This window comes from Lynx rufus, unplaced genomic scaffold (genome assembly GCF_022079265.1).
Source record: "Lynx rufus isolate CCGP_SWC_20201006 ecotype Redwood Valley unplaced genomic scaffold, mLynRuf1.p SCAF_18, whole genome shotgun sequence".
Classification (NCBI taxonomy): domain Eukaryota; kingdom Metazoa; phylum Chordata; class Mammalia; order Carnivora; family Felidae; genus Lynx; species Lynx rufus.
This window is the reverse complement of record NW_025814832.1, coordinates 27,901,729-28,167,043: the sequence shown is the minus strand read 5'-3', so window position 1 is coordinate 28,167,043 and position 265,315 is coordinate 27,901,729. Positions and strand designations below refer to the sequence as shown.

General features: G+C 59.5%; 1 protein-coding gene and 2 long non-coding RNA genes across 10 annotated transcripts; 2 read left to right on the top strand and 1 right to left on the bottom strand.

Annotated features, from left to right (window-relative positions):
* Nucleotides 1-26,450: 26,450 nt before the first annotated feature.
* Nucleotides 26,451-176,685, top strand: SEPTIN9 (septin 9). 8 transcript variants are annotated; one of them, XM_047081299.1, is made up of 12 exons: nt 26,451-26,484; nt 43,497-43,553; nt 109,387-110,028; nt 165,428-165,619; nt 167,594-167,722; nt 168,107-168,188; nt 168,514-168,651; nt 169,289-169,406; nt 170,277-170,372; nt 170,655-170,751; nt 173,697-173,748; nt 174,754-176,685. In XM_047081299.1, exons 1-12 carry the CDS (start codon nt 26,466-26,468, stop codon nt 174,881-174,883), a joined length of 1,752 nt encoding a protein of 583 aa, XP_046937255.1. In that variant the 5' UTR covers nt 26,451-26,465; the 3' UTR covers nt 174,884-176,685. The 8 variants fall into 8 exon arrangements, with proteins under 8 accessions (XP_046937255.1, XP_046937258.1, XP_046937257.1 ...); XM_047081302.1 differs by lacking the exon at nt 43,497-43,553; XM_047081301.1 differs by lacking the exons at nt 26,451-26,484; nt 43,497-43,553 and adding an exon at nt 53,432-53,528.
* On the top strand, nt 96,096-96,771 carry LOC124513383 (uncharacterized). The gene is made up of 2 exons (XR_006962376.1): nt 96,096-96,297; nt 96,486-96,771. It is a non-coding gene; the product is annotated as an uncharacterized LOC124513383 (long non-coding RNA).
* Nucleotides 136,026-143,470, bottom strand: LOC124513384 (uncharacterized). Its single transcript, XR_006962377.1, has 2 exons — nt 143,384-143,470; nt 136,026-136,340 (listed from the first exon to the last, which is right to left on the bottom strand). It is a non-coding gene; the product is annotated as an uncharacterized LOC124513384 (long non-coding RNA).
* Nucleotides 176,686-265,315: the final 88,630 nt, after the last annotated feature.

Sequence of the window (265,315 nt, the reverse complement as noted above, 5' to 3'; positions counted from 1 at the left end):
TTCCCCAGTTGACATCCTGCCCAGTAAGTCATGTCCTGTCTCGTCCCGATGGCCCGATACTGACTCAGAATGGGCAGGGGTTTGTCTACTCCAGGGTCTCTCAGCCTCAGCATGGTTGACCTTCCGGGCGGGGTAACTCCTTGCTGTGAGCTGTATGTGATGAGCACGATTTTAACGAAAGGTGCAGCTGGAATTCACCTAGGGTCCTCTTCTCCCCTGGAGATCACGGGGGTCCTGGGTGCTCGGGCAGTGCAGAAAACTCACGTCCTTGGCCGTGCAGAGAGCCAGGCCCCAACACGGACCCTGTCCCACCCGGTCCTGCACGGAAAACACAGCCTTCCAGTTCGGGAGCCTGGACACTTGGCCGAAATAGCGAAGGGCTCCCCTCCACACGATGCCGGCGTTCGTCCTGGCTGTTGTGTTTCACGTCACAGCGGTGTCGTCATCATCATTGTCACCATCAACAATAAATCCTGCAAACCCCAAGTGCCTGACGTGTTTGTTCTTGTGAAACAGGGGGCCTGCGGCCTGTCCAGTAAATGCCTTCCCGGTAGATCAGAGCGTAGGTTAAAACGTGGGTAAAGCTGTTGAAAGGAACCCCTGTAGGAATCCCCACGTGATGCCGGATTTCCCTGATGATTACGTCCTGATTTTTGATGAACTAAATGAAACGGAGCACAGCGTGCAATTTTCTGAAAGCACTAACACATTTATTTGGAGGTGGGGATAACTGACCTGTGTGTGTGTGTGTGTGTGGTTTGGAAGCGGTCAGACATACAGACTGGGCTTGTCTAGATTAGAACATCCTGTGCATAGATTCATTCATGCATTTGATTTTACTGTCCTAGAGTTAGCGGCTCTGGTACACAATATGCAAATCAGAGGGAAATGGCATGCAAATGAGCAAACCTCGGTTCTATTTTCAGGTTCTATTTTCAGCCCCGGTTTCCTGCCTCCCTTGGGACGCCAGCTGACAGAGCCACGTGCGGGTCTCTTATCTTTGTCCCAGCCCCTCCCAGGGCCCCGGGGTCTGGGCTGCGTCCTGCCTGGCCGTCTGTGGACCAAGACGCGGGCAGCCCCCCTGGATTTTCTTGCCAGGAGCCTGTGCGTGCACGGGGGCTCCAGGCCCCAGCGCCGCCACTGACTGAATGTCAGACCTCTGAATCCCAGGGGGGTTATTCTCCGGGTGAAACGAGCGTCCAGGCATCGAGCCGGGCACACGCATGGGAAGTGTGCTGGAACCGTCGCTGCTGGGAGGAGGCAGATGATGGCAACGAGAGGCTGGCTCGAGGCCCTTGCGATCACACACTCAGAGGTGACCACAACTGACCTGACACTTCCAGGGCTCGGCTGCAGCTGGGACCCCGGAGCCGCTCCCCTCGCCGGCTGGGTGCGGTCACAGGCTCTCTGCCGCACCGTGCTGTCCTCAGGGTTCCTTCACAGCTGGTGGAGGCCAGTTTGGTCTCAGAGGGGAGATAAGAGAGACACAGGAGCAAAACTCAGCCTGGCTGTGCACCCGGCGAGAGCCGTTCTCTGGCAGCTCTGGTCCGGGACGGGATACAGGATGGGAAAGCGGCCCAAAGCCCCCTGCGGGCCGCCGCACAGCCGCTCGTGGCCCAGCGGGGGGGGGGGGGGGGGGCTCCTCCCGAGGGGCTCAGGCTCCCTTGAGGGCCACCTGGTATTTGAGAAACAAACTGAAACAGTAACAACGTGAAGGTCCGCACTCTCCCGTGTCTGTGGCTGAATTACATGAGATCATCACAGATCAATGAACTTGGCCCCGTAGACGGGCCTTCCCTCCTGGAGACGCTCCCCCTTGACTTGGGACTTCACGTTACGCCCTGGGCATGTCCAGAGGGCCAGCTCCAGGCTTACTCGTTACCCGGCACGTCTGGGCCTTCAGGAGAACCCTGCGGAGGTGCACGGGGCCTGCGTTGAGCCCGTGCTAACAGAAGCACCCATGAAACCTTGGTCCCTAAGTCTGGTTTCGGGGGGCGGGGTCTGTCGTGGGGACAGCTCGCCGTGCCTCCCTCTGACAGGGACTGCCGTGCACGCTGTGGTGCGGCGGCCCGGGAGGGCTCACGGAGCGGCCAGGCCACTCCATTCGCCGCCGTCACCAGGGAGCTTCTAATCCAGTGACTTTTCTCAGATGCAGCAACTAACGTATCATCACTTCCTGGAGAGGGTCCCACACCTGTGGGAACTAGCTGGGAGGCTCTTCAACCGAAATGGTTTGGTGGCCAGGGCGGCGGGGGGGGGGGGGAGGGTGTGGCGCTGTGCCCCAGAAGATTCCGCCAGCCTCAAATGACGGCTTCCTTCCAGAAACAGAGGAAATCGTCCCCATGAGACTGGAGGTGAGTCAGGGCACAGGCCTGTGATTCAACGCCTTGAACTTGGCCAGAAGCCTCAGCAGGTGAACAGCAGCCTGGCCTTGCAGCCAATGGATGAAGACAGTGGAGGTCTTGGGGTGGGGGGGCTGTTACCCAAGGACAGCAGCCTCCCCGCAGTTCCAGAATCCTCTGGGCCAGTCCAAGGCCTGGGCCCTGTCTGTGCCATCCTGGGTCACCCGCTGTCCCAAGCAGCTTCTGTGTGGGAATCCGGGAGTCTGAGAAAGTGCCCCACCCCCGGGGGGCCTCAAGGGCTCCGCCCTCGGACAAGCACGCACGTGGAATCTCCCGACACAGCCACGTCGCTGCCCTTAGCCTGGTGAGAGCCATAAATTACTCCTTATTGTTTCCTCTGTACATCTATTTCGGATCCCACGTTCTCCAGGCGATCCGAACTTTTATTAAGTCTAAAGAGCTATCACGTAAAATTTCCAACACGGAAAAGTACAGAGCATAACATTACGAACGCCCGTATGTCCGTCGCCTGTATTTAACAGTTGCTAACATCTTGCCGTACCTGCTTCATTCTCGAGAGCTCTAAATCGCTTCAAAGTAAATTACCGTCTTGGCGACATTTCTGCCTCAAGTATTTGGGCACAGCCTGATTTCAAAACCGAAGGACGTTTTTCTACTTCGTACGAGACCGTTCTCACAACTAACAAAACCGACCGCAATTCCCTGATGTCAGGGAATGCCCGCTCCATACTCAGGCCTGCCCAGTGACCCCCAAGTGTCTTTTTCAGCTGGCCGTTCTAACCCGGACCTGATGAAGGACGGCGCCTTCATCAGGTGTCTTATGTGACTTGTCACATAGACGAAGACCACGCCCCTTTGGTTTGTATGGCGTCGACCGCGGAAGAGCCTGGGCAAGTGACTCGTGGAGCGTCCCCCTTCGGGATTTGTCTGATGGCTTCCACTTCCCCGCCGTGTCTTGCTTTGTCGCTGCGCGTTGCCACGCATCGGACATTAAATCTGAACGAGGTGTGGCTAGACGGCTTTTGGCGGGAACGTCTTACGGCTCACGGTGACGGGCGTCTCCCCTCTTGGGGATTCCAAGGTTGGGCCCTGGACTCTCCGTGGAAGGAGGTCTCCCCGTGTCTCTGCAGCCTTGGTTCCAGACCTCAGGCCAAGCTGTTCATGAGGGTCTATCAACCCGGTTCCTTAAGAACCAGGCCTTCGGGCCCCCAGTGGATGTGAAGCCTGGGGGGGTTGACTCGATCAGAGCAGTGAGAGTGGACGGCGGTGGGGCGGGGCGGGGCCGGGAGCCCAGCTGGAGTTGGGGACAGCGTGTCAAGACCCAGGGCGGAGTGCTGGGGGCACAGGAGCCTGGGGGGCAAGGGGAGAGGCAGCGCTCAGAAGGGAACGTGGAGGGCCCGAGGCTGGAGGGGTCCATGCGGGGGAGGGACGGGCAGCTAAGTTCTGCAAAGTTCAGGGCCGATGAGGAGGTGGGGGCCGAGACAGTGCATCCCGGGCAAGAGAGCAAGGTTTTCCAGTCAGCCCATCCCAGGTCGTCACCTTCTAGCTGCGAGGCCTCGAGGGCGTGAATTTCTCGGAAGCTCATGCCTCTTATCTGCAAAATAGAACAATGCTCCCTGCCTAGCACTGAGGTAGAAGATTGCCTTTGCCAAAGCCGGTCTCCTGTGCAAACCTGGTTTGTGAGCAGCTAACACGCACCCGCTCTGCCCATCAGCTCAGCCTCCTTGAAGACCCTCTCCCCTGCCTCCCTTCCCTCCCAGAGCAAGTCAGGCTGGCCCCTGCCCCAGGACCTTTGCCCCTGCCGTCTCTCCGTCTGTGGCGTTCTCTCCCAGGTCTTGACACGGCAGTGCCTTCTCTGACTACCTCATTTAATGGCACCGCCCATCCAGGCGCTCTGACGGTCTGCGGCGACTAAGATGGGCGGGCTGCCCGGGGCCAGGGCTGGGCGTCGGTCCTTCATGTGAACCTGGCCCCCGGGGAGCCCCAGCCCAGCCCCTCTGCCACCAGCTCCCAGTGAGGTGAACCGAAGTGCGAAGTCTCTACCAGCTGGGGGACAGTCGGGGGGGACAGATCGGCAGGGCTGGAAGGATGTGGGGGGGGGGCCAGTCAGGAGGGGCGGGGAGGGGGCTCAGGATGTGGCCTTAGAGCCCATAGGTCTGGTCGCTGCAGGCCACAGGAGTGAAAAGCCCAGAAGCAGTGCATTTGGGGCGTGCGTCCGGAACGGACACGTTTCCTCGAGGCCTGTGAACGCGGGAGCTCCCGGCTGAGGCCTGCTCGCCCCGTCCGCTTGAGGGCTGTTTTCAGGACGGCACGAGACGCTGTACGTGGGAGGAACAGACGTGGAGCCACCGGGAGCCCCGGCCTCTCTGCGCCCGTTCGGGCTGCTGGCGCCGGTGGAGGCCTGGTCTGAGGAGTCGCCCGGCGGGCCCCCAGGTCTTGGCCCTCGTTCTGCCCGGCACACGCTTGGCACCTGCTGTCTCTGAGGGTGGCCGGGAGGGGCGAACGAGGGGCTTCCCCCCGCCGTCACCAGCCTTCGGTCCGGGGCGTGTGTGTGCTCCCGTGTACGGATGTGTGTATGTGTGTGCGTATGTACACGAGCGTGCATACGCATGCGCATCCACGTGTATACAGTGGTGTCTCTCTGTGCGCGTGTGTGTACTGTGTGTGTGTGTGTGTACATGGCCCCAGCCCCTGCCCTGGGCCTCCAGTAATTTCCGCGGCACCTTCCAGGAGCTGCCAGGCCACGTTCCCACGGGCCACAGCGCCACCTGCTGGAACGCACGTGGCGGGCCATCCCAGACCCGGCCTGAGGGCGGGGATCCCCTGGCCTTTCCGGCTGGGGATGTCCTGGGAATCCCCCCCAGGAAGGGCTGGAGGCCAGGAGACCGGGCGACGTGGGTAGCAGTCCCAACACCCAGCGCTGGGCCTTGCGATGTTCAGGGGACACTCCCTCTGGGACTGGTCTTTACCGAGCCTCCTCCCACCAGGTGGAGGGACCCTGCCCTGCAGAAGGGGCTGTTCCTTCTCCAGGTTGAAGGCGGGAAACTGAGGCCCGGAGACGTTGCGGCCAGTGGGCAGAGGGCTGGGATTCTGGCCCAGGCCAGTGGGCTCTACTCACCTAAGGCTCTCTCTCTGCTTTGCCTAAGCTGAGGAACTTCCTCCAGGAAGCCTTCCCTGAGCTCTCCGCATTAGTGTGGGTGCTCTTGCCCTGTGCTCAGCTAGCAGCCTGTATTCCCTGTTTCAGTTCTCTCCAGGTCCTTACGTGGCTCACGGCTTACCTTCCCCCCGAGTCCGGGAGCTCCCGAAGGGGCACTCTTGTGTCTGTCTTGTTCGCCTGCCCCCTGTAAGGACCCGAACCTTTAACTGCACGATTTCTAGTTAACTATGGGGGTCGGACGGCTGTGAAGAAGGAACCAGGTCGGAGGGAATACTGAAAGCCCATCTCTTAACCGCGTTGGCCTGGACTCCTCAAGAAGTGCTCCTCCCAGGAAGACGTCCTCTGCAGCCCTTCGAGGTGCTGACCACTGATGCCCCCAGGCGCCGGGTACCCCAGGGACGGGCCGCACGCCCTGGCTCCCCACGCTGCTCCCGGGCCTGATCCTGCCCTCCCGCCCCCGGAGGCCAGCGCTGCCCATGGACTCCGCCTCCAGCGCCCTCGCAAGGGCTTTGGGACTGGCCCACTGTGTTCCCTTGGCCCCGATCCTCCCATCCTCGTAAACAGCTTCGAGATCACAGATGCTTTAGCCGACGCCCTCGGCCGAATCAGCCTCCTCAACCCCGTGTGGCGGCAGAATCCTGAGGTGTCCCGGCTCCCAGTCCCTGGTGCGCCGTCTGTCTCCTGCTTCCACTTGTTCAGCCAAATGCCAGTGTAGACACTGCGCTGATGAGTTTGCAAGCGTCCTTCGTGTCTCCGGGCAGCTCACCTTAAAACCGGGAGGTTACCAGGGTGGGCCCCACCTAAGCACAGAACCCTTTCCATCTGGGAGCCCGCAGCAAAGGAAGCAATCAACCGAGCGACAGGGCAGCCTGCGGCAGGGGAGGAAGTATTGGCAAACACAGTCGCCTTAGGATCAAGCCCCAATTCCTTCCCCTCATGCCCTTGACCCCGCTGACGGTGCCCTCCTGGGCCGTGTTCTCCTTCCCCTCAGCACACTGGGGCGTCCCTCCCGGAGCACCTCCCGGTGTCACCCCCCAGGTGAGGGTCTTACCTCCGCTGCTAGGACTCAGCTCAGCATCGCCTCCTCTGAGAAGCCTCCCTTGGTTTCCCCCAGCCTGGATTTGAGGCTGCCTGTGCTCTCCTGGCACCCTGCACCGCGCCCGACGGAAGCCCCTGACCACACTGCACTTTGGTCTTTAGGTCCCTGTTTCCGTGTCCGTCCGGGCTCGAGCCCCTTGGGCCGGGACACCGTCACCGCTTGTCACCCCTGTCACTTCTGCACCTCTGCCCACACCCACCTGCGACTCGACTCGAGGCTTCCTTCTCCACGCACGCACACCGTGCCCCTCATCTCCCTCCCGGCGCTGCTCTAACGGCATCCCGCGTACTCTGGCACGTCGGATACTTATTTCCACCCGGCTCTGGGTTTAAATTTCCTTCCAGGCTTCCTCTTTGACCCGTGGATTATTTAGAAGTGTGTTGTTTAAAGTTCCAAGGGTCTCGGGGTTTCCCCGTGGTCTCTCTGTGGCTGAGTTTTCGTTGGATGCTATTACAGTCGGAGAACACGTCCTGCGTGATTTCAATGGTAGAAAACGTGTTGAGGTTTATCCGGTGGCCCAGGACGGGTCGATCCGGGGGCACGTTCCCTGGGCACTCGATAAAAATGTGTATTCTACTGGTGGGCGGAGTCTTCCTGGTGGGCGGAGTCTTCCGTATCTGTCTGCGGGGTCCGGTGGTGGATCGGGCCGTCGGATCTTCTGTTTCCCCCCTGATTTTCGGTCTGGTAATTTCCTCCGTTGCTGGGGGTGGGGTGTGTCCCCAGATACGCGCGTGGGTCCATTTCTCTATTTAGCTCCGTTCGTTTCTTGTTGTTTTTTTTTTTTTTTTTTTTTCTCCATGTATTTTGAGGCTCTGTTGCTTGGTGAGGACACACAGATTTATTTGGGATTCTCATGTCTCTGGTGAATTAATCTCTTTATCATTATGTAATGTCTTCCTTTGTCTCTCGTAATTTGCTCTGAAGCCGACTTGTTTCGTATTATAGGCACGCACGCTTTAAAAGATCGCTTCGTGGCGTGTCTTTTTTTCCCATCCTTCTTACTTCCATTCCGCCGATGTCATTGGGTTTGAAGTGAGTTGGGGTCCCCTTTTTTTCCACTCTGACGATTTCCGCCTCGCGTGACTGTATTGACACCATTTATGTACATTTAAGGCTTCAGGCTGCCATTTTGTCGTTTTTGTTTGTTTTCCTTTCATCTATTTCTCATTTCTCTGCTTCTCTTTTCTTGCCTACAAGAGTATTTTGGGACCCCGTCTTGATTTTTTACGGTGTTCTTGGGAGTTTTGTGTAGTTTTCTATACATACTTGGCTGTTGCTACACACGTGCGCACAACTTACCGCAATACGCCGGTGCCATTTCGAGCGGAGTGTGCAAAATGTTCAAAACTTACTCCGTGTAGGTCCTTTTACCTTCCCTCTTTTCTTATGTTTATTTATTTTTGAGAGAGAGAGGGTGGGGGGCAGAGAGAGAATCCCAGGCAGGCTCTGCACCGAGTCAGTGCAGAGCCTGGCGCGGGGCTCGATCCCACGAAGCGTTGAGATCGTGACCTGAGCCGAGATCAAGAGTCAGACATAGGGGCTCCTGGGTGGCTCAGTCAGTTGAGCGTCTGACTTCGGCTCAGGTCATGATCTCACAGTTTGTGAGTTCGAGCCCCGCGTCGGACTCTGTGCTGACGGCTCCGAGCCTGGAGCCTGCTTCCGATTCTGTGTGTGTGTGTGTGTGTCTCTCTCTCTCTCTTTCTCTCTCTGTGCTCTCCCGTTCGTGCTCTGTCCTTTCTCTGCCTCTCAAAAATAAAGAAATGTAATAAAAAAATTATTTTTTAAATACACCTTTTGGTGGTGCCTGGGTGGCTCAGTTGGTTGAGCGTCCGACTTTGGCTCAGGTCATGACCTTGTGGTTCACGGGTTCGAGCCCCGCATCGGGCTCTGTGCTGATGGCTCAGAGCCTGGAGCCTGCTTCGGATTCTGTGTCTCCCTCTCTCTCTGCACCTCTCGCGTTCGTGCTCTGTCTCTGTCTCTCAAAAATGAATAAATGGTAAAAAAAAATTAAAGAAAAGTCTGACGCTTTACCGACTGAGCCCCCGGGCGCCCCCGCCCTCCCCTCTTCTGAAAATCTGGAGCGTCCGTCCGACAGCCAGGGCTATAGCTGTTGTTCCGCTCACCACGTGGGATTCAGAAAACGCGCGAGGCGGAAAGTCTGCTGCGCTCTCCATTATTCCTTATTCCTTCCCGATGCTCGAAGATTCCATCCTTTTCCTCTGTCCCTTCCGTTTGCAGAACTTCCTCCAGCTGCCCTTTAAGGAGGTCCCTGCCTGCCAGCGTTCTTCTCATCTTGTTCCATCAGAGGATGTCTTTATTCTTTTCCCTCCGTTCCTAACAGGGTATTTCTGCCAGACTCCAGGCTCGGTTTCCTTCGGCACCTTTGTGAAACATGCTTCCGGTGCCAATCTGGTTCAGAGTCTCCGCAGGGCTGCCAAGGGGCACGAGGCCCAGCCGCCTGGTGCCTCTGGGTGGGAGGGGGCCTCCGGCTTGCTCGCACAGAGAGCGCTCTCGGGGCCCATGCGTCTTGTGTGGGTGTTCCCTTGGCCATCGTTGTCTCCGGGTGAGTAAGGGGACCACTTACCTGGCCACTTACTGCCGGAGGCCTGGGGAGCCTCGCGGCAAATTGTTCCTGACTCAGTCTTGGGGTCCCAGCCAGTTCACCTGCTCCCTCCCTTCTGCTGGCCTCTCTCCACCGTTCCCAGGGCGTGTGGCTGTCCTCAGTGGAGAGGGGCAGGAAGACACGAGTCCCACGCCATCCTTTCCAGACGGGAAGTCCCTAATTAGGTGACTGAGTGACTGAGCATCTGTTTGAAGGAGAGAGGCGAACACAGGACCCTGGGCCAGAAAAGACCTTTCTCTGTGAGACGCAGAGTAAGTGCCTGAAGCCAGATCCCTGAGATCCGGGCTGGACTCCAAGGCCAGCCAGCTTCTGTCACAGCCCCACTGCCAGCGCGGTCAGGAGCGGCGGCCCCAGGCCCTGTGTGGCGTCAGGAGGGACCGCAGAGAAACAGCCACCCGCTGCCCAGCTACGGGGTGCAGAGAGACAGGGAGAGGGGAGAAGCCCCAGCAGGGAGACGCCTGGAAAACAGACCCCCTGCCCCCTCCGGGGCGGCGCATTGCCACCCGTAGCAGCCGTCACCCACTCGATTGTAGGGATGGATGTGACAGCCTCTCCGGGACAGAACCTCCTTTCTCTCCGCCCCAGCCAGCCCTTCCCTGCTGCTGGTGACTTTGCTTTGCAGCAGACAGGGTGGGGGCCGCATGGTTGGTCCCGACGGCTTTGTGGGCATCCTGGGCCTTAAGCCGGGGGCCTGGGACACTGGGAGCTCTGTCTGGGTCTCTGTCCCAGAGGAGATGGCTGCTGTCTTTCCAAACCCATCAGGCTGCCGGCTCCTTCCCGTCTCGTCTAGCTGCTGATCGGTGCGTGAGCACTTCTGTGCCCCACCCCCTGCCCCCGTCCCAGGGAGGCTCGCGGGGCAACTTTGGGGGGATGGGGGCCAGAAGAAAGGGAGACCCCAGGAGGCCAGTTCTTATCCGTTCTATTCCATCTCTTTCCATACATCTTTTCCATACATCGTCTGCACCCAGCTCTGTGCTGCAGGGAAGGGGGGACGGGGTGCGCACAGGTGAGTCCCACCCGCTCAGCCCTGGGAGGAGCTCAGCGGGCCCAGGACAGCGACTTGAGAGGAGCTTTCAGTCCTGCCCCGGGCAGCAGCCATTCGGGACACTGGGAGGTTTAGACGCCAGGGTCTTTGGACGGGCCGTTCCGTCTCTCCGTTGGCATCTGGCGGGGCCAGGAGGGCTGGTCCCCTGTCACCACGACGGCAGGGGAGGCCGCCGAGGCTCCGAGGGGCGTGGCACCCCCAGCCCCCACGCCCAGGCCTGTGCCCTGCCCCTCCCACGTCTTTCCTGCCGGGGCCTGTCTGTGGCTCCCCAGGCAGAGGCCCCGGTACCACCCCCGGCGTCCCATGATGCCGCCGGCTCTGTCCTGCTCGCGGCCTTCCCCACCCGGCGCCCACCACTCCGCGGAAGCCTGTAATTTCGCAGGACTGAGTCACCGCTGGCTGGCTAGAGCCGGGTCAGCGTGCCGCCCGGCACGGGCACTGAACTCAGCTCCCGGGGCCTGTGCCCAGCGGTTAGGTGCCCAGGGACGGATTGCCAGGAAGCCTTGCCTGTGAATAAGCCTTTAAATGCCAAGAGCGAGGCGGAGAATGACCACGCCTTCCTTCCCTCGCCCCGCCCACGTCAGGGGCCACCAGGCTCCCTCCGCCTAGGCTCCAGCATGTCCGACGGGCTCCCCCTGACGCCCCGGGGCTTTGGGCGAAGCCTACACATTTCGGAGAGGGCGCCGGGCTTGGCCAGCAGTGGCAGCAGACCCAGCAGAGGCTACGGGACAGCACGATGTTTCCAGTGCGGGGCTCGGGGTGGGGGGGGTGCTGCCTGGCACCAAGCCACCGAGTGGCTGTGTGACCTTGAAAGGGCGACATCGCCTCTCTGTGCTTATGTGCCTCATCTGTGAAACGGGCCTGTGACGGGGCTTCAGTGAGTCGCGGCGTGTAGGGCACACAGGGCCGGCTGGAGAGGCTGCCGGAATCTGGAGGCGAGGTTTTGGGAGCAGAGGTGGGGGGGGCGGGAGGAGTGTGGACAGGAGGGCCCCGCAGCTGTGACCGTGGGGGGGGCGGGGCGGGGGGGACACTGAAGCGTTGGTTTAGACCAGTCTGGTGGCTTGAATATGTGACAGCGAGTCTAGGCTGGCGAAGATGAGGTGCTGCTTAGCGCTGAGCATGGACGGAAGGTCTGTGAACTGCCCGAGCTGTGAAGGAGGGGGAGGGGGGCCAGAGTGGAGAGAAAAGTAAGGCGCTGAGCTTGGCCCCTGCAGGAGGCTGGTCACCCTCACCGCCACTCGAGCTCCAGCCACAGGACGGGTCTCCATCGGCTGCCTTCCCCCCATTACTCTACCCCCCTTCTCCCCCTCTATCCATTCCATCCCCTCCCCCTCCATCCCCCCGCCTCCCTCCCCCTTCCCCACCCCCCTCCCCCACCTCCCTCCCCCCTGCCCCCATTCCTCCATCCCCTTCCTCCCATCCACCCCCCCACCACCCGTCGTCACCCTCCCCCGTCCCCCTCCCCTCCATCCCCATCCTCCCTGTCCCCATCCCCCCACCTCCCTCCCCCTGTCCCCATTCCTCCATCCCCCTCCCCCGTCCACCCCCTCCCCTCTGTCCCCTCCCCCTCCATCCCCCATCCCCCCTTCCCCCATCCCCATTCCCCCCATCCCCATCCCCCTGCCCTCCTCCCCCTCCCTCCCTCCCCCCGCCCCCATTCCCCCGTCCCCCCATCCCCATCCCCCATCCCCCTCCCCTCCATCCCCCTCCCCCGTCCCCATCTCCAACGTCCCCATCCCCCCGTCCCCATCCCCATGTCCCCCTCCCCTCTGTCCCCCTCCCCCGTCCCCCTCCCCTCCATCCCCATCCTCCCTGTCCCCATCCCCCCACCTCCCTCTCCCCTGCCCCCATTCCCCCTTCCCCCTCCCCACCCATCCCCCTCCCCTCTGTCCCCTCCCCCTCCATCCCCCATCCCCCTTCCCCCATCCCCATTCTCCCGGTCCTCCTCCCCCCCCCGCCCCCATCCCCCTGCCCTCTTCCCCCTCCCTCCCCCTGCCCCCATTCCCCATCCCTCTCCCCCATCCCCCATCCCCCTCCCTTCCATCCCCCTTCCCCCATCCCCATCCCCCTGGTCCCCATCTCCTCTCTCCACCTCCACATCCTGTACCACGTCTGCCCAGTTTCATCATTTCCTGAAACAACCCCCTTTTGCCCTCCCCAGCTGTTTCCTGACCTTGCTGTGCTCCTCCCTGAAAGGCACCGGTCCAAACCATCTCCTAACTGGAAAAGTCAGAGCAGCCCCCGTACCTGCCCCTGCCACGCCCGACATCCCGGGAAAGGATGCCCCGCTGGGGTGGGGGTGTCTCCACCCAAGGTGTGGGGTGCGCAGTCGAGGAGCAACCTGTCGTGCGGCCAGGCGGGAAGGTGTCCCCCAGCAGGCGCACCTGTTGCTGGGAGCCCGGTGCCGGGTCCTTTCTCAGTCCCCCAAGCCCCCTTGCCGGGCAGCAATTGTCAGCCCATTGCACAGATGAAGAACGAGGCTCCCGGAGGTCCAGCAGCCCCTCCGAGTTCACGGGTCAGCAAAGAGCCGCTTTCCCAGAAGCCCCCGGGGCAGCCTGCTCACCGGCCCCCGATGGGGCGTCCTTTTCACTTGCTGCACTCGGCCTCGGCTCGGGAGCGACCGCAGCCCCCCACACCGGGGGCCAAGCCATGGTGAGAGGTGGCCATCCCAGGTTTGGGGGGGGTGTGGCTCACGGGGACGCTGCATCTGAGCGTTGTGGGAGCGGGCTGAACCTCAGCCCACAAGCGTGGGAGGCCCAGAGCAAGCCCGATGCCTCCGGGTCTTCGGAGCTGACCCCAAGCCCCCAGCTTTAACAGCAAAGTGTCTGTCATTCGGGATTCCTGCCCTTCCCCCCAGCACCCCACCCCCACCCCCGCTGTCGCTATCACCATGGGCTGGGCCAAGGTCCCAGGCCTTCCGGGTAGGCCCCTGGTCACCGCTCTGCCCACCATGGTGACCTCAGGGGCCTTTCTGACTCTTAGCTCTGCCTCTGGGCCTCCCGGGGACCCCCTACGGCTGTTCCCTCCTGGCGCTGACGGCCAGGCCCTGCCTGGCCTGCGCCCACGTCCCCACGAGGAGTCGTCCTCGTCTCCTGTTTCTCTGTCTCTCTCAAGGCACCCCTCCCTCCGGCACCCCCTCCCCACCCCCACCCCACGCAGTGATCAAAGCTCTTCTCGAAATGCAGGGGGGACCACGGTTCTCCCTCGGCCCCACCCCAAATCCCTGACACCTTAGAACATGTGTAAAGTAAGGTCTCGGGAAACCACCCCCCCCGGCAGGGGTCCCCCCGCGGCCCTGCTGGTCCCCCGGGTCTGTTGATGTTCCCACAAACAGGGAGCGTTCCGCCTTGGGGATGGTAGGGCCTGCGCGTGTCCGGGGGCAGGGGGGTGGGGAGGGTGCGGCCGGGGCCCACACTGGGGCGGGGAGGGGAGGCTCGGGGGAAACCGGGCGGCGGGGGGGGGGGGGGACAGCAAGAGGCCTCGAGAGAGACGCTCAGCTAATTTAACGTTAAATGGGTGTCTGTGAAGACCGAGAGCTGCCACCACCACCCCTTTCTCTCCAGAAGGAGCGTCCGTCCCTGGGAGCTGCTCGTCAACGAGACCACGGCCGGCCAGGGTGCCTGTGACTCTGACCGCGCTAGGGGCCTCCGAGAAGGGGAGTCCTGCGCTGTCTCTGCGGTCCTTTTAAAGGCGGGTTTCCCATGCATCTTCCCAATTCCGTCTCCGCCCCCAGTGACTCTCACTCACCTCCCAGAAGCCCTTGGGAGGAGTCACGACAGGAAGGACATCGGGCCTCGGACCCCAGGCCGTGGAGCCCGACCGGGTCACCGAATTGCCCAGGCGGGACCCAGGGAAGAGGGTGTATTTCGGGGCCCCGGAGCGTACACTGAGAAGATGAAATATTTCAAGCGTCAGAAAAGTGGAGAGCCACACGACAGACACCTGTGCCCGCTGCCGAGCACTGGCATCCCGCCGTGTGGGGTTCAGACCCTCCCTCCTTCCAGGGAATGCTAAGCCCACAATAACGTGAAGGCCCCTCAGTACCCCCAGGGACCCCATTCTTCCTCCTTCCATTCCCTAATGTCTCTGCATTTATAATTTTATACTTTTTTTTTTAAACTTGTATAAATCTCTGTAAGCAATACCTGAAATTGTATGTGTTAACCTTCCTGCTCCTGTCATTGTCCATAACCGGCTTATTTGGACTTTCCTCTGCCATTTACTTTTATGTTTTCTATTTACCATGCCTCTCTGTTGGACTGATAAGGGTTTTGGCTTTCTCTCTCTCTTTTTTTTTTTTTTATAAGGTTTTATTTTTTTTATTAAAAAAAATTTTTTTAACGTTTATTTATTTTTGAGACAGAGAGAGACAGAGCATGAACGGGGGAGGGGCAGAGAGAGAGGGAGACACAGAATCCGAAACAGGCTCCAGGCTCCGAGCTGTCAGCACAGAGCCCGACGCAGGGCTTGAACTCATGGACCGTGAGATCATGACCTGAGCCGAAGTCGGACGCTCAACCGACCGAGCCACCCAGGCGCCCCTATAAGGTTTTATTTTTAAGTCATCTCTACACCCAGCACGGGCTCAAACTCCTAACCCTGAGATCAAGAGTCACAGTCTCTCCGCAACTGAGCCATCCAGGGGCCCCATCAATGTTCTCTCTCTCTTTTTTTTTCTCTGTTGGCTAAGTAGTCGCAGGAGGCACCCTTTGGGAAGGTATTTAAATATAAGTTTTGGGGGGCGCCTGGGTGGCTCAGTCGGTTAAGCGTCCAACTTCAGCTCGGGTCATGATCTCTCAGTCCGTCGGTTCAAGCCCGTGTCGGGCTCTGTGCTGACAGCTCGGAGCCTGGAGCCTGCTTCGGATTCTGTGTCTCCCTCTCTCTCTCCCCTTCTGCCACTCACGCTCCCCCCTCCTCTCTTAAAAAGTAAACATTAAAAAAATTTAAATATACATTTTTTGTAATACAGTTGAAAGTTACGCAGTATTTCTCTCGTCCTTTGCCAGCTTGAAACTCCCCTGAACATAATCCCCTTCCCCTCCCCCGCACTGTTAGCACTTTTAGAATTTCAGTTCCGTTCTTCGAAACACGTGAAATCGGGTATCTTCACTATTCAGTAGTAACTAAATTCACCAACACATTTCTGGGTTGACCCTTGTTTCTTGCAGCCTTCTCTTCCCTCCTGGCCCAGCTTTCCCTCTCGCTGAAGTTCTCCCTTTGGTAAATCTTTTCAGGGACGGTTTGTGGGAAGGGAGCGCTTTCTTAGACTTCGAATGTTGGAAACGCGCTTTGTTCTGTTGAGGGATAGCTTAGCTGCTCTAGAATTCTAGGACGGCAGCTGGGTCCCTCCAGCCCTCGGGCGACTCCTCCAGACTGCAAGCAAGCCGCTGAGTCCCCATTTCTCCGTGGACAATCTTTTTGTGCCCGATAGCTCTTCAGCCTTTTCCCCGTACCCACGGACGTGCTGCGGGCCCACTGTGAATTCTCTAACTCCAAATCGGTGTTTGTTTTTCCAGCACAGCGAATTTCTTTTTAGTTTTTGAAAGCTTTGAGCAGTTATGTTTTAGGACGTTATTTTCTGTGTCCTTCCTTCTGTGGTCTTCTTCTGAAGCACCTGTGAGTTTTATTCTGGAACTTCTATCCACTGTCTGCATTTCTTACTTGTAGCTTCTTGTTCTTATCTGCTTCATCTGTTTATTTCTGGGCCAGTTTCTCAGTGCTGTCTGCTGGCCACCTCATTCCCGTGTGTCCAACCACGTACGCTCTGTCTGTCGAGCTTGAACTCTCCATAATCATACTTATCACTTCCAGGATTGCCAGTTCATCCTTCATCACGACCGCTCAGTTTTGTTTCATCGCAGCCGGTTTTCTTTCATCGTTTTTAATTTTCTCCGATGATCCTCAGCACTCTTGTGTGAAAATCATTTTCAGATTCCTCCATTATTTCCATTTCACTGGGGGTGGTTTCGTATCTCCACGGTCGATCTTCTTGATGGCCATTATCGGCATTAGCTTTGCCCATGTTTTGGGGATCGGGTGTGTGGGTGCATCTTGAGTAGATGTCCCTGTCCCTCCGATCTCTTCCCCTGTCTGTCCACCCCCGACCCAGCCTCCGCCTGGCCGCCTGGGGGCTCCACTCCAGAACAATGAAGCCATCTGGTGTTGTCTCGGCGTGCCTATCTCCTGCGAAGGCTGTTGGGGACCCAGCTGCTGAGTCCCTGGCTGTCGTGGCTCGGAAACTGTGGTTATTCCCTTCCATTTCTCCAGGCACACGGCCGGGAGCCCTGCCCCGGCCCCTGTGCACAGCGTGGCTCCAGCCTCTGCTTCCTTTCCGTATCTATTACGTGGAGACGAGCGTCTTAGTTTTTTCTTACGGCTGATGTCTTTTCAGTTTCTCTTTTCATAGTTTATCTGTCTTTGCTGTATGGGATGACTTGGAAAATGAACTTAAAGTGCCATCTATCTTTTTTTTTAAGCTTTAAATATTTCCTTTTATTGCAAACCCATTAAAAATAGAAAACCAGTGTAAATTTTCGGCTTCCTGGAATGTAATGGGTTTGAAGGTTAACTTTAAAAAATGAAACCTCATCAAGCTGACCCAAATGCGAGCTCAGCTACGCATTTTTTCGCCCACAGTGGCCGGCTCTGCCAGCTGCACGCAGGCAACGGATGATAAATTACTGTTCCCGGTTAAAAGTTGGGAGGTAATAACATCTCCTCGCAAGATGAATGGTGTCGGTTTCTCTCTATGGGAAACTTCTTTGTTAATTGTTTTATAAACTATTTTGCTGCATTACAGCGTTGACACGGAGAAGGGCACACGTCCTAAGTGTGCCATGTGACCAGCATCTGCACGCGGACGTACCCCGGTAGCCTCCGTCCGATCCCAAGCAAGCCCGTGGCCTTGGGGAGGTCACGATCTCCGTTCCATGGGTAAGAAAATGGATCTCCGTTCCGTGGGTAAGGGTAAGAAAATGAAAGAGCAGAGAGGTTAAGTGCTTTTTCCAAGGTCCCCAGCTCGGAAGGGACATCACCCGGAGGGGACAGCCAGGCCTCCCCGTCCGCCATTCAGGGAACAGCTCAGAGAGGCCGGCGCCCCCGCTGCTCCTGGCCGGAACGTTTACACAAGAAAGGAAAATTTCAGAATCAAGACGGGTCCTTGGAACATCTCAGGCTTTTACCAAAGAAAAACAAAAAACAAAAAGCGAGGAACCCACCGCTTTGCTCTGTCCTCACGTGTGTCATTTTGCTTCTGACCGGTGACCGCGGATGACTGGTCCCAGGGCGGCCCCAGCCCCCAGCCTGGGAACTCCGCGGCGGGGGAGGGGATGGTCAAGGCTCCTTTCCAGGACCGCCAGTCCGTCCCCGGGGGCTGAGGCCATGCAGCTTTCGGATTCAGCAAGTAAAAATACAGGATGCCCCGTTAGCTACCTTCTAATTCCAGATCAACAGTAATTTTTGTAAAGTATACCTTTATGTCTTAAATACCACATGGGCGTGCTCCTACTGCAAGAATTGCTTGCTGCTTCTCTGCAGTTCAGACCTAACTGGGCATTCCGTGTTTGGTCCCACAGCTTCGCCGAGGGACACTTGCCGAACATGAGGGCTGAGCAGGGTGTGTCCAGAGGGCCAGGGGGCCCCGAGGGGCCACGCCGACCCCCGCCCTGTGTCCCGAGGCCCCGGCAGCCCTGGCCCCTGGCAGGCCCTGTATTTATTTATGCTTTCAGTGAAAGCACGTTAAGATTGACCCACTCTTGACCACTGTGACGTGACGGCCCTTGCGGGAGGTGGAGACACCCGGCTTTTCCCGGCCCGGCGCGTCCCGCGTGGGGCTCAGGTTCCAGAGGCCCCCGGGCCCCGCAGGCCGCTTTTCAAATGTTTCTGGAGTGCTGGGGGAGGGAGGCTTCGGGGCTCCACGCGGGAAGGCCGCTCCTGCCCTCACTCAGTCACATGTGAGAGCGCCCCGTATTATCCCCCAGCCCCACGGCAGCCCAGGGCTGGGGTTGCCCCCGTGGGGCGGTTGAGGAAACTGAGGCACGGAGATTTGTAATCATGCGGAAGCTCGCCGGGCTGATACCTGGCAGCCCTGGGATGTCCACCTAGACCTTGGGGTCCCCAGAGATCCTGACTGCAGGGGCCTGGCCCGGGGTCTGGAAGGAGGAAGCTTTGACAGCTCCCTGGGAGATGCCCGTGGACAGAGACGAATCCGGCTTCTCCCTGTGACAAAGGCCAGCGTGTGCTCTGAGGAAGGCCCACCAGGGAGGAGGGGGAGGGGGAGGAGGAGGAAATCCGGGGCTTCCGAGGCTGGAGGGCCTGCTGGGGGGACGGGAGGCACCCCTGGGTGACGAGATAGAGGGCTGAGCTCCGAACCGGGCTTGCCTTGGGCCTTCCTACCCATGTTGCTGGGACTCCCAGCTTCCCCTGAGCCAAAGCTCGGGTGCAGCGTCACAGGGATGCCAGTCCTTCCCTGCCTCACGCCCTCGACTGGCAGTTTCCCGCCAAAAAGCTCATCCCGGCCCCTCCTCCTGGAGGGCAGTGGAGGGGAGAGGGGCAGGGGGCAAGGCCAGCAGGAAAGGACAAGGGAAAGGAGAGCAGGCCCAGGGTCAGAGGGGCCTTCACTGGCAGCTGACTTTTGGAGCCTGGCAGACTTCCCTGGCCCGTGGGTGCCCCTCCCCGCCCCCACTGACCCACGGCCCTCGTACAAGCATCCTTTCCCAAAGGACGTCCCCATGGAACCGCGAGGTGCTGTGACAAACGGGTTCTGGCGGCAGACGAGTACTCTAAACCTCGTTGGAGACTCGCAGCCTCTACGGGCACGTTAAAGGCTCTGAGAAGTCCTGCAGCTAAGTTAGTTTTGTTTAACGTAGACGTTGCGGATACATCCTGGAGACAGGCAGTAGCTGCAGAAGGCTCGTGAATGGTTCCCGAGGGCAGCGGGGGACGTAGGGTGTCATTAGGATCTGTGCTGTCCAGGTTAATCTTCCAGAAGAAGGGCCCTCCCCCCTTCCTCAGGCTGCTGGTGAGGGAGGGAAGCATCTTCTCTGGGGAAGCACTTTGCATGAGTCCCAGACCCATCTCTCTCCGGCAGAGACTCAGCCATCGTCTGCTGTCTAACCTGGGAGAACGGGAGATTCTGACTCTCAGGATTCGGGGGGTCAGCCCTGGCTTTCGTGGCCTTGGGAGAAGCCATGCTTCGTGGGGAGGAGAGCCCTAGAGTGCGAGCACTGGGTGACCTCGGACTCCGTGTCACCTATTCTGTAAAACGTGGTCCCACGTGACAACCGCCCATCTGACATCAGTGGTTACGGACACTTTGAAGACCAGCAGGGCCAAGCTGCCCAAAGGTGGAAAAAGCTCGTTTTCGGTCCTCCTGGCAACGAGTTTGCGAAAAGTTAAAACATCAGACAGAGAGGCTTTAAACATGTACCAACACTGACCTCAAAAAAAGTGTGCCCACCAGTAACAACATCCATTGATGCATTTCTGTCCACATGGGTAGGTATAGCGCGAGTATCTATTTTTTTCAGGTTACGAAAGCAATACATGCTTCTTACGGAAAACACAGAAAAATACAAAGGAGAAACCCACAAGTCGCCCGTCATCCCACAACGGGCGGGCAGCTGCTCTCAGCACTTGGTGTAGCATTTCCCATATTTTGATGTTTTTCTTTTTTCTTTTTAATTTTTTTAATGTTTATCTTTGAGAGAGAGAGAGTACAAGCAGGGGAGGGGCAGAGAAAGAGAGGGAGACACAGAATCGGAAGCAAGGCTCCAGGCTCCGAGCCGTCAGCCCAGAGCCCGGCGCGGGGCTCGAACCCGCGAGCCGTGAGATCGTGGCCTGAGCCGAGGTCGGACCGACTGAGCCAGCCAGGAGCCCCTTGCAACCTTCATTTTTAAAAAATAATTTATTGAGGTGAAAATCACATAAAGCAAAATAACCATTTAAGGCGAGCAGTTCAGTGGCATTCAGTGCATTCGCGGCGTGCAGCCAGCAGCTCTGTTGAGTTCCGAGACGTTCCCAGAGTCTGCCTTTGACCTCACCATGGCTGGGAGCGCTCTTCCGCCAAAGAAGGGGGCTGTGACGAATTTAACTCCAAACCCGTCATCGAATGCTTGTTTAAACCCCCTGCACGGCCGGTAGGCTGCTGACCGCGTCCCGTGCCCACCTTTTGTCCTTGTGTCTGTCCATCTGCCTCCTGTAGCTCAGTTCCCGGCTCTGCCCAGCGGGCTCAGGGAGCTCCCTCTACGCCACGATCCGCCTCTGACTCCCGGGGAATAAACACCACCGCCCAGCCGATGGCTCCCCTCGGATGCTTGGGAGCCTCCCCAGTATCGTGTTCCTGGGACCCAGCCCGTCTGTCCTCTGTCCTTGTCTCTTGTCTGAGCCATCCCCGGGTCCAGGTGACTTTATCTTCAGAGATCCTGTCAGATACTCTGGGATTTCTCTCTTCTCATCTCTCTGTCACCCCAGCATGGTCCCAGTCTGGAACACTGCCTTAGGCTCCCGCTGGACTCTGGTCCCCTCCAGTCACATGGAGGGGACCTCTGGAGCTGCAGTTTCAGAATGCCGGTCTGCTCACGCCAGCCCGGCTCCTCCCTCTCGGAACCTTCCCGTGACCTCCCATTCTTTTTAGGATAAAGATCTGAGTCCCTGACGTGCCTGCACGGCCCGCTTCCTCCACCATCTCTCCAGCTTCTCCGGGCGCAAGCCTCCTGGGTCCTCCTCCAGTTCCTTGCAGGGACCACATTGCCTCCCAGCACAGGGCCTTTGCACAGGCTACTCTCTGCCTGTAGTCTCCTTCCTCTCTTTTTCTCCTGTTTAATCCATGCTCATCCTCCTGACTTCAACCCAGTATGCCCTCCTACAAGAAGTCCTCCTGGACCCCAGACCAGATGTGAAGCTTTTAGTGTATACTCTGATTGCACCTTCTTCGTCTTCTTCTTCTTTTTTTTTTTAATTTATTTTGAGAGCTAGAGAGCAAGTGAGGGAGGGGGAGACAGAGAGGGAGACAGAATCCCAAGCAGGCTCCGGACTGTCAGCACAGAGCCCGACGCGGGCCTCGAACTCACGAACCATGAGATCATGACCCGAGCCGAAGTCAAGAGTCAGACGCGTAACCGACCGCAGGCGCCCCCACATGGCACTTTCCTCCACGATGGTTTGAGTGAGTATAAGCCTTGGAGGGCAGGGGCCATCATGAGTAATCAAGAAATATATGTTGAATCAGCCGAGGAAAAAACAATGTAATTAAAAGGACAAAGCGCATGGGCATTTTATGCTTTTGATGCGTGTTACCAAAGTGCTTTCTTTCTGGACACTCCCACACTGCCTACGCGGGCGTCAGAGTGGCCACACCCGTACCGTAAAGTCTGCACCTGCAACAAGGCCTCAGTCCTCTGACGGGTTCAAGCTCGGGAGCAGCACAAGTTGGGGGAGAGTCGGCAGGAGAGATGGCTGAGCCCCGCTGAAGAGCAGAGGTAGGCACCCGGCGTGACCGGGCCCCTCCCAGGTCAGAGGATGGGAGCGGTCCCCCTGCTCGGCCTGGAAACCCGGGCGGGACGGCTGGGGAAGGGACCAGCAGGACGCTGCCGGAAGACGGAGGAGAAAAGGCGAGCAGAGGCAGCCGGCACGGCCAGTGGCCAGAGCAGGGCGTCTCAGCCCTGCAGGTGCAGCGTAGGGACCCCTGGAAGGGCCACCTTGCTAGCACCTGGGCTGGGGAGACCCAGAGATCGGGACCGCCAGCCAGATCTCCGCTTGCGGCCGCCTCACCGCAGGCTGCTTCTGAGATGGCCCCAAAGACGTCTGCCCCCTGGCATGCGGGGCGGCCACCTCCGTGATCAGATTACGAGATCACGATTTCCATCTTTGCAGCAGACCGTCTTCCTCTGATGGACCACTTGCTACGTCGGGGGTCTCAACGTATCAAGGGATTCCGTTCTAGCTGGCTCAAAACTGAGGCCTTCGGTCCAAGAGCCTCCAAGGAGCCGAATTCTGCCAGCAACCACGTGAGCTTGGACGCGGACCCTTCCCTAGTTGAGCCTTCAGATGAGACCCAGCCCCAGCCAGCTCCCTGACTGCCATCTGTGAGATCCTGTGCGGCCCACGGCCCAGCCAGCCGTGCGCATGTTCCTGACCCACAGGACCCGTGGGGACTCCTGGGGAGGGCTCCTCCGGTCCTGTGCCCACCTGCGGCTTTTCCTGGGTCACACTTCCTTTTTCATAACTTTCTCAGTCCGCTTCCTCCCCTAAAAGGCTGAGAGCCCAAAAGCCTCTTTTTTCATTTTGCCCTGCCTTCATCCCATTGAGCCCGAGAACCTAATTCCTCTAAAAGCCTGGGGGCTGCCTATGTGTTCATGTAAAATCCGTTCCTGGCGATAAAAGCCTGACCCACGAAACTTTTTTTTTTTTTTTTTTTTTTTTTTTAACGAATAGACTTTGTGTTTAAAGAGTAGTTTGGGGGTTACAGAAAAGTTGAGCAGGGGGTGCAGGGTGTTCCTATGTGCTCTGCACCCACCAGCTTCCCCTCTCCTTTTTTTTTTTTTTAAGTGTATTTGAGAGAGAGTGGGGGAGGGGTAGGGAGCGAGGGAGGGAGAGAGAGAGAATCCCGAGGAGGGTTGGCCCTGTCAGCGTGAAGCTGGATGTGGGCCTTGAACCCAGACCCGTGAGATCCTGACCCGAGTGGAAGTCAGATTCTTTTTTTTTTTTTTTAATTTTTTTTTTTAACGTTTATTTATTTTTGAGACAGAGAGAGACAGAGCATGAGCAGGGGAGGGTCCGAGAGAGGGAGACACAGAATCTGAGACAGGCTCCAGGCTCTGAGCTGTCAGCACAGAGCCTGACGCGGGGCTCGAACCCACGGACCGTGAGATCATGACCTGAGCTGAAGTCGGCCGCTTAAGCAACTGAGCCACCCAGGTGCCCCGTGGAAGTCAGATTCTTAACCAACTGAGCCACCCAGGCGCCCCCCACCCCCAGCCTCACCCCCACCCCTCTTCTTAACATCTTGCATTTGGTGCATTCGTTACAACCGATGGCCAGTATTGGTACGTGGTTATTGACTGGCGGCCGTGGTTCGCACGAGGGCTCACTCCGCGGGTTTGGCCAAAGGGGTGGTGACGTGCGTCCCCCGCGATGCTATGACACACAGTAGTCTCACTGGCCTAAAAATGCCCTGTGCCCCACCTGCTCGCCCCTCCCTCCGTCCCATCTCCCCCCCCCCCCCGTCCAGACAGCCACCGGTTCCTGTCCCCACGGTGCTGTCTCTTCCAGGATGTCGTGCGGCTGGAGTCACGCAGCACGTAGCCTTTTCAGACCGACTTCTTTCCCTCGGCTCCGCAGAACTTATCTGCCCTCGGTGAGCATGTGGTGGAAGAAGCCCCCTGAGAGTCTGGAGGACGCTTTAACAGCGAGGGCCTGCAAGACAGGACCCTGCGGGTGCCTTTGTCCGTCGGAAGGGGTTTATGAAGCACCCTGGCCGTCCCCCCCCGCCCCCGGTCTTCACCACGGATGTCACAGTCGCATTTGCGGGGATGGCTCTGGCTTTTCCCCTTCCCCCTAATTTCACTTGAACTTGAACAGTTTGCTCTTAGTTTATCTGGCTCCTTTTCTCGTTTTATTATAGGCAGAGCCCTCCACCCTCCGCCTGGAGACCCCCTTCAGCAAGATCCTCAAGTTCGTGAGGCCCCCTTGAGGTCAGTCTCCTACGTCAGCCCTGCTAAGCTGCCTGTCACCACTTGGCGAAGGCTTCCCGTCCGCTAGGGCACAATGGCGCTTTCTTGCCTCCCTCGGGGTCTCCCTGGCCTCCTGTAAGGCTCTCGGGCTTCTCTGCCCGCCACCTGCTCCCAGCCAATGCCACGTTTTAGGTTCCGGGGACAGCAGCAGAGTTAGGTGGCTGATGTGCGTTGTTTTTCTTTTTTAGGTTCGTCGGTTTATTTAGAGAGAGTGTGTGTGTGAGCGGGAGAGGGGCAGAGAGAGAGAGAGAGAAAGAGAGAGAGAGAGAGAGAATCTGAAGTAGGCTCCCTGCTGTCAGCACAGAACCCGACACGGGCTCAATCTCACAGAACCGTGAGATTGTGAGCTGAGCCGAAATCCAAGAGTTGGACGCTTCACCGACTGAGCCACCCAGGCGCCCCTATACATTGCTTTTCTAATCGGTACATCTGCCTCGCAAGCTATGTAAGGTATTGTGATCTACACTTGTAGGAGCAGGAACCGAGACTCAGAGGAGTCATGTGGCTGGTCACAAGCCACATAGTAAGTGAGGGAGCTGAGGGTTGAAATAGAATTTTTTAAAAGCTGGCTAGCCCGGTGGCTTGGGGACATTTCGTGAAGGAGTAACACAGCAGTGTGTGAGTCAATAACCATTAAAGGTATCACTTAAAATTTTTTTTAATGCTTTTTTTTTTTAATGTTTATTTATTTTTGAGACAGAGACACAGCATGAGCAGGGAAGGGGCAGAGAGAGAGAGACACAGAATGTGAAGCAGGCTCCAGGCTCTGAGCTGTCAGCACAGAGCACGACGCGGGGCTTGAACTCACGACCTGTGAGATCATGACAGGCTCGAACCCACAGATGGGGAGACCATGACCTGAGCTGCAGTCGGCTGCTTAACCCACTGAGCCACCCAGGTGCCCGCCCCTAAGGGTGTCATTTAAAATGATCTTGATTTGGTCGGTTAGGCGTCCGACTTCAGCTCAGGTCATGATCTCACAGGTCGTGAGTTCAAGCCCGGCGTCGGGCTCTGTGCTGACGGCTCAGAGCCTGGAGCCCGCTTCGGATTCCGTGTCATCCTCTCTCTGCCCCTACCCCGCTCACGCTTCTGCCCCTCTCTCTCTCAAAAATAAATAAAACATGAAGAAAATTTAAAAAGTAAATAAGAGAAGAAGGGAAGCCGGTGGGAAGGACTCACGCACCCAGCCACACGTGCCTCAGTTCCCATTTATAGGAGTTTCCCACTCTCCGGCAGGAAATAAAAATGCTTCTTGCCCCTCCCTCCCCCGAAAGTAAAGGACAAATGGGGAAGAGCGGCTCTTGGTGAGGCCAAGCATACTTCGTCCTGGGTTGGTTCGGGGTGGGGGCAGGGGCCCGCAGCTACGCCCTTATGGGAATCTGCTCCTCCCCACCCCGGTCTTCCTCCTCCTCCTCCTCCTCCCCCCTCCCCCCCCCCCCGGACCTGCGCTGGCAAACCTGGAAGGCCTGGCCCTGTGTGTCTAAACACGATTGTGATACATCGCGCCTGCGGCCTCGCCTCGCCCTTCCCTCTGCCAGGAACAGCCCGCCTCCCTCAACCTTGGCTACCTGGCAAATTCCTGCTCATTCTCTAAAACCGTGTGCTGGCACCGCCTTAATAAAGCTCTGACCTCACCCTCTAGACAAAATGTATCGCTTTCACCTCTGTACGTTAAGACATTTTTTTTTTTTTCATTACGGAAAATTTCCTTAAGGATACAGAATTCTTCTGTACACCTTTTGCCAGGACGCGCGCGCCCTCATCACTGCGTGTATTAAGCGGGTTGGAAAGGCGCGCACCCCGTGTCCGCCCTCCTCACAGGACCTGGCGCAAAGCCGACCAATGTTTTCTCAGACGGAAGGGAAATGATCGGATCCAACGCACCCATTTTACAGATGGGCTCATCGGAGGAGTCACTGCAGTCTGCGCTTTTGACTACCAGAGGGTGGAGGGACAGGTTCCCCGCTCGCCCTGCCCGGGTCCACGAAGCCTGTGTAACCGCCTCCCCCCAGTTCCCCCACCCCGCGCTGGCCCGCCCGTGCCGAGGCCGCTGCCCGCGCTCCCTCCTCTCCCGGGGCCACCTGGCCCTCTCCGCCCCCTACGCAGGGAGGTGGCCGGACGCCCCCGCAGCCAGCCCTGCGTCCACGCTGGGGGACGGCGAGGGGCCCTGCGCGGACCACGTGGGCGCCCCCCCCCCCCCCCCGCTCACCGTCGGACACGCTGCGCCAGGGCCGCGGGGCGGGGCCGGGGGCGGGGCCGCGCCAGGTGCAGCGCGGGGCGGGGCCGGGCGCGCACCTCCACGGGCGGGGGCGGGCCCGGGGGCGGGGCCGGGCCGCCCCTCCTCCCGCCCCACCCCGCGCACTCCCGGCCCGGGATTAGCGACCCGGGAGCCCGCGCCCCGCGGCCCCGCAGCCACACTTTCCTGGGAGCGGCGGCCGCGGCGGCACCATGAAGAAGTCGTACTCAGGTGGGCGCCGCGGCCGGAGCGCGGGGAGGTGGGGGTGGGGGGGAGGTCGGGGTCGCGGGACGCGCCCTCCTTACCTGGGCCGGGGCGGGCCGCCGGACTCAGGCGCGGGTTGTGGCGGGTGGGGAGTTCGCGCCCGGCCGGTGGACGCGGCCCCCACCCCGGGTGGGGGTCGAGGGGCCGCCAGGCGTTGAGCCCCTCGAGGGACTCGGCGCCCCCCCTTTGCTCCCAGGCCGCGGGGCCCGCGCGCACGTGCGGGACACCGGGGCGGGGGTCGGGGCGAGGGTCCCGGCGCCCGGGCCCTCTGACCCCTGCACGGCCGGCCCCGCCCCCCACCTGGCCCACGGTTCCCTGGCGCCGTCAGCCGCGGGTCGCCCGGAGGTCTGGAGGGGGCTGCCGTGGGGGCCGCTGCCCCGGGCTGGCCCTACTTCCTGCTCGCTCTCCTAGCCCCTTGCATCCTCGCCGGCACTGCGGGCGCCGCCGGCCGGTCGGGGAGTTTGGGGTCCCGGTGTGCGCGGGGTGGGGGGGGAGGGGCTGGTGGAAGATTTCCTCCGGTTCAGCCTCCAGGGCTGGTGGTCCAGGCCGCGCAGCATCCTTCAGATGGACTGCCTGTACCCAGCGGATGCCGTGAAAGTTCGCCAAATGGGACCGCCCAGCAGCGCTGGGGGCGGGGGCGGGGTGGGTAACGAGGGTTCATCCGGTGGGTCTCACAGCGCCCTCCGCGTCCTGGCACCCAGCCTAACTCCACCAGTGGGCCTGCCCTCACTCGGGTGGAGGAGGCCTCGCTGGCTCTCATCACCCTGAAGTTCCGTTTCACGGATGGGCAAACTGAGGCCACAAGCACTGAAGGGCAGGTCAGGGTAATCCAGATCTCCCTCCTCTCTCTTTTCTTGTTTTTTCTTTGTGGCTCCCCCCTCACCCCTAAAGGGTCCAGGCGGGATCCTCAGCCCTGAATTCAGTGGCATCTGCCCTTTGCTCACCTTGCTAGCTGCGTTCTTAATCTATTTGGACGTGAAGTTTTCTGCCAGGGACCCGTGACTTGATTTTTACTGATAAGAAGCCAGAATCATGGGACTCACTGGGAACCGAAGAGGCCATTTGGGCCACCCCCCTGCCTGTGGGTCATTTCTCAGTCTCCTGCTTTCCACATTCAGGAACCCAAATGAGTAATAAAGAATAACGTGTCTCAAAGAGGGTTACTCAGAACTTCCTTTAAAATACCCTTCTGGGTCAGTGGCTTAGAATGTCAAGTTTCACCCCCTTGTGGCCAACAGCGCGGCCCTGACCCGGCTCTGTCTCGGAAGCGTGGGCGCGTTGATGTGATGGTGGGGGAGGAGGGGGCTTCCAGGTGGCATAGCCTGGGCTTTGGCTCGCGGCCTCCCTCTCCAGCATGCTCCAAATACTTGAGATGGTTGTGGGCATTGCTGCTGCGTGAGGCCCTCTCCCTGGGATCACTAGCCCCGTGCGGCCCAGGGACCCCTGTTTGCTCTTGCCCTTGTCTCCTTACACCTCACGTCCTGCCGGTGGGTCTGGACAGTGGGTGTGATCGGGGTCCTCCCAGGTCACAGGTCCTTGGCTCTTGCCCTGGGGAGACTGTCCTACACGGATGCCAGAGGGCCCCCCAAGCTGGCTCGACCTCTCCTCTCCTCCACGCCTTCTCCGCCTCCCCCCAGGTAGATAAAAACAACAAAGCTGAAGCTTTGTGCAGTCAGTGGAAGGAGAGTTTACGGGGGTGAGTAGGAACCAGCTCTTGTAAAGTTAGCTTCCGTGGCTCCTGTGTGTACCTAACGGGGCGGGGTGCTGCAGGATGGGTGCGTGGAGGGCTTGGACCCCTTCCAGTTTGTTCCCCTGCTGGCAGCGGTCCAAGGTGGGCTGGGTCACTCCGTTGTAGTTGTGTGGGATCGGACAGGAGGGGACTGGCCCAGGGGCGGGGTGGCCTCTCGGCCCCATTCTGAACACGCTCCCGTTCCCCTGGTGCCCCGGTTCCACAGGGCTGCTTGGCAGAAGTCAGACCGACCCCTACGTAGCATGAATGCCACGAAATTAAGGAGCCTCAAACGGTGTTAAAAATCCCCCAGTATTGAAAATCCAAGGACAACGAAGAAGGCTTTTATTCTTTCCTGGATTGAGTGGGATCGTTGCTTCTGGACCTATTTACGGGCTCGGAAATAAATGGAATGATTATGATGGTGTTCTCTGTAGAGCTGCCTTTGAGTACTCGTGAGTGTCTGAAGAGGGGAAATTTTTTTTTAATGTTTATTTTTGAGAGAGAGAGAGAGAGAGAGCAGGTGTGTGCACAAGCGAGGGAAAGACAGAGAGGAAGACGGATTCCAAGCAGGCTCTGGGCTCACAGCGCAGAGCCCGACGCGGGGCTCGAACCCACGGACCGTGAGACTGTGATCTGAGTCGCTGTTGGACGCTTAGCCAACTTAGCCAGCCGGGCGCCCCTGGAAAGAGGAAAAACTTGAAGATATGTTTTGTGGGGGGATCCCAAGTGTCTTGGGTCCGTACGCATTCGTTGAACACACACCGTGTGTTGGGCGTGCACAGGCAGGGCCGCGAGGGTACAGAGGTGATGGAAGGTCGTGGTCCCCGCTTGCAGGGAGCTCGCATGCTCCCTGGAGGGGCAAGAAGCAGGTGGATGATGGCCTTCCCGCCTGTGTTCCTGCGCCACACGGGCTCCAGATGTTACCCAATACCCTGGAAGCGGGGACCACGGCGGGCGTGACGGGAGGCTTGAGTGGGCGGCCTTGAGAAGTGAGAAGCTGTGAGTAGGTAGGAGAATAAAAAGGAGCTTTCCAGGTGGAGAACATGGCAGACGCCCAGATGGGGCTTTAGGACAGCAGCTCCCGTGCCGCTCCAGGCTTGTCCCGGGCCCACCTCCCCTGTGGGCTCCAGTGGGCCAGGACCGATGTCAGTCTACAGGCCGCGTGGCCCCGTGGTTCATTGCGGGGCTCCTGGAATTAAATCCGAGCCTGGCACCTCCCTCACTGCCGGGCAAGGTACTTGGTCTCGCTTGGTTCATTTGTTACATGGGGTCGACGCTGACTTGTGAAGACCGCACGAGCTCGTGCGTAGAAAGGCCTAGAAAGGCCTGCTCTGTACCTTGGCGGCTACGGTCAGCATCATTCTTTTATTTTCTTAAGTGACTTTTGCTAAGTTTATTTGTTTTGAGAGAAAAAAGAGAGAGAGAGAGAGCAGGGGAGGAGAAGAGAGAGGGGGAGAGAGAGAAGCGCCAGCAGGCCCCACACGGAATCCGACGCGGGGCTTGAACTCAGGAACCGTGAGAACACGACCTGAGCCGAAACCGAGGGTCGGACGCTTAACCGGCCGAGCCACCCGGGCGCCCCTGTCTTCATGGTCCTCATCAGCAGGAGGAAGGAGGAGAAGGCCGCGTGTCCCTGCCTTTGCCAGGAAGTCCAGGAGCTGTCCGGTCCTCCCCGCACCTCTGCGGCTTTAGAGGCCGGGAGTGAGGCCCAGGCTTCTCCCGCAGCCCCTCGGTGTTGCAGCCGCCTCGTGCCTGAGTCCCCGGGTTTTCTGGTGTTCTGGGTCTGGGGCTCCTCACTGCACACCAGGTCACACAGACCTTGCCCTCCAGTGTCCCCGGCTCCCCTGGGAACCCTCAGTGGCACAGGTGCTTCCCTGAGGCCCACGAGCCACAGAAACGGGGGACGGGGGGGTGGGCATTGGTCCGTGTGTGCACCGGCCACAGTGGGGAATTACTCAGAGATTCGTTGTGGCTTTGAGGAGATTCCCAGAGGGGTACCTGGCCTACCAGGGGTTAAAAAGCTCTGGAGGCTGGACCCCAGGGCAATGGCCTTAGAGAGATTACGTCCGCAGCCGGGCCCCGGAGTGGGCGGCCTTCTCCACACCCAGTGCCCTAGGAGCTGACTTACGGGAAGGGCGAAGAACCTCCGAGAACACTTCCCCAGTGAGCTAACCCCGGGTTGCCGGGTTGCCGGGTGAGCGTGGGCAAGGTTCTTCCTCTTCTCTGTTCTGGCCCCTTCCCCTGCCCTGTCCTTGCTGTCCCTTGTCTCCTGGGGGCCAGGCCTGTTTGCTCTGGCTCATCTGGGGACGTGGGCAGAGAGAAAGAGCTGCCTCGTGCAGTTAGCCCGTACTACCGCGGGCTGGTGCCCAGGACCACGGAACTTGGGGATCCCCGAACCCCACAAATGTGAGCGAGCTGACTGAGCCCGAGACCGGGGGCCGTCCCTCTTCCTGGCCTCCCGCAGAGACGGGGGTGACCTCCCTGCCTGGCCTTCTGGCTCGCCCCAGCTCACAGACACCTGCCCACCAGCACCTCCCAGCCAGGCCAGCGGGGTTCTGAGAGGCCAGAGTGAGAGACCTGAGTTGGAGGTCGCCCACCGTCTTTCTGGAAGCCCCGCTCTGCCCACCTACCTCCGTGTCCAAGCCAGGACAGGTGCAGAGGGGACGTGAGATTGCCTCTCAGGAGCAGAGGCCCAGAGCCCCGGCCCAGGTGGCAATGGGGGCCGGCCATGGGCGTGGAGCTCCCAGGTGGGCGTCTGCAGAGGACATCTCACCTGGAGACCCAGGGACCCCAGGAGGAAGAAGGCAGCCCCCTCCCCCGCAACTCCCTGGGCAGCCTGGCGAGACTCTCCTGCCCGCCCCAGGCCGCCCCACGTGGATGGGACCTGGGGGCGGGACCTTATTTCCGCAAGGCTGTTTGTCCACGGGCACTGTTGTGTGGGATATGCAGTTTGCCTAAGATGTACTCGATAAGGAAGGTTCAGCCCACGGCAGCGGCAGCGCAGGGCCCAGCCAGGGGCGAGGAGCGCCAGTTCCGGGGCGGATCCAGCTGGTGGCCTTGGGGGAGGGAGGGCTGGAGAGAGAGGCCCAAGGCCCCAGGGGTGCGAGCCTCGCTGTGGAGGGAGGTGACGGGCTGGGTTCCCGGCCCTCTGTGCTGGCACTGTTATCTAGGAATGCCCAGCTCTAGGTGTGGCCGGGGGGGGGGGTGTTTGGGGACATCAGTGGGGGTAAGTGGCGGTGCAGCCCCCTGGGAACCTGTAGACAAGACCACACAGAACCCACGAGACCACGGCGCCCACCGTGCTGAGGGACTCGGTCTCCCAGAGCGACCTTGGCTGAGCTGTGGGGTGCCTGTCCCCCCTGAGGTTCCTGGCCCGTTTCAGCTCTGCCTGTGGGTTCCGTCGCTCGTTCCAGAAGGGTCTACCGGGCGCTGCTGAGTTGCTGGGAAGGGCTCCCAGCGTCCTTCCTGTACTCTGGTGTCTCCCATTGCAGCCGGGGAAGGGTGGCCTGGCCTTGGGTCCCCAAGGTTGAGTGTGGTACTCTGCTCCCAGCCCAGTTTCTCTCTGCCTTATCTCCCTGTCCCCACCCCAGGTCCACTGCAGCCCGCATGAAGGGGGTGGCGGCTCCCAGGCGTCTTGCCCTCTCGGGCCTTTTGGAGCTCTGTAAGAGCCGGGCTTTGTTCCCGTCCTAATCTGACCTGGTTCTCTGAGGCGTGACTGCTGGCAGCCTGCGGGCCTCCAGGGCGGGGAAAGGGGCAGCGGCGGGGACAGTAAGATGATCCGGGTCACAGGGTGGCCCCGAGCCCGGCCGCCCGCCTCCTCTGGCGGGAGCACACGTCACCGGTCGCGCTCCCAGCGATGCTGGCTCCACACCTGCGGAGGCCTGTCGTCTTGGGGGACAGGGATCCCCAAGGGCCACCCCGGCCCGCAGGTGTGGGCCCCAGTGTTGGGTGGGGCGAGGAGGGCGGGAAAGACCTCTGTCTTGCTGGCTGACACCCCCCCGCCGGAGAGCCGCGTCTCGTGTCCTCCCTGGCCGGGGGTTTCAGAGTGGGGCCGAGCTAGGGCGTTGGGGGGGCTTGTCCACTGCCCCCTTTCTGGCTCCTGGAGAGGCCTTGCTCGTCCTGGGCGGTTCGAGGGGTGGTGCGGGGATGCCCAGGCGGTGACTGGGCCTTGTGGGGCCCTCAAGGCCGCACCTGGGAATCAGGGCTGGCCACGGCAGCCGTGGAAGTCCCCGAGGGCTGTGCCAGGGCCCCTTGTCCCGGCCGGGCCGGGCGTGTTGGGGCAGCGGCTGAAAGGCAGGCGGCAGTGACTGCCTGCCCCGGTTGGAGACCGCTCCCGGGGAGTGTGGTTACCAGGAAGGGCTGGGCAGAGGCGAGCTGGCAGGCGGCCCCGGGCTTGGCCCGCGGCTCAATCTGACCTGCATCCCGGGGCTTTCACAGCCTTCCCGGTGGACCGTGCCTCCTGTTTCCACCGGGGATCAGATCCCAGCGGGAGAATAAAGCTCCTGTAACCCAAGCCACTTGGAAGTGGGTTAAATCCAACGCCCGTTGCCTTCCTGATCAGCCTGTTAAGAACCCGGCTAATCAACTTCAGACGGATTTGGGGGTTAGTTTGTGAAAGTCGCTAACAAAAGCGTGACTTCTGTTGCACAGAGGTGCCCCAGTGTAGACAGTGTGGGGAACGCAGGTCGGGGAGAAATATCCCATCGCACACAGAGGCGGCGCTGTGAGGCCGGGGAGGGGGAGGGGGAGGTGGTGGCATGGGTGGGGGGGCTGAGTCGCGGCACACCCTCAGCCCAGGCGATCCAGTCCGTTCTGGATGGTCGCAGCTTCCTGGGAGCTGGGGCTTGACACTTGAGTGGCCAGACCTTTGCGTGTGTACCTTTTTTGTTGTTGTTTTCTTTTTTTTTTCAAATTTTTTTTTAATGTTTATTTATTTCTGAGAGAGAGACAGAGCACGAGCAGGGGAGGAGCAGAGAGAGAGGGAGACACAGAATCCCAAGCAGGCTCCAGGCCCCGAGCCGTCAGCACAGAGCCCGACGCGGGGCTCGAACTCACAGACCGCGAGATCATGACCTGAGCCGAAGTCGGGCGCTCAGCCGACTGAGCCACCCAGGCGCCCCTGTTGTTGTTTTCTTAAAGGAAAACTTTCTAAAAATAAACGCCGTGCCTCTTACTCTGTCTTTTGCCTTTTCGAACCCCCCCGGTTGTTTGTTTGGCTCCTAACCTATGGCCGTTGTGAACAGGAAGTTGGAAGGACAGATTCTTCAGTCCCATCGGTCGTAATTTTTGCTTTTCGTGCACCCTGGGCCACACGCACAGGCCTACGTATGTGTCATTTGATTTGATTATCAGAGGAGGCTCGTGTTCCCTGGAAAAACCATTTTAATTCTGCTCCTTCCGCTCGAAGTCAGAGGTCCTGCGTGGACCCCAGAACTGTAACTTCAGTGGCTCTCGGAGTGGATGTCCCGTGGTTGATGTAGCCATCCCTCCTAGCTGCTGACTTGCAGCCTCTTCTGTGATGGCTGGGAGTGGGCCCAGGACTCCGGTCGAGGGTTCTGTGCTGAGCCGAAGATCTTAACAGTAGGTGGGACACGGGCTGTTGCTTTCTGGAAATTTCTCCAGGTAATTAGCTTCATAAAACGTCACGCACGCCGCCGCCCTTTTTCCTTCATTCCTGGGCTTGCCTCCGTGGCCAGACCAGGGTTCCTACTGCTGCGTTTTATAAGGACGTTGGATGAACAGAAAGTGCCATCTGCTGTGTTTCTCAGCTTCGAGGATTCGCGTGTTTGGAACGTCGACCCCAAGTCCCTGTGTCCGATCCCCGATCCCCAGGGGGGTGGTATTTGGAAGTGGGGCCTTTGGGAGGTAATTCGGTTCAGGTGGTCTTGAGGGTGGGGCCCCCGTGGTGGGATTGGTGTCCCTGTAAGAAGAGGAAGAGACCAGAGTGTCCCCTTACCCGCCATGTGAGGATAGAGAATGTTTTTTATTAAAGCTCAGGAAAAGATTAGCCCGCTTGCCTACAGGGCTTGACTCCTGTCTCTGGCTGGCAAGTGATGCCAGGAATACCCCCTTCTCTTTGTCCCTCCTTTGGCCCCATGAACAGGTGCGTCTGGACCCTGGGAGGTGTCCCTTGGCTTCCTTGGGCCAGCCTGAGTGCCCTAGTCTTGGGGCCAGTCGCCCCAGGTGACCAGTCACCTCTCCTGATGACCATTCCTTCTGCTGCCTGGTTACTCCTGCAGAGACTTCTGGAACTCCAGGCCGGTCAACAGCGCCGCCTGCCCGCTGGGCCTCTGTGGGCGCTGACTCCCCTCGCCAGCCCTTCCCGGGCCTCTGCACCCCTGACCCCACCTCTCTCTGTGGTTTGTCCTCCGGTTATGCTCTGACCACCATCCAAAGCTTGGATGAAACGCCGCTGCCTTTTGGGTGACTCGGGGGCCATTAAACAGCGGGGCCCGGAGGCGGACGAAGCCTTTCGCCGTGTTCTGGGGCACCTTCCTGCTGCCCCTTTTTGCCGTGGTCGGCAGTTTCTGATCGTAACCATTCTCCACATTACCCTCGATCTTCCCGGGGGTCCGTCGGCCCTTTGTTAATCTCCTCTGTCTCCCGCGTGGGCCGTTTGCACTGGTGTCTCACCGGGAAACAAATCGCTTGAGGACTCGGAACCGAAGGGCTTCAGGGTGGGGAATTTGTCACACGGGCGGCAGACAGGGGCAGCCGGGGGCAGATCCAGGTGGTGTGGGGCGTATACAGCTCTTGAAAAGTATGAACGTGATTTCTTGTTTAGGATGGGTGAGGAAGTGACAACACATCGCGAGGTTTATTTTATTTTTAAAGAAGACTGTAGTTTGTTTATTTTTGTTTCTCTTCTTTGAAACGGGTATATATTTTTGAGGAAGAGAGTGTGAGCAGGGGAGGGGGGCAGAGAGGGAGACGCAGAATCCGAAACAGGCTCCAGGCTCTGAGCTGTCAGCACAGAGCCCGACGCGGGGCTCAAACTCCCGAAGCGCGAGATCACGACCTGAGCCAAAACCAAGAGTCAGACGCTTAACCGACCGAGCCCCCCGGGCGCCCCCAAAAGATCTGAGTCTTTAAGTAATCTCTGTGCCCAACGTGGGGCTCAAGCTCACAACCTCAATGGAGCCAGCCGGGTGCCCCCAAACTGTAAATTTTAAACAGCTGGCATATACCATAAGCACCAGAAAATCCAGAAACCACTTGTCCTGTCTCCAAAGCAATGTTTTGGGTTTTTTTTCCTACTGTTTTGGCTACACGCTCTGATCGCTTCTTTTACCTGAGGACTTGGTCATATCATTTATTCCGAACAGAAAGAGAGAGAGAGAGAGAGGTAGAAAGAGAGAGAAGAGAAATTTCATTCATCTTCCTGGTTACTCAAAGTTTACTTTTTTTATCTTCAGTAGTTGGGATGCATTAAAAAGTGTGACTTCAGGGGCGCCTGGGTGGCGCAGTCGGTTAAGCGTCCGACTTCAGCCAGGTCACGATCTCGCGGTCCGTGAGTTCGAGCCCCGCGTCGGGCCCTGGGCTGATGGCTCAGAGCCTGGAGCCTGTTTCCGGTTCTGTGTCTCCCTCTCTCTCTGCCCCTCCCCCGTTCATGCTCTGTCTCTCTCTGTCCCAAAAATAAATAAACGCTGAAAAAAAAAAATTAAAAAAAAAAAAAAGTGTGACTTCACAGTTTGTGATATTGCCACGATTTTTGCCCTCTAAACACAAGAATTCTGATAAATTCTATTTTGAAGATAATTTCTGTTTTTAAGAAAGACACAGAAAAGTACGGGACACTGCGGGGCACCTGGGTGGCTCAGTCGGTGGAGCGTCCCACTTTGGCTCAGGTCACGATCTCGCGGTTCGTGAGTTCGAGCCCCGCGGTGGGCTCCATGCTCTCAGCACAGAGCCTGCTTCGGATGCTCTGTCCCCCCCCCCCTTCTCTCTCTCTCTGCCCCTCCTCCACTTGCGTGCGCTCTCTCACTCTCTCAAAAATAAAAATAAACCTTAAAAATAAAAGTACAGGGCATTTATAACTGTACCCTTATTCCTGGCCGGGGGTACTTGTCGTTTTGATTCAACGTGGACGAGAACTGAATTCTCCGCTTACAACTCTGTCTGGTGATTGGAATGGTTTTCCATAGACGAGCTTCTGGTTCCATACAAGCCGCATCTCGCTTCTCCCCCTCTGCCCACATTTTTCTGGCATGCACTCGGGCCACACCCCTGCCCTGCCCCTCTGACCGTGCGCAGCACACGGGTGGGGACGGGAACCAGAAGGCGCATCGCCGGGCTCCCTCCGCGGAATGGCCAGCGGTCACCTAAGTAGACGCAGAAAGGTGCGAGCTGTGTAAATGCAACCCAGCTGAGTCCCAACTACATAGCTTTCCATCCACCCTCTCCTGGGCCGGCACCCCCAGTCGGCAGTACCCCTCCGGTGGCTCCTTGCACAGGAGGAGTGTGTTGGGCAGGAGCTCAGAGTGGACACAGACAGGGATTTTAACCGATTGGATTTAAGGTATTTCCTGGTTCGCAGATTTTGCAAGAACGTTTGACCGTGTCGACACGTTGTCAGGGCCCTTCTCGGTGGCTTTGCCGAGACGACCTACAGATCTTCAGCAGCAGGAAGCCACCGCCACCCCCTCCCCGCCAGATCGGAGGGTCAGAGGGAGGAGGTCCTGTCACCGGTCCAGAGTCCCCCGGCGCTGGGGACGAAGGCGGGCCTGCCTGACGGGGGCTGCAGCTTTCGGCAGAGGCCAGACGTGACCTCCCAAGGCAGAGAGAGCGGGAAGGAGGTACCCCGTTTCTCCCTTGCTCCCACCTTCCGCTCTCCTCCCAAGCCCCTCGCTGGGTGGCAGACCGGGGGACCTGGAGACCTCGTCCCGTGGACGGCATCTCTTCTGTCACTCAGAGGAGAGCCTGGGAGGGCAAGGGATGATGCTTGAAGATTATCTGTTGTTTATCTGAACTTCAGATGTAAAATTTTTTTAACGTTTGTTTATTTTTGAGGGAGAGAGAGAAAGTGGGGGAGGGGCAGAGAGTGAGAGGGAGACACAGAATCCGAAGCAGGCTCCAGGCTCCGAGCGGTCAGCACAGAGCCCGACGCGGGGCTCGAACTCACTAACGGTGAGATCGTGACCTGAGCTGAAGTTGGCTGCTTAACCGACTGAGCCCCCCCAGGCGCCCCTGAACTTCCGATTTCACAGGGCAATGTAGTTTCTACGGGTGGGGCCCAGAGTCCAGATGCCCCGCTGGTGAACCTTTGAGGGACGGGCTCTGTGGGTCCTTGGTCAGCACCGATGGCTGTGTGACAGACGTGGCCATCTGGTGACACCTCTTCCCCGAGGTGTGAGCCAGATGCCCGCGTGGAGGGGCCCCAGGAGCAGCCAGGGCACTTTGGGTCACCGTCGTGTCCCCCGCTCCCTGGACGGTGCCCGGTGCAGAGTAGGCACTCAGTGATCTTTCACGAGTCTGCATCTGCCAAAATGCTCAGACAGGCTGAACACCCACCCGAAGATGTGGTCCGAGCTGGAGGAGGACGTGCGCCCTGGTTCCTCGCCGCACACTCAGAGCCCTTGCCCGCGACGCGGCCACCGCCCGGGGCCTTCTCTTCCGGCCCTGCAGCCGGGCCCCAACCCTGAGCCTCAGCAACCGCGGCCGAGGGCACCGCACCAGAACCAGCGGCCCCTTCCGCCGGCGCTTGGTAGCCGGGCGGACCGTGGGCTGGGAGCACCGTCAACACCGGAGAGGGGATGGCAGGTGGGGGCGGGAGTCCGAGAAGGGACTGGGACCCCTGGCTTCAAGGCCCGAGGCTTTGCAGAAAACAGAACTTCCCGCAGTGTTGCGTCCCTTGCCCGAGCACGTTTCCAAAGGCAAAAGGATTGCTCGCCACGTGGGAGAATACGTTGAGGTTTGCTTCGATCCGCAGCCCCAGCTGCCGGCCTTGGTGGGGAGAAGGTTCTCTTGAGGGGCGTGGGGTGGGGTGGTGGTTGGGGCACCATCAGGAGGGCATCCGCACCTCCCTAGTGTACCTGTCCAGAGCACACACACTTCCTGGCAGCAAAGGCCAAGGGCAGAGGGTAGGAGAAGAGGGAGGAGGTGTTATCTCCTTATCTCAGGTTCCTCTGAAGATAAGCCTGGAATTTGACTCTTTACTCCCACCTGCAACCTTGACTTGGGGGAAGCCCTTCACAGCTTCCGTGAGCACTTGAGCTTGGAGAAAGGGGGGTAAAGACTGTGTGTCCTGTGCCCCCCCTAGCCCCCCCCCCACCCCGGGCTTGAAGGAGGAGGGGACCGCTGGGTAGGGGCAGGCAGCTCTGGGCCAAGGTCGCCGGGACCTCCCCGTCCTTTCCTGAGAGTCTCTCATGAGTTTGAAGACAAAAACTGAAAACCGATTCTTTATTGAAAACGGACCTCTGCCTGCAAGGCTCCCTTTTGAGAAAATGGTGACTTTTATTTTTTTTTTTAATTTTTTTTTTCAATGTTTATTTATTTTTGGGACAGAGAGAGACAGAGCATGAACGGGGGAGGGGCAGAGAGAGAGGGAGACACAGAATCGGAAACAGGCTCCAGGCTCCGAGCCATCAGCCCAGAGCCCGACGCGGGGCTCGAACTCACGGACCGCGAGATCGTGACCTGGCTGAAGTCGGACGCTTAACCGACTGCGCCACCCAGGCGCCCTGAGAAAATGGTGACTTTTAATTGGAGGAAGGTCCTGTCCAGACCTCCTTCGCCGTTGGCACAGAGCAGAATGGGGTGCGCGTGTGTGTGGGGGGGGGGCGGTGTCCCCTCCCCCGGGGTCAGGGTGTCTGGGCGGTGCACGACCCCAGCGGGGCTTGGGGCCAGCCGCCAGATCCTGGGCGAAGGCAGCGGCTCTGAGACTATGTGTGGTGTTCCAGTCATTAAAAATAATCACGAATAATAACCTATTAACTCGAGAGTCTAGTTAGGTTCCTCAGTGCCTGTTTAACCATTTCAACCTTGTAATTTCCTGGGTTCCATCACAAAAACGTGCTTGGAAGGGAAAGATAAAATGTCTTCGCACCCTGCCCTCCCTTCCCCGGGCAAGCTCCCCAGTTCCGTGACACAGGCACCCGGGCTGTGCCGCCCCTGGGGAGTGTGGCAAAGGGGCGAGAGGGGCACCAGCCGGTTTACCTGGACCCATTTTTGCTGCCTGGAGGCGGCCCCCACCCCAAACGCTGCTCCTACGAGGAAAATGCCTCGCGGACCATCCCCCTTCTCCCAGCCTCGCGTGGGATCCTCGTCTTTCTCTCGAGGCCCGGGGAGGCCCCGCGCATCTTCTGGCCTCTTCTTTCCTGCTCTGGAACGCTGCGTTTTCATTCTGTTGGAGCCGCCGGCCGGGGCTGAGTCCCGCTTTCCACTCTCTGCTGACTTTTGTCTCGTCTGAAGCGACTTTCAATCTCGCGGACTCTATCTGCCACGCTCTGCTGGCGTTGGTCACTGGTCTGGAGTTTGTGCCCACGTGGGAAACGGCCTTTGTTTGGCCCGGCCTCCGAGTCTCTGGGGCGGCCGGGTCTGGGAGGGCAAGCACCCGGAGTCTGAGCTCCCCAAAGCCTGGCTGTTTTCTCTGGATCTAGAAAACTGCCCACCTTCCCCTAACGTGCAGATCGCTGTGGAGACCAGGAGGGTGTGGGGGCTTCCCTGAATTGGGAGGGAGTAAGGTAGAGCTCCTGGAAGAACTTTTTTTTTTTTTGGCGGTGGTCGGGGCATAGCAGCGGCCTGGCCGGAACGTGCCGGGGGCCTCGGTTACAACTTCTCCTTCGTTCAGATGCATCGGCTCTGGGCAGCCAAGCTCTCTTAGCTCCTAATTATAGGTCCCCAGGTTCAGGTTGGCGTATGCAGCAGGTGAGCGATAATAATTTAAAAATTGGTATGACCGTGATGAACCTACTGCCAATGGTAATAATTGTCTAATCTATCGGGTGCTTCCTTTGAGCTCGGGACTGTGCCCAGTGCCACGGCGTGTGACCTCATTTCGTCTTGGTCCCCGTGCCACCGCTCCGGGGTGGGGGGCTTGGGGGGAGTGGCGAGGCTGGAACGGATGGGGGGGGTGTTAGTTTCCCGGGGCGTGCAGCTCGCACCCGGCGAACTCTGGATGTCACATGGCCTCCTCTCCTTCTGAATATGTTTTCTTTTAAAATCGCATGAAAATAACTCCCTTCTCAACCGGAACAGCGGAGCCCTTGGATGTCCTGGAGGCCTTTCCAGCTCCCTCTTCGCCGGACTCCGACTCGGGCCCGAGGAATGAGGTCCAGGGAGCTGGATTTCAGTAGCTCTTGGCCGCGGGTGTCTCCCGGGCGGGGAGTTCGTCGGAGGGCGGGAACCCCGGGCCCGCCACCTCCCCGGCTCAGCAAGCAGCGTGCCCGGCGTCCTGTCTGCGCCAGGGGCTGCCTGGCACCAGCCGCGTGTTTGGGGAAATCGGAAAAATAAACAGCACAAATAAAACACAAACTCCACCCAAGAAATCTGAGACAGATGCTGTTGCTCTGGCCCCACCCGGGGGCTCGGGGAGGAGCCAACCCAGAATGGGGCTTGAGGACCAGACGCCCTGGTGGTGGTGGGGGGGGGGGGCGCTGAAGAGCCTGAACGGGTCCTTTTCCCTTCTACCTTTGCCTGGAAGCCGCCACAGGGGCACGGGTGGGCGTCCAGCTGGCCCCGGGCGAGTCGCAGCCGGAAGTGAGTCAGTCCACAGGAATGTTGGGCCCATTCCTTCTCTGTTCCTCACCCCGTACTGTTTCCATAGGCACAGCTGTGGCTCATTGGTGCCACTCTTAGCCCGACGGCGGGACCTCTGAGTGGCTTACTGTGTGTGTGTGTGTGTGTGTCTGTGTGTGTGTGTGTCTGTGTGTGTGTGTGTTGGGGGGTGATGATCATTCTCGTGGGTTGTCACATGCAGTGTAGCTCCCACTCAGGCGTGTGGAGAGAGCTCACAACCGTCGTGGTGGCCGTCGGAGGCTGGGGATGCCCACACTCCCACCTCAGCAGCCTTGGGGGCAGGGCCCGTCTCCCTCCCGCCGCTCCCAGCCCTGGGGAGCCCACCAGAGCCACTGAGGGCCCCACCCTCTCCGGGTCTGAAGGGAGCAGTCAGTTCTGGAAGCCCAATGCGGACGTTCCCGCCCCCAAGGGCCTGAGGCCGCCGTCCAGCCTCGTCGGGCAGGGGTGGCCTGCAATCCTCGTGTTCTGGGCGGTAGTCGAGGAGGGACGGTTTCCATCACTCGGCGGTGAGCAGACGTTTCATCGGGGTGGCTGGGCACCCGGGTGCTCGCGTGTCTACCGGGTGACGTCACAGAGCAGCGGGGAACGGGCTCACGTGATGAGGGAGGCTGAGGAACTCCAGGGCTGCGGCTGCAAGCTGGGCGCCCTGGGAGGCCGGTGCCGCAGTTCAGCCCGAGGACCAGGGGGGCCGACGCCGTGCGTCCCAGCCCGTGGGCAGGAGAGGACCGGTGTTCCCGTCAGGCCCAGAGCAACCCCCTTCCTCGGTCGTGTCCACACCCTCCATGCCGAGGGGACGGCCTGCTGTGCCCAGTCTGCCGATCAGACACTAACCTCACCCAGAAACACCCAGAGATCACGTTTGGCTGCATATCTGGGCACCGGGGTATGCAGTCATGATGACACATAGAGTCGGCCACCAGGTCGCCGACGTGGCTGGGGCGGGCCGGGGGGGCCTTCCAGGTCTCGCTTCCCTTGTCTGAAATGGCCCTGGTGGCGCCTGCGTTGTGGGGTGCGCGGGGAGTGGTCATAGAGCCTCCGCGAGTGGAAGTGGTCGTGACCTCACAGCGTCCCCCCTCCTCCCTGCCTCCTTCGAGGGTCAACTTGGTCGTCCCTGCCTCCCAGAGGCCTCTCTGGTCACTCCAGGCCCTTGAGTCTCGTGTCCATGCATCTCTTGGTGTTGTTCGGTGTGGGTTCAACGTTTGGGGCACATCCTGGGGTCCTCCCCAGCCCCAGAAAGAGGCCTGGGCTTAGCGGCAGGTAAGAAAGACCCTGAAGGATGCGCTGTGCCCATTCTGCTGTCACTAAATCCACTGTCTTCAGACGTACAGAGCATGGGTGTCCCCGGGGAGCTGCACACGAAGCCAGGTCTGTGGGTCACCCTGCGTGGGGCTCTGGAACCTTCAGGAACAATGCTGGCTGCCTCCGCTTCCCGGTGGTCACAGTTTCGGGGGGGGGGTTGTGGGACGAATGAGTGAGTGAGCACTGTAAGAGCCTCTCCGGAAGACTGCGAGACGGGAGCGGGCATCTCTGGCCCCGGCATCCTGGGTGGCTGTCAGACGGCGGAGGCTGCGGGCAGGTTTCCGGGTTAACCCTGATGAGTGGGTCCTGTCCCCACTCATCTTGCCGTCTGTGGGGAGGGCCTCTGCCGGCCAACCTGGGGCGTCCCTGCGGCTCTCCGAAGGATGGCCTGGTTGCCCAGGCGGCACACTTCCAGAGCTCCGTGATCTGGCCGCGGTAGCACGCTCCCCTGCCCCTCCCGTGGATACCCTTCCTGGCAGCTTCGGCTGGGCTCGGCTTAGCACCTCCGCAAATCTCCTCGAGTCGGGACTTGTCTGCCATACGCCTCTCCAGGGAGCACGCGCTGGCCTCAGGGGTGGGTGCCGGGATGGGGCGTGTGCGGCACGAGGCGGTGTTAATCTGGGGCTCCGTTCTTGTTCCCCGCTGGGGGGTGTGGGGGAGGACCGCTCGTCCTCCACCCTCCCGGATCCAGCCCCGCCCTGCCCAGCCTCAGAGCAGTGGGGGGAGGGGGGTGGCGTCAGGGACCCTGGTGCGGGGAGATCCCAATTCACAATACAGATCGACGTGTGCCATCCCAGGGGGTGACTAGTGCCTGACCGGGAGCCAGCACCCCTCACCGTCCCGCGGGCAGTCAGGATGGTTTGATGCACTGGGCCAAGCCCACATTTTAGAGTTGGACGGACTTGGGTTCATTCTGGGCTCAACTCCTAGGAGCTGTGCGACCTCGGGCAAGTTCCTCGACCCGACTGAAACTCGGCTGCAAAAGGCAGCGGTAAGAGTTAGGTGAGAAATGGGTGTAAAGAGTCTGGCCCGGTGGCCGCCAGTGGCCGGCTGTCCTTGCAGGTGGCTGCTGGGCCTGGGTGTCGCCGGGGAGGACGAGGACCTCTGGTTTCTGGTTCTGGAGCCCGTTGTAGGAGCAGAGGTGAGGGCGTGCCCGGTGTTAACCACCCGCCGGCGGCCGTGTGTGACCTGTGCCTTCTGCCCCTGTCTTTAGGAGTCACGCGGACCTCCAGCAACCGTCTCCGGAAGCTTGGCGAGCCCACGGGCCCAGGTAAGCGGTGTGTTAAGTCATGGCCTTGCCCTCTCTCCGGCCTGGCCCTCTCGGGTGAGCAGGGCCCCTCCCCTGCTGTCCAGGGAGACACCGTCTTCGATGGCCCTGATGCAGGTCGCGTTCGGGCCCGGCAGAGGCGTGTCGCCAGGGGCTGGGGCAGCCGCCCGTCTGTAGGTAGCACGGAGGGAAGGCGCGGGGTGCCGAGGGCGGGCCGCCCGCGGGAGGGCGGCTTTGACTCTGAGCACCTCTGAGCCGATCGGCCCGTGACCCCTGCGCCTGCCCCCTGTGACCCTGCAGAAGGGAAGGTGCTCCCGCGACAGAGCGAATAGGTAACCAGTGTCAAATTAGCAAGCTCATGATGGTCACGGCCAAGCTATTCTTTGGCTCTTTCTGTGCGTGTTCATGCCGGTGGCCCCCTTTCAAGGAGGATGTCGGGGCCCGGAGACGAAGGGACTCGCCTCTCCCGGAGCCCGCGTCCCACCTCCGAGACCAGCCCTGCCCAGTCGCACTTCCTGTGATGGTGGAAAGGTCCCGCGTCTGCGCTGTCCCGTGTAGGGGCCGCTAGCTACACGTGACTGTTGACCGTCTGAAGAATCCGTTAAGTCTATTTTATTCGTCCGGTCGCTTGCATAGAATTCCTTAATTACTTTATTTTATTTATTTATTAAAAAAAAATTTTTTTAACGTTTATTTTTGAGACAGAGAGAGACAGAGCATGAACAGGGGAGGGGCAGAGAGAGAGGGAGACACAGAATTGGAAACAGGCTCCAGGCTCCGAGCCGTCAGCCCAGAGCCCGACGCGGGGCTCGAACTCACGGACCGCGAGATCGTGACCCGGCTGAAGTCGGACGCTTAGCCGACTGCGCCACCCGGGCGCCCCTATTTTTTATTTTTTTAATGTTTGTTTATTTTAGAGAGAGAGAGCGCGAGCGAGCATGAACGGGGGAGGGGCAGAGAGAGAGGGAGACACAGAATCGGAAACAGGCTCCAGGCTCTGAGCCGTCAGCCCAGAGCCCGACGCGGGGCTCGAACTCACGGACCGCGAGATCGCGACCCGGCTGAAGTCGGACGCTTAGCCGACTGCGCCACCCGGGCGCCCCTATTTTTTATTTTTTTAATGTTTGTTTATTTTTGAGACAGAGAGAGACCGAGCGTGAACGGGGGAGGGGCAGAGAGAGAGGGAGACACAGAATCGGAAACAGGCTCCAGGCTCTGAGCCGTCAGCCCAGAGCCCGACGCGGGGCTCGAACTCACGGACCGCGAGATCGTGACCTGGCTGAAGTCGGACGCTTAACCGACTGCGCCACCCAGGCGCCCCTTTCTTTTCTTTTTTTAAATAAAGTTAAAAGTAGCCTAAGATTCCTTATGGGTCTAAAATTCTCTTTCTTTTTTTTTTTTTTAATTTTTTTTTTTCCACGTTTATTTATTTTTGGGACAGAGAGAGACAGAGCATGAACGGGGGAGGAGCAGAGAGAGAGGGAGACACAGAATCGGAAACAGGCTCCAGGCTCTGAGCCATCAGCCCAGAGCCCGACGCGGGGCTCGAACTCACGGACCGCGAGATCGCGACCCGGCTGAAGTCGGACGCTCAACCGACTGCGCCACCCGGGCGCCCCCTTAATTACTTTATTTTATTTTTTTTAAAAAAATTTTTTTTTAACGTTTATTTATTTTTGGGACAGAGAGAGACAGAGCATGAACGGGGGAGGGGCAGAGAGAGGGAGACACAGAATCGGAAACAGGCTCCAGGCTCTGAGCCATCAGCCCAGAGCCCGACGCGGGGCTCGAACTCACGGACCGCGAGATCGCGACCTGGCTGAAGTCGGACGCTCAACCGACTGCGCCACCCGGGCGCCCCCTTAATTACTTTATTTTAGACGAACTTCCAGGTCTTCACGTAGCTAGCAGCCAGATCTTTCTGGCGACGCCAGAATTCCTTGCCCAGACGTTCCTGCGCCTGCTTCCGGGGCCAGCGCAAACATCCCCGAGGGGAGAGGTGTCACCTGCCCGTGGGTGGGACACCTCCAGGCTCGTGGGGAGGCCAGGGGCAGCTTTTTGCAGGGAATGGGGGTGGTAGCGTCGGCGGGGTGTGTCTGTACAGGCTGGGACGTCCACACGGCCGTGTCTGAGGCCCCGTGTGGTGCGGGATGGGGCCGGGTGTGGGAAGGGAAGGGCGACGCCCGGCTGGAGGTCTGCAGGGCGGCCGAATGATTCACATCCGTGGTTAAGCAGGAGCTCCGCCCACCCGGGGCCACGTCAGGCCACTGACCACCGGACCGCCCGGCCGCCTCTGCCTTCCTGGGGAACTTTTCTCCGGGACCCCTTGCGTCTGCAGCTGGGCCGCTTCTCGGTCTCCCTCCCTTCCGCCAGCGGGGCTGGGTCTGGGGGCCTGGTCTTGTGACGGGCTGGAGACCGGCTCCTGAGCTCCCGGGTCGAGGTCCTGGGAGACTGGCGCCCCGGGCCGCGTGGACACAGCCTCCCCTGGCCAGCGCCTCCCCGCGCTCAGACTGGCCAGTTCTGTGCCGTCAGCCCTTGGCAGCCGCTAGCACGGCTCCACTTGGAAGCCTAAGGCATAATTTGCCGAAGCCCAGAGCTGCAAGTCGGTGATCTGGGTTTCGCATGGGACCGCCTGCTGACACACGGAATCCTCTCTGTGGGGGCCTGTGCGGGCTCCGGCCCAGGACACCCTTTCCTCGTCTCCCTGGCTCCTTCTGTCAGCCCTGCCGTCCTGCAGCTGAGACCTCGGTCCAGGCGGGGTCCTGCCCTGGACCCCCAGCCTCTCAGCCCCCTCGCCCTGCCCCTCTGACCCTTGTAGAATCCCCATTGAGAGCCGCTGCCCTCCCTCCCCTCCCCGAAGCTTGACCTCCTGTCCCCCACCCTGCCTGGTCTCCCGTGTCTGGGACCTTGGACCCCGAGTCCTCCAGAGGCCTGCTTTCGTTCAGGTTCTTCACGGGGCTGTGTGTGGGACCAGGCCGGGGACGGCCGTTTCTGGCACAAGCCACACCCAGGTCAATGCTTTGACGAGCTCACTCACTCGCTGCTCTTTTTTATAAAATGGAGTTGGTACTGGGGCGCCTGGGGGGCTCAGTGGGTTAAGCGTCCCACTTCAGTTCAGCTCACGATCTCGCGGCTCATGAGTTCGAGCCCCGCCTCGGGCTCTGTGCTGACAGCTCGGAGCCTGGAGCCTCCTTCGGGTTCTGCCTCCCTCTCTCTCTGTTCCTCCCCCGCTCACGCTCTGTCTCTCTCTCAAAAATAAAGAAACGTTAAAAAAAGTAAAAAAAAAAAAAAAAAAAAGAACTTGGTTGACACGTAAATGTGAAAAGTAAAGTAACAGAACGGCTGTGCCCCCACCACCCGGTGTGAGCTATAGGGTATCACGGGTGCAGTCTGAACCCCTGGGGTGACCCTCCCCATGCCCACCCCCGCCAGGGTGACCACTTGTTTGAATTTAGAACCGGTCCCCGTCGGGCGTGTCTGTGGTCAACACACGTGGTCTCGTGTGGTCTCTCGTGGTCTCGTGCTGAAGACCAGCGGCATCACATCGGGTGTCCAAGGGGGCGGTGGCCGTTTGCTGCTTTTTGCTTTTCCACGCGACGGGATGGCTTTGAGACCTGACCTGTCCACGCAGGGTCCACGTAGCTTTAGTTCATTTATTCTGACCGCGGGCGAGGGCTCCTCCGTGCGGGCAGGCCGAGTTGCCTGTCTACCCGCGGGCCTGCTGCCGGGGTTCCACGGAAGGTTCCTCCGTTACAGGCGCTGTTGGGAACATCCTCACGTGTCCCCGTGCCCACGTGTGTGACCCCAGGCGGATCGTCTGGGCCGTGGGGATGCCCACACTCAGACCGCCCAAGTGGCCTTCCGGTTTCTTTTCCCACACTCTGGGCCTCTAGCAGCGTCTCTGGGCAGCCGCTTCCTGGGCCACTGTCTCGGGCCAACCTTTGCCCTGGTTCCCACAGTGCACCCGGTCAGCTCCCTCACCTTCTGCGGCCCGGCCCGCCAGCCTGCCCGACTGTCCCTGGCCGGGATCCCTCAGAGCCTTCTCTTTCTGCCCGTCGTGTGTGTTCTGGGTCCTTCTCTTCCTCCTTCAGACAACTCTGAGGTTGGTGGCCTCATCCCTTCTGTAGGAGGTTGAGTCGTGTCCCCTGAGGATTCACGTTCACCCAGAGCCTCAGAGAGTGACCTGACTTGGACATCGGTCTCTTCCGGGCGTCGTTGGTTGGGGATCTCGAGATGAGGTTCTGCTCCTGGTAGGGTGGCCCTAAACCCCACGGCTGGGGGTCCTTCCAAGAAGGGACATGGCACACAGGGGACGTTCACGGGGGGAGAAGGCCGTGTGAAGACGTAGGCAGAGATGAAGTAAGGTGACCACTCCGGGGGATGCCGGGACTGGGGCTGGAAGAGACCGGAAGGGTTTTCCCCACAGCCTCTGGAAGAAGTTCAGCCCGCCGATGCCTTAATTTTGGACTTCGGCCTCCAGAAGAAGAGAGAACGGGAGAGAACCCGCTTTGGTTATTTTAAGCCCCTTTGTTTGTGGCGATTCGTTACGGGAACCTCACGTACCTTCCCGCTGGGCCGCTGTGGGTGGATGGGGCTGTGTCTCTGCCCTCACGGGGGACGCCTCACAAGCGGGTGCCCCCTGGGATCTCGGGCGGGTTCCTCCGACGCTCCCTCCCCGCCCGTCTTTCTGCCCAGGCTCACGCACCCCTTCCTTGACCCGGGCCCAGCGAGCCCTCAGCCTCACGTGCAGGACGCCCAGCTGTATGCAGGGCCCCGTCGCCATCATTGTGGCCACGCCGGCAAGAGGGAGAGAGCGTGACTCTGTGGCAGGGAGCCGGTCGAGGAAGACACTGCCAGAGCCTGGCTGACCGTGGGCAGGACCCCGGGCTCTCAGAGGCTCCCCTCGATAGCACTCCCTTTCCCATGCAATGACACCTCTTTTCCTTTGTTTCTGTCACGTCTCAGCCTGACCATCCACCCAGGTACTCAAGCAAGAAATCTGTGTCTCCTTGACCTCTGCACCACCCCCAACACCCTCTTGTCAACCCCCCTCTCCCCAAATGGCCGCCTCTTGGCCTGGACCTGGTCAGGCCTCGGTGACCAGCCTCATGGCACCCCTTCTCCACACGGAGGCTGCCCTGGTCCCGTCAGCATTCGGTGGCATTCGCTGAGACCCGGCGTGTGCCCGGGCCTGGGCCAGAGGCTCCGTCCGTGTGATTATTCAGAACAGACCTGGTCATGATCCTCCTGCTGTTAAGGAAACCTTGGTTCACTTCTCCCCACAGGCTAAACGGAACCCAAGTACGGTGGTCATGACCCTTCCCAGCCTGGCCCGGCCCCCTTTCCAGGCCCTCTCTCCCGATTCCTCCCTCCACGCTCTGGGTGCCCTGGCCATCTGACGACCACGCTCTGGGACGGGCTGTGCACCTTCTCGTCTCTGAAGGTGTTCTCTCTCCATGGTAACTTTGACCCGGCCCGTCAGTCTCCGTTAGCCTGCTGGCCTGGGGAGTTTCGGGGTCCTCCCCACCCACGGGGCTCCATGTTCTTACGGCACATCGCTAGCAGGCTGTAAATACTGTGGACTTGAACTCGATAGGAGAAGCTTGGGACGATGGGCCAAAGAAAGAGTTTAAAATAGAAGTTTCCGCCTTCTTTTGCCTTGGCTGAAAAGTAGCTTTTCTCTTTGTTTGTCTTCTGGTGAAGACATTTATGGAGAATGCGATGTCTCCGGGGAGAAGGAGGAGGAGGAGGAGGAGGAGGAGGAGGAGGAAACCCATTCAACAGTAGGCACACGTGGCTGCCATATTGAATGCGGTAGATATAGAACATTTACATCATCGCAGAACGTTCTGTTGGGCAGCGCCGGTCGGGAGAGTCCACGTGTTGGGTCTTTAAGTTCGTTGTTCACCCGGTGAGCGTCTACTGGGTGCTTGCCGAGCAGGCAGAATGTAGGGCTCCCAGCGGTGAATGTAAGACACCAGCTCTTTGGGGGAGTTTTCAGTGTTCTGGGCAGAAGCTCCAACCCCGGGGCCCTGGGGGCAGACTCTACCGAGAACCTGGCCTCCAAACCCCTAGGCCCCCCTTGCACCACACGGCCAGCCGGGGCCTCCTGTAGGAGCGGAGCGCCGGCTCCGGCCGGGCTGCAGCCTGGGATGGCTGGCTGAGCGTGAGGCCCTTCTGGGCCGCTGCCCTCCCCCGTCTCCTCTCGCCTTGGTTCCCTTCCTCCCAAAGCAACAGGCCGGCCCAAGGGCAGAGAGTAGCCGGGTTGCATTTGCTCAGGAGCAGCCGAAAGTTGGCCGCACGATAAAAAGCGGGGAGAAGGTTCCGGAGAGGAATGCAGCCGGCCCCAGCCCGGAATCTGTGTTGCTCGGGGAGGCTGCCCGCTCTGCTGGCGGGTAAGGTAGCAGCGGGAGGGGGTCAGGATGGAACGCCTCTACTTGTAAGTCAGGGAGGCGGACTCCAGTGGTGAGTCTGGGGATGAGCGGGAAATGAACGGAAAAGTCATTTTTTAGAGGGAGAGTTCCCTGGGAGCTCGGAGCCGATTATGGAGGCTTCGCAGGCATCCGTGCTGGGGGAGGGGGGTGAGCGGGGGCGGAAAGTGTGAGCCCAGAGCCTCAGAACGTGACCTTCCTTTCTGAGTGTCTCCTCTCCCCCCACCTCCTCACAGCCCCTCCTCAGAAGGGGCGCGGGGAACAAGGCCCCGTCGGTCCTGTCAGCCCCTTCTCGATGCTGCCCGCACCATCAGAATCATCCTCCTGGCCCGGTGGCAGGCGTTCAGGGCACCCCGGGAGCGCCTCTTACTTGGGCGTCCCCTCCCCAGCGGGTGCAGGGCGGTAACTTTAAAGACAGGCCTCACCCTGTACCAGGCCCCTCGCTGGTGATGGTGACATTGAAAAGAAGGTGGCTGGGAGCAGGCAGATGGCAGGTACACATCTGTGGGTGGGGGTGGGGGTGGGGGGTGAAGGACGGAGGCACCATCTTGAGAACCGTCTGGAAAGAGCTGTGGTGCATTGGTGCCCACCCCAGGACGTGGGCTGGCTGGAGGGGGCTGGGACTTGCGGGCTTCTCCAGGCAGTTTCCCAAAGCTATGGCCGGGGGCGGGTGGGGGGGGGGTTGGGGGGTCGGCCTCCCCCAGGTGGCAGGTGTCCAATCCGGGCAGTGCTGGGTTAAAGGAAGCCTGCCCCCTCACTGGCATCGCTCACCGCCTTTCGTATGCTAACGCGGCGGCAGATTCTAAGCTGGGGGGGGGGGGGCGTCGGGTTTTATGTAACCACAGACGAGGATAATGGAGCCATGTGGGGAACCCACTTCGGGGATGCAGGTCCGGCCTGGCCTCACCCCACCTCTGCGCCTGGCCTCTGAGCTGGCTCGTGACTCACACGGGCCTCCTCGGAGCCGATCGGTGTTGCCAGGTTTTTGGTTTCAAATGATCCCCTGCTTGGGCCAGAAAGCTCGGATTTTTAGGCACGGTGGTGGGGGGGGGGACGGACGGACGGACGGACGGACGTGGAGTCAAACTATGCCGGGGACAAACCCCAGGTCAGCTGTGCTTGGCAGCTGCACCAACTACGGCTGTGAAATCACAGCCCGTGCGCCCGGCGCCTGCAGGAGTCGGCCTGGATGGACGAGGCCGCCCCGTGTCCTGGCCTAGCCCGAATTTCCGCCAGCTGGCCTGTCTCGGGGTGGGGGGGGGGCCTTCCTGGGCCTGCGCGGCCCCAGCGGGAATTGGTGCCCGAGAGTCTCGTGTGGTATTAAAGGGGTTCTTCTTCATATCTTTTCTGCAGTTTCTAAATCCAGTGCGATGACCAAAGATGACATTTATAAGCAGAGAAACCAGTAAGGAGTATTTCTTCAAAATCAGAAAAGAGACTGAAGGAATAAACCCCAAAGCCCCCACGATTGCCACCGTTCTAACCCAAGGATTGTTAATGGCTGGTTGAACGAAATGTAATGGCCGGAAAACGTTATACGGGGATGTCGGCTCTTGGGTTTATGGTGTCTGGGGTGTGTTTCCTGGGGCTGTCGTAATAAACGGCCACAGGCTCGGTGGCTCACGACCACAGAAGGGAGTTCTCTCCAGGTTGTGGACCTGGACGCCTGAGAGCGAGGTGAGGGCAGGGTTGCCGGATCCTTCTCTGGCCTCTTGCTGTTCTTGGGGGCTGCGGCCCCTCTGTTTGTGGCCGCACCCAGCCTTGAAAGCCACGGTCTGCAAATCTCTCCCGCCTCCCTCCCCCCACCCCATATGATTAGGACCCAGCCCGATAATCCAGGCTAATCTCAAAATCCTGCACTTAATCCCTTCTGCAAAGACGCTCCAAATAAGGTCCCCTTTACAAGGATTAGGTTGTGATGTGTTCAGCCTGTCGGACCCCCCCTTGGTTGAGACACTGCCCCCACCTTCCGTCTCACCATGCGGGCCGCTTTTGGGGCTTTCCTCCAGGCTCTGCTTGGGGGGTGGGGTGAGGAGGTGCTTGCCCTTGGGCGTCCCCCGCCCCCCAAGAAGACGCCCTTGCGACATAGGGGACTGCGTTTGGGGTCTTGTCCCAGGCGGGAGGGGACGGGGACCTTGACCGCGCCGTCTGGCAGGCGTGCACGGACCGCCCATGGTAACACGGCTCACGTGGCCATGTGGGACGGGATGGCAAGCTCAGAATAATGACGATGAGTGAAGGGGCTGGGGGACCAGGGCAAGCCGGAAAATGCGGTTTCGTCAATGGGGGGGCGACGCTCTTCACACCAGCCCACGCGGCCACAAGGCCGTCTTTTCCAAGACAAGCGCGGAAACTGCAGATTCTCCGCAAAACTGCCCGAGTGGTGCGGCAGGGGCCCCAACGCGCGTCTTCTTTCGAGAGGGTCCGGCAGACAAAACCCGTGTCTGTCTGGGGCCAAGGGCCTTGGAGGAAAAGAAGCCTAAAGGGCCTCCATCTCCCCGGCCCCCCAGGCCTGACTCTGACCGGGTGCCGGTGGGGCCCTGGGGTTGCCAGGTGAGCGGCCCCTCCCCGCCGCCCCGGGCCCCAGGAGAAGAGCAGGGGGCACTCGAGCCCCCGGCCAGGCCCCGAGAAGGGGCTGAGTGTGGGGAGTCGCGCCGAGGAGCTCACTCCCTGGGGACAGCTGGGGACGCACTGACTCATGAGTGTGTGGGACCTTCCAGGAAGTCTCTCTTGCGCCACCCCCCTCCTCGCCCGGGCGGGGCTCTGTCAGGACCCGGACATCCCGCTGGGCTCCTCGGGCAGGTGCTCCGGGGCCCTGCCTCCTCCTCCGGGGGTGGGGGTCGAGTCTGGGGTCGGGGGTGGGCCGCGGGGCCGCAGGCAGAGGCAGGCACGCGGGAGCGAGGCTTTTGGACCAAAGGAAACGGAGCATCTAGCATCGCGGGACGGGAAAATGAAAGACTTTGGAAGTCGCCAGGAATCTGACTGTGAGCTGGTTTCCAAGAGGCTAAGTTAAGCTTCTCCAAGTGGATATTAAAAAGGAGCAGCAGGCCTGGCGGAGGGGCTGGAGGGGGTGGAGAGAAGGCCGCCGGAAGCCGCTCGCACGCCGCACCTCTGGAGCCACCGGGCGCACAAAGCCCAGACGGCAGTCCAGTCCGGCCGGGACCCTGGGGCTGCGGGAGGCCCGCGGCCCACGTCCGGCCCCCGCCCCGCCTCTTCGCCTCTATTTCTCTGCCTCGGTCCCTTCTCCCTCCCGATTCAAAGAGACAATGCTAGTTCAGTTTGGAGCACAAACATATGATCAGCACATGGAAACGTGGTAATTTGGATGCATTCGTGATTGCAACAGATTGAAGAAATTAGACCAGACAAAGAGTGTTTTTGGAGGAGGAGGAGGAGGAGGAGGAGGAGGAGGAGGAGGAGAAGGAGGAGGCAGAAGGAGGGAGGGCGTCGGGGGTGAGAAGGGGAGGAAGCCTCTGGAAAGGGGGACGCCAGGACTCCCGCCTGCTGCTAAATATATCCGTAGTAATGGAGAGAGACCGGATCACAGGTAGGCCGCTCGCCGCCCCTCCCCTAACTCAGAGCTGGATCGCTGCTTCGGGAAGTCAGCACCCAGGGGTCACTGGGATTCATTTCTGTGGACGTATTTCTTTCCTTTTGGCTGTTCTGAGGTCGTGGGACGCGGTGTTCCCGGAGCCGAGCTCCACGAAGTCTGGCTTTTATTTCAAGCCCGCTCTGCTTCCCTGATCCTTCTCCCCCTCGGTTCCCAGCGTGCCACTTCTGCGTCCCGAGACGCCGGGCGCAGGGACGGGGACGTTGGCGCCGAGCTCCCCGGCAAAGGGTGGGGGGACCCGCGGCCGGCGCTCGGCTCTGGGTCGCTAGTTGGTTGGTTCGTCCCCCGTGTGGTTTGTGTTTTTGCTGCCAGCCAAAGTCCGTCTTCAAGGCCGCCGTGGTCTCCTCCTTGAAATAGCCTTTTGGTGCCTTCCCAGGAGCTGATTGCCGGGGTGGAGCTCCCGGGGCTCAGGGCAGACATGCAGACGTGTGTGTGTGTGTGTGTGTGTGTGTGTGTGTGCGTGTGTGCACGCCCGCACACAGCTGACAGACCCGGTCCTGTTCGCTGGAAGCTTGGGGCATTAACCCAGGTGACTGGTGTCATTGGAGCCCCTACTCACCTAGGAACCCTGCAGCGGGGTGGGGAGTGGCAGTCTTCCAGGGTCACTGAGGGACGCGTCAGGCCAGGAGGATGAGCAGACGTGGGCTCGGCTCAGATTCCTCAGCAGAGTCGCTGATGTCACGTCAGGGCACAGAGTGAGGGCGGACGGCTGGTCCTGGGGCAGCGGGGCCTCGCGGGTCTGGACCACTCCCCGCTCCCCTTGTGGGTCCAGCCTTTCAAAGACAGGCCGTTTTCACTGGCGGTCCCCACGGAGCGGGCACAGAGCCGTCGGGGTGGCACGAGAACCGATCCTGGAGAGAGGGGAGGCAGCCCCACCTTGAGTCGTCCGGTTAGGTGGCCCTCTGTCCGAGGTGAGGCTGCTCAGTCCCCCGGCCAGCCACGGCACGCCGTGACTGTGCCGGCGTCTGACCTCGTGACTAGCCCGTCGTGGTGCTTGCCGCTTTCAGTGTGCCCCTCGAGTGTCCTGGGTACACCGTGCAGGTCTGGGGCCTTCTAGGGCTCCAGGGGGTCCCGGTGAGGCTCAGAATGTCACCCCACAGGTGCATAGCCCGCGTGCCACTGGGTGGGCTGGGGGGCTCCCCAAGAGGCCAGAGGAAAGGGTGGCCCGTCCCGAGGCTGCTCCTCGTCTGCTGCTCTAGGGGCTGATCTGATCCTGACGGGAGGTCAGGGCTGACGGGGCAGCCGCTGGGGGGAGAGCTGCTGACCGGCGTGCCCACATGCGTGCATGCGTCTGTGCGTGTGCATGTGTGTGCATGCACGCGTGTGCGCATGCGTGTGTGCGTGTGCGTGCACGTGTACAAGGCCGGGACCACCACGGGAGGAGGGGCAGCCGTGGAGACCTGCGGAAGGCAAGGTGTGAGCTGAGTGACACGGGCCAGCTGGGGTAGACAGGTGTGGAGCCAGACGTCCCCGCGCTCCCCTGGCAGGGGCTGCAGGGCACAGGGCGCCCTGAGCGGGACCCCTGCGGGCTGGCGATGGTCCTCACTTCACCAGCCGGGCTTGCGGGGCCTCGGGGTGGGGGGGGGTGGGGGGTGGGGGGGGCACCGGGTCCGGCCTTCATTTTACAGCCGGCCAAGCCACCGCCCACATGGGTGACACCAGGGGAGCGGAGAGCAGGGGGGGAGACTCTTGGGAGGTGATAGCACTCTTGGAACCTCCCGGGCTAACTAGACCCCGGGAGCTTTTCATGCACTGAACGAAACTGCCTTTGCAAACGTCCAGCTCTGCACCTCGACGGCCGCGCGAGGCACCGCTGCCCTCATCGGGCGGGTCTGCACGGCGAGGGACGACGCGGGGACCTCCTCTCAGTCGAGGACATCCTCACAGGGCTGCGTTGTCCCTAAAATCGCATACTTCTTTCAAAGCTCAGTTAGAAACTGGTTACAGATGGGGACGAAAGTGGAGACCCTCCTGCCTTTTCCCCGATGTGCTCCCCAGACCTGCTCAGATCTTGACCTTGGCCTCTAACGGTACCTTTAACTGGGGCCCCTTGTGCCTGCTGGGGCCTCAGTTTCCTAACCTGTCAGCTGAAAGAGTTGGGCCGGTGTGGCCGGAGGCAGCGCCCCACTGCCGATGGGGCCTCCGAGTCTGTTCTGGGGGGGCCCTGAACCCTCCTTCCTTCTCGCCGGACACGTCCCCGCGTCTCGCCGTTAGGCGGTTGTGACAGCTGTCTCAGTCCACACCGGGCAGAGGCGCCTGCCCGGGCCCAGTGCCCCACCCGGGCCTTCCAGACAGGGCTCCTCCACTCATGCCCCGGGGCTGGTGGTTAAGGTGGGCCTTCGGCCACTGCCCGGTTCTGTCCAGGAGGGGTCGCTGGGGAAGGGGAGGGGCTTGGGGCAGGTGCGGACAGCCGCGGGACCCTCACGTCTGCTCGCTCCCTCTCCCGGCCGCGCTGAGCCCCTGCCCGGTGTGTGAGTCCGGGGCCCGGGGTCCTCCTCAGTGTGTGGGGGGGCACCCCCGGCCCCCTCAGGGGCTGCCCGCTCCCCCACCCCCACCCCGAGAAGATGCCGGAGGGCTTGTCAGCAGGGCAGGGATGAGTCACGGAGCAGTGACTGGCCGCTGAGACACAGAAGGCCGCGCCTTCCAGCCAAGGGTCGGGTTTTTTCCCTTGTTCTGGATCGGCTTTGTGGCTTTTACAAATTAAGCAGTTTTATCTCGTTCCAAGCGCTTGTATTTCAGCAGGGAGAGAATCTCCAAGAAGGGAACTTTCCACTGGGGAGCTGTTACTGAGCTCAGCTGGGCCCCGGGGAGGGTGGGAACGGGCCTCGCGGGTGACTTGCAGGCGGGGAACGTGGAAGTCCCTCTGCTCTGTCGTGGACGTCGGTGTGGGGGTCCCGGGAGGGCCAGCTGCCCCGTCACGTCTGCCCCTGCCTGGGCGTCTGCCCGACGCATGGAGGTACACGGCGCTTGCCTGGGGAGAGGGGACTGGTGGTCTGCTCTTCTCAGGGGTGTCCGCTGTCATGGGGGGTGGGGGCGGGGAGCTGGACACCCCCACCCATAGGGACAGTGCCTGCGTTCCCACCCGTCCCTGCTTGTGTCTGAGTCCCCGGGCACCTCTCACCCCTGTCCTGGACGGACACTGCGGTTCACAAGCTGCCTGGACCTGCCTGGCCCTCTCCGGCTTGGTTTTCCTCATCTCCCAGAGGACAGGCATGGCCGGGCGCCCTCCTGGCCCTCCTCCTCTTCTGGCTCTGAGTGGCGAGGGACTTGGTCCTCCGGGTAGTTTCTCAGGGCTGCTGAAACCAAGTGCCGCAGACTAGGTGGCTTAAAACAACAGCCGGCCACCGTCTCAAAGTTCTGGAGGCAGGAAGTACAAGCTCAAGGTGTGGGCAGGGCTGGCTCCTTCCGGATGCCCTGAGGGAGGAGCTGGTCTCCCCGCCACCGGGAGGCAGGCTGCCATCCTCGGTGATCTTCCGCTTCTAGAAGGATCACCGGGTCTCTCTGCCTGTTGTCACAGCCTTCCGTGTCCCCAGTCTCTCCTCTTCTCTTAGGAGGACACCCATCACTGGACTGGGGGCCCCCAGGGGCCCTGTGCTAGACTCTGAGCTGGTTTATTTATTTATGTTTTTAAGTTTATTTATTTTGAGAGAGCGAGGGCGAGCGAGTGTGCACAAGCGGGGAAGGGCAGAGAGAGAGAGAGAGAGAGAGAGGGAATCCCAAGCAGTTTCGGCGATGTCAATGCGGAGCCTGATGCAGGGCTCGATCCCACAAACCATGAGATCATGACCCGAGCCCAGACCCGCTTTCAGACGTTTGGGGTACATACCCAGAAACACGGTCGCTCGATCATATGGGAAGTCTGTGTTTAATTTTTGTGGGGACCTCCACACTGCTTTCCCAGCGGCTGCACTATTTCACTTACCCACCAGCAGGGCACAAGGGTGCTGCTTCCCTACAGCCTCACCGACACATGTTATTTAATTCATTTCTTTACGTGGACAGCAGCCGTCCTGAGGGGTGCGAAGTGGTGTCTCTCTGTGGCTCTGATGTACATTTCCCTAATGCTCGGTGACGCCAAGCACCGTCTCCTGGGCTTGTTGGTGTCTGTGTCTTTGGAGAAACGTTTCTTCAAGTCCTTTGCCAAGTCTTTTATTGTTTTATTGTTTTGTTGTTGTTGTTGTTGTTGTTGGTTGTAGGAGTTCTTTATATATACTGGATATTAGTCCCTTGTCTGATATGTGATTTGCAAATACTTGGTCTCATTCTGCGAGTTGCCTTCTCTTGCTGTTGTTGGTGTTCCTCGGTGCACAGAAGTTCTTCATTTTGACAAAATCCGATTTTACCGTTCTTTTCTTTTGTTGCCTGTGTTTTTGCTGTCATACTCGTTGTCACAAAACTTTTCCCCGGTGTACTTTCCTAAGAGTTGCACAGTTTTGGCTCTGGCGTTTAGGACTTTGATCCATTAAAAAAAAAATGTTTATTTACTTTGAGAGAGAAAGAGGAGAGAGAGAGAGAGCGAACGAGCATGGAAGGGGCAGAAGGAGAGGGAGAGAGAGAATCCCCAGCAGGCTCTGCACTGTCAGCACAGAGCCTGATGTGGGGCTCAATCTCATGAACCGTGAGATCATGACCTGAGCCCAAATCAAGCATCAGATGCCTAACCAACTGAGCCACCCAGGGCCCCGGACTTTGATCCATTTTGAGTTAATTTCTGCACATGGTGTGAGGTAAGCCTCCTGATTCACTTTTTCTTTCCTCACACCCAGGCTGGCTCCTCTGGGAGGCAGGAAATGGGGAAATCCTGGGCTGGGCCAGGCCTTAAATTGCACCCCCACCCCTGCCCCAGGCCAGCCAGGGAGCCCCAACTCTGGCCCAGAACACAGCTGGACACGTGCCACGCCCAGGGCAGCCCAGGCCAGGCCCTTCTGGGCTGACGACGGAGGCCAGCCTGGGACGTCCTGGGTTCCGCCGTGTCGACGTACCTGCTGTTCTGTCGGGTCCCCCTGCCCGGCCTGCATGTGACCCTGGCTGCCTGTGTGTCAGTGTGGGGCTCACTCTCCGTTAGCCTGTCCCCGTGCTCCTTCTCAGGAGAGAAGCCACCCTCTTCCAGCCACCCTCTTCTGCTTGCCTTCTGCCGTCCGAGCTTCTCTCGCCTGCTCTGAGTTGGTCGTCTGATCCGGACAGAAACTTCTGCGCTGAGGTTGCCACTCGAACCCCTTTGCCCAAAGGCCCTCCAGCCCCAGGCACGCCTTCCCCAGCCACACGAGGATTCCGCTGACAGGGGCAGTTGTGGATTCTTTCAGGCTGCAGGCAGGGTGGGACCTGACGGAGAAACTGGGGAGATTTCCTTCTGACAAGTGGCCTGAACTTGGAGAACGGTCTTGGCCACAGCCTGAACTCTGGACAGACAGCAATGTGGATTTCAGCTCCTGGTGGAGAAGGCTTCTGTCTTTAGACCTTTCGGATGCTCCTCCCCCTCCTTTTTTTCTTTTTTTTAAATAAATGAGGAAACTCTGACTTGAGCAAAGCTGAACAAACAAAGCAACACACCCCTAGGAAATTAGCGAAGAGGCACCAGCTCTGAAACTTCGCTGTAGAAAACTACATGCTTTGGGGCTGGGCGCATCTGCGGGAGAGGACGGGTGTGACGGGGCCGCAGGGCTCGGGTGGCAGGGACCCGCACGCCCAGCCCGGCGCGTCACTTCTCCCCGCCTTCCTCCCCCCTCCCCTAACCGGTGTCAGCTATCTGTGTTGCTTCTCCTGCTTTGAGTTCACCTCCTGTCATTCCATCGCCGGGATCCTGTGCACAGGACCGTTACGCTCAGCTCGTTCCAACGCACTTTTTGGTATTTATTCAGGTCCTGCAGTGGGCAGGCGCTTGCCTAGGTTCTTGGCCGCTGGCGAGGCACCAGGGGGATACGGCCCTTGCTTCCCTGGGGCTCCGTCCGAACTAGATGTCAAGCAGTTAGCCAATAAAGCACATCGATGCGTGAGTTGGGATGAGGGCTGAAAGAAGGCTAGGACAGGTGATGCGATCATCACCAGGTACGCATGGCCGTGTGTGTCGGGGAATCAGCGGATGTCCTCCCCGAGGAGGTGACATGGAGCTGAAATTTGTATGACGGGCGGGGGGGGGGGGGACCCGACCAGGCCAGCCTCCAAAGGAAGAGCTTCCAGGCAGAGAAGCACAGCAAATGCAAAGGCCCTGAGGTCGGGTCGTCATGAAGGTGCGCGTGGCCAAAGTGTCATCGGAAGAGGGAGCGGCCGGGGGTTGGGGGGGGGGGTGCCGGGGAGACATGCTGGGTGCCCCGTGGAGGGAGCCACAGGCCCTGAATGCCCGGCGGCTGCTAGGAGTCACCTGTGGTGGGCAGGGAAGGGAAGCGGGGAGGCCCGGAGGGGAGGAGGGCACCGAGGCTGCTTTGCAGCGGGAGAAGGCAGGCCTCTGATTGCTGGGCAGACCCGGGCGGTTGAAGAGGCAGAAGATGCACTTACCTGGGGCCCAGAGGGCACCCCCGAGGGGGTAGCCTCAAGAGGACATGCGGCGTCGGGGAAGCGTCTCGTTCTTCGTGTCCCACAAGGTCCCGGGTCTCCGGGCAGAGGGGGCGGGAGCTCTGGTGCGACCCCACGTGCCTGGCGGGGACTGATACCGCCTCCTGCTGGTGTGGACGGACTTGCTGCTTCTCCAGCTGCCGTGTTTCTGCTCCCGTGGCGGGGGCTGGGGAGGGAGACAAAGATTCAAGACGCCGTCTGCTAGGACAGCGGGCAGTGGGTGCCTGTGCACCCCGGCCCACACAGGGGACGTTCAGGTCAAGCCTTGCTCGCTGCTCAGTGTGTCCCTTGGCCATCCGCAGGATCGCCAGTGTGAGTGTGGAGCGCAGAAGGCTCACCCGGGGCCCAAGACCCCGCCTTCCCGTGGCTTCGCTTCGCTTCGGGCCCGGGCCCCGCTCTGGCCCTGTTTCCGGTGCCGTTCACGCGGGCGGCCGTCCGTGTGCATTTGCCCCCCGCTGTCCGCCCTTGCCAGGTGCCCTCTCCAGGTGGCATTTCGCTTCAAGGATGCAGGGCTCTCGGCCCTGGCGCTGCGTGACAGGTCACCGGGCATTGTTATCTGATAGTAACCACAGAACGACGGCTTTGGAAGGGCTGACTTCGTCACGCTCCCAAGCCCCGGGATCTTCAGTGTGTGCCCATCCCGATGACGCCATGTCCAGGGCGGAGGGATGGGGCCGGGGGGGACGGTGGGCCGGGGGCTTACGAGCCACCCAGAGAGGGTGGGCTTGGGCCGTGCCTCTGTGATGTGTGTTTAAGGGTAGGGGACCTACACCGGGGAGCGCCTGCCCCAGCTTGCACCTCTCTGGCGAGGAGTGGTCGGGGGCCTGGGTTCTGGAAACATGCATCGTCCGTGCATCAGTGTCACCCCCCTTCCCCCCGCACCGACCCCCGCCACCATTGCTGCAGTGATGCGACCCCGGGGGAGCCTGGGGAAGGAGGAGGCCGTGAACCCTAGAAGGGAGAGGGATTGGGCTGCAGAAGGCCTTTCCCCCAGGAGGTGGCGCTGCAGGCCCTGGAGAGCCAGCCCCTGCCCGGCTCCCATTCTGCCCCCCGTGTTACTTCCACTTCCCGTGGCTGCCGGCTGGGGTGCGTGCGGGAAGTGACGGGTGGAGAGAGCAGGAAACGCCCAAGAATGGGAAGATACCCCTCCGGCACCGCGGCAGGAGAGAGGGCTCCCTCCTCAACTGGCTTTGACCTCCTGCTTCCCTCTCCTTCTTTTCCCCTAGTTTCGGTTGATATGTCTCTGTCTCTTTTAAGCCTTTCCATCTTCTCCCTATGAAAAACTTCCAACGCACAGGAGGGATTGAAGAATTCGAGCGCCAACACCCGTATGCCCGCCACCGAGATGCTGTAGGTTTTGCCCTGTTGGCTTCGACACCTGTCTGTCCCTCCCTCTGCCGACAGTCCCTGTGACTTGGGGGATCCATTTCCGATTAAGTTGCGGATATCCATACACATCGCCCTGCAAACACTTCGGCTTGCATTTCACCAGCGAGACGCCAATATTCGTTTATGGCTCTTTTTCTTTCTTGGCGGTAACATTGATGTGCCGTGAAACGCCCAGATCTTGGGACGTACGCTTGCCCTGTGTATTGAGAACATCACCATCGGTGCTCCCGGCCAGTCAGTCTCTGCCTCCACCGGCCTAGGGGCAACCAAAATTCTGGGTCTTTCCTCACACTACAGATTAGTTTTGCCGGTTTGCGTGTCTTCTAGCTCTCTCCGTGTTTCTGCGAACACCGTTGGTTTGTCCCATGATTACTGAGTGGTGTTCATTTCATGTTTCCAGTGTAAGGCGCTTACGAATAAAGCTTTGAGCATTCTTTTTTTTTTTTTTTTTTGAAGGATTAAAAAAAAATTTTTTTTAAGTAATCTCTCCGTTCCACGTGGGGCTTGAACTCACGGCCCCGAGATCAAGAGTCATACGCTTCGCCAACTGAGCCAGCCGGCATCCCTGCTACGAGCATTCTTGTACGGGGTGTGTGTGTGTGTGTGTGTGTGTGTGTGTGTGCGTGCGCACATGCTTCCATTTCTCTTATGTGACTACCAAGAGGTAGAATTGTTGGGCCAGAGGACAGGTAGGTATGCGTGTGTTTAGTCTTGTAAGAAACTGCCAGATCTTTTCCCCAAGTGGCTGTACCGTTTTGTTTGCCCACCAGCCGTGCAGGAGAGTTCTGGTCGCTCCGCGTCCTCGCCAACCTTTGGTGCTGTCACCGGTGGTTCCGTTCTCCTGGTGGCTGTCTCATGGTATCTCATAATGGCTTCAACTCGCATTTGCCCGGTGACTAATGCCGTTAAGCGCATTTTCCTGTGCTCATCTACTTTTCCTTTGGGAAGGGTCTTTTCAGATCTGCTGCCCACTTTAAAAGTGGGTTGCTTGGCTTTTATTCTTTCCGGATGCCGGTCTTTGGTCAGCTGCGTGGATTGTAAATATTTCCACCCCCCCGTGCTCTGTGGCTTGCCTGTTCGTTTTCTTAATGATATCTTTTGAGGAGCAGAAGTTTAAATTTTAATTTTGATGAGATCTACCTTAATAAATTTCTTTCTGTGTGGTTACCTCTTCCTGTGTTCTTTATAAGAAAGCTTTGCCTGCTCCCACGTGGCAAAGATATTTTCAGTGTTTTCTTCGAGAAGCTTTATAGTTATAGCTTTTATGTTAGGTTTAGAAATCATCTTGAATTAGGTTTTGCTTATGGTATGTGATGGAGAGCACCGAGGTTCGTTACGTTGGATTTTGCTTGCTGGTTTTTTTTTCTGTAGCACTATTTGTTGAAAGGACATTCTTTTTTTTAATTTCTTTTTAATGTTTATTTATTTTTAAAAATCTTAAAAAAAATTTTTTTTCTAATGTTTATTTACTCTTGAGACAGAGACAGAGCATGAGCAGGGGGAAGGGCAGAGAGAGAGAGGGAGACACAGAATCCGAAGCAGGCTCCAGGCTCCGAGCTGTCAGGACAGAGCCCGATGCAGGGCTTGAACTCACCGACTGTGAGATCATGACCTGAGCTGAAGTCGGACGCCTTTCTGACCGAGCCACCCAGGCGCCCCGATGTTTATTTATTTTTGAGAGAGAGAGAGAGAGAGAGAGAGAGAGAGAGAGTGTGTGTGTGTGTGAGTGGGGGAGAGGCAGGGAGAGAGGGAGACACAGAATCTCAAGCAGGTTCCAGGCTCTGAGCCATCGGCACAGAGCCCGATGCAGGGCTCAAACTCAGAGACCATGAGATCATGACCCGAGCCGAAGTCGGACGCTTAACTGACTGAGCCACTCAGGTGCCCTGGTGTTATCTCTTTCTTTCTTTCTTTTTTCTTTTTTTTAATTTTTTTTTAACATTTATTTATTTTTGAGACAGAGAGAGACAGAGCATGAACGGGAGGGGCAGAGAGAGAGGGAGACACAGAATCTGAAACAGGCTCCAGGCTCCGAGCTGTCAGCACAGAGCCCGACGTGGGGCTCGACATCACACACCGTGAGATCGTGACCTGAGCCGAAGTCGGACGCTCAACCGACCGAGCCACCCAGGCGCCCCTGGTGTTAACTCTTTCTTAAGTGTTTGGTAGAAGTCAACAAGGAGGCCATCTGTCCCTAGAGTTTTCTTCTTGGAAAGTTTTTTTTTTTTTTTTTAAATTACAAATGAAGTGCTTGTGTCAAATATGTTGAACACATTTAATATTTAATCAACTATATTGCATATATTTGATATATAGAGAGTTATTCAAAGTTTTTACTTCCTCTTGTGTTAATTTTGGTAAGTTGTATTTTGAAGGAATGTGTCCATTTCACGGAAGTTGTTGAACTGATTCGTATAAAGTTGCTCATAACGTTCCTTTATTACCATTTTAATGTCTGTAGGATCTTAGGGATAACCCTTCTTTCCTAATATCTTTCCTAATTTATGCTCTCCGTCTCTCTCATCAGTGTGCCTGTGAGTTTATTGATCCGTAGATCTTTTTAAAGAACGAACTTTTGCCTTATTTTTTTTTTTTCTGTTTTCTATTTCCTTTATTTCTGTCCTTATCTTCATTGCTTCCTCCCTTCTACTTACTTTGGTGTATTCGTCAGGGCCCAGGCAGGAAACAGAAAACCACACCACACCAGTAATTTGAACAGCAAAATGTAATACAAAGAATCATCAACAGGCAAAAGCTGACTAACGACAAAGAGGGTAAAAAAAAGATTCAGAGGAACATAGAGCTGCCCGTAGAGAAGGAGCTGCTTTAGGGGGAAACACAGAGGGAAGCCTGTGACATTGGGTTGGCAACAGTTGCTCGGAAGGGACACCAAAAGCACAGGCCACCGAAGAAAAAAGATAAATTGTGTTGCACCAAAATCGAAAACTTGAGTGTGTTAAGGGAAGCCCTCTTCCGAGTGCAAAGGCAATCCCCAGATTTTGGAGAAATAGTCGCAAACCATGTATCCATAAGGGATTACTGTTTAGAATATATAAAGAACTCCTACGATGCAACAGCAAAGAACCCAAACAACCCAATGAAAAAACTGACAGAGGACTGGACGTTTTTCCAGATAGACATTTCCCCAGAGAAGACGGACCAGATGCCCGGGGGTGGGGGTGGGGGCTCAGTCGGTCAGCGTCTGACTCTGGGTTTCGGCTGGGTCGTGATCTCGCGGTTGGTGAGTCCGAGCCCTGCATCAGGCTCTGTGCTGACAGCGCGGAGCCTGCTTGGGATTCTCTCTCTCCTCTCTCTCTGCCCCTCCCGTGCTCTCTCTGTCTCTGAAGATGAATAAATAAACTTCAGAAGAAGAAGAAGACGACGCAGAGATGCCAACAAGCCCGGGAAAAGACGCTCAGCGTCACTAATCGTTGGAACGATGCAAATCCAAACCGCAGTGAGATACCAACTCATCCTCAGGAGGATGGCGACCCTCCGGACGGCGGAGACGAACGCACGTTGGGGACGATGTGGAGACACCGGAGCCCTCGGGCACCGTCGGCCGGAAGGCAAGGCGGTGCAGCCGCTGTGAAAAGCAGTATGGAGGTTCCTCAAGACGTTGAACACAGACCCACTTCTGGTCGTGTGCCCCGAAGGACCGCGAGCAGGGTCTGGGGCAGATGTGCGTACACGTTCACAGAAGGCGGTGGTTGCTGGGGGCTGGGGTTAGCGTTTGAGGGGTACAGGGTTTCAGTTTGAGAAGACGGAAAGTTCCAGAGGTGGCTGATGTTGATGGCTGCACGGCCGGGTGGATGTACTTACGGCCGCCGAAACGGGTGCCTAGATTTGTGAACACGGTGACTTCTGTGAGAGCCACGGCTGTTTCACTGCACGCACGAAAGGAAGGACTGAGCCTCTGGGGCTGCGGGCAGGTACCTGGGAAGGAATGAAGAGCTGGGGCACCGGCCCCGCCTGCCTCACTGGGTCTGGGGTCCAGGCCTTGCTGGAGAGCGTGCGGCGGCCTCCGAAACCCCGGGGCCTCCTGGCGGCAAAACGCTCTTCCCAGAGGGTGTCGACTGGCTGGCAGAGAAACTTCTGGAGGGTGTGGGCAGGCTGGAGCTGGCCCACGAGAAGTTTTCCGGGGGGGCTGGCGCACAGGAAGGGGCCTCTGGGTGCCAGAGGAAGTCTGCGAAGAGGGAGCGCCGTGCCGCTCAGGCGCACGGGGGCCAGGAAGGGAAGCCTCCCCCTCCTCTCCCCTCCAGCGTCGTGTGCGTGTCCGCGTGCGTGCAGAGGAAATGATTCACACCCAAGTGCAAAGGTGGGGGTCAGAGCAGGCAGCCCAAGGGTTCGAGGAGCCCGGAGGAGGAAACGGGGGCGGGGGTGGGGACAGGAGATGCGGCGGGTCCTGGAGAGCCGCCTTCCGCACCCCTAGGAGGCCTGGGGGGGAGGTTTCTGCGAGCCCGGGACGAGCCTCGGGCACGTTTCTGAAGTTCAGTCTTCTTCCATGAAGCCCGGATCCTTTGACATGAAAGGAAGGAAGAGGACTTCCCCTTGGGGGTGTGTGGGCAAGTGTGTGCGTGTGCGCGTGTGCGCGTGTGTGCGCGTGTGCGCGCGCACATGTGAACACAGCTCTCGTTTCCCGTTTTTCTATCTTCCTGACCCCCATGCTGCGCATGGAGGGGCGTGTGCACATGCATTTGCACACACACACACACACACACACACACACACAGGCAGGGGCCAGCAGTCCTACAGATTGTACCTAGGCCTGGCAGGAAACCGGACTCTGGGAAACTTCAGGCCCCACCTTTGGCACAAAACTATGCTTTTTGTTGTGTGCGTTCAAGGGAACAGAAGGGGGGGGGTGGGGGCGGGACAGTTGACGTGCAGGAGGGCAAAGTTTGCCCCAAGTGCCGGTGCAACTGAGGGCCCGTTTTGGCGGCTTGGGTCCCAAGCTTGGGGAGACGGGGGCACGGGAGACACATCTGTGCCCGGGGAGGCTCGCAGGTCGGGCCGGCCCTTCTGGTGCTCTGGGCCAGGATCGCGGGGTTAGCACAGGAAGGAGCCTTGGCCAGCATCCCGCCCAGTGGCTCCCCAAAGTGGTGAGTGCAGGCGGCTGATTCAGTTGTCTGGGCAATGTGTGAAAATACAGGGTCCGGGCCTCCCCTCTGAACCCCTAGGTCAGATGAGGTGCTGAGTGTGAGGAGGGAAAGGGGGCCCCGCGGCGGGTGCCCTGTGACCGTGGGGCGTGGGAAGGTCTGTAGATACTCCCAGACCGAAGCTCGGGGTGACCAGCCGTGCGGCCTTGCCGATGAGACAAAAGAGCGGATGCAGCCTCTGGCTGCCCTCGGGCGGGGACGTTGGCCAGCGGGCCATCCTCGCTCAGGTCCTGGACGGGTCTGGAGGCCGTCGTGACAAGTGGCCACGAAGCGGGGGTTCAAACAGCGGACACGTATTCACTCGCGGTTCCAGAGGCCAGAAGTCCAAAGTCAGAGTTGGTTTCTTCTGGAGGCCGGGAGAGAGAAGCGTCCCCGTCGTCTCCCTGTTTCTGGTGGCTGCTGGTGGCCTTCCTGGGCTTGTAGACACCTTGCCGCGGTCTTGCCTCCTGCTGCGCGTGGCTGTCTCCCCCGAGCGCCTCTGTCCACAGCGCCGCTCCTTTCTCTTACAAAGACACCTGTTCGTTACTGGATTTAGGGCCCACCCTGATCCAGGACGCCCCCATCTTACTTCGATCACATCTGCAAAGATGCAGTTTACAGATAAGGTCGCTTTCACGGACCTGGGCGTTACGGCTTCGACAAACCTTTTTGGGGTCTCAGTTCAAGCTACAACAGGCCCTTATCTGCAGACGGGCCTCTCCAGGGCTCAGCCGTGAAGGAGGTTGTGGGTGGATGAGTGAGAGCCCCGGGGTGGGGGTGGGGGGACCTGCGTGGCCAGGGAGGGCTTGGAGCAAAGTCAGGGCAGGGGAGGGGGCTGCGGGGTTCTCTGGACAGGAGGCACCGAAAGAGAAGAGCTCTAGGGACACCTGCCTGGCTCAGTCAGAAGCGTGCGCGACTTGATCTCAGGACGGTGGGTCCGGGCCCCACGTTGGGTATAGAGATTACTTGGAAAAAAGAAAAGAGAGCTGCAGTCACTGTGTCCGAATAGTTGGGGGGGGGGTGGTGTCACAGAGAAGGAGGAAAGGACTTAGTCTGAGTTCCTCCCCAATGCACTGCTGGTGTCAGAAGTACAGCTTCACTCATTACATCAAGAGGCGCTTTGCCCACAACCTGGATTATCTGACCGTGGAGCAGGCCAGTTCGCCAAGTAGTGAGTTCCCCATGCCTCGAAGTATTCAAGCAGGGACCGTGTAACGACTGTTCAGGAAAGCTGGAGAGAGGACCTCTGAGGTCGAGACCAGGGGTCCGTTATTTTTACGAGGACTTGAATTTCAAAATGTAATGATGTGGGGAACATGCCTAAGAGGGGGGCCCTCCGCTCAGGCCCTCCACCTTCTGCTCTGTCTTTGGGGCTGGGGACCGGGCCGGGCTTGATCCTACAGCGCGTCCCCCCACCCCGCCCCGGCATCTGTCTGTGGCTGTCTCTGGTTCCTACAGAAACAGAGCCTCCGCCCTGTGGCCCACCTGCCCGAGCCCAGACGTCATCATGAAGCAGACGGTCACACGTGTGCGTGGACACATGCCTTTGTGTTGCACGTGGGGGTCCCTGGTGCCGGCCCCCAGCATCTGCCGCTCTCCTGGGTCTCAGGCAGCATTCGAGAACACCGGCTCTGCTGCTTGCCATATGCCAAGCTCTGTTTTAAGCACGTAGTAACGCGCGTCGTGTTTGGAAAAAGTTTCTTTTTTTTGTTACTTATTTAGCAATCCTATAACGTTTGTTTTTGTGCCAGGCACCGTTCCAAGCACTTTACCAGTATTAACGCGTCTCCTTTTTTAAAAAGTTTTTTAACGTTTATTTATTTTTGAGACAGAGGAAGAGAGACAGACACGGAGTCCGAAGCGGGCTCCAGGCTCTGAGCTGTCAGCACAGAGCCCGGCATCGGGGCTCGAACTCACGCGCTGTGAGATCATGACCTGAGCCAAAGTCGGACACTTAACCTACTGAGCCCCCCCAGGCGCCCATAAATTCCAATATATTAACACATTTTCATTTCATGGTGATCCTTCAAAGAAGGTAATGTTATCCCCATTTTATGGATGAAGAAACTGAGGCACAGAGGGGTACAGGGACTCGCCCAAGACCTGCCTCTCTCCCTTATGCACACTCGCACCCATTCAGACACGCTCTCACACAGTTGCTCTGGGGTGGCTATTCATTCCCCTCTGACGTGACGCGGGTCTCTTGAACGGCCAGGGCCCTGGTCAGGGTCTGGGTCTCACCTTGGCCTTGTTCTGCTGTGGACATTGAGGGGCATTCCTGTGGCCTCACCCCTGTGGTCTGGCCCATCTCCCAGGAGCTGGATGTCCCCCATGGCCCTGGCCCAGCCGGGAGGGAGGGCTGAACGACTCATTCCTCCCTGGAGGTCGGGGTCAGGTTCAGACCCCCTCCGGCAAGCCCCTCCTACAACCGCTCTGCTAGCTGCTCGTGGGCCCAGGCTCCCGGCAGCTGTCAGGGAAGGAAATGACACTTGAGCCTCCGGGAAGCTTTGGGAGAAGCAGGTGTGGGACGTGCCCTCCTGCCGCCATTTCCCTGCCCCTGAGGACGGGCATGGGTGAATGACCACTCGAACATTGCCCCGGGGAGTACACAGGCATGATGCCAGCTTGTCACCCATCTGTCAGCGGGGAACTGGTCTAAGTCCTCCGGGCTGGCCACCCACCCGACCCGGGCCGGTGCTGGATGCCCACAGACATCGTCGGGTCATCTCGCCGGGACCTGGCGTTTCACAAGGAGGCTGAGGCTCAGAGGTGTTGAGAAACCGGTCCAGACCCCACCTGCTAATAGCTTAGCTGAGCCGGGATTTCTCATGCGAGCCGTGCGACTCGAAAAGCCCAACTTCTTCCTATAACGTCAGGTCCAGGAAGGGATCAGGATGTTTTCCCATGAGCTGATCTGTCAGGTGCTCTGTGCTGCCTGGCTCGTTGTAGCTGCTCAATAAAATGCTGAACCGACGGGCGGGTGCTCCCCCGTTGACCCGCAGGACTGAGAGCTGAGGGCTTTGACCCACATGCCTGCCTCTAATCCTTTGCCCAGCGTCTCCCTCTGGGGTATGTGACCTTGAAAACAGGGACCCTCCCGTCGTGCCTCGGGCGGCGTCTCGGAGTGGCGTTAGGAGAGCAGCTGGGGATTACCTGCGCCCTGTGGCTGGCGGGCTGGGCACCAGATTCCTGGCACGGATGTGTGGGTGACTGTCAGCCACCTGTGTGCGAAGAGCTGCGCGTGTAGGGCTTGTGCAAACGCCCCGCCCCCACCCCCCGGCACAAGCGCCCTGGGCGGCTGCCAAGATTCTGCTCTGGAACCTTGGCCAACGGCGGGGGGGGGGGGGGGGGGGGGTCTTGCCTCGTGTCCTGGCCGTCGTGGCTGTTGGTTTAGGTCCCAGGGCTGTGTGCAAAGAGCCTGAACGTGGACCGTGGGTCATGCATGCATTCGCTGCTTCTCCCTGGGGCATCCTGGGCGGAGACCCCCGCCCCATGCACGGTGGCTGCGGCATCTGAAGGCCCTTCCACGGTGAAGGACTTAACGTAGGACCCACGCGTGCACGGTGGGGTTTAGGGGCACTGAGGCCTCTCCCTCCCCGGCAGGGCCTGTCCTCAGAGGCAGCATCTGGATCTTCGAGTAAGGCCGGGTGGGTGGGGTCCCCCTGCCAGGGAGGGCGTTCCTACGCCGGGACGCGATGCCACGCACGTAGGGGCTCCAGCGTGGGTGGCCAGGACGGAGGTGCCCGGGAAGCCTCACCCGGCACAGCCGGGTAGCATCCTGGCCCCATTCAAGCCTGGTGAATGCCCGCCACGCGCCACACGGCGCCTCCCGAACATCACAGGGGCCGCGCACCAGGCCCGGCCTCCGGTCTGGGCTCCCTGGCCTCTGGAACCTTCTGCGAGGACTCGGAGCCAGAGCCCCTGCTGCCCTTGATCGCGTTTAGGTCCATGAGGATGGGCGTGGGGGCGGGCCGCGTTCACGTGCCAGCTTCTCCACTGACACCTGGGCCTGGGCAGGCTCCCGCCTTCCTCGCGCCTCTGCCGTCCGTGGAGAGATTGGGGGACGGAGAGGCCCCCTCGTGGCAGTTTCTCGAGGATTAAAGGGGGTGATGGCGTGGGTGGTAATTAACAGTAATCGTAAGTGTGACAAGTGTAATGGGGTGCAGGCACCGGCCCTCCCTCAGGAAGCAGCTCCTCCTCCTTCTGGTTTTCTCTGCCCTCCTTCCCCTCCCTCCCTCTCCCCCTCCCCCTCCCCCTCTCCTGCCCCTCCCCTCCCTCCTCCTCCTGCTCTTTCTTCTCTCCTTCTTCTCCACCTTCTTCCTCTTCCCTCTTCCCTCTCCTCCCCCTCCTCCCCTCCTCCCCCTCCCCCTCCTCCCCCCTCCTCCCCCTCCTCCACTCCCCTACCTCCCCTCCCCTCCCCCTCCTCCCCTCCCCCTCCCCCTCTCCCTCCTCTGCCTCCTCCCCCTCCCCCGCGTCTCCCTCCCCCCTTCTCCCCCTCGTCCACTCCCTCCTCCCCCCTCTTCCCTCTCCCTCCCCTCCTCCCCTCCTCCCATCCTCCACTCCCTCCTCCCCCTCCCCTTCCCTCCTCTGCCTCCTTCTCCTCCCCCTCCTCCACTCCCTCCTCCCCCTCTCCCTCCACTCCCTCCTCCCCCTCTCCCTCCTCCCCCTCCTCCCCCTCTCCCTCCTCCCCCTCCTCCCCCTCTCCCTCCTCCCCCTCTCCCTCCTCCCCCTCCTCCCCTCCTCCTCCTCTCCCTCTTCCCCCTGTTCCTCCTCTCCCTCCTCCCTCTCCCCCTCCCCCCCTCCTGCCCCTCCTCTCCCTCCTCCTGCTCTTTCTCATCTCCTTCTTCTCCACCTTCTTCCTCTTCCCTCTTCCCTCCTCCCCCTCCTCCCCCTCCCCCACTCCCCCTCCCCCACTCCTCCTCCCCCTCCCCCCTCTCCCTCCTCCGCCTCCTCCCCCTCCCTCTCCCCTCCTCTCCGTCCTCCCCCTCCTCTCCGTCCTCCCCCTCCTCCCCCTCCTCCCCCTCCTCTCCCTCCTCCCCCTCCTCTCCCTCCTCTCCCTCTTCCCCCTGTTCCTCCTCTCCCTCTTCCCCCTGTTCCTCCTCTCCCTCCTCCCCCTCCTCCCCCTCTCCCTCCTCCCCCTCCTCCCCCTCTCCCTCCTCCCCCTCTCCCTCTTCCCCCTGTTCCTCCTCTCCCTCTTCCCCCTGTTCCTCCTCTCCCTCCTCCCTCTCCCCCTCCCCCCCTCCTGCCCCTCCTCTCCCTCCTCCTGCTCTTTCTCGTCTCCTTCTTCTCCACCTTCTTCATCTTCCCTCTTCCCTCCTCCCCCTCCTCCCCCTCCCCCACTCCCCCTCCCCCACTCCTCCTCCCCCTCCCCCCTCTCCCTCCTCCGCCTCCTCCCCCTCCCTCTCCCCTCCTCTCCGTCCTCCCCCTCCTCTCCGTCCTCCCCCTCCTCCCCTCCTCCCCCTCCTCCCCCTCCTCTCCCTCCTCCCCCTCCTCTCCCTCCTCTCCCTCTTCCCCCTGTTCCTCCTCTCCCTCTTCCCCCTGTTCCTCCTCTCCCTCCTCCCCCTCCTCCCCCTCTCCCTCCTCCCCCTCCTCCCCCTCTCCCTCCTCCCCCTCTCCCTCTTCCCCCTGTTTCCTCCTCTCCCTCTTCCCCCTGTTCCTCCTCTCCCTCCTCCCTCTCCCCCTCCCCCCCCTCCTGCCCTCCTCTCCCTCCTCCTGCTCTTTCTCATCTCCTTCTTCTCCACCTTCTTCCTCTTCCCTCTCCCTCCTCCCCCTCCTCCCCCTCCCCACTCCCCCTTCCCCCACTCCTCCTCCCCCTCCCCCCTCTCCCTCCTCTGCCTCCTCCCCCTCTTCCTCCTCTCCCTCCTCCCCCTCCTCCACTCCCTCCTCCCCCCTCCTCCCCTCTTCCTCCTCTCCCTCTTCCCCCTGTTCCTCCTCTCCCTCCTCCCCCTCCTCCACTCCTCCACTCCCCTCTCCCCCTCTTCCTCTCTCCCTCCTCCCCTCCTCCACTCCCTCCTCCCCCTCCTCCCCTCTTCCTCCTCTCCGTCTTCCCCCTGTTCCTCCTCTCCCTCCTCCCCCTCCTCCTCCCTCCTCCCCCTCCTCCTCCTCCCTCCTCCCCTCCTCCCCCTCTCCCTCCTCCCCCTCTCCCTCCTCCCCCTCTCCCCTCCTCCCCCTCCTCCCCCTCCTCCTCCACTCCCTCCTCCCCCTCTTCCTCCTCTCCTTCCTCCCCCTCTCCCTCCTCCCCCCTCTTCCCATCTCCCTTCTCCTCCACTCCCTCCTCCCCTTCTTCTCTTTCCTCCCCTTCTCCTTTCCCTCCCCCCTCCTCCCCCTCCATGCACTACCACTGACACTACAGTTTGCTGTCCCCCACGGCCCCCTCCATTCCTGTCTTCTGTCTGATTCTCCAAGTGGGGACTCCAGCACAGAAAGGCGCTGTCCCCCCGGTGGGCTCCCGCAGGACTGGCTGCCCTCCTCAGCCTCTTCTCTGTCCACCTTTGGCCTGCCGTGGGCTGGGGCGCAGCCTCAGGGGACACAACCCCAGCAAGGGGCTCCGGGACCAAGGGGTCAGGGCCAGGACGGAACCCTGTGAGGAGAGGGGTAGGCGCCACGGGAGGGGAAGCTAGTGAGACAGTCCCTAGTGCTTTATTTATGACTTAGGATGTTTGCGGCGTGACCGGAGCGTAGCTGAAGAAGCTGTTGGCCGGCTGTCCAGAAGTGTCCGCTGGGTGGCTGGACCAGGCTGTTGGGGGAATGCCCCGGGCAGGCAGACAAGGAGGGCATGGGGGCAGAGGCTGACGTTTGCTTGGCATCGGTCGTGTGCCGAGCGCTGAGCCCAGAAGGGCGGAAGGAGAGCCGGCATCTGGGCTGGCCCCCACCCCCCCCCCCACCCCCAGGACCTTCCAGGTGCACGTGGGGAGAGGAGAGTCGGGACTGAGAAGCAAGAGCCTTTAAACCTCTGAGGGACACGCTCAATCAACATCCCTCTTTCGATCTTCAGAAGGAGACGGGAGAGGCATCCAGGCTCGCAGGCTGCGTCCTAGCACGTGCTCTGTTCGGCGGGTCTGCCCCCGCTCCGACAGCTGCCGTGGCTCCCTGTACCCCCCCCCCCCCCCTCCAGACGCGGATCGTGAGGGTTGTCAGACGCGCGGCGGAGCCGGGAGCAGTTTACGGTGCCCACCCACACTCCTGTCCCTCAGGTTCCGCCGCTGACGCCGAATCAGGCTTGCTCTATCACCTCTCTGTCCATCTGTCCATCCTTCCGTCCGCCTGTAGGCTCACCGTATTGTTCTCTCTGCCGCGTTTCAAAGTAAGGCGTGATCACCCCAGTTACCCTCAGGATCATCCCACGTATTCCGGTCTCACTCTCGGAATTTCTCACCGACTACCCACTGCTTGTGCTCGGCCGGGGCCACCCATTCCGCGGCAGGGGCGCGGCGGGGGGAGCTGGAGCCCAGGCCCCAGTCCTGGCTCTGTCGCTAACAGCTGCGCGACACTCCGCAAACCATTCTGCTCCTCTAGGTCCGGCTGCAGACGGGGCCCCACTAGACGTTATAGGTAATGAGAGCTACCGATCACCAAGTTCCCATTTTTTTAAAAAATGCTTTTTTAACGTGTCTTTATTTTTGAGAGAGGAAAGAGAGACAGAGCGCGAGCCGGGGAGGGGCAGAGAGAGAGGGAGACGCAGAATCCGAAGCAGCTCCAGGCTCCGAGCCGGCAGCACAGAGCCCGACGCGGGGCTTGAACCCACGAGCCGTGAGGTCGTGACCTGAGCGGAAGTCGGACGCTTAACTGACCGAGCCCCCCAGGCGCCCCTACCCAGTTCCTCTTTCGTGCCAGACCCTTACTGTCCCCAATCCCTTCAGTCTGGACATTGTCGTTCCTAACATACGGGGGAGTCAGTGAGGGCTCAGAGAGGTGAGAGGTAACTTGCCCTGCGGTCCTGCTACCCGGCGAATGGCCACGCGGCTCTGGACCCAGCCGTGTGACCCAGCGCCGAAGCCTCAGCCCCCGCCCGCGCTCTGAGGGCGTGCTCTGTCCCTGAAGTGGCCGATCCTGTTCCGTCCGGCACACATCTGACTGTTGGTGTTGGTGACCTCTCAAGATCTAGCTCAATACAGAACTTCGCAGAGCAGTCCCCAGGCTACTCTGGGCCTGACTTTACTCGGTGTCGCCTCTGCCCGATGTGGCTGTTTGTCCTCTGCCAAGCTCACACCTTTACGTTCCCATTCCGAATACCAAAACAAGCAAACAGAACAAACCGTGGGTGACCTAGGTGGTTCATTTTGCTCTGACTACATTTGTCGTATCAGACACTGCCAGGGGCTTGGGGCCTAAAGCCTAAGACCTCTGCCTTGCCTTCAAGGAGCTCCCAGACTGGAAGGAGGATGGGTACACGCTGCTATCAGTCAGGGAGCCGTCTGGCTGTGTAACAAAGACTGAAGCAACAAGGCTTATGCAAGAGAGAGATTCATTTCTCTCTCTCTTCCCAATCCAAGTGTGAGCAATCACGGTGGCCCAGGGCAGCGGGGACATGGCGTGTCCCTTCTTTGCTGCTCTGCTATCCTCAACGTGCGGCGTCCATCTCACGAAACAAGGCGGTTGCCCCGGCTCCTGCCATCACATCTGCACTCCAGTTAGGGAAGGGGAAGGGGCAGGAGTGTCCTGAAAGTTAGACACTTCAGCTCCCCTCCTGCGGGCCAGAACCTAGTCACAGGGCCACTACAAGCAGCAAGGCTAACTGGGAAACGTATTCTTTCGTTGGGCAACCGTGTTGCCCGGCTGAAACTTTTGTCACTATGGAAGAGAGGGAGATTAGATGTGATGAAGGGCACCTAGGGTCTGTGCCGCACACACCACTAGCCCCCTTTGCACGTACAGAGTCGGTGGCCGGTCGTGTGGCAGGGATCGCTCCGGGGAGAGGCGAGATTGGGGAAAAGTGACGTTTGCACGGAGCCTGCACGACGTCTTCAGGTCAGGAATGGCCGATGCTGGGCATAGGTGCCACCAGCCTCCTGTCCCGAGGCTGGGGCAGACGTCATCGCTCGATCATCCTAGCCGTCTCTCTCCCTGTGCCCCCGCGCAGCCTCGCAAACCTGCCTGCCTCACCCCGGTGGGCCGGTGACCGGGTTGGCTTGCCGGGTGAACCCCACCGGCCGCGGCTGTTTTGTGCCGCAAAAGGGCACCGTAGGCGCCTCACTGTCCCCAGAGAAGAAGAAGAACCTGGGGTTACGTGACAGTTAACGGCTAGCGGTGCGCACGACCCTCGCCAAGTCCGTGCTCAGTCACGTCGTGTCGGTAGCTCGGTAGCTCGGACCCGGCCTTGGTGGGGACCATTTACATCACGGCCATGGGCGAATGTTGTCAACCAGGCTCCCCACCCCCGGCCCCAGCCACCGGCCACCAGGGCAGGTCGTTAAACATTTAGCCGCAGGCCACTGCTTTAGCCCGGTCTGTTATCCTTTGGTGACACGCGTCTTCCTGCAAGGTTTGCATACGGACCTCTGTTGTCATAGGGGGTCCGATCGCACAGCGCTCGCTTCGTTTTGGAGATCCCGGGGTCAGCGTTCTGAACGTCCGTTCGTCCTGCGCAGAAGGAGGCTCGGGGGGCCTGCTGGGTCGGCACCGGCTGCTGTTGTGTTCCGGGTGACCGCAGCTGTGCGGGTGGGACGGGCGCCAGGGAAGCCGTGTGGTCCTGAGATCGTGGGTTCCCCGATGGGACTGCGGCGGCTGACGATTCCTCGACCGACGATCTAGATTATTCATGACCGAGGGGGAGCCTCTGCACCCCGGGCCTCGCACACGCCGCCGGCCCAGAAGACCACATGTGCCCCATGGGCTCCGGCGGCGGGGTGGGCCAGGGGCCTGGGGGGGGGTGCTGACATCCGGTGAGTCGCTGGCCTCGGAATGCCCGCGGTTACCTCCTCGGGAACGGTGCCCGCGGGACCAAAGGCTCCGCTTGGGTTCGCGCCCGTCTGTTCTCCACTTGTGCTGTGGCTTTGGCCAGCCGGGCGGATTCCCTGCCCCGCCCTGCCCCTGGGGCTGTGCAGCTCCAGATGTGTGCTCCCCTGGGCAGGGATGGCGGGCCCGGGGCCAGGTCTGCGGCCACGTGGCTGAACAAGCCCCAGAGATCCAGACTCCGCGGTCTCTGGGACCAGTGTAGACGTGGCCCCCTCTGGAACATCCCCACCCTGTCCCGAGGTGAGACGTCTGTCTCTGCTGGAGAACAGCTGTCAGGAGGAGGTGGCCCATCAGGCCGGCAGGGTGGCGGGGCCCCCGACACGGTGATGCTCATCACTTCCTCCTTCCTCTGGCTGTGTCCTTTTCTGTGGCAGGGGAGGACTGTCGCTTCCCCAGGCTGATTCCCTCCTCCGTGAGCCCCACCTCCTGATGTCCACCGCCTGGCTTCCTCCTCCAGCCGTCCGGGGTGCCCGTCACTGGGAAAACCCACAGGAGGGTCTGGGAAGGAGTCCCTCCACCCAGGGGTTCCAGGGGGCTCCTCAGAAGCGGCACCTGAGCTGAGTACCTGAAGGCTCGAGAATGAGCCGGGCCGAGGAGGGTGGGAGGGCCTCTTGGGCAGAGGGAACGGGACAGAACAGGCACAGATCTGTGACACTGGCTTGTCCGGGACCTGGCAAAGCGGGGCGGGAGCAGAGAACGTGGAGACGCACGGGGACAGGAGGCAGGAGCGGCTGGTGCAGACAGAGGGCCAGGGACAGCCTCGCGGACCCCCTCACCGTATTCAGCAGGTGATGGGTCACATGCGCATTCTAGAAGGGGTGTCCCACTGGCAGCTTCGAGTCAGGCTGGGAGTACCGGGCACCCCGAGCAGGGAGGCCGGCCTGCAGCCTGCACGCTTCCTCCCTGGAGCCCGCGGCCAAGTGCACGAGAGCGCCTGAGCGTCAGTGTTAATGCGGGACCGTGACGCCCCGAAGCTGCCTCTGATTGGTGCCGTCCCAGAGCACCAGGGCGACAGCGTCTTGTTCCTGTCCTCCCTGGCCAGGTCCACATTGGTTCGCCCCTTCAGCTCCCCATTTGCAGGGATCTCCAGGAAGACTGTCTGTCCCCAAACGGGCAGGGCCACACAGCTGCCCGGGTGCCCAAGGAACCTTCCGCTTGCTTCAGGGGCCCCAGATGTACAGTCGGGGGGGGGGGGGGCTCTGTGCTGGGCGGCAGCCTTTGTCCTTTGTCCTGGTCTGTCGGCTCACAGCCCGCCAGAGCTGGCGTCCCCCTGGTCGGGGCCCTCAGCCCAGCCTTGTCATCTTGGCAAATGACTCAGGCTGGGGGTTGGGGGCGGGGGGAGAGCACCAGGCGGGGTGTGTTAACAGCAAACCCATTACGTCCCCGTCCCTGAGGTCACTTCACACGAGGGACAAATGGTTCATTAGGTTGCTGTGGCTGCCGGCCGGCCCCAGCAGCAAGGGCGCTGGGGAGACTTCATTATCCAGGAAAGCAATACCAGATTGTCGGGAGGGGGCCCAGCCGGCCTCCCTCCGCCACGGAGCCTTCTGTCCCCAAGGCTCTGGGCCAAGACCGAGAGGGTGCGTCTCAGGTACGCTGTGGCACGGGGGCCACCCTCCCCCCCTCGGGGGTCACTCCGGCAAGGGGCGCCGCTGGTGGTACAGAACCCTCTCTCGGTTCGTGGTGGGCAGGAGAGGGTGGAAAACCCAGCCCGCAGGGAGCCCCGTGCACCTTTTGGCTACTGACGCCGGTCCCTTCGTCCGCCAGACGTGCTCGAGTGTCTCCTTCGGGAGCTGGCTGTCTCCTCCTTTTCTTCGCCGTCCTCCCGTGGAGGTGCAGGGAAGGCGACACGTGGTCCGAGATGCTCAGTGGAAGCAAGGAGGCGGCAGCGACATGGGAGAGGCCGGGGCTGGGGACCTGCCGGTTCAAGAGTCTGTCCCGAGATACGCGTGGCTTCCCTGCTGAGCCCACAGCCACCTGCTACGGACCGTGGAGGAGGCACCCAGCCTTCTCCCCTCTCGCCCTGACCCTGGGCTTACCCCCCGGGGGGAGTTCTGGAGCCGCCTCCGGCTTTGCAGCCCTGGGCTTACAGGCTGGCTTCTGGGGACGTTTCCCCACGGTGACCGTTTGATGGAAAGCCAGTTCTCTTCCAGGTCCCAGAGCAAGCCCTGATCTTTCCCTTGCAAGCTTCTGCAGTCAGGTTTCTACCTTTGCCAGGGACGCATGAGAGCTGATGTCCCCCTGGGAGTCCCCTCCTGGGGGGCCGGCGTCTCAGCCCCTTTCTCGAAATTTCTACGGCCATCTCTTTTTAAGCAGCCCCAACTGGACGAAGATAGAGGAGGCAGCCGAGAGGCACTGAGCTGCCCGTCACCGGAGGTGGGCGCATGGGCGTTTAGGGGGCGGGCACGGAAGGGGGATCCCAGCAAGAGCTGTGCACGCCGCATGTGCCCCGGAGACCCTCAGAAAGGAGGGCGCAGGGAGGAAGGCTCCCTTTCCTGCCCTTCCTGTGCTGACGGCCGCCTCTCCGAACCTCAGCGCGCTTTCCTCCCACTTGCTGGCCGTCTCCGGGGCAGCGGACGGGGACACTGTCAGGGCATGTGGCCGTAGTCCACGGCGGTAGGCTGACGGGCGGCTCCCTGGGGACGACGTCACCTCGGTCACGGCGGCGACTTTAAAAATAAGTTGGGCCGCAGAGGGCCTGTTGTTCTTTCTTCTCAGCTCAGATCCCGCTCAGATTCTGTTGTTCCTGCTGACGTGGAGCTCGGGCAGGCCGGTGACTCAGCCCTTGTCCCCACGCCGCCTCCGGCCGCTGAGCCCGCAGAGCAGGGTGCCTGCTTGAGAAAAGCGGCGAGGAGGTCGGGACGCCGAGGGGACGGCCTGTCCTCCCGGGTGTGTGGCCCAGCCAGGTGTCCTGGCAGCCCCGGGTGGACAGCCGCTTGCTGCTTCGAGGCTGGGTTGGTACCAGGCCGGCCACTCCTTCGAGGCCCCTTGTGTGACTCTGGAGCCACCGGGAGGGCAAGGGGGTGGGGTGCCTCCGCATCAGCCGGGGCGCGAGGGATGCCGTGTGCCCCAGCCCGTCTCCGAACCTCTGACCTCAGACGGCTGCTAGCAAGTTGGGGACCTCAGTCCGTCCCAAAGCCCTGTTTGGGGGGCCGGAGTAGCAACGGACCGTGTAAAGAGGGAGCACTCAGGACTAAAACATCCATCGCCGTCTTCCTCCTCCCGCTTCCTGTCTGGGCGCTAACTCACCAAGCCCACGGCGGGGGCCCGGACGCCTGGGTTTGCCAACCGCAAGCCCATCGGATGGGCCGAGGAATAAGTGACGTGCCTGAGCCACAAGCTAGGGTTCGGCCGGCGAGGAGTCGCCTTGGAGGGTCACGGTCTCCCACGAGTCTCCTGTCCCTCCGTGCGAGCGGCCGCTGCCCCTTCCTTGGCTCCCGTGGTCCCAGTGGTTTTTCGTGTCACTGCAGTAAAATTTACAAGTGAAACTGAAAACGGCGGGGCCGCGGGCCGAGCCAGAGGCTGGACGCGGGAGCACCTGTCAGCGGGGCTGGGGCGGGAGGCCTGAGAGCTTGCCCGGGGCCTGCAGACCAGCCGCTCCCTCCGGTGACTCGAAAGCCTGAATTTAGAAGAGTCCTACTTCGTTTAGAAAGCTCCCTGCCTCAGAGATAAGGCCCAGGCTGCTGTGGTCAGGGTTCGCTGTAAATTTTCTGAACAAAGCAGGCCGGGGCGATAACTGGGGAGTCTGGGGAACAGATTAATCATGTGCTAAGAAAACGGCATTCCCCTTTGAAGTGAAACCTTCTGGTTGCATTTAAGCAGCCGGGCAGATGGTGTAAGGGTGTTGTGTAACCTACGCACTGATTAAATGTCAGCCGTACCCACAGACAGGCTTCATGGGAAGATTCCAAAGCGGGCAGCCTCAGAGACTCCGCGGCCCGAAGCGTGGCCGCCGTCGGGGTCGCGGGGCGGTGGGAAGGGAGATGGGGTCCCAGAGCCTCGGGCCGGGTGCAGACGGCGCCCTGCCTGTCATCCTGACCGCCGAGCCGGGGAGGTCTGCACGGTGGCCGAGTGACTTCTGAATGTGCCCCGCTGTGGGCTGACTCCCTGTGAGGAGTCACCGCGACCCTGCCGTCCCGCGAAGGAGGCTGAACTTTGCCATTCCAAAGGGATTGGATGCATTCTCGGGGAGTCCCCGGTTGTATGCCCGGAGGCAGGGAAGCAGCTTTGTCAGGCGGTCTCCTGGGGGGACCCTGGGATAGTGGTTCTGATATTTAAGACAGAAATGACAGACAGGGAACCAGCAGTGGGGGAGACCTGGGCGGGGAGACCTAGGGGATGCTCTCCGGGCAGAACAGCTAAGGCAAATGTCCTGGGGCAGAAGGCAGTGTGGAGGCCAAGGAGTAGGCAGGGCGGATAGGGCGTGTGGGACCTTGGCAACCCAGGGAAGGAGTTTGCACTTGTTTCTAAGTGTGAACAAGGCCATGGGAGGTGACGTCATCTGATCTTAAAGCCTCCTTGGGATCTGGATGGAGGGAAGCAAGAACGGAAGCAAGGTGGGTCAGGAGGCTCCACAGGAATGCAGGGCGGAGAGCGACAGTGGGGGGACAGCCAACTCTTACGTTCTGAGCTATTTCGTGAGCTGGTCGTGCGACGCAGCCGTTATTGGAAACTTAATCACGTATCACGTAAAAAACAGAACTTAATATCTTATGGAAGATACAAAACAAAAAATAGATGTAACTGACTGCTTAAAATTAAATTACCCGGAATTACCGTATGATCTGGCAATTTCACTTCGGGGTAAATACGCAGAAGCATTAAAGAGGAACTCAAAGAGATACGTGCACAACCCACGTTCTGTGCGGCGTTATTCACAGCAGCCCAGAAAGGTGGGAGCCGCCCAGACGTCCACTGATGGATGACTGGATAAACACAGTGTGGTGTGAATGTACCTACAATGGAACATTGGCCTTAAAAAGGAAGGAAATCCTGACAGACGATAACGTGGATGGGCCTTGAGGACATTGCGCTCAGTGAAATAAGCCAGGCACAAAGGACAAATACACTAAGGTTTCACGTGTAGGACTTTCCCTAGAGTAGCCACATTCACGGGGACAGAAAGCAAGACGGTGACTGCCATAGGCTGGGGGCGCAGAGGGGAAAACGGGGGGTTATTGTTTAACGGAAATAAGAGTTTCGGCCTGGGACGACGACAGCAGTTGTGGGGGTGGTTGGTGTTGACGGGTCTACAACAGCGTGATGTGCTTTAGTGCTCCTAAAAGTGGTTTAAGGGACGCCCGGGTGGTTCGGTCGGTTGAGCGTCCGATTTTGGCTCAGGTCACGATCTCGCGGTTGGTGAGTTTGAGCCCCGCATCGGGCTCTGTGCTGACAGCTCGGAGCCGGCTCAGAGCCCTCTCTCTCTGTCCCTTCCCCCTCTCCCCCCATCTCTCTCTCTCTCTCTCTCTCTCTCAAAAGTAAACATTAAAAAAAAGTGGTTAAAATGATGAATTTTATGTTGTGTGTATTTTAGCACCGTAACAAAATGCCCCCGTTAGGAACAAGTTGCATGATGAAATCATCCGTTAGACTTATATAATAGGAATTACTGACAAGTAATCGCCTCAAAGACGAAGGTAACGCATATATAGCACCCACACTTCCTAAGTATTTTATTACATTTTACTCTATCCTCTGTGTTCTGGAAGTCCACAACTTGCCTTATCTGTACTAGGAAATGCTATGCGGTGTTAAATGCGGGCAGGTTGTTAAACGTTAGGGTTGCTCCGCCCGTGTTGGGGGCACTTGAGGTTAGAAGCAGCCTGACCTGCAGATATCTTGGAGGTGGAAACTCACTGATGGCCTGGATGCGGGGGTGAGGGCAACAGAGGACCCGAGGGCGATGCCCGGACACTTGGCCTGAGCCGCTAGGTGGATGGTGCAACCATTTACAAAGATGGCGGCCTGAGGGAACTTGGGAGCTGTGGAAGGTCCGGCAGCCGATGGGTCCAAGGCTCTGGAGCTCGGGGAGGCCCTACTGTGCTCCAGGCCCAGGCAGAGCTGAGACCATGGGCCTTCGCCCTGGTCTATGAGGAAACAGATGGTCCACTTAACAGGGTGTCCTGTCCAAAGGCCCGGGGCGGGCGGGCAGGCACAAAGCCACTGTCCTCCCTCTGCTCCCCGATCCCCACACGGAGCCCGGGGTCATGGATACTGACTTCGAGCCAAACGGCTGTTTCCTCCCATCGATTTCCTCTCTCTTTTTCCCAAGGCTCATCCCACCGGGGCCTGACCTGTGGGGTTTCTCTTCCCATTTCCAGAAAGGCCTGAACTGGACTTCGTTTCACACCTTTCTTGCCCATCCCTGGCCCCCAGGTGTTCTTACTAAAACTTGCTGCTTGCTGTCCCACATGTCCCCAGCCCCCCCCCCCCAGTCCCCTGAGGACTGCCACCTGCCCGGCAGCGTTCCTGACCTACAGCAGGTTTTGTGGTCTGTAGAACTCTTGGGGAGGCGTCGATGGGGTCAATGTCCGTAGAGTGTCTGGGGGCCACCATTATAAAGGACCACACGCGAGGAGCTTAACACAGCAGAAACGTTATCTCTAACGTTCTGGAGGCCAGAAGCTGGAAGCCAAGGTGTCAGCAGAGCCTTGCTCCCTCTGAGGGAAGACGCCTTCCTTGCCTCTTCTAGCCTCCCGGGTCCCAAGTGTTCCCTGGCTTGTGGCCACATCTCTCTGGGCTCTGCCTCTGACTTGCCATGGCCTTCTCTGCATCTCCTCCTTTTTGGTCTCTCACGAGGACACTTGTCATTGGATTTAGGGGCCAGCCTAACCCAGGGTGGTCCTATCTCGAGATCCTCCCCTTAATTATATCAGCAGAGATGCGCGTGCCAGATCAGGTCCCATTCCGAGGTTCAGGTGGGCGTGTGTTTTCAGAGCACCCACTATAGGGTCTCATGGGGGACCCGTGAGGTGGGTGGACCCTCCGCTGTCCCTCTGGTCACACCTTCCCCTCGGGCCAGGCCTACAGACAGTCTTGCCTTCTCCCGTGGTCTTAGAAGAGTGCGCCGTGACGGAACGCCGAGGCCTTACAGTTCTGTTTTTCTTGCCACCTTTCAGCTCACCGTCCTCTCTCTGCTGCTGCCACCTTTCTCTGCCCAGCGTCCCCGCCAGGATTGCCCGTCCTGCCCCTGGCCTGGACCGTTCTGCCCCGAGGAGGGGGCTGGGGGCCCCTCACCTCCCCATAAGCATCAGGCCTCCTCAAGTCCTGGAGCTACAGGCTGGACACAGAGATCAGAGGTGATCACAGGCAGGGCTGAGACAGGGCCAGATGGATGATCCAAGCTGAGAAAGAGAAGGCCCAGCAGCGGGCCGGATTATCTTCGAGTTTGGAGAAGGTGCTTATTATGGGAAGGGTGGCGCCCAGCTGTTTCCCATCTCCTCCGAGGACAGAAAAAAGGAGGCACTAAACGATGTACAATTAGAGCAGCTGGTTAGATACAAGGGTGAACTTCCTGGCTGGGAGTGTGGCCAAGCGCTGGGTTGGGTTGCTGGAGGGAGTGTGGGGAATCTCCTCACCTGGAGGTGTCAGGGTTTGGCAACGGTAGCCCCAGCGGTTAAGCGAAGGCGGGGGGGGGGGGGGGGGCCGGCCCGGATGGGCTCCCGAGCTCGGCCGTGCCGCCGTGGGGCGCTTTCTGGCCGCGGAGGTCGCTTCCCTCCTGCCATTGTCCTCTGCGTTCCCACAGGGGAGCGTTTGGGTGAGGCGGACACCCTGGCCGGGCTCCTCGAGGAGATAAGCCTAAGCCTGCTCGGCTCCGCTGCGAGTGGAAATGAATAATGCCCAAGAAGCCGCCCCTGTGCCAGTCTGGTGGTACTGGATGCCAGCTCTCCGGGAGAACAATCACGTGGGTGTGTCTGCGCTCGCCAGGTGCTTTTTATAAAAACGCTGGCCAGTAACGCTGTGGACCGGCATCTTTCCAGGGGCCCGTGTGCTTAGCCCGTGCCTCACGGGCGGGGGACCCCCAAACTCCCAGACGCGGGACGGACAGGTGGCCCAGAGGGTTGGAAGCGGCCAGGGCTGGCGTGGGAACCATCCGGGGGCCATTAATGCCGCTGGTGACTCCGGTTTTGAACCCCGGGCTCCCAGGCAGATGACGGGGCCTGCGCCTCCGAAATGTCTGTGGTTTTGCACTTCCACATCCACAAACTCACTTGGTTGAAAATAGTTCAAAATATCCAAAGCATGAGGGAGGGAGTGACCGCTTTTCTTTAAAAAGAAAGGACTTGATTTCATCTCTTCGATAAAGGCCCCCCTGAACCCGGTGTGTTCTCTCAAAGAGGTGGGGAAGCACTGGGGTGGCAGGCGGGCCTCAGCGGATCTTTCAGAACCAGGGGTGTAGGGGCTGGGAGAGGAGTGGCAGTCACCAACCTGAGACCCAGGATGAGCTCTCGGGCGCTCAGATGCCACACGGAGGGGACGGTGGCCAGCCCGGAGGGTGTAGTGCCACCCGGCCTGACTTGGGACAGAGGTTCTGGGTCTAAGATAACAAGGGGGAGGGTGGACAGGAGCGCCCAACCAACCAGCCGGGGCAGTGAAGGGAGGTCCCCTCCGCTGTAGGTGCCAGACCTGGAGGGCCCGTCCTGGTCTCGGGGGCTCTGTCGTGTTGCTTCTCAAGTTCCAACCCCTCGTGTTGTCCCCAGCCTCCTGGAGGACCTGCCTGCGCATTTAATCGGCGTTCGGGAATGGATGGGGAAGTGCAGAAGTTGTGTCCTGGAGGGCAAGGCCCCGCCCGAGGTCCAGGGGAGACGGGGAGACCCCTTGCCTCCCATTCCGGAACCGCTTCCTTCAGATCCTATGAAATATCTCCGCCTTACCAGGGGGAAGAGCGGGGTCTACGCTGGGCCACCAAGCAGGCCCTTAGTGTGGAGGCGGGGGGGTGGGGTGGTGGGCACACGTCCCTGGCCGTTGTGGCCCGGGCGCTCCTTCTTCCCTGCCCCACGCCCCCGGTAGACTGGCACCTTTTCTGTCACCCCGGGGGTGGTCGGGTGGGGGTGGGGAGTAGCCGGAGGGCCGGACCTCTCGCCTGGCCACGTGACTCCCGCGCTCGCCCCTCGCCCCGCGGCTCCGGGCCAACAGGCGGGGGTCCCGCGGCCCGCCAGCTCCGGCGCTTAACCCTTGCAGGCGCTGAGCGCGGGAAGGCGGCGGCGGCGGCGGGCGGCGGCGGCGGCGGCGGGCGGCGGTGAACTTTGTTTGGCTGCGTAAATAAAACCTCCCGCAGGAGGAACCCTGCGCCCCAGGGAAGGGGAGGAATCTCTTCCCCCCCTCGGCGCCGCCCCCGCGCCGCCGCCCGGCCCCCACATCCGCCCACATCTGGCCGCGGCGGGGCGTCCGGGGGGGAGGGGCCGGGCCGCGTCGGTCGCCGTCCCGGGGCGCGGGGCCAGGCGGGGAGGAGCGGGGCGCCGGGTCGCGCGCCCAGGACTCGGCCTGTCCCCGCGGCGGCCGCTCGGGCCCCAGCCCTCCACCACCCCCACCCCAGCCCCAGGCCTTGACGGGCGGGCGGAGCAGCCAGTGCGAGCCGCGGAGGCCGGGCCGGGTGCGGGAACCTGATCCGCCCGGGCGGCGGGGGCGGGGCGGGGCGGGGGCGCGGGGAGCCGAGGCCCGGCGCCCGCCCGCCTCCCCCATTCATTCAGCCGAGCCCGGGGGCCGAGGGGCGCGGGCGGCCAGCTCTGCTCGGCGGGAGCGCGGGCGCAGGGCCCGGGCCTCCGGGGCGCTTCCTCGCCGCCGCCCTCCGCGCGAGCCACCATGTCCGACCCCGCGGTCAACGCGCAGCTGGACGGGATCATTTCGGACTTCGAAGGTGGGTGCCGGGCGCGCGGAGGGGCCGGCGGGACCCCAGAGGGGGCGCCCTGCCGCCGCGCCCCCCCCCCCGCCCTCCCCGGTCCCGCGCCCTCGTCGCCTACGTGGAGGACCCGGTTCGGGGGACCGCGCGCCTCGGCGGGCCCCGCGCTGCCTCCCCGCTTCCTTCCTTTTATTGTATCTGCCCGAGCGGCGACAGCCCCCTCGAGGGCTCGAGGGGCGCCCGCGGCACCGGCCCGGGCGCGCGGCTCCCTCTCGGGGGTCACTCGGTCCCCTCCCTCCGGCGCTCCCCCGTCGGCCTTCGGGCCCCCGCGGCCCCGCGGCGGGTCGGGGAGCCCGTCCCCCGCCCCTGCGTCCTGCCCCGGGCGCCGCCGCCCTCCCCCACACCAGCTTCGGGGGGCCCGACCGAGTCGAATTCCGGCTGGGGGAGGCCGCCGAGCGGACACGGCCCGGGCCGGCGGGGTCTAGAGGGGGGCGCCCCTGGGGCCCCCATCCAGGCCTGGGGACACCCCCCCCTTCCGCCTCCTGGGGAGTTGGGGCCTGCGTGCCGGTAGGGAGCGCCTTTTGGTCCCCTCCCCCCTTCGGGGTTTACAGAGTATGCCGAGACTTAGGGGGCTTTGCCCTCCGAGGGCGCGGGGTTTCCCAGCTCCGACCGTGTGTGTGTGTGTGTGTGTGTGTGTGTGTGTGTGTGTGCGCGCGCGCGCGCGCTCGCGCGCGCCTTCGTGCGTCCTCGTGACTGCCTGTGGCTCTGCGTCCTGCGTCCTGGGGAGTAAATAAAGCGGTCGGGAGGGAAGCTCACACAATAGTCTTCGGCGCTCCTGGGGCCGGATTTCTGAGGGGCGGGCCTACCTCTGCTGGGACCTGGAGCCCACGCCCCTCGAAGGGGCTCCCGGCGGCCTCCGGCGGAGTCCTCCGGTGGGCCCGGCCTTGGGGAGGCTAGGCTGGAAGGAGTTTTGGACGTCCGGGTGCCAGGCCGAGCCTGGAGGTCGTCCAGCCACCGGGGGGCAGAGCCAGGGCTGGCATCTGAGTGTCCGGGGCTCTGCAGTACTCATGTTCCACCCGGGGTCAGCCGCGTCTGCGGGCGCGCTCCTGGGGACCAGAGTCTGGCTGGATCCCGAGCAGAGCCCTAGCGGCTGTGATTCGGGATTGGGTCTGGGCTGGCTTGAGCAGGGGTGTCAGGAGACAAGAGGGTTTGGGGTCTAGCGGCCGGCACACCCTTGCGGAGGACGCGCCCGCTGTTGGCTGACTCTGTAGTGGGAACACTCTCGTGATTCTGGCGCTGAGCACCGGGGGAACTAGGGGAGTTCCGGTTCAGCGGAGCCATGATGGCTTATACCCTGCTGTTTGGACATTTCGGGTAGCCGTGCTCATACTGGGGTCTCCCCACGTCTGCTTGCCCAGAGCGTAGCTCTCCTGCAGCCGCTGCCTTGGGACTCCCACTGTGGCACTTAGGGCGTTTCATCTCCTAAGTGTCCTGGTGGCAGAACCCGCCCCGTCTGGAGAAGGCTGCCCCCTTCAGGCCCCGCGCTGTGTGTACATTCGCCTGGTGGCCTGTGGGAGTTGGGTTGGCTTGCGAGATCCTGAGATGAAAACGGCCTGGCCAGGCGGGCTGGGATTTCTGGGGGCACAGCAGGGTTCCACGGTAGCCCCGAGGCCGGATGGGGAGGCGGAGACTTGGGGGTGGTGTGGTCCTACAGCTGTTACAGCACTTCTGCCTCGGGGTGCCCACGTGTAACTCCATCCTGACCCCGACCTGCCCCATCTGGAGATGCGGGCCGCCTCTGTGCTGCCTCCCAGGCGGCTTCTTGACCCTCTCATTTGGTCGGAGACAATGGCCTCATTGAGACCAGCCTGCTGCGACAGTTGGCGGTGTTGTGATTCCAGGGGGAGAGTTTTCGCTCTTAGGGACCCTCCGGTTCCGTGTGGTTCCGTGCGTGCCCCGGTCCCCCTGCTGTGTGCTCTGGGCAGTCGAAAGTGCCCCAAAGGCACAGGAGTCGGTGTTAGAGCCCTCCCGGCTTCCGAGTGAGTGGAAGCGTGTGCTAGGGCTGTTCTCGCCCAGCTCGGGGACCGGAATGGCCTCCCTAAGTGCCCCCGGAGCTTGGAGTGGAGTGGGCGTTGGCGACTGGGCCTGGGGTGGATGGACGTGGGCCAGGAGCTGGCGGAGGAAGACCGTGGAAGACCCAGAGCTGCAGTGAGTGATACAATCTGGCAGAGCCCCCCCCGGCTGAGAAAGGTCGCTGTGGAGGAGGCAGACCTCGGGCGAAAGTCGGCATTCATTTGCGCAAGGAAGGAGAAGAGCATTCGGGTCCCGGGCGGCAAAGCACAAGTGGGGGAGGCCGGAATGAGCCGACCCATTGGAGAACGGGGCACGAGAAGGGGCCCTTTGGAGCGGATCGGAGGGCCAGGCGTGCCCGCCGGGAGTTCGGACGGTCCTGGGGAGGGAGGCAGCCGCGTAGAGCCGGGGGAGCGCCGGTGTGTGTCCGTGGGGCTGCCCACGTGCCGTCTGGGTTTCCGCAAGGTAGGACGAGGGGGGTGGGGAGGGCACCGCCGGCCCCGCAGCAGTCACTGCGCCCTGACAGTTCTGGGGCCGTCGGAGAGGGCAGGTCGCCAGGCACGTGCTCACTGCCGAAGAACAGAAGCTCCAGGGGCCGCCGCCAGAGCCCGGCCGGTCGGGAGCCGTGGTGATGCTGGCCGTGGTTTTCGGTCCTAGCAGGCTGGAATCCTGCGGGGCGGCCAGAGGGCCCTCGTCGGTGTCTTTGGGAGTTTGGAGCTAGTGAGCCGTCCAGGCCAGGGCAGAGGGGAAGGCTCCCGTTGTGGGGTGCCGGGCGGGTGTCCGGGGCAGGCAGAGAGCTGCCCCGGGTGGGTGTGCCGGGTGTGCGGATCTGCGGATGCCCCGTGTCCAGGGCACGTCTGCCCCCTGCCCTGGGCAGCAGCACCCTTCTCTCTTTGGCTCTGTCACCTGGTGGAGGTGAGGTGGGGATTCGGCCCGTCTTCTGTCGTGGATGTGTGTGTCAGGTTCGCGTCTGCCCCGGGCACTGAGGGGGCGGCAGTGCCCTTCGTGGGCGTGCACCTCCCACCCTGGCCTTTCCTTTTTGAAGGGTGAACTCAGAGCTCTCTGGAGGACCCCATATAGGGGCAAGAAAAGGATTCTGTGTTTTGCTCTTGGGATTTTTTTTTTTTTTAGAGAGTTTTGTTCCCTATTCACCCTCCCCCCCGTGAAAGTAGGCCTGGAGGTGACCTCAGCGCCCCAAGCGATCGGGGGGGACAGGAGGGGCGGCTCCGTCCCCGATCTCGCTCCGGGTCGGTGGACGGAGCAGTTGGACAGGCCGTTCTCGAGTGAGAGCGGGGCCAAATCTGTTATCGTGAAGGCTGTTACGGCTCCGGCCTTTGTGTAACAAAGCCCTTCCGAGTGCCAGCTGCTGGCCTGTTTTCCTCAGCGCTGTTTGCTGCAACCGTATTTGCATGCGGTAGAGGAATCCTGAAAGTGCTTCATGTTTGCTGAAACTCGGTGCGGCCCAGAACCTAGGTGCTCTGGTCCCACAGCTGTGTTCTGTCGCCTACGGGTTGCGTCCACCCTTCCGGATGCCTCGCCGGATGCCTGTCGGGTGGAGGACCCTCCCAGGCGCGCCCTGGAGGCTCTGGGCCCAGGAGAGCGGGCTGGTGGGGGGGGGGGGGCTGGGGGCAGGGAGATGGGACTGTGTGGACCAGCCTGCTCATCTGGGAGCCCAGACACCCTCGACGGCTGGGTCCAGGTGCACCTTTCCTCCCAGAAGGACGAGGCCCGTTGCTTGGTGACGGGTGCAGACCTGTCCCTAATTAATGCCCGTGGACCTCTTGAGTGATGGCGCACCCTGCTTTCCAGCAAGACTCGAGGCCTCCGTGAACGCCACCTCCCTGCAGGTCGCACCTTTGCGGCGGGAGGCGGGAGCCGCGAGCCGCGTGGAGGTGGGGTCGCTCACGTGGGCTGGAGGAGCCGGGTCTGGGATTTGGCCGGTGTCTGTTCTGCAGCTGCGAGGGGCGGCCCTCTTGGGGGTCCCGCTGCCACCCGCAGCACTGGCCTGGTGCTGTCTGCATCCAGAGCACGGGACCGGGCACGCCCACTGTCCTCGTCGTGAGGAGGAGAGCAAACACGCACGCACGGGGTAGCAGAAGTGTCTCTGTCATTGGCTTCCCCGCGGGGCTGGGCTGAGCGTCAGACCTGGGCTGGGGGATAGAGGAGGGGGGGTGGCGGGGAGAGGCAGGCGGGGGAAGTGGGGGTCCACAGGGGGCGGGCCTTTGAGAGAGCCCACGTGGTGTAATGCTGCCGTTGGAAGCACCGGGGAAGCGGCCGAGCCTGAGCCTCAGTTTCCCCTCCCTGCGAGCGTTGCCCTGGGGTTTCGGCGGATTTGGCCGGCAGCACTGGGCACAGGTTCTGCTCTTGGGGGTGTGGTGGGTGCCACTCTTGGAGCTGGGGGGTGGGGCGGGTATTTGCAAGAGGCAGGTGGGTGTGGGCGCCTGGGTGATGGAAGGTGCTTCAAGGCCGCCGGCGAGGGCCAGTCTGGTCCCCCCGGGGGCGAGGCCGGACAGTGAGGTCAGCCTGCAGACTCGTCACGCCTGTGGAGCCCGCCCAGGCTCCCTCTGGTTCCGGCACACGGTCAGGCTGCTGGCCAAACCAAGGGAGCCCCTCCTCTGGCCTGGCAGACCTTCCCTCCGGGGTGCCACCGCTCTCTGCCTGTCGGGGTGGAGGCTGGGGTCACGTGGGCTGTAGGGCTCCTTCCCTGGAGAGGTCACCCAGCCCCCTCTGCCGCCTGCCACCCCCGAGCACCGCAGGTGGGTGGACCCACGGGCCTGCCTTACAGCAGCGACATGGCTCGTGCTGGACCGCCTCGCTGAAGACGGGCAGGGGGGTCGGGCCGCCAGCCTTCCTCAGAGGTGAGCCAGGCGGGGAGCCTGTCTCAGGGAGGGGACGTGCTGGCGGGGAGTCCTCTGGGTCCAGTGGCCCTGTGCAAGTCCCGACTGTGTGTGGGCGCTGAGCTAGGAGAACGGCCTCATCTGGGACCGAGGGGGGCGGCGAGGGCAAGCCGAGGGCACGAGGAGCCTGGGCACAGGACGGGGGCCTGGGGGGCTCCCCGGCCTGGAGAAGCAAGCCCACAGCTCAAGCTCCCAGGGCGGGTGGCGGGCACACGGCCGGCACGGTGCCCAGCACACGGTGCACGCTCGCTCAGGCCACGTTTGCGGAGGAGGCCGTCTTGCCGGCGGGGGGCGGTGACACGGTGGCCCCCGCGTGAGGCGGCGGTGGCTCCAAGGCAAACCCCGACGTGCAGACGGCGCACCCGCCCCGCGGGAGCCGGGACGTCTCGGCCCAGCAACCGTGGCCCCAGCCTGCCCCTCGGTGCTGTAGACTAATATCCTGGCACTTGCAGGGCAGAGGGGGGCCCCCCCCCTCCTCCTTGTGTGCCCCGAGGGCAGGGGAGGCGCATTCAGACGTCCAGCCCGGCTGCCGCCCCTCCTTAGTTTACCGGCCAAGCCACCCCGGACTTGGGTTGATGTGCTGCTGGGCAGGGGCTCCTTGGGGTACAGATAGGAGTACCCCTGCTTGGTTGGCAGCCAAGACCCGGGGGCCAGGCTCCAGGGATCCGTGTCGGTCCCCAAACCCAGGAAGGAGTCCCACCTGCCTGCCTGGCCAGACCAGGTGCTCCCGGCTGGGCTCGGAGCTCCTGTGCCTCTGCTCTCTGTTCCGTGGCCGCGACAGCGGGCTGCATTCTGCACACCCTCAAAGACGTGGTGTGTGCATGGCATGGTGGGCTGGGTTAGCAGTGAGGGGCCCTGGGCAACCGGGGGGCTCCGGTGGGAGATGCATCAGAGGTTTAGGTCCCAGGAGGTTTTTTTTTTTTTTTTTTTTGATTCATCCCAGAAACTCAGCCAGAAATGAGTTCCTGCGCTTTCTCTTGACAAAGCCACTAAGGAAAAATGGTCAAACGGTGGCTTTCTTTCCAGAGACCTCTCGGTTTTTCCCAAATTTGGAGGCTCTCTGAGTTGCTTACGAGACCGAACTGTCTGGAACTCTCTGGAACATGGTCCCAGAAGCTTCGGGGTTTGTAATCTGCAGCCAAACAGACCCAGCAGTCGGTCCCTAGACACCCCCGGCGCCTGGGGCATTTCTGGGCACAGGCTGTTTAATTTGGTCGCGACAAGAGTCTGGAGGCTCCGTTCAGCCCGGACCGGGAGACATTCTAGAAACTCCCAAGTTTGTCGTCATTTTTTGAAGTGCCGCCAGCACCCAGAGATTTAGGCGGAGGGACGAGGGGACAGCGCCGGTGTCTGTGGAGTCCCCACGCCCACCCTGGGGCTCTTGCAAGAGTGGGGCTGCAGAGGAGGAGGGGAGCCCAGGCCTGCCTCTTTCTTGCGTTTGGTTGCTTTCCCTCGTCCACTCTCACTCCCGGGTTCCTGAGTCTCTAACGGCCCCTCCTGGGAGGGTGACCTTCCACAGACTCTGGCCTTCTCCCTCCACTGGACCGAGTTGCAAAATCCAGAAAATCCAGGGCCCCTGGCCTTGCATGTGTGTGTCCTCCCACCCGTGGCTGAGAGCTTCCTGTGTCCCTGTCCCCAAGGCCGGGAGCCTTTGCCCTCACACACTTGGAGTAGCTTCCTGGGAAAGCCAGTGGAGATGGGGAAGGGGAAGCGGGGGGGGGGGACCCCCGCCCCCCACCTCCCATCGACTCCACTCCTCCTCTGGTCTCCGAGGGGCGGGCTGTCTGGCTGGGGGTTCCATGGTTGTTCTCTGGGTACAGGTGGGGGGCGGGGGTGCTCAGGTCCAGTCTTGCAGGTGGTGGGGAGGTGGGTTTATCCTGCAGCCTGGGGCTTATTTGGACGCAGTGGAGAATTCCAGGGCGGCTACCCCGCCGTGCCCAGCCTTCTCGGTTGTCCAAGGAGGGGCGGGAACCCGTGCCTTTTGCAGCCGGTGTCCGGTCTTTTTTGATGATCCTCCGTCTGGTTTCCTGACCCAAACCCACTTCCTTCCCTGGTCCTTCTAGGAGCTCTGGCTAATGGCTCGCTGTCATTGCTGCTGGACTTTAGGCCGTCCCCTGGGGCAGGGCCTGGGGGTCCTGGGCACCTCCCTGTGGGTGGCCGCAGCCGAGGGTCCCCCTGGAATTGAGGAAGGGAACCACCCAGGCCTCTCTCTGCCCGTGGGAAGTTGGGCGATGGACAGCATCATCTTTCTCTTCGGTGGGAAGAGAAGAGAAGTCTCCAACATGGGCCACCTTGCTGTCTCCCCTCCCCCGGGCCCTGACCTGGAAGATGGAGATGTTTCTGGTTCTGACCGTCACGGCCAGCAGTCTGGCGGATTCCCATTCCGTCCCAGGCAGGATCTCGTTCTGTACCCGGGCCGGCCCCCTCCCTGGGTGCAGGAAGCCGGCTCTGAGCAGGGCTGTTTGGCCCTCCTTTCCATGTGGGTGGGCGGTTTCCCTTCAAGTGGTAGGCCAGGCCCCTGCCCCGTGTCCCCTGGAGACCGATATTATCTACAGTAAAAGCATTCAAGTTCTCCTGGCTTCAAACCAGGCCTGGAGGGGCGGTCTTCTCTGCTGTCCCCTGCCTCCTGTCCCCCGTAAAAAGCCAGGGGAAGGCGTGCTCTGTAAAGTAGCTGGGTTTTGGCTTTTCCTCCGGCTCGAAATGAAGTGCTCAAATCCCTGTGTTCTCTGGAGGGCCGGGAGAGGATCAGTGGTGGGGGGGGGGAGGAGAGGCGGCCAGCTCATTGGTTTATCTGTGGGCACCAGCTGAGTGCCAGCTCTGTCCTAGGTCCTGGGGATCCAGGCACGGGCCTAAGAGGTATAGGTTCTGGAGGGCTTCCTGGAGGAAGGAGCACGTAACCAGAGTCCCAGGTGGGAGTTTACGAGGCAGGGTCTCCAGGCAGACGGTGCTAGCCGGCTTCTCCTCTGATTTTTGCCAACTGGTAGTTTTGCGTGGGAGAACCTGGTGTGGCCGCACCTGGCAGAGGGTGTCCTGGGCCCTGAGGGGGGAGGGGGCCGTGCTGGCAGGCCCACGTGGAGGTGTGACGAGCAGGCAGTCTCTGTCTCTCCTCCTGGTCAAGAGGCTGGGTGAGCTGGGAGGGACTCGGGTGGTGAATAACCCAGGTGGAGGGAGGCACCCGATTTGTTAACTTCGCGGGAGGAGAGGTGGGGAGCAGGTTGGCGAGGCTGAGCTTGAAGTCCTGGGCCTTCACCAGAACAAGTCAGGAAGGCCTGCTTTGCTGAGCTACAAGAGAAACCCTTGGCAGGCCTGGGGCCCCTTGGGGGTGAGATGGGAAAGACCCTCATGCACTCACACCTTGGTGGGCCCAGTGCACGGAGAGGAGGGAGGGGGAGCAGGGTCCTCTCCCTCCCTCCTGGGGCCGCTGTCCCCAGCCCAGCCCCTGGACCCTCGGGGACACCGAGTGGTGGGGCAGCTGGGGTGCTGGGGACACTGCTGAGGGAGGAAACCTTGCGCCTGCCCTGTGCGCTCAAATATTTAGATCTCTCCTGATATTTAAATGATGAAGCCAGGTTCCTGCAGACTTCAGCCCGGGAGCCAGCTGTCAGGCTCCGGCCCCCTCCCTCCCGCATTCTTTGTTTCTGACCCAAGTCCCGTCCCTTCCAGCTCCTTCCAGCTGTTCGCCCTCTGCTCACAGAGACACGTCCTCTGGCCGCACGGGTTCTTACTATTTTCCGAAACGGTCTCCTTTATCGGGCACTCACTGCGTGCCAGCCACTGGGTTGGGCACTTTACATGCGGAGTTTTCCGGGCCCCCCAGAGTCCGGCAAGGTGGACAGGCCTCCGAGGCTCACTCAGGTGCCCCCTGGCCCGAGGCCACCCTGGAAGGCAGACCGGGTCCTCCCGCCCCGCCCCTGCATCTGGCCCTCACTCCCTACTCCCTCTGGCCCTCCCCGGTGCCACCCTACACGGCCTGGCCTTGCCGGGCCGCTGTGATGGAAACCTCGGGCTGCTTGTCGGCGGTGGGTGGGGACAGCAAATCCGCCCCTCCTCTAGCCCCAGCCTCGCGGCCCCCCAGCCCCGAGACCTCTGTTTGCGAGACAGAAACGACTGCGCCCGCCTTGCCGGGTGGCAGGGAGCTTGGGAGAGGCGGCCCGGGGCCCGGGGCTTAGCACAGGGCCCGGTGTGGTGGGCCCTCTCCCCCGTAGGGCGTAGCTCGTGGGGGCCCGGTGGGGTCTAGAGAGCGGTGTGGCCCTTAGCAGGCCGGCTGGGATCGGGCTTCACGGACGCCCAGGCTGTGATGTTTGCCTCTCCGGGCCGAGGCTTCCCATCTGTGGAGTAGGGAGCAAGTAAAGTCACGTGTCTTGGGGCGGTCACGATAACCGAACGGGCCCCAGAACGGTGCCCGGTGTGTCGTAAGCAGGTGGCCACATCACCTCCTCACTCCGTCACACTGGGGCAGGACTCGATAGGAGAATATGACGGCGGGGACACAGATGTTCAACGTACGGCTGGGACAGACAGGAACAAGCTCTGCTCTTGCCTGCAGGAGGGTGACAGACTGTGGGGAGGAACGTGACCCACCGTCCTGGGGGGCGGGGGAAGCAGGCAGATTCGGTGGAGGCTGGCGGGGGGGGGGGGCGCCACACCTCTGCCCTGCGTGTGTCTCCCGCAGCAGGTGAGTTAGGACCTTCTCTGTCAAGGGTAAACACAGTGTGGCCGTCCGTCCGTCCGGTAGGGTTTGAGGCCTCGTGACCGACACGCCCCCTTGTCACATGTGCCTCTGCCCCCAGCAGTGCCCAGTGTGCCCTTCGGGTCATGACGCATCCGGGAGCCGAGTGGTGGCGGCTGAGGCTGGATGGACGCGACCTTGGGTGACTTTCGGGGAAGGCAGGGGTGGGTGGGGCTGCCGGGCTGTTCCCAGGATGGTTGGTACTTGGGGTTTTCCCTTTGCAGGATTCTCGGGGTGGGGTGGTGGTGGAGAGGTTAGTGAGGCTCCTCCCCCGCCCTCCCCCTCGGACGTACCTTGAGGCGCCAGACCCACCCCTCCTTCCCGAACCAGAACCTCCAAGAGGCGGAGACCCGCAGTCTGTTTTCTCACAAGCTCCAGAAATGCTTCTGACCGGCGGTCAGAGCCTCTGAGAAGGATCTGGAAGCAGGGCCTTCGAACTGCAGAGGAATTCACAGAACCAGTGTGCGAATGCGTAGAGATGTGGCCCTCGAAATGCTGCCCGGAGAGAAGCGCGGAGCGTGTCCCTGCACGAGCCCGCTCCAGAGACGCGCTCATGCGTACGCACGTCAAAAAGATTGGAAGGCCCTTTGCCAAAACATTGACCGTGGTTATCTGAGTCGTGGGTGTATCGATGTCTTTTCTTCTGTCTTGGCCGCCGCTGACAGGTTTTCTACGTCGTCCGTGATAAATAGCTTTTATAGTCAGGAAAAGAGCGGTAGATATCATCCTTGCAAGTTTATCGTCCAAAAGGAGAATCTCTCACTCGCCCCGGTCTCCCAGCCCGGCTAGAGAGACGGGCCCCCACTGGCTTTTCCGGCTCCAGGTTTGGGTTGCTGGGTTGAGTGAAGGCAGCTTTGCTCAAAGGTGAGCGGGCCAGGAGCCACCTTCCCAGGCCGCCGGCTGCGTGTTCGGCCGCAGAGGAATGTGGCCAGAGCCGTGGTCCTCGACCTCAGCCCCCCCCCCCGCCCCGGGGGGGAGGTGGGCTGGCCCTCCCTGTCCATCCCCGGCCGGGCCCCTCCAGCTCCGAGTGTTGGGAACTTGCTGGACCTGGCTGGTTCAGGAGCAGCTAGCAGACCGGGAGCTGTTGGCCGACTTCAGAAATGGCCCTCGGGTCGTGGGATGTCCCAGCCAGGAGGGGCTTTTCAGGGCTGCCCATCTGGTCCGACACCAGGACGCCGAGGCCAGAGGGGTCATCTCTGTGGCCCATGAGCCGCCCCGGCTCTGGGCTCGGCACTGCCCTGACCCTCCCACACTGAGCTGAAATTCTCTGTTTTTGGTTAAGGCAAGACTCATTCCTGCAGGGCAGTAGGCGGGGTGGGGGGGGCTCACGAGGTGCACCCGGGGTAGTTTCTGGGCGGGTGAGGGCCCCTGCAGCTGGTGCTTGGAGGCTTCCGGAGGTGGGAGTCGGGAGAGGCAGTTGGCAGCCTGGGCCCCGCCTGTGGGGCTGCGAGGGCGGTGGGGGGTGGGCGTCGGGGTGGGGGTGGGGGTGGTCTGCCGGCCGGAGCTGTGGCGCAGGGGGATTGAGAGATCGCCTCACGGGAGCTTCTGCTTCTCCTTCTCCCGCAGGCCCGATGCTCAACGGAGGGTTGTCTCTTTATGGGGTGTGGCCCTGGGGGTGATTTATCTGTCCACCCGCAGCCGGCCAGCCAGGTCACAGGGTCACACTGTGCCTGTCCCAGAGGCCCTCATCTCTTGGGAGGAACGTGCAGCAGAGGGAGGGTGCCCTTGCAGGGTCACGTTCCCGGCTGCTGGGACGCACTGCCCGCTCTGCCCAGAGGAGGGGTCTGTCCTGCGTTTCAGGAGGTGTTTCTCCCAAAGCCGCGCAGGGCAGGTGAACCCTTGGAGGCTCTGTGACCGAACAGAAAATGCGAAGGAGAGTAAGTTCACCACTGCCTGGGCGCCGTGGCCGGGTGGGCACGGGGGGGGGGGGGGGACACGAAGAGAACAAGTGTGTGCGATCAGCTAGGGGGGGACTTGGGGCACAGGGCAGGGGCAGGGGCTTTTGGTAGGAAGGAGACGGAAGGCTGAGTGGGCAGGGAGTCAGCGTGAGCGTGAATTTGCCGCAGCAGAGTTCCACGGGCTGGGGGGTGCGTAAAGCCCAGGTCAGGGGCCCGAAGTCCAAGGTCAAGGCATCGGAGCGGCTGGTTCCTTCCGGAGGCCCCAAGAGAGAATGTGTCCCCTTCTGTCTTGGCTCTTGGGGCTGCCCCTCGGTCCTTGGCGTTCTTGGCTTGTGGACACATCACTCAGGTGCCCGGTCTTCACGTGGCCCCCTCTCTGTGTGTCCCTGTTCTTTTCTTTCCTTATCTCATACGAGGACACTCGGCATTGAATTTAGGACCCACCCTAAATCCAGGATGATCAAATCTTGAGATTTTTTTTTTTAAATGTTTATTTTTGAGAGACAGAGCACGAGCAGGGGAGGGGCAGAGAGAGGGGGAGACGCAGAATCCGAAGCAGGCTCCGGGCTCCGAGCCGTCAGCACAGAGCCCGACGCGGGGCTTGAACCCACGAACCGCGAGATCGTGACCTGAGCCGAAGTCGGACGCTCAACCGACTGAGCCCCCCAGGCGCCCCAAATCTTGAGATTTTTAACCACATCTGCAAAGACCGTGTTTCCATTCACAGGTTCTGGGGGCCGGGACACGGACGTGTCCTTTTGGGGCCACTCTCCAACCCGCTACCGTGGCTCGTCTTAGGGCAGCAGAGTGTTCTAGGCTGGGGGGTGAGTGGGATGGCGGGCGGGCGGGCGGGCGTCGGGAGAGCAGGCTTGGACGGGCCTGAGGGCGTGACTTGGAGGGACGCTGGCCTGCCCGGACCTCGGCCTCCACGTCCGTCCGTGTGGCAGGAATGTGGTTGCGTCCCGCCTGCAGTCCTGAGCAGCTGCCCACGGCCCTCCTGCGCGCGTTCCCAGGGGCCTCGTCAAGTTCTGGATGGATGCTTAGAGTTGGTGGAGAGCTCGCTGTCCCCGGGGAGATCCCAGTCAGGCCCCAGGCAGGAGCCCTGCAGCCCGCCTCACTCAGCCTCCACCAGGGGCTCTTTGGAACGGCCTGATGGCCTCCCTGGTGGAGGTGCTACTGCTCCCTGGGAGCCCCTTCCAGAATCTTCTCGATGTCCGGCTGTGGTCTCTTCCACACAAGACTCGCCTCCTCCTCCTGGTTTTCCGTGCCCCTCCTCCTCTGGCAGACCCCTCACGTCCCTGAGGGTGAAGACCAAGGCCGCGTCACCCTCTGGGTTGGCAGGACCTGAACCCGAAAGTCCACGTTGGTGCCCGGAGGGCTTTTTGTCACGGCGACTCTACCCACCCCCCGCCCCCATTCCTCGGGGGCCTGGGGAGCAGCTGGACTCCCGGGTGCCGCTCTGACCGGCACCTGACCCTGCTCCCCGGGGTCACTGTCCCCTGTAATTAGGGGCCGGGGCAGCACCCCTAGGCCACAACACAGACGGCTCCGTCTGTCCCTCTGGGGTCCCTTGGCAGGCGGCGTGATTAATGGAGGGCTCCACCTGGGCCGACTGGCTCCCGGTATGAGGCTTTTTTTTTTCCCTTCATTTTTTTAAGTGGTTTTACCACCTCCCCCAGTAGCCAGTGAGGTGAGGAAGGGGAGGTGATTCCTCCCCCCGACCCCCACCCCCGGGCAGATAACAGCCAGCACCCGGGATCCCCGAGCTGTGAGCAGAGACCGGAGGAGCGGTCCCCTTAGGCGGGTGGCCACCCTGAGGTCACCCTGACCTGCCGGGCGGCTCAGCCTGTGCCCTGGAGCCCAGATGCCCTAGGTCCCGCGGTCCTGGTCCACACCACACGTGTCGTGTGGGAGAGAGCCACCCGGGGCGTGGACAGGTGGGTGCAGGGCAGCTGGTTTTCATGGGCGTCCTTGCTCCGCCGTCCGGGTCGGGGCTAGGGCAACATCCCCAGCAGTAGCACTTACGGGGCCTGTGGGTTTGGGGGAGCGGGGGGAGGGTGCAGGTAGAAAGGAGGAGAGGTGGTGGGGGGAGCGGCCGTGCTCCCACCCGGAACCAGCAGCTTAGCGCTCCTTCTGGGACAGGACCCCCTGGAGACCCCCTCGGGACGACTGGGGCTGCCCCAGAAGGGGGTTGCAGGTTAAAGGGCTCTGGGCCCTGTGACCTTTGAGGCCCTTGAAGCTGTGACCCAGGGGGTTTGGGGTTTTGAAGTCAGTCCCCTCCCAGGGGCTCCCTCCTGCCTCCTGGACTGCCATTTATCTGAGAACCTTTGACCCGCAGAGGCCCCAAGAGGTCCCCAGGAGGTCTCACATCCCCTCCTCTCCCGCCCTCCCCTCCCTCCGGGCCGGGGCCGGGCCACACCTAGGTCCTCCTCCCGCCTTCCAGAGAGCTGTGCAGGCAGGCGTCCCCACCCTGGTCAGGAAATTCTTGCTATCTCGTCCAGATCTCGCTCCCGGGTGTGGAGAACCCGCAGCTGGTTTGAGGGGGGTGGGGGGGGGGCAGAACCTTCCGCCTGCAGCAAATTGGTCTACGTGTGCACATGTTCCCGGAACTTTAGTCAAGAGAAAAAGGTGGCCCAGCATCTTAGGGGACTTTTAAACCTGCCTGGAGTGACCCTGGTGTCCCGAGACCCAAGGGCATCGGGAAGATGGCTGGATAGGCACAGAGGGGCCTCCCGTCACCCCCCCCCCCCGGGAGCAGCTCCGGGTGGAGATTTCTTGCATCAGGAGTCGCCACGTGGCTGTCCCATGCCGCCTGCCGGGGTCTCCCCGACTGGACAGCTGTCACCCCAAGGCCCTTCTCTGGTGGGGGAGAGGTGAACACCAGTAACTAGTCCTCTGAAGGTGGGCCGACCAGAGAGCTTTCTGCCCCAAGTGGGACAGTGTTGGGAGCACCCGGGGTGCCCTGTCTGGGGACACTGGGGCAACAGGTGTGAGATGGGGCATCCTCTGGGTGAGCTGGATGCATGGGTCCTGGCCGGCGGGGGGCGGGGTGGGGGACGTGGGGGAAGCTCTGAGGCCAGGGAGGGCGAGGACAGGCAGCAGGAAGGGGCTCCCAGCGAAGGGCTGGGGCCAGCCGGTGGCCTGATGCAGGCCTTTCCCACCAGGCCGGTCCGATTCCAGGGTGCCCCTGGCCCCTTCTCAGAGCTGGTGAGTCATAGCAGGAAGTGGCTTCAGCATCCGCGGAAGGAGGTCACGGCGGTTGCAAGGCCTCCCCTCTCTCATCCGTGTCCCGTCGGGGTGTTCGTTTCCCCGGGGCGGCTGTAACAAAGTGCCACACTCTGTGGATGGCTTGAAACGGTAGATGTTCAGCCTGTCCCAGTCCTGGAGGCCATGGTGCGGAGTCAAGGCGTGGGCAGGGCTTGGTCCTTTCTGGATGCTCTCGGCCAGAGAGTCTGTTCGGGTGTGTGTCCAGCTTCCGGTGACAGTCCTTGGCTTGTAGGCCCCTCCGGACCCCGCCCTGCCTCCACACGGTCTCCTCTGTGTGTCTTCTCCTTTCCCGTATCTCATGAGGGCCACTGCCGTCGGATTTAGGGCCCTCCTTTATCCAGGATAATCTCGTCTCGAGATCCTCACCTTTATCCCGCAAAAGACCTGTTTTCCCAAACAGGGTCCCCGTCAAAGGTTTTGGGAGTTAGGACTCAGACGTATCATTTTGGGGGGCCACCATTCGGCCAGTGTCTTCTGCAGACAGCACAGCGGAGTCTGAAAGCCCCTGTAAAGGAATCCGAGGGGCGCCTGGGTGGCTCAGTCGGTTAAGCGTCTGGCTTCGGCTCGGGTCACGATCTCACGGTTCGAGGGTTTAAGCCCCGCGTCGGGCTCTGGGCTGACAGCTCAGAGCCTGGAGCCTCTTCATTTCTGTGTCTCCCTTTCTCTCTGCCCTACCCTGCTTGTGCTCTCTGTCTCTCATAAATGAATAAATGTTAAAAAAAAAAATTAAAAAAAAAAAAAGGAATCCGATAGGGGCCCTGGTCCCATCCTGGCTGGGGAGGACAGGCTTCACCTGTGTCCATGCCTGCTTGCTAGAGCTTTCTCCAGTGCATTTGGGGACTAAGAGGATGTCTGGGATCCGGGGGCCGCTGTAGACCCTCGCTGCCACTGGGCCTCTGCTCCTGGCCGAGGGGTCTTGTGTGCGCGCGTGCGTGTCTGTCCCAGCTGCAGGGTTGGGGGGGGTCACTGGTGCTCCGCATCCGACTTTTGCATTCTGTTTGTGCCTGAGCATGTCCTGGGCGGGGAAGGGCCGGGTGCCACGTAGGCTGTGTGGAGCCCCCCCGCCTCCCCCCTGCAGTGAATGGCAGCAAGCTCCCCCTGCAGCCTGGGAAGGGAGGGAGGGGGCCTGTTGGTTGCTCTTGGCCCCATCTGAGAAGCCCAGCCCGCTCTTCCTTACATTGCTATTCCAGAGCGGGGGGCCAGGCCTCGTGGGTGGAGGCTGTGACAAGCAGGAAGGACCCCCCGGCATGCCTGTGTCCCCCCCCCCCCCCGGGCCCAGGGAACAGAGGTGGGGTGGGAGGAGATATAGCAGCACCCAACACCCAAAGCAGGAAGACAGTCATCAAAATAGATCGGGGTGGGGGGGGGCGGGGGAACCTCCCATCCTTTGCCAGGGGCTGCGCGGCCTCCCCAGAAACCCCCTGCTGAATCTGGAGTTCTCGGGGCTACGCCCCCCCCCAACCCCCGCGGCTGATGGAAATGGGGCAGCTGGTTCCTCCTGTCCAGGGCGCCCAGGCCGGACCCCTGCTGACACTGCCTGGTGTTGAGGCACAAGCCCGTGGTCCCAGGGCCAGGGAGAGGGCCCGCGCGCTCGCTGTCCACCCTCCCCAGGCCGCCTACAGCTGGCCACGCGTGCACACGAGCCCAGGGCGGCCAGGAGCCCTCAGCCACCTCGCTGGCCCCCAGACCCGAGCCGGAGCAGGGCCAGACACGGCTCTCAGGCCGCGTCAGGCCCTGCCGCCCGGCCAGGCCTCGCCTTGGGGACGCAGAGGGAGAGGGGCCGGGCCGAGGGCTTTGACCGCGGGTGCCACACTCTCTACCCGCTCTTCCTTTGTTTGGACTTTGCTCCTTGTATCCTCCTCGTTCGACAGACGTGTTTCTCTGCGGGGAACCCAAGGCCCAAGTGGTGCCCGAGCTGTTTGCCACCCTCGACTTCCCAGCGCAGGCCCCACTCGGCCGCAGTGTCCGTTTTCAAGCTTTTCCCTTTTGGACCCTTCTGCTTCCTGAGGACCCTCCTCCCCCCCACCCCTTCCCCACCTGCCCCCCCCCCCCCCCCGCCCCGGCCATCTCCCCGCCGCCGAGCCCCTGGAGGCAGCTCCTGAGAGGGTTCTGGTAGGAGGTGATCCAGGCATTCCCCCAGCGGAGGAGGCAGGGAAGGGGGCGGCCTGGAGGGTGCGTGCGGCTCAGCCCCCCTAGGGGTGCTGGGGGGGACCCCGCACCCCAGGGTTGTCCCAAGGAGAAACAGCTGGGTATCTGCTGTCCCTTTGCTGCCTAAAGGCTGCTGGCGTGGGGAGGAAGGCTTCCTGCCTTCCGGGCTTGGGCACCGGGTGCGCACGTGAACAACGGCGATCATCGGGGCACGGGTACCACTGTGCCATCCCGTCAGCGCCCAGAGTAGGACAGACGAGGAAGCGGAGGCCCAGGGGTGACGGAGGTCGTGTCCTCCCCGTCTCAGCCCCTGCCCGGAGTCGCCCCCGCCTTTCCTAGGTAATTCAGTCCTTAGTGGGGATGAGTCCGGCTCTTGCGGCCTCGGCTGCTTTTCCTTTGGAGGATTTGCTGCTTAACGGACGGCCTCCTCTCCCGTCGGCCCTGCCCTGCTCGGTGGCGCTCCTCCTGGCCCCAGCCCCCGTCCTGCCTGCTGCAGCCCTGCTCTGCTATCTCGAGCCTTGCCCGAGCCCGTGACTCAGCCTGGGGCGGTGCCAGGGCCCGGCCCTCACTCCCGGGGGCTCACGAGCTGGCAGAGTAGGTACCTTCGGGATGGGGGTCCTGCAGGCTCAGGGCGGGGAGCAGGGCAGTACCCTCCGCCTGGGACCATCCTTCTAGGCTCCCTGGGGCCACCCGTTCCGGGATGAAACCTTTGCTGCTCCCTGGAAGAGGCTGCGTTGGGCCAGGGCCGGCGCTCCTGGGGCCTGAGCCCAGATCGGCAGTGTCCCTCCCGAGGGAGTCGTGCGGGGAGGGGGGGGGTTTGTTTTGATCTTGGCCTGTAACATTCTTTGCATGACATTTGTCCCCCCGCTGGAGCAGGGCTTTGTGGCTGCCCCGGGACGCCCCCCCTCCCTGGACCGGCCCCTTCTGTGCACCCGGGAGTGGGGAAAGGTCTGCCGGCAGCCTGTGGTCGGAGCAGAGAGCTTTACAATGGCCCCTTGTGTGGTGCACATTTCCTCCTCCAACAGGCCCGGACCCAGGCGGCTCCCGCTTCGACCCCCACGGGCACAGACGGACGTGCATCTGGCGAGGCGGCTTTGGCCTCCGCGGCGGCTGGGCCTGTAGGTGTTTAAAGGACTGGAGAGGGCCGGGCTCTGGGGCCGGAGGAGTGGGGCTGGGCCGGCGAGGCCCACGGCCTCTCCTGCCCCGGTTCTCAAAACGCAGCGTCGATGGCCTTAGGCCCTGAAAATAGCGAGTGGCCCACGCGCAGCACAGGCACGTTGGGAAGAGGCAGGAGAGTCTAATGGGAAAAAAAGTCACCCACCTCGATTCCTTCCAGAGTCGTGCGAGCGCGCGGGCACGTCGCACACGTGCGTGTGAGACCCCGCGAGGGTCTCTTCGCACGCATCTTTTTTTTTTTTAATGTTTATTCATTTTAGACACAGAGAGAGACAGAGCATGAATGGGGGAAGGTCAGAGAGAGAGGGAGACACAGAATCCGAAACAGGCTCCAAGCTCTGAGCTGTCAGCACAGAGCCCGACGCGGGGCTCGAACTCACGGACCGCGAGATCATGACCTGGGCTGAAGCCGGCCGCCCAACCGACTGAGCCACCCAGGCGCCCCTCTTCGCACGCATCTGGTGTGCTGCCGGTGTGGCTTCACGTCGTCAACGTTTCTCATCTTCAAAGCCGGGATTTTGATGACGGCGCGGGACTTCGGCATCTGGGTTTAGGAAATCTCCGTAAACCGGAATTGTTTCTGGCGTTTGCTGTTTTAACGCTGATGCAAACGTCCCCCTACGTCAGTCCTCGCGCTTCTGATGATTTCCGTGGGATAAATTCCCAGCAGCGGGAGGGCCGAGGCGCGCAAACGGGCTCCAGGCTCCTGGCGCCCGTCGGGGAGGGCGGGTTGAGGAGGGCCTTTGGGAGCGGGTGAGGTTTGAGCCTGGCCGTGGGGGGACTTGAATGCAGAGGAGAGAGAAGCGGGGCGATCTTGAGATGATGGCGGTGTGTCCCTCCCAGGCGGTGGCCCCGGGCGCGTCTGGCGCTCTGAGGGTATGTCGTGTCCAGCTGACATGGTAAGCGGTGTCTCACGTGCCCTCTGCAGTGACGTCCTGCGAACAAAAGAGGCAGCAGCCCAGCACTGCCCACCCCCCCCCGGTCCAGTAAAGGCCACTCCTCTGCCCAGTTGTCGGATCTCACGTACGGTCCGTCACGGAGGGCCTCAAATCTGCAACTTGACCAGCTCATGAACACTCTTGCCGCCTCCCGTGGCTTCTCGTGGACAGCTGTGGCTGCCTCTACCCTTGCAGGGAAGGGGGAGGTGGGGAAGGTGAGAGGCACCTGCCGTGGGGCCGGGTGACGCCCGTTCCCCCCCTTGGAGCGGGTGGAGCGTGTTTCCAAGGACGGTGGCTGCACGTGTGTGACAGCCGGTCTTCCTGATTTTTCCCCGCCCGGTGCTGCTTGCACCGTGACATCCTCGTGGGGGAGGCAGCTTCGTACAGGGCGTCCCTTGCAAAGTCTACCTTAAAAAATGATCTTGAGCAGGGTCCCTCCAGACGACTTCTCCCACCATCTGGGGGTTTGTGTGGGATTCCGGGGGAGGAAAAAGGAGGCGGCTTTTTCTCCTGGGTCCCCGGAGAGGGGCTGGGGTGGCGGCACCGTCGGGAGGTCCCGGACAGAGTCCTGCAGCCCAGAGGTCTCTCCCCCTTCCGGGGGGCCCCGGGGTACTTCCGGGGGCTGCCGTCACAATTTACCGCGGACTGTGGGGCTCAAGCCACAGAATTTGATTCCCTCACATTTCTGGGGGCCAGAAGTCCAAAGTCAAGGTGTTGACAGAGTCTCACACGGATTACAAAAGCTTGAGAGAAGAATCCTTCCTGCTTTTCTCAGCTGCTGCTGGCGCTAAGCATCCCTGGGCCTGGGGCCGCATCGCCCCAGTTTCTGCTGGCCTCACGTGGCCTCTCCTGTGTCTCCCGTGCCCCAAGTCCCCCTCTTCTCTCCTGTATAGGAACACCTGTAGGATTTAGAGCCCGTCCTGAATTCAGGATGCTGGCATCTCGAATCCTCACCTTAATGACATCTGCAGAGACCCTCTTCCCAAGTTAGGTCACATGCGCAGGTTATGGGGGTGAGGACTGGGACGTATCGTGTGGGGGACACGGTCCACCAGAGAACCTTAGAGCGGGTGGAGCTTCTCAGGCGGAAATGGGGGCTCCTCCGGGGCCCCGTGCCCACAGGCTGCAACCCTGTGACCTGGCCTCACCTTCGGGTTGTGTAGAAGAAGCACCTGAGGCCCGTGAAGGTCGTGGAGGTGACTCGTGGAGTTGCAAAGCGGAGGATGTTTCCAGGGACCCAAGCACGCCCCCTCCCCCATCCCGGAAGCCAGTCACAGTAGTCGTGACACGGCCTGCAAGATGTGAGGGGGAGAAGTGTGAGTTGCACGGGGCCAGGGCAGGTGACAGCCAGCCGGGCTTTGGGGCTGGGGAGAGGCGGCGGCAGCTTGTTTGGGGGGGATGGCGTAAATCATCAAGGACACCCCTAACGATCTGCACGTTTTCCGACAGCTGCCACCCTGCGGGTGGGAACAGCTCCTTTTCTCCTGGGGCCTCGGACTAGCCGGGGGTGGGACCGGATGGGACAGTTCCGAGGGTGAGCACCTAGGTGGGTGACGTGGCCGGGCGATAAACACACAGCCGCTGTAGGGCCAGGGGGTGACATGTGCCACGCAGGAGCACAGAGCGGTCAGAGAGGAGAGGGTGGCAGGTGGGGACGGCGTGTGCGTCTGTGCAGGATGACCGTGGCCGTGAGGACCGAGTCACGTGGACCCTCAGAGGGAGGAGGGTTGCAGGGAGCGGGCCAGCTCGGCTCAGCGGTGATCTGTGTGCGGGTCGGGTTCGAATTCAGCGCTGTCCCCGGACGGTGCCTGAGTCAGAAAGGGCTTCTCTTGTGCGCGGTCGTAACTCGTGAGTCGGTGGTTGAGGGCACCTCCAAATGGGCTTCCCAGGTAGGGGATCGCCTCGTTCTGGGGCCAACGTGGGACGAGGCCCATCCCCCTGACCTCTCTTCTCCAGCTCGGCCCCAGGGAATTACCACCTGGGCACCTTAAAATACTTGTGCCCAGGTGGGCTGGGTGTGGACCCCTCCTCTAGGGAGTTCATGGACAGGAGCCACCGTTCAGGGACAGTGTGGACAGTACCCTGGAGACCGCAGGTAGACCGGGTGCTTTCAGGAGACCCCACATGAGGTCACAGTTCCAGGCATCCACCTCTGGGCTTTCTGGCCACTTTAACACCCCCTTGAACCTGGCCTTTGTCACCTCGACCTTTTTTGGAACGAGCAGTTATGCTCCGTGGTTATCTTGGGGGCAGGCCCCCAGGGGAGGGGTGCTGAGGTGCTGGCATCCCCGCTTTGGCTCGTCCCCTGCCCCTCCGGCACAGGATCCCCCGCCCCCTTGGCCACGTTATCAATCAGGGGTCACAGGCTGGACCTCAGGCCAGAGGCAGCCTGCAGACGTGATCCTGTTTGACCACACGGTGTTTTTTGAAAGGGGGTTGTTTCCCTTTGTGCGAGCGTGTACAGATCAGGAGATATCCCTTCGGAAAGTCCAGATTTCCAGATTCTCCCGAGAGAAGTCCGGAGCTCTGGCCGCGTCGGGAGCACAGGCCGGCCAGGCGGCCTGTGTGTCTCTGTCCTGTGAGGGAAGTCCTGTCCACTGGGAAGCGACAAGAGCTGTCCTGGACTTTGGAGGAGGGAACACGTGGCGGGGGGCCCCCGAGAATGGCCCCAGATCGCTGTTGTCGGGCCAGCGGGGGGCCGGGGAGGAAATGGCGGGGTCCCAGGAAGCCCCGGGCTTGGGGAGCTGGGGAGGCGAGGTGGGGAGAGGGGTGGCAGAGACATTGGGGGTCGCTGAGCGCCCGCTGTGGGCCCTTCCTGCTCTGGTCTTCGTGACGGGAGCAGCTGGTTCCTGTTGGGAGCACGGCCGCAGGCAGGGGCCGCGGGGACGGCTGGCAGCTCCCCAGGCACCGTCGTCCCCCGGCCTCGGAGGGAGCAGCGGGTCCTGGCAGAGACGGTGGGCGGCTGGGCTTGGCGGGTGGGAGCCGGGCGGCCGGCGTCCCACGGGGCCCTGGCTGGGACAAGCAGTGTGGGATAGAGGCCGACGACGCGTCCGAGGGTGAGGATCGAGAGAGTCGTGGACCACGCCGGGGCTCCGTTGTTTACCTGAAACAGGACAGTCGAGTGGTCAGAACCCTGTGCCCCGGGGTGGGACGGACGCGTCTTCCGTCTCCGCCGCTTTGGGCACCTTGCTCAGGCACCACGGCCTCAGTTTCCCCATCCGGACTGGGGAATAACGGCAGCATTTAGGGCACAGGGTCACGTGAGGACTAAATGCCCACGGTGGGCCTAGGGGCCGTATTAGGCCTCCCGGAGCCGGCGGTCCACGCCGAGCTGCTGTGATGATGTCACTGCGGTCGTGGTTCTGACAGGTGATGGTTGAGGCTGCCGTTGATGGGGATGTACGTGCCCCCCACCCCCACCCGGTTGCTGGTGGTCGTGGCGGGTTTGCGCCCCGTGGCGTCTGTGCTGGGGGGAGGATAAGGGAAGACCACGACGAGAAAGAACTCCGATGTCCCCTTGAGCCAGAACATCTTTCTAGAACACGAAGCTGGCACGTCCTCGCTGTGGCCATGGTGGACGGGGGTGGGGGGGGGGCTGGTGTCCTCCAAGCTCCGCCTTTTCTCTCCCCCAGGGTGTGTGATTGTTGGCACCTTGGAGTCCCCCGGGGGAGTGGGGCTTGTCCCCTTTCTGCCCGGGAGGGGGAGGGTGCAAGAGTCTCCGGGGGCCCACAGCTACCTTAGCAGCGCATTCCTGGCTGTTCCCGAGCCGTCCACGCCTCACGTCCCCCTCTCTCTGTCTTCCAGCCTTGAAAAGATCTTTTGAGGTCGAGGAGGCCGAGACACCCAACTCCACCCCGTCCCGGAGGCTCCCGACCCCCCTGCTCCGGGCCACGGTGGCCAGCTCCACCCAGAAGTTCCAGGACCTGGGTGCGAAGAATGCCGAGCCCGCAGCCCGCCATGTAGACTCCCTCAGCCAGCGATCCCCCAAAGCCGCCCTGCGGAGGGTCGAGCTCTCGGGGCCCAAGGCCGAGCCCGTGTCCCGGCGCACGGAGATCTCCATCGACATCTCGTCCAAGCAGGTGGAGAACGCCAGCGCCACCGGGCCGTCCCGCTTCGGGCTCAAGCGAGCCGAGGCGCTGGGCCACAAGACGCTGGAGCCCGCCCCTCGGAGGACGGAGATCACCATAGTCAAGCCCCAGGAGTCAGCGCACCGGAGGATGGAGACCCCCGCCTCCAAGGCCCCCGAGGTGCCCGCCGCCCCCACCTCGGACGCAGCCCCCAAGAGGGTCGAGATCCAGGTGCCCAAGCCAGCCGAGGTGCCCGCCTCCCCCGTCCCACCCCAGACCCTGGAGAATTCGGAACACGCCCCGGTGTCTCAGCTGCAGAGCAGGCTGGAGCCCAAGCCCCAGCCCCCGGCGGCCGAGGCCCCACCCAAGAGCCAGGAGGGTGAGTAGCGGACGCGAGTCTGCGGGGCTGTTGGGGTGCGTGGGGACGGGAGCTGGCTTTGCCCTGGCGTCTTGGGGGCAGAAGCTGTGAATGTGGGGGGGGGGGGTCGCAGGTGGGTGGAGACCCGGTTCCGTGGAGGCCAGGAAGACACCGGGCCGGGGTCCCAAGGCTGGCGGAGGGGTGCTGTCCGTCGGGGATGGCCCGGGTGCCACGAGCTGGGCTCGCGTTTGGCTTTGGAAAGACCCTCCGGGTTTCGAGGGGCCCCTTTATTGGTCAGGATGCGTCGTGGTGTGGAGTTTCTGCTGTCAGGGCCCCGGCCGGCGGGGGTCTGGAAGCCTGGAAAGTGAGGGGGCGACGGGCTCGTGTCGGGACGCGGGGGGCAGAGGGGCCTGGGACCCAAGCGCGGGCGTCCGCGTGCCGGTGGCTGCCGGGCCGTGGACAGGCAGGCTTCTGCTCAGATCTGCAGGGGAGGGAGAGGCCTCGGGTGGGGGAGGGGTTGGTGCCCTCCTGGGTTCCGCACTGCAGGGGCTCCCTCCAGCTCTTCCTCAAGGAGGGGGGTCGTGGCCAGAAGCAAGGGGAAACGAGACCGCTCAGGCTGTGTGTGCCCGGGATCTCAGGGCCGCTAGGGAGGGGACCGTAGGCCAGGGAGCCCCGTGATACCTGCCACAGCTCCTTTTGGGGTGCTCTTCTGGTGAGGGAGGGAGGCTGGGGGCTTGGGTACCGTCCTCGGGGGGCCCAAACCCGGAAGCTGTGCTCACGTGGGGAGCTCACCGGGGCCAGCTTGGGAACATCTGGTCCTGGGATCTTGGCCCCACGGGGTCAGGGGCCGGCTGGGCTGTAAGCCCCATGAGAGCTGGATCCCTTTCCAAGTGCAAGAACTGAACTCAGAAGCGTTCAGTGTTCTTCGGGTTAGGTAAACAGAACGTTCTGGAGTTTTGATTTACCTTTTAAATCATAATCGCTTCTAATTTGGGTGGAATGCACGTAACGTTAATCGACTGTTGCTCGAGGCGTCGTGAAGCGTGGTGGCATTGAGAACGTTCACGTCGTCGTGCGGCCCAGCTCCCTCATCCGTCTCCAGAACTTTCTCAGCTTCCCACACCGAAACCGTGTCCCCGCTAAATACTGACTCCCCGTGCCCCTCCCCCAGCCCCTGGCGCCCACCGTCTACTTTCTGTCTCTATGAACTTGACTCCCCCAGCTCCCTCACACAGGTGGAATCAGACAGTGTCGGTCCTCGGTCCTTTTGTGTCTGGCTGACCTCGTTGAGCCTCGTGTCCCCACGGCCCATCTACGGTGTGGCAGGTGTGGGGATTCCCTTGGCCTTTAAGTGAGGGCTGTGAATTTGCTGCAGCACTTGACCTCAGCCCGCTCGCCTAAACCTGACCCTGCAGAGCCACGCCCACTCTCTCGGACCCTGCGGTGTCCCTGTGGTCCGAGACTTCTCTCTCGGTCTCTGGGTCCCCGTGGCGTCGGTGCGTCGGAACGAAGGCGCGCCCGGTGGCCTGGGGACTGGTTCCCCCGTGGGTGAGGTGTTCGCGCCCAGCTGAGCCAAGCAGGATGTGGTTGGGGGCATGGTCGGCACCAGGCCCGTGTGGATCTTGGTGGCAGCTCGTGCTGGACGTGGGAGGAGGTGGTCCCGCCCTGGGTCATCGGGCCCCACGGCCCAGAAGCCGTGCTGGCAGCCGGCTGGCCACCGGGGCCGGTCCGGCTGGCTCTGCTTGTGGAGCACTCGAGGGTCCTGTGGGGCCCTTTCCAGATCCCCAGCCTCTCGAGCCGAGCTTTGGAGAAAGTGGGATTTAACCAGGCAAAGGAGGGGAGCCAAGGCAGCGGCCCGGAGGTGCTCCGGAGCCTGGAACTTGGGGAACTGCACGCTTTCTCCGCGGAAAAGAGTTTAAATGTCCAAGTCCGGGGCGCCTGGGGGGGCTCGGTCGGTTGAGCGTCCGACTCTGGATTGCGGCTCGGGTCACGAAGTCATGGTTCGTGAGTTTAAACCCTGCGTGGGGCTCTGTGCCGACCGTGCGGAGCCTGCTTGGGATTCTCTCTCTCTGCCCCTCTCCTGTTCTCGCCCACTCGCTCTCTCTCTCTCTCTCAAAAGAAGTCCAAGCCCGGCGTGAAAGCCATGTCGTCAGCAGCCCAGACCCTGGTCCCCTCAGAGAGCAGCGGGTGGGCCCAGCTCTGCGTGGGGAGGGTCAGAGGCCAGTGGCTGTCCCCCCGCCCCGTGCCCCACCTACCTGTGTCTCAGTGGCCCGGTGGGGAAGGGCTCTGAGACCAGTGCTCACAGGGTGAGAACCTTTAGGGCCAGACCGATGCAGTGAGACCGGGCAGCTGCACTGAGGCAGGATGCTGGGGGCTCGGATGGCTTGGTTTGGGAGGATCCTGTCCACCTAGGACAGCACGACAGAGGTCACTGCAGAGTGACCTGGTCCTCGAGCCCGGGAGTGACGCCGGGCGAGAGGTTGGGCGAGGAGGAGGAAGGCTCACCCAGTGCGGGCTGGGGAATTTGGCTCTGACCAGCGCTGCCTCGGATGTCGAGTTCTTCAGTGCCCCGGGCAAGACCGGGTGGCAGGCAGGGCCTTCCCGGTGGAGGTGTGTTCCTGGAACCCATGGCACGGCTTCTGGGGGTCCCCTGCTCCGACAGAAACCCTCTGGGCCGTGGCTTTCGGCGCACGTCGGGGTCTCCTGGGACCAGAGCTGAGTCGCTCCCAGATTGGCCTCCCTAAAGCACAGCACTGGCGAAATCCGTGCCAGGCCCGAGCCTTCCCTGGCCCGCTCTCCACCCCACCCAGTCTCTTGTCCAGCTCAGACCTCCCGCTCCCCAACTCTTCCTGCTCTGGCCCTTCCGTGGCCTCCACAGGCCACCTCTCCCGACCTCCTGACTCCTGACCTCCTTCCTCTCCACATCACTGCTTTTTGAATTCCTATGCATCCTTCGAAGTGCAGCTCAAACGCCACCTCTGCCATGAAGCCCTCCCTCTAGCTGGAAGTGGCCTCCCTTCCTTGGACTCCCATGCCTTTCGGCATCTGTGCGTGTGTGTGTGATGTCTTATGTTTGGCTTGGAATGTTAATTATTTGTGTTGTACCCCCTTTTTTTCCTCTGCTGGACTTTTTAACGGAAAAGTTTCCCAGCGTACCTTTCCTTTAAAATTCAGAAAATGTCGAAGTTAGAATGTAAAGTTCACCTGTAATCCCAAAGGTACCCCTCTTCGTGTTTACTCTGTGTTTTCCAGAATTCCCTCCGTGCCCCCCGCTAGATCCTACGTAGGTTATTTGAGAGTAAGGCTGTTGTCGGATTTCTTTAACTTTCCCCCCCCCCCCCGAGTGACATAGACTTAGTAGGTGCTCAAGAAAACAATGTAGGAGGAGTGAGATGGGTTTTCGTGTCCCCCTTGCAGGCGGACACAGGGACCCTGGGGACCCCGTGGGACCTTGCAGGGACCAAGCAGATCCTTTCCTGGTCAGCCAAGAACCCCCGGGTCTCACAAGCTCCACTCTGGCACACGGGGTTCCTTGTTTCGGAGGCTGGTGGCCCCCGGCCCTCCTTGTCATGCGTCGGTCGTCTCTGCTTCTCTCTCGGTCTCTGGGGCAGTCCGGCCTCGCCTCCCCTCCCAGGTCCCTGGCTTGCCCTGCGTCTGCCTGGGTGGCGCTGGGTGGGGCTGGGCTGCAGGACCCAGAACCGTGTCTGTGCAGTGAGCTGCCCCCCCCCCCCCGCCGCCCTCCCCTCCCCCCCGGGAACCACCCACCTCTGGCTCCCACGGCTGACACCAGCCAAGTTTCCCCGAGGTGGCCTTATAAGGCGGGCACCGGCTCCTCACTCGTGGGTCTGGTTCTTCGCCGTCTCCAGATGCTGATTGGAGGCCATGGGGCTGGCCGGGCAGGGTGGGGGGTGAGGCACCCTGACCGGCGCCCCCCCCCCCGGCTCCACCCCCCCATGCCAAGCGGTTCTGAGTCTTCACTTTGCCCGCCCCCAGCCTCGGTTTCTTGATTTGTCAAAAGAGCGAGGACCCTCTGTCCCGAGGCAGCAGGGTTCGGACTCTGCCGTGTGTCCTCCGTGGTGGTGCCAGGCAGGCATGGCTTGTGATGGTGGATGTGAAACTGGGGAGGAGGGCAGGCTCATCTGGGGTCTCGGTATGCTTTCCCTCTGACTGAAAACATCTAGAAACGTCCTCGGCTCGGGATGGGGGGGGAGCACCGAGGAAGGTGGACACCAAGGTCCCCGAGCCTCTCGCGGTGGGCGTGGCTTTCTGGCACCCCGGCTGCACCTGCCTATCTTTCAGGTGCACCTGGCTGCCTGCTGCGTCGGGGGCTGGGACCGAACGGAGGGGACCCCAGCTCTGCAGGGGACAGTGGGGGCTAGAGGCGCGGGGTTGCTGGGATCCCCAGCAGGGACACAGGGACGGAGGAGGCAGGGCAGAGGAGGCTTCAGGAGAAGAGAGGTGTGGACTGGGTGTGAAGGGCGAGGAGGGGTCCGCTGGCGAAGGGGCAGGAATGTGCCAGGCCCGGAGCGGGGAGGTGGGGGAGAGGGTGACCGCCGTGTGATCAGGGAGGAGGGGCCCAGGTTCTGCAAAGTCTGCCTAGACTCCCTCACCATATTTACAGGACACCCCACCAACTAGGGTGTCCGCTCTGGGCCTGACGCTGGGCCGGGAACTCCCCGGTGAAGTTTCACCCCGGCACTCGGTATACAGTAGGAGCTTGATAAACGTCGAGGGACTCACTTGGGCGCAGGGGGCTCGTCTCTCGCCGTGCCTTGGGCCCTTCTGCGTGGGGCTCAGTGTCTCTGTTGTGGCAAGACAAAGGCCGTGCCACCGGTAGGGGTGTGTGCACCGAGCTGTCTTGCCTGGCAGACTCCTCCGCCCCGAGCTCCTCCCCTGCCCCTGCCCTGGCCCCAGAGAGCATCCGGGCACCCGCTTACTTTTCGGGATGGAGTCTCTTTCTCCTTCCCCCTTTTGAGGACGAGCACTCTCAAAGCCCGTTCCCGTTAGGTCTGAGGCAGGACGTCCCCAGGCACGCGGGTGCAGGGTGACAGCGGCTGGGGCCAGGTGTGTGCCCTCCGAGGGGAGGCGGAGTAGAGGGCTGCGGGGACCGAACCCGGCCCCCCTCGCCGGCCCACCCAGCTGTCTGCCAAGCCCAGCCCAGGGCCGAGAAGGATCGAGGGCCCACGCAGGGTATGCAGCCCCAGCAGCTGCGGAATGCCTTAAATAGAGCCGAGCGCAGCTGCGGGGCGGGCTGGGCAGGGAGGCAGGCGCTGGGGGCGGGGCCCAGCTCTTCCCCATTTGGGGGCCGTGGCCCTGACCACCCGGCGGGGCCCCCGGGACGGAAGCCGGGCTCCAGACACATGGTGCCGCGTGAGGCCTCCCGGGTGCTCGTTCCGGGAAGCTGCCAGGAGAGGAACTGTTTGCGTCCTCAGCCTCCCGGGCCCAGGACAGCTGCCGCGAGCCGGGGTCCGCACAATGGGGCCGCTGTCTGGGGGACGTGCCCGTGCCAGACAGCCACGCTCTGTGCGGCAGGGACAGAGGACACATTGAGCGCCGGAGGGGCACCCTCAGACCCCCACCTGGTGCCCTGGAGCGTGGGCAGCCCCGGCCAGAAGCCGGGTTCTGTCGGTTGGCCTCGAGGAGGCCGCTCGGTTCCCGCTGGCCTCGTGCGGTCCCCCACGGGGCGGCCGGGTGCGCGGGAGGAGCGTCACGCGGCCTCTTCTCTGGGCGGGATGTGACTTCCTCTCCCTGGGTCTCCTCTGATTTTCCCTGACCCCGGGACTTTCCGTGGGCATCACTGGTGCCCCCCCACCTCCTCACCCCGGAACCCCAGGGGCAGCTGGAGCTCTGGCTTGTAGCTGGTGAGCAAGCAGCTGGTGCCCAGGAAGGAGCTTCCAGCTCGCTGAGCGGTGGACGGGGAGACAAGCGGACGCGATTTCGTTAAGGGGCGGGCACGGCGCTCCCACGCTGGGCCTCCCCTGCCCATTCCCTCCGCTGCCGTCCCCCCTCCTTCCAAAGTGACCCCCAGGGGTTCCGACTTGGAAGCGTAGAAGGCTGAGCGCTGAGACTCCCCTGCGGGGGGCCTTGGCCACTGGTGTGGGGGGAAGATGGCCAAGCACGGGCCCAGCCCCCGGAAGGCTTTTGTGAAACAAGCACACGAACGCGGACCAAAGGCGGGCCCCGCTTCCCTTTCCTCTCCGTGTCCCCGAGAGCGGCGCACGGCCGGGGCTCGAAGACGGGAAATAGCGATCACAGGAGATCTGAGAAGGAAGTTGGTCTTTCTGGACACCCCCTCCCCACCCTCGTCCCCAGGACCACCCGTGTTCTCGGCGGGGCTCATCGAGCGTCTTTCCGGGATTCGCCCCTTTAGATGGTCACTCGGCTTGGCGCACGTGTGGAGAGAAGTCTGTGTGTGAATATCTTAGACGCTTTCTGAAAACAAGTGAAATTAGACTCCTGCAACTAGCTCTTTATCGCTCCGCTTTCCCGATGCTGTGTCTCTGTGTCCAACAAGTCCCTCCGACCCGCCGCCGGTCCCCGGCCGGTCCGCTCCTCCCGTCCCCGCCCTGCTTTTCACTGTGAGACGCGAGGCTCCCATGAACACACTCACGTTTCTGTTTGTGCCCAGCGGACTGTCCGACTTCAGGAGTGGGATTTCGGCACCACGGGATGTGCGCACGTTAAGTGTTGATCTGTGGGGCACCTGGGTGGGTGGCCCAGTCCGTTAAGATGTCGGCTCAGGTCACGATCTCGCGGTCCGTGAGTTCGAGCCCCGCGTCGGGCTCTGGGCTGATGGCTCAGAGCCTGGAGCCTGTTTCCGATTCTGTGTCTCCCTCTCTCTCTGCCCCTCCCCCGTTCATGCTCTGTCTCTCTCTGTCCCAAAAATAAAAAAAAAAAAAAAAAAAAAAAACTTTAAAAAAGAAATAAAGAGAACGCTATAAAAAATTTGAAAAAAATTAAAAGGTTGATCCGTGGGGCGCCTGGGTGGCTCAGCCGGTGGATCGTCCGACTTCGGCTCAGGTCAGGATCTCGGGGTTCGTGTGTTCGAGCCCCGCGTCGGGGTTTCTGCTAAGCCTGCTTCAGATCATCTGTCCCCTTCTCTCTCTGCCCCTCCCCTGCTCCCTCTCTCTCTCTCTCTCCCAAAAATAAATATTTACTAAAAAAACAAAATTAAATAAAACGTTGATCTGTGTGGCCAAACTGGCCTCTGAGCAGTCACACTGGTTTTTAGTGCCAGTAGCAGAGAGGTTCTGTGCCCGCGCCCCGAGCCGACCGCAGTTTTATTTTGTACGTCTTTCTTCGTGGGAAGGGCAGCGTCTTCTCCCACGTTTACAGACCAAGGGCCCTGGGTGCTCCGTGAGCGGCTCATTCCTGCCCTTGGTTCCTTCTTGGCCCCACTCGGGTTGTTCATCCTTCTCTCGTTGACATTTTCTTTTAAAAAAAAAAAAATTTTTTTTCCTTAACGTTTATTTATTATTGAGAGACAGAGAGAGACAGAGCATGAGCCTGGGAGGGGCAGAGAGAGGAGGAGACCTGGAATCCGAAGCAGGCTCCAGGCTCCGAGCCGTCAGCACAGAGCCCGACGCGGGGCTCGAACTCACGGACCGCGAGATCGTGACCTGAGCCGAAGTCGGAGGCTTAACTGAGCCCTCCTGGCGCCCCTAGGTTGACATTTTCTTGAGAGACCCTCGTGCACCTTTACTATAGCTGCTCTGAGGGCTTTTTCCCGGTTGTTGACTTTCGATTCTATTTATAGCATGTTCTTCCATCCTCCAAACAGAGGTTTTTAACCCGTAGGTTTGTCAAGTGCATTCTTCTTCTTATTATTATTTTTTTCTCCGTTGGGATCTCTGCCCTGCTTAGAGGCGTTGTGCATTCCAGAATTCTAGAAAACAGTCCGTCCAGGTTTTCTGTTCGCACTTTTATGGTTTTGTCTTTACGGACGTCATTCATCTGTTGGAATTTATTGGGGTGTAAACAGCGAGCCAGGGACATGCGGTTTTGCACGGATGTATCCACGTGAGCTTGGTCCCCGGGCCGCATGGGGTGGGGGGGTGTGCGCGCTATTTTTATCAGCTTTAGTGTCCGTGTCTCTCTGGCTCAGCGACAATAATTTGGATGTGTTTCTCTCTTCCTCTGTGTCCTGGAACATTTAAGAACGTTTTGAGCAGCAGCACAGTCATCTCCGTGTTATAACTTAGAGAGGACTGACCGGTGAAACCATCCGAGCCCGATATTTTCGTGGGAGCCCTTGTACTTTAAAAACCTTAAGGAGCCTTTTTCCGTGGGCTCGTTTGAATTCTTGGCTTTTCTCTTATTTTATACCTTTTTTTCCCCCCCACTAAACTATCATCCTTTGAGGTATTTAAAACCTCTTGGACGGTTCAAAGGTAGTACTGGGATCATCACCCTGTGCACCTCGGCCCCTCCCCGGGCCGGACGCTGTTCACAGAAGGCAAGGGGCAGAGACCGCTGGATGTGGCCGCTGTCCCGGGGATCCTCCCTCTGAAATGGGAGCCGTGCGGCGTGGCAAGGTTTCCAGGAGGGACCAGTCCAGAGGACCACAGCAATCCCCCCCCCCCCCCCCGCCGGGGGAAGAGAGCCCCCTACCCTGCTGGCAGAGCTCTCAGGGGTGGTGATGGGGGCCCCGGATCTCAGAGGGGGACAGAGTGGTCCAGGCAGGTGAAGGGCCTGGGTTTCAGGAATCGTGAGTTTGGTGTTGCCCAGAGAGAGCCTTTCAAACTTTCTTGGGCAGCAGCTCCTGGGAAGAAATACATTTTACACCACCGACCGGGACACGCGGATGTGTGGCCAGATGAACGTGGGGGGGGGGGGGTATAAAAATGCAGCGTTTCGCGGGAGTGATTCCTACCTTTACTGTGCCTGCCGCACTCTCGGGATTTTCTGTTCTTTTCTCTTTTTGGGTGGGGAGAGCTTTTCTTATTTCTTTTAAAGCAGCTTTCTTGAGATACGGTTTACGTGCCACGCAGGGCACTCATCCAAAGGGTACCTCTCTGTGGTTTTATCCGCAAAGTTGTCCAGACATGGCCGCGGCCCATTTTAGATTATTTCCATCACCTCAGACGGAATCCCTGTCCCCTTTAGCCATCTCCCCGACCCCCTATTCTCCAGCCCTAAGCGGCAACTGGCCTGTCTAAATCTGCCTGTTCTGAATTTTGCCTAGAAATAGGACCATATGGTAGGTGGTTTTCTATGACTGGCTTCCTCTACTCTGTCTAATGTCTTCAAGGTAGCACAGATCAGAGTTTCATCTCTTTCCTTTTTTTTTTTTTTAATTTATTTTTTTATTTTTGAAGGAGAGAGAGTGTGAGTGGTGGGGAGAGGGGGCAGAGAGAGGGGGAGACACAGAGTCCGAAGCAGGCTCCAGGCTCTGAGCCATCAGTACAGAGCCCGACGCGGGGCTCGAACTCACGGACCGTGAGATCGTGACCTGAGCCGAAGTCAGATACTCAACTGACTGAGCCACCCAGGCGCCCCTAACTTCGTCCCTTTCTACGGCTGAGTACGGTTACACCGTGTGACCAGGGCACATCTGTGTACCCACTCATCGGCTGATGGCCATTTGGGCTGTTTCTGCCTTTTGCCTGTTACGAACGCACTTGTATGTTCCTTGTCATTCGGGGGGCTTTCTTAGGTATGCCCCCAGGCTTTATTCCCTGCCCCAAAATACCTTCTCCTCCGTCTCGAATCCTTCTGTGCCTATCCCCTGCTCCCCCTGGGAGACCACCCGCTGCCTGGGTGTGTTCAGCTGTTGGCTGTGAAGGTTAAGGAAGGGCACATGTTGCACTGGTGACATCACACACGTCGAAGCCCCCAACTCAGGTGGGGCTTCCCACACGACACTCAGGCATTTTGGTTGGCTTCCTGGGCCAGACTGATTCCTGGAGAGGGTGGCCTGCCCAGGGGTCTACACGGGGGGGGGGGGGCGGGGGGGTGGGGTCTGCTGCAGGCCAGAGCTCGGTGGGGCCTGTGCTGGCCCCTCTCCTGCCCGAGGGCTGCCCACTCCCTCCCGCCCTGGCTTCCTTTGCCCGCTGGCCTTGGCCCTGCTTGCTCGGCCGTCCGAGGCCCCACGGACACAGCTGAGTCCTTCTTTCCTCAGTGCCCCAGCGGGGTCTCCAGATGCTCTGCCAGAAACACCTCCCCCCCGGGGCATCTTGAGCGCGCACGACCGGACATTGGCCTCCCAGGCCGCCCTGGCTCAGCCGGGCTCCAGTGGGAGCACAGTCCCACCATCACCCGAGACGTGTGGGGCCTGCTGCCCCACCTGGACCGCGTGTCTGGGTGGGGCCTGTGTGGTCCGAGCCGACGCCCCCTCTGGAGGGGGCGTCACCCTGGAGACCACCGCTAGGAGGCAGGACAGCCCCTCCCTGCCTCTGAGCTTCCCAGCCCGGACGCTGCTGTGCTCACTCACCGGCTCCAGAAACATTTCCTCTGTCCGTCCCTGCTTCTTGCCCTACTTCTGGGCGGGTAGAAACAGGCGACCCCGGGGGGGGGGGGGGGGGGGAGCCGCGAGGAGGGTGCTGATTGGACAGAGGGGCTTGGGCTGCAGTGGTTTTTCTCTCCGTTCCTCCCCTAAGGTGGGTCGCACCTGGCAGACGTAGCCTCCCCGTCCTGCAGAATTTGGGGGGTCGGCTCCCTCTTGTGCGCGGGGATGGCGAGCCGGTGGCGAGGACGGTATCACGGACCGGGAACTGAGCCTAGAAGGGACGCGACACCCACAGTCCCCGTAGTCACCGGCCACCCCAGAGCCTGCCTGAGTCAGGGTGTGATCCCTGCCCGTGCCCCCGGGGGCAGCGTCTGCTTCTCTACAGGGCCCAGTAGCCCCGCCCGAGGGGGAAGGCGGTGGCGGGAGGGGGGGGGGGGCTCTGTTCATCCTCAGGGTGATCCCCATCCTCCCTTCGTTCTGGTCGAAGGGAAGGCCTCCCTTAGGTCCGTGGCTCCCTGCCTGCCGGCCTGCTGACTAATGCCTGTCTGCTGCCCGATAGGAAGGGCGCACGGTGAGGCAGCGGCCCCTGTCACACAGCTCAGGTTACCGAGGGTTTGAGGCACCTCCTGGCGCAGCCTGGATTCCAGGCCCTCGGCCCCTGCACCGGGTGGGACCAGGCTGGCTGTGGCAGGGCCGGTGCGGTGGGTTTGTGGTGTGGGGCTTGGCGGGGAGAGGGGGAGAGGGCGGGCCCTGCTCTGTCCCCTGGGCGCCCCCCCCCTCTTCCCGTGGCAGCCCCCGGGGGAGCCTCGGCCACTTCCTTTTGCTTCTACGGAGGAGTAACAGCTGCTCCCGCGCGCACAGAGGCCGACCTCACACCCAACCTCCCGTGTTGCCCGTGGTTTAGCGGCAACGGACACTCTGTTCTGGGGCGATGGCCCAGCTCCGAGAGTCAGAAGCCGAGTTCCCCGAGATTTAATTTAGCAGCAAGTCTCCCCCTGCCCAAATCCCTGCTTATTGTGCGTGCGTGTTCTTGGCAGGGGATTGGTGCTCTGCTCTCCGTGGGCGGTGTGGGCCCCCAGCCACCCTGGCCCTGGCGCCTGCCCTCCCCACCCCTTCCACCCCACGTTAGACAGCAGCCCCCCCACCCCCACCCCCCATGCCTGCAGGCCCGGCAGACGCTCGGCTCCGGCGGTGGCCGATTCCGTTTGGACCCAGCAGGTCTGGGAATGTCCAGCCTCGGTGACCAGAGGAGTCTTTGGGGGCTGGTGGGGGGGCGGCATTCAGAGTCTTCCGGTCACATGGTCGCACGCACTGTCCTGGAAGGATCCTCCCTGTCTCAACTCCCTCCCGCACATCCCTGCCCCTCCCTCCCCACCCCCAGGCACTCCATCTGGCACAAGCCCCTCCTTTCTGGATGGGACGGGACGGGGCTCAGAACTGGAAGAGTCTTCTGGCCCTGGAGGTCTGGATCCTTAGCAGTTAGCCTCAGCAGTTAGCCACATCCTTATCTCCGCTGGGCGGGGGATGGCCAATCCATTGACGGCCACCTAACCATCCCAGCGGGGTAAGGCTGGTCTCCGGCTGTAGTGACTCTCCTTATCCCATTTCCTAGATTAGAACCTCAAGTCAGAGAGACCCTAGCCCCTGGCCTAAGGGCCCCCCCGCAGCTAAGTGTGGATTCGGCTCCTGAGGGAGCCCGGCTGCTGAACTGGGGCTGCTGAACTGGCCGGGGAGGCGGGCAGCAGTGGTGGGGGCGGGGCGGGAAGCTGGGTCCCTGCCCGGAAGCTTTGGCTGGGGTGCAGAGGAACCCGGACCGGCACCCTCCGTTTGCTGCTTTCTTTTGCAAGGCGCCACGAGATGATGAAAGAAAACCCCGTTTAGAGAGCAGAGGCTCTGGGATTCCCCGCCCCCCCCCCTTTCCTCCAGACCCTCAGCTGCCCTGGGTTTTGAAATAAGATACTCGTCAGGGGCTTGAGTGGGAACAGATTGGAAGTCCCACTTTCTCTGTCTCTTGGATCGCAGCTGCAGGGAGCCCCGTGTGGCTGCTCGCCACCACCCGGCCGGCCCTGGCCCACTGCCCACGGCTCCCATCCTGTCTTTCTGCCCCCCTCCAATTGTCTGGGGGAAGTTTGGGCGGGGGGTGGGGGGGGGCGTGCCTTTGCGGTTGGGGAGGGGCTGAAATAAGACCCCTGCCGGCCTGGGGGGCTCAGTGGGTTGAGCATCCCACTTCGGCTCAGGTCGTGATCTCACGGTCCGTGAGTTCGAGCCCCGCGTCGGGCTCTGTGCCGACGGCTCGGAGCCCGGAGCCTGCGTCGGATATTCTGTGTCTCCCTCTCTCTCTGCCCCTCCCCTGCTCAACGCTGTCTCTCAAAAATAAAATAAAGATTAAAAAAAAAAAAAATAGAAGACCCCTGCCGGCCTGGGACCAGCGGGAGACGGAGGCCTGCAGGCCAGCCCCCTGCCTGCCAGGTCTGCTCCCAGGCCTTGGAGCGGCTGTCCCTGCAGGTCCCTGAGCACTCCGTCTGTCCCGTGCAGTGGTGGCTTCCAGAGGCTCACCCGGGTTCTCGAGTGTTCTGGAGCTCAGAGTAGTTCTCCACCCTCCTGCGGGGCTGGGCTGGGCGAGGAGGGAGCTTTCTTGACCCCGGCCCTGCCAGGGTAAAGGGCGGGAGTGGGTGGCGGGGACTGGCTGCTTCCACGATGATTCCAGAGGCCCTGCTGAGCCCCAGGGCGCTTCCTGAGCCGCGGGCCCTGAGCTCGGCTCTTGACGAGGGTGGCCTTCGGCAGCACGGGGTCCTGTCCCTGTTCCCTGGACGCTGTCCCTCGGGACATCAGAGAGAATGTCGGGCGGAGAAGCCAGCAGGTTTCCACTCCTCTCAGCACCCCGCCTTGGGACTGGGCAGGGCGGCCAGGACTGGAGCACGGCCCCATGGCTCTCTGGGAGGCCAGCCGGTCAGCACGGCCCTGGGGATGGCGGTGGGGAGCGTCCACCCTCGGGTCCCCTCATTTCTGGTCTCTGGGCCTTGGGAGTAGGCCCTAGAGTTCTGCCTGGGGATGCGAGGTGGGGTGAGCCGGGAGCCCTGGGAAACCAGCTGTCCTCACCCCCCAGAGCCCTTCCCTCAGAGCAGGCTCCTGGCCGCACGTGCCGATGGGGACACTGATCCGTTTGAGGGGTCCCCGAAGCAGAAGACGTGCCCATTTGCTGCCTTACCTCCTGGCAGGGCCCGAGTTCCACCTTCCAGGCTCTGGACGGTTCCGAATCTGAAAGTGTGGCTTCCTGGGCCCAAACCCACCCTCGGGAAGCAGGGCCTCTGGGGAGAGCCGCCTCTGCAAAGGGGAGTTTAAGAACACCGCAGCAAACCGCCTCCCGGAACCTTCCGGTTGTCTCCCCTTTCCTCTGGGGTCTCGGTCGGGACGCCAGTGTCGGCCCCAGGTGACAGCTGTGGGCTCTGAGATCACACCTGCCTCTGGGCCAGGCTGTGGGTAAGTGCGAGGAGCTCTGGTCCTTCTGAGCACATTGTCCACCCGGGGCTCGGGAGCCCACCGCGGGGACCCTGAGAGGGGCAGGCTTGATGCTGGCTGTGACCACGCGACTGTGGGCAGCGTCTCTGGCCCAGGAGACTAGAGATGCGCCCCCCCCCCCACCCGGGCCGGTTCCTAATCGGAGGGTGCGGGGGCCAGGCTGGCCTGGGTCACTGCCCAGTGCCCCAGCGCCCCGAGAGCACGGCTCTGCGGTGAGTAATCCTTCCCAAGGCCCCTCCTCCGCCACATGTTCCTGCTACAGGGGAACTTTTCCAGGGAGCCAGCTGACACAGTTGGCCTGGATCGTTTGTTTTTGAACAAGACTGAAAGGAGAGAGTGAGTAAGAAAGTGTGTGTGTGTGTGGGGGGGGGTAACCGAGTAGGGGAAGGTCAGAGAGAGAGGAGGAAAGATCTGGAAAGTCCCGATGAGTGCTTTGGAAGCAGGTGCCAGCCAGGAGATCCCTGGAGGGTGGCGCCGGCCCTGGACGGAGCAGCGGGGAGCGTTCTGCAAGGCAGCAGCTGGCTGGAACCGGGACCTGGGCGCCCGCCCCTGGCTGGAGCTCTGCTGCTCTGAGAGCCGAGTTGTTTCCATTTTAGGGACCCAGTGGGGAGGCTGTCATTCTCCTCCCAGCCTTTATTGAGATGCCATCAATCGCAGTGACCGCTCTGAGGGCTAGAGCCCCGAGTTTCACGGGCTCCGTGGGACGGATCCGCACGGCAACCTCAGCGAACACGTACTGTTACTGGTGTCGAGGAGGTAGTGGGGCACAGAGAGGTTGAAAAACGCCCCAGGTCACACGGCTGGATGTGGCAGACCCTGGCTTTGAAGTTGAACACGGGGCCGTTAGACCCCAGAGCCCCGGCGGGTTTGTAACTCGTGCGTGGCTTCTGTGCCACTCAGGCAGCTCAGAGAGGTCCCTTCCCTGTCAGGGCAGCGCCAGGGCGGTGTCGCCGTGGCTGAACTGGGGCCCGGAGGGGCAGGGGCTGCGGCCAGAGGCTCACTCCCCGGTGGTCGGCAGCCAGCCACCCCGGGGACGAGGCCACGTCTTCCCTCCTGGGCCCCTGGAGCCCACGGGTCCAGGTCGGGGCTCTGAGCCACAGGCGGGAGAGGGCCCCACAGCGGCAGACCCTGGGAGTCCGGACTGCGAAGCCTGGAGGCTTCCGGAGGCCACTGGCCCGGCTTCCTGTGCAGCTGGGTTCCCCCGCACACTCGGTCCCGGGTCCGACCTCCCACGTCGGGGACCGGCTTCCCAGGCTGGGTCACGTGGCGCGGGTCGGCACTGCTCCAGGCAGGGCGGCGTGCAGGGAGGGGGCCGCACGCCGGGAACGGACTGAGCGCTCGCTTTGGCCGAGGGCCCCCTCCGCGCAGGGGCGGGCCAGACTTCCGACTGGGGTCGTCCCTCAGCCCTCACCCGACGCCGCGCGGGCCCTCTCGGTTGCCCGCCTGTCGCTCTGTCCCCCACCTGCCCGGACCCACCCGGGGGACACGTCCACGTGCCCTCTGCGGTCCGTGTGGGGAGCAAAGCTGTCTGTGGCTCGGAGCCAGAAGTTGCAGGGTTAACCCAGCCCTGCTGGACACTGGCCATGTGATCCCGGAGACATCCAGGCCCACCCCCCCCCCCCCGCCCCCGCCTCCCGGCCTGGCACAGTGGGTGTGTTTCACTTGCAGGGCTGGCCCCAGTCCCGCGGTCCTGGCTGCTGGAAGACCTGTGTTTGACGATCCGAGGTCGGGAGGGAAGACTTCCGCTCTAGACTGGTGGGGTCTGCCTCGGGTCGGGGGTCCCCACTCTCTGCCTGCCTGCCTGCCCCTGCCCCTGACCTGGGAGGAGACCCGTCGGAGCCAGTTATGGCCCAGGGGGCGGTCCGTGCCAGAGCAGGGGGAGACCAGGGGTGCGGGGTGGACAGGGGGCCGGGACGGTACTCGGGCCCTGCCCTGCTTGCTGCTGGAGCTCTGCTCATCCGGCCCGAGCGTCCCGAGCAGCCTGGGTTTGTCGGACCAGTGCCCCGTCCCCAGGCCATTTTGGTTTGATCTGTTCATTGTCACTGCTGGCATCGCGGATGTCAGATGTGCGGGCCGCTGGGCTCAGAGCTCTGCAGGCCTCTCCTGTAACCTTCGTAGCAATCGAGGAGGCACAGAGAGGCTGAGTTACTGGTCTGTAGTCACACAGCAGGTACCAGGGAGTGCCAGGACTCCAGCTGGACCTCTCACCCCAGGGCCTTTGCATGGCCAGAGTGGGACATTGGCAAGGAAATGAGGTGTAAGGTCTGGCCTTACACTTTGGAGCTTGGGCAGGGTGGCCCCGCAGGCCCAGGTAACTCAGTGACTGGTGCAGGCTGGGCGGTTGACCAGGCACGGCGGTCGTGTGCCAGAGAGGTTAGGGCGCTGACCCAAGTCACTCAGCAAGAGCCCAGAGGGCAAACAGCCGTGCTGGAGGGGAGAATGCCGGAAGCCTCTGAGCATAGGAGGGGGAGCCGTGGGGGTCACCGAGGGAGGGAGTGCTTTCCGGCTGGTGGGGTTCTGTCGCTCGGGTTCCTACTTCGTGCTGGCTGGCGGCCGCGGGCGTCATCCCGGAGCCCCCGAGAACCGATGGAACTCAGGTCCAGAGAGGGGAGGGGTGTGTGCCCGGGGCCACACAGCGGGTGGGGTAGGCTTGGGGGCCAGGCTTCGGGCACCCACTCCGTGTCGGGGTTTGCCTCCGGAGCTGTGGCCAGTCTTGGTAATGCCGGCCGCCGGTGGAGGGAACCACCTGCCAGGGAGCTGGGTCTTGCCCCGGATGTAAATGCCCGTTCCCCATTCTGCAGAAGGAAAGTGAGGCTGGGACGTCACGGCGCCTGCCCAGGGCTGACCCAGAGGTGTGAGAGTGCTGGCCCTCCTTCCCACCGGGTCTCACAGCTCGCTCGCCCCTCAGACTGTGGCTGTGCCTTGCCGGGCCCGTGGGAGCTGGTCCCGTGCTGGTCTTGAGCGGGCCGGTCACTGGAAGGTTCCCTGCTGAGAACTGTGACCCCCTCCCCCCCCCAACCGCATCCCTCAACGCACGGTTGTCAGATCCTTTCCCGACACGTTTCCGGGAACGGGCTCGGGGGTGGGTGCTTCTGGGGTTTGTCAGAGCGCACCTTGTCCTCTGCGTGGGGACAGACCTGGTGCTCGCTCCCTGGGTGTCCAAGACGGGCAGTCTTTTTCTCACCTGGGAGAAGTGGGTGCTCAGTCCCGGGTGGCCTCTTTCTGTCGCCGAGGAAGGGGGACAGTGACGTTTTTGGAGGCAGGAGCCGACCCGCGTAAGAGACTACCCTCCTGGTCCCACGTGCCCCCAGCTCCGCTCCCTGCCTCGATGGGCCCGCAGCCCCCGTGGGCACGTCACCCCCTTTTCCTCCCTGGATGGTGGCTGGTCGGTAGGGGGCAGTGGAGGCCTCGAGTCCCCGGAGAGGCCTGGACACAGCAGAGTTGTCACACATCTGTCCCCGGGAAGCCTGTCCTGTCACACCCGCAGCGGCTTCCCTCCCTGCTAACAATTGCCCTGGGGGTTGTCACGCCGGGCGGGGGCGGGGTGGGGGGTCCCCACCAGGCTGGGGATGAGGCAGAGCTGTGTTGATTTAAACTCCAGTTGAAGTCACGTGATCCCTGCAGCCCAGCGGGAAGTGACCTCACGGCAGGGCCTGTGGAGCCCCCACCACACGTCTCACCGGGGGGGTCCCGGACCCAGCCCTGCACGTGGAGGTGAGGGGACCCGGCCCCTCGGAGCCGTCTGGGGGAGACCCAGCCCAGGGCCCGGCTGACAGCTCTTTGGAACGTTCCGTGTGCCGGGCTGGTGGAGTCAGGGTGCCGACGGGGGGGGGGGGGCTGCTGAGAAGCTAAGAGGCATCTGCCTTCCTGATTGAAAACAACCCGTATTTCTCGCTATTTAAAAATTATGCCAACTCATGGCAAAGGCAATTTTTAAATTGGAACACTCTAGAGAAAACCGTCACTAACGATTGCATCAGAAGGAAATAATAAAGCACGGCTGGCATTTTCTTCCAGGCTGTTTCCCTCCCCGTACGCTTAATACAAATGACTTTTTAAAAATAGTCGAAACGGGGTCTGACGCCTCTTTCTGCCACATACGGGAGTGCCTCCCCCCCCCCCCCCGGCGGGCTTTCCTCCCTCTGCCTGCGTCTGGCGCTTCTACAGGTTTGCGCCCGCTTGCTCCAGGAGGGCACGGCCGGTCCAAAACCACCTTTGGGGCCGTTGGGACTCACGAACAGGCCGGGGAGGCTTTCAGCAGAGGCTTGGCCCCTGGCGGGGGCAGCGGGCGAGGAGTGAACCCCCTTGGATGCCGTCTCCCGTCATCCCGCGGGGTTGTCTGTGAGTGGCTCAAGCAAGAGTGTGGCCACAGAGCCGGGCCGAGTGACCTTCCTGGCGGCACGGCCTTGGCCAAGGTACTTTGTTCCCTTCTGTAAAATGGGCTCATAGAAAGACTCAGGAGAGCTCAGTGAGACACGGGTGAGGTGATCCGCTGTCCCCGTCAGGGTCACGGGCACCTTGGGGGTGTTCTGTCCCCATCGCCCTCCTCTGTCATCAGGCTGTCATTCGTTCACCTTTTGAGGGGCCGGGCCAGGAGCCAAGGACTGGGGTTTCCGGGTGGGACACGAGGACACCAGGGACTGGCCCCGGCTGCCCCACCGCCCCGTCCTCAGCGGGTCCCTGCCAGGCCAGCAGGGGAGGGGGAGGGGCGGCTCCTACGCCCCTGTCGCTGTGTGCCCTGGGGCAAGTTGCTTAGCCCCTCTGTGCCTCCTTTCCTGATCCCTTGAAGGAGGGGAGGAGAGCCGCAGGAAGGCTCCAGGAAGGCGCCAGTCGATTGCGGTGGGGGACACATGTGATGCTCTGGGAACAGAGCTTGCGGTTCATAAGCTCTTACTCGGCGTTAGCGTTTCTCGGTAGCTGCCGTCCCGAGAATTTTCCTGGATCTCGGGACACTGGCAACCGCAGATGGAATGCTCTCTCCGGAAGCCATCGTGGAGGGACGGCCGCGGCGGCGGGAACGGTTACCGGCCGGGAGCCGCCGCCTGGAGCACGGTCGCTGTTCTCTAGGGGGAGGTGGCCAGCCCTGCAGCCCCCTGTCCCAGCAGCTTGAGTCCTCGGCCCTGAAAAGGCGCGGTGGGGCGGGTGGGGGGCTGACGGCCCTTTGCGGGGGACCTCATTCTCCGAGGGTGTCACTGCTCGGATGTGGAGGGGCCTCGCCCCCTGTCACCTCGCGGGTCCCCGCTGTGTCCTCAGCTGCTCCAGCAGAAGGCTTTCGGGGCCACGGAACGGAACCCCCGCCTCGCGGTGGCCCGGGAATCGGCTGTAGCCCGAAATGAGAAGTCGGGAGACCAGGCCGCTCGGGGATGCTGCGAGCGACGCCCCGTTCAGCCGTCGTCAGGTGTGGCTTTGCTCTGGGCCCGTTCCCGTGGTCACAAGGTGCTGCGCATCCGGAGGAAGGAGAGCCTGTCCTGTGAGCCTCACCTCCAGCCCCTCGGTGCCCCTTCAGGCACCCTTCCTCCCCCGAGCCTTTGCCTCCCAGCTCCTGGTCACGGCCGGGACCCGGCCTGGTGGCTCCTGCCCCGGAGCACGAGGTGTTTGTTACGCGAGGCGTTAGGGGCGGCTGGGACAGGTGGGGCCGAACGAGGGAGCGTGGAAGAGGCCCCCGGACTCTGGCTGGCGTCTGAACAGAGACGGGCCGCCTCGGGGCCAGTCCTTGGTGACCAGGTGAGCGAGTGAGGCGGGACGGGTTCTGCCAGCCCAGCCCCCCCACCCCCAGCCCTTCCGTGCCGGAAAACCAGCAGCTGCGGCCCAGGGCACTGGCGCTCTGGCCGGAGAGGGTGGGCTGGGCCGGGGCCTGACCTCCAAGCCGGATCCAGCCGTCCCAGGGACAGGCTGTAGCTGCCCACGCTGGGGAGAATCTGCAGGGGGGTGGGGGACAGGGGAGGCCTGGCCGCCCCTCTGCGTCCCCTTCTCTGCAGGCTTGGCCGGGGGTGCGCCCTGCCCTTTCCTGGTCCCCCACCCGCCTTTCGTGTTCCTGCTGGTTTCCTTTCCTGCCCCCTCCCTCCGGCGCCGTATGGTACTAATTAAGTCCTTCCGCCCGCCGAGAGCAGAGCTTGTGTGGGGCCTCCCCCGACCCCGGGGTGGGGGTGGGGGTGGGGGGGTCCCCTCGTCTTCTGGCTCACGAGAAACCAGACATTTTGCGCGTGCGTGTGGGTTTCGGGACAGTGCGGGACTGAGCCGCTGCCCGTCTGCGTGGGTCCGAGTCGCGCTTTCGACTTGGGGGGGGTGCCCTTGGCTGGGGGTTCGCAGGCGTGCTCCCCACGCTCCCTGGGACAGGCAGGGTTCCTCGTCTCCCATCCAGGCAGCTCCTCTCCGGCCTGCTTTCCGTGGAAGGCTCCCTAGAACAGGGCCTCGCAGTGAGGAGGCAAGACCGGCCCAGGCCCTTGGGCGGCCGTCCCCCCACCCCCTCCCCTCTGCCCACCTGGGCCACCTTCACCCCGTCCTCAGCTGGAGGGAGGGGGCAGAAAAGGCAAAGGAACAGGACGCGAGGGAGCCATGGGTGGGGCGGGGGTGGGGCGGCGGGTGGCCCCAGCAGCACCTGGTTCCGCGAAACCCCGAGTCCCAGGTATTCCTGGGCTCCCCACGCCCCACCCCTGGCCGGCCTTGAGGGTTGGCGTTGGCTCTCGTGCAGGAAGCTAGGGCGCGTCTGGCGGAGGGAGGGAGAGGAGTGGTTTTGAAGACGACAAGGAGATCTTTCACCGTCCTCGAGTGTGGACGGAGGGTGGTGGCCTGGGGCCTCCGTGGTTCCTAACTCAGGGGGGTGGTCGGTCACTGGGGACTAAGGCCGGTTTCCAGCTTCTCCGCTGCTCTCACCCGAAGGGAGAGAGGCAGGCGGGGAGGGCGGCACCTTCTGTGGGCTGGGGCCTCGAGCTGCAGAGGACGGACGGGGCCCCGACCACGCAGACGGGGGTGTGGGGGTCCGTTCACGGTGACCAGGGCTGCCCTGGGACTCCGCGTGGCCTGGGGGCGCTTTACCTGGCATACGCACCTCCTTTAATCCCATCATCCTTGCCGTGAAGTCAGTTCTGTTAGTATTCCCATTTCACAGCCGAGGAGCTCAAGGCAGAGGGATTGAGTAACCTGCCCAAAGTCACACAGTTAAGTGGGCGTCACGGAGGGAAGGTTTGCATCCCGGAAGCGTGACTCCCGAGCCCCTGACGTACCTCCTCGGACCTCTGACTTAACTCTCTCTCCTTATGGCGGAGACCGTGAGGCCAAGAGAGGGGCGGTGAGAGTTGGCCAGGGTCACACAGCAGGTTGGTGGCCGAGCTGGAGGCCCGGCCCCCAGCCCTGGTTCTGTGGCCTCCCCTTAAGTGGCTGCCTGTTTGGAGGTGGAACGACCCATCCTTGGGGTGGGGCCGGGTACACAGGTCAGCGAAGCCCAGTCTCCCCACACATCATTCCAGAAAGATGGGGCACCTGAGGGAGACAGACACCCTTTGGGCTAACGACCACAGCTATTCGTCATGGGATCCTTTACGGTTTTGAGGGTGTCCTTGGGCCTCCCACCTCTGTCCCGCACTCGGGCACTGGGCGGCCTTCAGCTCAGGTACGTTGTGTGTGTGTGGGAAACTGCCAGAGAGGCATCTGAGCACGTTTGCTCCTGAGCCCTGCCTTTGTTTCTTTTTTTTTTTTTTTTAAACGTTTATTTATTTATTTTGAGAGAGAGAGAGAGAGAGCAAGAGGAGAGGGGGCAGAGAGAGAGAGAGGGCGAGAGAGAATCTCAAGCAGGCTCCGCACCGTCCGTGCAGAGCCCGATGCGGGGCCCGAACTCATGACCCATGAGATCGAGACCTGAGCTGAGATCAACAGCCGCACGCTTAACCGACTGAGCCACCCAGGTGCCCTGTGAGCCCCCTGCCTTTGTGTCCTTGGTGAGGCGAGACCCTCTCAGGGGACCGCAGTCCGCACACCGTCCCCTGGGGCAGGGCCGGAGCTCGGGGGCCGGGCTGCAGGCAAGCGCTGTGCCCCCCCGGGGTGTGTGTGTTCTCACGTGTGGCCTTGACCGCGCACGCGTGCGCTTTTATGCACGAGGGCTCAGGGGACTGGCGTGGTGGGAGTGAAACTTCCCGCCCCTCCGGCCTCGAGGGGGAGGGCGCCGGCAGGAAGTTGGCGGGCAGCAAAGAGTTAATGCTGGATCCCGCCGCCCCTGTGGCTCCTCCAGCTTTTCCCAGGGAAAAGGACAGGAATGAGAGGCCTCTTCGGAGGAAGGGGTGGGTGGGGGGATGCAGTGAGAACAGGCTTTCTGCACAGCACCTCGAGCCACCCCGCATATTTAATCCCACCGACTTCTGCAGGCCAGCTGTTCAGAGCGAGCCCGGAAGGTTGGAGGGAGAGCTTCCAACAGCAGAAAGGGTGGAATGAATGTGGGATTCATTACTGGAATTTGGCAGGGCGAGGAGCCTCACTTTCTCCCCCGAGATGGGACGGGGGCGGGGAGGCCCTGGGCCGGAGCCACGGAGGGGTGGGGGCTGTCGGGCCAGAGCCCCTTCCCATCCCCCCACAGCGGAGCTCCTGGGGCCCCTGCTCGCCGTTCCCCGGGCCCACCCTTCCCCTGAGAACCGCAGGCGGGAATCACGTCCCCGGCTTGCCCCCCGCGCCTCCCCGGCCTCTGCCGGAGAGAACGGCCTGGCCTCTGCGGCCCCTGCCACCTCCAGCCTCCTGTTTTGCTGCCCTGGCCGCTCTCACGGAGGCCGGGCCGGGCGTGGGCAAGAGCGGCTTCCCGGCAGCCGCCCTCGGCCTGGGAGCAGCTGAAACGTACCGACGCCCCTGCGGGGTGGGCCGAGTGTCCGGGCTTTGGGAGGGCACCCGGGGAGAGGGCCAGGGTGCCACCACGTGGGACCGGGCACAAAGAAGCGTCCCCAAGCGTTTCTCAGGGCAGGGGGTCCCACTGGGTTCCGGAAGCGTTCTCTGCGGGTGCAGTTGGTGGACTCTCTCTTTAGGGAGGAGAAAGGGAGAGGCCCAGAGGGGCCAGTGTTGGATTCTGACCTCCACAACTGGGAGATGACAGATTTACGTTGTTGTAAGTCCCGATGTTTGTGGTAGTTTGTTACAGCAGCAACAGGAAGCTAATACAGTCAGGAAGTGGTGATCTTCTGGAAAAATTCCGGAGGCATCCTCCATGTCCCGAGCCTCTGTGTGCCCACTTTGGGCTCTCCCAGCCTCTCCCAGCTCCAGACCCTACAGGAAGGCTCCCCTGGGGCAGCGCAGGAAAGACACCAGTTGAGAAACCTATTTATTCCCCTTCTCACAAGTGAAGGCGAGGGTGAGGGTCGGAGCACTGGCCTCATTTTTGTGTTGTTTTTTTTTAAGTCTATAGCCTGAAGAGGGTTCAACTTCCTGACTTGTGAGTGAGCACACTGAGGCCCAGGGAAGTTCAGTGGCGGGTTCAGGGGTCTGCAGGGAGTTCAGACCGGGTGTTCAGCCCGTCCCCCGAAGCACTGTCCTCAAGTGGTGGTAGATGGTCACGGGTGTGGGGGCCTCCTCGTCAGGCTGCTGCCCTCCACCTCCTGCCGGCATCACTAGGCTGCCCAGGGCTCCCTGAGACCTTGGCGAGTGGGTTTGCGATGCCCGCTGACCCCGCGGGCCCCCCTGTGGCCAGAAGTTAGAATTTAGGCTCTTCGCTTCTGGCCATGAAACAGTCATTTCGTGAGCTGAGCGGGGACCCGGTGAGCAAGTCCCCACCCCTCACTACCGTGAGCACCGCATTCTCAGGTCTGGAAACAGAGCTGCGAATGACACTTTAGGACAGTTGGGACCTCCAGCCTCATCACTTGCCGCACCCCCCCCCCAACTTGACTCCCAGAACTCCTTTCTGTGGCCCCCCGTAGGCCCCCCCTGCCTGGAACGCCTGCCTTCCCACCGGGGTTGGGCCTCTTTCGGGATTCATTAAGAACAGCCTCGCTGGGGCGCCTGGGTGGCGCAGTCGGTTAAGCGTCCGACTTCAGCCAGGTCACGATCTCGCGGTCCGTGAGTTCGAGCCCCGCGTCGGGCTCTGGGCTGACGGCTCAGAGCCTGGAGCCTGCTTCGGATTCTGCGTCTCCCTCTCTCTCTGCCCCTCCCCTGTTCATGCTCTGTCTCTCTCTGTCTCAAAAATAAATAAACGTTTAAAAAAAAACATTAAATAAATAAAAAAAAAAAGCTTTGTCTTGAAGTTACCTTAGCCTCTCAAGACGTTACAGAAGCAACCATAGAAAGTTCCCGTACCCTTTACCCAGCATCCTCCCTCAGGAGAGCTTGGTTCGTTATCAAAGCCAGGAAATGACGGTGGTCTCATTCAGCTCTTACCAGCTTTCGGGGCCTTTACTGTCTTCGGTGTGTGGGTCTGTGAGATGTTACCACCTACCTGGATTCATGTAGGGCACCCCCCTCCCCCCACCCCAGTCGGGAGACAGAGATGTTCCGTCCCCGCAAAGAATATTGCCTGGTTTTGAACTTACCTAAATGGCGCTACGGAGCACGCTGTTATGAGACACATTTTTTCTTTCATTTTGGCTCCTTTCACTGAATGTTGTGTATTCCTCTTTTCATGTGCTTTTTACTTTTATTTTCTTGAGACCGGCAGAGAGAGCGTGCACGTGCACGAGTGAGCGAGGGACAGAGAGAGAAGTGGGGCTCAAACTCACAAACCGCGAGATCGTGACCTGAGCCCGAGGGGGACGCTCACCCGACCGAGCCACCCAGGCGCCCCCGAAGATTTCTTGAGTTTTTAGTAAACGTGCACCATCTCGGACAGTGAACAGCTGGAGTCTCTGTCCAGCCCGAGCAAAGTGGGCTCCCGAGTGGGGGCGGGGGGGGGGGCTGGCACTTGGGGTGCTCAGGTGTGTGGGGTGAGCCCGGGGAGGGTCAGTGTCCCCTCTCTGAATGATGTTCCAGCAGCTTCCCAGCCTGTGATTTCCTGAGCTCTTGGTCCTGGGAGGAGACAGAGGAGGAAAGAGCCGGGCCGTCTCGCGGGCCTGGATCACACAGGCCGCTTCGTTTACCGGAATGGTGGTTTCACCTAAAGGCGTGAGGGGTTTCGGGGACCCCGCACCACAAGCGGGTTCTGGGGCTGACAAAAGCCTCGTGTCAGGTAGCCTGAGACCTCAGGCCTGAGGCCGAGGCCTCTGCCCCCAGAGGAAAAAACAAGGCTTCCGTTGGCTGGGACGTTTTCTGCCAGGTCATGAAAACAGGCCCAGGAGTCACTGGCTCCCCTTAGGTGGGAGCATCGTGTGGTTTTCAAAGCCCTTTGAGGTTGTCAGCTTGTTATCATCTTGCTCAGAACCCCACAAGGGGGGAGGGCAGGAGGTCTGAGCAGCCTCCTTGCCAGCAGCCCAGTAGCAGGTGGTTTGTCGCCCTCGGTTGACAGGTGAGTAAACTGAGGCTCAGGGAGGTGACGACTTTTGCCGGCTAGCCACCGAAAAGCTCACGCCTCGTTATTCCCCTAGGGCCTGCGAAGATTTCTTCAGCGTGTGTGTGTTTTTTATTTATTTTTGAGAGAGAGGGAGGGAGAGAGAAAGCGTGCGCACAGGCCAGGGAGGGGCAGAGAGAGACGGGGACAGGGGATCAGAGCCCAACGCGGGGCTCCAACTCACGAACCGCGAGATCGTGACCTGAGCCCGAGGGGGACGCTCACCCGACCGAGCCACCCAGGCGCCCCCGAAGGTTTCTTGAGTTTTTAGTAAACGTGCACCATCTCGGACAGTGAGCAGCTGGAGCCTCTGTCCAGCCCGGGCAGCGACACGCGCTGTTTGTTGTTTTGCACGTCCCGTAACTGGGAGCGCGTCACGTAGAGTAGCATCCTTGCGCAGTTTTTCGTGCTTGCAAATTAAGGTCCTGCGCCTCATGCCCGTGGTTCTGGTTTGTGCATTTTCGCTGCCAGGTGGTCATCGGTGGGTGGATATACCACAGCTTTCTGTTCTCTCCTCGATGGACATCGGGTTGTTTCCAGTTTTCGCCGTTAGAAACAATGCGAAAGAAAGAAAGAAAGAAAGAAAGAAAGAAAGAAAGAAAGAAAGAGAAAGAAAGAAAGAAAGAAAGAAAGAAAGAAAGAAAGAAAGAAAGAAAGAAAGAAACAGTGCTGCGTACCCATTCTTGTGTCCCCTGGTAACCCAGGAATGTGGATTTAGAAATATTATTGTAAAAACCTGTAGCCTACCTGCGGGGCTTGTGACCTCTGTTCCCGCCCCAGCCTGTGTCCAGAGAGTCTGGACTGATCTGATGCCTGGCCTGGAGAGAACGGACGGGCTGAGAAGTCGAACCCGTTGTGTCCCACTTCCTTCTCTCTGGGGCCCTTAGAAGGTACTGTAGAGGCAAAGTGGTTCCACGTCTGAAAAGGTTGGGAGTTAAAGAGTTTAAAATAAAAATAAAGGGGGGGGGGCGCCCCGGTGACTCAGTCGGGTGAGCGTCCGACTTCGGCTCAGGTCGTGATCTCGCCGTCCGAGAGTTCGAGCCCCGCGTCGGGCTCCGTGCGAACAGCTCAGAGCCTGGAGCCTGTTTCGGATTCTGTGTCTCCCCCCCCCCCTGCCCCTCCCCCGCTCACGCTCTGTCTCTCAAAAATGAATAAATGTTTTAAAAAGTTAAAATTAAAGAACCCTCACATTATAAAATGTCAAACATTTGATGTGCTGGTGTATGTACTTGTAAACCTCAAAAGCGGGATGGTGGAGGGTAGCAGTTGATCGATATAGTTGTGGAAAACTTTTAGGATGGGGGTATCTTGCGGGGCAAATTTTCCTGCTTTAACAGACTTTGAGAACCAGGGGTCTGAATTCCTGGCTGTGGGTGTGGAAGGTGTGGATCTGCAGTGAAGAGAGGGTTTTTTTGGGGGGGGGTTGGGTTTTTTTTTTAGTAGGTGCTGGTGAGGAAAACCTTTTCCTCTATCCTCTTAGGTTCAGTCCTTGGGGCCTGCAAATTAAACTGACAGGCACCGCACCCCCCCAGCCCCCCAAATTAAACCGATAAAAAGCCATACGTATGAGCCAGAGAAAAGATAGCTCTAATCATGTACATATGGGAGTTTGCAGAAAAATATGACTCAGATGGGCAGTTAGAATTGGAAGCTTCTATACTATCCTAGTAGGGGAAAGGGAGGGGGAGAGGAACGTTTCCTGGAAAACAAATGACTTTTTGGAAAGATAAATGGCCCCTTAGGACAGATGGGAAGTCGATAGCTTTGTGAGTGTCTGTTTAGGTGTGGTGCAAAGACTTCTCATCTCTTGTGATAAAGTCCGACTTCCCTGGTTGCTTCGCGGAGGGGAATGATGGCAACCGTGTTCTTTTGCGAGTTCTGCTTTTAGATCAAGAGATTTCAGGAGCTCAGATGTCCTTTTTCTTGCTCTTCCCGGCCGGGCCGTGGGCTGTGTGGAGATACTTTAGCAAAAGCCCGAGCCTGGCCCGCTGAATCTCCAGGCCCCCCCCCCCGCCCCCCATCAGCAAGAACTGCGCGGACCTTCGGGGTTAAAACCAAGTTTCTCTGGGCCGAAGGGTTGATTTTGTCCTAAGGCAGGATAAGACCTCTCGAGGATGGACGCTTCCCCCGGACGGTTGAAGGAGCTGTTGACCCTGAGAGCTGCACTCATCCGAGCGTGCCTCTTGGGTACATTCCGCTCCAAATGCTGTCAGGATCTCGCCAGATCCCAGCTGTGTGTGTGTATGCATCTATCAGGCCTCAACGGTACTTCTCAACCCGGACCGCACGTTAGAGTCCCCTGAGAAATTTTCCAAAAATACCAAGCCCTAGATCAGTTAAATCACAATTGCTGGGGTGGGGCCCGGGCGTCTCTGTTTCTTACCCGCTCCCCTTAAGAAGGATGGAGTGCTGCTAGGATTGAGATCCTGTTTCCAGAAACCAAACCAATAATCCTGCCCTTTCTCAGCCCGCGTCCCGGAGCCTCGGTCCCCCTCTAAATACGAAACCCTGTATGGTTTGACTCAAAATCCTATCATCTTAGCTGCTGGGCTTTTTGGTTTGGGCCCTTGTTTCAGCGAAGGGGAGGGGAGGACCCACAGTATCACACCTAAAGGCGACCTGGAGCGCCCCCACCTGGCGGTCCTCCCTCCTGACACCCTGGAGTGTTCCATAGACACCTTGGGGGTTTTTACTGGTCTTTGTAGGGTCTGAGTGTTCCGATGCTGGGCGTCTAGGATTCTGGCTTTGTATCCGCTGGGAGTTCGGAGCCCCAGGGCGCGCAGTTACCGAGGGAGGGTGGGGTGGGTGGGGCTGGGAGTGTGCCTGGAGCTTCTTTGATCCCACTGAGTGGCCCTCGAGCCGGGATAATGCACCGGGATAATGGGATGACAAGCGGTGGCTGCAGACGAGGAGCACAATTTCCTAAAGTTAAGATATCGTAACATCGTTTCTAAGACACGCTGTTGACACAGTGGCTTTGCTAGAGGAGAAAGAAATGTGTATTAAAGCCTCCTTGAGGGACAGTGGAGGAGGGAGGCACGCTTGTTAGAAAGGAGGAAGCGGGGCCTTCCTGCCCTGCGCTCCCCAAACACGTTCCAGGAGCGGGTGAGTAAGTCAGCCTGGCAAGTGCTCCAGATCCGGGGGACCGAAGGGTGGTCCCGGCTGAGGGGGGCCATCTGGAGGACTCCCTGGAGGCGGTGGCCTTTAGCGGGGAGCGGGGCAGGGGGTGGGGGTGGATTTTAGGTGGGGTTTGGGAGACGGCAGGGCCTGGACAGGGGGTGTAGGCTCATTAGAAAACAGCATGTGTAAGAGGTGGCCGAGCTGGGAAGACGGTCCCTGGGGTGGCTCTGGGGACGGAGGAGAGGCTGTTCTCCTCTCTCTCTCCAGGGGGGCTGGGATGAGGGCGGAGGAGACCCCCCTGTGCTGTTGTGCTGTGCAAACCCCTGCCTTGGGGGATGAGGGGAGGGGCCCGCCAGGTGGGCGGAGCCAGGTGGCGGCCCTGAGAATTTTGTCAAGTGGTCGGTTACCAGTGAGAAGGGCAGAAGCCAGACGGAGGTTAAGATGCCAGCAGGTGGTGGAAAGATAGAAGCCACAATGCAGACCGACTGTTAGGCGGTGGGGAGAGAGCCCACGGGCCCAAGGAGGGGGCTTGTGTTTGAGACGGGGGGCAGCCTGCCCGTGTTCCTCCTGGGCCAGGTTGCAAAGGGACCAGAAGAAAGACGTCAGCTAGATGTGACTCAACCGCCAGCCTGCAACGCTAGCCTGCGGCGAGAGAGACTTTGCAGGCCTCTCTCCCTGCAGGCAGGCCTGAGCCCTCACCCTGGGGCCTCTGGGAGCCCCCACCTCCCCAGGGACAGCAGGACCTTGTGTGGGCTCCCCTCCCCGGGGGGGGGGTGTGTGGCTGCACCTGCTGGCTTCCCACATCAGCGGCAGCCCCCTGCCCTCCCTTGTGGGAGTCCAGTGACCGTCCGGCAGAGGAGAGGGAAGGATCCTTTCTTCTTGGCCTTTGATGGGAAGCATCGGCTGCCTCCCGCGGGGTTTGCCCAGGGTGGGTTGGGAAAGAGGTTGTAGGAGGGCTGAGGCTTGGCAGGAGCGAGTTGGGGGCCCCGGGCCCTGGGGCGTGTGCGTGTGTGTGTGTGTGTGTGTGTGTGTGAGAGAGAGAGAGAGAGAGAGAGAGAGAGGGAGAGGGAGGGTGTGGTGTAACCACTTCCCTTCCCTTCTGCTGCTACTGTGAGCCACAAGAGGGTCTCAGGCATCACGTGGGCATCACAGGGGCATCACGTGGGCATCACGTGGGCATCCCGGCACTGCAGGGTGGGTGATGCCCTTGGACCGTGCTCTACTCCCAGTGGGCCCATTTGGAAGTGGGAGCCTGACCCAGCTGTCCCCCTGTGGCTTTCAGAATAGGACCCTGTGGCAGGCTCCCCCAGGGAGGCCAGTGGGTGAGCAGCACCCACTGGCGGAAATGGTCTAGGGCATCCTTGTCACCAGGGGACCCCCCCCCCACTCTACCGCAAGGCCTCCTGGTGCCCAGTAGGGGGGCTTCCTTGGCTTTGTGGGCAAGGGTCGGTCGAGCTCAGGGTTGGACAGTTCGACTTAGATCCCCCTCGTTGGGGCTGGGAGGGATCCTCTTTGCTGCTCCTGGACCCGAAAGTTTCCTTCTGGCCCGGAGCGTCCCGTTTCTTCGTTCCTGCGAGGAAGCTCCCCCCTTACAGTGGTCCGGTCGGGACTGCAGGCCGTGTGAGTGTCCTGGGGCCGCTGCGACAGAGGCCTCACACAACAGAAACCTGTGCCCCTGCAGCTGTGGAGGCCACAGGCCTGGGGACAGGTGTGGGAGGGGCTGGCTCCTCCGGGAGGCCCCTGGGGAGTAGGGCGCCCTCGCTCAAGAGGAAAAAGGATGCGTTAAACTTGCTTTTTTTTTCTGTAAATACTTTTGTATGGCATCAAACACACAGGATGTGAACTTTACCGTTCGAAAGACTTAGCACTTTCACAGTGTTGTGCAACAGCACCATGATCTAGCTCCAGAACATTCTCATCAGCTCCAAAGGAAACCCCGTGTCCGTTAAGCAGTCAGTTCCCACTGCTCCCCCCGCCCCCAGTTTGGCAACCTCAATCTGCTTTCTGTCTTTATAGATTTCTTTTCTAACCAGTGAAGCTGTTTGTGACTTTGAAGTCAGTAAACAAAGGCAGGATGAGTCGTGGTTGGAAGGACATACACGAGGGGATGTTGGAGTGTGGAATCCCTGGGCTCACAAAGGGCAGGGTTTGTGGTAGTTCAGCTGGACCGCACGCTCCTCTCCCTTTCTCCTTTCTTGGGGTCCCCGCCTGGGCTCCCACCGCCCCCCGCCATTCTCCACTCTCTCCCTTTGCACATGGCCCCAGTACATCCGCAGAAGGGGGACACTGTGATGTCGGGATCGGTGGCCTCAGCGATATCTTTCAGTAAAGCTACGGTGGGTCCCATCAAGCTGTGGCCTGCAGCACCCCCAAAGTAGCCACACCCCCGCTGTCGAAAGGGGGGTGTGGGGCTACAATCAGACGGTCTACGTAAACAGCTGTCCAAGGGTCTGGTGTAACCAGGGTGAAATCGAGAATGTCCGGGACGGTAGCCATTTGAAACGTGGCTATAGTCCAAGCCGGGGGCGGGTGGGGACGGGGTCCCGTAAGTGCACGGTGCACATTGGACTTCATAGACTTCAGTACGGAAAGCAGAAAGAATGTAAAATACCTAAAAAGTGTTTATGTTGATGACATGTGGAGGCTCCATTAAGTGAAATGTATGACACGTCACCCGTTTCTTACGGTTTTCAATGTGGCTACTGGAAACTTGAGAATTACAGACGTGGGGTGCTTATCGGGGACCTGCCTTCTGTTTTCTGCTGGGGGATCAGGTGGGGAGCCCTGCGGGCTTCAGGCTGTTCCTCTAGTCCAGGGACCCCCTCCTCCTGTGCTCTGGAGACCCCCATCGGGTGAGCGATGAGTGAGGGAACATGTGGAAAGCACCCGGGTTGTCTCCTGGGCCAGAGGTGAGCAGGGAGGGGAGGAGGTAGGGCAAGGGGCGGCCTCGGAGAGCGTGAGGTTTGCCCACGTGTGGCCCGGGAAGGGGTGGTGGGCCCTGGGGGGCAAAGCTAGGTCAGGGGCAGAGAAGGAGCTTCTAAGGGGAGTACTGAGAAGGCGGCCCTCTGCCCACAGGACAGGTGCAGAGTGGAGGTGCATATCCAGGCTCCTTGTTAACCTTGACACCTGGGACAGGAGTCCCCCCTGGCATCCTTTGTCCATGGTTCTTGGAACTGTCCTTCGGGGCCCCAGTGACAGGGGCCCAGCAGGGTGGGCAGGGGGTGGCAGGAGCCCTCGACTCCCCATCCTAGGAAACCACCTTCTTGGAGGAAAGAGAGGCGTCAATTTTGAGTGGCCACTCTTCCTGATTCTGGTCGTCCTGTCCCACTTTAGTTCTCGTGACTACAGTTGATGGGCCCATTTTACAGGTGGGGAGGGCCCGAGCCCGCAGGGTTGGGTCATGAGCCAAAGCTATCTCCCGGGAAGGGGGCCTGATTCTGGCGTCCGCCTCCGAGGCCCGCGTCTCAGATCCACCACCGTCCCCCCTCCCGCCGTGATGGGAACAAGATCTCCGGACACGCATCCCTCCCCTGGACGCTCCCCGTCTTTGGCCAGGTGCCCAGAGACCACGGTGGCGGCTTTGCACTCTGTGTGGGGTGGGGAGGGGAGGACAGCGGCCCCCTGAAGCCTTCATGGTTCGGAGTCCGTGGCCATCAGGGGTGGGCAGTGCTTGGGCTGGTGCTGCTGGGGAGAGCTGGCTTCTGAGGAACCCCAGGGGGACCAGCTGGATGTGGCCGGTTTGCCAGTGTGGCCAGTGGGTGGGTGCCTGGGGGCCTCGTCCACCAGCCACGTGGGGGGGCATGGGAATGGGAAGGAGAGCCGGCCTGGGGAGCGGGTCTGGGCCAGCTGGCCCTCACACCACCTTCTCAAGGCGTACTCCTCTGCACTTGAACGACTCACTCCCCGCCCCTGCAAATCCCCCCAAAACCCGCGGGAGCTCTCTGCTAGTGGGGAGGAGGCCTGGGGCTCCCTCGGCCACTCCAGCGCCTGGGAGTGACTCACTCAGGGGTCAGAGGTCGTGGCAGATCCCAGCGTCCAGGCCCAGCCCCAAACAGGGTGGTTCCCAAGCTCCTCCCTCTGGGGACCACCTAGCCCATCCCCCCTGAGGGTCCCAGCACCACACCAGGTTCTGCGGGGGAGGGTGACTCATTGCCAGGGCCCTGAGGGCTGTAGAAGCCGCGGCTCCGGGAAGAAAGAAGTGCTCAGGGTGAGCTGGCCCCGCCCGTACCTCCCCGCCCCTCCCGGCCCCAGTTCCCCTTCTCGAGGCTTCTCCCTTGGGGCCGTCTCCACCAGGGCGCGCTTAGGCAGTTGAGGCTTTGGCCCTTGACCGCTTTCCTGGGGGAGGTCTGCCGACCTGAGGGAGCCCGTCCGATAGCCTGGGTGTGTTATCTGAGCCGGCCGGGGGTCAGGACCCGTTTGGGGCTCACCTGGCAAAGGGAGGGGGGTGCTGGGCGGGGCAGCAGGGACCGAGGGCGCCCCCGGGCAGTGTCAGATTCCCGGCACCACCCTGCACTCCCGTCCCGCCCGCCTCCCCCGGGCAGGACAGTCTGGGAGGAGGGGACTCTGCGGGCGCCCTGACTTGTGGCCGGGGCAGTTGGGACTGGACGTCCAGGTGAGCCATCTTCCCTCTCTCCCTCCCGGAGCTCTTTCCTGGGGGACCCTGTCGCTTTCCTGGAGGCCGGCTCGGGAGCTCGGCTCCTTGGCGTTTCTTACGCACAGAATGCACCCCGGTTGGTTTCGGGCCTGCAGCCGGGCGCCCCTTCTCTCCTCCGCCCCCCCCCCCCCGACTCTGCTCCCCTCGCCCTGCCCCCGAGCCTCCCGGCTCAGGCGGTCCCTCCTACCTCTGCCCGCGCTCTGGGAGGCTCCTTGTTCCGCGGCCACAAAGCCCCTTTGATCCTCTGCTCGGCTCCGAGCCATGTGACCCGGTGGGCGGGCCGCGCTCTCCGGCAGCCAGCGCAGCCCGACTCAGCTGCAGGGGTGAGTCCTCCGCTCCCTTTGTTCCTTGCGGCCTCGCACCGGCGGTGGCCGGGGGCCCTCAGGTGGTGCGGCCGCCCGGTGGTCCTCCGACGGCCCGGTGGCGGGGCCGCGCGCGGCGCCTCCCCGGGGGTCCCCGTCCCCCACCCGGGCCCGGCCCCCCGCTCCCCACCACCAGCCGGCGGGACGGCTCTGGGTCCCCGGGAGAGGGGCGGCGGGAGCTCGGTCTCCACGCGGGGCCCAGATTTTCGGCCGCGGAGCAGGAGAAAAGGGCTTTGTGCGGCCACAGCTATCTCTTTGTAAATATTGGGCCAGCTCAGCCGAGTGGCCAGGTCCTCCCGCGGCGGGGAGTTTCTCGCAGCCGCTTTCCCACTCGCGGGGGGCTTCCCTGGCTTCCAGGAGGCCCGGGAGGCACTCGGATTGGCCACCGCTGCCTCTTAAAATCGTTCCGCACAGCTTGTCAGCCGTTGGGGCGGGCGGCTGGGAGGCTAGCTTCGGCAGACCCTGGACATGCGGGTGCCCCATCTGGTATGGGCGCGGGGGACCCTGCCGCGCTGTCTCCGGGTCCTGGGGACGGCGGGGGGGGGGGTGGGCGTCTGGAAGGCGGCTGGTGCCCGGAGCATCCTGGGGGGCCGATGCCACTCCCTGTCAAGGAACGGGGCTGTGGGGGGTGGAGGTGACGGAGGAGCTCCTTGGGGACGTGCCTTCCAAAGAACTTTCCGGCCGAGACGATGGGAAATCCCCCAGACTCAAATCCCACAGCCAGCCGGGCGAGTCCCCCCCCCCCGCCCCCCTCGTGCACCAGCGCTGGGATGGCCGGGGTGCTTCAGAGCCTGCGCCCTCTGCTCCCAAAGCTTCATCCCACTGCCCCCCGGGGATCGACTCAGCCAGCCCCGGTGCCCCTCTGCTTCCTCTCTGCCAGGAAATCTGCCTCTTTTGTCAGAGGTTTGGGGGAGCATCTCTGCCCACCAAAGAGAAGTTTGGAATTCCTTTCCTGGAGGAAAATGTGCCGCCCGGGCAGTGGCTTCTGGCGGTAGGGGTAGCACCCTAGCAGGAATTTGGTTTGGATCCCACACGGAAAATCCCGTTAGGCAAGGACGGAGAAAAAGCCCCCCACTCCCTTCTAATCCCTTGTGTCCCCTTCTAATCCCTTCCAATCACGTGTGGGTTTCCCACCTCGTTCATGGGCGCTTGGCCTCCGTGGGTGTTTACGTAAATGTCATTTCTCTTCTGGCTGGCTCCCCGTGGCAACCCAGGGGGGCTCCTTTTCAGGAAATAGGAAGCAGAATGAGTTTGTTGGACCATTTGGGGCTGGAGGACCAGTGTCCGTGTGGGACCTCTTTGGAAGGGTGGGATGCTTGCTTCTGTCCCTTTGGGTCTCCTTCGGGCTCAGGTGAGACTACGGAGGGAGGCCTCTTCTGTGGCTGACCCCTTTTAACAACTGCGTTGTCGGTGGCCCCTCCTGGGCATCCCCACTGCCCCCCCCCCGATTATTTCCGTGTTGGGGCACCTGCATCACTAATGTGTCTGCTGGTTTCTGTCTGTATTTCCGACAGACTGCTCCGTTTGACTGGCACCGTGTCAGGGACGGTGGCCAGTTCAGCTGGCGTGTGGGGAGGGCCTACTCTGTGTGGGGCACAGGGCGCTCTGAGACGCGGGGAGGGGGCAGCCACAAGGCCCCGCCCACCCAAGCCAAAGACAGCCCAGGTTGGGGCCCGTGGGTCATTCCCTGAGTGCCCCAAGCCTCGAGAACAGAAGCCCCGCACCCCTTAAGGCAACCAGAGTCTCTGGGCTGACCTACCTCCCACCACCCCCTCCCCTCTTCCCCAGCCACGTACCCTCCCCACTTCCTGTTGTGTCATAGCCTGAGCTGTTCTTGTCAGATAGGATGAGACGCATTCCCTAGGGGCCTTCAGAGAAGGGGAAGACCCTATCCTTAAGAAAGCACCCCCGCCAGCCTCTAGCCTAGCTTCCTGTGTTGTCAGAGGCTTAGGAGCTTCCGTTATCCGATGCCCCCTGCACATTTAAGGCTCGGGCCAGCTTTCCCAGGCCACCCAAGGGGTTCTGGGCTCCCTCCTGCTCTCCTTGGCCAGGTGCACAGGAGGGATGACTTTATTTCAGGGCTGGTGATCTCGGAGATCACCGCTGCCCACTTCCCCGCAGCCGAGCTCTCGGGGAAGATGCTTCCAGCAGAAATCGCAGCCCTTGGCCAAGACTCCATTCCCAGACTTCTGCCTTCCAGCGGCAGGCTTTGATTTGTTTATTGAGAGCCATCCTGGTTCCTTGGACAGGTAGGGACCTGCTCTCAGGCGCTCAGTGGAGCCTTGCGAGGCCTTCCCAGGAACGCTCCCCAGGGTGGCAGGCAGTGAAGTCATCCGTGCGGGCCAGCCCGTTCTCCGAGGAGTAGGCTGGGAAGCCAGGGGAGGCCCACAGCTAATGATAGGCCTTCCAGCCTGCCCGCCTTGGCTTGTCCCTGGGCTGGGGTGGGTGAGTGGGGTCCAAATGCCCCTTCCTCTCTCTCTCTGTTATCGCCACCGGGAAGGGCCGGGCCGCCGGGCCCAGGAGTTCCGAGTTCTGATTCTAAGTTCGGGCCCTTGCCCTCTGGACCAGCCCGTTCCCACCTTGAGAGCAGAATTGGTGCTCAGCCCTCGGAAGCTGGTTTCCGGGAAGAGGGTCTGGGCCTTGGTTTGGGGGGCTGCAGCTTCTCACAAAGGGTCTGAAAGGCGAAGGTGAACCCGTCAGCTCACTCCCCTCTTCCTGGCTGTTCCAACCGAAATGTGATTTTTAAACGTTTTAGTTTAGCTGGATCGTGGCAGAGGCACCCCCAAATTTCTTGTGCCTCTCCTGAAGCTGGGGGTGGGGGGGCCACCCTCGGGGAGATGTCGGCTCCCGAGCAGCCAAGGTGGCCCTCGGAACCCCAGCTCCAGGCTGGGGTTGAGTCACTGACACTGACCCTGCCCCTCCCTCCCGCCCCCCGCCCCCACACTTGGCCTTGGGGAAGAAGGGCTCACCAGGCATTGATTTCCTCCATTTTGCACCTGGCTTGCAATCCCTACTTCCGGGACCTGTGTCCCCAGAGGCCTGCCAGCCCCTACCCTGCCCTGCAAATGCCAGGCACCGAGTGCCCAGTCATCTGAACGGTCATTGGAGTGTCCTTGCTGATGTCCCCAGCGGAGTGTGTCCTACCTCCCGGATACTTATCTCCTCCCTTATCTCCCAGGCCAGGTTCTAGGTGCCTGTCACCAGGCCTTTGACGTTGGGACCACAGATAAGATTTTCCTAGCTTGGAGCGGGACGGTGATTTCAAATTCACTCTCCTGCGTGGAGAACCCCCACCCCCCCCCCCCCCCCCCACACACACACACACGGACCGGACGGGGACATTGTGTCCTGTCTTTCCCTAGACTGTGGACTTGTGTAGAGATTGCATTTTATTGATCTCTGTCTCCGGCCCCAGACCTCCCAGGAGCTTGCTCAGTTAACGTTTGAATGCATGCACGGTCAGCACGGTTTGCCCAAAGCTTTTCATCTTTTGTCCAAATCCTCTGGTTTCTGTACGACCAGCTCCGGAGAGCCTTACGAGAACAGCCCGTGGCCCTACTGTCTTTATACGTGCTCTCCTTGGAGTGTTTCTTTTCTTTGGGATCTGAATACATCCTCCCGGTGCAGGGGACTGGACCAGATGGGCCGGCCCCCACTCTGGGCCCTGGTTCCGGGGAAGTAGGGGACTGAGGACAGGATCCACGTTGCCACCCGTTGGCGGGTATCAGCTGTGGGCTCCAAAGACCCATGACGGGGGGGGGGCAGGGGCCCCCCTGGGTCGGAGGGAGAGTCGCTGCTGTTTTGCAGACCACATGCTCTGCTAATGCAGGGCTGGGCCCTCCAACAGGGCCCGTCCTGCTGACCACAGTTGACTCCGGGCCCGGTGTGCGGAGCCCTCAGTCTTCCTCTTGGAGAATTTATTGAGGTGATGAGGCTGCTTCAATGCCCTACATGACAGGTGGAAACTGAGAAAGTTTCTCTTTGGGGAACACGTAAGGTTGCCTATTAGGAATAAGTTTATTTATCACAGAATAAATGAGTCTTTTAAAATTACTTCTTTTTCACAGAGAGACAGAGACAGAGCGTGAGCAGGGGGAGGGGCAGAGAGAGAGAGGGAGACACAGAATCGGAAGCAGGATCCGGGCTCCGAGCCATCAGCACAGAGCCTGACCCGGGGCTCGAACTCACGGACCGCGAGATCCTGACCTGAGCCAAAGTCGGACGCTCAACCGACGGAGCCCCCCCGGGCGCCCCCAGAATAAATGAGTTTTAAGCTGATTCCTTGAGCCACCTCTGCTCCAGGCCACCTCAGCCCAAGGCCGGTTTGACCTACGTCGATCCGAGTGCCCTCCTCACCGCCCCCCCCAGAGCCCACCTGGCCAGCCGAGGGGCCGCTTCATGCTTCCTCTCTGCTGCTGAATAGTGCCCAACAAGCCTTGTTGGCACCTTCCTGTCGGTCTTCCCGCACGTCCGGAATGTTCCAGTTCAGGGCAGAAGCCCGTTGTGCCCTCCTCTGGTGCTTTCCTCCCCATCTTGGAGGCAGATGCCAGGACGAAGGCCTGGGAAGCAGGTCGGGTTCAGTGACTTATCTGCTGATGCCAGATTGGCAGCACTGGAGCTGGGGCCCCCCGCCCCCCGCCTTCCCATGTGTCCCCTACTCAGGTGTAGAGTGAACCCTCCCCCAGTCCCCTCTTAGGGCCCCAGTGGGCGGAGGCCCTTAGAGGCAGGATGTGGGGGCCGTTCCGAACCAAGGGAACTCAGCGCCCAGGTGAGGCTCCCAGCGAGGCGGGCGGTGACTCCGGGTGGAAGCCGGGAGGTTGGGGAACAGTGAGGAGCCTGGCGGAAGTTCCTGTGGAAGGTGAGGGGAGAGGCGGGCAAGGGTGGGGCGGCCAGGAGACCCCTGTCTTTCTTTGGTGGAGACCTGGGCCCAGGGACCAGCCCCACCTCTGTGAACTTGGCATCAGCCGGCCACCTATGACCGGGTCAGCGTTTCCTGAGGCTCCTGACCAGCCCCCACATCTGCTTTGTCGACCTGCTCGCTCGCTGGGAGAGCGGCCCGCTCCCCAGATTCCGTGAGAGGATGACATTGCAGGGAGAGCTTCACACGTGGGGCCAGGGAGCCGCCTGGTGCCTGCCGTGCACCTGTCGATGGCCCCGCGACCTTACACACGTGCCGCGTCGCCTCTGAGCCGCCGTCCGGTTTCCGGAAGGCGTACCGCTTCACGGGGTCAGCACGGAGGTCACAGAACCTGGACGGGGAGGTGCCAAGTGCGTGCGGCCCCTCGCCTGCCGTTCTCCTGAGTCCTGACCTCGGGGCAGCCCTGGGCTGAGCAGGGTAGGGGGACCCACGAGGCAGGCCTTCCAGAAGCTTCCATCCCAGTTAGGTGGCAAGTACACACCAGCTTGGGTGGCTCCGTCAGTGAGGCGTCCGACTCTTGATTTTGGCTTGGCTCATGAGATCGAGCCCCGAGGCGGGCTCTGTGCGGACGGCGTGGAGCCCGCTTGGGATTCTCTCTCTCTCCCCCCCCTCCCTGCTTGCGTTCTCTCTCTCAAGAATAAATAAACATTTAAAAAGATGCACCATCTGTAAGATGAGAGGCTCTAGGAAGGTGTCCTAGGACCTGCTGGGGGTGGGGTGGGGGTGGGGGGGGGGTCCCAGGAAGCAGCTGCTTTGCAATTGGGACTCAGCAAAGGTTCCAGGGCCCGGAGTGTTGAGATGCTCCCTCTGGGCTCTTTGGAATTTCACTGGAGACACAGAGGAGAGCAGCTCAGGGGCGGCTGGGGGAGCGGGACCACAGGGGAAATTTCAGGGAACATGTGGGGGTGGGGCGGGGGCTGGTGGGGGGGGTGGGGCAGAGGAGGGGCTGGGGGGTGTGGTGCCCACCTGTCCACATGGAGGTGGCACCCCTCAGCAGGTGCCCGCTTCCTGCTTCCTGCACAGAGTTCCTCAGCCGACCTTCGCCATCCTTCCAAAGGTCTTGGCTGCCTCCCCGGCCTCCCCCCGGGGCTCGCAGTGGAACCGGAGCACCTGGTCAGTCACACCTTGCCCGTGTGCCAACAGCCACTTCTGTCTTCATTATTTCCTTATACGTTTGCCCAGCAACGCGTTTTGGACACCACTCAGCAGGAAGGTGCAGAAATGCTTCTGGGCCTGAAACCCAGGCCTGGCCTGCTCACATCTCCTGGGGCCCATCGTGGGCCCGCGGGGAGGATGAGCCAGTGGCCTCTCCCTGCACCTGTCGGCTGCTAGATCCCAGATCGTGGGGGAGACGTGTGAGTCAGGGACGGGAGGCTGGTTCTCCGAGGGCCCCCGTGTTTGTGGGGCGGTTGGGGTGAGGACGGTCCCACCGCGTGTGCCGCCCTGAGCCGGCCCCTCGCCCTGGGGTTCCCCGGGGACGGCTGGGGAGTAAAGCCCTAACTAACGAACGCCACGGGGCCCTCGGAAACTGAGGCGCTAAAGTCATCTTTAAACCTTGAGCCGCCAGAGACCTCCCGCCCCGCCCTCTCTGGGGCCTTTGCCGCCCCGTGAAAGCGGGGCTTCCGTGAATTCTCTGTGACTTGTTTCCACGGAGGCTCGTTCAGCAGTATCCTTCGGGTTTGGGGCGGGGCAGGGCGAAGCTCGGGCCTCTGACGGATTTGGGGTGGGTCATGCCAGAGATGGCCCAGGATATCCGGCGGCCGCCCCCGGCAGCTGCCGGCTCCTGCCATCATTTCCGCTGGGTCGGGTGGGCCTGCGCAGAAGACTGAACACCTGCCCGGTGTGTGCGTGTGCGCGTGGGGGGGGGGGGGCCTGGGGCCCGCTGCTGCTGCTTCACCCAGTCGGTTCCGGTACGTGTAAGGGGTCGCAGGTGTCCCTGCATCCGGGAGGGGAGTGCTGAGTGGGTTTTCCCTTGTCCCTCCTGCCCAGGGACCCTCTGTGGTTGCTGATTGGCTGCGTTTGAATCCCAGTCTCCCCTCCCTTCAGGTTGAGGTTTTGGTTTCCTTCTGTATTAAAGGGGGCTCCTAATGAGCACCGGTGGGGTCAGGAGCAGAGAGGGCAAGGGGGGGGGAGTCGCAGGGCCAGGGAGCCTGCCAGCGCCCCCACTCGCCGGGCTGCAGAGTTGGGGGGCACCTGGAGGCGGGGTGTTGGATCGGTGCTGGGAGCTGGCCGTGGACGAGGACACAGCCCTCACCCCTGGTCGTTGGGGAGCAGGTTACCTGTTATATTGCTGTTGTTAGGAGCTTTATTGAGATACGCTTCGCACGCCGTTAAAATTCAGTCGTCTAAAGTGTACAATTCAGAGGTTTTTAGCGCGTCCCAACGTTACCCAGCCATCACGACTAATTCCAGAACATTCTCATCATCTCAGAAGAGACCCTGTTCCCACGAACAGCTCCCTGCCCCCAGCCCCTGGCAACACGAAGCTGCCTCGTGCCTCTATGGATTTGCCTGCTTTGGGCGTTTTATAAATGTGGAATCCGAGGACAGGTGGCTTTTTATGCCATGGTTTCTTCAAGGTCCACGTGGTAGCAGGGGTCAGCGCTTGGTTCCTTTTCCTGGCTGAATAGCGTTCCACGCGGTGGTCCCGTCCTGTGCTGCTTATCCCTTCATCAGTAGCCGGGCATCGGGGCTGTCGCTGTTTTTCAAGTGCTGTGAATCATGCAACACTCAGTGTTGGTGCCCCTGTCTTGGTGCGGACTTGTGTTTTCATTTCTCCCCGGAATTGCCGGTCGTGCGACAGTTGGTTCGCCAGCACGGGCGGGGGCGCGCCCTGTGTCCCCGGCGGGGGCGGCGGGGAGGGGGCAGTCGCTGCGGGCTTCTTTCTCTCCTGCACTTTCCCCCATGACCTGTCTTGAGTCTGTGTCTGGGCGATTCGCCAGGGGTCCTTTTGTTTCCTTTTGCATCCAGCGGTGAATGGGCTTGTGGATGGGTTTGGGGGTGGGGGTGGGGGCACAGAGAAGCCATTCGGGTCTGCAGCTGAGTCCTGTGGGCCCAGAACTACGGAAGGTTTGCGTGTCTCTTCTCGTCCTCTTCTCTCCTCTCCTCTCTTCTTCTTTCTCTCTCCTTCTGTCTTTCTCTCTGGAAGGTTTGCATGTCTTCTCTTCTCTTCTCTTCTCTTCTCTTCTCTTCTCTTCTCTTCTCTTCTCCCCTCTCCTCCCCTCCCCTCCCCTCCCCTCTCCTCTTTTTTCTCTCTCCTCTCTCTCTCTCTCTCTCTCTCTCTCTCTCTCTCAGCTGCAGCAGTGAACTCCCACAGTGTGAGAGAGGAAGTGGGTGGAGGGAGTGGCTGGGTTTTGTGTGACCCCCTCCTCCTCCCTCTCCCCCTTCCCCCCTAGAGGAAGCTGAGGGAAAGGAGGACTGGGGTGTGGGAGCGGCCTTTCTTTTTTCCTGAGAGAACGCGCTCCCCCTTCCCCCACCGGCCTTGGCCCCGGGGAGACCTTTCCTTCCAGGGAGGGTGGAGGCGCGGGGGACTGCCTCTGGGGTCCAGGGAGGGGGCGAGGGCCGCGGCATCATCTGCAGGGAGCCACCGAAAAGTGAAGTGAAACAAACCCGTGTCCATTGTCATCTGAAACCACCGCGTGAGCGCAGAAAGCCGAGGCCCTTTGCCCCGCCTGCGCCAAGGCGCCCGCTCCCCCCGCAGCCCGAATTGAGCGCCCCGGGAAGGGCCCACTTGGCAGGGCCGGGGAGCGAGCGGTCAGGCCCGGGCCAGGCTCCCCTCCTCCCGGCCCGCAGCTGGAGGGCCCTCTGTGCCGCACCAGTTCACAGGCAGAAATTACCATATGAATGTGGCTCCTTCCCGGAGCCTCGGGGCGGAGGGACCTGGGAGGGGACCTGGGAGGCGACGGGCTCCCACCCCTGTGGCCTCCACAGCTGCTGCGATCTCAGGGAGGACGCCTCAGACGGTTCCCATCTGCCGGCAGGTACCCCGGGGGGTGTGGAGGGTGCGGGGCCGCCTGGGGTCTGCCTGCCGGCAGGGTCCCATGAGGGTGGGACCCCCCGGGCTGGTGTGCTCCCTAGTGTAACTTTCTTCCATCGTCACCCGTGTGAGAGCCCTGTCGATCTTGTTACTTCGTTATCCCCGGAAGCCCAGGATCCCGTGTGATAAAGCGAGTTTGAGCGCTTTGCAGACTGAGAAGTGCCCAAGCCCAGCCCAGCCCCGGGGGTCAGCGCTGCTCACTGGGCCCAGCCGGCCCCTTGCATCTGCGGTCCAGGCTGAGCCCCTGGGCCCCGGGACTGGGTATGTTTCCAAGGCTGGTTGTGTCGGAGTTGATAAATTCTCTTTGCCAGTTCTAACCACTCTTCAGTCTGGGCTGGAGGCAGGTCTCGTGTAGCTGCTGGACCGCAGATTAGGGGGCAGCAGGAAGAGTCACCCTTGGGCTATGAAACTAACCGACTGACCCTAGTTCCCAGGAGGGCATGTCTTCCGGGGTTGCCCGGTGACCGACAGCCTGGTCCCTCCACGCTGGGGACTCGCTTGCCGCTGTTGCACTGGCCAGGCCATCTGCAGCGGTGGGGAGCGGCTTGGGGCAGTGACCGGGGTGGCGCAAGCCCCTGCCCACCGGCATGCCTGCCCCAGGCCCAGTCTCTGCCCACCTCTCCTCCTCTGGGCGCCCTTCCCCCCCATTTCCTGAGCAAAATTTCCTGAATGGGCAGGAGCTGTCCTCGGAAGTCCGTCCATCCGTCCATCCTTCCTCTTCGGTGCTTTGTGGCTCCAGAGGACGACGGAGACTGGAAATGGTTAACATCCCATTCCCATCCTGCCACACGCCGAAGGCCGTGGGGAAGCCCGTGGGAGAGGATGCGGGCCAGCAGTTTGGGGCCGGGCCGAGAGGCGCCACCCGGCTTGGCCGGGGAGCAGGGGCCGGCCCCTTACAGTGTTCTGGGAAGAGAGGAGGAAGGAAGGGTAGCGAGTTTCCTATTCGTTCGTTCATTCACTCATTCATTCATTCATTCATTCAACAACTGGGGAAATGAGGGGTTCCTCCAGGAGCAGAGCAGGAAAGAACCTCTGTGAGGAGCCTTGTTTGCAGAGCTGGTAGGAGCTGGGGAGAGAGTCCATTCACCCAAGCTGGAGAGCTGGGTATGGGCTTCTGTTTTCGGTACAGCTACTTAGAGCACTGACTGGGCACTGTTCGTGTGCTTCGTAAACAATCTTGTTTGATTCTCTCAGGGCTCTCGGGAGGCAAGCAGTAGTGTTGTCCCAATCTACACAGAAGAAAATGGAGGTGCGGAGAGGTTACGTTCCTTGCTCTGGGTCACACAGCGAGTGTGATGGTGGGGGGGTGAGAGTGGAGGGCAGGCATGGTGATGGCTTGGGTGGTGGGGGCCGCGGGGAGGCAAGCAAGGCCGCCACCTGCAGGGATGTTGGGCTGGAACTGGTAGGACTTTGGGACAGGCGGTTGGGTTTGGGTGATGGAAGGGGAAGGACCAAGGCTGGGCCCCCCGGATTTGTAGCTGTGATAACTGGACGCCTGGAGGTGCCATTTACTCACGTGGAGGGATTGGGGGGCGGCCCGGAGGGTCAGAGTTCAGTTTGGGGCACGTTCGGTCTGAGACCTCCAGACTTCACTGGGCGGGGGCCACAGATGCTGGTGCCGGTGGGGCCTCGGGGCATCTCCGCTGAGCTGGGACGGTCAATTGGCATCAGTGTGTGAACCGGACACAGGTTGGCCTGTGACGCTCAGGGGCTGGGCAGAGTCGCCTGGAGAGAGTGTCCAGCCGGGGGCCAGGACTTCCAGGTGGGAGAGCCAGCAGCCTCGGACAGAGGAAAGGCCGCGGAGGCCTGCGCGTCTAGGAGGAGAGAGCGTGGCGGGAAGGAAAAGACTGACTGGGGTGCTCAGGGCTCAGTCCCTGCAACGTGGGGTGAGGGGTGACCCCTCAGTACTTTGTTCCGCAGAGGTCTGGCAGCCGTGTGCACTCAGAACCGCCAGTCCAGAAGTACGCCCAGCTTCACCCCCCAGTGCAGACCAGGAAATGGGCTGTGCCCGCTTCTCTCCGGTGTATGACCCAGCCCTGGGCTCACGGGTGTCTGCACCCTGCCCACGGCCAGCGTCCCCCCCACCCCCGACCCCAGGCGGTGTTTCAGGGGTGATGGAACGTCCGCCCCGAGGGGTAACGGGCAGCTGTCCCTGCACACGGCTTTTTCCTGGGGAGGGCCCCGGGTAGAGGGGTGGCTGTGTTTCTGAGATTCCTCCGATGGGCGGGCTGTCCGTCCCACGTTCCCCTACTGGCTTCGGATGTGTCCTCAGAGTTCACGGGGCCTTTCTTGGGCTTATCCTCGGAACGAGTGGCTCCCGTAGGAGCGCCGGGGAGCAGTGGAGTCTGGGACATGTGGCGGCCGGGGGGACGCGGTCCGAGTAGGAGTCCTTGCTAATCCCCAGGCCCCGAGCACACTGCTTCCAGAACCTCTGCTCTCCTGAGCAGGAAGGACCCAGAGGTGGGAGAGAAGATGACTCCAGCTCTCTCGCCACTCCTCAGCCCACAGCCAGAGCGACAAAGGGATGGGGGCCCTGATTCAAGAGGGTCCAGGGCTGCTGACTCCCTGCCTCAGGGGTCATCTGGTCAGCATGTGGCCCTCCCTGCATGGCCCCCGCGGGCCACACTCTGCCTCCTGCAGCACCCTGGGCACGAGGGAGGTCTTCTGCTTAGCCCCTGGCCGGGGGGGGGGGGGGGGGCGTGTCCTGTGGCCCCCGGGGAGCCCTGTTTCCTCAGATGACTTCATCAGCTGGGGGAGGCGGGACCTCCAGCGCCCCCAGCCTCTGTCCCTCTGGTGAGGATCTGCTGACAGTCCCGCTGATAGAGGGGACAGGGGGAGGGGAGGCCTCCCCCCCCCCTTAGCGGGACATCCCTGATAAGAGGAAATTCTACCCTGTGACAAATGGCCAGTTTCCACCCATCCATGGGGGGAGAATCTTTTCTTTCTGCTTTTGACTTGGCAAATATTTGCCAAGAACTAACAGAATCTCTGTGGTCAGCCGGCCCCTTCAGACCCGGTGGGCGGGCTGGCCCGGGGTTGGATTCTGAGTTTGCTTTGGGGCGGGGACCCGTTGTGCTGGAAGGGTTCTCTGGGGTGGGAGGAGGCTCTGTGTTGGGGGGGGGGGCACAGTCCCTGATCCTTCGAGGCCAGTGGGTAGTGGAAAATGAAATAAAAAATGAATCCTTGATGCAGGGAGTCGGAGGGCTCAGCCCTGGCCCTGGCCCTTCTGCAGGCTGCTTTTTAGGAAGTGAACCATTGCTTGCAGCTCGGAGCCTGCCCTGAGCAAAGCCCGGGGTCTCCGAAGGGCCGCCCAGCCCAGCTGAGAGCTCCCTGGAGGAGGATAAGGAGGTGGCCGGGCTGCAAATAGAGAACAGAAGAAGGCCTCTTCCAGAAGCGGGTGGGGCGGCATGGGGAGAGAGGTGGCCGCTGTCCAAATCTGACTTCGCCGACTTGGGCCAATTGAAACCGTGTTGGCAGAAAGGGAGAGCTTCTTGAGATTCCTTCCTGCACAATAGAGGAGAAGCTTGCTTGAACGCGTTTGGCGGGAGAAAAGCCAAGCCGAGGAGCCTTGGCGGGCAGTGAGAGTGGGGGAACCCCCCTCCCCGCCTCCGGGGCGCCTCGGGCCCCTGAATGAATGAATGAATGAATGAATGAATGAGTGAGTCGGGTTGGGATGGCACTGTCCCTGCCGTGTCCCCTCCCGGGTCCGCAAAGGGCATGGGGTCCTGGGAGATGTTTATTCATGCACACTTCCCCTGAGTCTCCTCACACAGAAGCTTTAGAACTGGAGTTTCGGTCTCCTCGGAAAAGGGAAGGAGGGCCGAGGGGGGGAAAAATGCAGCCCTTTGCATTTGCAAATCCCTCCTTTCTCCGGAGAGGCTCCAGCCTCTGGGCTCCGTTTCTAAAGCAGAGTTTCAGGCCAGAGGGCAAAGTCTCAGATTTCTGGCAGCCCCGTTCCTGACCAGACTGTGACGAGCCGCTTCCTGCCCCGGACAAAGTGTGAAGTGTAATTTGATGTGGAATTACTTCTCGAATCAGATGAGGCATGTGCGCTTTTCCGATTCCCTCCTCGATCCCCACCCGCACAAATTTGCAAAATTCGGCCATTTGTATTCAGTGTTTCCATCTTTAGAAGGGAACAGGAAGTTCCCCTGCGACATTTATGGGGAGTTTGTAACAGCCCCGGCGTAGGTGCATGGGGGACCCGAGGAAGAAGGAGCCGAGTGAGTGGGAAAGGGTCCTGTTTTCAGAGCCCCGCAGGAGTGACGCCCCGTCCCGAATGACACTGCTTGTTCTCGCTGGTCCTTGCTGCAGCTCGGGGAGGGAGACCCCCTGGCCATCAAATATGTGTTGAGTGAATCTACATTGTGGTCCTGGTCCCCTAGGGCCCCGGGATCTTTTTCCACGATTATTGTTGACAGCCATTTCTTTGACGTCTCGGTCCAGGGCCTTTCTGCAGCCCCCGAATGTGGGTGTGCCTGGCCCCACGGACTTGCCATTCTCTTTCCTTCACCTGTATTCCCCAGGTTGGCTAAGAATAGCACCTCCCTCCCGTGGCACTGATACCAGAAGTGGGGAGTCATCTTGGAGGCCCCTGTGAATTTTGTCAGTTCCACCTGGACCTGGGGCGGCCTCTAGGAGCTGGGGTTTTAGGATGAAAATGGGCATTTTGCTGCCTGCTCGGATGGGTCCATCTGGGAGCTCTGGCGGGGGGGCCTCTGCGGTACCAGGGTTCTCCTACATCAGCGCCCCTGCCCTGGAGTCCCCTGGCATCTGGGACCCCCACACTGCTCCCTGCAGCTGTTTTAGAAGGACTTGGCCAACCAGGCTTGGCCTTTGAATGACTTTGCTCCCAGGTTTATGAAGATTAAAATCCTAACGCCCCTTGGGGCGCCTGGGGGGCTCAGTCGGTTAAGCGTCCAACTTGGGCTCAGGTCACCATCTCACGGTTCATGGGCTCAAGCCCCGCGTCGGGCTTTGTGCGGACAGCTCGGAGCCTGGAGCCTGCTTCCAGTTCAGGGTCTCCCTCTCTCTCTGCTTCTCTCCCACTCAGGCTCTGTCTCTGTGTCTCTCTCTCTCAAAAATAAATAAACGTTAAAAATTAAAAATAAAAAAATCCTAATGCCCCGTGAGAGGCCTGGTGCCTCTCTAAACAGGATGGGCGGCTCCTGGGAGGAGGGGGGAGCAAGAGCTTCAGTCCCTGCCCCAGCGGCACCTGCTCGGGCTCTGCTGTCGGGAACGCACCCCTCCTTCTGCTTTTCCGTGGTGCTGGAGGACCTGGCCTGTGGGGTCACCCTGCCTGCGTTCAAATCCTGGCTCTGCCGTCCGTCCACTCACGCTGGGTCATAATAAGTCACAAAAGCGGGCCTCAGCTTCCTCATCGGAGACTCGGGGGTAATGCCCGTCGCTAGCTTACCCGGTCCTTGTGCCGTGCACGTCACGTGAGTTAGTGCAGGTGTGGCATTCACGGTAGCACCCAGTGCAGGGTGAGCCCCCGGGAGACCTCGGCTGTTGTGATCAGTGCCTCCCTTTGTTCCTTCGTTCATTCAGCATCGCGTTGTGGACCTGCCTCGTGCCAGGCACCGCTCTAAACGTGGCAATACATGAGTGGGCGTGGCGGATGAGGGCACTGGTTTCCTGACTGCCACGTCGGGGGACGTGTGGGGAGAGGAAACCACACACAGCGTTACTCAGTCACTGTGGAGACACCTCCAGGGCTGGGTGTGGGCTCAGCAGGAGAGCAGCGGGGACAGGCCAGGAGCTGCCGGACTGGGCAGCCACCCAGGGAGGGAGACGGGAGGGAAGGAGCAGCTCTGGTCACTCCGGGCACTATGTGCATTGGGTCCTCGCCCACCTTCAAGAAGCCTCTTTGCGGGGGGCAGGGGGCAGGGGGCAGGGGCTGTCTGCATCCTGGCCACGGGCTTGGGTGCTCTGCTGGGGTCTGCAGATGTCTCCTCAGCCTTCACTGCAGCCTGTGCCACTGTCCCCGAGGGTGGACTCCACGTGCTTGGGGAGGGGCAACCGTCCCAGAACCCCCCACTGTGTGCGCTGTTCTGCGGTGAACTTGGACTGACTGCTGGGTCACCTGGGCTAGGGTGGGGTGGGAGACAGAAGGCTTACATGTCTGGACGTGTGGTTTCCTCCAGGAGAGAAGTCTAGGGGCTTTGGGGCAGGAGGAGTCCCTGGTGCCCTGGGAACCCCGACATCTAGCCCCGAGTGGGTCTACCTGGATCTCCTTGGTGACTCTGGTTCCCTTTGTCGGCCGTTGGGTAGCCTTCCAGGCATCCGTGGACCGGTTGGCCTTGCTTTCTGCCCAGGCGCTGTGGGTGGTGACTGAGCAAGGCACATTCAGACACCGGGATCAGTGACCCCTGGCTCCAGGAGCCAGGCACGGAGAGGATCGGGGTGAGATAGGGGAGTGGCATTGGCTTTGCCCCGAGAGCGTTGTCCTGAGAGCCTGGTGCCCCGTGGATGCCCCTCTCCTGCTGGGAGCAGAGTCAGGCAGTGGCCCAGGGTCCGTGGCCCCGGTAGAGCCACGTCTGCATTTGACAGCTGATGCTCGGGGAGGATGGGACTCGTGGGGACCGGCAGCAGGCCGCCAAGGGGGGACCCCGGGGTGTTGGTTTCCCCATCAGGCCTGGGGTGCCGTGAGGGGCTCCAGAGGTGTCCCAGCCCGAAGAGCTGCGCCCACAGCCCTGGTGGTCCCGGGGAGCTGCAGGCGACCATCCGATCCCGTCATCCTTGGCCGGCCCTGGGCGGGGGTAGAATTTGTCACTCGGCGCCCAAGTCACAGCCCCGGCTGCGGGCACACACAAGAGCGAGGTCGCCGGTTGGGGCTGGGCGGAGCCCTGTGCTTCCTTCCTGCTTCAGGGCCCTGCCACCCAACTCCTGAGAAGAGGCCACCCAGCAGGTACCGGTGCCGAAGGAGAGGGCAGGCGTGGCGGGGCTTCCCCAGCAAGGGAGCGGTCAGTGGGCCAGGGCTCAAAACGGGGACCAGTGGAGAGAAATTGGCAAGATTTCCTCCCAACTGGCCTGCCTCCCCTCCCCGCCCCCCCCCCCCCAAGAAATCGCCCTTCCTGGGAGATGCAGGGCTACTGACCCCGGGGGTGCCACCTGGCCATACCCGGCCTCCAGACCTCGCGCCTGAGCGTGGCATCTGGGCCTCAGCTGCCCGCTGTGCTGTGGGGCCGGCCGGCGGGCACTCGTGGGCCCAGTAGGGTTCTTTGAAATCCAGCTCCCCAGGCAGCCTTTTTGCTTTCCTTTCTTAATATGACAGTTTTATTGAGATCACAGTTCCCCCATCGCTCAAGCCACCCGTTGAGAGTGTCCAATTCAGTGGCTCGTATTCAAAGCTGTCGTCTCCGTCCGCATCCAGAACATTTTCATCACCCCGAAAAGAAGGCCCCTTCACATGAAGCAAGCACTCTCCCTCCCCCAGCCCCTGGCCGTGCGTGCCTGCTTTCTGTCTTCATGGATTTGCCTGAGTCTGGGCATTTCACATAAATGGAATCATACGTGTGTGATGTCTTCGAGGTTCGTCCGTGTCATGGCAGGTGGCAGGACGACGTCACAGCCTTTCGCAGTTAATGTGCCACTGGTATACCTGCCACATGTTGTTTATCCGTCCACGTCCCGGTGGATGTTTTGCGTATTTCTAGGGAGCCACTCTCGGGGCCAGGAGTTAGGGATGCCACCCCAAGCAAGCCGCGGCGTCAGGGCCCAGGGGCTCTCAGAGCGGAGAGCAGTGGCAGGGGCCGTGTGCTCAGGAACCACATGTGGCCCGTGTTCCCAGGTGGGCAATGCCAGCAGGGTAGGGGACCGGCCACGGGCCACGTGGAGCTGGGGCCACGACCCGAGGCCCCTGGCGCCTACCGTGCGGTCTGCGGGGAATCACCGCGCCTCGCTCTGACGACAGGACGACCGTGGCACTTCTTGCCCGAACCGCAGCCTTGCTGACAGTCGACTGGCTTCTCTTCCTCAGGAGGCCGGATGCCCAAAAGAATTCAAAGCGGGGTCTCAGATCCTCGTGCAGCCGTGATCGTAGCAGCGTTATTCACGACAGCCAAAACGGGGGGACAGCGCGAGTGTCCGTTGACGGATGAATGGATAAACAGAATGTTATCAGGCAGAAAAAGGAAGGAAGGTCTGGCACCTGCTACGGCGGGAACGGGCTGTGAGGCCGTTAGGCTCGGTGAACAAAGCCAGACACAGGAGGACCGTGCCGAAAGAGGCCCCTGGAGGAGTCAGATTCACAAAGCCAGAAGGTCCACTGGAGGTCGCTGGGGGAGCGGGGCGGGACCTAGTGTTTGATGGGCACAGAGTTTCTATCCAGGACGACGAAAAGGTTCTGCCATCTGATGGTGGTGATGGTTGCATGTCATTGTCAATGCTGCCGAACCAAACAGCGAAACGTGGTTTAAATGGTCAAAACTTTACGTCCTGTGTCCGTTACAACAAAGGAAATAATTAGGCTGGAGGAAAGTTTAAGCCAGAGCGTAGGGTCACCTCAGCCTGTGTGGTCCCTGGCCTTCCTTCCATCGGGGAGATTCAGTGGCATGGAGGGCAGTGACTTCGCCCTGGGCCTGGGAGCCTGGGGGCAGAGCTGTTGGCCTGAAGCTGCCTGGAACGGGGTGAGGCTGCCCCAGGGAACATTCCATCCTCAGAGGAGGGGAAAGACCCGGGAGGGCGGCATAGGGAGGGCGCGGCAGCTTGTCCTCTCTCTGTATCGCCTCCTGGCCGAGAGGCAGCCAGGAACAATGAGAAAAGGCAGGTGGTGCTGTGTGGCCTTGAGTAAGTTACTTAACCTCTCTGAACCTGACTTTTCTACTTTTAAAATACGCGGCTCCCTTTAGCTCACGAGGGTGCAGTGGGTGTCATCTGGGACACAAATGTGAAACTTAATTGTTCTGTGGGGAATTCCCCTTTCCTATTAATAGCATCTCATGAAGTTTGGGTATGAAACAGACGTTGAGGTGACAGGGCCATTTGAAAGAGAATGAGGCCCAGGCCCCAGGCAGAGGTCACTGGGGGGTGTGAATTAGACACAGGCCTGACCAGGGTCATGGAGGGGCTGTGGGCCAGCCTCGGCCGCAGAGCCCTCCCCCACCCACCCTGCACCAGGGGGACACTCCCAAGACCCCATTCATTCCATGGGTGTCGAGTGTCCCCTCCCTGGACACTTCTAGAGGTACGGCGTGGGGCATCCCCCCAGGTCTGCTGCCATCTCCCTGGGGCTCCCGGTCTGTGTGGGGGACACGGACAGTGATCACAGGTGACAGAAGCGAACGTTTCAGGAAAAAAAAAATCACTCTGGGGACCTCAGTTTCCCCACTTGTAAAAGGAGTCGGTTGGGCAGAATTTTGTGCCGTCCACGTGCAGCTTTTTACATTTTAATTAATTAATTATTTTTCTTTTTAACATTTGTTTATTTTTGAGACAGGGAGAGACAGAGCATGAACGGGGGAGGGTCAGAGAGAGAGGGAGACACAGAATCCGAAGCAGGCTCCAGGCTCTGAGCAGTCAGCACAGAGCCCGACGCGGGGCTCGAACTCACGGACCGCGAGATCATGACCTGAGCCGAAGTGGGACGCTCAACCGACTGAGCCACCCAGGCGCCCCATAAATTAATTTAAATGAAACAAAACAAACAATTCAGTTCCTCAGTTGGCCTGGCTACATTTCAAGTGCTCAGAAGTCACAGGCGAAAACAGTGGGCGGGTCTTCGGGTCTTCAAAAAATTAAAAATACGGCTGCCGTGTGATGTGGCCATCTCACTTCCGGGGTGACCCCAGGGGAACTGGAAGCAGGGTCTCGATGTTTGCACGCCGGTGCTCGTGGCAGTGTCATCCACAAGGGCTGAAACGTAGGAGCAGCTCAGGTGTCCACCGAGGGATGAACGGATGCACAAAATGTGCCTTAGCTACACGGGGGCCTCTTCGCCTTGAAAAGGAAGGAGATCCTGGGCGCCTGGGTGGGTCAGTCTTAAGCGTCTGGTTTCGGCTCAGCGCATGATCTCGAGGTTCGTGGGTTCAAGCCCCGCGTCAGGCTCCGAGCTGACAGCGCGGGGCCTGCTTGGGATTCTCTCTCTCTCTCTCTCTCTCTCTCAAGATAAACTTAAAAAAAAAAAAAAGTCCCGATACCTGCTACATACAGCACGCGTGAACCTTGAGGACCTTATGCTAAGGGAAATAAACCCACCTCCAAAAGGACAAATACCACGAGAGCCTCTTTATACGGGGCCCCCTAGTGTAGCCACGTTCAGGGACAGTAGAATGGAGGTTGCCAGGGCCCCGGGAGGGGGTGGGGAGTTCGTGTTTAACGGGGAGAGGGTTTCAGCTTGGCGACATGGGGAAGGGTTCTGGAGACTGGTTGCACAACAACGTGACTGGGCTTAAGGGCGCCGAGTACGTCTAAAGGAAAGGATTGATGGTGCGCTTTACGTTATGCGTATTTTACCCCGATTTAAAAAACGGCCCCGTGTGGCCACCCGGTTCGACCGCACAGGCATAGAATCTCCCATCACAGGAGTCGTTACGGACGGTGTTGGAGGAGGGGGTTCCTGCAGCCAGGCCCCGGTGGCTCTCCATGGAAAGCAAGTGTTCGGAGAAAGCGTCTCTGGGCAAGTTAGCCTCATGGGGCCTCTGCTCTTTCCACGCGGGTCCTGGCCCGGACTCCGAAGCCTGCCTCCCGGCCGGGGCACAACCCAGCCCTTGGTATCCCCACCTGCACCCGAGCCGGTGGCCGTCCGGGCGGCCCTCCCAGGGAGGAGGGGCTGCGGGAAGGGACCCTCACCTGTGTGGAGGCCAGGCCCTTCCCTCGGTGGGTCGGTGGGTCGGTGGGAAGGACGGGGCTTGGCGTGTCTTTATTATCTCTTCCCAGACAGGGCCCTGGTGGGCGGGATGTTTGCTCTGTGCTTCGTGGGTGTCGGTGCCTGCAGAGGGACCCAGCCAGAGCAGAGGCCAGGCAGAGGAGAGAGCCGAGTGGGGTTCCGGGGGCGCCCCCCCACCACTGCGGCTTGGAAGGGGGCCGTGGGTGGGGGCGGGGGTCCGGCCCAGGCCCGGACGGAAGGGCTCCCGGCCCCGCAGGCAGATGGAAGCAATTTTCGGCCACGCGGGGCGGGGCTGAACCGCCCTGCAAGACGGGGCCCCGAGTCTGTCTCCAGGAAGCAGCCCCACAGCCACATGTTCAAGGCCAGATGCAGCTCTTGTCTTTGTTTATTTAAAGATGCCGGAGCGCAGGGACAGTTTCTCAAGAGGGAGCAGAGGCAGATGCCTTCCGGGCGCCGCTCGGGGGGAGGCCCCGCGGCTGTCATCGCTGCTTCCCGGGTCCCTGGCCTTTCCCTGGCCTGGGGGGCGGGGGTGGGCAGCGTGGCCCCGGGCGGTCCCTGGCCGTCATCGGTGTCTCCTGTTATTTGCTGGCGCCCCTTCCCGCGCGGTAGGAATCACCGCGCTTCGCGTGGCTGAGGACACGGGGAAGTTGAGCGACCCTGCGGATGACCCACCCGCGCTCCCGTTCTGGAATGTGTGAGCTGACCATCCTCGTTATGGAAGGGAAGGGGGCCGGGCACCCCCACCCCGTGTCAGCTCCCTCTGACACGCCTGTAAAGCAGAGGTGTGGCCGCCGAGGTGCGAGCCGGCTGGGGCCACTGGGGTTTGGAGGCGGGGGTGGAGGGGGAGAGTCCGGTCACTTCCCCAGGAAGTGGAAACCGTTCATCCGAAGCCCCGCGGTGACTCTGTGGCCTGCTGCCTCCCAGGGCAGGGCCAAGAGGGCACGACCGTGCCTCCTCCCCCCGCCTCCCTGCCCCAGCACACACCAGGGTCCCGGGGCCGATGGGTGCCCAGGGGACAGGTCACGACAGCCAGTGTGCTTCCCTCCCGTGAGCTCGGGGTGCGCCGGGAGACCCGTGAGCGGCCCTGGAAAGGCCTCCACGGCGGTTGGGGGGGCGGGAAGAGCCTGGCCCCACCGGGGCTGAGGGGCTGGCCCAGCAGAGGTGTGGTGGGCCGTGTGTGGCACGTCTGGGGCTGCACCGGGACGCGGCCCATGTGCTCCCGCCCCACCCTGGTGGGGACCGGTTCCACTGGGTGAGTGCCCCTCAGGTCCCCACTGGGTGCCTTCTGCTCGTCCCTTCTCTAGGCCTCTGACCTGAGTGTGTGGACTCCTGAGGGCGGCCAGGGGAGGAAGGGGGACAGGGAGGAAGGTTCTGACCTACAAACCGCGGAAGCTGGAATGATTTCTAGAAGCTCTGTCCTATCTGCCCGTTCATAGACCTCGTCCTGGTCTGAGGGTGGGGGGCACACAGAGGCTGGGCAGGGAGAAGACCTCCCCCTCCGGGCCCAGTCCAGGGTGGGGGGGGGGGCGGGTAGGGAGCTGCCACAGGGCCTCGTCTGCCTGCCATCGCCCGGGAACAGATGGGCCCCGGGGGGAGCCTACTCTGCGTCCAGGGCTGCTGGCGGGTACCTGGGATTGAACACCCGTCACCCGGGAGTGACGGGCGTGACAGAACAACAAATGCTCGCTCCCCCCCCTGGCTCACAGGTTGCCGCAAACACTTGACTGTTTGACCCCAAGGGTCCTGAGGCCTTCTGGCTGCAGCAGGTGTTGGGGCCGATTTGAGTCAGGGAAGGAGGTGGAGAGGGCCCACCTGGGTGCCCTGGGGCAGGGTGGAGGCTGGGAAGAGGAGGGCTGGGGGTCAACTCCATCCTGGAGCTGAGCGAAGGGCTCTGCGGCCCGTGCCTTGTGTGTGTGTGTGGGGGGGGGGATCTTTAGCGCTGGGGTGTTCCAAAGGGGTCTTTGGGCAGCTGAGCCTCAGTTTCCCCATCTGAGAAACTGGCGTGGTGGTCGGAACCACCCGAGGATGCGGGCGCTTTGCAGATGGTTGTGTCCGGCCCCCTAACGCCCCCACTCTTCTCTCCGCAGCCCCCGAGGCAGCTCCTGGCTGCATTGGCGACATGGCCGACACCCCCAGAGATGCCGGGCTGAAGCAGGTGCCCGCGCCCCGGAACGAGAAGGCCCCCGCGGACTTCGGCTATGTGGGCATCGACTCCATCCTGGAGCAGATGCGCAGGAAGGCCATGAAGCAAGGCTTCGAGTTCAACATCATGGTGGTCGGTGAGCATGCGCCCCACACTGGGACCCAGCCCCGTGGGCCGGCCCCTCGGGCTCCGGGGCTCAGTCTGCCCTTGTGCAAAATGGGTGTGGACACGCCAGGCCTGCAGGGCGCGTGTGGCGTTGTGTGTGTGCCCGTGTACCTGCCAGGTGGGTCCCAGCTTCACCCACGCCTCGGGGTGGGGGGGGGGGGCTCCTCGTAGTAAGAACCCGAGACCACCCGGCTGGTCTCCGACCAGTGGCCTGCACCTTCTGCCGAAGCGTCTCCAGGCCCAGCCCCTGGGTAGGGCTGCTCCCCCCACCCCATGCTCTGCAGGCCTGGCTGGTGGCTTCCCGGTGGCCCCACGAGAACCGGACGGCCACTAGGGGTCCCATTCAGTCCTCGCAGAAACCCTGTGAAGAGGGTGCCCCACTTTATAGGCAGCGATGAGGCCCAGAGAGGGCCTGACGAGGACTCAGCTCACAGAGCAGAGAGAGCGGGGGCTCAGTTCCTCCGCCTCTTCCCACGGCAGGGCCCCCACCACTGAGACGCAGCTGGGGTGGGAGGGCACCTGTTTGGGGGTTCCGTGGACCCAGGGTAGAATCCCACTTTTCCCCGGACTAAGCTGCGTGGTGCTTGTCCTGTCTTCCCCGGGGCTTCTCCCTGCCTCGATTTTCCCATCCGTAAAACGGAGTGATCCTGACCCCAAAGGGCTGGGAGGGGCGAATCAGTTGTTATTGTGTGTGGCCCCTACGTGGTCATGGGCGCTCGGGAAGCAATAGTGCTGAGGGTGATAATGATAACAGTTCCGACCTTTTTTTTTTTTATTATTAAAAAAAATTATTTTAACGTTTATTCATTTTTGAGACACAAAGACAGCGGAAGCAGGGGTGGCGGGGGTGGGGGGTGCAGAGAGAGAGGGAGACGCAGAATCCGAAGCAGCTCCAGGCTCTGAGCCGTCAGCACGTTTGATGTCGCTCTGCCCCTGAGCGTGGCGGGGACACAAACAGGTGGTCCGTCGGGGGGAGATGGACGGGGGAGGCCGATCCCTGGCCCGCTGAACAGCGTCTCCCGGGATTCCCGGCGTCGGCCTCCAGCATCCTGGGGGCCCGCGCTTTTCCTTGCCAGATGATCAAAGTCGGAAAATGGGTGTAATTTAATTTTTTTTAATATATTGGTTGGCACGGCCTGAGGCAGCTCAGGGAAGGGGTAAAGCGGCGGGGCTCCAAGCGTGGGTCTTGTGTGCGCACGCACCTATGAGGCACGCCTGGCACCCAGTAGACACCCTGTAAGCACCTGCGGCTGGTCCCTGTGGGCGCCCCCAGGTCACGGGCGGGGCCCTGGAGCTAGGCTGCTGGATTCCGGTCCCCACGCTGGGCTCTGTCCCCGTTTTCCCCTCCATCAGATGGGAGGGTGACGGCACCTGGGTGCGGGATGCGGAGGGTTACACAGCCGCAGTCAGGACAGCGCCCGGTGCGCATCGAGGGCTCTGTGAGCGGGACCTGCGGGTCCTCAGCAGCAGCAAGGCCAGCCCTAGGTTCTGACGGTTGTGAGCAGCAGGGACCTTCCAGCCACAGCTGAGTCCAGCACATCCCCCCCCGCTGTGGGAGGGGACTCGGGTCAGGTGAGGTCTGGACACGCGGCAAGGCCAGGAGCGCTCCTGGGGCTCGGGGGCCGCCTGATGCCCCGGGGGGCTCGCTGGCCAGTCAGCCTCTCGGCTGCAGGGTCTGTTGGTGTGGGCACCAGCCTGTGGCCGTCCCTGCTCTTGGCCCTGCACTTGGCCTCCCCTGTGCTGTTCTGCATCTCAGCTCCTGCTGGGTACTCTGGGTCCCTGCCCTGCTACAAGCCACCCACCACGAGAGCCGGGCCACCACCTGGGCATCCCGGCCCTTCTTCCTGACCGGGGGCCCCCGCTGAGGGGTGCCGGGGGGGGGGGGGCACTGCCCAGGTATCGCTGAATCGCAGGGCCCGCTGATTGGCTCCCGTCCCCTCCCCAGGGCAGAGCGGCTTGGGAAAGTCCACCTTAATCAACACCCTCTTCAAATCCAAGATCAGCCGGAAGTCCGTGCAGCCGACCGCGGAGGAACGCATCCCCAAGACCATCGAGATCAAGTCCATCACGCACGGTGAGTGCCGGGGTGGGCGGGCCGGGGGCGTCGACGCCAGGTCCCCTGAGCTGGGCATGTTGAAAGTCTGGCTCAGGGGTGCCCTCCGGGACCCCTGCAGCCCTTGGTCAGGTGGAGCCCCCTGGAGACACCTGAGTTTTCCACCGGACACCGTGGGCAGGGGGCTCCCCAGGATAACTGTCGCTGGCCCCTGCTGGGCTTTGCTCCTGGAGGCTGTCATCTCCCCGGCATCACCTGGGGAGTCATCGCTGGTCACCACCCATGGGCACCCCGTATAGGCCCCGGGGTAGGACCGGTCGGGTCCCTAGCAGGCGGGACCCACGGGGTATCTGTAGGGGTCCGGGGTCTCCCCCTGAGCTCGGTGGGCGCTGTGATTCTGTGCAGATATCGAGGAGAAGGGCGTCCGCATGAAGCTCACGGTCATCGACACGCCGGGGTTCGGGGACCACATCAACAATGAGAACTGGTGAGGATCTGCGGGGGCTTCTCCTCCTGGGAGAAGAGCGCTCACGGGTGCCCCTGGCCTGCGGTGCTGCTAAACCCTCAGAGGCCCCCAAACCCCGAGAATCCTGCCCTCCCTCCGCCACCCCCTGGGGTCGAAGGGCCGCGTGGGAGGCTGGTCTCGGGTAAGGCTTTGGTCTCTGCTGAGAAAGCCCAGCAGCCCCGGCCCTTGTGGTAGAAGATGGGGTGCCGGGCTGGGATTCGGGGAGCTGGGGGCCTGCCGGGGTGGGGGGGGGGGGGACGGGGCGGGCGCCGGTCCCGGTGCGGGCTGACGGAGGCCTCCCGTGCAGCTGGCAGCCCATCATGAAGTTCATCAACGACCAGTACGAGAGATACTTGCAGGAGGAGGTCAGCATCGACCGCAAGAAGCGCATCCCGGACACGCGTGTCCACTGCTGCCTGTACTTCATCCCGGCCACCGGCCACTCGTACGTCCCACGCGGGGCCTGGGGGGTTGGGGCGGTTCTGTCCCGTCCCGGTTCAGAACCCCGTGCCCCGTCTGTGACTGCTGCTGTCGCCCCAGGGGAAGAGAGGGCACGGCTCTGCTCCGGGGTGGGAGGGGACGTGCCCGCCATCCGGGACCCCGCGAAGCCACCCCCACACCCGCCGAGAGCAGGTGCCCGGTCGGGGGCTGGGGGGTGGAGGGTAAGGCTGAGCTTCCGTCAGACTGTGGCAGGCCGGAGCCAGTGGGCGAGGTTCTGGGGGTGCCCTGGATAGCAGCCAGCCAGCCTGTCCCGGAGGCCCCGGAGCTGCTGGGTCCTTTCTCCGCTTCTCCCGCTTCTCCCTCCCGAGTGAAGCCCCCGCCGCCACCTGAGCAATGACAGCCCCTCTCTGAGAGGACTCCTCGCCCAGGACCATGCTCAGAGCTGGTCTTGTCCTCAGCCCGCTCCTGTCTGGGTCTTCCTTCTTGCCGTGCCTCACTTGTTCCTTGGCCGGCACTCAGCCCACGGCCTGGGCCTTGTTGACATGCGCCCACCCGGGAGCAGGCCGCCGTCCCTCTCTCGTCCCGTGCCCGTCCTTTCGGCCCCTGCCGGCCCAACACTCATCCAGGCCATTCTGTTCCAGCCTCAGGCCCCTGGACATCGAGTTCATGAAGCGCCTCAGCAAAGTAGTGAACATCGTCCCCGTCATCGCCAAGGCCGACACGCTGACCCTGGAGGAGAGGGTCTACTTCAAACAGCGGGTAGGTCTCTCCACCTTCCTCCTCGCGGGGGCCGTCAGCATGCCGGGCTTCTCTTGGAGGAGAAAAATGCGAAACGGGTGGTCTCCGTGCAGGGGGGCGGCAGGTGGCCGCACCTCCCTTCCCTGCCGTGTGGCCCCACTCCGGGCTGCTGTCGAGCAGGAGGATGCGCCTTGGGCTGCTGCTTCCACACGGCCACACGTCAGAACCACCTGGAGAACCGAGGCGCGGGGCCCCGCAGAGCCTCCGCCCCAGTGGGCGTGAGCGAGGAGGCCCTTCCGTCTAATCCCCCAGGCTCCACAGGCCCCGATGCTGGGGATTTTCCCAGCATGCTTAGGGAAGGACCGTCTCCTGTGGCTGTGTCTGCAGGAGGGAGAAGGAAGGAGAAAGCCCCTTGAAGCTGCTCACGGGTGTGGGTCTGTGCTTAGGACAGAAATGACGGCCGTGCACGGGAATGTCGTGCATGGCGGGTAGCGGGTGCTGTAAAGGGCGGTGACAGTCGGGCCCGTGCGGCATCCGGGGCCTGCGGTGACAGAGGGTTTCCAGGTAGAGCTCGAGGGAGGACGCCGCAACCCCGAGCTGCTGTCTTCGGGGTGGGATGAGCTGGAGAGAGTAGACAGCCCGGGGCTCAGGAACAGCGACCCGAGTCCCTCGGGCGGCTGCACGTCTCTCCTGGCGGGCCTGCAGCTGCCCCCCTCCACTCAAGAGGCACCAGAACTGGAGATACCAGGGTCGCCTGCCCCCGTAGAGCCTGCCCTTGACCCCAGGCCCGGGCCACTCGCTTACTGGAGGCCACAGCGTGGGCAGATACTGGCGGGCCAGTCCGGCTCGCTGTGCGGACGGCGCCCACATCTCTCCCCTCCGGGCCCCCAGATCACCGCGGACCTGCTGTCCAACGGCATCGACGTGTACCCCCAGAAGGAGTTCGACGAGGATTCGGAGGACCGGCTGGTGAACGAGAAGTTCCGGGTGAGTGGACTGGCCGGAAGCCGTTCCCAGAGGCCCCTCGGTTCCTGTCAGAGGACACGGCGGGGTCTCCTAGCCCTGTCCGGGGGGACTGGGGTCATGGGTGTGATGGCCTTGAGCCGTGAGAACGCGGTCTCTGGGCCGGAAGGGGTCAGAGCCCACGTGTCCGCATGTGGCCGCCTCAGGCCAAGGGTCTCGGTGGTGGGGGGCCCCGGGCTCAGGGCCCCCGGGCGCAGACCGGCCTGTGCGCACACACGTGACCCGCGCTGCCCGTCCCACCCGCAGGAGATGATCCCGTTCGCTGTGGTGGGCAGCGACCACGAGTACCAAGTGAACGGAAGGAGGATCCTCGGAAGGAAAACCAAGTGGGGCACCATCGAAGGTACTGGGTGCTCCGGGGACCGCGTCCACCGCTTTGCCCCACTCAGCCACAGGGAGGGGGGCAAGTGGCTTGTCCAGGGCGCCCCGGCCGTTCGCTGATGGAACCGTCCCTCCATCCCGACCGCCCACGGGGCAGGGGAACATCGTGATCCCGCCGAGTTCTGGGTTTCCGGGGCTGCCGATTCGGAGGCGCGCTGTGTGACCCTGGACAAACTACCACACTTCTCTGGGCCTAGCGCTGGGGTGGGCTTCCGGCACCATCCGGCTCCGAGAGCCAGACGGCCCGCCCCCCTGCAGAATTTCCTGAGACCCCCACGTCTTCGCGTCCCGGGGCTGCTGTCACAAATTAGCACCGACTGGGTGGCTTGAAGCGGAGACCTACCCTCCTAGTTCTGGAGGCCAGAGGTCAAGATGTCAGCAGGGCCGGTTCCTTGTGGAGGCCCTGAGGGAGGATGTGTTCCGGGCCTCCCTCCTGTGGCTGCCAGCCACCCTCCGCGTCCCCTGGCGCGTCCCCGGTCTCCGCTCCGCCTTCAGCCTTCTGACTGTGTCTGTCTTTCCGTCTCCTCGGAAGGACACTGGTCATTGCCTTAGTGTCCACCCGAAATCCAAGATGGCCGCCGCTTTGGTTCTTTACCTCAATTACGTCCTCAGACGTTCTCTCCACATAAGCTGTCGCTCACAAGTATCTATGGGGTTCTGGCGGACACGGGTCAGCCGCTCGGGCGGTAACACCCTAGGTGGGCTGTACCCGGGCATTTCTCCACCGTCCACTCTGTTCCTTCCTCTCGCTTTAGAACAGACGGGGGAGAAAGGACAGGTTGAGATGGGCCACTGTGTTCTTCGAGCCCGTGGCTGAGGGTGCGGTATCCAGAGGGCCTGTTCAGCAGCCATTCCCACCCCTGGCGCTCTGTGAAATGGGGCAAGTCCCTTAGCCCCCCCCGCCCCCCCCGCCCCGTGGCCTCAGTTTTCACCATCCTTGAAATGGGTACCATGGGCCGAGACTTTAGCAAAACGGGAGAATGTCCCAAAGACCTTGGAGCTTTGGGGGCAGCAAACGCTCCAAGCGTGGAGAGTCCCCAGACCTTCCTGGGGTGCCCGGTGCTGGCGGGTTCGGTGCAGGGCAGTGTGTTCTAAACCAGCCGCTGCCTGGGTGTTCTCCAGCGTCTGCTGGGTCTGCCTTTCCGCAGCTCTCCCCTCGTCTAAGGGCCTCGATCCCGGACGTGCCTCTGTGGGGGCCGCTCACCTCTGTGTCCCACGCGGCATTCTCTCCACCAGGCTTTACCTGGGCTCGTCCTGAAACGTTGCCCCTTAGGGCCCTTTTTTCACGGGCGCGTGTTTTGGAGGGTGGAGGGGTGTCCGACAAGAAAGGCCAGCGGGGACCTCCGAGAGGGTTGAGGGGCAGTCCAGTGACGGGCACGCCTCTGCTGCCCCCTGGTGGCCAGCTCAGGCGCGCAGGAATCGTGGGGCTGGTTCCTGCTTCCGGCACCTGTGTTGGGGCCTTGAGCCCGCATATCCCGTGGCACCTGTCACCTTGACATTGTTCTGGGAAACCGTCCCCCAGCACCTCGTAAAGACGGTGGGGAGGTGGTGGGTCTCCCATCCGAGGAACCCGGAGGAGGCTTCTGCCCCATCTCGGAACCGTCGCACGTCCTAGAACACAGGTGGCTTCTTAATCCCCGGGACCCTGTGCACTGATGACTGGCCAGGGGACCGGCCGCCCTGTGCTCGCCCGCGGCAAGCGTGGTTGTTAAGCGCTTTTGCCCCGTTCTTGCCCACCCTGCCCCATCCCTGGTCTTGCTTCTTTGATCTTCTCTCCGACTTGCTGTGTGCCCTCCCGAGATATTATACCCATCCTCGGAGACCGCCTGCGGCATCTTCGGGAGGAAGGTGGGGGGTCACGAAGCACACAGTTAGCTCATCCAGGCCTCTCGTGTCCCTGAGAGGTGGGTGACATTTCCTCCCCGCTTTCCAGACAAGGAAACGGGGCGTCAGAGAGGCCAGGGAACTTCCCCAAGCCAGGAAGCAGTAGCTACGGCCTCACATTCCCAGCTCCGGGGCTCCGCTCTCGCCACCATCTCTCACTGCTGCTCCACACTAGGTGGCAGAAGGTTCTAGCGAGGGCCCAGCCCCGCGGGGGTGGGGACGTGGGGGGAGGCGGCTAGAACCCAGGCAAGAGGCAGTGGGAGTAAAATCCAGAAAGCTTGGCAAGGCGGAGGCACTTGGGGGTTCTGCGCCCCGACCCTGCCTGCCGGCTTTGGGGGAGCGGGGGGGACAGACTCGTGCCCACAGAGGAGGAGCCAGAGTGGTATCTCGTGGGGCGTGTGAAGACCGGATTAAACGTGCGGGGCCAGGCGCCTTTTCCGCCCTCCGCCCTCAGGGCAGACGGCGACCGCTGGGCCTGTGGCTCCCTGGGGCCTCTGGGTGTCACCGGGCAACGCGGGGCGGGCGTTCCGCGTTGCTGGTTCCTGAGCTTGATGTAAATGGTGACGCACAGTACGCGTCCCCGTGCGTCCTGTGTGTGCGCGTGGGGAAGACACCCAGCGGGCCGCTTTGGCCGCTGCTTTAAAATCCCAGCTCGACTTCCTGCCTGCCTCTGTTACCCGCCCCTCCTGTCCTCCGGGATCCCCTGGGACGGGCTGCTCTTCCCAGGAGACCTCCCTGGTCCCCAGCGGGAGCGGCGGCCTGCCTTACGGGAGCCCTCTCCCCACTGCTGCCCGGCTGGTTCCTGGGCCGTGTCCCTGCTAGACAGAACCCTTTGGAGGACAGGAGCCCGGTCAGGCCCGCCACGGTGGGATCTGTGGAACCGGGTGCCTGCCAGCCGCCCGGTGCCCGCGGATGAAGCAGGGACTCCTCCGGGCACCAGGATCTACTGGGCGGGGGGGCAGGGGAGACGCGGGGCCGGGGCAGGGGCGTCCAGTGCCGCTAAAGCCCATTTTGTCTCCTCAGTTGAGAACACCACCCACTGTGAGTTCGCCTACCTGCGGGACCTCCTTATCAGGTGAGAGAGGGCTGTGGGGTGCTGGCCTTGGCCCCCTGAAGACCCCAGAAGGCCCTAAATCAGGAGCGTGGACTGTGGGGGAGCAGGCGGGGGTCCTGGACAGCAGTTAGCACATCCCCCCCCCCCCAGGAGGACCTCGGAAGCCCGTGGTCTAAAACGCCTCCGGGGAAGTGAAGCAGGAAGTGAAAACCCTTCTTAATCTGTATGATAAGACCCCCTGGACGGGAGGGGCCGGAGCCCGGAGCCCGTGAGATTCAGGGCCCCAGGGAGGGGTCCTTGTATGCTGGGCATGGGGGTGGTGTCTCCTGCGACCATCCCAGTGTCCCCGGACCCCACCGCTTGGACCCAGCAGAGGCTTCTCCTTGCCCGGAAGCAGCCATCCTCAGGCCATCGAGAGGGTGCCGGGGGGCTGGGCCTGGGCGAGTGATTGGAGAGAGCGGGGCTCCTGCCGTGGCCCCTGCGGCCCCCAGGTTAGGGGTGGGACGTGGCTTCCAGGGGTGACCCCACCGTGTTGGAGGGCCTGGCTGCGAAAGACCCCTGCCGTAAGCCCTTCTGACCCCCCTCTCCAGTCTCTCCTGTTGGGCTGCGGGGGGAGGAGAGCCTGAGCACAGGACCGCAGGGTCGACCAGCACCCCAGCTCAGGCCGCTCCCCTGGACCGGTGGTTCTTCACTAGCCACTGGCCTGGTGCTTCTAGGTGGCAGCAAGGACAGGCCAGCCCTGTCCCCTCGGAGTGTGCACCCAGCCCGGACTGGCCACAGGCTTGACACAGAGGGGCGGGCGTGTGCATTAGTGTGTGCTGAGAGGGTCTGGGTTGCCACGGAGACTGCCCCCTCCACCCCTACCCCGCCCCACTGATGGGCTTTGGGAGCCCTCCTGGGGGCCGCCTGAGAGCCAAGCGGGGGGGGGGAGGGTGGGGTGGAAGGGGGCAGGCGGTGGGAGTCCTGGGTCAGCGCCCGCCCCGCCCGTGGCCTGCCCTGTGACCTCCCCGTGCCCCCCGCCCCCAGGACACACATGCAGAACATCAAGGACATCACCAGCAGCATCCACTTCGAAGCGTACCGGGTGAAGCGTCTACACGAGGGCAGCACGTCCAACGGCGTCGAGGAGAAGGGGCCAGAAGCCCAGGAGATGTAGACCCCTGCCCCCACCCCCCAGGACCCCGCCCCCCAGTCCCTTCCACCGCCACCCCCCAGGCCCGCCCACACGCCCCGTTTTATTTTATATAATTTCCTCCGTTTGTCGTCGTTCTCCGCCCCTTTCCACGCTGCCCAGTAACAAGATGGCGTGTGCCCTCCTGAGCGTGTTCCTTGTTAGCCGCTGACTGTGGGGCCCGGACCGGGCGGGCCTCGGCGAGGAGGCCGCCTCTCTGGCCGTCCCGCGGCCAAGAGGAGCAGGAGAGAACCCGCTGATGAGGGCCAGCCCCCAACCCCGGGCCCGGCTCCTGGTGGCCCCTCGGCCACAGCCTCCGAGCGTGGTGGCCGTGAGCGGCCGCCGGCCTGGTGACCTGGACCCCCTTCCTGCCCCCCTCCTCCCTCCGAGGCCCGGGCCGTGACTCAGAGCCCCCGCCCTTGCCCCACCCGGAGAGCAGAATAGTCAATTCTGTGAGACGCAAGTTGCCAGTTGCTTAGACACGGGGAGGCCCGTTGGCTGCTGCCCGCCCGCCCACCTGCCCGCTCGTCCTAGAGCAGAAAGTGCCTTTATCTCAGCCGTCCGCGAGCCAGCGCTCCCCCCCCCCCCCGTCCCCTCCACCGCAACTCGGGGCAGCGCGGGGAGACAGGGAGACGGGTCTTTATCTCTCCCTCGTCCCCCCTTCCCCCCCGGGATTGAGTCATTCGAAGGAAGGAAAGGATGCACCCCACTCCAGCCCACCCCCACCACGTCTGAGAAGGTCCGAGCAAGTGAATCTGGTGGAGATGCTGGGGGAGAGAGAGGTGGCAGGTGCGGGCAGCAGGGGGCCGGGCCCGTGCCGAGAGGCCCCAGTGGTCCCCGGGGCCTCGCCCTGCACCGCCATCTGACTGGGAGAGTGTGTGTGTTTGTCTGTCTGCCTGTTTAGACATCTCTCTGGCCCAGGATGCTCTGGTTCGGTTCTGCGTGGGTGGTCACCCCAGATACACATCCAGCCCCCCCCGGCCCAGGCCTTGCTGACACCATGACCCCGAGAGGTGGGAGGCCAGGCTTTTTGTTGCCCTAGATGTCCCCGGGCTCCTGCCACCGCGGAGCCCGCGGTAGAGACCCCCACCCCACCCCCCAAAGAGGGAGAGGCCAGGAGTCAGCTGGGCTGCAGAACGGGTTTTCCCCGACGGTGGCCCGGCCGGTCTCTGCCGCCCCCACCCCCGCACGCTCTGTCTCCACGGGGCCACCGGCAGGCACCGTCCGCGCCACGCACAGCAGATCACACGCGCTGCCTCCCGGAGAGCGCGGGGTCTGGCTCAGGTCGATGAGACGAGACGAGACGAGATGCAGGCGAGGTACACGTCTGTCTTACCCCCCCGCTGGCTTCTTGCCGCCGCCGAGAAGAGCCTCGGGAGGAAGGGGATGTGGACAGGCCTGTGCGTGTGCGTGTGCACGTACGATGTCCTTGCATTGCACGTTCACCCCCCCCACCCGAGACAGGAAGGACCCCTTGGCGAAACTGTTGACTTGCCGACTTGCCGCGTTTTTGCCAAAACCAAGACCCAAGACTTCGAAGGAAACCCCCGCCTTCAGCGTCGGGGCCCCGGGGGCGCGGGGCGGCCTCCGCGGTGGGCACGGCCTTGGGGTGGCTTCTCGCTTTCCTTCTCTGTAGCCAGATTTTGAAAACTTGTGAGTTTCACTGGGCTCTGTTCCACAGTGGCCCTCTGCTATGTGCCTCCTGAGAAATTCGTCTTTTTGTATAAATAACAAAAGTGTTGGAAATGTATTTCCTGAAATAAATGTTCCAAATGCAAACCTGGAAAGGGCTTCTTGGGTTTTGGTTTTTGGTTGTCTCTCTCTCTCTTCCTGACCCCAGGGGCACCGCTCCCCTTTGCGAGGAAGCTGGCTGGCATCAGCGTGGCCTCCAGGCCCGTTCAGTCTCTGGCCGGGGAACCGGCGTCAGGGGACTTAGAAGCTCTTGCTTATGTGGAAGGTGAAGGGCAAAGTTTTCCTAATTCATTCCTTTCTCGGGAGGCTTTGAGAGGTCTGCACAGGAAGGCGCCATAAGCCGCTTCTCTCCCTGTGTCGTTGGGAAGGAAGTTTTTCTTCTTAAAGTTCATTTTACCAGATCGAACCCTATGAACTGGTCCGTATTTGACAGTAACTGCATGCTGGTGAACTTCCTTCCGGAGAGCATGGGCCCCAGTAGACGGGCTTAGGAGGCTGCCTTCGGGGGATCCCTGCACACCCCCCACGGGCCTGGGGAAGGAGGCCTGGAGCCCTTTGCTGTACATCACAAACCACCACACATGGTGGGGGGGGCGGGTCCTAAAACCACAGAAATCTGTCCTCTCACATCCTGGAAGCCAGAAGTCCAAGATCGAGGGGTCGGCAGGCCATGCTGTCCCCTTTTCTCCTGCCTCTTCTAAGGCGTTCCCATTGGATTTCGGGTGCAGCCGAATCCACGATGACTCAGCTCGTCCTTCCCTTAATTACACCTGCAAAGATGCCATTTCCCAATAAGGCCACACTCCGAGGTTCTGAGAGGACGTGAATTTGGGAGGGGGGTGGGTGCTGTTGAGCCCGCGGCACCCCCTTCCCCCTCTGTCCCCAGGCCTCAGGGACAAGGTGGTAAGCACAAGTCCCCGCATTGGGACTCCGATGGTTTGGGGACAAGGTTTGCTCTGCCCCCCCGCGAGCTGCGAGGTCTCGGCATGACCTCCCCAACCAGCCCTTCTGTCGGGCAGGTGGGCTCATTTTGCAGAACGGATTTCGTCTCCGAATGACTCACTGGGCGGTGGCCACGTGGGGCCCCTGCCTCCAGGATCCCGAGGTGTGTTACCGACTGCAGATGTCTGCCGTGGGCTCCAGAGGAGGAGGAGAGTCAGTCCAGATGTGGGGGCCGCTGGGCCCGGCCCTTCGGGCTCTGATCTGTTTGCTCTTGGCGGTTCCTTGACCCTGAAGCCCCGCTCCCTCCTCCAGATGAAAAGCGTCCCCACTTTCACCCCTGCAGGCACATCCCTGTGCACCAGCTGCTGTCTCTGGACCTGACCCTCTCCAGGGCCCAGCACCCTCTCCCAGCCTTGGTCTCAGTTCAGGAATCGGGCTCCTCGCCCCGGGGGCCTACTTACCACGTCTGGCTGGTACCAGAACACCCCCGTCCACGCTCCCATCCAAGGGCAGTCCGTGAATGCCTGCAGTGATGGGGCTCTCCATCCCTCCCCCAACCAAGCAAATCCCCTGCTGTAGATCCAGGTGGCTTACTCTCCCAGTTTTCCAGGGACGCGGGACTTTCAGTGCTAAAACCAGGAAGGAAGGTCCTGGGCGAGCTGGACAAGTTGCTCACCCTGTGTAGACTCCACACCACCTTCTCCCACCGCTCAGGCCCCTGGTCTCAGTCTCCTTGGCCCAAGGGGTTCCTGAGGAGCTGCGAGGCGCAGGCTGTTGCCCAGACATCCTGGGGGAAGCAGGAGGTCCCAAGGACCAGCCATAGCCTCATGCTGGCTCTGAGCCCCTGTGTGGGGGTGGGACGTCCCGAGGGTGCTGCGGCACCCAGGTGTCCTGAGCTCACGTCTTCCGTGCTGTGGCCTGCTGGGCCCGAACAAGCCAGAAGATGATTAAATCAATAGGCAATTTTGTGGCTTTTCCAAAGCTGGGGAAGTTGCCTTGTGTGTGAACTTGCATCTGGGGGGGGGGGGGCGGGGGGGACCCAGGGCAGGTGGGCTCCACCTGGGGAAGAAGCCAGGTGGAAATCAGCTAAGGGGTCTCCTTTTGATCTGTATTTATGGATGTGCTCCCTGCCATTTTTAAACATTCCTTTCCGACTACAAAGGTAGCCTATGCGCGGAAAGACAACGTGGAAAATGCCAGAAGCGAAAATACGCCACAAAGAAACGAAAAGCCCCACCGTCCCCCTCCCTGGTGCCAACTCTGGTGGGGGGGTGGGGCGGAGTTTCATAGCATTAATGTTCCTGTGCTTTGTCTCGTATCCTGCCTGACTTGGATTTGGGGGCCCCTGGGGCTTGGGGTGCTGGGGAGAGGAAGTTGGGGGGCGAGAGGGAGGACGGAGCCATGCAGACATCTGGGCTAGACCCCAGTGTGTGCAGCTGAGGGCTTTGGAGGTTTTCCCTCTCAGGTACCACCCTGCAGGGGTCCCCAGCCACCCCCTTTCCGACCCAGCAGGGAGCCCGAGTGAGGCTGTCTCGTCCCTCACTCGGGCAGGAGCCCTCTGTCCCCCGCCCTGCCCTTCCCCCTCACCCCTGCTCTCCCCTTCCTCTCCCCCTGAGGAAGGCTAGGTTGGGCCCAGCTCGGGCCCAGCTCGGACGTCCCGGATGGCGGAGACTGGGACTCGCTGTGCAGACCAGATGCGTTTCCTGCCTTGGCGTCGAGAACGCTTTCCAGATGTGTGCACCGCCCCCAGGCCCAGCCAGGAGGGGCCCGGGGGATCGGAACCCGCCCGTGTCAGGGGTAGCCGGCCTGACACCGGCACACGGGTCGGTCGCTGATGAAAACGTCGCTGCCAGGAGCCCAGACCCGAGAGCGCGTCCTCGGAGAGTTCCGGGAAGGCTGCCGACCCTCTGCCGACCCGGGCTGGCTGCAGACCCCAGCCCGGCCCCTACTCCGAGGGCACCGGCCTTCCCAGAAAATAAGATGTTCTGGGTTTTCTCTGATAATATCAGCGACACCTGCTAAGAGGTCGGTGGGGCTCGCTCTCCCCCAAGCCCAGCCCCTCCGTGCAGCCCCGCAAAGGTGGCCTCGCCACCCTCCTTCCTCCGGTCTGTGTGAGCCCCACTCTCCCGCGGGGCTGCAGGGCGGCTCCGGGGACACCCGAGGTACGATGGAGTGCACCCCCGGCCAGCCCTCCGCGGTCCCGTGCAGAGTGCCGGCCCGGTCCCCCGGGGCAGGGGGCCGGTGGTGGCGGAGGGCCTGCAGCTGAGTGCCCAGAGCCCAGGGAGAAAGCACCTTCCTTCCTTCCGGCAGAGAGGACGGCTGTAAATAATGAGAATAAAGAGGGAGTATGAGTGATTAAAGCTGCCTGGAGTGAGTGGGTCTTGAACCGCTTGCCTGATTTAAAAACTAATCACTTGGAGAGTGTCAGGGCCAGGAACTCCTGCGCTGGTCCCACAACACCCTCCTCCCCCTCCTCCCCCCCCCTCCTATCCTCCTCCCCCTCCTCTCATTCCTCTCCTCCTCCCCTTCCTCTCTTCTCCCCCCTTCTCCCTCCTCCCTCCTCCCTTCTCTCCCTCCTCCCTCCCCCTCCTCTCATTCCTACCCTCCTCCTTCCTCCTCCTTTTTCCCTCCTCCCCCTCCTCCCTTCTCCCCTCCTCCCTCCCCCTCCTCTCATTCCTACCCTCCTCCTTCCTCCTCCTCTTTTCCCTCCTCCCCCTCCTCCCTTCTCCCCTCCTCCCTCCCCCTCCTCTCATTCCTACCCTCCTCCTTCCTCCTCCTCTTTTCCCTCCTCCCCCTCCTATCCTCCTCCCCCCCTCTCGTTCCTCTCCTCCTCCCCTCCCCCACTTCTCCCCCTTCTCCCTCCTCCCTCCTCCCTTCTCCCCCTCCTCCCTCCCCCTCCTCTCATTTCTACCCTCTTCCTCTCCCTTCCTCCCCCTCCCCTCCTCCCTCCTCCCTCCTCCCTCCTCCCCTTCTCCTCCTCTTCCCTCTCCCTCCTCTCATCCCTACCCTCCTCCTCTCCCCTTCTCCCTCCTCCCTCCTCTCATTTACTACCATCTTCCTCTCCCTTCCTCCCTCTCTACTCCTCCCTTCTCCCCCACCTCCCACCCTCTCCCTTCCTCCCTTCTCCCCTCCTCCCTCCCCCTCCTCTCATTCTACCCTCCTCCTTCCTCCTCCTCTTTTCCCTCCTCCCCCTCCTATCCTCCTCCCCCCTCCTCTCGTTCCTCTCCTCCTCCCCTTCCTCCCTTCTCCCCCTTCTCCCTCCTCCCTCCTCCCTTCTCCCCCTCCTCCCTCCCCCTCCTCTCATTTCTACCCTCTTCCTCTCCCTTCCTCCCCCTCCCCCTCCTCCCTCCTCCCTCCTCCCTCCTCCCTCCTCCCCTTCTCCTCCTCTTCCCTCTCCCTCCTCTCATCCCTACCCTCCTCCTCTCCCTCTTCTCCCTTCCCCTCCTCCCCTTCTCCCTCCTCCCTCCTCTCATTTCTACCGTCTTCCTCTCCCTTCCTCCCTTCTCTACTCCTCCCTTCTCCCCTCCTCCCACCTCTCCCTTCCTCCCTTCTCCCCTCCTCCCTTCTCCCCTCCCCCCACCTCTCCCCTTCTCCTCTCCCCCTCCTCGGGTGCCGGGGACACCAGCATCAGGCTGACCAGCAAGTCCTGGCACGTGGAGAACCCCCCCACCCCCGGCCCCTTCATCTCCCGGATTAATGACTTTATTGGAGCCCATCCCACGAAGAAATAGAAGTCCCCGGAAGGAAACAGCCACATGGAGGGACCCCGTGAGGGAGGGGCCAGGGACCCAGCCAGGCGGGGCTGAGGCCAGGGGCCGGAGCAGGAGCACGGAGGGAAATCCTAGGGGCAGCTAGCCGGGCCAGGGTGGGCACCCCTCAGGACTAGGGTGGCGCCCCAGCCTCTGCATCCCGCCGGGAGCCCCACGAGGGGAGGGGGCTAGGGGGTTCCGGCTCCAGGACGGCTCACCCTCAGAATGTCCTCGGGCACCAGGGCCTGGGGCAGGGGGCGGGGGTCAGCGTTTATGGGGACAGAGCTTGTCTGGGAAGAGAAAAAGTTCTGACGATGGCCAGTGGTGATGGCTGCACAACGGGAGGAACGTGTTTAATGCCTCCGACTGTACATTTTTAAAAGGCTAAATGAGGGGCGCCCGGGGGCTCCGTCGGTTGAGCGTCCGACTTCGGCTCGGGTCACGATCTCAGGTTCGTGAGTTCGAGCCCCGCGTCGGGCTCTGTGCTGACGGCTCGGAGCCTGGAGCCTGCTATGGATTCTGGGTCTCCCTCTCTCTCTCTGCCCCTCCCCTGCTCACGCTCTGTCTCTCTCACTCAAAGATAAATAAACACTAAAAAAAATTGTAAAGGCTGAAACGGCAACTTTTATGTTAGGTATATTTTAGCACAATTTTTTAAGTAAATATTTTTTGAAAAAAAGGAGGTCTGTGTCTCAGCCCCTCTGGGTCTGGGACAGGCCCGTCTCACGGGGGGGGATGTGGTTCCGGGCATGTTCGAGTACAACGAGAAAAGTGTGCATCCCTGGGTCTCCTGAGGAAGCAGGGGACCTCTGCCAAGGGAAGGAAAGGCGTGCCCTCCAGACAGCTGCTCTGGGAAAGCAGAGACGGGGGCTGGGGGCGGGGGAGGGGGGGTAGGACCAGCAGCGTCTCCCAGTGGGCGAGCTGTGGGGGTGCGGACGTGGCCTCGGGCAGGGTTGCCGAGTCCCAGGATTGGCAAACAGATTAACCCCGGGCGGGCAGCTCATCACAGGGGCTCAGGAGGATCTTTGGGTGTTCACCTTTGGCGCCCCAGGCGCGGCCTCCCCCCACGCCCTGCCGGATGCCACCCTATAGGAGGAAACGGGGTCCCCGTTCTGGCTCTTGGGTGGCTCTGGTTCCCGCCCGCGGGTGTGTGGAAGGATCCTCCGGGAAGCTCCCTCCCCACGCAGCTCCCCTTCCCCCGCCTTCCCTCACCCGGTGGGTTCCTCCTCGAGGTGTCTTGCTCTCTGGGTGCCGCTTTGGGGTCCCCTGTCCTCGGCCACCCCCCTCTCTGGGAGGAGCCGGGCCGCAGCACAGCAAGACGACCTCTCACTGTGCCGGGCTGCCTGTGGCCTCCGAGCAGGGGGCGTGTGTTTGTGTGCACACGTGTGGGCGCTCGGGTTAACACGCACGCCCCCAGGGCAACGCGCGGGAATGCGCGGCCAGCAGGCGTTACAAAACCCGCGTGGCAAACCCCAGCCTCGCAAAACCAAGACCCAGGGCACATCCGCTGTGCACAGAAAGCGGGCAAAGAACCCAGGATTCCTGCCGTCGCGGCCCCCGTACGACTCGGTCCTTAAGCAAGCGTGAGCTTGGTAGGGAGTTTGGGCCCGCGGTCTCTGGAGTGTCTCATCTACGTTTCCTTTTCCTAAAGGCTCATTTCTCTGAGTGCTGCCTACGCCCCTCTTTTTTGCAGGCCCTCGGACTGTGTTCCTTCGCAAAGGTCACCCAAGGGCAGAGTCCTCGGCAGCTGGCTTTGAACGTCGGTTCTTCTCTTTGCCAGCTGGGTGACTTTGGGTGGGTGACCTCACCGAGGTCTTTGCCTCAGTTCCCCCGTGTGTCCAATGATGGTAAAGCGATACCTGGTAACTCCTAGCACTGTTGGGATGAAATGAGGCGGTTCTTGTGAAGCACATAGAATGGTGGCTGGTCAATAAAGACAGCTCCACGGGTGTCAGCCAACATCGTCACCAGCTGCTACAGACCGCATACCCGTGTCCCCCAAATGTGTCGGTGGCCGGTGTGGCGGGAGGCAGGTGCACGGAGGGGATTTGCTATTGAACGGGAGGCCACCAGGGTGCAGAGGTGGGTGGGAATTCTCAAAGAGGAGAGGACGTCTCTTGGAAGCTTCGATGTTCCCGCTGCAAATGGAGAAAATGATGATGGATGTTAGCCTGATGGGAGGGTCTTCTCTGCCGAATCCAGGGCCCTCAAGGACCCTGAGAAATACGTCAGGACTTCCAAAGCAATTGGCCACGGGCCACGGCTGCTTCCCCCTCGTAGACAAATGTGAACAGCCGAGTTCTACCTCCAAACCCCAGGGTTTTGGACGGTCCCCCAGGGGAATGCACCACCGGGAGACAGACACAGCCCTGGCCCCGGCTTGGACCTCTGCGTCCCAGCCTCGCACCCTCAGGACGGGCTACACCACCCGCTCTCAGCTCCCTGCCAGAATTCCCACAGAGCTTTTTGACTTTTGTCAACTCAAGGCAGCCCCTAGAAAGCTGCGGAAGCTGAGGGGGTGTGTGTCTAATAAAGCTGGAAGTCTATAATTGAGCAATTATTGTAACCCACACTTGTAATTTTGGGGGCTTCTCATAATTCTTCTTTGTTCTCTCTCTCAAAAAATACACAGCTTATACAGCTTTCTCTCTGCTGCTCCAAAGGCTGGTGTCCCCCCACACGCGCCCCGCTCCCACCACACCCCCGTCGGCTGCAGAGCCCACAAAGTGTGCAGGCTACGTGTGCGTTACTTTTCAGGGATTACAAAGGTTAATTTAACGTTCGGCAGCTCCCAAAGGAAATCGATCTTGCTCTCTGCCGTTGGGCATGCCTTCAAAGCCCTGAATGCATCTAGTTTGATCACCGGTGTGGACCGAACCGGCCGCAAGGTGTAATCTGCCCCCGTCCCAGGCTCTGTTATTAACCGGTCCCCTTACGGCCCGCTGAGCACACGGGCGCCACTTTGGCGCCTCGGTCTCCGTTCGTGCGATCACCTGGTGGTTCATTTAAGGAATGTTTGTTTTGAGAACCTCCGCGTGCCAGCAGTATGCTTTCTGTGCGGAATCTAAGTCACAAAAGGCAGGACCTCTTCTCAGGAGCGTGTAGCTTGGCGGGGAAGACAGATGACCGTCTCATAAGTATAGTTCAGGACGGAGATAGCACAGGGGATGCGGGAACCCTGGGTGGGGAGGGCGGAAGGACGCCAGAGAGACATAGCCTGGGAAGGGACAGCACTTGGTTGACCGAGTGGTGGCGTCAGGGCATGAAGGAGAATCAGTGCATGGTGGTCAAAGACAAGCAAATAATTCTGTGGAGCTGGAGAGGAAATGTGGAAATGGGCAGGAGAAGGGCCGGAATACGGGCTGGGGTCATGTCGAGAAGAGCCTTGAGGGCGACCGTGAGGAATCTGAGCTGTGTTTTGCAAACCACCGGAGCTACTGAAGACTTTCCTGAAGGGACCCGATGTGGTTAGATCTGCATCTAGAACACTGTTGTGCCACGAACCTTCTGCAGCCATGTGGGTGTTCTCTGGTGGAGGGTGGGGGGAGGCTGTCCAGAGGGGGTAGCCACGAGACCCATGTGGCTATTAAAAACTTTAGATGTGGCTGGTGTATCTGAAGAATTGAATTTTTAACTTTATTTAAAAACTTTTCAGTATTTATTTATTTTTGAGACAGAGAGAGACAGAGCAGGAGCAGGGGAGAGACAGAGAGAGACAGAGACACAGAACCTGAAGCAGGCTCCAGGCTCTGAGCCGTCAGCACAGAGCCCGACGCGGGGCTCGAACTCACGAACTTCGAGATCATAACCTGAGCTGAAGTCGGACCCTTAACCGGCTGAGCCACCAAGGTGCCCCAGAATTTTAAATTTTATTTAAAGTAAACTTTCCTGCCACATTGGACAGTGCACTTTCAGACGGTGTATTCTATCAGCTGCACAAAGACCGTGTGGATGTGGGATGAGGGCAGGTGACCAGCCAGTTAGGACGATATGTGACCATCCAGGTGAGAAGCATTAAGAATCGGGCATGAGGCAGAGACTGAAAAGGAGATGCCAGATTTGAGAGACACGTAGAAGAATCAGGCATTGGCTACTGCTTGGATGGAGGAGGGACCTTAAATGACTTACGGATTTTCTACTATGTGCCTGGGTGGATGGTGTATCTTTGTCTTGTATCACAGAGAAAACAAGACACATGTTAAATAGACACAGACAGTAAAATGTATTTTGTGTGTATATATATACATAATATGTGTCACATATTATTAATACTCTTATGATTTATTATATGTCAAACATATTTTATATGTTATATAAAATATGCACAGGCATATTTTACATGTACGTAAAACATATATTATATAAATATATACAATATTCAGACCTAGAGTAAGAGAGAGAAAACAAAAAAGAACATTGAAAATGGTAAGCTAATGATATTTAATAATACAGTTAGGACTGCCCATTTCATTTATACCAATTAACGTAAATGGCATAAATCACCCGTTAAAAGGCAATGACTCTAGAACTGGATCAGAGAACAAACTCAGCTGTATAGTATTTGTAAGGAACACGTATTCAACAAAGCAGCTCAGTCAAGTTAAACACAGAAGAAGGAAAAAACATACTAGATTGACCAAAGACAAAAGTATCAGGGTTGTAATATTAATACCGGAAAACGTCCAGCTCAAGGGCAGAAATGCTAAGCGGATCGACGGGGCCACCCTGCTGGAAGGGACTGCCGTGCAAACAGCGTGGCGTGGGATCTAGAGGGCCGAGCAGAGGAGCCAGGAGAGCAAGCAGGTTAGCGAACTATGGCTCCCCTCTCTCAACACATAAGAGGAAAAGTAGACTAGAAACCAGTAAGGCTGCAGAGATGCTAAATATCAGCTCTGGACAGAACTGATGGGTGGATGTTAAAGATCCCTGGGGGGCGTCCGACTTCGGCTCACGTCATGATCTTGTGGTCCGTGAGTTCGAGCCCTGCGTCGGACTCTGCGCTGACAGCTTGGAGCCTGGAGCCCGCTTCGGATTCTGTGTCTCCCTCTCTCTGTCCTGCCCAGCTCACACTCTCTCTCTCTCTCAAAACAAACAAACAAACAAACAAACAAACAAACAAGATACCCTGGAGGTAGTGTATTTTCTTTTCAAGCAACCATGGACATTTACAAAAGCTGATTCTAGCTATGCTACAAAGAAAACCTCAATAGGGGCACTCGGTTAAGTGTCCGACTTTGGCCCAGCCCATGATCTCACTGTTCACGAGTTCAGGCCCCACATCGGGCTCTGTGCTGAAAGCTCGGAGCCTGGAGCCTGCTTCAGACTCTGTGTCTCCTTCTCTCTCTCTGCCCCTCCCCTGCTCCTGCTATGTCTCTTTCTCTCTCAAGAATAAATAAAAATAAAAAAAAGAAACAAAAAAAGAAAACCTCAATAAAATCCCCAAAGAAGAAACATTGCTGACTACATCTGACTTCGGTGTAATAAGATGGAAAATTAATAACACAAATTAACATTAAAAGGATTAACAATTAAAACCTTTGCATGTATAATAAACCTTTTATTCTTATTATGGAGGCCACATAGGTACAGTAGGTATTTAGTGGCCCAAAATTCATACAGACAGTATTTCCTAAATTTTACTATGAGCTTGGCCACGTGCTGTATCCTGGATTTAGTTTTATCTATCCCATGTGAACAGAGCAGACTTTCCTGTTTGTTGGGGAATAGTTTAGTGTCTGGCTCAGACATAACCCTTAAATATGTATTGCTCGCTTCAGTTAGCAAATGCAGCGCCTAATGCCTTGACGCGGTCAGAGGACGGTAAAAATAACCACGTCTCAGTTGTGTCCGTTGGGTGGAAAACCTGAACGTAGCAAGAATGGAAACAGTTAAAGAATTTTATGCATTCAAAATATTTAGGCTATGTCAGCGGTAATATGAAGTCAAGCCACATATCTTTTTAAAAAATAAATATCCTTAATGAGGGAATAAATCCATACAACCGCTACCAGATATTAGAGCCAGATGTTACGGTCTTGACTTTTAGGCAACCATAAGGCCCCGTCTTGGGGTCTGGCAATAATTTTCATTTTTTATCCGGGTTTCGACATTCCTTATCAGATGTGACCTGTACGTGGGTAGGAAAGAAAGCAGTTGGAAAAGAGCCACGTTGTGACCCAACGTAAAATCAATTTTGTGACCTTTCCATTGATGTTTGCAAAGTGGGAATGTTATGAAGAACCTCTTTTTCTCCCCAACTCTCTGTCGATCTGTTAGTCATCTACGGCTGCATAACAGATTATTCCCAACAGAAGCTTAAAACAACAGGCTGTTATTCACTCCAGTCTCTGCAGCTCAGGAATTCAGGAACAGCGAAGGGAGAGAGAAGGTCCCGCTCAGGGTCTCTCGTGAAGTGATAGGATGTTGGCCAAGGCGGCTGTCATGGGAAAGCTTCACTGGGGCCACATGACTTGCTTCTCAGATGGCTTTGTTCCTGTGGCTGTTGGCAGAAGCCATGTGGGTTCCTTGCCGTGGGAGCCTCCCTTCACATTACAACTGGCTCTTCAACGAGTGACCCAAGGAAAAGAGAAAGAATATGACCGGAACAGCAGCTGGGATGTCTTTCATAACCTAACCTTGGAAGTGACGCATCGGCATCGTGTACACGGAGTAGCCTCAGCACCAAGCGGGAACGGGGATCTCAGGGGTCCTCTTGGGGGCTGACCATCACAGTCCACCTCTTGATTTATTCATAGACATAGATGGAAACTTATTTAACCTTATGAGTTGTATTCTTAAAATACTCTTTTTTTTGGTCCGTGTTATCCTAAGAGAGATGGCTATTGTCAACCACTGTAATTCTTTTTTTATTTATTTTTTTATGTTTATTTTTGAGAGAGAGAGAGACAGACAGGGTGCGAGTGGGGAGGGGGAGAGAGAGAGGGAGACACAGAATCGGAAGCAGGCTCCAGGCTCCGAGCTGTCAGCACGGAGCCCGACGCGGGGCTCGAACTCACAAACCACGAGATCATGACCTGAGCCCAAGTCGGATGCTTAACCGACTGAGCCACCCAGGCACCCCATCAGCCTCTGTAATTCCGAGTCTCTTTGTATTTGGCCACGTTTTGTTGATATGTTTTGATTGAACATTCATCTGCTACATGACAAATGACATTATGGTTTCGTTGTGGATTCTACTTTTGATCAATATAAAATAACTCTGTGCATTTCACTATCTTCTGTTCCTGGTGCTGTGACGATGAATAAGAACATTCTCAGCCTCTGCCTTCTGTTTGTTTGCCTTTCCCTGATCATTTTGGCCTGCCGTTTTAAATTTTAATCTCCCCTTAATATTTAATTTCTCTTTTGCTTTGGATGTGCCTCTGGTAAATAGCATATACTTGTAAGTTTGTTTGTTTGTTTGTTTGTTTTTAATAAGGGAGCTTTAATCATTTACTTTTATTGTTATAACAAACACATTTGGTTTTAATGCTTTTGTCTGCTTTGCTTCTCTGTTCTTTTGTGTGTGTCTTCTAAGTCTTCTGGATTTTTCTCTACAGGTTGTGTTTGTACCTTCCTCGTATATTCTCTTAAGTATTTGTAGGTATTTATTATCAATGCTGTATTTGATTGTAAACTTAAGAACATTAAAATCTATATATTTTCAAAATTATTATTATTTTTTAAAGTGCTTATTTATTTATGAGAGAGAGAGAGAGAGGGCGAGCAGGGAAGGGGCAGAGAGAGAGAGAGGGAGACACAGAATCCAAAGCAGACTCTGGGGTCTGAGCTGTTAGCACAGAGCCCGACACAGGCCTTGAACCCACGAACCCCGAGATCATGACCTGAGCCAAAATCGGACGCTTAACCAACTGAGCCACCCAGGTGCCCCTTGAAATTATTTTTTCATCACACTAAAGCGTGTGTGTGTAGTTTTAAATGTTAAATAATATTAAAAGGAAAGTAGCAACAAGGCACCCGATCCGTGCCCTTTGTCTCTGCAACGAACTGAATGTTTGCGTCCCCCCCAAATTCGTACGTGGAAATACTACCCTCCAAGGTGGTGGTGCCTTTGGGCGGTGACTGTGTCATGAGGACGAAGCCACGGGAATGGGATCAGTACCCTTTCGTTAGAAGCTCTTCCTGCCGTCGGGGGACACGGTAAGAGCGTGATCTATGGACCAGACAGCGGGCTGTCACCGGACTCTGAACCTGCTGGCACCTTGATCTTGGACTTCCAGCTTCCGGAACTGGGACACATTCACTTCTGTCGCTTACGAGCGCCTCTTCCTTGGCATTTTGTTACAGCAGCCGGAGGGCACTAAGACACGGCCCCATCTCCCCTCTCCGGTCCCTTTCTCAAACACACCTCACCTGGTTTTGGTTTCGGTGCACAGCTGCCACAATGCACTTCTGTGACGTTTCTCGGCATTCCCCTCACCTTCCTGTGGCAGAGGATGAAGATTTATCGTGGCGCTCTCTCTCCCCCCACACCCCTTCACCTGCTCTCCCTCCTTCTCAGATGGCCCCCATTGGGTGAAAACCATGCCTTCGCCTTTGCCTTACTGGGATGATGCTGTAAGGGCTTAGAAGAAGCCACCTGATTGCCACCACCGAGGCACATTCTCTTATTACGGTTACCTTTCCTGCCCTGTACCCTTGTTCTTCTTAGAGTTAATATATATATTTGAGTAGCTGTTATTATTTGGCTACACGGTCTACTAGGTCACGGTCACGGGGTCTTCCCAAATTCTCCGACAGCACAGCAACACCACACTCGATTCTGTCCTTCCCCACGATTAGGACATCCGGTGCTTCGAGGAGTCGCTCCCACCCCACCTGATGGATTCCCAACCCCCTCCTCCCCGCCACGTCCTCCTCTCTGAGCTCCGGCTGTTCCCTGAGGTTGCCACACCCCTCTCACCCATCAGGGTGCAAATTCTCTTTCCTTACCACCCTCCGTACTGTGACGCCTGCTTCCCAGGTCAGGTGTCTCCCAGGGGCTGCCCGAAAACACCTGACAGGTACATGTCCCGAGGCTTCACCTGACAGTGTCATTGGTCCGCCTTCACACTTGGCCTGGGTGCCGGGCCTCCTTGAAAAGTCACTGCTCTGGAAACACTGAAGGCATGGCTCTTTTGTCTTCCAGTCCCCCACTGCTGTGGCATTTCTGTCCTGTGCAAGGGGTCTCTTTTCCTCTCGGAAGCTGTTCACGCCACTTTCTAGCTCTGCCATCCAAATATCGCAAGGCTGGGGGCGCCTGGGTGGCTCCGTCGGTTGAGCGTCCGACTTCGGCTCAGGTCATGATCTCGCGGTCCGTGGGTTCGAGCCCCGCGTCGGGCTCTGGGCTGACAGCCTAGAGCCTGGAGCCTGCTTTGGATTCTGTCTCCCTCTCTCTCTCTCTCTCTGCCCCTCCACCACTCACACTCTGTCTCCCTCGCTCTCAAAAAATATTTTTTTAAATGTTTATTTATTTTGAGAGAGAGCGAGAGAGCACGAGCGTGGGAGGGGCAGAGAGAGAGAGAAAGAGAGAGAACCCCAGGCAGGCTCCGCACCGTCCGCGCGGAGCCCGCCGTGGGGCTCGATCCCGTGAACCGTGAGATCGTGACCTGAGCCGAAATCGAGAGTCGGACGCTTCACCGACTGAACCGCCCCGGCACCCCTTGACACGGCCATTTGAAATTCACCGCACTGGCTCCTTGGTAGGTCCTCTCCTTGTGAGTTGACCTCAGGTACGTTGGCCACCACAAGCCTCGGGCTCTTTTTGGCGGACAGCGGCGGCCACGAAAGAAGCCTGAAGGAGGAGGGGAGGGCTGGTCGCTCCCGATGCTGATGAGTCCAGGCGGAGAACAAGGTATTCCGCCCACGCAAATACTTGTTAAACAAACGTGCTCCAGGAACGGGCACCGGGCGGTTCAGACACCGTGTCCGGTAAGCGTGATGAACTCCCGGTGTCTGTCCTCCGGGCCCTCCGTCTACACCTGCATGGATGGCTCACAGGCTGCCTGCCTCAGCTCGGAGCGCAGCCTGGAGCTTACAAAACTGTGGGTTCCTCCTTCTCCCCAATCGCGTCGCCCCACAGCTGTCCTTGCGGACCTCGCTTTGGGAGGATGGGGGCACCCAGGCGAGCAGACGGCCAGCCGAGCTGTTCTCACCTGAACAAGAGCCCTGCAGCGTCCTGTCCGCCTTCGGTCGACTCCTGCTGCCCCCAGAAGGTGGACCGTTGACAACTGTGGCCCGCTGAACGCTGATTTTTTGGGGAGAGGATTCACCGACCACCTCGTAGCATCGTCGTCCGGAAGCACCTCCGACAGACTGAGGTTTAACAACCGTACAGCCACTCCGGGGGGCTCCGAGCCCACACGGGTTTGATATGGGGAGAGGGGATGTAGGATTTGTGCATCCGGCTCCCATGATGCCAAGCGGTGGGAATGGACCCCGGGCGCCACAGGAAACGGGCGGCACACACGGGCAGAAAAATTCTCCCCTGGTCTTTGGACAGAGCCACAAGGTCTCCTCCAGCTCCCAGCCCGTCTTGAATTTCTCTGGGTCCCCGGCCCAGATGAAGCAAGGGCAATGGCTCCAGAACACCCGTGAAACGTCTGACATCTCACGGACGGTGCTGGAAAACTTGTAAGCCTTGGCCGGATGTGGCGGAGTCTCGTCTGAGCCTGTTCAGGCGGCCTTAACAAAAGCCACCGTAGACCGCGTGGCTCTTAAACAGCAGACATTCGTTCCTCGTGGTTCTGGAGGCTGGGAAGTCCCAGATGAAGACGTGGGCAGACCCTAGGCCCCTGGTGGGAGGTCTACAGACGGGCTTTGCCGGTGGAAGGGACGAGCAAGCTCCCTGGGGCCTCCTTGACACAGGTGCGAATCTCATTCACGAGGGCTCATTCTCAGGGCTACTCCCCTCACCTCCAGCACTACCACCCTGGGCACTAGGACTTAACAAATGAATCTTAGAGGGACGCAAACATTCAGTCTAATAAACAAACGGGAGACCTCGTCGCTCACCATCATGTTAGGCTCTAGAATTCTGCCAACGTTCATATCAAGGAGAAACAGGACGTGAGCGCATCCCTACAGAGGAGGGAGCGTCCCCGGGAAGCAGTGTGCCCTGTTTCTGTCTCTTACCACCCTGCCCAGCCTGGTGACCCCAGCCTGGAGACCCAGATCCTGCCCGAGGCCTGCTCAGCTCCCGGGGACAAGTCCCCCCCCCCCCCCCAGAAGGTGGACGTGCTTGTCCCACGTCAAGCTGGCCGCACCAAGGGGCCCTGACTGTATCCGAAAGCCATCTGGGAAGTGGCCGACTGCAGGCCCCCCGCTGTTATTTTCAAGTTTAGTCTTACATTCGTCCTCAGAAGGATGGTTTTGTTTTGCCAGGTTTCTGTGGCAGTGGCCGCCACTCCTGGGATCAAGTGGGGGGGGGGGAGGCGTGGAAGGGTTTTGGGGGACAGTCTGCCTCTAGCCGATGATGACTCCGTGTTCTGGACAGAAGAAACCCAGGAGGCACGCCAGCCCCGTCAGACCCTCGGCCCCTCGCAGGGCTCAGGGCTGACAAGCCGCTGTTTAGGAACGTGCCAAAACGGATTTCAAAGGTTTCAAATCCGTACCTGCCGAGAAAGGAGATGGCGGCCGGCACCAGGGCCCTCCTCCCCCTCCTCCCTGCCCGCAGGTGCAGTAGGGGTCCCCAACTTCCCTCGTCTGCGCCGGTGTCCGGGGCTTGAATCTTACAGAGCCACGCCCCCGAGCGAGCCACGCCCCCGAGCGAGCCACGCCTTGAATCTTACAGAGCCACGCCCCCGGTCGAGCCGCGCCCCCTCCTCCCCACCACAGCCCCTCCTCCCCACCGTCTGCACGCACAGCCTCTTCCCTCCGCTCCCCCTCTCCAGGGTCCCACGTGGATCTTCATGTAATTAATTAATATTGCATTCATCAGAGCTTAATTCATGTTCTTGTAATATCCAGGATTAAAAAAAAATCCTACCAAGACAGCAGTGATAGGCTCTCAGCTTTCCGAGGAGAGAGTATAATGAGCCCTCCTGCCGACTCCCCCGTCCGTCGCGGGGTGCGGGAATGCTCACCCCGGCGAGCCCCCCACCCCTACCCGGGAGCACCGCGGCCTCCCTTCTGGGGCAGGGGCCAGGCTGGGAATGCATCCTGAGGTCAGAGCAAGCCGGGGTGGTCCCGGGGACGGACGGGATGCCGGGGTGCAGGGGGGCGGGGCGGGGAGGCGGAGGCGGAGGCGCGGTGTTTCCGGGCAGGTCTGATCTCCGGGCTGGGCTTCCCTGCAGAAATGCCCAGAGCGGGCTCCGTGATGTTCCTTCCCTCCCCGCGCCATGGGCTCCACAACCACCACCTGCCCCGCCAATCGCCCCGCACGACAGCAGGGAAAGGAGAGGTGGTGCCTTTGGGGTGTTAGATTTTGCTCAGTGATCACAAGGAGGACCAGCGAGGCGGGGGTGGGGCTGTTGAGGGCCGTTTTGCAGGGCCAATCCCTTCTGGGTGCCCAGGGGACAGCATCTGGGCACCGGGTGTCAGCGCTGTCTCCAGGCTTTGCTCAGAGCCCGCGCAGTGCGCGTGGGGCGTGTGTGTGTGTGTGTGTGTGTGGTCTTGGGGGGATCCCAAGGGGAGGGTCAGAGGCTCTGCTTCAACCAAGCCTCTCCTGTCATGTCCCTCCTGGTCTGGGCGTGGTCGCTGGGGACCTTACCTCCACTTTAGAACAAAGCAGGGTTATTTGGAGAAAGGAAGGAAAAAACTGGGGGCAGAGGCACCCGGAGTGGCAGTGCCGGGCAGCGTGCCCCACGGTCACCAGGGAGGCAGGTGGGTGATGGAAGGTGCGGGGAGAGGAGAGGGCCGTGAGTGGGGAGGCAAGCCAGGGCCCGGCCTTTGTACACCCCTGTGCTGTTCTCTGGGGCCCAATATGGCCGAGAGGACGCCTTCCTTCTCTCTCCTCCCAAAAGCCCTTCCTCCTCCTCCCCTGCTTTTTAACTGCTTCCTTCCTGCAAGGCTCTTGGCGTTAGCTTCCTCGCCTCCGTGCTGCCGGCCCGGGTAGGGGTTCAGTCCAGCCATCTCTCTGGATGCTTCCAGGCGGTCAGCAGGGTGGGAAGAATCTAAGAGCATTCGGGATGCTCCTGGCTGGCGCCCCTCCTTCCTCTGCCTGCGAGCGAGCAGCCACGCTGAATGACTGGGAGCCGTCACACCATGTACGGCTTCCCTTCTTCCGCCCCCTCCCCTCACTACCCGCTCCTTCCACAACCTCCCAGGGTGGGGTGGGGACATGGAGGGACGGAGGGGACAGGGGGCAGGGTGACCGTTGTTGAGAAGGAAGGCCTGCCTGCCTGCCGTTCTTGGCAGCTGTCAGGGGGCAGCGCAGGCAGGGCCCCCTGGGCCAGGGCCAGGGATGGTGCGTCGCTGTGCGTGGCCCGCTGAGGAAGCTTCCGGAACACCAGCTCGTACAATAGCAGAGAGCATTCCAGAATGGGTAGAGGGGCGTCTCTGTCTTGGCGCAGAGCTTGAAATGCCGGAGTGGCTGTGGTGATGACGACATAGGACACAGACATGGTCATAGCACACAAAATAGGGCTGCGTTGGAGACAGAGGCGAGCCCGTCCCCTGGGAGATGCGTTCTTCCTTTCCTCTCTGCTCCCTGGAAGCGACGGGCTAGTCAGGAAGGTGAGGGTCCTCACCCCTCCCAGCCGGGCCGGGCCATTGCCACTCTGGGGACCCTCACTCTTAGCCCCACTCTGTTCTTGGGGGGGGGTGAGGGCCCCAGGGGCCATGCCGCTGGTGGTGACTGTCCCACCGGCCCTTGGAGAGCCGGGAGGGCCATGCTGTTGGGGGCTGCCTGCCTGGCATCATTAGGGGGCCTCCTGTCTCTCCGTCCACCGCTGGCACTGCATGGCCAGAGGCGAGGGTAACAGAGAGGAAGATGTTCTCGGGATTGTTGGTGATTCGACCTGACACACGTCAGACAGACCCTGGCCTCCTGCCTGCGTCCCCCCAGGGGAAGAGCGGCCGTGGCCGCTGCTCCCAGAGCCCAGAGAACAGCCCCTAAAAGCTGAGCATGGCTACTAATAAGCCCGCAGAAGGGTTGCCCAACGGGGGGGGGGGAAGCAGGCAGGAGCGGTGGGCACCCTCCGCCTGCTGGCGGGGCCCCGCGGTGAGGCTGCCCTCACCCCCTACGCTCCCGGCCACCTCGTGGGGCGTCTAAGGTTGACCCTGGAAACCACCTGCTGCCCTCTCTTATCAGGACCGTCCTTCAAGTGTGGAACTTTCCGGAATGTTTTCTCTGCATTGAGGCATGTATTTATTATTATTTCAAGACCACCCTCTGGTGTATTTATCCTTAAATAAAGCCGGTGGCCGGAACCTGGCGCTCTTACGGGAGAGTCCTCGGACAGGTGACCAACACAGGTCCTCAGGAAGCCCCTCGTCCCCGGGGAAGCGTCAGCGTGCTCCGACGGAGTCTGGTGTGGACCACGTACCCCGCCCCCATTCAGATAGCCGTGACCCCAGCACCTCAGGATGTGGAGAGAGGGTCTTTGAGGAGGTGATTAAGGTTACACGAGGTCACTAGGGTCGCCCTAATCCCGGATGACTGCAGTTCTTACAGAAAGCAGAGATGTGGACACACACACAGGGAGAAGACCCAGTGAGGACACGGGGAGAAGGTGGCCATCGGTGAGGCCGGGACAGAGGCCTCGGAAGGAACCACCGCTGCCCACGCCTGCGGCTCAGGTTCTAGCCTCCGGAATGGGGGGAAAAGAACTCTCTGGCGGTAAAGCCGCCCAGCCCGCCTGAGCGGACCAGCACCGGGTCTTTGGAAAATGCGAATGCAAGATGGACCTCTGCAAGATACCTCCCAGGTCCCTAAAAACACCTGCTCTGATAGGAGGAGAAAGTTCCGGAATATGTGTGCTACCACCCGCGCCGAGATGTTTTCATGCTCCAAGCCCCCCGCCCGCCGCACTCCCCCTCAAAGATGTGCTCTTTTAAAAATGTATTTACACAACAGATAGACACTTAAAGACGTGTTTAAAGAGCAATTATGACTATGTTCACCTGTCAGAACGGCATGGTTTCGCTCATGTGTTTTCCAGTTGGTTGGATAAATAATCAGCTTGGGTGTTGTTGTTTTTTTTTAAGCCTACCATCTATGTAATTATGTATTTACCTCTATGATAATATCACATTGCGTTCAGATCTAGCTACGAATGGGGGTGAAGTATTCCGGCAAAAGAGAGGGGACCGAGCCTGGTGCCTGCCCACCCCTCCCCCATGGTACAATCTGCCCCGCCCCTTCCCGGGGGGCGTGGCCACTGACGCCCCGCCTCCTGCAGCTTTTCCTATCGGCGACCCACGTGCTGAGAGAGCCTCCCAGTGTGGGGACCAGCGCGTGTGGCCCTGCCACCCATGTGGTCACTGGAGAGGGTGCAGGAGGTGCTAGCTCCCGGGGACCTGGGTGGCAGAGGGTGCGGAGTCCTGCACAATCACGTGGCCTCTGTCGGTCTCACAGCCCCCCCTCCTTTGCTCCCGGAACCTTCGGTGATGATGCCCGGGACCCGGGGTGCCTTTGCCCTCTTTTAAATTTGGAAAGAATCTGGGTCCTATGTCCTTACTGCTAGTGACAGAGCCCTTACCTCATACCTTAGACGCCAGAGTAAATGAAGAGGCCCCATCATGCCCATTTTACAGACGGGGAGAGAGAGGCAGGGAAGCTCCGTAACGTGGCCCAGTTCAGGGACGTGCGATATTTAGGCCTCTCGTAACCGGCGCTCTTCCCCAAAATTCCACGGTGGAAATTTGGGGACACGAAGCCATTTAGCAATGGGGTCACGCATCCAGGGGGGCCGCGCCGCTATCGGTGTCAGGAAATTCTGCTTTGAGAACACGATCGGTCCAGATCCTTCCCGCGTAGGTCAGGGATGGCGGCTTTCACCCGGAAAGCCTATCTACAGGGCACGTTGGAACAGCGAATCCCTTAAAGTGTGCTCTGGGCGGCTGAGTTGTAGTCCGCGCCGTGGAGACCCTGGGGGACAGGAGGAGACCCTCCGGCCGGGGGTGGGTCCAGAGCCGTCAGTCCAGGGCGTTCGGAGGTGCGGGGGGTACACCCCTGCCCACGCGGTGCGCAGACGCGCAGGATTCCGCAGAGGCAGAGGAGGGTTTCAGCGGCCGGCTCTGTGGCGCCACGGACGGCGTGTTGGCCCTCTAGCCGATCCGGTGTGGCGCTTCAAAGGTTGTGGGTTCTGGTGTCCCCAGCGTCGCCGCGCCCCGCGGCACGTGAGCGCGTGCGTGCAGAGGGGGGCGCGGGTGACGCGCCCATAGCTCTCGTCACCTCGGCTTTCTCGGGAACCAGAGAAGCTGAACTCAAAGAAAATGGGGAAAACGTATTTTTTTCCCTATTAGCAAAATCAGGTAGGGAAAAAAAAAAAAACAACTCCACAAAGTTTCACTTCGTTACTAGGACCTTTTCAGGCGCAGGAGAAAAGCACTCAAGTTGGAGACTAAATCCTAGGGGGGTGGGGGCTTGGGGGAATCTACCCGAAGGTTTCCAGACACAGTTTGGAAGATATACTTACACAAGCACATGGAAGGGTCTGCCCAAGACAGGGTGAGAGGCGGGCCAGGCAGCGGGATGTGCCAGGAGTGGCCTGCCCAGCGTCCCCAGCTGAAATCAAGAGGCCTCCCTGGCCACGCCTACCCCCCCACCCCCAATCTGCAGGCCCCGCCTTGTTTCCACAGTTTTTATCCCACCTGCCTGAATAATGTATAATTATTTCATTTACTGGTTTACTGTCTCTCCTCTCCACTCCGTGTGGGCCAGTGTTTTGGGTCTTGTGTCCCCAGGGCCTGGCCCATAGTATTAGGTCCTAAAACATGGGGGTTGGAGGCAAGAGAGTGGCCCAGAGACACTGAGCCAGCACTGTCTGTCTATCTATCTATCCATTTATTTTTAGTAAGCTCTGCCTCCGACGTGGGGCTTGAACTCATGACCCTGAGATCAAGAGTTGTGTGCTCTACTGACTGAGGCAGCCAGGAGCCCCTGGCCTCTCTTGAGACGTTATGGGACATAATAGGGGCCCAGAGGGTGAGAGTCCAGATCCCAGGGGTGAGTCGGCCAGAACTTGACTTTCCCCCCATGTCTCTGCCTCCTGGATTCCGGGTGCTTCTTCCGTTCATGTTCTCCTTTGAAGACAAGAGGCCAGGACAACAGCCCCAAGATGCCGGGAGGTGATCTGAGGCCCGTGGAGGGCGTCAAGGACAATGCTACATGCCCAGAATCCGAGGTGTGGACCGAATCTGCAAATACTCCGCCTGCCGTCTTTAAGGGGATTTGATTCCTGCTTGAATGCCGGTGGTCTCCTCTCTGGCCGCAGCTTCTGGGCCGCCTGCACGTGGGTGCCCCTCGCTGCATTCTGTGGGAGTGCGGACAAGAGCCAGCCGCCCCTACGGGAGAAGTCCGGCCACGCTGTCCCTAAGAACGTGCGCTTTCGGAAGGAGGCCACCTGGAGGTTTCGGAAGCACAGGTGTCCTGGCCACCCCGCTACGCCTCTCGGCACCCCCCTACCCGGGCCCAGTGTCGCTCAGGCTGCAAGCTGCCTCACTTCGGGGAGGAAGTGGACCATTAAAGTTGCCCTGGGGTGTGCGTGGTACAAATGGCTGCCCTGGGATCTTTTCAGAGAGAAGGGTTTCTTACAGAGCAGACCATCGGGACCAGCAGAGACGCTTTGACATACAGATTCCCAGGCCCCACGCCAGCGTGTCGAGCAGGAGCGCCACCGTGGGGCCCTGGACGCTGCTTCTCAACGCTGCTCTGGCCACCGATGTGCCGCTGAGGTTGACAGGGAGGAGGTGCGGGGAGAGCGAGTCGGGGCTGGGGGGCACCAATACCATGCCTGCCTGGGCCCCAGCCAAGGAACACCTTTCCGGCTCGGCTGTCTCGGAGGGGGAGAAGGGAGATCTGGCCGGAGAACCCCACAGTTTCCGTACCTGCCTCATCTGGCAAAGGCTAGTCCGAAAAGGCAGGGAGTCTTGTCAGTACAGAGTAAACCAGAGTTTATTCCTTGAATGCAAATGTCCTGGGGCCGACATCGCAAGGCCGAAAGTCAGAGCCTGGGGAAATACGGGCTCCGGCATGCCCCCCCCCCCCCCCCCCGTCCGCCCTTCTGCCGCCTCTCCTGGGATCTGCACTGGGCAGCCAGGAAAAGGGGCACCTAAGGGCTGAGGCCTGCAGGTGCCCTTGGTCCCATCCGTGGGAAGCAAGGAGATGTCCTTGCCTGGGGGTGCCACTCACCGTCCCCCCCACACCAAACAGGAGGCGATGGATTTGGTGGGAGCTGTGTGTCATCTGGGGAACGGTGGTCTGTGGATGGGGGTGACGTCAAGCCCCTGCCCTTGGTCTCCAGCAGAGTCGGGAGGAGGAAGTGAGTCTGGTCAGGGAGTCCTTTCTGCTACGTCCAGTGTCTTTCCATTAACCACTTGAGGAGAGAATTTAATTTGTAATAAATCTGCATTACAGTAGAAGTTCAGTGCCCCCAATGGCTATAAAAATTAATTCCTTATCCTAAACATTATTATATAGCTTTTGCAATGAATTGGCTTGTGGTTGGGTTCCTGGTTTGGGCCATTATGAGTAATTAGCGTGATCAAACAGCATCACATAATATTTCCCCTCTCCCTTCAGCCCTCCGCGGGCCTCACCCCCCCCCCCCCCCCCCCCCCGTCTCATCGGCAACTGGATTCCATTAAGTAATCAGTCCCGTAAATGGGATACGCTGGGTCACAACTGCCTGCTGACTTTGATGGCCAAAAAAGATGTTTTCTTTCTATTCCTGAACGGTCGCTTCTCCCCTCTGTTTTTTCTTTTTCTTTCAAAGTACTGTGTGTTCTTGGGAGAGATCATGGTAATTTTCCTCCTGAAGGGGGCTGGTGAACAGACAAGGACTCTGACATCTGTTTAGGAAGGAGGGTTCCTTAATCCGGGATCCAAGGGAAGGCTTCTGAAGGTCTTGGAACTTCTTACGATTGTCTGGAAAACGTGTCCACATGCATGGATAAGGCATTTAGTTTCTCCCTAAGGAAGTGAATCGGGAGGTTTCTGCAGATGTATGAATAGGATAGTAGCTAATGTTGGTTGAAAAGCGATACAGACCAGACGGCCTGAGTTCCCCAATCTGGCGTTCACAAACCGGTTGGGGTCCAGGAGTTTGGACGAAGCAAATTTACACGTTTAGTTTCAGCAAGGTTCTACTGAAATTTAGCATTTCCTTCCATTATAAATGCACTCAACACACTACCGCGATTTTCCCAGCTATTTCTTCACTACATTAAAGTTGTTGCAGACAGCTCAAAATATTCTCTGTGCTCATCACCACTTAGAAATCACGTTGGTTATTCAATCAGCAACTGTGCCTTATTTGTTGCATTGATAAAGAGGCACATATATTTGAGTATCTCTATCGTTGAAACGTATTTTAAGAACTGGTACCCAGAGGCGCCTGGGTGGCCCAGTTGGTGAAGCCTCTGACTTTGGCTCGGGTCATGGCTCTTATGGTTCACGAGTTTGAGCCCCGCGTGGGGCTGTGTGCTGACAGCTCAGAGCCTGCAGCCCGGCTTTGGATTCTGTGTCTCCCCCTCTCTCTGCCCCACCCCCGCGATGTCATTGGTTACCATTGTAATTCTATGTATATTATTTTATGCCTTTATAAACACTATTCTGAGAAGGGGTCCATGGCGGAGCCACGAATAGATACCACTGGTGTGCATTAGAGCAAGTGTGTGTGTGTGTGTGTGTGTGTGTGTGTGCGTGTGCGTGTCTGAGGTTATGTTGTGTCTGAGTTTGGACACCCTCTCGCATCCTAGTCCCATAGAGTAGCTGCCTGGTCTGTGCCCTGATGGCTCCCTTTAAAATGGGAATAACAGCCACCAAACAAGGATGCTCAATGGTTAAGAAAGAACTTATGTAGGCAAAGCCTTTAAGGCAGCACCAGACATGACACCACACTCCTTACGTGGGCTTTCTGATTTAATCCCTCTCCAACGCTACAAGGTTAGTCCTAGAATTATTCCCATTTTACAGATGGGGGCACTGAGGTTTATTTTAAGGAAGTGGTAAAACTAAAACAGACACAAGCCCAGGCCATTGGACACCTGAGCCCTTGTGCAACACGTTCTGTTATATTTACCCGTAGTATTTACCATTGCTGGTGCTTTTTATTTCTTCTTGTAGGTCTGAATTCTGTGCGGCACTGTCTCCTGTCCTCCTGAGGAACAGCTTTAGGCATTTCTTGTCACGTGGGTCTCCTAGAGATGAATTCTCTCAGAGTTCATTATCTGCAAATGTGTGTAACTCATTCTCATTTTCGGAAGAAGTATTCTCTTGATCTAGACTCGTGAGCCAACATTCTGCCTCCCGCCATGCCTCACCCCCCCCCACCCCTGGTACTTTGAAATATTTTCTCCCGGGGCACCTGGGTGGCTCAGTCGGTTAAGCATCTGATTGCGGCTCAGGTCATGATCTTGCTTTTTTCTTTTTTCAGAAGTTTGACTATAGTGTAACTAGGTATGGGTCGCTTTGCATTTATACTGCTTGAGGTTTTCTAAGGTTCTTGGATCTGTAAGTGAACGTTTTTCATCACATTTGGGAAATTTTAGCTATTATCTCTTCAAATAGTTCTTCTGCCCCGTTCTCTTTATCCTCTGTATTAGAAACTCTACTTACGTATATGTTACACCACGTAATTTTGTCCTATAGATCGCCAAGTCTCTCCTGGCTGTTATGAAATCTTTTCCTCTCTATTCTTCATATGGAAGAATTTCTGTCGACCTGATTTCAAGCTTACTAATCTTTGCTTCCATAACATCCAATCTCCTACTCAGTGAATTTTAGATTGTTTACTTTTAAGTTCTGGAATCAATTTGGTTATTTTTTAATAGTCTCTATTTCTTTGCTGAGATTCCCCCCTATTTTGTTCATGACCAACCTTCATTTACATTTGTGAGCACATTCTAAATAGTTACTTTAAAAAGGTCTTTTCTGCTCATTCAAACAAATGGATCACCTCAGATCTTTTTCTATTTCTTTTCTTTTTTCTTAATATGGGTCCATAGCTTTCTATTCCTTCACATGTCTGATAATTTTTGATCGTATGCTGGACATTTCAGAAGATGTGTTGTATGGAGTCTGGATGGTCTTACCCTCCTTTTAAAAATGTTGAGTTTTGTTTGGCATGTAGCTAGATTGTTGGTGAATGCTTTTCATCCTGCAAAGTTTGTTTTTATTCTTTGGGCAGACCTATTTTGGTTTTCAACTTGGATCTAGGATGTGGCCCTTACTCTAAGACATGGTCTTTCTGGGATCTAAGGCCTGGGCTTTCTGGGATCTCCATATAATGGTGATTTCAGTTAAAATATAGGCTGTAGGTTGATGTAAACTTCTCTTTGGGCCTTTGAAGGTGCATCCCAAAGAGAAAGTCAGTTATTCTACGTAAGAGGGTGAAGAGAAAAGTACAATAAGAAGGAGGTTTGCCTGACTGTTGGTAGAGATCTGCTGAGTATATTAAGATGTTGAGGGCAGAGAAAATGTACACCAGTTACAGGTTATAGATATAAATCCCAAAATGGAAAGTCATAGGACAATATTCATGAATTGCAGGAATGGATCTGTGACAGGGCTGCTTCTCATTAGGGCACCCTATAGAGAAAGTTCAAGGGTTTACTTACGATTTGGTCCAGGGTCCTTGGAGTAACGCTGGGGAGGTGAGCTGGTTATTGAATGTTTTTTTTTTTTTAATTTTTTAATGTTTATTTATTTTTGAGAGAGAGAGAAAGAGAAAGACAGAGAGCAAACAAGGGAGGGGCAGAGACAGAAGGAGATGCAGAATCCAAAGCAGGCCCCAGGCTCTGAGCTGTCAGCCCAGAGCCTGACGAGGGGCTCGAACTCACGAACCGCAGGATCATGACCTGAGCCAAAATCGGACGCCCAACCGACTGAGCCACCCACGTGCCCCTAGTTACTGAATGTTTTTGAAGAAACACTGCCGGATTATTTTCAAGCACCTGTAGTGACTACTTAATGTACTCAAGTGTCTCAAAGTTACTTGGTAAGGATGAGAGCAAACAGATAAGTTTACTTCGTGATATTGGAATGTTACCTCTTTGTATGCAAATAGATGTTGTAATAGATGTACTTGAAGACAGTTTCAGTTAAAAGTAGACTTTCCCCTGTCATCTTGGGCACATTATTAAGTTGCTCAGGTAATTCCTTGATTCAGGCACAGAAAAAATACACTTCGCCTTAGCCCATATGGGAATTTGGAATGAGAAGTATCCGAATTGATACATTTTGAAGGTAAAAGGGGTAATATCCTCTGCCATCAGAGCGGCAAGGGTATTTGTGCTGGTTCCCTAGTATTATGTGATAACCCCAAACTTAGTGGTTTTAAACAATAATGGCATTAATTTTGCTCATGGGCGCAGTGCGGGGACAGCTTTTCTCCGCTCTACTCAGCATCAGATGGGATGGATCAAAGGCTGGGGTCGGAATCATCTAAAGGATGTTCACTTACAAGTCTGGTGGCTGGGGCACGTGGGTGGCTCAGTTGGTTAAGCATCTGAGTTAGCCTTGGGTCATGGTCTCACGGTTCCGGAGATCGAGCCCGGTATCGGGCTCTGCACTGACAGTGGGGAGCCTGCTTGGGATTGTCGCTCTCTCTCTCTCTGCCCCTCCCCCACTGTATTTGTGCTCCCTTTCTCTCTCAAAATAAATAAACTTAAAAAAGTGAAATCGGCTGTTTTTAAGAAAACAAGTCTGGTGGTTGATGCTGGCTGTCATCTGGGTCCTCGACTGTTGTTTCTCCATGTGACTCGGTTCCGAGGGTGTGTGTCTTGGGAGAGGGGCCAGGCAGAAGCTGTAACACTGACTGATTTTTCCCTCTGACCCACTGCTGTCCCTTCTTCATATCCTAAATGTCCTACACGGCCTCCTACGTTCTATGCAGCCACTCCCGCTCCTCCAGATGGGCTCAGGTGGGGACAGCCAGAGTCTTTGGTCCCTCATCCTGTCTGTGTGACAACCTGTAATGCTTGGGGGCAGCTGAGTCCTCCACGATCCCTGTTCTGATGGGCTCTGATAAGGATAAACTGAATGGCTTCGGTTCTGTAGAGGTGCTTTTGTCTTTCAGAGAGACGGTCAGAGCTGGACCCCCATGTCAGCAGGGCCCCCAAGGTTCCTAACATCCAGACCCTTCCCTGATGCCTTGTCTCGGTCCACTGCTCTGTATTCTCTGCTGCCTCGGTGTCTCGGTAGTTCCTGACCAAGCCAAGGGGTCTGAAGCTTTGTTGCTTCCTCTAAGGACTTGACTGTCAAGGGGAATTAGCTTGAGAGGAAATGGGGATAGAGACTTGATGTGAATTTAAGGTAAAAATCTCCAGGATCTGAAGAGAGTGGGTGTGACAGCCAGTGCAGGCCTCAGGGACCCTGATGGATATGTTCACACAGGTGCTGAACTGTGTGCTGACCCCTGACCAGGGAAGCACCTGCTGGGACCAATTAAAACCTCTCTTTCTGGGCTGGGTTCATTTGCTTCAACTCTGGGCCCCCAGGACAAATTTTCCAGAAGGCCTCCTATTCTTTGCCCAATGAAAAAGGCTCGTCTCTTGTCAGATGTCTGTGCTCACACTGGCTTCCTGGGCAAGCTCGGGCTGGTGTCTCAGACCAGGTTCCCTGATCTGTCCACACCCCTGTGTTCTCTGCCTTCTCCGCCACACACCTCTGCTGGTAATTGTTTGTGTTTCCTCCCAGACTCCAGCACCAAGGACAGGGCTTTTTGCATCGTTTGATCATCCTGGAGAGAGCCCAGGCTTCGCCCACAGTAGGTGTCACCTGCTCAGTGAAAGAATGCATTTCCTTCCATGACACCCGTCTGCCCCCTTGGGAGACAGACGCTGCACAAGGCCATTCATGGGCCATTTCGCAGAAGGCTAGCCAGTTGGCATTTTCTTTACCATGGTTAAGTCTCTCTGCTAGTTTCTGGGCCCGCCCCTTAAGGAGCTTACAGCTGAGCTGGGAAGATAAGCTGTAAGTACATGAAAAGATTATTTTTATTTTTGGAAAGTTGAACGTTTTAAACCAGCATCCCATGAGGCTGTGGGGTTAGGCTGGAGGTAGAACTGGCTTATCCAATTTGGAATCGCTGAGAGAGTTCCAGGAAGGGCTTAATTCTTCATCCTCCCCCCGCCCCCCCACCATTTTTTTTTTTTTTTTTAATTTTTGAAATTCTGCAGAGATTGAGATACTGAGGTTAGGACAGGGAGAAAAAGCAAACGTCGAAATGTCAGGCGATGTGTTGGAGCAAAGGGGGAGCTTTCAAGATAATGCCAGAGGGATTGGCTCTGGGGGGCCCCCGCGGGCCATCTTGGGTGGGGTCTGGCCAATGCAGTTGATCAGAACACCATGCACGACAAGCTGTGTGCATATTCTGTGACATAAGTAGCACACAGGAAACACGTTCCCAGGTGCTGCCTTTGTCCCAGGGAGGTTGGCAGAAGGTGCCAGAACTTCTCACAAGGAGCCGACGGCCCCCAAAGCTGGCGGAGCATGAAGACAGCACCTGCATGGCGAGGGGAAAGCCAAGACAAACTGCCAGCGTTCTCATCTCCTTCCAGGGAATCCTGAGCCTCTGAAGCAACTGGGGGTAATTGCGCCCAGAGGCCATGGGGTGGCAGTGTGGAATTAAACCCCTGAGCGTGTTCCCCTAACAGCTCTTGCGCCTGGAGACAGACGCTGCTGGAAGCTGGGCATGCAGCCCCACGCAGGCTGGGAGCTGGGGCAGGAGCCGCGACGGTTCTCCCTTGGTTTAATCGCCCCGTGCGCCGAGCTGAGACCGCGTCTGCCTGCCGTCTCTCAGGTTGGGCGGTTCCCCTCGTCCGGAGGCTTTGGGGGGCCCTTCCTCACGGGGCTGGGAACACGCTGATAAAAAGTTAATTTCTATTTGCTGTCGCTCAGTAATTGGATGAACACGAAGGCAATTAAATATTAAAACATACAAACAAATAACTAAGTCACCGTAATTAGCCAAAGTTTGATCACTGTCATATTTATTTAAGAAGAGGTGATATGTCTCAGCAGGTGACATTTTAAATACCCCGGGCCTCTCTGGCGTTGTCTTCGGAGAATGCTGAATAATGTACGGAGAATTTAATTAAACCCTGTTGTAAATCAGCTATGATGACAGGGAACTGACAACCACATGTTGAAATGAGAATTAGTCCACAGCGAGGGATATTAATTAACTCCTTTTCTGAAGGCCTTTGGCACAGAGTGGCATTTTAAAAAAAATAAGAGGAGGAAGCAAGCAGCGCTTTGGCATGGGGAGGGGACTGTGCCTGTAATTATTATTTATAATCATTATTATTTATGGCTGGAATTTCTGCAATCGCCTAATGCAGCTAATGATCGGGACAGCGAACAACGAGATTAAACAATTCTTCCCCTGGGAGCCAGGTAGAAATCAGCGGCACCATAGGACGCCAGGGGATGAGGGGGTCCCTTTGGAAAACAGGAGCATTGTTTTAAGCTGCGTCCAACTCTCCTCCAGATTTGGACTCAGGAAGAAGATACAGACGTGCGGGAATTGCGAACGCACAGACCTCGCAGATGAGAGCGGCCTCGGAAATCGCGAGGCCTAACCCCACTCACCTCCCGGAGGAGGAGGAGACGGAGGCCCAGGGAGATTGGAGATCCTGCCCAAGGTCGTGGGCTAATCCGGGCAGAGCGAGGGTGCAGCGTGACCCTGTGCCTGGGTCAACAGAGCAGAGTCCCCCAGAGTCTGGAAATGCTGAGGACGTGGATGGGCCGAGGATGGAAAGGGGCTGCTGTGGGCCTCGGGGTGATGGCAAGGCCGCGTTTGTCTGACGACGCTAAGGCTGTAGGTGAAAGACCGAGCAGACCGGGGTGGCGTGGGGACCCTCGCTGGGACCCCCCGCTCGGCCCTCCGCTCGGCCTTCCCCTGGCCCAGAAACGAGGCTGCGTGTGAAGACGAACACGTGGCCAACAGGTGTCCCTCCGCGGGGAGGGGACATCATCGCTCTGGGAAGAACCTGACCTTCCTGTGAGGACGGACCACCTGGTGCATCCCGCCGCCTGGAACCTGTCACTGGGTTACAGGAGCCGCGCGACACGCACCACTGGCGATCCGGAACCGGGCCGGGAACGCGCACCGCCTTCCGCCTGGAGGAACAGTCAGGTGACTGCAGCGAGAGGCGCTCGCGCGCTCGCGCGGGTGCCCAGGTTGTGCACTGTGCCGGCACCCTATTGGTTCCCTGGGTTGGTGATGGACAACTGTAGCAGCCAATCGAGAGCTTGAAAGGGCGGGACGTGAGTTGCATTAGAGAAGGTCCCGGGTGGGCCTGACCCTCCCCCTCCCCACGTGGGCGGACGTTGGCCCTCCTGTCCCGCGGGGATGAGACTCCGAAGAGGTCGTCAGGACACAGTCGTTACAACCCTCCCCAAGGTCGGAGGTGGCTGATTCAGATGCAAGCCTCAGCTTCAGGGTCTCAGGTGTGCGTGTGCGTGTGGCCCCGATGCTGGGGACCCCCAGGGGTCCCCAAGGAAGCGTGGCTGGCGGCAGGCGTGGAAGTTAGGCCAACAGCTCTCTTGGCCGAGTCGAAGATGCATCCACAGTCAGAGCGTCCCGTGGGTTTGGTTTGGATGATGTTATCTGCAAGGTCAGGGACTTAACAGAAGCTTAGCTTAATCCCCGGGGCCCTGCAGTTCCTGTGTCAAAGTCACTGACCCAGAGGTACAGGGCCTTGGCTCGCGGGGAGCCCATCTGATCTGGGTCAGCCAGAGCCGTACGACACAGGCATTTTTGCCGCCTCCTGACGAGGTCTGGCTGGCAGTTAGAAGGAAACGTTCTTGTTACTACGTCCCCGCTGGGCGGCAGTCCCTGGCCTCTCCGGAAGCCGTGCTGCACAGCTCACCTGTTTGTGGCCTTGGGTGAGGTCTCACGGGACCCGGCAAGGCTGGGAGGAGAGCAGCCTCGTGTTTCCGCTGGAGAACGAACTGGCGGGATCGCAACCGCCAGGCCCAGCCCCAAAAGGCTGAAGGCCACGGCCAGGTACGGGGTGGGGGCAGCGAGTTTCAGGTGGGAGCCCAATCCGGATCTTTCTGGCCCTGCCTGACCTTGCGGGATTCACCCGCAGCAGCTTCGACACCTCCCTCCTGCCTGCCGGCCGCCAACACCTAGAAGCTGGTCCCCAGGCCCCACCCCTTCCCCAGGGGGGCCGGCTCAAGCAGGCCCCGCCCACCGGCTCTGGCCCCGGAGGAGGTCCCCTGCAAACAGGTCACAGCCCATCTGCGTTCCCCGGTCTCTCTGTGGGCACCCTCCTTCCCGAGCTGCCTGCCACCTTGAGTGTACCCTTGCTTTCCCAGCTCCCCCTCCTCTGCCGTCCTGCCCCCTCCCTGCCCTTTCCTCGGCATGGCCTGGGGTTCTGGAGTCCCTAAAGAAATGGAGACGGCTGACCATGCTGAGGCTGGATCCGGTGACTGTGCCCAGTGGCTCCCAGGACTGATCTGTGCTCTCCTCTGGGAGAGGACTAGGTGTGTGGGTGGTTCTGTAGGGATCAGGTCCCTTTGCAAGGCTCCGTAGTGGATTCTGACAGGCAGCCAGGGCTGAGAACCCCAGGGAAGGTTCTGGAGAGGGTTCAGAAATGAGATTTCGCCGGAAGCTGCCCTGCCGGGAGCACTGTTTTGGGAACACAGATTTCAGACTCAAACCCATCGGGGCTTGGCTGTCCCCTAACTGGTCATGTCCCTTTGGACTAGTGACTCCACTGGCCAGTGTCTCAGAGCTTACCAGTAAAAAGGAAATAGCTCCTTAAGGAGCAGAGACTGCCCCAAACAACTCAAAAAACCCAAGAAGGGCTTGATTGTAAGAAGGGGAGGTGTCCCTGGAGTCACGAGTGCCCCTCTAGTTCAGCAGGCCCCTGACCAGTCCTGTGGTCTCTGTGTAGGTAGGCGTGTGGACCAGCCATTCGGAGCAAGACTCGATCTCTGTGCGTGTCAGTTGCAGATTCCCAGGGTAGTGCCCCCATCTGTCCATTTGGCATTCTGTCTGCTTGCTCCCAGAGCATCTCCTCTGTCCCCAACATTGCTGTGGGCTAGGATATTGGAAACATCCTCGGAGCCGGAATAATCCATCCTCCCCAGGTGACACTGCATTAAAGGCAAGACGCTTGTGTTTGGAGAATAGAGACCACGTCGTGTCCCCAAGCATGGACAGGAGAGATCTGGGCCTCCCCTCTGCCCACTCTCCCAGCACCTGCCCCCGGGGTCGGGCACCAGGGACGTGCGGGGAGTCTATTAATCTAAGTGGAAGGCAAAAGGTCTCTTTCCAGGGCTCTGGGCTTTGCAGACCTTTCCTTAAACAAACAGGACAATTTATTTGTCTTCGGTCAAACTACGCAGAGGTCAAGGGGCTGGTGACCCCTTTTAGTTTGCAGTGATGGGGTCACTAGGTTATTTGCTCATGGGCCAGGACGATCCCCAGTCGGGGGAGAAGTGGCTCATGGTAGTTAGACCTCAGCCCCTTGCCTGCCTTGCGTCTGTCATCCTGACCGCATAGACAGCCCGTGATGGGCTCACACAGTTCCTCTACACGCCTCTCAGCGCACGGTCTTTCTTTTCCAAGTCCTCACCTCGCCTCTGTTTGGTGCCTTCCCCCCACCCCCCACCTTCTCTCCTAAGCTGTTACCCCTCTGGGTCCCCAGGGAGTATTCTCAGCATGCTGGACGACCCACAAGGACGTCGGCGCACGTCCTACCCAGCGACCCTCTCTCTGGACGGCACAAACCTCCAGGGAAGAGAGGCCAAGGAGGCGCCGCTCCGGTCCGTCAGGCCCCTGGTTTGCAAATGAAGAGCTGCCCTCAACATGTGTGTAAGTTAGAACAAGGAAAAGGCTCGTCCTGAGGGCCCGAAACGGCACAGCTGTAGAATAAATTGTTTTGAAAGTAACTTGAGCATCACTAACATTAATTATTTGGCTTGGCGTTTGCACCTTGACTTGAATACATTCCACATTTGTTGATAATAAGTGTTGCCTTCCTGTTACATATTTATATATATATATATGTATATATATACATATATGCATGTGTATATATACATATATGCATGTGCATATATATGCACACATGTATGTATATATACATATATGTGTATATATATGCACATATATATATATGTTTGTTTTTGAGAGAGAGAGAGACTGAGTGCAAATGGGGGAGGGGGGGAGGGACAGAGAGAGAGGGAGACACAGAATCGGAAGCAGGCTCCCGGCTCTGAGCTGTCAGCACAGCGCCCGACGCGGGGCTCGAACCCACGAACTGTGAGATCATGGTCTGAGCTGAAGTCAGACGCTTCACCGACTGAGCCCCCCCCACGCCCCTTCCTCCACAAACTTATATTTTAATGAGGTCAATCGGATCGTATTCTTTTTTCTTTCAGTGCGGTTTCTGGGGTGTAATTTGCGCGTAGTAAAATGTACCCTTGGTAGGAACCAGCCCTGTGAGTTTTGATGTGTGCATTCAGTCGTGTACACAACACCATAGTCAAGCTGTGTAACACTTAGTTCCCTTCGCCCAGTCCACAGCTCCCCTCCCCTTGGTCTCTGGAGACTAATAATTTGTCATCTTTCCCTAACGTTTTACCTTTTCCAGAATGCCCTAGAAATAGAAACATCCAGTATGCAGCCTTTTGAGTCTGGCTTCCTTCACGTAACATCATGCATTTGCCAGCCGGCCACGTTGTGTGCAAGGTGGCTTGCTCCTTTTTATTGCGGACCAGTATCCCATTGTACGGGTTTTCTGCTGCTTTGCTTAATGTTTATTTTTGAGAGAGAGACAGTGTGAGCTAGGGAGGGGCAGAGACAGAGAGAGAGAGAGAATCTGAAACAGGCTCCAGGCTCTGAGCTGTCAGCCCAGAGCCCGAAGCGAGGCTCGAACCCACAAACTGTGAGATCATGACCTGAGCTGAAGTCGGACGCTCAATCGACTGAGCCACCCAGGCTCCCCGTAACTGCTGCTTTTTTCATCCGTCACCAAGTTGAAGGTCATTTGGGGTGTTTCCGGTTTTTGAGGATGATTAATAAAGCTGCTGTAAACACACACATACAAGTTCCTGTGAGGACGCACATTTCCGGGACGGATTGCAGGGTCATAAAATAGGCGTATGCCTCCACATTGTCATCCAGCACGGCCGAACCAGAGTATTGCTTGTGAGTCTGTTTTTATTATTGGTGAAAGATACAGGTTGAAATTCATCTTTTTTGCCTAAGGGGGTCCACCATTTCTTTAAAAGACAGTCCCTTCCCCACCGAAATGCCTTCATACCTTTAGAGAAAAAAAATCGACCATGCTTTGCTACTTTTGAAACATTTGGCTTAATGCCTTTTTTTTTTTCCTGAGTTCATTTATTTTGAGAGAGAGAGTATAGGGGAGGGGCAGAGAGAGAATGAGGAGAGAAAGAATCCCAAGCAGGTTCTTAACTATCAGTGCAGAGTGTGATACAGGGTTTGAACTCACAGACTATGAGATCATGACCTGAGCTGAAATCAAGAGTCGGACACTTAACCGGCTGAGCCACCCAGGCACCCCTGTGAAGTCTTCCTTCTGGATGGTTTATGTCAGTGTTTGTTTGTGTTGGTCCTATGTGGAAAGGAGGCCTCACAAAGGTTTGTTGATCCAACCAGAGGAAGCGAGCTGGGGGCTGCAGCTACCAAACCAAGATACTTGTTTTCCAATCCCATCCGACCCTTGTGTGATTTGTTTTTTTAACTGAAGTTTGTAGGTTTCATTTCCTTATGTTGGTTTCATTTCCTTATGCCAACTGGTTGTTCTCCCCATCTTGGAAAGTGTGGTAACATTTCATATCTTTAACAAATGAGTTCAGAACCCACAACACTCTCCCTGTGAAACATTTTTTAAAACTTCTTTTTTTTTTTTAATTTTTTTTTTCAACGTTTATTTATTTTTGGGACAGAGAGAGACAGAGCATGAACAGGCGAGGGGCAGAGAGAGAGGGAGACACAGAATCGGAAACAGGCTCCAGGCTCTGAGCCGTCAGCCCAGAGCCCGACGCGGGGCTCGAACTCCCGGACCGCGAGATCGTGACCTGGCTGAAGTCGGACGCTTATCCGACTGCGCCACCCAGGCGCCCCCATTTTTTAAAACTTCTTAGGAGATTGCTTCTGGGGCGCACGCACACGTAGGAGATATTTTTCAACAAGTGATATATTGTTCTTGGTAATAATGATGCCAACTTTACTGAGCACTTTCCACCCGTCTGGTGGTTTTCTAGACCCTGAACACCGTACCAGAAATGTGGTGCTTGGGTAAGGTGAGGGCCGGAGCGCGAACGAATACCGGCGATAGCTGTGTTCTTTGTAAAATGTGACTTCTTCCACACCGGAAGTGTTTGAATTTTCTATTCAGCCCACAGCCTTCTGCCGCCACCGACCTGCTCAAGGACGTTGAGAATCTCTGCATTCGGACATTGGGAACGTGTATGTTCTCAAATAGTATCTCCCAGTTTCCCTGTTGTTTCTTGCTAGGGTGGGTGCACTCTGGGTGTTCCTTCCTTGGGGAGATTGTGTGTCCCTGAGGCTCCTGCTTCTTTGAACTTCACTCTTCCTCCTTGGAGGTCCCCTCCGCCCCCCCCCCCCAACCCAACCCGGAGACTTGCACCCAACATGAGTGAAGCTGCCTTTGACCACAGAGCCGAATGCCGCAGACAGTACCAAACACAGAGTGTCCTGCCACCCGGCAGGCACCGAGCGCAGGGGCAGCTCTGGGGACGCCAGCCTGTGGGTCCCTGTGAACAGCCTCACTAAGAGCCACACCTGTGCCACCTGGGTGCCTGGGATGTGCAGATGAGGCTCCTCTGTGAGCCCACCTACCAGCATGGTTTCCTGTGGGTCACATCCCGAATTTGGGTTTTTCGTACTTTGGTAGTCATCTCCCGTCCTTTGTTTTAGGAGCTTGGGGGACAGCCACGAAAACTCCCCACGCCAACAAGCGCAAACTTGTTTGCGAGTTGGGTCCCCCTGCCTTTTGGTTTTCCTCTCACACAGCACCTCTTTTCTTGGAAAGGCGACCAGGAAATCTCGCTGTACGTTGGCTTTCGAGAGTTCCGCAAAGCCCCGTGAACCCACCGGTGCCCAGAAAGCACTCGAGTGTGGACTTTTACGAGCTCTGTAGGCTTAAGGGCTCAGGCACCCTAGAGAGAACTGCTCTGCAGGAATCTCCACGCTCCTTTTCTGGGAGTGGGGGTGGGTGGGATGCAGGCCAGAGACCAGAGGAATGACACAGGGAATACAGAGAATTTGGTTTTCCACTTGTGGAGCTGTAGAGAAGCTGCGATTTGCTTTGGAGGGGGCCAGTCCTCGGCCTCTCCCTCGGCCTCTCCCGCCAGTGGACAGACCTCTGGCTTCCTAAGGAGCTGGCTGCCGTAGAGGCCTCACTGCTCTGGCCTGTTTGGACGTCTCCTGCTCTTCTCCAACAGGCTGAATTGGGGCCACTGCTGGTCACTTTTCCCGGGGGGGCGGGGGGCCTGCGTGCCCTGGAACCAGGACCCTCCGACGCACAAGAACCACGGCGGCTATGATGCGTGTGTGTGCCTGCGGATGCCTGTGTTTTCTTCTCTAATTTCTGCGTCCGGTAGGTCCCACATGGTTGCAGGCCGGTCCTCAGGGCCCCGTGCTTTCTTGGTCACATCCGGTAAGAAAGAGAGAGCCTCTGTGTTCCAGCATTCTAGGCGAAGGTTCTGAGCTTGCGTTAATTAGGCTGGATCGCTTAACGTGCCCACCTCTGGACTCATCACTGTGACAGAGGGATGGGAAATAGAGTGACAGCCCGTGTCGTGTGCCGGCAGGTGCCCACAGAGCCCGGCTAGGGTCGCCTCAGAAGAGCGGATGGTGGTGAGTCTTCGGGGTGTGGGTGCCCTGCCCCACGGGCTGTTGGCGCCGTCGGACGATGGGTTTCAGCCCCTTGCTCAGCCGGCTCCGTCCCCACGCGTCCCCCGTGTCCCCAGCTCTCCTCTGGTTCTGCCCTCATCCGCCTTTGCGATGGAACAGTTGCATTCTTCTCCTGCTTGTTTAATCAACATGAGGCCGTGGTACTGGGATAGACGGACATCCACGGGCACGAGGCGTATGGATCAAAACTACCTTCTGAGGGCGTCTGGGGGACTGGGGGGGGGGGCTGACGCACGTCACCCTAGCGTGTCCAGGCGCCCACGACACCACCGCGGACTGGGGGCTGAAACCACAGACCCGTATTTCTCACAGCTCTGGAGGCTGGAAGGCCCAGATCAAAGCGCCCGCAGATTCGGAGTCGGCGGAGGCCCCCTTGCGCCTCAGAGACGCGCGTCTTCTTCTGGCCGTGTCCTCACACGGAGGAGGGGACGAGGAAGCTCTCGGGGTCTCTTTCATAAGGGCACTAATCCCATTCATCAAGGCGCTACCCTCGTGGCCTAATCTCCTCCCAAGGGCCCCATCTCCAACTGCCGTCTCAACCTGCGAGCGCCGGGAGGACGCAAACATTCCGTCTACGGCTCGCGCGGAGGGCTCAGCCAAGGTTGGGCGGCCCCGATTTGGGCCCGGGGTGTGGACCTCCTTCCTGGCTGTCCCGGGACCACAGCCCAGAGGAGCAGAGGTGGTGGTGTCGGAGGCGAGAGACACAGAGAGCGAGAGGGGGCGAGACTGGGAGGTGGGGACTCGGGCGCCCACGGCACGTCCTCTTGTGTCCCTGCGCAGCCGCTGGTAAAAATAGAACCGTACTTTGCAGAGAGATTCTCAAATGACACCCACCAAGTGCCCATTAACTCATCAAAGTGGTGATTCCAAATTGATTATTTCGAGTGCAAGACATAATAACATGTTCATCATGGAAAATAATTAGCGGTGGAGTGGGGCCCGGGATGGCCCGCTGCCTGCCTGGCTCCCCCACCCTGCAGGGGTGGGGACGGTGGGCTTGGAGGGGGCAGGGGCGGGGGGGGGTGGGATGCGGGCTCTCACTGGGGGCTTCCGGGGCTCAGGATTAATCCTCGGCCCCCCGCCCCCGCCCGGGCCCCTCGTGGGGCGGGGGTCGCAGCGCCCCGCCCCCCTGCCCCGGCCCGGCTCCGCGGCGGGCGCTGCGGGCACCGAGCGGGCGGCGTGGGCCGGGCTCCAGCTGGGCGCCCCGCACGCGCGTCTCCTCGGGCGCCCGCACCTCCACGCGTTGCCTTGGAAACCAGATGGCTCTGGCAGCATTCCGCGGTGACGCAGGCGCACCCCACGCCGTGCCTGCCACACTCACACCCCCCCCCACGCTACACACACGCACACCCCCACATCATGCACACACACGCCGAACACACCACAGGACAATCAAGTGCCCCAGGCCGGGCCATCGTGCCCCGGCGACCCTTCCCCGCATCCCGCCCCCCTCCCGCCCCCTCCCTCCCCTGCGCATTTCCCTCCCCTACTTGTCTCTTCCTTCGCGCCCCCAGCTCTCCCCACAACTGCGCACCTCTCCCTTCCCTGCCCACTCTCCCCTCCCCTGCCCACTCACCCCTCCCTTCCCTGCCCCCTCACCCCTCCCTCTCCTTCCCACTCACCCCTCCCTTCCCTGCCCACTCTCCCCTCCCCACTCACCCCTCCCTCCCCTGCCCACTCTCCCCTCCCCACTCACCCCTCCCTCCCCTGCCCACTCTCCCCTCCCCTGCCCACTCACCCCTCCCTTCCCTGCCCCCTCACCCCTCCCTCTCCTTCCCACTCACCCCTCCCTTCCCTGCCCACCTCTCCCCTCCCCTGCCCACTCACCCCCCCTCCCCTGCCCACTCACCCCTCCCTTCCCTGCCCCCTCACCCCTCCCTCTCCTTCCCACTCACCCCTCCCTTCCCTGCCCACCTCTCCCCTCCCTTCCCTGCCCACTCACCCCTCCCTCCCCTGCCCACTCTCCCCTCCCCACTCACCCCTCCCTTCCCTGCCCACCTCTCCCCTCCCCTGCCCACTCACCCCTCCCTCCCCTGCCCTCTCTCCCCTCCCCTGCCCACTCTCCCCTCCCCTGCCCACTCACCCCTCCCTCCCCTGCCCACTCTCCCCTCCCCTGCCCACCTCTTCCCTCCCCTGTCCACTCACCCCTCCCTCCCCTGCCCACCTCTTCCCTCCCCTGTCCACTCACCCCTCCCTCCCCTGCCCACTCTCCCCTCCCCTGCCCACTCACCCCTCCCTCCCCTGCCCACTCTCCCCTCCCCTGCCCACTCACTCCTCCCTCCCCTGCCCACTCCTCCCTGACTCCCAGGCCCTCACTGCTGCCTGCAGAAAGCACTTACAGTGGGAAACACTTGGGAAGGGCTGTCCTCAGGGATGAGGTGACGGCCACATGAGAGCGGGCTGGGTAGCACGGGCTGCGGCGGTCCCCAGGGCCCGATCTCGGCTGGGGCTCACCGGCCTCCAGCTCACAGCGGAGCCCTTCCGGGGGCCTTGCCTGCAGCTGGACAGGGTGGCCCGTGTGCCCGCTGGGGGGGGGCGGGGTGGAAGGCACCTGGGCTGTGGCTCCAGGGCTCCCAGGGTGGGTGGTAAGTCTTCCCCGAGGCTGCGTGAGCTCTCCAAGCGCACAGAAGACCCCCCTGCGCCCCGACACTCTGTCTCTGCACGCTAACCACGGCCGGGTGTCGGCGTGTGATTTCCGAGCACCTTCTTTCCTTCCGTCCCTCCTTCCAAAATCCCCTCAACACCGGCCGTGTGCCAAGCACCGCCAGCCAGACGCGAGCTCCCGTCCTCACGGGGCCTCTGTGCAGGCTGGTGGAGACAGAAAAGAAACAGTAGGAAAAGAATCTGGCGGTGAAAAGGGGGACGTTCCAGAAACTGGCAGGGGGAGGCTCCTGTACCTGAGTGGTCGGGAGAGCCTCTCTGAGGAGGTGACATCTAACTTGAGACTTCATCAACAGGGCCAGCCCCGTGAAGAACTTTCCAGGCCCAGGAAGCAGCAGATGCAAAGGCCCTGAGGTGGGGACAAGCCTGGAGCCCTCAAGGGGCAGAAAGTGGCCTCTGGGGCGGAGCAGATGGGGACAAACACACTGTGGGAGGGGGCTAAATGGCCAGTGTGATTTACTTTGGGCTATTTAATTTTTTTTATTGTGGTAAAATACACATAGTATAAAACTTCCCATTTTAACTATTCCTTCCCTTTTCTTTTTTCTTTTCTTTTCTTCTTTCCTTTTCTTTTCTTTTCTCTTCTTTTCTTTCCTTTCCTTTTCTTTGTCTTTCCTTTTCTTTTCTTTTCTTTTCTCTTCTTTTCTTTCCTTTCCTTTTCTCTTCTCTTCTTTTCTTTTCTTTCTTTTTTTCAGAGACAGAGTGCACAAACAGGGCAGAGGGAGAAGGAGAGAGAAAGCCAAGCAGGCTCCACACTCAGTGCAGAACCCAACTCAGGGTTCCATCCCACGACCCTGGGGTCATGACCTGAGCTGAAATCAAGAGTCAGACACTCAACCGACTGAGCTGCCTCTTAACCATTTCTCACGTGGACAGTTCGGTGGCACTAAGTCCATTCACCTTGCTGCGCAAGCACCACTGTCCGTCTCCAGAACTTTCTATCGTCCCAAATTAAATCTCTGTCCCTGTCAAACACTACCTCCTCATTTCCTTCTCCCCCAGCCCCCAGAAACCTGTGCTCTACTTTGTGTCTCTGTGAATTTGGCTGTTCTAAGCGCCCTAGGTAAGTGGAGTCATACAGTATTTGTCTTTTCGTGTCTGGCTTCTTTTACGGAGCATCACATCCCGAACGTTCGGGAGGCGTTGGCGTTTCCTTCCTTTTTAAGGCTGAATAACATTCCATCGTATGGCCGGACCACACTGTGTTTATCCACCGATAGATGCTTGGGTTGTTTTCCCCTTCCGTTACTATGACGAGTGCGGCTTTGAACGTGTCCGCACCAGGGAGGGGTTCCGGATATGCAGTGAGTGAGTGGCTGTATTAGTGTTTCTTTCTTTCTTTTTTTTTTTTAATTTTGTTGAATGTTTATTTATTTTTGAGAGAGAGAGACAGAGCGTGAGCGGGGGAGGGGTAGAGAGAGAGGGAGACACAGAATCAGAAGCAGGCTCTGGGCTGTCAGCTCAGAGCCCAACACAGGGCTCGAACCCACGGACTGAGAGATCATGACCTGAGCCGAAGTGGGACGCTTCACCGACTGAGCCACCCAGGCACCCCTGTGATGGTTAATTTTATTTGTCAACTTGACTGGGCCACCGGTTGCCCAGATAGCTGGTTAAACATGATCTCTGGGGGGGCCGGGGAGGGTGGTTCTGGAAGAAATGAGTAAAGCAGGTGTCCCGCCCCAATGCAAATGGGGACCGTCCCCTCCACCGGGGGCCCGAATAGAATGAGAAGGTGGAAGAAGGTTGCATTTAACTGCCTGGCCCTGAAGTCCGCGGGCCCGGCCTGCAGGTGAGCCCATCCAAGGACAGCAGCCACAGGCCCGCCATCTGCACCGGGAGAAGGCCTCTCCCCGCCGTCTCTCCGCGGGACCATTTCCGCTTTCTTGCCTCGGATTTAGAGCCTCTCACTTTTTTACGTCCTGCCAGCTGGCCTGGAGCTCGGGGGGAGTTTAAATCCCCCGGGTTTCTGCCCCAGCCTGAGGGAGGCCGACGTGTCACCAAGAAAGTGATGGGGCGAGAGCAGCGGCCTTCGGAGGTCGTGGTCTTTGGAGGATCCGATGACAGCCTCGGCCCCTTCCCTAGGACACGTGCACTCACACGCTCACACACACATCCACACCACACATTCACACAGGTGGCTCCCCACACGTAGGGAGGCCACGGGCCTGGGGCCTCTACGTAGGAAGCCTCTACGAGGCTCTTGGGCTGCGAAGGGGCACGTGGGGAGGGAGGGGTCGCCCAGAGTCGGGGAGGGGGCCCTGCCCCTCCCAGAGCGGGAGCAGTGGCACTGGGGTCCCTCTGCTGACTGGGCCGGAGGCTCGAGGGACGGTGCCCCCCAGTGTCCCCCAGGTGAGTTCCCCCACCTGCAAGGGGGCCCCAGGGCGTGAGGCTTCCTCGAGCTCAACGCCATCTTAAACACGCGACCCCGTCAAGCCAGCTGGCCCTGCGTCAACCCTGCGGGGGGGATACTGCTGGACTCCCATGTTTCACAAGGGGAAAGTGACACCCAGAGCAGTTGGCCCGCCCAGGGTCACACGGGGCTGGAGTCCGGCCCTCTGGCTCCAGAGGTCTTAGCCCTTCACTTGACTTCAGATGGTGCCCCTGTCGGGTCAGGTCTTTGCCCATTTCCCTCCGATGTCCAGCCCCTTGGGGAGACCCTGAGCCTTTCACCTGCCCCAGCAATTTCCTCGTGTCTGTCAGCACGGCCTGCGGTCCCAGGCACTGGCCGGGGCGGGTCGCCCTGGGGCAGTGGCCACCTTCCTCACGGTCTTGTTGTCACCCGGTTCTCTCCACCCTCTCCAAGGCTTAGGTCTCTGAAGGCAGTTGGGGGGAAGGAGGAGGAACTCACCACGATGAGTAGTGACCACGGCCCCACGCCGGGCGCCGGCCCTGGGCACGCACGGGACACACGCCATCTCGCTGGCCTCTCGCACCTCCCCGTCGACTGTCTCGTTTACAGGTAAAGACCAGGAGGCTTCAGAACTCACGGAGCCTCGGTGATTTGCTCAGAGTCCAGGTGAGTGTGAAAGGCGGGCTGGAACCCAGCCCCCTGGGCCCCCGACTCTCAGCCCCAAGTGCATTGCCTCCCGCGGGTCGCTCCCAGCTGACCCCCGCGTCTTCAGTGCCCGTGACTGCAGCTGCTGGGCTTTGGGGTGGCCCGCTCATGTCCCCGGGGGGCTCGACGGCTCTTCCTTGGGCGGGTGGTGTTAGGAAAAGGGCTCCCGAGTTGCTGGCTCACAGACAGAGCGTGCGTGAGAGAGTGCCGCGGTTGGACGTTGCAGCCTGGACCCAGAGCGGGCCTCCGGAGCGGGGTCAGACTCCTCCCGGCCATCCGTCACTCTTCCCACGCCCCCCTGTCATTCTGGGGGGTCAAGCGCCGCCGTCTGGACTTGCCCAGTGGCAAGCTCGGTCATGCAATCAGTCACCAGTGAATTCATTCTGCTCTTTCATGGCTCACAAGTGCTCGGTGGGGCCACCCGATGGGTGGGTCGTCACTCGTTGGCTCCTGGTCTCAAGTGCCTCTTCCGGCAGCCACCTGACTCCTCTCTGCCTCTACCCGCTCCCCTTACAGAAACAGGAGGCTCGGGAAGGAAGTGATCGTTCCTGCTGGAGCGGCCGGGCAGAGCCAGAGTTCTTGGCTCTGTTGACCTACTTCCTCCTGCTGCGAGTGAGGCCTGCTTCCAGCCCTGGGGAGCAAAGGCTGTCCTTGTTTCTCTGCTCCTCTCTGCTCCGGGGAAGAGGCCACACTTGTCCCTCTTCTGTGCGAGGGACAAGCTCGTTTGCCCCGGTGTCGCCGTGAACCACCGACCCTGCGTTCCTCAGAGCCCTGGACACATGGGTCTGAGAACGGAGCCTTCCAGGCCGGGCCCTTTGTGTACCGAAGGTGCTTGACGAATCCTGGTTACATCAACGCATGACATCCTCGGCTCTCCCGGCGGCTGGGATGAAAATCGTGAATTCCTTTAGTTAAGAGTCCTTGCCTGGGGAGCGGTCAATTTCATGGAGGGGGCTGTTCAGAGGAGACAAGGCTGGTTGGTGCCTGTCTAGCCATTCAGAGTCATTTCCTGCCCCTTCTGTGGCTGGAGCCGTCAGAGGGCATCTTGGGATATAAGTACGACAAAGGCAGATCCTCGTACGTTTTGTTCACGGAGTGTCTCCCGCCCGTGCGACAGCAGGTGGCGCATAGTAGGCCCTCAGTAAACCAACAGGGAGCTGACGGGGGACAAGAAAATACTCTGTGGACCTCCCCCACCGACCTCTCCGTCTTCGCCCGTCTTTTAGCTCCGCTGAGGCACCGTCTGTATCGACGCGGACGTGAGAGCGACCTTGGTTAAGGAGTTTCTAGACCTTTTCAAGCAGAGGCCCTCTTGGACCACCGTCTCCGGTGGCGGTGGCCGGACCGGCCCCACGTGAGCCATATCCCTGGGTCTCAGGCGTCAGCTGAGGGGGCCGCGGCCGCAGGAGACCCTGGCTGACGGAGATAACATTTGACAAACAGGGGGATTGTGTCTTCCTCCTCCGCCCCTCTGTTAGATATCCGGCGTTCTTTATGGCTTTGCTCAGGTAGATCATTCATTGCCATAAATTTTGTTATCTCCGGCGCTTTTCCAATTATGGATAACAACAGAAAAGCAGTCATTGGTTTCTAAAAGGTCATCAAGATATAGAGCCCGTTTGGGAAGGGAATGACTTATGCAGTGGGCTTGTATAAATCTGGAGAAGTTTTATGCACAAGTTGAACAAGAAATGTAAGTGAGAGTCATAAAATATATCAAGATTTATGGCGCCGCAGCTGATGAAAATTGCCTCTCCTTTTGCTGTTTGTGTGGGAATTGTTTGTTCTTTCCGAGTGTTTTACATGGGGCTCGCGGGCCAACAAGGCCCCGTGAAGCCCCGCGAGTGGCCAGTGGCATCTGAGGGCATGGCGACCGTTCGTCACGGCATAGGGTCAGAACCGCGGGCCAGAAGGGGTCTGGGAAACCACGGCTGATCCCAGCGCCAAAGAGGCTCAGGCCCTTCCACGAAGCTGTTGCATTTTTGGCGCCTGCCCACGGCGAAAACCATCGCTCCCGCGGATGTCCGACCAGCTGGTCACCACGTCACTCCTCTGAGACAGGGAGTGGGACATCGGGGGATGGCGGCCGGCTGTTACTCGAGGTGGTTCTCAGACGACCACAATGGACTCATTGCAGATTCCCAGCCTCACCCCCCTCAGAGAGCTGGGCTTTCCTGGTCGACCTTGGACCTAGGAGTGCACGTCCCAGATGTCTCATGGGCACCCTGAGGTTTGAGAGTGCCCCCCATGGAGCTCTTCCCTTTTCCTTCCCTTTTATGGACAAGAGGTGAGGTCCAGAGCCGTGAGTGGTATAGTTAGTGGCATAGTTGGGACCCTCTGCCTTCTAGGGACCTAGAAAAGTAGACAGGAGGAAAGTTCCAGAACCTGCAGTCAACATAAAAAGCTTCAGGGGAAGGGCGCCTGGGCGGCTCAGTCGGTTGAGCGTCAGACTTCAGCTCAGGTCATGATCTCACGGTCTGTGGGTTCGAGCCCCACATCAGGCTCTGTGCTGACAGTGCGGAGCCTGGAGCCTGCTTTGGATTCTGTGTCTATTTCTCTCTCTGGCCCTTCCCCTCTCGAGCTCTGTCTCTCTCTCTCAAAGTAAATGAATAAAACATACATATATATATATATATATGTATATATATATATATATATAAAAGAGGGGCACCCAGGTGGCTCTGTCGGTTAAGCATCCACCTCTTGACTTTGGCTCGGGTCAAGATCTCACGGTCTGTGGGTTCGAGCCCCGTGTCGGGCTTTGTGCGGACAGCTCGGAGCCTGGAGCCTGCTTCGGATTCTGGGGCTCCCTCTCTCTCTGGCCCTTCCGCTCTCGAGCTCTGTCTCTCTCTCTCTCGCTCAAAGTAAATGAATAAAACGTACACATATTAAAAAAAGAGCTCCAGGGGGGTGGTGTCCTGGAAACTTCTAAATGCAGCCTCATCAGGAAAGGTCGTTTCCCCTGGAAGGCACTCAGCGGCCCAGCCCAGGGTCTCCGCTGCTCGTCAGCGCTCCGTGGCCCTGCCACGCCAGCATCATCTGTGGGGCCGTGTGCGGGTGGGTCAGTGTCTAACTGGCTTTCTGACGTTCGCCAATTCCCATGGTGTAAATACCCCCACTGCGGCCAATTTCACGCTTCCCTGACTGTGGACTTGGGAAGACAGCTGCAGACTTGGTGCTCACCAGCCGGTCTGGGCCCATCACTGCGTCTGCGTCCCAGGACGTGAGTGGGAGGTAGACAGAAATGGATCCGGCCTGAGGAGGAGGAGGCTGGCAGCTACTTGAAGGCTGGGCGGACAAAGAGTCGTGCGCAGGAGGCCAGCCGCTGGGGGCCGGGGCGGGGGCGGGGGGGGCGACCCACGTGGGCAGGGAGGTAGCCAGCCTTGGGACCCAGGGGACTCGAGTAAGCCCAAATGGCCCTGGGGCTCGTGGTGTAGGCTCCCCGCAGGGCACGGGACCTCAAGCACAAGGCTGCTTGTCACCCGGTCCCAGACAGGGGCCTCTTACGCCTCTGGTGCCCAGGAATCTCCTTGCCGATCGATCGGAGCGGACGCTTCCTGCCGGGCACAGGGCAGAGGTCAGAACAAAGTGCCAAGTCCTGCTCTTGAGATCTTCCTTCCTCGGACCGGCTCCACCCCCTCGTCCATCGCCTGCTTCCGTCCCCTCCCACCCAGGCCCCACACTCCGGTGACGGCGTGGGACCCGGTGAGCCCCCCAGATGGCGGGTGCTTGGCTGCCTCCTGGGTCTGGCTTAGGCCGGCCCGCCACTTACAATATCCAGTGCACGGCTGTTTTTGGTTTTGTGGAAACCCCAGGCTTTCCTCCCGGCTCTCTGCCAACGTTGCCGCTTGGCGGGGACCTTTCCCGGTCCCCCCTCCTCCACCATGGACGGACCTCCCCCACCCTGACCCCAAGACACCGTGCGCCTTCCCAACAGCGTGGATGACGTCGGCCCTGTGTGCTCATGGGCCCTTTCCAGTGACCTTGACGATGTTTCCCTCCACGGCGGCCGTTCATGTGCCCTTAGGACTCCAGGCCAGTGGCTCCCCCGCCTCTGTGGCCCCCGTAGCACGTGGACCTCCCGTCCCAGGCCCGTGGACGGTCCCCCCGCGACGGGCGTGTCTGCGTCGGTCCTTGGGCAGTGACCGTCTTCTTTCCCCCTTCTCTCCCTCCCGCCTCATCGCGCTCGATCGGGAAGAGGAGTGGTTTCGTGGCGAAAAACTCAGGCCTCTGGTCAGAGAGTCCTGGGTTCAAATCTCAGCTCCGCCATTTACGGCGCCTGTGATGGTATCTGTCTGGTCCGTTTCTGTGGGCCTTGCACGGGAGGACGCAGACAGAACTTCAGACAGTGCCTGGCTCATGGCAGGTGTGCCCTGTGGATTGTCTGAAGGTTTGTTGTCATAATAGTCGCTGTTGGGGCACCTGGGGGGCTCAGGCGGTTAAGCGTCCGACTTCCAGGTCGTGATCTCGCGGTTCGTGAGTTCGAGCCCCGCGTCGGGCTCTGCGCTGACGGCTCAGAGCCCGGAACCTGCTTCGGATTCTGGGTCTCCCTCTCTCTCTCTCTGCCCCTCCCCTGCTGGCCCTCTGTCTCTGTCTCTCTCTCTGTCTCTCTGTCTCTCTCAAAACTAACTACACATTAAAAAAAAATAATCACTGTTATCAGGCAGCCCAGCCTCTGTGATCATAGAGTGTCACCCCCTGTGTCTGTGCTGCCTCCTTTTTTCTCCAGCTGTGTCGTGTGTTTGCCTTACCGTGGCCGAAAGCCCATCAGGGCACACAGGGGAAGCCCTCACTGTGCCCGGCACACAGTGGGTCCTCCGTAACCGAGCTGAAGGGCTAGCCTGGCACCCTCTCTTCCCCCTGTGTCCTCCTCCTCGGTACCCTGTCCCTCACCCTCATCAGGGTGGCACACAGATGAGCTCCAGAAGGCTCCGGGTCACCCATGAAGGTGCAGCAGAGAAGTGAGGCCTCAGGAGAATGGCCTTGGGGTGAAGGGGCTCAGTCTGAGCAGAGACAAGGAGGCAGGACTGTTTCTCGATTTATTATCTGTTTAAATTATCGTATTGTTTTTTATTTATTGAAATTCATTTGAATTTCACATTTATTGAAATTTATTTTCGAGAGACAGAGAGAGAGAGAGACAGAGCGTGAGCAGGGGAGGGGCAGAGAGAGAGAGGGAGACCCAGAATCCATAGCAGGCTCCAGGCTCCGAGCCGTCAGCACAGAACCCGACACGGGGCTCGAACTCATGAACCGCGAGATCGTGACCTGAGCCAGTCAGGAGCTTCACCGACTGAGCCACCCAGGCGACCCTCCTTCCCATTTAAAGCCCAGTTCCGGCCCCTCTTCTCACTGCCCCCTTGGTCAGGCCCCCAGCCTTCTCTTGGGGTCACAGCCCCTGTGTCTGACACTGGGCCAGAGTGGAATCTCCAATGACTGATGCGAGCCCGTGGGGGACAGGACGGGGGACAGACTGTCCCCACCAGGGCTCCTCTCCAGGAGAAAGGCCAGCTGTGAGGCTGTGTCGGCCGGCAGGCTGACGAGACTGTGGGCCAGCGTGCGGGTGCGTTTGTCATGCTGGAGAATGACAAAGAGGAAGCAGGTGTCTGACCTGTAATGACACAGCCCAGAGCAGGGGGGCAGAGGCAGCGACACAGTGTCATTTTTCAGCACATTTCCCTCCATTTAATGTTCCCATAGATTCTGGGACCCCATCATCTGATGGCCCATAGACATGTTTTACGGTGTCAGGACGTCGGGTCTCAGGAGAGGGAGAAATTAACTGTGAACTTACTCTCCTACAAAACCCCTCATTGTCTGCAGAATGCGAACTTGGTTTTGTTCCACCTTTCTTGGAAACGTGCTCAAGGTGAGGAGGATACAGGGGATTTGCCAGCCTCCTTGCGCATGTAAAGAAAACGAAAACGAGCTTCCCCACCTCCGACCTTCCTTTTGGCGTGGAAGGAACGGGCACGTGTCTTCCTACTCCCCTCCGTGGAGCATTTCAGAGGCTCCTGCAACGGCAGAGAATCTGACGTTAAGGATTTCTCTACACCTTCTGCTACGGTTCTCTCTCCTCGGCTCTGTGATCAGGGAGGTCTGAGGAAAGAGATGGGAAGTTCTCTCTCTCCGTCTGTCTCGGAGGGATCGTGTTCCCGGCCACATGTGCCCCAGGGCCCATTGTGCTTTTTTGGACGCAGTGAATGAGGATCTTCATTCAAGAGCCCCATTTCTTTGCAGAGAGGAAAAGAAAAGAAACGCGGGTCACGTTCAGGCGGGAGGCACTGCCCATACTGAGGTCCCGCAACGTCATGGGTCATCGGGGAAAGACCAGTCAGCAGTGAGATACCATGTCATGCCCACGGCATGGTTAGAATCGAGGCCGATGGTAACAGGTGCCGGCCAGGGTGTTCAAACAGGGGAGCCCTTGCGCCCTGCAGGTGGGGCTGTGACATGGTGTGGCTGTTCTGGAAAACAGTCTGGGGGGGAGGTTCTTAAAAAGTTAAACACAGCATTACCTGTGGTCTGGGGCGCCTGGGTGGCTCAGTTGATTGAGTATCCGACGTCGGCTTAAGCGGTGATCTCACGGTTCATGAGTTCGAGGCCCGGGTCGGGCTCACCGCTATCACCTGTCGGCACAGAGCCGGCTTCGGATCCTCTGTCCCCCTCTCTCACTGCCCCTCCCCCGCTTGCGCTCTCTCCCTCCGCAAAAAAAAAAAAAAAAAATTACCTGTGGCCCAGCAATTCCACTCCAGGGTATAGACCCCAGAGAATTGAAAACACGCGGTCAAAGCAATACAGGCGCACGTGTGCTCACAGCAGTGCTGTTCACAGAAGTCAAGAGGTGGGAACCGTCCCACGTCTGTGGGCAGATGAATGGAGGGACAAAGCCTGGTTCATCCAGACAAAGCCGTATTATTTAGCCACACGAGGGATGAAGTCCCGACCACCTGCTACAATGTGGGTAAAGCTCGAAGACGCTACGTGAAAGCAACCAGTCCTTACTGCATGATCCCACTTCCAAGAACCATCCAGAAGAGAGTGGAGACAGAATGCAGAGCAGTAGGTTGCCAGGGTCTGGAAAGAGGAGGCAATGGGGAATAATGGCTTGGTGGGTCTGGGGTTTCCTTTTGGGGCGATGAAAATGCTCTGGAAAGACATAGAGGTGATGGCTGCGCAACACTGTGACTGTAGGAAAAACCCCTGAATTGTCCATTTACTTGAAAATGGTTAATTTTAGGGGATTCTGGGGGGCTCAGTCGGGTAAGCATCTGGTTCTTGATTTCGGCTCAGGTCATGATCTCATGCTTCGTGGGTTCGAGCTGACAGCGTGGAGCCTGCTTGGGATTCTCTCTCTCTCCCTCTCTCTCTCTGCCCCTCCCTGGCTTGCATGCTCTGTCTCTCTCTCTCTCTCTCAAAATAAACTCAAATTAAAAAAAAAATTACAATAAAATGGTTACTTCTATGTTATGTGAGCTTCTTCTCAATTGAAAATACATTAAAACAACATTTCCAGTAGGGCCCTGAGACATGAGCTCTAAGAGGCTGGCTGACACCTGGTGAATTCCTGCAAATGGGACCAGAGCTGGCTGTATTCTCCTCCAGAATTTCTTGCTTCCCGCATCCCAGCAGGGAAGGCTTGGCGAGAACATCAGGTAATGCATAAACTCCCTCCCGTTCCGGCCTTGGGAACCGGCCTGGACGGAGCCAAGAACCCAGGGGGCACGGGAGGGCGACCCCATCACCCTAGTCATCTTCTTCCCCCCTGCGGGGCCCCACCCCCCCCAAAGAGCCACCTGCCCAAACTCTTTAGCCCGGGCCAACCGCTGCATGGGAACCGGCACCCGCAAAGGCCTTGGCCACCGGCCAGGAGGAAGCCGAGCTCCGGGGATGCTTCCCTGGTGCCCACGAGACGTGGTGCCCCTCTCTCCTCCTCCCCTCCGCGGGCTTCAGGAAGGCCACCGCTTTCTCTGCCTCCGTCTCCTGCAGTGGCCCGGGGACGACCTTCAGGCCGGCTTCATAAATGGTGTCTGTACAAGGAAGGATGGAGTCTTCGTTCTGGATGGTGCCTGGGGCCCAGGCAGCCCCTAAGCTTTCCCGGGACGATGGTGGAGGTTCTCCTGCTCATTCTCCCATGGACCACGTTCTTTAGAGCTTCCCCTGCCGAATCCCACCGCGGCGTGGGATTCTGAGAAGTCTACCCGAGGGCCCAGGAGGAATATCAGGCCCGTAGTGGGATCTTGCCTGAACCGGGGAGAGAGACAGACCCCATAACGGACACGGCCGCTCCCCAGACGGGAGGATCCAGGTACGGATGTGAAAAATCGTACTCGATCTTCATCAGCTAAAGCCCCCGCCCCGCCCCCACTGCCCCCAGCAATGGAGCCCGAGTAATCCTCAGCGAGAGAGGATAATTAATTCGCAAAGGCCCACATCCCGGGGCCTCGGCCCTTTGACGGGAGCGGAGGGGAGGGACGGAGGGAGAGAGAGGAGCTAAGTCTGTCGGAATAATCCCTGTCTCGGGGCAGGATGGTTCCAGTCCTAATGAGACCCCCGGGCATTATCGCCGCGTGGATTGTCTATCGCGGCCGGGAAAAGGACGAGCCCAACTTTCTTTCTGAATTTGGACTGACTTAAAGAAGTGGCATCACATTTGAAGGACACCCAATCAATCTGTTACCCTCGCTGCATGAAATTGTATTTGCTTCCCGCTTTCTATCTCGCTGAGCGCAGCTGGGCTGTAAGTCATTGGTGATAACATTCTTTATTATGCCGTCCTGTTTATGAACTGTGCCTGGAAAGAGGTGATAGAAATATGCAGCAATATGCAAAGGGACGGGGGGGAGGGGGGGAGCAAATGCTAGTTGCCAGGGCAACAAAGGGGCTATTTTGGGCATCGGATTTTGCGGATGATGAAAAAACCATTTTCTTGCGATGCTTGGACTCTCCCCTCCCCCCGCTCCTGGAAGTGATGAATTCAGAGCCGAATATTTGGGAAAGGGGACGGCTTAATTTCTTAATTAAAAATGATGCTATTTTCCCTTCTACCTCCTTTAAACATGGATGGAAAAACAAACCTAAGGGTGTTGATAAGCATTCTTGAGTGGAAGGCGAGCTTCCGTTCTGGTAGAGAGCGATGTGTGAATAATTTACTAATCTTCACCGATCCCCGCCATCTCCCCCCACCGCACACACCCACCTCTTTTTCCCTACACCGACTTAACTCTGATAAACTCCCCGAGCAAAATCCCCGAGCTCTGGACCTCAGCAAAATCTCAAAACCCGCAGGTGTTTACAAGCAACCTGAATTCCAATGAGTTTCTCGCCAGTTGGCCACCAAGGAGATGGCTGGGGCTGAGTGGAGACCACAGCTCTGGGCACGGGCGTCCGCAGGAACAAAGGAGAGGGACCCTGCTCCTGTCCCTCCGGCCACGCAGAAGATTTCCCCGGGGAGGGGGCTTACCCTCTGCGGGCGCCGAGCCCCGCCCACAAGCCTGGCGTGTCCGCACCCACGGGGCGGCGTGTGCGCGCCCTCTTGGATCCGTGCCCGGGGCGGGCCATCCGGAGCGCTGCGACCGTTTTCGCGAGAAGGAGGAGCTGGTGTTTCCACCTGGCCGCCTCCGGATTGTTGCTTCCCTGGTTCTCCGGGTGGGGTCCCCTGACCAGCAGCACATCGCCTGGGGACTGTTGCAAAGGCACATCGGGGGAGCCCCACTCCAGGCTCGCTTCGCCAGAAATGGATCCCCTGCGTGCTTGGCGGCGTCTGTCAGGGTGGGAGCGGGGTGGGTAAGTTTTCCTGTTGGGGACGTCCAGATACGCTCCCCCTGTCCGCCGGACTCTGGACTCTGGTATCAGGTCTAAGAAAAGCTGCTAGGCCCGGGGAGCATCTTGCAAGACCAGTCGGTTCTGGAAGATTCCATAGGTGTCCAAATGGGTGGGACGGCAGGGGAAGGGGTCAGGGCTCTTGTTCTGTGGTCAGAATGGGTTTGTGCCCTTGCAGAAGTTTTTTGTGCCTCTGGCTTTGAGGCAATGGGCCATGCCGTGTTCTTCCCAGACACTCCCTTCTGCTTCGACCCCCAGAAAGCAACGCCCTGAAGATGACTGTTGTGGGCTCATTGTGGGGAGGTTCTTGACGATACATCAGGGGAGAGGGTGACCGGTGGCTTCAGATGTGGCCCCTTCCTGTGGGATGTCACTTACTAGAGCATCAGTGCCCCGAGCCTGAGGAGAACGCTAGGATTTAAGCTTTCTTTTAAAAATGGACTTTCAGGGATGCCTGAGGGGCTCTGCGGCCGACTTTGGCTCAGGTCACGATCTTACGGTTCGTGAGTTCGAGCCCCGCGTCGGGGCTCTGTGCTGACAGCTCGGAGCCCGGAGCCTGCTTCCGATTCTGTGTCTCCCTCCCTCCCTGCCCCTCCCCTGCTCACACTCGGTCTCTCTCTGTCTCTCAAAAATGAATAAACATTACACATTTTTAAAAAAACTTTTAATTACACATCATCGAATTCATACATACTCTGGAAAACACAGAACAGAAGAAGAAAGCCAACTACACGTTTTCTGGCTGCACATAAAAGATAATGTTTTTCTGCCTTTTTTCCTTTTTTTTGGTTTTTGTTCTACTCTATTTTATTTTCACAAACTTGAGCTCATATTGTATTCTTTTTTTTTCCCAGCTAACATCATAATGTGAACATTTCCCCATCTTCGATACATGCTTGCATTGTTTTAGCAGCTGCATGCTGTTTCGTAATGTGGACGCGTCATAGTTAAGCTTCTTCTGCGAATACCTTATTTTCCGCGTCTCTTTCAGGATCTGGAAGTGGCAGCTTGTGATTTTAATACCAAAGAGAGCCGAGGGCGCGGAGAGGCAGAGGTGAGTCCCTTTGTCTTTGACGCCTGGCATGCCGGTGACGCTGGTGGAGGAGAAACCGATCAGTCAGTGGGGTCTGAAGTGAGTTTCTGCGGTGACATTCGGGGTAGGAGACGAAATTACTTCCCCCGGGGCAAGTGGCAGCGTTTGGCATTTTGAAGGTTGGCAATGAGATAAATGCAGTAAAATAGGAACTCGCACAAAGCTTCCCTTTAGCTCCCTGGAACGGGGCTGTGGCAGGAGGAAAAATGGGGGACAGGCTGGTCTGGTAGGGTTCACTCCAGGGGACAGCCTGCCCCTTAGGGACCAGAGAGAGCCAGGGGTCAGCCCAGAGTCCCATGGGGTGATATTTCTGTTCCATTTTATCCCCTCTGGGACCACACTTTTGGGTCTCTGCACCTGTGAGTGGGAGCAAGCGAAATCTCTTCCGCGGACAGAATCACGGGTGTCGGGGGCACAGGGACGTCTCCTGCCCGCTGACATCCGAGTGTTCGTGTTCCTTTGCGTCTCTGCTTTCCCACGAGTTTGGACCTGCACTTGGTCTCCAAAGCCGACCAAACTGTCCCTTTCTTCCCATGGTTCCCACCCAGCCACCTCCACTAGAAGGGGGCCCCCAGAGACCCTCGGGTCGATAAGCAACAGCGGACGCAGGGCTCTCCTTTCCAAGGAGTTATGCCGGCTGAATGTACTGCTTCGTAAATGCCAATGTCCCGTGACTCGCAGGGGTGGGGGGGGGGCCGGCTTCGAAGCTGTGACACTGTTGACAGGTGTGACGGGAGAGTCCTGCCCATTGCGGGGCGGGAGAAGCATCCCTGGTCCCCACCCACTTTGTGCCTGCAGCCCCACTCCTCGTGACATCCGCAGATGCCTTCAGACGTTGTCAGTTATCCGCTGGGGCGCAAGCCCGCGCCTGGTTGAGGACAACGGATGGAGAACACCGTTTCCCAAGGTGTATTCCGGGGAACCGAGTCTCGTGGGACCCTGCTAACAGCTACTCTCCGAGAAACAACCAGGTTCCAGTATGAGCTAATTTGAGACACCGTGGGCTGGAGGAAGTTCATCCGTGCTGGCTCTGCTCCGACCTCGTTTTTCCTGGCCTCGTGTGCTTTCCTGAGTACCCGCTGCTCCCACTCATGCACAGCCTCCCCCATGATCAACACCCCCACCGGAGCGTACATTTGCTGCAACGGATGAGGCTCCGTGGACGCGTCCTATCGCCCAAAGTCCACAGTTTACATTAAGCTTCGCTCTTGGTATTGGACACGTTATGGGTTTGGGCAAATGCAAAATGACGTGTTTTCATCATTACGGTATAATCCAGAGTAGTTTCACGGCCCTGAAAATCTTCAGGGCTCGCCCCACTCAGCCCTCCCTCCTTGCCCTGCTAACCCCGGGCAGCCACTGATCCTTCTCCTGTCCCCATAGTCCTGCCTTTTCCAGAACGTCAGACAGAATCACACAGTCTGTACTCTTTTCAGACCGCCTTCTTTCACGTAGTGAGATGCATTTAAGGTTCCTCCGTGTCTTTTCATGGCTTGATAGCTCATTTCTTTTTGTGCTGAATAACATTCTGCTGTCTGGCTGGACCGCAGTCTATTTATCCCTTCACCTACTCAAGGGCATCTTGGCTGCCCCCCAAGTTTTGGCAAGCATGAATCAAGTTGCTATAAGCAATCCACGCGCAGGTTTTTGTGCGGAGGTAAGTTTTCACCTCCTTTGGGTGAATACCCTGGAACACGATTGCTGGGTCGTGTGGTAAGAGTCTGTTTAGTTTCATAAGAAACTGCCAAGCTGGCTTCCACAGTGGCTGTGCCATTTTGCATCCCCACCAGCAGTGAGTGAGTTCCTCCTACTCCATATCTCCACCGGCGTTGGGTGTTGGGCCAATCTAAGAGGCATGTAGTGGTGTCTCATTGTTGCTTTAATTTGTATTTCCCTAATGACGTGATGTAAAGCATACTTTCATGCTTATTTGCCATCTTATATCTCCTTTGGAGAGCTGTCAAAGTCTTTGGCCCATCTTTAACTGGGCTGCTTGTTTTCTTATTGTTGAATTGTAGGAGTTCTTTATATATATCAGGTAATAGTCCCTTATCAGATGTGTCCTTTGCAAATACTGTCTCTCAGTCTGTGGCTCGTCTCCTCATTCTTTTGAACCCACTTTTTGCAGAGCAGTGGTTTTTAATCTTAACGAAGCTGGGCTTATCAATGATTTCTTTCATGGATTGTCCCTTTGGTGTTATGGCATAAACTTTATATAGAAATAATTTTAGATTTCTAGAACAGTGCAAAGACCGGGCAAAGGGTTCTGTTTGACAGTGGTTCGTAATTGGGAGCGTCCCCACCAGGGGACATTCAGCAGGGTGAGGGGACACTGTGGGTTGTCACATGGGGGGGGTGGGTAGGTAGGACTGCTCCTGGCACCCAGTGGGGTGCCGCTAAACATCCTAAAATCCACAGGATGGCCCCACCACAAGGAAGGATCTAGTTCAAAATGTCAGTAGAACTGAGATGGAGAAGCCTGGCCACGTGTCCTTCGCCGGCTTCTTGAATGGTAACATCTTTTTTTAAAAATGTTTATTTATTTATTTTGAGATGGGGGAGGGGAAGGAGCACCAGCAGGGGAAGGGCAGAGAGAGAAAGAGAGAGAGAGAATCCCAAGCAGGCTCCATGCTGTCAGCACAGAGCCCAATGCGGGGCTCAATCCCATGAACGATGAGATCATGACCTGAGCCTAAATGCAGAGTCAGACGCTTAACTGACTGAGCCACCCAGGCGCCCCTGAAATGTTAACATCTTAAAATAACCATGGGACACTTGCTAAAACTGAGAAGTTAACGTTGGTACAATACTGTTATTTGTTGGCTTTAAAAAAATATTTTTTAACATTTATTCATTTTTTGATAGAGACAGAGCGTGAGTGGGGGAGGGGCAGAGAGAGAAGGAGACACAGAATCCCAAGCAGGATCCAGGCTCTGAGCCATCAGCACAGAGCTGGACGCGGGGCTCGAACTCACGGACTGTGAGATCATGACCTGAGCTGAAGTCAGAGGCTTAACCCACTGAGCCACCCAGGCGCCCCCCCTTTTTTTTTTTTTACTTTCTTGACAAATTTTTAAGTGTATGGAATACTACTGCTAACCGTAAGTGCAACATTGTACAGCACATCTCTAGACCTTTCTAGTCTGGGTAACTGAAACCTCACGCACATTGAGTCACGTTCCTGCTTGCCCCCTCCCCTCAGCCCCTGGCAAATTCTGTTCTACCTTCCGCCTCTACGAGTTCAAGTTCGAGCGCTTTCATTCTCTCATATAAATGGAATCCCACAGTATTTGGTCTTCTGAAACTGGCTTAGTTCACGGAGCCCCACACCCTCAAGGCTCATGCATATTGTAGCTGGTGTCAGAATTTCCTTCCTTCTTAAGACTGAATACATAATATCCCATCGTATGGATGAACCACACCTTCTGTATCCATCCATCTGCCAGTGGACGTTTTGGTTGCTTCCACATCTTTGCTGTTGGGAATAACGGTGCGATGAACGTAGGAGGGCGATGATCGCTTCAAGATCCTGACTCTAATTCTTTGGGAGAAATTGGCACCAGTAAGATTGCTGATAGTTCTATTTTTAACTGGCTGAGGAAACTCTGCACTGTCTTCCACAGTGCTGTGCCATTTTACCTCGCCACCAATGGTGCACGGGCCTCCCAATTTCTCTACCTCCTCCCCAGTACGTGTTTTCTCTCCATATGTAGATCTTTTTAATGGCCATCCTAACAGGTCCCAGTGAGATGGTTTTGATTGACATTTTCCTGATCAGCCATGTTGAATATCTTTTGATATGCCCATGAATACATCCATTGGCCATTTGGATGTCTTCTTTGGAGAAATGTCCCTTCGAGTCTTTTGCCCATGGTTTAATTGGGTTGTTTGGGTTTTTCTGCTATCGAGTTATAGGAGTTCCTTGTGTGTTGTGGGTATTGGTTCCTTATTAGATGTGTGGTTTGCAAATACCCACTGCCGTCCTTCAGCTTGTTTTCTTTCTTTCCGGGTCGTCTCCTTTGCTCTGATCACTTGGCTTTTTAACACTTTTTCTTTCCTTTTTTTTTTTTTTTTAATGTTTATTTATTTTTTTGAGAGACAGAGTGTGAGTGGGGAGGGGGCGGGGGCAGAGAGAGAGGGAGACACAGAATCCGGAGCGGGCTCCAGGCTCTGAGCTGTCAGCACAGAGCCTGATGCGGGGCTGGAACCCACGAACCGCGAGATCATGACCTGAGCCGGAGTCTGATGCTTAACCGACTGAGCCACCCAGGCACTGCATGTTTCTTAATTTTTTTTTTAACATTTATTTATTTTTGAGAGACAGAGAGAGACAGAGCATGAGCAGGGGAGGGGCAGAGACAGAGGGACACACAGAATCCCAAGCAGGCTCCAGGCTCTGAGCGGTCGGCACAGAGCCCGACGCGGGGCTTGAACCCACGGACTGTGAGATCATGACCTGAGCCAAAGTCGGACGCTTAACCGACTGACCCACCAGGTGCCCTGACACTTTTATTTCTTTACCCCACGTCCGCCATCTGCCCTCGCTTAAGTCACCAGTGCTCTCAGACAAACTGTAAGTGCGCAGAAGAGGCCTCCTCCGTGGAGTGAGCCGTTTTACAGAACACAACTCTTCTGTCGCACAGATCACCTTTGCATCATTGATTTGTTTGGCAAAAATCACGTTAGGCCCAGCTTTACACAACCAGAACCCAGGTGCACTTTCCAGCAAAAGATGAACAGATCTGCACGTGGGAGGCGGCGGGGGGTCTGGCTGGCCGGACACAGAGCATGGGGACCTTTTCGGGGGACATCAAGTCCGCTCTGTTGAGGACAAGCCATTGACTAGAACGGGCGTCTAGGAGCTATTGGCATCCATCCCACGGTAATGACCGACCGCTCATTCACTCTTGAGTGTCCCCAGGCCTGAGGCTCTGAGGGGGGTCACAGTGGGAGTCAGGTGCTCCCTGGCCTTGGCAGGGTTGAGTTCCTGTGGTACCCAGTTCGGAGGAATCAGCTCCTGGGCTCCCCGCCCCCAACCAGGTTGGAGAGAGGTTTGGGGAGAAACCACCAATCACTTCCGTCTTTTTCAAGGTCTCTTCCGGTCCTGGGGGTCACGGCAGATCCCAGAGAAGCAGAGCCCTGACACCAGGGGGACCAGAGAAGGAAAAGCTCATTCAGCCGGGCGGCATAATTATCCCACAGAATAAGTGCCCCGGGTACGTGACCTCAACTCGAAAGGGCACAGCCCCCTGGGGGTCTGGCCGAAGGCAGATTCTGGACTTGGGCTGGGAGTCTGCCTTTCTAACACGCCCAGTGATGCTGGTGCTACAGGACCTGAGCTACATCAGAGAAGCCGGGGCAAGCCCTTGACCGGCCGGGAGAGAGGGCACCGTGAACAGCGGTGATCTTTAGATTCTGCGTGGAGCAGGGACAGCCCTGGGCCTTGAAGGCCGGGCAGAATGGGTGTCGTACTGGTTGCTGGGGCAACGTTCCATTTTCCTCCAAGCAGAGGTCCGACTTGTGCGGACCCCGATGGTGAAAACCGAAGGAAAGACGGACGGACGGACCGGGGATGCTCGTCCTCACTTAATTCAACCGGACTCATCAGAGACACTGGAGTCTGGCAAAGTAGCTACCTGGGGGCTTTGTGGGGGTGGAGGCGGGCTTTTTCAGCCGGGCAAGCTCCTGCCAGTGAGGACAGAGCTGTGTGCGGCTGAGACGGAGTCAGATAGCTTTGCCTTTGGGCCACCAGTGGGGTCCCTTGCCTCCCAAGGGCAAAGTTTGTGCTTTTAGAAATCTCTTACCACGGAAGCGATTAGCCAGCCAGACCTGTTGTCCTTTTGCAAGCAGCAAATTACCCAGGAAAATGTAATTACCCATTCACTCTGTTATTAGTGCACAGCTACGAAGATACTGAAGCAATGGCCCCTTTCATGGTATTTCAAAGCTCACTCCCACGATGCGTCCCTGATATTAAACACAATGAGACTTTTTTGAATTCAATTAAGCATTTGCCTACTGTGACTCTTTATTCATTGCGAATTGTCTCAGTAAATAATCTTCATCAAAAGTCAGAACCAATCCCCATTAGTTGTTTAGATTAATTAATGGATCCCCCCGGAGCCACCCAAATGAATTCAATTCGAACGTCAACAACTTGACCACGGAGTTTCCCAGGTTGGCATCAAGACAATATTAAACCTGGAATAAGTCACATTTAAAATGTTAATTCAGAGAAGCTCTCCATTTAGAGCATTTAATTAAATCCTTAAATAAACTGCATGGGCTCAGTACCAGATGGTTCTGCATTTTCATTGCGGCACCGAGCTGGCACAGTGAAGATAACCAGGATATATAGAGTAATAAAATCTAATCTCGTTTCCAGTGGGGAGATTCAGTGTATACACACAACCCAGGCTCAAATTGTAAGTTAATTACATTAACCCCAGTGTACTCCGGGATCTGAGCAGGCAGAGGTGAAACTAGTCTTTTTCCTATCGTAAGGTTCTTTTCAACTTCACTATATTAATTTTTAGCCAAATACTAACTCATAAGGAAAATTGAAGTTAATGTAACCGAAGATAAAGTAATGCAGCCTTAATATTCTGAAGGGATTATGGAGACCCGTGAAAATACACTCTGCAAATGTCATTGACTCGGAATGGATTTATGGGGGGGCGGGGGGGAGGAAATGAAGACACGGAGAAGGCTCTTGTCTCCGCCCATTTTCCCCCCTCCCGCCCGAGGGTTAATAAAGGACTTAATCTAAGAAACTCGGTCCTGGAAATCACGCAGTCCCACGAGGGTAATGGAGAGCGTCTGTGGGGGAAGGGGCGCGTGGCCGCCGGGAGAAGTCACTCTGTCATCTCGGATGCAGGCGATGGGGCCCAGGTGTCTCCGGGCAGCAAGATTGCGTCCCCCTGCCCGCACGTGGTCCGTAAATTTCTATGGCTCAGCCCCTTAATCTCCCTGTCCTCGGAGCATCTGTCCTCCGCGAGGAGGGACGGGGCGAATGGCTCTTCCCAGCCTCCTCGGCGAGGTGCCCAGGGGGACCCCGGTCCTCCCTCTGCCAGCCCAGAGACCCTCAGGCGGCACCTGGCACATCACGGTGATGTCTCGTCACGCGGTGGTTGACGATCTGGGGCAGACCTACTTTTGAAGGAGTTTCCCCCCAAAGCCTATCGATTCTCAAACAACTAAGAGATGCACTCTGCAGCAGCGTCCATTCAGCCCCGAGAGTCTGGCATTTTCGAGTAGCTAAGACTCCCAGGACCATCCCCCTCCAGGAACGGGGAGACTAGAAAACCCCAAAGCTTCTAATTTGCCTCAGAAGAACAACTTTCTGCTCCTAGAATTCCAACCAAAGCAGCAGGAAACGTATTCAGTCTCCAGTCACCTCATCCTAGGAAGTGACCCTCTCGTCCCTAATGGGCCATCACTTCCCTGCACTCGCCTTCATTTGACCTTCCACCAAGCTCCTATTTAAGTTTCCTTTTTCACCCTGACCTTGACTGTTGGACTTCTCGCCAAAGGGTCTCAGACTGAGGTCGCTAGTAAGTTTCGTCTGAACGCCAGCTCCAACTGATGGTGGCTTTTCGGAGTGCTGTGTTAAGTAGAATCCTGAGCCCGAGTCCAGTCTCCAAGAGGAAAGAGCCGTGTGCTATTGGCGATATTTATCGTGTGTGTGGGCGTGTTTCTGTGGGCACGTTTACACTGTGAATACTTCACCGTTTAAAAAAATACCACTGTGAAAATTTCCACGAATAGTTACGCTTTATTTTGATTGTCTTCATCTGGTGGTTGTCTTTTTGTTTGTTTGTTTGTTGACTTTGTCTTCTGATTCTTTGCTGGTCATGGTCAAATAGCACATCTTTGGCAATGAGTCTGTGCCTCAATGCTCACCCTTTGTTCAGACTCCTAGAAGGGGAATTACTACATCAAGGATAATAATAATAATTAAAAAAAGATCAAATGACTTAAACACTGAACGCTTTGTTATGATGAGCTTAATAACTTGAACAGAAATTCCTGAGTATTTGAATTAAGAGATAGCTCAGGGAGAGCAAGGTTTAAAGAAACAAGCAGGTGGTTTTGTGTGTTCTAGGAATCCCTGCTTTCCGTGATTCCTAGTCATTGCATCAAAGACGTTAGCGCTGGAAAGGAGACAGGAGGCCAGGTCTTCGGACAGAGGAAAACGAAGCCCGGAGAAGTTAAGGGGCTTAACAAAGCCACACAGCCGGGCCGTGGCAGGCGGAGTCCTGCTTCGGTGGTGCGGCCGCTGCAGCTCGCTCTCCCCACATCTGTTTGCACAGACCTGCTTCCTGTGGTTCTGTTTCCGGCTCTCTCGGAACCCCAGCTCACGCTTCTCTTTACCTTCAGTGCTGGATCCTTTATTGCCCAGTCGGACGCAGGGTCCGTTGTTCCCAGCACTTTCTTCTACGATGCGTGGCTAATCCTGTCGCCCCCAAATTTCTCTTGTTCTGCTCCCCTACCCCGTGGGAAGAAATAGAGGCTTGTTGTGCTGGGTCTCTACATCGGAGTGTAGGCTCACTTGTTCGTAAGGTAAAAACAAAACGAAACAAAACCAAAAAAAACCCCCAAAATAGGCTTTGGTTTTTTTTTTTTAATTTTTTTTTTCCAACGTTTATTTATTTTTGGGACAGAGAGAGACAGAGCATGAACGGGGGAGGGGCAGAGAGAGAGGGAGACACAGAATCGGAAACAGGCTCCAGGCTCCGAGCCATCAGCCCAGAGCCCGACGCGGGGCTCGAACTCACGGACCGCGAGATCGTGACCTGGCTGAAGTCGGACGCTTAACCGACCGCGCCACCCAGGCGCCCCGGCTTTGGTTTTTTTTTTATTATTTTTTTAAATGTGCATTTACTTTTGAAGGAGACAGGGTGTGAACAGCGGAGGGGGAGACGCAGAAGGACCTCCCTCTCCTCCGTCACGTCAGCGCCTCAGCCTACAGTCCGGGCAGCGTCTGCATAGCAGGCGAGGGGCTGGGGAGCCCTTGTCCCTGCAGATCAGACGCGTCACGGGGGGTCGCGCAGACCACCGCGCCGGAAGGGTGGGGGGCAGCCCTGAATATGCAGCAACCCAGGACGACTGCACGGGAGAGGAGGCGCTGATCGCCCTACTCGCCCTCTCTGGGCTGGCCCCGCGACTCCAGTCTCCTTGCCGCCTGGTGACCAGCTGGAGGCAGCTCAGCTGGGACAAAAGAGAGCCGAGGCAGGGGGGTGGGGTGGGGGGGTTTGGTTTTCATCCCGTTCTGTGTGTTTTGTTTCCGAAATACGAAAATGGCCTCAGACTCAAAACGTTTCTTCCCTCCCTTTTCCTCCGAAGAGAATCAACGGGGAAAAGCGTCGGTCGTGACTGGTCCCGGCCTGGGCTTGGCAGATAATCCAGGTTTCTTCCAGGCCTCTGCAGCTGTATCGCAGTCGTGCAGGACAGGAGTCTCCTTCGGCGGACAGATAGCTTAGTAAACGGCAAGAAAAAGGCCATCTTTTCCAGGGCCTGATCTCCAGAAACCGATCGACTCCGTTTCCTGGAGCCCTCATGTCACCTCATCGAGATGGAAAGGGGTCAGAGTCCTTGCCGTGGTGACGTGGGAAACTAAGGCAGAGGAGGAACTAAATTCCCTTACTGCCTACAGCCCGCTGACGAGTCCTGGAAACCAGCAGAATGACCTTCCTCTAGGAGCTCGGCTGCCTCGATGGTGACGCTTTGCGGGGGGCAAAAGGGAATCTCGGCTTACCGTGATCCCAACCCCGGGGACCCTGTAAGTCAACTTCCTTCATCTCGACGGCCCCAAGCTATATGCTGGCAATCCCACTCCAAGCTCATGGCCCCCGATACACATCTGAAGGGTCTCAGGACGGAGGTTTTGCTAAATGGTAATAAATTGAGTTTTCCCAGCAACAGCTAGCCCCTCAAGGTCCCGGAAACCTTGCGTCCAAGATTCCTCAGAGACTTACGCTGTCCCTGCCCCCCTCCCCACCTGAGGGGATACAACCCGTCACCCATCACAACCCCAGCGCAGCTCTTCCTGCCCACGGGTCCCGCCCCCCCGTCCCCGTGCTTTAACAAAATCGCCTTTTGGCACCCAAGACGTCTCGAGAATTCTTTCTCGGCTGTCGGCTCCGGGCCTCCCCCCACCCCTCGCAAAACTTCATCAGTGGTAACAGGGTGGTGAAGGCCCAGGCGAGCAGTTCGTAGAAGCCATAAAATAAAATGCTGCATGATTTTTGTGACCGTGACCTGGATTTAGGCTGCCCCGGAGGTCAGGGCAGCCAGCGATCGCCCCTGAGCGAGAAACAGGGGTGATGGGGCCTGCATAGCCGGCCCTGGGATGAGCCAGTCTGCGGGCGATAGTTTTGTTTTGGAGCGGAGTGGGGCCAGCTTCCCTCTGACTGCACCTGCAGGGACCAGCATCCCCAGAGTGGCCAGCGCCGCATCCGGGCACCCCCAGCTCCGCCGGGCCCTCCGCTGTGGCACCTTGCGTCCGGGGCGGAACCTGCAGCTCCCATTCCCGGCACACACGGACTCTCCTGGCAGGTTCACCACTGGTTCAGGATGCGGGGCAGCTCTGAGGCCCTCCCTGACCGTCTCTGCCCCGAATCCTTGGGTCCGAGGGAAGCGGTTCTATCCCCCCAGGGCGGGCCCTGCAATTGGGAGCCGGCGCCTGAAGCAGCCTCTCAGGGCTGAGCCAGTCAACAGGTGGGAATTGGGGTCCTGTGGGCTCCCCCCGCCTCCCTCCCCGGTCCCCTCTCCCCACGGAGTGAACAGAGGACCTGGCGGCTACCCTCTGGGACTCTGGGCGAGAAGGAGTTCGCCGTCTGGAGCTCGGTTCTTGCTCTGACCCATCGCCGTGACCGTCAGGAGGCCTCACCGCACCGCGATAGCCCCGCACGGCTGCGGGCACAGGGGCTCAGCCCGGCGTTGCCAGGTCGGGCAAGCAAGGGTTGTGGCTCCTGGTGCTCAAACAAGATGGTGAGGCCCGGGCGTGCGTTCGCCTCCCTCTCCGAGCTCCCCGGTGGGCTTCCTTTCATGGTGGGTCCTGGCCGGCCCAGACCGTCGTCTCACCAGCTTTAAGACGGCCTGTTCCTCCCTCACGGCGCACTGGACAGATTGTACAATCACAGGGCATGCCTGACCTACGGACCCATTTGGGGTCAGGCGGCTGGTGAGGGAATCGCAGATGCCGTCTGGGCCCAAATCCCTCTGGCCCGCCTGCGAGCCCAGCTGTGGGCCCGCTGTGTAGGAAGGTGCCTCCAGCCCTCCTGTGTTCTGGCTCAGGGCTTTTCCAGAGCTAAGGCAGAGGGCCCTGGGGGCAGGCAACACCCCCAGGAGCAGCCCCTGCCAGTGGCGGGACGGAAGTCCGTGCCTGCAGAAGGACAAACCGAGGCAGAGAGCCAGCCCCACCTGAAGCACGTGCACCGAGAGGAATTCCAGTTGAGGGCGAGGGCAGGGGTCCCGGCAGGGCCGTCGTGGGGTGAGCGGGTCAGGTCTCCTCCTCCTCTGGCCTCCGCAGTGAAGGGTAGGACTCCCGGAGATAAACTTGTTTTCCCTTTGGCATCGGTTTCCTGTCGCTGCTATTAACACATTACTGTAAACTTGGGGCCTGAAACAACACAAACTGATTCTCCCACTGCTCCGAGGCCACTGGTCCGAAATCAAGATGTCAGCAGGGCCTCACTCCCTCCAGGGGACGATCCTTCCTGCCTCTTACAGCTCTCGGTGACTCCAGATGGTCTTGGCCTGTGGCAGTGTTCCCACAGTGACTGCCTCCCGAGGTCACAAACCTCCCTCTGCCTTTCTCTTGTAAGGACACCTGCAATGGCATTTAGGGTCCCCTTCCCCCGAGAATGCAGGATGATCCCCTCATCCAAAGATCCTTAATCACGTCTACAAAGACCCTTTTGCTTTAAAAAAAATTTTGATGTTTGTTTGTTTTTTTTTTTTTTTAATTTTTTTTTTCAACGTTTATTTATTTTTGGGACAGAGAGAGACAGAGCATGAACGGGGGAGGGGCAGAGAGAGAGGGAGGCACAGAATCGGAAACAGGCTCCAGGCTCCGAGCCATCAGCCCAGAGCCCGACGCGGGGCTCGAACTCCCGGACCGCAAGATCGTGACCTGGCTGAAGTCGGACGCTTAACCGACTGCGCCACCCAGGCGCCCCCCCAATGCAATTTTAAAAGTAACAATGTAAAGCCCCAGGTAGAGTGCATGGGCCCTCCTAGGATATACATGAAACAAAGCTGGGGTGACCCAGGCTCATTAGGCATTCATTAAGCACCTACTGTATGCCAGGCTCACTCACCCCTCACAATGACTCACCATCCCATTTTATAGGTGCAGAAACAGAGGTCCAAGATTGTAAGGAGGTCACACAGCCCGTAAAGGGCAGGGCGAGGCCCTGGGGTCCACGTCCTATAAGTTCAAGTGCAGGTTCTTGCTCTGGGTCTACTGGGCTTGTCTGAGCCCACTGACTACATTGGGCTCACTCGAAACATTTGTTAGTGGCCTCCAGTCCAGACTGGACTTTCTATGTGTCACTTCCCACCCTTTCAGACCCCTTTCCCTTGTGCTTCCTAGTGCCAGGCTGGGCTATTCAAGGTCCCCAGGTGGCAGACCCCTCCCTGTGTGGGCACAGAGGTCCCTGTCCTGAAGGTCCCTGGGGCACGGGGCTCCTGTGCCCGGCTCGACAGGCAAGGGTGCTCATGGCTCCTTCCCCTGCCCACCCCCTGCCCCCATGGACCCCAGTGTGAAAGGTCCTCTCGGAGCCCAGCCCTCCCACAACCCCGTCCCCATATCACACTCTAAATGACAGCACTGACCCTTCCCTTCCTCCTCTGAAATCTGAACTGTCACCTTCTGGGGCTGCCCCTGTCCACCCATGTCCCCCTCCCTGCTAAGAACACAGAAGCATTAAATTCTCCATCTTCTTCAAAGATCATTAGCCGAGAGCAAGCTACACATCGATTTTCTTTTCCTTCTTCTGGTTCTGGCTAAACACGGGGACCTCCGGCCACCGTCGGAGGGCAGGGCACTTTTCCCAGGCTCTGCCTTGTGTCCTTGAACTTGCCTTCTGGCCGCCTCATGATCCCCACAATACGACAGGCACGCGCCATCCCAGGGCCAAAAACAAGGCCAGCCTTGTGCTCCTAGGGAAGGGGGTGCTGGGCTGCCCCCCTCCCTTTTCACGGCACCTTTGGGATGTTTCTCCGATTTGTGTATTTTCCCAGAAGTCACCTACGAAATCCTTTTTCTCCGCGATATTTTTGCCGTTAAACAGACTTATCCAAGCGGGCGTCCCCAGATCATTTGAAATTCTCCCCCTGGTGTTTGTGCCGGAGACGATGGGCCTAAGTGCGCTCTTCTGAAACGTGGCCGGGCCTGGTCCCCAGCCTGGGCGATGCCAGCTTTCCGTGAAGTCTGAGGTCTGGCCCCGCTCCGGACCTCATCCCGGAGAGCGGTGCTGACACAGATGTGCTCTGTGCCCTTAAAAACGGCCGACCGGTGGCAGATAAAATCCGATACTCTGCTCGGCGGAGGCAGCCTTAGCCTGGGGCTCGAGAGCCCTTGCGCAAATAGACTCTTTGTCCAATCTGTCACATGCTCCCTCTGTGCGGATTCCATGGTGGCTCCGAGGAGACCTGTAGGGAGGGCTCCGGGCTGTTCCAAACCGCCTCTATAAATAGCCAGCCTCAGGAATTCGCGTGGACTGTTTTCACAGGTTTGCGACTTCGTTTTTCCAGCAATCCAGCTGAGTGCTTCTGGGCTGGGGCCACAGCAAGGGGAGGTCTTGGAGGGGGTAGGGAAGCTCCCTCCCCGCCTCTTAGGAGGGGTCGACGGGAGGCCAGGGCCACCAGTCAGGATCCCTGGACTGTCGCCGGCACGGTGGCCAGGACGCGACTCTGGTCATCTGGGACCAGCCGCGGTGCCCAAGTGCAAAAGCATCTTCCCCGGGCCTGTCCTTGGCCCCACATCTGGTAAGCATCCAACCGAGACAGAAAGCACCGCGTAGAGGAACCCAGTCTGCGCGGTCACAGAAGCCCCTTTCTGTCAAGTCTGAGTGCTTGCAGGGGGCCGTGCGCCCACGACCAACAGCCCGCGGGGCGAGCCCCGCACATCGGTGACCAGCCGGGTTTTGCTTCCTCGTCAGGGACACGGGGGGACGTAGCCCAAGGGGTCTCCAGCCCCACCGGATTCGGCTCAACGGCCTCGATGGCGTGCCGGGGCTCCTCGCACGCAGCGGGCCGAGAGAGGGGTGTGAGGCAGGGGGCAGGTGCCAGGAGTGGGGTCCCCGGGGGGCCTGCAGGTGGGGGGATCAGGCGTGGCAAGGGGCGCCGAGGTCAGCTGGGCCCGGAGAGGAAGGCTCCGAGGGAAATGGCACGAGGAACGGGAGCCGTGGCTGGAGCGGAGGGGAGCGGTTTTGCCTCACGGAGGCGTGGGAAGGCCAAAGACTGCCGGGGCCAGGATTCCAGAAGGCCAGCATGCCCCCGCAAGCGGCCCCTCCCCTGGCCCCCCCGGCCCCGGATCTCTCCCTCCTCCCTGCGCTAGTCCTGATATCCCAGCTCCTTGTTGCCTGGCTTCATTCACTCATTTATTCATCCTCTAGGGAATTATCTATCGCACGGCTTCCACGATGCTCTGCGGCTGCCCTCCCGACCCCTGTGCAGACCTGCCACGGACCCTGATACCCCGCGTGGACGCCTCCCCTCCTGCCCCCTGCACCCCTCACCCCTGCCCTCTCCATGTTGTGGCTTCCAGCTGTTCTGGGGAGACACCTCAGTTGGGTCTCGTCCCCCAGGAGCGCCCAGAGCGCGGACCCCTTGACAGCACGGGCCCGGGGGATGGGACCCTCAGACGGCCAGCGTGAACAAGACAGCCAACGGGCAGTCCCTTCCCTGTCCTCCCTCCACGGCCAGAGGAGCGACGGGTTTGGGGTGACCGGGCTCTTGAGCAGAGTAGCAAGTGGAATTAACAGGGAAGAAATAAATTCAGACGCAGACAGCTAGAAGCAGAGATTTGCTGCATTTTTACCGGAAAGGAAGGTGCGGGGCGTGGGGGGGGGGCGTGGGGAGCAGGCCTCACTCTGGCTCCCGGGGAAGCTCCCTCCTACCCAGCTTGGGCGTTTGCAGCAGGAAGCGACTTGTGATTGTGCCGATTTCATGGTGGAGTCGTGCAAAACAGGACAGCTGTGCAGACCGCATCCGTTGGCCCTTGCACAGCAGCGCCTTCTCGAAGGGAGGCCTGCGGGACCCAGTCCCTGTCGGCTGCAGGAGCCCCTCGAGTGGCTAAGGCTGTCCCCGGGGACAGAGCCCAGCAGACCAGGCTGAACACCGGTGCCGCCACTCACCCCGGCCACGCGCCCTCGGCCGAGCTGGCCGCCTCTCGGGACCGTGACGCACTCCATGAGATGGAAGACGGGAACGTTCAGCACACGCCGGGCACGACACGCGTGCAACAGGAGACACCTGCCATTCTTGCTGGGACGGCTGTCACAGGACCGGGGCGCTCGCGGGCTCCCACAGACAGGAGGAGGAGGCCCGGCCGGGCAGGGACAGAGGACGCCAGCCCAGAAGACTCCACGAGGTCCTTAAAGTCACAGGTGACCCGTCAAAGGTGATGGAGAACAGGTGCGCCCTCGTACAGCCGGTCGGCCCGGACGTGAGGTGCACCCACCTTTCGGACTGATGTCACCGCGTCGAGAGACATCCGTGGGGAAGGGCCTCCCTGACACCCCGGCAGCCCTCACTTCGGGTCGCCCCTGTCCCCTTTGACTAACGGCTGACCTGACATCTTTCAGCGAGTGACCTCGTTGCAGCCGGTAATTCAAATATCTTTCAGCGTCAGAAATAATAAGCCCCACCGTGAGATGAACAAACAGAGCTTAAGTTGAGTGCAGATTAATGGGGTTTTAATATTCCTAATTTAATCACTCTTTTCTGTCGCTCTGTGGGCAACATGATGTAGCAGCTAATTATTTTTTTAACCATGATGGGGATCTTTCCTAATCAATTTTATATTTAACATGAATGAAGGGAGGGCAGTGATTAATGAGAGAATAAATCTCACCAAACAGGCACAAGCCAGCAATCAGTTAAAAATACGGCAGGATGATTTTTTTTTTCTTTTCTTTTTTCCTTTTCTTTCTTTCTTTTTTTTTTTATCTTCTCGCCGAGCAAATCCTTCAGGGATGGGAGGGAGCACAATGCCAAGTCTGTTTCATTCTGCAAAGAAGAAAGACGTTAAAGTTTTTTTTAAAAAAATGTGTAGGTTGGAAGGGAAAAAAGCACGCCTGTCTTCTGATCTGAAACGTAACCTGAGCGGTAAATCCCGGGTGCCCAGCTGCTCTTGCGACGTCTGCACCGAGGTGATGTAGCATTAGGAGGTCAGCAGTAGCCTAACGTTGTGTCCCTCTGCCTGCGTCACTCAGTCACTCACCCCCTTTCCTCCCGTCTCATGGGGACAGGTTGTCATCTGACCCCGTGGCAAGAGGAAGGGCGACGGGGGGACAGTTAGAGACCCCATTTACATGATTGTCGTTACAGAATATTGTCACAGTTGTTCCCTTCTATTGTTAGGTAATGCTGTTCATCTGTTACTGCCCCGGATTTGTAAATTCCACGTGATCATAGAGGATTTACATGGGGGTTCTGTCGTATCTGAGGTTTCAGGGGTCCCCTGGGCGGGGGGGAGGGGCAGTCTGGGAACGCATTTCCGGCACTTAAGGAAGGGTTCCTGGGTATTCAAATGTTGCTGCTGCCTTTACTGGGTGCCCTTGGGCCTCAGTTTTCTCATCTTCTAAAAGGGGGCACACGAGGAGCGCCTGGGTGGTCCGGTTGGTTACGCTTCCCACTCTTGATTTCGGCTCGGGTCGCGATCTCACAGTTTGTGGGTTCGAGCCCCGCGTCAGTCTCCACTGTCAATGCAGAGCCTGCCTGGGCTTCTGTGTCCCTTTCTCTCTGCCCCTCCCCTGCTCACTCGCTCTCCTAAAAGGAACAAACTTTAAAAGAGGGTGGGGCGGGGGGGGGGGACAGCGATGCGCCCTTGTGCTCCGTTCGCGTGACTCTGGAAGGTGTGTCACAGGCGGGGGCCCCGGGAGCTGGTTGGGAGGCGTTCCTTGAAAGCAGAGCAGGTGAGTGGGAAGTGAGACAGAAGGACAGAGGCCACCCCAGCGGATGGTATCACGCTGAGCCCACGACTTGGAGACAACGGTCCCACCCAGGTGCGGTCCCAGCTGGGGGCCCGGGAGCCGACAGGGCACAGCTCACCCATCGGTCACAGGGAGGGGGAGATGTGAATTCCCAGGCGCTTTCGCTCCTCTCACCCACCAGCCTCCAGCAGCCTGAGGACAGCCTTCTGGCTGCTGACTGTGCACTAACAGGTGGCACTCAAAGTGACAAGGACAGGGACTGCCCGGGGGGCTCCGCTCACACAGCGGGGATGTGAACGGGCACAGACCCCTGACCGGGGAAGGGGACGGTTGGGTCACAGGCCGACTTGTGCCCTGGGAGCCGTGGGTCCCTGGAGGCCTGGGGAGAGCTCTGCGCCCTGGACCCCGCCCCCAGGAGGACCCCAAGGTGCCGGACCCCACGGGCCAAACGGGGCCTCAGCTCAGCGCTTGTAGCAAGCTGACGGGGGCCTCTTCGCCAGTGTTTTCACTCATTCGTTCAACCTGTATCACACGCCTGTGCTAGCCAGGGAGGGCACCTCGGTGCCCCGCTAGCCAGGAGCTGACACCGGAGGAGGAGACGGACTACAGCGACTTCTTAGAATCGGGTGAGGGTCTGGGGGGCTCCTGGCCGGCTCCTCCGGTGGAGGCACGACTCTGGGTCTCGGGGTCGTGGGTTCTGGCCCCACATTGGGTGTAGAGATTCCTTACACACAAAATCTTCAGGGGCACCTGGATGGCTCAGTCGGTTAGACATCCAGCTCTTGGTCCTGGCTCGGGTCAGGATCTCACAGTTGGTGGGGCCAAGCTCCGTGTCGGGCTCTGCACTGATGGCGAGGAGCCTGTTTGGGACTCTCTCTCTCTCTCTCTCTCTCTCTCCCCCCTCCGGTCTCTCTGCCCCTTCCCCTCTCGTGCTCTCACGCTCTCTCTCTCTCTCAAAATAAATAGTTAAAAAAAATAAAAGAAAAAGAAAATCTAAAAAGAAAAAGAAACAGCAGGCGAGAGTTTGCAGGCAGAACACAAAGCAGGGAGAGGGCAGAGCGGGCCTGGCTGTCAGAAGGGACCCAGAGCTGAAACGGAGCAGAACAAGGAGGTTTGAGCAAAGACCGGCAGGATGTCTTAGAGAACAGTGTTCAAGGCAGTGGGAATAGCTGGTGCAAAGGCCCAGCGGCAGGAAGGTGCTTGGCCCTCAGGAGGCGGAAGGGAGCTGGTGTGGCCACAGCAAGGGTGAGGAGGTGAGGGCTCGGGGACCGTGCAGGTCTGGGTGAGGCCCGGGGCCCCGCTGAGGACGGCAGCTTCCCTCTGGGCGGTGGGAACCCTCCACTGGAGGGTTAGAGCCGGGTGTTGGAGAACAGCCTCCGGGGCGTGGCTGGGAGATGACGGCGGCCAGACCGGTGTGGACAAGGTGGGAAAGGGCTGGGTCCCAGGCGGAGCCGGAGCTGGGAGAATTTGCTGACAGATTTGCATGTCAGGGGTGAGGGGCAGGGAGGAGCCAGGAGAAGCCCCAGCCTTCATGCTGTGAATCCAGACGGTGGGGCAGGTTGGAGCGTGGCTGTGCTATGGCGGCCAGGTAGGAGTTTGCACCTGTCACGTCCGAAACAGCCGGCAGGCGTCCGAGGGAAACTGTGGAGGTCATGGCTGGGTTTGGGAGTGTGGGACTCGGGGAGAGAGACCAAGTGGAGACGGGCGGCTCGGCACTGGCTTACGGTGAGCTCGGTTCTGTAGAGGGCGGGCCTGCGGTCTTGCAGTCAGAGACCTGCCTCGGACCCTAGATCGCGTCCTTCCCGGCAGTGAGCGTGGAGCTCCTCCAGGAAGCCCTCTGAGCTTGCTTTCTCCTCAGGAGGGAAAGAGAGAGGAGCGTGGAAAGTAAATCCCGGGGCTCTCAGGGCACAGCCACACCCCCTGGCAGGGAACAGTGACGAACACTGGCTTGGGGCTGAATGGTTTGTCAAAGGTATCGTTCTTTCATAGACATTAAGCTTTCTTTAAAAAAAAAAAAATGTTTTTTTTTTAATTTATTTTGAGAGAGAGAGCACATGTGTACATATGGGGAACGGGCAGAAAGAGAGAAGGGAGACAGAATCCCCAGGAGTCCCTGAGCTGTCAGCACAGAGCCCGACGTGGGGCTCGATCCCACGAACCGTGAGATCATGACCTGAGCCAAAATCAAGAGTCAGACGCTTAATAGGGACAGCTGGTGGCTTAGTCGGTTAAGCATCTGACTTGGGCTCAGGTCGTGATCTCGAGGTCCGTGGGTTCGAGCCTCGTGTCGGGCTCCGTGCTGACCGCTCGGAGCCTGGAGCCTGCTTCCGATTCTGTGTCTCCCTCTCTCTCTCTGCCCCTCCCTCGTTCATGCTCTGTCTCTCTCTATCTCTCAAAAATAAATAAAAGTTAAAAAAAAATTAAAAAAAAAAAAAGAGTCAGACACTTAACCGACTGAGCCACCCAGACGCCCCAACATTTAGCTTTTGGAACTCACCTCTATTTCACCGTCTCTTCCCCACCCCTCCAGATGGGAACCGAGGGACGCCGTTTGCTGGGGACACAGGCCGGTGGCCCGGCCTGGCGTGGGCCCCACCCACGTGCCTTCCTCTCCCCAGAACGTGGGACCCCGGAGAGGGCAGAGCTCTAAACTCTCGGTTCCTCCTGCACCCAGAGCGGATGGCCTGTTTCCCATTTGACCGTAGAAGTTTTATGTAAACATCGTCTTGTGTTTAATTTCCTTTGTTTGGGGAGGTCAATTAAAGGTCTCCACATAATTCCATTAAATCGCTTGTCTCCCGAGCGAGCAGTTGAGGCCAGGTTATAAAACTCTGCGAGGAGGGAAGCGAACGTTTGCCCTGAAGCCCCTTCCTTCGCCTCCAGGAAAAACCAGAGGCAGGAAGTGCTCTGCAGAGAAACAGTGCCGCGATCGGGCTGGTTTCTTTGCTGCCTTTTCTCCTTAGTGTCCCTTTTGTCCGAAGACCGTCCAGACGAAAGCGGAGGCCTGGGTCCCTGCCTGTCCACCACCCCCCGCCTCACCCCCCAGAATGAGCTCCTCCCCTTCTCAAACCAGGGCCCCCCCGGGGGGCAGCGGGCTGGCACACAGTTACCCGAGAGCCTCCTCTCCCTCCGCCAAGCAGGAGGGGGTGGAGGTCTCTGGTGACTTTGGGGGGGGGGGGGCGGAGGGCAATGTAATAGCCCTTTCTGGTTGAGGCACACTAAACCTCCGAGGGGTCCGTCCCTGAGCGTTTTTCTCCCTCGGTCTTGAAACCATCCCTGCTTCAAGGAAATTGAATCCATGTGTGTTTGGATTAATTGCTTAACTCCTAAAAATGTTGTTTTGTAAGAGCCATTTGAGGTCCAAAAACCTTTCAGTTGCTTTCCACCCTTTGCACACGGCCCAGTCGCGGGGGTGGGGGGTCCGAGCGAGCCCTCTTGGGCCAGGGCTGTGCTCACAGCTGGATCGGGCCGATGAGGAATCAACAGCCCGACGCGGGGTTCAGGTCACCCCCAAATAAGGTGGGCTTCTGAGCCCCACGCTGAGATCCGGGAAGCTTCTGGGTTCTGGTGGGTTTGGGCTCTGGAGAACGGGGACACCTTCTGCGGTCTCGTGTTTAATCTGAAGTTTCCTTTCCCTGGGTCTGATTTCCAGAGCTTGGCTGCCTCGCTGGCGGGATAAATTGCCGCTGAAGAGGTTTCAGGAACCTGAAAGGATGAACTTGGCCACCTGGGAGATGCTGCCGAGGGCAGGGGCGTGCCTTCGGTTCTAGAAAGTTCTCCAGCACTCAGGCATCGAGATTGATGGGACGCCCCCCGGTCGTGGCTGGGAGAGGAAGAACCCGCCTTCCTGAGTGGCCAAATCCATCGGGAGGCGGGAGGGTTGATGTCCAGCCCGGGAGACTTCCTCTCTCTGCCGTCCCCAGGCCTCAGTTTTCCCATCCGCTACGTGGGAAATGGGAACAACCTCTGACCTCAAGGTGTTCTGAGAGAACTCCTGGTGCTTCCAGACCTCAGGCCTCCCTCCCCTCCCTCCCGGGGCCACCTGTAGGTCCGTCCTTCTGGCCCCGTTCAACTACAGGCCCCCCTGGCCTCTGACACCTTCCTGATGACTTAACTGGGGCCCCGCCTTCCGTTCCCTAGTCGCCGCTGCGAACTGCGAAGATGAGCGCCTGAGCATTTCCTGCTTGCTTCCTGCTGCACTGTTGTCTTTCCAGCACGAGGACGGGCCGCCCCTTGTCTCTAACGCCCTCCCCACACGCACACTCGGGAGCGGGCCAGCACAGCCCCACTCCGTCAGTCAAATTCCCTTTGGGAGAAGCAGATCCATGGAGACAGGAGGCTGACGGGTGGTTGCCTGGGCCGAGAGGAGGGAAACTGGGGAGCACTGCCCACGCGAGCAAGGCTTCCATGCGTGGGGAGAAAATGGTTTGCAAGAAGAAGGCAGGTGGACCTACAGAGGGGTTTTCGGAAGAGGAGGGACGACCACAGTTGATTTTTTAGACAGCCTGCCCAGGGGGTGGTGAGGTGACAGGCAGGGGGCAGGGGAGCCGTAGAGGGGGTAAGAACGCGGATTTACGAGTCTGGATGAGAATGGATAAAGAAGATGTGGTTTATACACAACGGAATACCGCTCAGCGATGAAAAAGAATGAAATCTTGCCACCGGCAACGACGTGGATGGAACTAGAATGTATCACGCTAAGCGAAATAAGCCAGTCAGAGAAAGACAAGTATCCTATGATTTCACTCATATGCGGAATTTAAGAAACAAAACAGATGAACACAGGGGAAGCGAAGGAAAGAAAATAGTTACAGAGAGGGAGGCAAACCACAGGAGACTCTTAAAAACAGAGAACAAGCTGAGGGTTGATGGAGGGGCAGGGGCGGGGAAAATGGGAGATGGGCATTGAGGAGGGCACTTGTCGGGGTGAGCCCTGGGTGTTGTACGTAAGAGACGAATTTCGGGAGTCTATCCCCGAAGCCAAGAGCACACTGTATACACTGTATGTTAGGTAACTTGACGATACATTATATAAAAAATAAAATAAAAATAAAATACAATAACATAACATAACATAACATAACATAACATAACATAACATAACATAAAATAACGTGACATGAGATGACATAACATAATGTAACGTGATGTAACGTAAGGTAACGTAACGTAACATAAGGTAACATAACATAACATAACATAACATAACATAACATAACATAACATAAAATAACGTGACATGAGATGACGTAACGTAACATAACGTAACATGAAATAATACAACAATGAAAAAAAAAGAGTCTGGATGAGAAAGATGAGGTCTGGAGCCGGGAGTGGGGTTCAGGGAAAGGATGGCAAATTATATGTAGGCGCTTCCGTGGGTATATCTTGGTGACTGATTAGGGAATGAAATCTTCCCTCTGACGGGCTGACTGCACCAGGAATACATTTCCCCCCCCAAATGACATGTCAGTTGAAACATCCCCTTTGCCCATAGACTTCACCCTTTGCTCCCGCCAAGCCTTTACGCTGCCCAGCGTGGGGCTCACGTCCCGCCTGTCACGGGCCCACAGCCCCGCTCCGCTCTGGTCTGGCGCCTGTGTCCTCACGGGTTCTCGCGGGGTCTTTCCTATACAATTATTTTTTAAAGGGAGGAGGGGCAGTATTTAAAAATGCACAAGCGACTCTGATGTGAGTCACAAGTCCGGTAAGAAGGTGATTATTTTTATTTATTAAATTTTTTAATGTTTGTGTATTTTTGAGAGACACAGAGAGAGACACACACACGCAAAGAGAGAAGCTGTCGGCACAGGGGCCACAGGGCTCGATCCCTTGAACTATGAGATCACGACCTGAGCGGAAACCAAGGGTCAGATGCTCGATGGACTGGACCACCCAAGTGCCCCGTGAATGCGCTCGGGAAGGGACTACAGACAATCTGCTAAGGTATTTCTAATGGCAACTAAGCCACTGTTTGCCCAGTGTTTGCTGTGTGTTTGGCTCTTTGGGTCCTGGCCTTGCGGACAAATAACCGAGAGGTAGACTTGTGGGCTCGTGTAGCTGGAAATTTGTCACTTGTCAGCTCGTCAAACCCCAGGTCCAGGGGGCTGACATCACCCTCATATTTACACCTGCTCCGGGGGTCACCTGACCCAGGCCTGGCCAATCAGGGAGCCCCGCCCTCCTGACTTATTCCAAGGCGGGCTAATCAGGCAAAGGTGAGTCAGTCCTGCTGGGACAGAGGAAAAGCCTCGTTCTCTCCCACTCTTGCCCGGGCTGGTGGGCTGGGAGCCCGGAGACGCTGTGTCTATGTGACCATGAAGCTGGTTCAGAGGAAAGCAGAATTGAGACACAGAGAGCAATCCCTGAAGACAAGGTTGGCATGCCGAGGTCCAACCATGTGGAACATTCCAGACTTTCCAGTTGTGTGATCCAAATACCGCCCCCTCCTTTTTTCCTTTCAGCCAACTCAACTAGCTTGGGGTCCCTTGTCATCAAGAGTCCCTCCGGCACCCACGTCGGGTACCTGCTGTTTTCCTACTAAAACCACCCAGGGCTGGCTGGCTGGTTCTCTTGCGTTCCGGCCCACGGTCAGGCCCCTCTCCGCGCTCCCAGAAGGCTGTCCCCTCCGTGGCCTCCTCCTGCATCCCGATTCTCTCTAGGGAGCAGCACCACGCCTTTTGGGGAAGACCTCTTTGCCCACCAAGCCTTGAAAAAGCTTGCCTCAAACTCTGGTTCATTGGCCTGTGGGTGCCCACCTCCCTCTGCTGCTTCCGGGGACCAAGGGGGCCCAGGGAGGGGCAAAAGTAGCTCGTGTTTCCCCCTCCGTCCCGCCTTTGCTGACTAAGTCCCGCCTACAAACATCTCAGGGTCCCCTACGTTGTCCCTTCGCCGTCCCCTTGGCCCAGGAACAGGGGTCACTTCCTCCAAACGTCATTCAGGGGAGCATTTGTGTGTGAGCAGCTGCGGGGCTGGAGGGAGGTTCACACCACAGCACGGCCAGTCAACCCCGGTTCAACCACACAGAGCTCTTTCCTGAGCCTCCTTTGGCCTCCCCCCGCCCCCCGCCCCCAGCCGGGATCCCCACCCAACCCCGCCAACCACCCGCCAGTGACTCAGGTACCCAGATTCCTCTCCTTGCATCCTGCCAGCTTTTCTGCGATTCAACCCCCTGCATTTCTCAGGCCCATGCACGCCCCCCCCTGCTGTCTTCACACATCCCCCCCCTGCATCGCCAGAGCCCCTCCCCAACTGATAACCTCGGACCCCACTTCAGCAGGACAGGGGGACTGGCAGAGCCTGTTAAGGCCCATCTTTTTCTTCTGCATCCCTCAGCAAGGCAAGGGAGCAGGCGAGATGTATTTTCCTGCAGACGGGATTTATGCCACCTTCCCTGGGAGGCAGGACGGCCACGCTCACTCCGGCTTTTCAATAACCATCTGTTTTCCCTGCAGCCTGCAGTGAGGTCCCCCCTCTCCCCCCGCCTCTGCCATCTCTCCTCCAGGTCCGGCTGACGTTGTCTCTTCATCATTACTCCTGTTTCCAGACCCTTCACCCTGCAGACCTCTCCCCTGAACGCGTTCCCGTTCGCTCGTGTCCTTCTTACATCGAATGCTGGCTCCCGGCCGCAACGTGCCCAGTGGCCTGCGGTTCCTGTGAGCTGGATCTGCGGTGCTATTAATGCGGATCAGGGTGGGCCCGCCTCTCTCCCCCTCGGTGTCCCCGCTGGCCCCCGTGAAGGTTTGCCACCTTCTACGTATTGCCAGCAGCTTCCCACAGGGGCCTCCTTCTGTCGGGTCAGCCTCCCTGGTTCCTAATGATGCAATATGAAATGCGAATGCTCTCTGACAACGTTTGACCCGCTGGTGTTTGCACACTGGGGCCTCTTGTTTAATTAATTTTGAATCTTGACTCTCATCTTTCATCTTAAGCATCCCAGGTTTATGCCGTTTGCAAATTTGAAAAGCACACGGCTACGTCTGCCCGAATGTACCACAGAGGTGCCGATGGGCACCAGGACAGAGAGGAGCCCTGTGGCCCTCCGCTAGGGCTCTCCTTCCAGGCTTCCTCATTGTGCACGGTGCCCACCGAGCTACGGCTCTCCCTCCGGTTCCATCACGACAGTCCTTTGTTTGGCCACCTAATCTACAAATGTTTATGCAAATCAGCGTCTTTGCCGGAGACGTTCTTTGGATCTATCAGCCTGATAACTCACGGAAGATGGGAGCGAGATTCATGCAGTGCGTTTTCGTCTTAGCGACTTTCCAATTTTGTGTTGCCCCCCTGATGCACTCGCGCACCGACTCTGTAATCGTCTTACCCTTTTCGAAAGATTGACAACACACTTGCTGGCCCCTTAGTTCTAGAATTTTCTTACATTCCTTTCTTTTGGAGAAGCAGGTCAGGAGTGGTTCATGGCCACTGTTTCAACACCTCCCTTACCCTCCATAATTTCTTGAAATTACCAGTAGTAGCTCTGAGATGATGGCTGCTTAAACACCCGGGAAGGCGATTCATCAGGGGCTGGGGAAGGGACTCGTTTATAGCAGCTCAGGTGGCTATTTTTCTCTCCTTAACTTGCATCTGGTTGCAATCCCGGCTTTGCATTTAATTCAACACACAGCTCCTGAGCTCCCTCTGCTTTGTTTTAACCTTGCCAAGTTGGAGACCATTCTCTTTCCTGGAACAGGCAGAAACAAGATGAGAATTGTGCTTTTTTGCCTTCTCTCTCTCTCTTTTTTTATTTTTAATTTTTTTAATGTTTATTTATTTTTGAGAGAGAGAGAGAGTGACAGAGTGAGTGGGGGAAGGGCAGAGAGAGAGGGAGACACAGAATCCAAAGCAGGCTCCAGGTGCTGTCAGCACACAGCCGGAAGCAGGGCTCAAACTCACGAGCTGTGAGATCATGACCTGAGCCGAAGTCAGACGCTCAACCGACCAAGCCACCACGTGCCCCTCTTTGGGCTCATTTTTACAAAACCACTTAACTGAGGGGCGCCTGGGTGGCTCGGTCAGTTAAGCCACCGACTTCAGCTCAGGTCATGACCTCAACGTCTGTGAGTTTGAGCCCCACGTCAGGCTCTATGCTGACAGCTCAGAGCCTAGAGCCTGCTTTGGATTCTGTGTCTCCCTCTCTCTCTGCTCCTCCCCTGTTCATGCTCTGTCTCTCTCTCTCTCAAAAATAAATAAACATTAAAAAAAAACCACTTAATTGAGGCATGATTGACACATAAAAAGCTGTACATAGTTAATGGATGCAACTTGATGAGCTTGGCGATTCGTACACACCCCTGAAACCATCACTATAATCTGGGCCACAAGCATATCTATTCTAATTCTGTTGACTGTGTGTCTAAGCTTCTGCCAACACCACACAATCTTGATTACCGCAGATAGGTAGGCTTGGAGTAGGGTACATCGATTCCCCTCGTTTTACCCTTTTTCAAAATTGTTTTAGCTATTGCTTTAATTTTCCATTAAAATTTTTCGAGTACTCTTGTCTATAGCTATGAAAAATCTTGCTGGGGGTGCCTGGGTGGCTCAGTCGGTTAAATGTCCAGCTTCGGCTCAGGTCATGATCTCACGGTTCGCGAGTTCGAGCCCCGCGTCGGGCTCTGTGCTGACGGCTCAGAGCCTGGAGCCTGCTTTGGATTCTGTGTCTCCTCTCTCTCTGCCCCTCCCCCACTCGTACTCTGTGTGTCTCTCTCTCAAAAATAAATAAACATTAAAAAATTTTAAAAAATCTTGCTGGGCTCTTAATAGGAATTGCTTTAAGTCTGTGTCAACTTGGAAAGAATGGGCATCTCTGCTATGTCCAATCCATTAACATGGTATGTCTCTTCATTTCTTTAGGTTCTCTTTTATTTCTTTGATCAATGTTGTGTAGTTTCCATGTATAAACCCTACACTAAATTTTGTTAGATTTACACCTAAGTATTTTTTTTTGAGTGGTTGTAAATAGTATTGTTTTTTTAAATTTTGGTGTCCATACATTTATTGTTAGTATTTAAAAACACGAAAACTTTTTGTATGTTTATCTTGTATCTTGTCACTTTGCTGAACTCATATAAGTTCCAGGAGTTTTTTATTTTTATTTTTTATTTTTTTTTAAACTTTTTAAACGTTTATTTATTTTTGAGAGACAGAGATAGAGCACGAGTGGAGGAGTAGCAGAGAGAGAGGGAGACACAGAATCCAAAGCAGACTCCAGGCTCAGAGCTGTCAGCACAGAGCCGGATGCGGGCTCAAACCCACGAACTGCGAAATCATGACCGGAGCCGAAGTTGGACGCTTAACTGACTGAGCCACTCAGACGCTCCTCCAGGAGTTTTTTTTTTTAAATATCCCTTGGAGTTTTCTAAGTAGACAACCATGCCTTGTGCAAATAGATAGTTCAATTTCTTCCCTTCAGATCTGTATGCCTTTTATTTCCTTTTCTTGTCTTATTGTACTGGCCGAACTTCCAGTGTTATGTGGAATAAGAGGGGTAAGAGCAGACATCCTCCCCTTGTTCCCAGTCTTAGCAGGAAAGCATTCAGTCTTTTGCTACTAAGTATAACATAATCTACAAAGACCCTTTTCCCAAACAAACTCACATTCTTAGGTTCCTGGTGGACATGCCTTTTGAAGGACTTCCATTTAACTCAGGGCAGGTAATGACGTGCTTTGGGAGTGCTTGTCCACCCTTTCCTTGCCAGTGTCCAGTCGGGGGCTGAGCGCTGTGGCCTAGGAGCTGAGCAAACAGAAAGTGGCCTGTGTCTGAAGAGAGACAGCATTACAGGTGGAAGGTGAGACCTAGTTGTGTGAGGCAGGAATGACTTGCCAGCAGGCTTGCTGCTCTAGGAATCAGGGACAGCTTCACCTGAGGCATGGTGGGGGAGAAGCAGGAGCCTCCCTCCTTGTATACAAAGAATGCTAACTGGGGCTTGGGCAGGCCCAAGGGAGACAGCAGACATTCGGGGGCTTCTCAGCAGGACCGTGAGTTGGGCAGGGAGCAGGCTGGATTTGGGTAGCTGAGCGGTTCTCCCAAATCAAGATATTTTTAACTAAGCCTTAAGTCCTGAGCTGGACACCAGGAAGGACTCTATCTCTTCACCATCTGTAATTGCTTGTGGCCTTATAAATCCCCTCCTCTCTGTGGGTCATGTTTATCTGGTTCCTGTCAGCTGGCTGGAGGCTGGGTTGTCATCCACCATCCCCAAATAGCCACTGAGTCTCTACTTTGCAATAAGGCACAGCTAAAATAGAGTCCCCATCTGCAAAAACATCCTACTCCGGGGGAGAGAAATAAAGAAAACATCATCCAAAGGCAGCTAGGTAAGGGGTGTAACAAAGGCTGTGTGTGGATGGCTGCTGGGGGCCAGACCAGGGGCTCACACCCTCTTACAGTTGTGGAAACTGAGACTCACAGAGGTAAGGCCACCACTGTATCCTCGCAGCTGTTAATGGTGGGGCTGGGATGCCACTCATCATCCATGTGTCGTCAAAGTCTTACTCTTTCTGGAAGCACATGCTGCCCGTGAGCGCAAGGGCAGGGGTGATAACGTTGGGGGTGCTTCCTGTGTAAGAAAAAGGAGGGGGGAGCAGAGTGGGGCAGGGAGGGCCCCCCAGCAGGTGCCCTCTCACGAAGCCTGGGGGTTTCACAGAAGTGAGCTCCAGACTAGGACTTGGAGAGGGAGGGGGGAAGTGTTCTGGGCTGAGCGAGCAGGCAGCATGTACAAAGGCCGGAGAGCATGAAGCTGCTTCACTGTGGTTAGAAGGTTCCAGAAATTAGACAGGATGGGGGGCAGACAGGGCCCGGAAGAGGCCTCCTGGGCCATGTTCTGGAGCCTTCATCCAAGCCATGAAAGAGTCCTACCTAAGCGAGGTGATCAATCTCCTCTTGAGGGGCCGGAATGTTCTGGAACATGGTGGACGAGCATGCTGCCTGCCGGCTGCATTTGGAGGATGCCCAGGCCCACTGCCCGCCTCCACCTGCTCCTTCCACACCCCGAGCCCCGCGCCCAGACCCCCGGCTCTAAGTCCACACTCCCGATGAGAACACCGGCAGGAACTGAGGCCAAGAGAGCCGAGATGGGGATGTGGGCTGATGTCTGGCAATGGCCGCGAGGCCCCTTCTTGCCACATCTGGCAGGCCAGGCAGCAGGGCCCAGGTAAGGGGTGCAGGTCTGTGGTTGGGCTACCGGAGGCAGAAACCATTCATCTGCATGCCCTCCTCTCTGAGCAGGGAGGAGTGGTGGGAAATGCCAGAGATAAGGCAGCCCGTCTCTGGCCTCTCTGCACCCCTCTTGCCTCCTGGGGGGCTTGGGCTCTTCCAGATCCGGGCACGGGAACCCCTTCTCCCCTAGGGGGCGGGGACGCAGGTCGTGTTAGTATTTGAACTTCCTCGCGTTCGTGATCCCAACCACGCAATTCATCTCCTGCCTCGGGGTGGGGCCAGACCCACGCTGAGCCTGATTGGCAAGGCAGCAACCGCCCCCCCTCCGGGTCCCCCAAGGAGAAGCTCCCAGGTCTCACCATCAGCCACCCACCCCCCACAGCGTGGAGAACACAGACCCTCAGCCCTGGCCCCTCTGCCTCCCTGCTCAGCCAGCAGGTTGCCATGGTGATAAGCCAATGTGAGCATCCCTGTGTTAATGCCAGAGTCTTTCCAGGCTCTGCCCCTCCTGGCCCCCATCGCAGGCCTGGGTGGCACTCCAATAGCAAAGAGGGGGAACCGGGCCAGCAAGGGGAAGAAGGGGATGGGGGACGACTGCCAATCCGGGCACCGTCCTGAGAGTTACTTCCTGGGAGGAAGTGCCAGGAAGATGTACGGATCAAAGACTAGAGCGCTTGGCAGACTTTTATTTGGGGTGGAGGGTGGTGGGGAGAGGCTGGGGATCTGCCTTTGAGCTTGCGAATGCCAACTTGGGGCCCGACGGACCGAGCGGGGGCTCCCCGCGGAGCTAAGGGAAGGCCGGTAGGGCTGGCTTCACCTCTGCTCCCGTGCCGACCTACAGCCTTGGAGGAGTGAGGGGGGCGGGGACCCTGGGCTGCTCCTTCCTCCCCTGGCCTGCAATCTGCACCGATCCGAGCTGCAGCCTGAGTCCCGTGCTCAGTCCTAAAGTGAACTGCAGACTCAGGGGAGTTGGGCCGTTTCCCCGGCTCTCCCGCTCTGTCCGGGCACAAGCTTGTGCATCTGGAAGACCACCCTTGAGACCAGGGGGCGTGGCGAGCCACACGCGGTTGAGGTGCCAAGAGGGGGCAGCACAGCAGGTCTGCCCACCCCAGCCTGCACCCACAGAGGTGGATCTGACAGACAGGAGGGATTAAAGGGATCCATTTCCTAACCTCCAGTCCATTTTCAGAACCTCCTTCCTCTCTCTCCGGTCCTCGGATGTACCACAGTCTCTAAGTCACCAATGTGCTGTTGAGTCTTGCCCGTCGGCTTGGCCAGGCAGCAGCGCCCGGTTGTTTAACTGAACGTTAATCTAGGTGCTGCTGTGAAAGATGTGGTTGACATCGATCGACATGACTTAGTAAAAGAGACCTCCCTCCAAAGCGGGGGTGGGCCTCATCTAATCAGTTGACGGTCTTAAGAGCCAAAACTGAGCTTTCCCGGGAAGAAGAAATTCTCAAGACCAAGGTAGCGACGCCTGCCTGAGTCCCGCCGGCCCGCCCCGCAGCTACATGAGCCAATTTCTGAAGACAAATCTCTCTCCGAAGCATTCTGGCTGATACACCAATCTCCCTGTCAGCTGGCCAAGCAGTTTCAGTTCTCTCCTTCCTCCCCTCTCTCCATCTCCCTCTCTCTTTCCCTCTCTCTCTCCTCTCCTCGCTCTGTGGGTCTGTCTGTCTGTCTGTCTCTTCACCCTAGCTTCTTCGGGACTTTTCTCTCACCTTACCAACTACTTGGATTCTTCGACAGCAAACAGAAGCCCAGGAACTGACCCCACAGACAAGAATCCACTTCCCTCCCTCCTGTGTCTGTGGTCTACTGTCCCTCTCTTCTTCTTGGCGATTCTGTGCTCGGAGGGGCCAGGAGCTAGGCTGGCGGCGGGGTGGCCTGAGCCATCTTGGGCGGCGGGGGGACGGGGAGGCTGAGACAACGCTCTCTCTCCGCAGGTAGAGCCAGGGGAGGAGGGGCACTCTGGGCCATAAGACGCCTGTCCTCTGCCACATAAGGTTTTGTTTGGAGATCAGAGGCTACAGCCGAATGGAAGGTGGACCCCTCGGTCTGGGCTGATGGCTGAGGCCAAGGGAGGCACGTGACTTAAGGGGGCCCTTTGCCATGAGCCACGCAGGGCCGGGTTGTCGCTCGGATCTTCTGCGTCCTTCAGGTGGCCACCTGTGTCCAAAAGAGCTGGACGGAGGAGGCACGCATGAGCAGGGGAGGATCACAAGTGCGGGTGGGGGGCCCAAGGAGGTGGGGCCGCATTGCTCTGAGGGACACCAGAAAGGCTTCAAGTAACAGGTCATGCTGCAGACGACCTGGAAGGACGTCCGGTCTGTGGCCTTTAGGAGACGAGGCAGGGAGGGCATCACGGAGGGGGCGACGGGAGGAGCAGAGCCTGGAGGGGGCACAGCAAGGGGACAGTGGGGGGCGTCCTGCTCGCCCTGTGCTGGAGCTCATCACCTACGTGAGGGCGGCCGGAGGAAAGACCTGAGGGTTGTCTGGGCCACGTGTGGATGGCCCGACCTTTCCGGCAGCCGAGTCTATTCTCCGTGTGGCGGGCGGTGGGGACATTGAGGGTTTTGAGCACGCAAGTGACACCCCCAGGGTAGAACCAGAAAGGGAGGGACAGCGGTGGAGGAGGGGGGAAGCTGGGACCAGGACCCTGGGGGGGAGCAGGGCAGAGGGGAGATGTGGCCCCGAATTAGGGGTGGGGGTCTAGCTGTTCAGCCAAGGGGACCCCCTCCGCCCCCCACAATGAGCTTCACCGGGAGCGACAGATACAAATCCACTCATAGTGGAAATGGACCAAGGGGTTTCCTGTTTAGAAGAAGCTGATTATAAAGCATCTTACAATTAGACGAACTACCACCAACCCATGTTTTCGTAAGGCTGAATCTCCTGTTTAGACCTATTAAAGTATCAGAGCCCGTCTGTCACCCGTGTTTGTCCTGCTGTCGTTGGACGGTTCATTTCCCCAGGCCTGAGCCTGACAGATAGACAGCAGAGCCCCTCCAGGCCCTCCTGTCACCCCTGCCCGCCCCTCCAGGCCCTCCTGTCACCCCTGCCCGCCCCTCCAGGCCCTCCTGTCACCCCTGCCTACCCAGTCGGGATGCCTGCGTCCCTCACAGCCGTGGTGTTGACCCTAATTGGGAGGACAGCAGCAGCAGCCGCCATGATGGGGCCGTGGTGTCCCGCCTGTGACACTATCACAGAGAGGGGCCGGGCAAGCTCCCTCGGCCCTGGGCAAGTTTCCTGGGGCCCTTGAAACAATCACCACAAGCCAGGGGCTGAAAGCCACAGAACCGGGTTCGCTCCCAGCTCTGGAGGCCACAAAACTGGGATCGAGGTGTCCGGGGGCCTCGCTCTCTCCCCGGGCCCCAGGGGAGCGGCTCTTCCTGCCTCTTGCAGGTCCCGTGGCTGCTGGCCCTCCTTGTGGCTGCCTCCCCCCACCCCCCCGCCCCGTCTCTGCACCCCGTCCTCACATGGTTTCGCTTCTTGGCAAAGTTGCCCTCTTCTGTTTCCCATTAGGACGCTGGTCTTTGGATTCGGGACTCGCCCACATGATCCAACAGCATCTCAGCCGAACTGCGTCACTTGACCCCATCTGCAAAGACCTTTATCCCAAATAAGGCCACACACTCGCCCGTTCCGGGGCTGGGCACGAGGACCCCACGTGCCCGCCGCTGCACCCACCAAAGGCTGGGGAGGAGAGGGCGCGGGGCAGGACCCAGCTTCCCAGGGGGTACCCTCCTCGGCCCGTCAGCGCCCTTCCCCAGGACACCCCCCAGCCGCCCCCCGCCCCCAGCCCTCCCCACGACCTGCTTTCCTGCAAAATTAGTATACTCTGCATACCCGCCTTGCCCTCCTCTGGCCCCGCAAGTCCTGCTCTCCCATCCGGGTGGGCACGTGTGTATTCTCAGCAGCGGATCGGATCCGGGACACCATGAGACGCGGGTCTGAATCCCCACCTCACACACGAACCCGCTGTGTGTTCAAGGTCAGGTGCTGTAGCTTCCGGGCGGCCTTCCTCTCCCCATCTATAAAACGGCGATAAGCCCTTTTGGCTACAAGAATGGTTTCTGGAACCTGTTTCTGCCCATCCCGCCCCCAACCCCAGCAATTTCTCTCCACTAATAATAGGCTTAATTCTTTAAATTTAATTCGTTGGAGGTTTGATATTTAATTTGAAAAATCCTAATGAATTATTAATATTTAATAAATAGTAAAATTTAATACCTATTAACTCGGGCTTAAATACATAAACTGTTTAATTTCTTCATTCAGTGCCTAGTTTAAAAAGTGGAACAGACAGGAATGACTCCTTAGAGCCGTCAGAGCCCGGGCACGTTCTGGCCGTGCCCGCACCCCGTTCTCTGGGGGCCCCAGGCCGGCTGCGTGTGGGGGAGGGAGGATCTGGAGGAGGTTGGTGGTCACCCCGTTGTGTCCCCCAGACTCAGCCGGAGCTGGGGCTCCAAGGAGACCGAGTCTCTGTTGAGCACCAATGAAGCATCCCCAACGAGCACGTCCTGTGGCTGATGGGCCTCTGCAGGTGTAGCCGCTGCGGTGTGGACCACCCCCCTCCCCACCAGGCCGGAGCAGGAAGGAGGCGGGCTTCTTACAAACTGCATACAAAGAGACGCACCCAGCTCTCCATCTGGATAGCAATTGTCATTGATGCACAGGCCCGTGATTAGTTACCAGTGAGGTTCTGGAACACCACGCTGCTCCTGGGATTCCGATACCAATCATTCCTGCTAATGCCGTCCTCCGGGCTGAGGGCTCTTCCGCGAGTCTCCCCAAAGATCAATGGTTTGCCTTTCACAGAGACCAGGCGCTAAGTGACAACCCACAGGCCTGGCTCTAACCGTGTCACACACTTAGAAGGGAAATGTTTGGGGTGGCTGAGCCCTCCCTGGTTTTCTTGCCCTTTAAGGACGCGTGGGGCTCGGTGCGCCTGGCTGGCTCGGTCGGCGGAGCGTGAGACGCCTGACCTCGGGGTTGTGAGTTCGAGCCCCACGCTGGGCGTAGAGATGACTTAAAAATAAAGTC

What these genes read in the sequence shown, in the direction of transcription:
- SEPTIN9 (XM_047081299.1), top strand. An exon ending in TGGCGAGCCCACGGGCCCAG is followed by an intron (nt 43,554 to 109,386) that starts GTAAGCGGTGTG and finishes TCTGTCTTCCAG; the next exon opens with CCTTGAAAAGATCTTTTGAG. An exon ending in GGGTCTACTTCAAACAGCGG is followed by an intron (nt 169,407 to 170,276) that starts GTAGGTCTCTCC and finishes CCGGGCCCCCAG; the next exon opens with ATCACCGCGGACCTGCTGTC.